The sequence below is a fragment of the Corvus moneduloides genome, chromosome 10 (assembly GCF_009650955.1).
Source record: "Corvus moneduloides isolate bCorMon1 chromosome 10, bCorMon1.pri, whole genome shotgun sequence".
Taxonomy (NCBI): Eukaryota; Metazoa; Chordata; class Aves; order Passeriformes; family Corvidae; genus Corvus; species Corvus moneduloides.
Window position 1 is genome coordinate 4,645,839 of NC_045485.1, and position 223,426 is coordinate 4,869,264.

A 223,426-nucleotide genomic window follows, 5' to 3' on the forward strand; every position below is an offset into this window, starting at 1 on the left:
AGGCGCCACTCTTCTTCAGCACCACCTCACCTACCACAAGGTAGCTGAATCAGAGGGAAAAGGAGGTCGCCAATGGAGGGAAGTTGCTCCCCCTGACAGCTAAGCTCCAACTTTGGTGTCCCTTGTGTCCTTCCCAGGACGGGCGGGAAAACGCCTCGGCGGCGCGCAGTGCTGGGCGGGAGCGGCCGGCACGGCACCGAGCGCGCTCCCCACTCCCTCCGCCCGGCCGCTGAGGAGACCCCGGGTTCGCCGGAATCGGCCACGTGCTGCACGGAGGGCAGCACGGCAAAGGCGGCCACCCCACTTTACGCTAGGAAGGCCGGCCTCGGATCCCCGCTCTCTCCACCGGCACGGGCAGTGCCAGCAGCCTCTCGCTGCGGCCGCTGCTGGCCGAAAGCTTGGCCGCGCACCGCCCGGCCGGCCCCGCCGCTCCGCGGGGTCACACGGCACCTGCCGCGGGCGGCCGCTGAGCGACAGGGAGCAGAAGCGCTCACCGCCGCGCCACTCGCCGCCCCGCCCGGGCGCTCCTCTCCTCGCGCTACCACCACGGCGCTGGCCCGCCCCGCCTTCCCCGTGGCCTGCGGCGCAACGCGGGTGCTCCGAGCCACGCAGCATGCGTGCGGCCGGGCCCTGCTGAGCCGCAGGCGGAGCCGCGGCACGGCCCGGGCCGGAGAGCTTCCGGCGAGGCTGGGCGGGCGGCGAGCGCGGCCGAGCGTGAACGCGCCAGGCGGGGTCGGCCGGCGGCGCGATGGAGCACTAGATGGAGGCGGCAGCACCGCGCGGCATAAAATAGCTGATCTTCCCGCAGCCGCCTGCTCCACAGCCCCTCGGCTGCTGTCGAGAAGGGCCCCGGCCCTGGCCGCGCCGGTGGCGAGGTGGCTCCGCAGCCCGCGGGCAGCCCTGGCGGGGCAGGGAAGCACTGCGAGCAGCCCCGGGGCCGCGCAGCCGTCTGTAACGCGCGGTGGGAGCCGCCGGGAACTATTTTACACCTGCCGGGGGGCTGGGGAGGAGCACGGAGAGCACGCAGCAGGTCGCTGCCGTTAGGGAAAATTAATCCACGATGCCTGAGGTTTATGTCCGAAAAGGAGACAGAGGAGTCCTGCAACATTCTTCGACTACAGGGAGAGTCCATGGGGCTTTTCCCGTGGGGTCTGTCAAACGGTTGCAGGATGCAGCCCCTTTTTTATGCCAAGTTCCTGGCCACAACAGTCTCTTCCTTTTCCCCACTGGCTGGGTATTCGGGAGATACAGACTTCCAGAACTGCCTACTCTATGCCCTCCTCTAATATGCACCCCCTTTTTGGCATCGAAAAGAAAGAAACAGAAACCATTTCTAATGCTATTAAGTCTTTGTTGCCTTGCTCTAGGTTCAGGAATTTAACACGGCCTTGGCTGAGCAACAGTCCCTGTTGATTAGCAACAGTTCTAGAGAACTAATAGTTTCTTCTGTTACTTCACTCCCCATAAGTTCCTAGCCTTGTCTACAGGCCAATTCACACGGTCTGTTTGTAAAGACTCATCCACCTCATTCCTTTTAATCCCGCCTCTTTTTATTTGGTCTGTATTTGTCTTTACAAACCTTAATTACCATTGATTTAATTTTTTCTTCTTGAGTCTTCTTGGCTTTTGCTATTATTTGCAGTGACATCCTTTTCTGTCCTTTTGTAGTCCTTTCTGGATCAGGTAGGCATGGCTGCTAGCGGCATCCCCTTGACCACCTGCTGAAAGAGCTGCACCCAGCATGGTGTCACGCATGCTCAAAAGATTAGAGTTGCTATAGCATATAAGAGGAGAAATGGTATTCATTTAGTGTTGGGGTCTCCCCCCCTGCCATGGAGCCCTGGGAGATGGGCCCTGGGCGGGAGACACGGGGTTTCCCTGCCCCTGGTCAGCTTCATTCCCCATTGGTTGGTTTGTGTTCCGCGGTGTGGCCAAGGACCCTCGGGTCCCGTGACTGGGGGAGTTCCTGAGCAGAGCCCCGGCCATGCGGCTGGAGAAATAAAGACCTCTGAAACATCTACCACCAATCTGTCCATATATGCTTCTTTTCCACGGGATTCCTGGTTTGATATAGGCGTGTTACAGTAATCCCTGCTGTAACAATTTAGCCCATAGCTGGCCAGTTAGCCAGGAAAACATGTCCCATTACCATCCTTTTAACACTTGGACAGGTCCATGAGCTGACGTTATTTCCTTTGTTATTTGTTTGACCACATTTCCACTGTCATCTGCTTGCAAACAGCAGCTCGAGTCATTTAATTTCCCACAAACTCCTCCTTCTTCTGCTAACAGATAATCTAATACCATCCAATGTTGAAAATCCCGCTTTCCTCATTGAAGTGGGTTGCTCAGCAAGACGGTCAAGAGCTGTGGCTGGCTGGTTGGTAATTATTTCTGAGACAGCTTGTAACCTAATTATCTCATTGAAATGATAAATGGGTTCCCAGGCATCTGGGATTAATTCCTTAGGTTTCCAAGGGGCTGGTCCATCGTGTTGCGTAACTTGTTCTGGTGGCCATTCATCTTTTCCCCGTTTTGGGGTGCTCCCTGCAGCCAAGGCTGCATCAGCTGATTGCTTTTCTCTAATTAAATCCTCACAGATTTTGATTCCTAAGCGATTTCCCTGAATTTGTAGTAGCAAAAAGAACAATGGTCTAAGATATACACCATATCCCTGACCAGTTTGGAGGTAACCTGAGCTAAGCATGTTGGCCACAAATCCAATAATGTCCTTTCAAAGCTCGTGTTCCATTAGCAAAGGGGCCTTCCTACCCTTGGTCATCAATTGGTGGGTCAAAATACAGCAGGATTCCCGGGCCTAACAGTCCTCCAACGATAGCTGCCCCACCATAAGGGTCACAGTATTTGCATTTCCAAGCTCCCACACAGGGTTCCCACCTACATTTACATCTGCAAGTTGCTTGGTTGGATTTGGAGCAGAACTCACTAAAGGCTTTGAGTTCCAATCCGGTGTTGCCATTCCCACTGATAATCATGAACAACATGTCTTCTACTTGTGGAATTTTTGTGGGGACAGCTTAAAAATAGGTGGTCAAAAAAACCCCTTGTCCCTCCCCATTGCTTTACAGGCTTCCAAATGTTTTTGGTAAGTGCGGTAAGAACACCTTACGCAGCTACCATTAGTGAGCTGAACAGCTATTTGATTGCATTTGTCTTGATATTTGGAACAATTGTAAGGAGGGCAATTGTGGGTCCAAACCCAATTGTTTAAAGCCAGAGGGAAAGTCAACTGACAAACGCCTTTTCCTACATAGACCTGCCCTGTCCTGTTTAGGCAATAAGTGCCTGTTGGAGAAGAATGAAGTGGCCATGTGTTGGGGAGGATGAAAGTTTGGTAAGAAAGTTTCACAGGTATGTAGGCTTGGCAGAAAGGTCTGTGAATGTAGAAGCTGGGGATGAGGTAGAAATGGAAGCAAGTTTTGATCTAGAATAAAAGATGTTTTGCTGAAACAGTGATCGCTGAGTAACTGAGAAGGCAAAGGTTGGAGATGAGTTGGAAGGAGATTTTTAGGAGCAGGACAAAGGTATGTGATTACAAACAAAGACTTGTTTTTCACCAAGTAAGTAAGTCTCAAGAAGAGCATAAGTAAATAGAAAACGTGTCTTTACCAAAAAGAAAGATATGGCAGGCAAACAAGAAATGTTGATGTAGCAAGAAGAAGAAAGGTCTAAGAATTCTCCACTGTAAGCTTAAATTGTAACTTACTTACTCTTGTGATTGGATACTAATGACTATAATATGGTGATGGTAGTAGCTATGATAGGCTATAGGCAAATGTAAAGGTATTGGGTATGGTGCTTCTTGGTTGTTATGTGTTAAGATACTCTGCAAAGAAAAGTCTAGAATGCTTTGTAACTTGAACAGAAAGCAGCTTCAGGTATGCCTACAGCTGGAGCTGGCAGCTGTAGGGCTGGCTCTGGATACCCGCTCCCTGAAATGCTGTAACTTCGCCTATGCAATAAACAGCTTTCAAGAGAGCCACCTGAAGTCCAGACATCCTTCGTGAAACCTTCTCCTATAGCCATGGACTTCCTTCTTTGGCCCTTTGGTCCTAGTATGGACCTCATGTCGGGTGTTGAGCCACCACTTAGGTTCAGCTGGGCTAGCCAACCAGAGGCACTCTTCAGATCCTCCTGGCCCTCCACAGAGCCAGCAATTGCTAAGGTTAAAAACTTTTGCTACTTCTTCTCCTAAGGCTGCCAATTGATTCTCCCACTCCTGGCCTAAACTTAGCTGACCATATAAAAGTAGAACTAGTAAGGAAAATGTTTTAATAATGTGATCTAATTAGCTAGTCTAATTTTCCCGTTGTCTTCTGCAGCACCTGTGGCAATTGAAGACACAGAAACCACTTAACATAAAATAATCCAGCAAGTATTAGCGCCCCAGTGAGTGGAGATTCTAGAGGAGGGATGCCCATAGAGACTATTTCAGCAGATGGTCTGTGGGTAGGCACGCAGGGCTTCCACGGATGTCGAAGCACTGGCTACTGCTCCGGCCCACTCCTGCAGAGTGTCAGTCACAGCCTCCCGGCCTTCTCCTCCAGCTGAGATGTGCAAATCTCTGAGGCTTCAGAGACCTTGACCCGAGAGTGACGGGTCCACCTGTGTTCAGCTGTCTTGATGGCTGTTTCTGTCGTCAGTGACACTTGGAATGGGCCACGCCATTTCACCGCCACTGGCGCTTCTTTCTACTCCTTAACTAGGACTCAATCTCCTGGTTGGATGTTACAAGCAGCAAAGTCCAAAGGTGGGGCTTGTGCCAGCTGAGCTTCTGTTGCAGTGGGGATACTGCAACATGCATATACCAAACCAGGAGTCCCGTGGAAAGGAAATATATATGGACAGACAGATTCTTGCTAGATGTTTCAGAGATGTTTATTTCTCCAGCCGCATGGCCGGGGCTGTGCTCAGGAACTGTTCCAGTCACCAGACCGAGGGTCCTTCTGCCCGCGCAGGGAACACAAACCAACCAATGGGAACGAGGCTGAGCAGGGGCAGGGAAACCCCATGTCTGTGCCCTCAGGGCCCCTCTCCCAGGGCTCCATGGCAGGGGAGGGACCCCAACATCTCACCCGTTTTATTTTAATAAAAGGAGAATGAAAACAACTGGATAAACATAACAAGAACCGTTTCAAGACAAAACAAGCCACCCTCCTGAGTCTTTAAATGTCCAAACAGATTCTCTGGAACATCTTAGGGCTGACAGAAGGGAGACAGAATTCTCTGAGCATGCTTTGTGGGGAAACTGAGGCAGGAGAGGGTTTAACTTCTTCCCTCCCCCTTTTCATCCCCCACTCGGCATTGGAAAGGGATTTTTGGGAAACAATTGGCAAAAGCGTGGTTTTGTGAGGGAAACCATGGATGAAAAAACGGATTGGGAATACACTGGGGGTAATAGGACATAGGGTAAAAGGGAAAGGTGGGATTAGGAAAGGGAAACTGTAGGGGGGGCTTACAATGGAGATATTGTCTAACATGACTACGATTTTTTGCATATATACTGCCTTTTACAGGAACACCATCAGGCCCAGTGACCTGCGATGCTTGTAACCCTTTTCTCCCTAGTACAATATTAAATTCCACCACCTCTCCATCTCCCAAGCTTGGGATCCATTTTTCAGGGTTATTCTTTTTAATAGCAGTTCTATGCACGAATATGTCTTGCTGGTTGTCACACCTTGTTATAAAACCATAATTTTGCTTAACATTATACCATTTTACTATCCCTAAGGTCTTAGTAACTATGATCTTTTCCTTTTTCCGAGTGGCTGCTGTTTTCTGTCTCGCTGCGTCTTTGCTCTCTCTTTCGGTCGCTCCCGTGTTGGAATTGTCGGGGCTGCTGGTGCCTGCGCGCTCTTCCCGGGGTCGCGTTCGGGGCTGCGCGGGCCGGGCCGGGCCATGCCGCTCAGTTCTCCGTGCATCGCCTCCTCTGGTCGCAGCTTCGCTGCTGATGCCGGGCGCTGCACCCACGTCTCGGCCGGGCCCCCGAGCGATGACCCCCCCGCGCCCTGCTCCAGCGCGCCTTTCGGCTGGGCGCGGCTCCGCTCCACCGCCACCGCCGCCAGCCGCCGCCCGCGCGCCGTCCCTCTCGGTCGGGCGTTCCCGGGGCTCGCTCCACCACGCGCTGCACAGGGCCGGGCAGGCACCGCCGGGTCCCGCCGCTCCCGCCGCGCCTCGCTCCGCCACCGACACTGCGGCTCGCGTGGTTCCGCCCACACGCGGGAACTGCCTTGCTGCTGCTCCCAGAGCGCTCGGTGCACGTGGCCTGGGCCGCACGGTCCCTGCGCCAGGCTTCCCTTCGCCAGGACACAGCTGACATTGCTCAACAGTCTCGGTAACTAAATAATATTCACGAAAATATTCTTCCATCGGCATATATTTTGACTCCAGTATTAACTGTGTCCAAACGGTTTTCCAAAAGTCCTTCATAAGAATTAAATCCCAAGAAACATAGAAAAAGTTCTTAAACAACCATGCCAGGAAGTGTTTCAGTTCTTTTTGAGCTTGAATCAAGCTAAAATTTACAAATCGTTTTTCAAGAATCTTTTCAAGTTTAAGATAAATGTCCATATGCAGCTCTGAGAGCCAAGAGTCTTCCCACCGTTCCTCCATAGTTTAGATACGGAATAGCAAAGCAAAACCAAGAAGAGGAATCCAAAGTTTCCAGGGTTTACTCACACAAATCAGTCGCTTAGGGATCGGGGATCGTTCTGCTCACAATTCTCCACCATTTGTTGCAGTGGGGATACTGCAACACGCATATACCAAACCATTCCTGTTGAAGGGGTTTCACAAGAAGCAGTATCCTGGCCACAGATGGTTTTAAATATACATCACTTACCTCTACTCCCCCACTAGGTTGAGACTTACCCGGGTAATTCATAACAACGACGGAAAGGGGGATAACGGAATCTCTCTTCTGGGTCGGGCTCTCATTCTCGCCAAAGCCAATGTCCAAAGCCCTAGCCATGGCATCTTGGTTTCTATTAGCAGCTTCAAAAGGTGTTTCTTTCTCTATTCATTGTTTTCTACCCGAGCCGAGCTCTGCGGGTGCCGGGGCCTATGGAGGTTCCATTGTGTTCCTAAAGAAGCCAAAAGCCCTTGAAGGATCTTTCCTGTAAAATGAGTTCCCCTATCTGAGTCTATTGCTTCTACAATGCTGTATCTTGGAATGATTTGTTCCAAAGATGCCTTAATAACTGATCCTGTCGTTGCTGAAGCAGTTGGAAATGCTTCTGGCCACCTTGCTAGCTGACATACCATTAGCAGAAGATATGAAGCCTTCCCACTTGGGGCATCTCAGGAAAATCCACCTGGCATCTTTGGAAGGGACATGCAGCCCAAGGCCTCCCTCCCCTGGCAAGTTACTTTGTAACTTGGCTGTTTGCTTTAGCACAGATCAAGCAACCTTCAACAGCTCGTTTTGCCAGTCTAAAAAGACCCCCAGCAACATCCAGCATGAGGAAGGCTTCTGCCAATCCTCAGGAAGTGCAAGGACTCTCTTCACGGAGTTCTTTTAATATTGGTAGGGCCAAAGCTTCTGGTATCTCCTCTTGTTTGCCATCCCTTGTAAACCAATTATTGTCTTTTTTCTCTGCCACACGACTTTTAACTGTATCTCGAACTCCTCTGGTAGAAAAGACAGCTTCCCGGGCAGTGATGGAGTCGCTGGGAGCAAAGGGGGCATCTTGGAGAGTTCTGGCAGAAGTGTTGCTTTCTGAAGTTTCTTCATCCACCAAAAAGGAGACAGACGAGTCCTGGAACATTCTTCAACTACAGGGAGAGGCCATGGGGCTTTTGCCATGGAGTCTCTCAACTGATTGCGGGACGCAGCCCCCTTTTTATGCTAAGTTCCTGGCAACAGCACCCTCTGAGGTACTCGGGAATTACAGACTTCCGGAACTGCCTACTCTATGCTCCCCTCTAATAGGCACCCCCCTCTTGCTATGGAAAAGGAAGAAAACGAAACTATTCCTAATGCTATTAAGTCTTTGTTGCCTTGCTCTAGGTTCAGGAATTTAACACGGCCTTGGCTGAGCAACAGTCTCTGTCGATTAGTAACAGTTTCTAGAACTAACACTTTCTTCTGTTACTCCCCTACCAGTAAATTCCTAAATCGTCCTTGTCTAAGGACGGATTCACACGGTCTCTTTGTAAAGACACATCTATGTTACTCCTTTCACTCCCACACCTTCTTGGCGGTGGGACGGCTCCCCCCGGCACAGCACCTGGCACAAAACCCCCCTATGCACATACACACACACCTGCACTTACCCTGCACTCCGCTGCACACACACACACACACACACACACCTCCTGCACACTAACACCCCCCTCCACATCCCCACCATGCTACTTGCAGTTGCCCCGCCCCTGCCATCCCAGCCGGCTGGCAGCACCCACTCCTCACATGCCTCCCCATGCCTTGCATTTCCTTGCTGCCCTCTCTGTAGCCTTCCGTCAACCTGCCTTTTCTCCCCTGCCTTGCATTGACTTGCTCACCCATCCCCCACCTGACTTCCTTTCACATTCGTCTAGGTCTGGCCTCACCTTTCCTTTTCCTTCTAGGACCCTCATTGCCCTGCCTCGCCTCGCCAAGCAAGGCCACACAGAGCAGTTGGTCCTGGCCACTTTTGTGTACCAGCAGTCCTCGAATGTACTTCTCACCTGCCTTGCCTATCCTTGCCTTGCCTTGGCAACACAACAGTTTCCTTGTCTTGCCCTGCTAGCTCTCTGGAGCCTTGCATTCCTTTGCACGTCCATGCCCCACCCTTGACCTGCCTACTGCTTTCCTCCAGGGCCTTGGCTTGCCGAGCCCTTCTTGTTTCTGCCTGGCCTACCCATCAGTGGACTTTCCTTCCTACGGCCAGCCTTGCCTCTAACTTCTGGGCCTTCTCTTGCCTACCACTCCATTTGCTTTCCCCTCACTGCTCTGGCCTTGCTTACCTCTCCCTTGACTTGCCCACAATTGCCTGCACTTGCTTTGCAGCGCCTTGCCTGCATGGAAGGCGAGGTAAAGAGTGGTAAGCAGGGCAAAGCAAAGCCAGCAAGTTGTAGGTAGTGCGAGGCAAGGCAGACGTAGGCAAAGGAAGCAGAGCAAGGGTAGCTTAAGAAGAACTCGACAAGGTACTGAAGGCAAGGCAAGGCCAAGAGACTCGGAGTGCCAGTGTTGCTGGAGCAGATGTTAAGGTAGCATGGGGAGGAATAGTCCAGCAAGACATTTCTCTTCTGGCCCCTGGGCGTGTAGGGGCAATTGTTGGACATATTCAATCCTGGAGGTGGATCAGTGGCTGGATGTGTTGTATTTTGGAGGAGGGGAAGTCGTTTCTTTGGAGATGGGCTTGTAGTTGCTCTCTTTGGCAAGGAAAGCAGGTTTGGATGTGTACATCACGTGTTCTTAGGGATTTTAAAGGCTTTTCCCAACAGGCAGTTCTCTGGGTTAGAGCTGTTGAGCTGTCCGTGGGAATGCAAAGGCCAAGCTCGTGAGCCTTTTGTCCTGGTGCCTTTAGTGTGTGAGCAGCCCGTGGTGCCGTTGTCTTTGGATCCTGACTCTGGGAGAGGGAAGGCTTAGGATGGTACCTAGAGCTGAGAAGGAAAGTGCTGAGAACAGCATGTGTGCTGCTAGTTTGAGGGGTGCAGTTGAAGTTGTAGGCAGCAAGAGCTTCCTCAAACTGGCACTGTTTTGAGCTCTGTTTTTGCCAGATGGTTTCAAGTTGGTGGGCAGAATCTGCGAGAGGGAAAAGATTTGTTTGGGCCAAAGAGGTTTGTCTGGCTCTTGGAGTGTGGTGTAAAGAAGAGTCTGCTCTTGGAAGGGGAAGATGAGGGAAATCTTTTTGTCCTGATGTGCTGTTGATTGGAGTGCAGGGACGTTTGCAACTTGCCTCTGCCCTTGGGGTGGTTTCGAGCAGCGCCAGGTGCTTGGCCTTCTTTTGCAAGTCGTCAGCGCCATCGTGTGGTTGTTTCGATGAGCGCTGACAGTGCCGGGGAAAAAGCCAAGCGCTTCGCTGGCGCGGCCGCAGTCGTGTGCGAGCAGTTGGTGGAAGAGCTCCGCTGTGCATCCTGCTTCTTGGAGACACAAAAGAATGTGATCCTGCGCGTCGCGGGGAAGCAAGAGGAATCTTTTCATTGTTGGCTGTGCAGTTTCTAAGCGGCAAAAGTCAAGGCAGTTCCAGCACGGCCTCTTTCTTTCAGAACCTTTTCTGTGCCATCATGAACATGCTCAACATGGAACTCGCACCCACTGAACTGCATCAAAGGTCCTGGAGAGACGCACTTTCCTTCAAGCTCTAGCTACCATCCTACCCTCCACCTCTCGCGGATCCCAAAGCCCTTCCAAACATCCAGCAGCTGCACGCAGAGAACAAGTGCTAGAACAAGGCGTTGGCCTTCATAGTCCCTCTAAAGTCTGTAAACTAGGCGAAACATTGCAGTGACCAGCACTTTCTTTCGCAACTATCTATAGAGCGTCATCACATTCTCTCAGAGTGGCTAAGTCCACCCTTGCAGCGCAGCGTTTCCAGCCACAGTTGGGACTGAGAGATGGGCCAGGTGAGAAAGCATTTGTTGACTATCCCTTCGTCTCTGGAAGACTTGATACGCGCAGCGCAATCACGTCCACACACCTTCAGTGTGGCCAAGTTCAAGCAGCTAGAGCTCACAGAGATGTCACAGAGAGTCAGGAGAGAAGCTGTTCCAAAAGTAGCGTGTAGTGACAGCAGCATTAAAACTGTGCACAGCAGTCTACAGCACTGTAGACCGTGGCTTCTCTGACAAGACGTGCCATCCCATTGTTGGCTCTCGCAGCTCGGTTGCTAGCTGCTCTCCTGAAGAAAAGAACTAGAAGGAAAAGCCAATGCTGGGCTGCACCTTCCCCTTCCCTCATGTAAAGCCACTTCAACTCCCTGCTGCACTCTCTACTTCCCCTCTCCTTAGCATTGACCACTGTGTTTTCTTCATCTCGGAGCCGAAAGGTAAGCACCAGTGTTCCCAGGGATGGTTGGAAGAGGAATAAGTTGTAGCACAAGTAAGTAGCTGTCGTTGAACTTCCTCCTTCTCAATGCTAACGTGAATTCGGCAGGAGGGGAGCGCCAGCCACGCTCCTTTCTCAGTTTGTACGCTGTGGACACGAGCCCGGTGCTCTGCCCCTTCGTTCCACCCCTTTGGTACCCATTGTCGCACTTTCATTCTGCCGGAGTCGAAGCGTCGTCTACTTGTCGCACAGAGCACTGTGCCAGAAGCGAAATGCTCCAGCCGACTGCTTCTGCCAACACACGCCTGGGCTATGCACTTTCCCTCTCAGCGACATACAGCAGCACATTCGGTCTTTCTTGTCGTCCAAATGTAAAGATTCTCGGCTACGTCTGGCACAGAGAACAGTTTTAGGTCAACAGGCTTACCCAGAACTTACCCTCGACGTGTGGAAACCTGTATTTCCACCACATCCCAGTGGCAGCTCTCTTTCCTTTACAGGCCTGAACAGCGCCGTCAGATCGCGGTGCTCTCTGCACCTGCCTTCTCACTTCCAAGTACCACCGTGAACCTTAGAGCCTTGCAGGGAGTGAAGGCATGGATAGTCGTCTCTCACAGAAGAACGTGCAAGGATGAAAGGATGTTCTTCCTTTCTCCTCCTCCTTGCCCAAATTGTCGTGCTGTGTTGAAAGTCTTGGCCAGCGAAAAGCTAATCCAGCCAGTGTTTCTCTCCTGACGCATTTCGCTGAGCAAGAGCTACGTGGACAGTTTGGACTCTGTGAAGCAGCAAGAAAATGATTGCACGTCGAGCTGAGGAAAATCCCTGTACAGCACACTGTGGATGCGTGCAGTGTTCGCGCTGAAGAGCGGCAAAGCTCAAAGGCATTGCTGGGCTTCAATTCTGTCCAGAGCACAGAAGGCGAAGAACGAAGCAGCTGGGCACCGGGCTAACGTACTCAGTGGAGCGAATTTCAATTGTCCCGCCAAAAGCTGCTTCACTAGTAGATTCAGCTGAGAATGTTCTGGCTGCTACACAAAGGAAGGCGCAGCCATTGCACTCCATCACACAACCTGGCCAGAAGCAGGTTCTAACACCTTCAATGCTGCAGAGTCCATGCAGCTGGAGCACAGCCAGAAGGACGCGTCCAGCTAGAAGGCGTTCTTCAAGTACCCCCCTCTTCCAAGTAGCCTTGAAACTGAGCACAACACAGTGTGGCTCAGGAGGTTCCTTCTCAGATAGCCGTGCCGTCACATTATGCACTCTCACAGCTCCGTTGCCCACTTGCAGCAGCTGCTACCAAAGAAAAAGGCTCCAGAAGTCAAAGCCATAGCTGGGCTGCACTTTCCCCGTTGCCTCACGTAAAGCACCAGAAACTGTCCGCTGCACCCTCTATTTCCATTCTCTGCTGCATCTACCACTGTAATCTCTGCATCTCGAAGCCTACACCTCGGCACAATTCTTTCCAGGGAAAGCTGGAAGAGAAATAGGTAGCAGCACAAGTAGCTGCAAGTTGAACTTTCTGTTTTCAACTGCTAATTTGAATCTGAAAACAAGCGAGTGACAGCCACGCTTCCTCTTGCAGCCTGTGCATAAAACCACCTAAACACCCTGCTGCACTCTGCACTTGCCTTCTCCTCGGCATCGACCACTGTGTTTTCTGCATCTCGAAGCCTAAAGTTAGGCGATATTGTTCCCAGGTAGGGCTGGAAGAGGAACAGGTAGCAGTAGAGCTAAAAGTAGCTGTCGTTGAGCTTCCATCTTCCCAATGCTAACGTGAATTCGGCAGGCAGGCCAGTGGCAGCAACACTCTGCTCTCAGCATATATGTTCAGCGCACGAGCCCGGTGCTCAGCGCCGTCGTTCAGCCTCTTAAGCACCCATGTCACGCTTTCAATCTGCCGGAGTCAAACCATTGTCTACTCGCACAGAGAGCACGGTGCCGGCAGAGAAACGCTCAAGGCCGCTTCCGCTGCCGAAACACGCCTGAGCTATGCAGTTTCCCTCGCAGCTCTAGGTAGCACCGCATTCTGACTGCATTGTAGACTGAATATTAAGGGAAAGATTCTCGGCTACGTCTTGCACAGAGAACAGTTCTAGATCAACAAGCTTACCCAGAGATTACCCTCGACGCGTGGAAACCCATGTTTGCACCACATCCCAGTGGCAGCCCTCTTTCATTTACAGCCTGCATAGCGCCGTTAGATCGTGGTGCTCTCTGCACCTTCCTTCTCAGTTCCAAGTAACACCGCGAACCGAATAGCCTTGCAGGGAGCGAAGACGCGGATAGGCGTTCCGCAGAGAAGAACATGCCAGGATGAAATGATTTTCTTTTTAACCCTAACCCTAACCCCAACCCCTAACCCTTAACCTAACCCTAACCCTAAACCCAACCCCAACCCTAACCCTAACCCTAACCCTAACACTAACCCCTAACCTTAACCCTCACTCTAACCCAACCCTAACCCTAACCCAAACCCTAACTATAACCCGAACCCGAACCCTAACGCTAACCCGAGCCCTAATCCGAACCCGAACCCTAACCTGAACCCTAACCCTAACCTGAACCCAAACCCGGACCCAAACCCGAACCTGAACCTGAACCCTAACGCTAACCCGAGCCCTAATCCGAACCCGAACCCTGAACCCTAACCCGAACCCGAACCTGAACCCTAGTCCCCTAACCCTAGTCCCCTAACTAGTTGATTAGCGCTAACTAGTACCGTAACTAGTATGCTAACTAGTACCCTAATGCTAACGAGTAGGCTAACTAGCCCCCCTAACTAGTTGACTAGTTTGCTTACTAGTACCCTAACTAGTACCCTAATGCTGACTAGTCCCCTAACTAGTTGACTTGTACTAATTAGTATGCCTTCTAGTACCCTAACTAGTACCCTAACTGGTATCCTAACACTACCGAGTAGGCTAACTAGTCCCCTAACTAGCTGACTAGTACTAACTAGTACACTTGCTAGTATCCTAACACTAACAAGTAGACTAATTAGTCCCCTAACCAGTTTACTAGTACTAACTAATATGCTGACTAGTACCCTAACGCTAAGGAGTAGGCTAACCAGTCCCCTAACTAGTTGACCAGTACTAACTAGTATGCTAACTAGTATGCTAACTAGTACTTTAACCATAATGCTAATGCCAATGAGTAGGCTAAGTAGTCCCCTACTAGCTGACGTACTAACTAGTATGCTAACTAGCACACTAACTAGTACCCCAACACTAACACTAAATAGTAGCACAATTAGTACTCTCACACGAAGGAGTACCTGAAGCAGTACTGTTAGTAGTAGCGTTACCCAACCCTAAATGGGAAACAAATGCAGAAATGACCACGGGAGCCGAATGGAACCCAGAAATGAACCCGGAAGTGGACCTGGAAGTGACGGGGAAGGTGAAAGCGGACCTGGAACTGGACCCAGAAGTGTCGGAAGTGACCGGAAGTGACATTGGAAATGATGTTATTAACGAGAAATGGGTTCGGGGTTCGGGTTCGGGGTTCGGGTTCGGGTTCAGGTTCAGGTTCGGGTCCGGGTTCGGGTTGGGTTAGGGTCAGGGTTAGGGTCCGGGTTGGGGTTAGGGTTCGGATTCGGGTTAGGGTCAGGGTTAGAGTTCGGGTTAGGGTTAGGGTTAGAGTTCGGGTTAGGGTTCGGGTTGGGGTTAGGGTCCGGGTAGGGGTTAGGGTCAGGGTTAGGGTTCGGGTTCGGGTTAGGGTCAGGGTTAGGGTTCAGTTCGGGTTCAGGGTTAGGGTTCGGGTTAGAGGTTAGAGTTCAGGTTCGGGTTCGGGTTCGGGTTAGGGGTTAGGGGTTAGGGGTTAGGGTTAGGGTTAGGGTTAGGGTTAGGGTTAGGGTTAGGGTTAGGGTTAGGGTTAGGGTTAGGGTTAGGGTTAGGGTTAGGGTTAGGGTTAGGGTTAGGGTTAGGGTTAGGGTTAGGGTTAGGGTTAGGGTTAGGGTTAGGGTTAGGGTTAGGGTTAGGGTTAGGGTTAGGGTTAGGGTTAGGGTTAGGGTTAGGGTTAGGGTTAGGGTTAGGGTTAGGGTTAGGGTTAGGGTTAGGGTTAGGGTTAGGGTTAGGGTTAGGGTTAGGGTTAGGGTTAGGGTTAGGGTTAGGGTTAGGGTTAGGGTTAGGGTTAGGGTTAGGGTTAGGGTTAGGGTTAGGGTTAGGGTTAGGGTTAGGGTTAGGGTTAGGGTTAGGGTTAGGGTTAGGGTTAGGGTTAGGGTTAGGGTTAGGGTTAGGGTTAGGGTTAGGGTTAGGGTTAGGGTTAGGGTTAGGGTTAGGGTTAGGGTTAGGGTTAGGGTTAGGGTTAGGGTTAGGGTTAGGGTTAGGGTTAGGGTTAGGGTTAGGGTTAGGGTTAGGGTTAGGGTTAGGGTTAGGGTTAGGGTTAGGGTTAGGGTTAGGGTTAGGGTTAGGGTTAGGGTTAGGGTTAGGGTTAGGGTTAGGGTTAGGGTTAGGGTTAGGGTTAGGGTTAGGGTTAGGGTTAGGGTTAGGGTTAGGGTTAGGGTTAGGGTTAGGGTTAGGGTTAGGGTTAGGGTTAGGGTTAGGGTTAGGGTTAGGGTTAGGGTTAGGGTTAGGGTTAGGGTTAGGGTTAGGGTTAGGGTTAGGGTTAGGGTTAGGGTTAGGGTTAGGGTTAGGGTTAGGGTTAGGGTTAGGGTTAGGGTTAGGGTTAGGGTTAGGGTTAGGGTTAGGGTTAGGGTTAGGGTTAGGGTTAGGGTTAGGGTTAGGGTTAGGGTTAGGGTTAGGGTTAGGGTTAGGGTTAGGGTTAGGGTTAGGGTTAGGGTTAGGGTTAGGGTTAGGGTTAGGGTTAGGGTTAGGGTTAGGGTTAGGGTTAGGGTTAGGGTTAGGGTTAGGGTTAGGGTTAGGGTTAGGGTTAGGGTTAGGGTTAGGGTTAGGGTTAGGGTTAGGGTTAGGGTTAGGGTTAGGGTTAGGGTTAGGGTTAGGGTTAGGGTTAGGGTTAGGGTTAGGGTTAGGGTTAGGGTTAGGGTTAGGGTTAGGGTTAGGGTTAGGGTTAGGGTTAGGGTTAGGGTTAGGGTTAGGGTTAGGGTTAGGGTTAGGGTTAGGGTTAGGGTTAGGGTTAGGGTTAGGGTTAGGGTTAGGGTTAGGGTTAGGGTTAGGGTTAGGGTTAGGGTTAGGGTTAGGGTTAGGGTTAGGGTTAGGGTTAGGGTTAGGGTTAGGGTTAGGGTTAGGGTTAGGGTTAGGGTTAGGGTTAGGGTTAGGGTTAGGGTTAGGGTTAGGGTTAGGGTTAGGGTTAGGGTTAGGGTTAGGGTTAGGGTTAGGGTTAGGGTTAGGGTTAGGGTTAGGGTTAGGGTTAGGGTTAGGGTTAGGGTTAGGGTTAGGGTTAGGGTTAGGGTTAGGGTTAGGGTTAGGGTTAGGGTTAGGGTTAGGGTTAGGGTTAGGGTTAGGGTTAGGGTTAGGGTTAGGGTTAGGGTTAGGGTTAGGGTTAGGGTTAGGGTTAGGGTTAGGGTTAGGGTTAGGGTTAGGGTTAGGGTTAGGGTTAGGGTTAGGGTTAGGGTTAGGGTTAGGGTTAGGGTTAGGGTTAGGGTTAGGGTTAGGGTTAGGGTTAGGGTTAGGGTTAGGGTTAGGGTTAGGGTTAGGGTTAGGGTTAGGGTTAGGGTTAGGGTTAGGGTTAGGGTTAGGGTTAGGGTTAGGGTTAGGGTTAGGGTTAGGGTTAGGGTTAGGGTTAGGGTTAGGGTTAGGGTTAGGGTTAGGGTTAGGGTTAGGGTTAGGGTTAGGGTTAGGGTTAGGGTTAGGGTTAGGGTTAGGGTTAGGGTTAGGGTTAGGGTTAGGGTTAGGGTTAGGGTTAGGGTTAGGGTTAGGGTTAGGGTTAGGGTTAGGGTTAGGGTTAGGGTTAGGGTTAGGGTTAGGGTTAGGGTTAGGGTTAGGGTTAGGGTTAGGGTTAGGGTTAGGGTTAGGGTTAGGGTTAGGGTTAGGGTTAGGGTTAGGGTTAGGGTTAGGGTTAGGGTTAGGGTTAGGGTTAGGGTTAGGGTTAGGGTTAGGGTTAGGGTTAGGGTTAGGGTTAGGGTTAGGGTTAGGGTTAGGGTTAGGGTTAGGGTTAGGGTTAGGGTTAGGGTTAGGGTTAGGGTTAGGGTTAGGGTTAGGGTTAGGGTTAGGGTTAGGGTTAGGGTTAGGGTTAGGGTTAGGGTTAGGGTTAGGGTTAGGGTTAGGGTTAGGGTTAGGGTTAGGGTTAGGGTTAGGGTTAGGGTTAGGGTTAGGGTTAGGGTTAGGGTTAGGGTTAGGGTTAGGGTTAGGGTTAGGGTTAGGGTTAGGGTTAGGGTTAGGGTTAGGGTTAGGGTTAGGGTTAGGGTTAGGGTTAGGGTTAGGGTTAGGGTGTTAGGGTTAGGGTTAGGGTTAGGGTTAGGGTTAGGGTTAGGGTTAGGGTTAGGGTTAGGGTTAGGGTTAGGGTTAGGGTTAGGGTTAGGGTTAGGGTTAGGGTTAGGGTTAGGGTTAGGGTTAGGGTTAGGGTTAGGGTTAGGGTTAGGGTTAGGGTTAGGGTTAGGGTTAGGGTTAGGGTTAGGGTTAGGGTTAGGGTTAGGGTTAGGGTTAGGGTTAGGGTTAGGGTTAGGGTTAGGGTTAGGGTTAGGGTTAGGGTTAGGGTTAGGGTTAGGGTTAGGGTTAGGGTTAGGGTTAGGGTTAGGGTTAGGGTTAGGGTTAGGGTTAGGGTTAGGGTTAGGGTTAGGGTTAGGGTTAGGGTTAGGGTTAGGGTTAGGGTTAGGGTTAGGGTTAGGGTTAGGGTTAGGGTTAGGGTTAGGGTTAGGGTTAGGGTTAGGGTTAGGGTTAGGGTTAGCGTTAGTGTTACGACCTAGGGTTAGGGTTAGGGTTAGGTTAGGGTTAGGGTTTAGGGTTAGGTTTAGGGTTAGCGTTAGTGTTACGCCTAGGGTTAGGTTTAGGGTTAGGTTAGGGTTAGGGTTTAGGTTAGGGTTTGGGTTAGGGGTAGGGTTAGGGTTAGGTTTAGGGTTACGCCTAGGGTTAGGGTTGGGTTAGGGTTAGGGTTAGAGTTAAGGTTAGGGTTAGGGTTACGCCTTGGGTTAGGGTTGAGGAAACCACAAAACCAGGAGCTCCAGTGACACTGACCATGCGAAAGGCAGGAGAAATTAAGCACGGCACATCAAAATCTTGCTCCCTCTTCCTCTTTCTGCCATGGTTACGGTTAGGGTTAGGGGCTAGGCTTAGGTTTAGGGTTAGTGTTAGGGTTACGTCTAGGGTTAGGGTTGGGTTGGGGTTAGGGTTAAGGTTAGGGTTAGGGTTATGCCCAGGCTTAGGATTGAGAAAACCACAAAGCCAGGAGACCCAGGGACTCTAACCATGCAAAAGGCAGGCCGACTTAAGCATTGCATATCTAAACCTTGCTCCCTCTTACTGTTTCTGCCAGGGATAGGGTTAGGGTTAGGGTTAGGGGTCAGGTTTAGGGTTAGGGTTAGGGTTAGTGTTAGGGTTATGCCTAGGGTGAGGGTTAGGGTTCGGGTTAGGGTTATGCCTAGGGTTAGGGTTGAGGAAACCACAAAACCAGGAGCTCCAGTGACACTGACCATGCGAAAGGCAGGCCGACTTGAGCATGTCATATCAAAACCTTGCTCCCACTTCTTCTTTCTGCCAGGTTTAGGGTTAGGTTAGGGTTAAGGTTAGGGTTAGGGTTAGGGTTCGGGTTCGGGTTAGGGTTTGGGTTAGGGTTTAGGTTAGGGTTAGGTTTATGCCTAGGCTTAGGATTGAGAAAACCACAAAGCCAGGAGACCCAGGGACTCTAACCATGCATAATACAGGCCGACTTAAGCACGGCATATCAAAATCTTGCTCCCTCTTCCTCTTTCTGCCAGGGTTAGGGTTAGGGTTAGGGTTAGGGTTAGGGGCCAGGTTTAGGGTTAGGATTAGGGTTAGGGTTAGGGTTAGGGTTGAGGAAACCACAAAACCAGGAGCTCCAGTGACACTGACCATGCGAATGGAGGGACAAGTTAAGCACGGCATATCATTCCCCCTTTAGCCGTGCCCGTTCCCCATTTAGCCCCGCCCACTCCGCCTTTAGCCACGGCCTTTCCTCCTTTAGCCCTGCCCATACACGATTCTGCCTCGCCCATTCCCCTTCTAGCCTCGCCCATGGCCTCTAGAGCCCCGGCAAGCTCCCCTTTAGCCCCGCCCACTCCGCCTTTAGCTCCGCCTATCCCGAATTTAGCCCCACCCATTCCCCCTTTAGCCCTGCCCATACACGATTAAGCCTCGCCCATTCTGCTTTAAGCCCCACAGAACCTTCTGAAGCTCCATAGAGCCCAATGGGACTCCACAGAGTCTTCTTGAGCCCCAGAGAGTCTTCTGGAGCCCCATAGAATCCTATAGAATCTTCTAAAACCCCACAGCAGCCCATAGAACCTTCCGGAGGCCTCATCGACCCCTGTAGAACCTTCTAGAGCCCCCTAGAACCCCACAGCACCCCACAGAACCCTCTGGAGCCCCACAGCGCCCCATAGAGCCCCCCAGCACCTTCTGGAGCCAAATAGAGCCAATGGGACCCCACAGAACATTCTGGAGCCCCACAGGACCCCAGAGTGCCCCATAGAACCTTCTAAAAACCCGAGCTGGGAGCGCCGCGGCCGCGCCGTGGGCGGAGCTGCTGCCAGGCCCCGCCCCCTAACCCAAGCCCGGCCCCTCAACCAATCAGCGCCGAGAACGCGGGGCCGGCCGCGTTTTAACCAATGGGAAGCCAGAGCCCCGCCGAAGGGGCGGGGCCGAGGCGCTTCCACCAATCAGCGCAGAGAAGGCGGGCTCCGGGAAGGGGGGAGAGGGGGTCACGTGGCCGCGCGGTCACGTGGGAGGGGAGCGGTCACGTGAGAGGCCCGGCGGTGACGTGGGAGGTGCACGGAGCCAAGGTACTGGGGGAATTTTGGGGCATTTTGGGGATTTAGGGGGGATTTTGGGAGGTTGGGGGGGGATTTGGGGAGGTTTTGGGGGATTTGGGGGGGGTTTGGAGGGTCCTGAAAGAGTTTGGTTGGGGTGGGGGAGGGGAACGAGGAGGAAGCTGGAGGGGAAGTTTGGGGGAATTTTGGGGGAATTTGGTGAATTTCTGGGTTTTTTGGGAGTTCTTTTTTTGGGGTCCTGAGGGGATTTTTGGTTTTTCTTCTTTTTTTGGGGTTTTTTGGGGGCCCTGAAAGGATTTTGGGAATTTTGGGGAATTCTGGGGCTTTTTTGAGAATTGGGGGGGGGTCCGGCAGGGATTTTGGGGAATTTTGGGAGTTTTTTTAGGAATTTTGGGGGAATTTGGGGTTTTTGGGGCATCCTGAGGGGATTTTGGGTTTTGGAGATTTTGAGGGAATTTTGGAGGAATTGGGGGGAATTTGGGGCTTTGGGGGGGTTTTTTTGGGTCCTGAGAAGATTTTTGTTTTTTGGGGGTATTTTGGGGAAATTTGGGGAAATGTGGGTGGATTTTGATGGCATTCAGGGAACTTTGGGGAAATGTGGGAGATTTGGGGAATTTGGGGGGATTTTTATTGGATTTTGGGAAGACTTGGAGGGATTTTTTGGGAATTTGAGGTTTTTCGGGGGGCCCTGAGGGGATTTTGGGGCTTTATGGGGTTTTGGGGGGGATTTGGGGGGTTTTTTTGATTTCTTGGGGTTTGGTTTTTTTTGGGGGGGGGGCTTATTTTGGGTATTTTTGGGGATTTGGAGGTGTCCTGAAGGGATTTTGGGGGTTGGGGGGGGGGGGTTTGGGAATTCTGGGGTTTTTTGGGTTTTGGGGGGATCCTGAGAGAATTGTGGGGCGATTTTGGGGTTTTGGGGGAGGTTTTGGGGTTTTTTGGGGTTTTATTTGGAGAGGTATTAGGCAGGGCCTAGAGGGGATGGGGTTAAAGGGGGAGTGGGCGGGGCTAAAGGGAGAGTGGTCGGGATTTGGCAGTTGTGGGCGGGGCTAAAGGGAGAGTGGGCGGGGCTAGAGGGAGAACGGGCGGGGCTAAAGGGAGAACGGGCGGGGCTTTGGCAGTTGTGGGCGGGGCTTGTTTGGTTTTTATTTGGGGTTTTTTGGGGGTTTTTTTGGGGGGTTTTGTGGTTATTTTGGGGGGATTCTATGAACCCCGTCGAACCTTCTAGAGCCCCACAGAGTCCCACAGCACCCCACGGAACCTTCTGGAGACCCACAGAGCCCCATAGACCCCCATCGAACCCCACAGAGCCCCATAGAATCTTGCGGAGCTCCATAGAACCCAATGGAACCCCAGGGAACCCCACAGAACCTTCTAGAAGGCCACAGAGCTCTGTAGAACCCCATAGGACCCAATAGGGCCTCCTAGAAGCTTCTGGAGCCCCACAGAGCCCCGTAGAACCCCATTGAACCCCACAGAACCTTCTAGATCTCCATAGAACCCAATGGGATCCCATAGACCCCCACAGCGCCTCGTAGAACCTTCTGGAGCCCCATAGAACCCCATAGAGCCCCACAGAACCTTCTAGGACTCCACAGAGCCCCATAGAACTTTCTGGAGCCCCATAGAGCCCCACAGGACCCCACAGAGCCCCAGAGAACCTTCTAGAGCTCCACGGCGCCCCATAGCAGCCCCACAGAGCCCCACAGAACCCCATAGAACCTTCGAGAGCCCCACAGCGCCCTATAGAGCCCAATGAGACCCCATAGAACCTTCTGGAGCCCCACAGAACCCAGTGGGACCCTATAGACTCCTACAGAGCCCCACAGAACTTTCTAGAGCCCCATAGAGCCCAATAGAACCCCATGGAACCTTTTTAGAGCCCCATAGAACCCAATGGGGCCTCATAGAACCTTCTAGAGCCCCAAAGAACGCAATGGGACCCCTTAGAACATTCTAGAAACCCATAGAGCCCCATAGAACCTTCTAGAGCCCCACAGTGCCCCAGAGAGCCCCATTGACCCCCATAGAACCCAATGGGACCCCACAGCGCCCCATAGAACCTTCTGGAGCACCGCAGAGCCCCATAGGTCCCCATAGAGCCCCACAGAGCCCCATAGAATCTTCCAGAGCTCCATAGAACCCAATGGGAGTCCGTAGAAGCTTCTAGAACCCCACAGCGCCTCATAGAGCCCAATGAGACCCCGTAGAACCTTCTGGAGCCCCACAGAACCCAATGCAACCCTATAAGCCCCCACAGAGCCCCATAGAACCCAATGGATCCGCACAGAATCTTATAGAGCCCCACAGAACCAAAAGGGACCCCATAGAAACTTCTAGAGCCCCACAGCGCCTTAGAGGGCCCCAATGGACCCCCTGGAACCTTCTTAGAGCCCCATAGAACCCAATGGGACGCCGTAAAACCTTCTGGTGCCCCATAGAGCCCCACAGAACCTCCTCGAACCCCACAGAGCCTCATAGCACCTAATGGAACCCCACAGAACCCCACAGAACCGTCTAGAACCCCACACAGCTCCATAGAACCCCATAGAACCCAATAGGGCCTCCTAGAACCTTCTGGAGCTCCATAGAACCTTCTGGAGCCCCATAGAACCCAATGGGACCCCTTAGAACATTCTAGAAACCCATAGAGCCCCATAGCAGCCCCACAGAGCCTTCCAGAAACCCATAGAGCACCATAGAACCTTCTAGAGCCCCACAGTGCCCCATAGAACCCAATGGGACCCCAGAGCACCCCATAGAACCTTCTGCAGCCCCACAGCGCCCCATAGAGCCCCACAGAGCCCCATAGAATCTTCCAAAGCTCCAGAGAATCCAATGGGACCCCATAGAACATTCTGGAGCCCCATAGAACCCAATGGGACCCCACAGAACCCCACACAACCCCATAGAGCCCCATAGAACTCCATAGAACCTCACAGAACCTTACAGAACCCCACAAATCCCCCCAGTCCCTTCTGGAGCCTCACAGAGCGCTACAGACTCCCACAGAGCACTACAAAAACTTCTGGAGCCCCATAGAACCCAATGGGACCTCACAGAACTTTCTAGAACTCCACAGAGCTCCATAGAACCCCACAGAACCTTCTGGAGCCCCACAGCGCCCCATAGATCCCCATAAAGCCCCATAGGTCCCCATAGAATCTTCCAGAGCTCCATAGGACCCAATGGGACCCCATAGAACCCAATGGGACCCCACAGAACCTTCTAGAACCCCATAGAACCCAATGGAACCCCACAGAACTTTGTAGAACCCCACAGAGCTCCATAGAACTCCATAGAACCTTCTGGAGCCCCACAGTGCCCCATAAACCCCCACAGAACCCAATGTGCCCCCATAGACACCCACAGACCCTGACAGAAGCTTCTGGAGCCTCATAGAACCCAATGGGACCCCATAGAACCTTCTGGAGCCCCATGGAATCCCATAGAATCTTCTAGAGCCCCATAGAACCACATAGAACCTTCTAGAGCCCCACAGAACCCCACAGAGCCCCATAGAACATTCTAGAGTCCTACAGACCCCCATAGAACGCCACACAACCTTCTAGAGCCCCATAGGACCCAATGGGACCCCACAGAGCTTTCTAGAACCCCACAGAGAGCCATAGAACCCCACAAAACAGTCTGGAGCCTCAAAGTGCCTTATAGATCCCCATAGAGCCCCACAGAGCCCCATAGAATCTTCCAGAGCTCCATAGAACCCAATGGAGCCCCATAGAACCCAATGGGATGCCACGGAATCTTCTGAAGCCATACGGAGCCCAATGGGACCCCACAGAACCCCACAGCGCCCCATAGAACCTTCTGGAGCCCCATAGAACCCAATGGGATCCCATAGTACCTTCTGGATCCCGTGGAACCCCACAGAACGTTGTAGAGCCCCATAGAACACAATGGGACCCCACAGAACTTCCTAGAACATCACAGAGGTCCATAGAACCCCATAGAACATTCTGGAACCCCACGGCGCCCCATAGACCCTTCTAGACCCCCATAGAACCCAATGGGACGCCATAGAACCTTCTGGAGCACCATAGTGCCCCACAGGACCCCACAGCACCCCACAGAGCCTTCTAGAACCCCATAGGACCCAATGGGACCCAATAGATTCCCACAGAACCTTCTAGATTCTAGGCGTAACCCTAACCCTAACCCTAACCCTAGTTTGAGCCAGGAATCGGCTATTCGGCCATGGCGAGTTCCAAGCAGAAAGAAGAGGGAGCAAGGTTTGGGCTGGGCGGCGCTCACCTTGGCATGCCTTTCCCATGGTGAGTGTCCCTGGAGCTTTGTGGTTTTTCCTCCTGCCTTTGTGGTTTTCTCAACAAGAATCTTAAGCGTAACCCTAACCCGAACCCAAATCCCAGATTGAGCCAGAAATGGAGCATTAGGCTGTGGCGAATTCTGAGCAGAATGACGATGAGAGAGCAAGGTTTTGGATGTGCTACGGTCACCTTGGTATACCTTTTGCATGGTAAGTACACCTGGAGCTCCTGGCTTTGAGGTTTTCTCAACCCTAACCCTAGGCGTAACCCTAACCCTAACCCTAACCCTAGATTGAGCCGCTAATCGGGCATTGAGCTGCGGCGAGTTCCAAGCAGAAAGAGGTAGAGGGAGCAAGGTTTTGATGTGCCATGTTTAACATGGCCTGCCTTTCGCATGGTCAGTGTCCCTGGAGCTCCTGACTTTGTGGTTTTCTCAATCCTAAGCCAAGGCGTAACCGTCACCCTAACCTTAGCTTGAGCCAGTGTCTCGGTTTTGAAAGACAGGTGTCTGCTAAGGAAGGCAGAAGCCCCCCTTGAAGTGGCAGATGTAACCCCTTTTCCCTCCAAGTTATTATATTTTGAAATCAAGGGCCTTTAGGCAAAGATGTGGGAAATGGGAATAACAGTTCTTTACTATATATATATATATATATATATATATATATGTATATAACCAGTCAAACAAAACAACAACTATGGCAGTAACAGCAAACACAAACCCAGTCCCAGCCTTCTTGGCTGTCAGGCCCTTTCCCCTCGGGTGCAGTTCCGCTTGCAGCCGGCAGGGGCGCTGGCGGCTCCCAGTGAGCAGGGCAGGTGCGATGATTCCCCCGCGGCTGCAGGGGGCGCTCCGGAGCGAGCTCAGGGAGCACGTGGCACTGGTGCCCTGGGATCCCGGGGAGGGATGGGACAAAGGCTTCACAAACCCCTGGGCAGCCGATCCCAGACTCTCGGGAACAGCAGGCTGGAACAGCAGGCTGGAACGGCAAGCTGGAACGGCAGGCTAGAACGGCAAGCTGGAGCTGCAGGGACGAACACAAATCCTAGGTGGCAGATGAGATGTATCCAGATGGGAAAACCCCACGGAGGCCCAGGCAGGCAGGGCGAGCAGGGCTACAGCGTAGCGAAAGCTCGAAGCAGCAGCGGGGCAGGGCAGCCACAGCCCGGCCTCCAGCAGGGCAGGGAAAGCGGCTTTTGGGGTCCCGGCGTTGTTTCCAGCAGGAAGAAAGAACGGCCAAAAGAAAAGAAGCAGCAGCTCCTTTCTCTGCAGCTTCTCTCTCCGGACGCTCAGAGCGAACTGACCCCACACCCAGGTGTAGACAAAGGCGTAGCCAGGCCCGCCCCACTCCCCTTTTTGTCTTTCTTAAGTACAGCTATTTCTCCCCTAGCAACATGCATATGGGAGAAAATTCCTTTAACAGGAAAAAAACTAAAACTAAACTAAAACCCCAACAGCCAGAAACCGAGCATTGGGCTGTGGAGAGTTCCGAGAAGAAAGAAGAAGAGGGAGCAAGGTTTTGGATGTGCTGTGCACACCTTGATATGCCCTTTGCATGGTGAGTATCCCTGGAGCTCCTGGCTTTGTGGTTTTCTCAATTCTAAGACTAGGCGTAACCCTAACACTAACCCTAACCCTAGCTTGAGGCCAAAATCAGGCATGGGGCTGTGGCGAGTTCTGAGCAGAATGACGAAGAGGGAGCAAGGTTTTAGAAGTGCTGCGGTCACCTTGGTATGCCTTTTGCATGGTGAGTATCCCTGGAGCTCCTGGCTTTGTGGTTTTATCAACCCTAACCCTAGGCATAACCCTAACACTAACCCTAACCGTCACCCTACTTTGAGCCAGAAATCAAGCATTGGGCTGGGACGACTTCCGAGAAGAAAGAAGAAGACTGAGCAAGGCTTGGGCTGTGCTGCGCTCATCTTGGCATGCCTTTTGCATGGTGAGTATCCCATGAGCCCCTGGCATTGTGTTTTTCTAAACTCTAACCCTAGGCGTAACCCTAACTGTAACCCTAACCCTAGCTTGAGCATGAAACACGGCAGTGGGCTATGGCGAGTTCCGAACAGAAAGAAGAGGGAGCAAGGTTTCAGAGATGCCCTGCTCAACTTGGCATGCCTTTTGCATGGTGACTGTCCCTGGAGCTAGTGACTTTGTGGTTTCGTCAAACCTAACCCTAGGTGTAACAATAACCCTACCCATAGTTTGAACCAGAAATCCCGCATTGGGCCGTGGTGAGTTCCAAGCAGAAACAGGAAGAGGGAGCAAGGTTTTGATGTGCCGTGCTTAACGTGCCCTGCCTTTTCCATGGTGAGTATCCCTAGGTCTCCTGGCTTTGTGGTTTTCTCGATCCTAAGTCTAGGCATAACCCTAACCCTAACCCTAACCCAACCTAACCCTAACCCCCAACCCTAAACCAAACCCAAACCCTAAACCTAACCATAACCCCAACCCTAACCCTAACCCTAACCCTAACCCCTAACCCTAACCCTAACCCTATCCCTGGCAGAAAGAGGAAGAGGGAGCAAGGTTTTGATATGCCATGCTTAACTTGTCCTGCCTTTTGCATGGTTAGAGTCCCTGGGTCTCCTGGCTTTCTGGTTTTCTCAGTCCTAAACCTAGGCATAACCCTAACCCTAACCTTAACCCTAACCCTAACCCAACCCTAACCCTAGGCGTAACCCTAACCCTAACCCTAACCCTGGCAAAAAGAGAAAGAGGGAGCAACGATCTGATGGGCTGCGCTTAACTTGTCCTGCCTTGCGCATGGTCAGTGTCCCGGGAGCTCCTGGCTTTGTGATTCCCTCAACCTTAAGACTAGGCGTAGCCCTAAAACTAACCCTAATCCTAAGCCGAACCCTAACACTAACCCCCTAACCCTAACCCTACCCTAACCCAAACCCTAACGTGACCCTAACCCTAACCCATACTCAAACTCTAACGCTAACCTAACCCTAACACCTAACCCTACCCCAAACCCTAACCCAAACCCAAACCCAAACCCTAACCCTAACCCCTAATGCTAACCATAACCCTAACCCTAACCTGACACACTAACCCTAACCCCAAACCCTAACCCTAACCCAACCGTAACGCTAAACCTAACCTTAACCCTAACCCAATCCTAAACCCAAACCTAAACCTAGCCCTAACCCTAACCCAAACTGAATCCTAAACCTAACCCTAACTCTACCCCTAACACTAACCCTCTAACACTAACCCTACCCTAACCGTAATCCAAAACTTGAACCTAACCCTAACCCCCAACCCTAACCCTAACCCTAACCCTAACCCAGCCCTAACCCTAACACTAAACCAACCCTAATCCAAATCCTAACCCTGACCCGAACCCTAACCCTAACCATAACCCTAACCCTAACCCGAACCCGAACCCTAACCCAAACCGTAACCCTAAGCCCAACCCAAACCCTAACCCTAACCGAACACAAACCCAAACCCTAAACCTAACCCAAACCTAACCCTAACCCTAACCCTAAGCCGAACCGTAAGCCCTAACCCTAACCCTAACCCTAACCCTCTCAATCCTAAACCTAAGCATACCCCTAAACCTAACCCTAACCCTAACCCTAAGCCGAACCGTAAGCCCTAACCCTAACCCTAACCCTAACCCTCTCAATCCTAAACCTAAGCATACCCCTAAACCTAACCCTAACCTTAACCCTAACCCTAACCCAACCCTAACTCTAGGCGTAACCATAACACTAACCCTAACCCTAACCAACCTAAACCTAACCCTAACCCTAACCCCTAACCCTAACCCTAACCCTGGCAGAAAGAGGAAGAGGGAGCAAGGTTTTGATATGCCATGCTTAACTTGTCCTGCCTTTTGCATTGTTAGAGTCCCTGGGTCTCCTGGCTTTCTGGTTTTCTCAGTCCTAAACCTAGGCATAACCCTAACCCTAACCTTAACCCTAACCCTAACCCAACCCTAACCCTAGGCGTAACCCTAACCCTAACCCTAACCCTGGCAAAAAGAGAAAGAGGGAGCAACGATCTGATGGGCCGCGCTTAACTTCTCCTGCCTTGCGCATGGTCAGTGTCCCGGGAGCTCTTGGCTTTGTGATTCCCTCAAACTTAAGACTAGGCGTAGCCCTAAACCTAACCCTAACCCTAAGCCGAACCCTAACACTAACCCCCTAACCCTAACCCTAACCCTAACCTAACCCTAACCCTAACCCTAACCCTAACCCATACTCAAACTCTAACGTTAACCTAACCCTAACACCTAAACTTAACCCTAACTCTAACCCAACCCTAACCCTAACCCCAACCCTAACCCTAACCCCTAACCCTAACCCTAACCCACACCCTAACCCTAAACCTAACCCTAACCCAAACCCTAACCGTAACCCGAACTCTAATCCAAACCCTCACCCAACCCTAACCCAACCCTAACCCTAACCCTAACCCTAACCCAACTCGAACCCCTAACCCTAACCCTAACCCTAACCCACACCCTAACCCTAAGCTAACCCTAACACTAAACCTAACCCTAACCCTAAACCTAACCCTAACCCTAACCCTAACCCTAACCCTAACCCTAACCCTAACCCAAACCCTAACCCTAACCCTAACCCTAACCCCAACCCAAACCCTAACCCTAACCTAACCCTAAACCTAACCCTAAACCCAACCCTAACCCTCTAACCCTAACCCTACCCAACCATAACTCTAACCCAAACCCTAACCCTCACCCAATCTTAACCCTAACCCTAACCCATCCTAATCCCAAGCCGAACCCTAACACTAATCCCCTAACCCTAACCCTACCCTAACCCAAACCCTAACGTGACCCTAACCCTAACCCATACTCAAACTCTAACGCTAACCTATCCCTAACACCTAAGCCTACCCCAAACCCTAACCCAAACCCTAACCCCTAACCCTAACCCTAACCCTAACCCAACCATAACCCTAACCCTAACCCTAACCCTAACCCGACTAACCCACCCCAGGCGTAACCCTAACCCTAACCCTAACCCTAATCCTAACCCACACCCTAACCCTAACCCTAACCCTAACCCAACCCAAACCCCTAACACTAACCCTAACCCCTAACCCTAACCCTAACCCACACCCTAACCCTAAACCTAAACCTAACCCAAACCCTAACCCTAACCTAAACTCTAACCCAAACCCAGCCCTAACCCTACCCCTGAACCTAACCCTAAGCCTGAACCTAACCCTAACCCTAACCGTAACCTAACCCTAACCCCCAACCCTAAACCAAACCCTAAACCTAACCCTAACCCCAACCCTAACCCAAACCCTCACCGAACCCTAACCCAACCCTAACCCTAACCCTAACCCTAACCCTAATCCAACCCAAACACCTAAACCTAACCCTAACCCTAACCAACACCCTAACCTTAACCTAACCCAAACCCAACCCTAACCCTAACCCGAACCCTAAACCTAACCCTACCCCTAACCCTAACACTAACCCCTAACCCTAACCCTAACCCTAACCCAAACCATAACCCTAACCCTAACCAAATGTTAAACCCAACCCTAACCCTAACCCTAACCCTAAATCTAACCCTAACCCCTAACCCTAACCCTAAGCCCTAACCCTAAGCCTAACCCAAACCCAACCCTAACCCTACCCCTGAACCTAAACCTAAGCCTGAACCTAACCCTAACCCTAACCATAACCTAACCCTAACCCCCAACCCTAAACCAAACCCTAAACCTAAACCTAACCCTAACCCCAACCCTAACCCAAACCCTCACCCAACCCTAACCCAACCCTAACCCTAACCCTAACCCTAACCCTAACCCTCTCAATCCTAAACCTAAGCATACCCCTAAACCTAACCCTAACCCTAACCCTAAGCCGAACCGTAAGCCCTAACCCTAACCCTAACCCTAACCCTAACCCTCTCAATCCTAAACCTAAGCATACCCCTAAACCTAACCCTAACCTTAACCCTAACCCTAACCCAACCCTAACTCTAGGCGTAACCATAACACTAACCCTAACCCTAACCAACCTAAACCTAACCCTAAACCTAACCCCTAACCCTAGCCCTAACCCTGGAAGAAAGAGGAAGAGGGAGCAAGGTTTTGATATGCCATGCTTAACTTGTCCTGCCTTTTGCATTGTTAGAGTCCCTGGGTCTCCTGGCTTTCTGGTTTTCTCAGTCCTAAACCTAGGCATAACCCTAACCCTAACCTTAACCCTAACCCTAACCCAACCCTAACCCTAGGCGTAACCCTAACCCTAACCCTAACCCTAACCCTAACCCAACCCTAACCCTAACCCTAAGCCAACCCTAACCCCTAACCCTAACCCAAACCCACACCCTAACCCTAACCTAACCCAAACCCAACCCTAACCCTAACCCAAAACCTAACCCCTTAACCCTAACCCAATCTTAAACCCAACGCTAACCCTAACCCTAACCATAACCCTAACCCTAAGCCTAACCCTAACCCTAAACCTAACCCCTTAACCCTAACCCTAACCCTAACCCTAACCATAACCCAAACCCTAACCCAAACCCAACCCTAATCCTACCCCTGAACCTAACCCTAAGCCTGAACCTAACCCTAACCCTAACCATAACCTAACCCTAACCCCCAACCCTAAACCAAACCCTAAACCTAAACCTAACCCTAACCCCAACCCTAACCCAAACCCTCACCCAACCCTAACCCAACCCTAACCCTAACCCTAACCCTAACCCTAACCCTAACCCAACTCTAACCCCTAAACCTAACCCTAAACCTAACCCTAACCCTAACCCCTAACCCAACCCTAACCCTAACCCTAACCCTAACCCTAACCCAACCCTAACCCCTAAACCTAACCCTAACCCTAACCCTAACCCTAACCCTAACCCAAACCCTAACCCTAACCCTAACCCTAACCCCTAACCCTAACCCTAACCCTAACCCCTAACCCTAACCCTAACCCTAACCCTAACCCAATCCTAACCCTAACCCTAACCTAACCCTAATCCGCAAACCTAAACCAAACCCTAACCCTAATCCTAACCCTAACCCCAACGCTAACCCTAGCCCAAACCCTAACCCAACCCTAAACCAACCCAAACCCTAACCCTAACCCTAACCCAACCCTAACCCCTAACCCTAACCCTAACCCTAACCCTAAACCAAAACCTAACCCTAACCCTAACCCTAACCCTAACCCCTAACCCTAAGCCTAAGCCCAAACCCTAACCCTAACCCTAACCCTAACCCTAACCCAACCCTAACCCTAACCCTAAGCCTAACGCAACCCAAACCCTAACCCTAACCCTAACCCTAACCCTAACCCAACCCTAACCCTAGCCCTAACCCAACCCTAACCCCTAAACCTAACCCTAACCCTAACCCACACCCTAACCCTAACCTAAACCAAACCCAACCCTAACCCTAACCCTAACCCTAACCCTAACCCTAAACCTAACCCTAAACCAAACCCTAACCCTAACCCTAACCCAATCTTAAACCCAACCCTAACCCTAACCCTAACCCTAACCCTAACCCTAAACCAAAACCTAACCCTAAACCTAACCCTAACCCCAACCCAAACCCTAACCCTAACCTAACCCTAAACCTAACCCTAAACCCAACCCTAACCCTCTAAACGTAACCCTACCCAACCATATCTCTAACCCAAACCTTAACCCGAACCCAATCTTAACCCTAACCCATCCTAATCCCAAGCCGAACCCTAACACTAACCCCCAACCCTAACCCTAACCCTAACCCAACCCTAACCCCTAACCCTAACCCTAAGCCCTAACCCTAACCCTAACCCACACCCTAACCCTAACCCTAACGCTAACCCAAACCCTAACCCTAACCCAAACTCTAACCCGAACCCAACCCTAACCCTACCACTGAACCTAACCCTAAGCCTGAACCTAACCCTAACCCTAACGCTAACCTAACCCTAACCCCCAACCCTAAACCAAACCCTAAACCTACACCTAACCCTAACCCCAACCCTAACCCAAACCCTCACCCAACCCTAACCCAACCTTTCCTGCTCACAGTGACGAGTGTCAGGTGCCCAGTAACCACAAGCCAAGTTTCAGAACCAGAGGGGTAATGGTTCCCCTCCCACCGCCACAAAGGAGTTTCTTGAATCTGTATTTCAGAATATTGTATGTTTCTACCACAGTTATGATGGTGAGAAATCTGTTTAAAATGAGAGCTCTGGCTCCTCAAAAGTTGCTTGTCTATGCAGAGGGAAGCATTAAGACAGTATCTCCCTTGTTTAGAGATACTAGTTTTATCATGAGCAGCACTGCTCCTCCATACACTTTCCAGTATTTCTGCAGCTACCTCACGGCTCTCTTGAAATTCCATGACCTCTCATCCTCCAGTCTTGCCTGCATCCCCTCTCCCCTTTCATTACCAAACCTTTACATGCCTTAAGGAAACAGGATGCCCCTAACCTGCTGGAAAGCTGTTGTCTTTCCTGCCTTTCTCACTGCCTTTTGCTAAAAGATCACAGTTTTGATTTGTTGCTAATTGTAGGGCTAAAGGCACTGGAGTTTTGAGTAAAAAATGCATTTTGGCTACCAGAAATCCTAAAAGGAGCTACAGGGGAGCCCTAAGCAGAATTCTTCAACTGTCTGAGAAAGCCCCCCAAAAAAGCTGAGGACACATGATATTTGTGATTATTTTGAACCTGCTGGCAATCCTGCAGCAGTGCTTACATTTATTGAGCACCTAAGAAGGCAGAAAAGCCTCCCGAATCTGCACAGGGAAGAGATGCACTCTAGGTAACTGGGCTTCTTGTGGTATTTGATAGACTGTTTCCATCTGGCTGGACTACTAGCCAGCACACTATTCTGAGTTTTGTAGCACTTTATAATTATTCACAAATGCACAGAAGTATTTAGAGCTATTTCTTGCATGAGTTAGTCACTGCTGGATGGCCATCCATTAAAACCTCCACTGGGATATAAAGAGCAGACATCTGTCCTCATGGAACTGAAGGTGTGAGCTGTAAAAGCACCCAAAATGGTGCCGGCTAACTAGTGTGTGCCCAGAGCAGTAAAGATCCAGACTTAGCTCAGGCTGTGCAAAATCCACTGAGGAGCTCTGGAGTTAATCTGGTAGCCAGCGTGTGTGCACATACACCACCAACACCAGCGGGTGAAAAGCCAGGATGAGCAGATCTCCACACAGTGTTCTGGGGAATCTGCAGCCTTTGTGCGCATTGAAGCAACATTTGCCTTACATTAAAGGAAGAAACTGGGTCCCATGAAACATGCAAGACTTTCTCAGATGAAAGCCTCTGTGAGTTAACCATGGTTTGCCTAAATGCAGATGGCCAAAACTGTAGTTTATGTGAACAGCAGAAACCACATAAGCCTCAAAAAGCCAAATTGGGAAAACTTTTGAGAGAAAACAACCTTTTTTTTAGCATATTCTGACACATGCTGCTTGAGATTGGGTCAGCAATGTCCCAGGAATAGGAGTTCATTGTGTGCTTATACATTTGGTTCTTGTCCCAGCAAGTTTGGAGAGGTGTGAAAATGAAAACTGCCTGTGCTGAAAGTTAGCCAGGCTCCTCTGATCATCAAGGAAGTTCAGCTCAGGTTTCAACCAGCAGCTTGTGGTTTGGCATGAGAGAGACTGTTCTAGTTCATAGCAGTATGTAAACACCCTGGGCGAGCATTACTCTTCTTTGGGAGACCTCTGGCCACCTGCTCAAGCATTCATCCTCACTCTGAACTCATTACAAGTGCCCTGGGATTTGGTGTGGAGGAGTGGCAGTAAATACATGGTTTTTTCACTGTTTGAGATAGTTTTGAAATCATTGCTGTGCATGCCAGGAGAGAGGGGGAAAGTGAGCATGTTTTCACACATGCTGCTGGGGCTCTGCCTGAGAGACTCATGCCCTTTTGCCTCAGGTCTCCCAGCCTCTCCCACCCTGAGCTACCCCACACAGCCCTTGTGTCCCAGCCTGAGCAGGGCCCTGAAGTTTGCTGGCAGATCCCCAGGATCTCCGAGAAACACATACTCTCACAGATGCTGCTGGCACCTGAGAGCCTCACCCCAGCCCAGCACTGTGCCCTCATGGGGCGTTACAGAGCCATCCCCCACTGCCCTTCTGAGGTGTCCCTGCGCAGCCTTACAGAGGGGCCGTGGGGTGAACTCACTCCCTGATGATGTCCTGGGAATCACAGAATTAATTAAGTTGGAAAAGACCTCTGAGATCATTGAGTCCAACCTATGGCCTAATGCCACCTTCTCGACTCAACCATGACACTGAGTGCCACATCCAGTCTTTCCTTAAACACCTTCAGAAACAGTGACTCCACAACCTCTCTGGGAAGTCCATTACAATGTCCATAATCACCCTTTCTGTGAAGAATTTCTTCCTAATGTCCAACCTGAACCTCCAGCACAGCTTAAGGCCATTTCCTCTCATCCTGTCCCTTGTTCCCTGGGAGCAGGGCCTGACCCCCATCTGCCTACAACCTGGTCAGGGAGTTGTAGAGCCCTAAGGTCCCCCCTGAGCCTCCTTTTCTCCAGGCTAAAAACCTCAGTTCCCTTAGCTGCCCCTCACAGGACTTGTGCTCCAGCCCCTTCCCCAGCTCCATTCCCCTCTCTGGACTTACTCCAACATCTCAATGTCCTTCCTGAATGGAGGGGCCCAGAAATGGACATAGCACATGAGGTGTGGCTTCATCACTGCCCTGGTCCTTCTGGCCACACCTTTGCTGACACAGGCCAGGTGCCACTGGCCTTCTTGGCCACCTGTGCATGCTTGGGCTCACGTTCGGCCACTGTTGACCAGCACCCCCAGAGCCTTTTCCTCTGGGCCACTTTCCAGCCACTCTGTCCCCAGCCTGTAGTGCTGCAGAGGGCTGTTGTAGCCAATGTGTGGCACCTGGCCATCTCATACCTCATGCTGTTGACCTCAGCCCATCAATCCAACCCGTCCAGATCCCTCTGCAGAGCCTTCCTGTTCTCCAGCAATGGAAGAGCCAAGTCCTCTCCCCACAATGAGCAGGGAGCTGCCTCCTCACAGTGCGGAGGGAGGTGGGAGATGGCCCCTCTCAGCTGCAGCTTCAACCCCAGTCGCTCTTGAGAGCCTGGTGGGAGCGGAAGGTCGGCACCCTCAGGCTCCTTCCCAGCCCCATGCTCCAGGAACACCAACCTCCTCTCCCACCTAGCACATCCCGTGTCTTGGGATTTGGGGGCTTCATGGACTTCGTGGGGTGAGGCAGCGTGAGCAGCGTCCTGCCGGGGCGTGCCGTGATGGGCCATCGGGCACAGGTGCCGTGAGGGGCGGTTGGGTACAGGTGCCATGAGAGGCGGGTACAGGTGCCGTGAGGGGCGGTCGGGTACAGGTGCTGTGAGGGGCGGGTACAGGTGCTGTGAGGGGCAGGTACAGGTGCTTTGAGGGGCGGGCCGGTACAGGTGCCGTGAGGGACGGGCACAGGTGCTGTGAGGGACGGGCACAGGTGCTGTGAGGGGCGGGTACAGGTGCCGTGAGGGACGGGTACAGGTGCTGTGAGGGGCGGGCGGGTACAGGTGCTGTGAGGGGCGGGTACAGGTGCCGTGAGGGAGGGGCGGGTACAGGTGCTGTGAGGGGCGGGCACAGGTGCCGTGAGGGAGGGGCGGGTACAGGTGCTGTGAGGGGCGGGCACAGGTGCCGTGAGGGACGGGTACAGGTGCTGTGAGGGGCGGGCGGGTACAGGTGCTGTGAGGGGCGGGTACAGGTGCCGTGAGGGAGGGGCGGGTACAGGTGCTGTGAGGGGCGGGCACAGGTGCTGTGAGGGGCGGGCGGGTACAGGTGCTGTGAGGGGCGGGTACAGGTGCTGTGAGGGGCGGGCGGGTACAGGTGCTGTGAGGGAGGGGCGGGCACAGGTGCTGTGAGGGACAGGCACAGGTGCCGTGAGGGGCGGGCCGGCACAGGTGCCGTGAGGGGCGGGTACAGGTGCTGTGAGGGAGGGGCCGTCACAGGTGCTGTGAGGGGCGGGCGGGTACAGGTGCCGTGAGGGGCGGGCCGGCACAGGTGCCGTGAGGGGCGGGTACAGGTGCTGTGAGGGAGGGGCGGGCACAGGTGCTGTGAGGGGCGGGTACAGGTGCCGTGAGGGGCGGGTACAGGTGCTGTGAGGGGCGGGCACAGGTGCCGTGAGGGGCGGGCACAGGTGCTGTGAGGGAGGGGCGGGTACAGGTGCTGTGAGGGAGGGGCGGGTACAGGTGCTGTGAGGGGCGGGTACAGGTGCCGTGAGGGACGGGCACAGGTGCCGTGAGGGAGGGACGGGCACAGGTGCCGTGAGGGAGGGGCGGGTACAGGTGCTGTGAGGGGCGGGCCGGCACAGGTGCTGTGAGGGAGGGGCCAGCACAGGTGCCGTGAGGGGCGGGCACAGGTGCTGTGAGGGAGGGGCGGGTACAGGTGCCGTGAGGGGCCGGCACAGGTGCCGTGAGGGGCGGGCCGGCACAGGTGCTGTGAGGGAGGGGCCGGCACAGGTGCCGTGAGGGGCGGGCACAGGTGCTGTGAGGGAGGGGCGGGTACAGGTGCTGTGAGGGGCGGGTACAGGTGCTGTGAGGGGCGAGTACAGGTGCCGTGAGGGACGGGCACAGGTGCCGTGAGGGAGGGACGGGCACAGGTGCCGTGAGGGACGGGCACAGGTGCTGTGAGGGACGGGCGGGTACAGGTGCTGTGAGGGGCGGGCGGGTACAGGTGCCGTGAGGGGCCGGCACAGGTGCCGTGAGGGGCGGGCCGGCACAGGTGCTGTGAGGGAGGGGCCGGCACAGGTGCCGTGAGGGGCGGGCACAGGTGCCGTGAGGGGCGGGCGGGTACAGGTGCCGTGAGGGGCGGGCCGGCACAGGTGCCTTGATGGGAAGACGGGGACAGGTGCAGTGAGAGGCGAGCGGTCGGGCACAGGTGCCGCGCGTGTAAATCCCCGTGGTGGAACGGACCTGGGTAGTTTTGTTCAAGGCAGGTGTTGGCAGCCCGAGGATCTGGGGCTGCCTTGGAGGAGCGTCCCCGCAGGGTAGTGAGCGGTCAGGCGTGAGCCTTGCTCTCTACAGCTTCGCAGAGCCTCTCGAGTTTCTGCGTTCAAACCGCACAGGTTCAGGGTGTGCGCTTCATGCTTGCTGGCTGATGGGTGCCGCGACAGAAGCTGGAACCTGAGGCACAAGCTGCTCAGCTGGAAACAGTTGAGGCTGTTTGTTTGTAGGAATTGTGTGACAGAGATTGAAGCTGTTTGTGTGTGATCAGGTGAGTGCTCCGTGGGCGGGAGTCACGGGGGGGTCCCAGGAGCCCGCATGTCGGAGAGCAGAGCAGGGTTCTGCTGAGCAGCGTCAGGAGAGCACTCCAGCCCTGCTTGGCCGGTGCCAACACGTGCTCAGCCAGCAGGTACCGAAGAGCACCGCCGGTTGTTATCTGGCACATCCCTAGCACACCACCTGGTGTTCATGGTGTTCTGCATGCCTTTCTTTGTTCCGTATGTGTTACATAAGGTGCTCCTTCTTAATGCATTATCAGCTGAGCCGCGTTCCTTTCATTTTTGTTATCATGCCTGTCAGTACCTTCCTCGTTGCTCAAGATTCACCTTCTAAAGTACCCCCGACAGGAATATGTGGGTTAGTACTTTCTTGCATTTGTATGGTTACTGTTGTAATTCAGATTGTGCCAACTTTCAGTATATTGGTGTTCCACCGTGGAAAAACTGGGCTCCTTCCTTCCCTTTCCGCAATTTTCTACTTAGGAGCATTAATGCAGGGATACAATTATGCTAACATTAAGCAAATTGTTAAAAGGACTTTAAAAGTCCTTGTAATTGAGTGACAGATACTTAACACTGAATCCATTTAAATATTCAATATAAGAGTATCAGGATAAGATTACAGTATTTTGATCTTGATATTCTGATTCTCCCAGTACTGGTTGACTGATAAGGCAGGTTGTCCTACACAGAGGAGAAGAATTAGAGAAGCAGTGAATTTTGCTTCTATAAGCCTTTCATATAGGCTGGGGATTTAAAGAAAAGAAATTATCTATAAGCAGTAGGAGGGGGTTTTTTTCTGAATAAAGAATTTGCAGAGCTGGAAAATAGTAATTCATTAATGTCATGCAAAACAATAATGTGATGTTGACTAGAGACCAAACATAACATTGAAACCAAGTGACTTTAATACATAACGTAGAATATGGTAACTAAAATATAATACCTAAAGCATATGTACATTAGATATGACATATATGAAAAATAGTTAACAAAATACATTAAACAGCATATAAATGCATGTATCTTAGTTACATAATAAACCATGTTTGTACTGAAATTTTATTAATCTGCTACTCAGATTTTTAAAAGGTACCTGCTTCAGATTTCTTCCTTATTCTTGAACTTAAGTTATTCTTGAACAAATCCTTTTTTCAAGTGTGTGTATACACACTTATTATTATATATATATATGTACCATGCATATACATTGTCGATCCAGGAGTTTTATTCTTTTCATTACATAGAAGTCAGAATATGTAACATTGTTCTCTCTTGAATATTCCTCATTTTACCTGCAACTTTATTGTGCGTTCTGTGCATTTGCTGTAAAATTCAAGCATTTACAACATCCTGCCACCAAATGTTCCAGCTTTCTTATAACAATGGAATATTGTTAGTGAAGCAAAGTATTGCTCTGGGACTTGTGCCTAAGTTCACATCCTTTACATCTGACTGGGATAACTGACTGCCATTTTAATACTTTGCTTTGGGAGGGAACACTCACCTGACAATTAATGTGGGTCTGATATTTCTTCCTACATTTTTTTCAGGCATTTTTACTAGTATGAGTTTATTTGCACTGCAGTTTTTTTAAGGGGCGAGTGCCCTCTCCACTCATAGCAGTAAGTGTGGGTTTGTTAAGGGTATTCAGGTACCTGGTCTTTGTGCTGGGAGTTCCAAATATACCTCTGAAATTCCAATGAACCCTACATTAAAAGAAGGAACGTCAAGACCTGAGATGTCTTGATGTCAAGACCTTCTCAAAGTCTTGAGAAGAATATAGGTTTTTTTAAATAATTTTTCCAGAACTTTTTTTTTACATTTTAATGAGCCATAAGATGAGGGGAGGGGGAAAACCCTTTTTGGAGGTTGTCTTCAGCACAAAGGTATTGCTCTTTTAATTACTATTCTGATCTTTGTCTGGACACAACTGGTCACTGCTTCCATTCTTGCAAAAACAGGCCAGGAAGTAGATGAACAGTTTCATACAAGCTGCTCTAAAGTTTGTGCCCACAAAAATCTGGAAAAGTTTTCATAATTTATCTTAATTTTCTGTTATATACATTGAAAAGTTTAAAAAAATCCATCTAACAACAAAGAGGAATGACGGTATGTTAGGCTGAGTGCTGGCTGAAGAAAACTGTTCTCACAGCTACATACTCATGAGAAATTGAATACTTACATGTAGTGAATATTTAACATCCACATTAATTTCACCAGCATGTCTTCATTTGTTAAAGAGATGTTGCTTGGGTAATGTAACAAGTTTAATTTAAAGATTCTCCTTTAAACTCATGTACAGGCAATCTTGGTAAACACCTTATTCAATATGACCTTGAGGAGAGAAATTTTCTGTTGGTTCTTTAAATGGAGGTTAATTAAGCCCCAAAGATTTTTGAGCTTTCCCCAACTTTGCATTAGCAGCCATGCAACTCCACAGGGAGAACTAGAACAGACTACCCACAAGCATTTTTTCCATGGTGTGTAATGCAGATCCACAGTTGTTCTTTTGGCAGCATGGATTGAACCCAGGACCTTTGAGTGTCAGAGAGCAAGTGTGAGGAGGCTGCACAACAAGCTCACTACCCTGGACTTCAGGAGAACAGACTTTGGCCTCTTAAGGGATCTGCTTGGTAGAATACCACGAGGTAAAGCTCTGGAGACAAGAGGGGTCCAGGAAAGCTGGTGGATACTCAAGGATCATCTCCTCCAAGCTCAGGAGAAATGCATCCCAAAAAAGAGGAAAGGCGGTTAAAAAGCCAGGAAGCCTGAATGGATGAACAAGAAGCTCCTGAACAACCATGAAAAAATAAGCCAATGAGGATGGAAGAAAGAACAGGTAGTCTGGTAGGAATACACAGAAATTGTCCTCACCAGCATTGTCCAAGCAGCTAGGGATTAGGTTGGGAAAGCTAAACCCCAGAATTAAATCTGGTCAGGGCAGATTAAGGGCACCAAGAACAGCTTCTACAGGTATGTGTGCTAGTTTGAAAACAAACCAGTGGGAGGCACCAAGTCAGAATAACAATTTAATGGAAATTAAAGAAAAGGGGAAAAAAAGGTAAAAGAAAACACTGTCAAACTGACAGAGTCAAGGTACAACCTGACACCCTGTTAGGCAGGGTGGTGGTAGCAGTCTGGTAGAATGGTGGCTGCAGTCCTCTGAAGCAGTGATCCTGTAGTAAAACAGTCTGCTCTTCCTCAGGAAGTCCAGTGGTGGCTGTGTAGCTCCTGTCCTCTGGAAATCCAGTGGGAAGCCGGTGTCTCTGGTGTTCAGCCTCAGATTATATCCACGATGGGATGCTTGGTTCCTCCCTCTGGGTGGAGCATCTCACAATGGGGTAATGAGTCATGAGGCAAAGTGTTGATTAGGCTCATTAACAGAAGATAGTCCGGAGGGAGTTATCTCTGAGTCAGGCGGCAGGACAATGATGGGCAATTAACAGAAAGATAGTCTGGGGGGAGGAGGCAAGGAAACACTGCCCCACCTGGTTTCAACAGCTCCTGAGGATGGTAATAGAATACACTGCAACCCAGGACATTATGTTGTGATGAAAGAAAGATTAGGGAAACTATCAGCCCTGTCTGGAGGGAAACAGTAGACCTGGTTACTCAGGATACAGAGAAGGCTGAGTTATTCAAAGACTTTTTTTCCATTGTTTTTCAGCAACAGGTGCTCCAGCCACACTGCCTGAGTCACAGAAGGCAAAGACAGGGACTGGGAAAATGAAGAGCTGTGCATTGTAGGGGAAGATCAGGTTCAAGAACATCTAAGCAACCTGAAGGTGCAAAGGTCCATGGAATCTGATGAGATGCATTTGCAGGTCCTGAGGGAACTAGTGGATGAAGTGGCTGAGCCACTATGAATTGTATTTGAGAAGCCACAGCAGTCCAGTGAAGTTCCCAATGATTGGAAAAGGGGAAACATAACCCCCATTGTTAAAAAGGGAAAAAAGGAAGACCTGGAGAGCTACAGACCAGTCAGTCTCACCTCTGTGCCCAGCAAGGTCATGGTGCAGATCCTTGAGGAAACTGTGCTAAGGCACATGGAAAATATGGAAGTGATTGGGACAGCCAACATGGTTTCACTGCGGGCAGATCATGCCTGACAACTTTGGTGGTGTTACAGTATTAGTGGACAAGGGGAGAGCAACTCACATCTACATGGACTTGTGTGAAGCATTTAACACTGTCCCACATGAATTCTTGGCTCTTAAATGGAGGATGGAAGGACCACTCAGTGAATAAGGAAGTAGCTGGATGGTCACACTCAAAGAGTGGTCAACAGCTTGATGTCCAATTGGAGAGTGACAAGTGACATTCCTCCAGGGTTGGCTTTGGGATTGGCCCTGTTTAACATGGACAGTGGGACCAAGTGCACCTCAGCAAATTTGCCAGTGACACCAAGATATGTGGAGTAGCCAACATGCTGGAGGGAAGGGATGCCATCCAGAGGGACCTAGACAGGCTATTTATGTCAATGCTGGACCTGCATAAGAGGACTGAAAGCCCATCTTTCTTGTCTGCATTTGTTCCCTCTGGTTTGCAGCAGGGACTGGTTAGCTGTTACAGATGAGCTGAGTTTAGAGGGAGAAGAGCAGTAGCAGCAGGAGAAAGACACCACTTGGGGAGGTAAATAAACTCAGACAAATAATTTGTTGCCCTGTGCCTGTAGGGTGGGAGAAATAATAGTCTCCTTTGAAATACTGTCTCCATTGCTGTGTGGGAGCAAGATGACTTTTTTCTTTCTGTTGCCTTTCTTTTCCTCCATGAAGTCAGTTACTCAGCCTGAAATCCAGGGAAGAGATGTGCAGTATGCTACAAGGATGAGAAATTCTGCCTCTGCTCCCTCAAGGTTCTGGGCTTTTCAGTACAAGAGATGTTGATGAGCTGAAGGCAATAAAGGAGGCTAGCGTAGTAATTGCAAAAGGGATCACTTGTGTGAGGAACAGCTAGTTTTTGTACAGACTGTCTGTTGCTGGAATATTAAGCCCTGTGTTTATTATTATTTGATTAGCTCAATTCTAATGTGTCACTGAGTATTTTAGGGGAAAATGCCTGTATGATGAACTGCTTGGCATTTCAGGCTTTTGTAGGTTAAAGGGCAACTCCAAAGCAGTCTTCAGAAATAACATTTTGTGCCATGAAAGAGGGTCTTAGACACTTATAATCTATATTTTCAGGAGATACTTGTGGTAAAACGACTGCATTCTCAAAGTTGATTTGTGCTGGCAGTCGTGGGATGTTGGAGATAGAAGTTCTCCTCTTTGTAAGTGTAGAGTAATACTGAGAAAGTTCCATAGCTAGGGGATGTGATTTCATTTTATAGCTTCATAGTCTTGCTATATAACGCGTTTTAAAATCCAGATTCTGCAAAATGCAGACATCTCTTAAATACTGTGGTTATATATTCTTTACATTATTACTGATCAAAGGTAGAAATTAACTTTTGACATCAAAATTCAGGCATCTAATCTAAGGTATTTTTCCCTTGCTGCAGTTGCCAGCCTCATATCCTTCTTCCACTTTTCCCCATGACAGAAAATCTCAGGGCAAAGACACTACTCCTAAACACTGTCCAAGGCAGGATACTAATGAGGAGGTTGTAAAGATCTCTACAAACACACCATGGCCACAAGGGACCATTTAATCATCAGGTTTCATCTACAAAGCATAGTTGGTTTTTTTCAATTTATTCTCAAAATATAACACAGCCAAGACCAGATTAGAGCTGAGGTATGAAAACGACTGTTCACAAGAATGGCACAAAAAACTGAAAACTGGGTTAATAACACATCCAGTACTTTGAGAACAGCTTTTCAATTAGGAAAGGAAGACTTCATATAGGATTAAGTGCAGCTGTTATCATGGGTATTAAAAACATGTTTTATCTCATTTAAAATTGAATCAAATAATTTATGTTTTTGATGGTGATTTTCACATATAACTCATTATTCTAGTCACAATTTCTGCTATGATAAACAGGTCTTTGGACAATATAGGGCATACTATATTCTGCTTCCTGATTTTTTTTTTTGTTTGTTTAAAAAATACCTTTTCCTAGGCAGTACATCTTGCCATACCAGTGTAATCTGCAGTCTAGAACCTTGAGGCTTGGTTGCCATAACATATATAAAGCTTTTCTCTAAAACTAAAGAAAAACTAGTACAACAGAAAACAATTTTACCTCTTCATGACAGCTTCCCAAATGAAAGCTCATCCTGCACATTCCTGTGTACTAAAAATATAGTGATATTTTCAATTGTTGTGTGGCACAATATGACAGAAATATGCTATCTTTTTTTTTTCTTAAACCTTATCATGGCATGAATTTTTTCAAAATCCTACTGAACCTGGGTTGGTTTTTGTTTTTCAAAACAAGCGTTAGTTACCAGCCATCTGCAAATATGGTTTCAGGAGTGTGTGGTTGTCCAGAACTCCTAACTGTCATTCCAACAGACTGGCATGTTTTTCTGCTGCAACACCTCTGGTGAGATCTCTAGAGAGAAATCCTTGTTGATTCTGGTCTTGGCATAACGTCATGGAACTGTCATGCTATACTGTGTTGGGGGGGGTGCATCCATATCTACAAATGGATTCTTCAGTGTTGCACCTGCAATATAAGCAAAAACATCTTAAATATTCACATATTTGTTTCAGGTTTTTATTTAAAATATGTTGGTGAGTGAATGAAGAAAAATAACTAAAACCAGAAATAAAAACTGGCTACCACCAGAATGCAACCAGGGCCAGATTAGCCATGACATAAGAATTTCCTGTTGTTTAGACAAACTAGTCTAGAGTAACTTGTCAACTTTGTACCACATGCCATCTGCATCTTCCTGCAAGTGTCTTTTTAGCATGAGTTTTGTCAGCAGGCTTCTGAATTTTCATGATATGAGTAAAGCAATCCCCAAAGTTCTCACTATTTCTAAAAATGTGGTTGTATTTTTACATTATTCTTTCCAGTGATACAGTCTGATGGTTTCCCAGTCTTTTTGCACAGGAACCTCACTTAAGGAACTGAAGGTGGAAAGCTACAACCGGTTCTGTTTTGCTTTAATATTCTCCTGCCACCTGCGGCTTTCCCATTGCCCCTCCTACCCAGCCCAGACCTCTCAGCTTTCCCTTTCTTTGTTGTTATCCTGTTCCTTTCCTGTGACATCTCTGTCTCTGCTGCTGTCACAGACAGCAGTGGCACTAAAAGAGAGAAAATACATTTGGACAGATCAATCTGTCTCTCTCTGGTGTCATTTGTGTCCTCTTACAGGCAGAGTCCTTTTTTCAAGCTCATCTAAATTACTCTTTTCATGGGTCAGAAGGCTCTAACGTGAAGAATTCCAGGTTGAATGAGGCAGTAGAGGAAAGAATATGCCTACTCCTCCCCTGGATGCTTCTTTCTAAGCACCTGCCTAAGGTACTCCTAAAAAATATTATCGTATCAGCTGAGATAGACCTCTCTGGCATATTGGGACTAACAGGCTTAGATGCAATTCAGAGTGTGGCTCTTGCTGCACTCTTGAGTCCCTTGTGCCAGCTGCAGCCTCTGCCCGTTGTGAGGAGCAGGCACCAGAACTGTGACTGGGTAGGCGGTGGAGGGCAACCTGCCTGATGTCTGGGACAGGGTGTCCCCAGCACGGGACTTGGTCACCAAAGCCATCTCTGTGTCAGTGGGAGCTTGCTCTTACCCAGTTCTCAGTGAAAGCTTTGAAGCACATACAATAGGGCTTAGAAATTCAACTGATAAAAGTCACCCCAGAAACCAGAAAAATCTTAGAACATGCCTAGAGGTGGCTTACTTAAGAAAAAAACAGTTGTTGTCCCCTTATTATCTTTACACTTCATGTAACTGGAAATATAAATATAAGGCATCTTTGTACTCCTTCAATACTCAAGAGGTTCTTCTTACTCAGAAACTGATGCTTAGGGTCTCCTATACACAAGCAGCTTGTCAGTGTCCCTAGGCAGTAGCAGAAATGACTCCCCAGTTTGTGTCCATGCTCAAAGTGCTGGGAACAGCTGCATTCCTGCCTGCTCTGCTGACCCAGGCACACTTCCCAAGCAAGCAGGAGGCCTAATCCTTTGAGAACCCCAAACACAAATACTGCAGCGGTATTTGGCAGGCCAGCACAGGAATTTGTGATATTCATCAGCTTGCTACGCTCTGTTTTCCTTGATCTGGAGGCTGTTTTTCCACGGGTTAGAAGGCACTGATGAACCAGTTTCCCGCTCCCGCACTGTGCAGTGCCGGCGAGAACTGCGGAGCGGTTCCCAGCGCCGAGCAGATTTTCCCTGCGGAGCCCAGGCGCAGCACTGCTGGTGGAGCACTGACCCCTCGCGGCTGAGCTCCGGCTCCAGGCCCTGGGTACTCCCCTCTGTGTGGCTCTGCTGGAGCAGCCTCAGGCTGCAGGGTCCCAGCTACGCAATTTTTACCTAATGCATGTATTTTGTGATTGGGCTTTCTGTGACAGGATTGATGAGGCCAGGTAGACTGCAGTGAGGAGTTTATCAGGTTGACTCTCAAGTTAAATAATTTCTACAATTTTTTGCTTAGAGGAAGAGTTTCTTTGCCCCTCCCGAGTCATTCAGGATGCTTGCCAAAAGCAAGGGTTTTGGTACCTGGAAGTCCCCGTGTAACCTGAATGTCGGCAGTTCCTGAAAGAATGCAAGAGGTTTAGAATACACCTGGACAAATGATATGAAAATCTGCTAAATGCAAAGGCCTTCTTCAGCTGTTTGGATTGCTGTGCTTCCTTCTGTTGAATGTGCTCTGCGAAGTTCCCAGTGTGCGCCCTGTCGTCAGAAAGGTGTTTCTGCCAGTTAGTTAAAGCAATGTCGTTTGCAGATCTCTAAGGCCCCATCTGCTGTGAAAAATCACGCCAAAGCTCTGTCACCATGGAGAAATAAACAAGTGTCATCCATTTTACAGTGAGGTAAGTAAAAGACACGAGGTGGTCATGTGGTTATTCAAAATACTACATGTCAGCATCAACACTCATAAAGGATGGGGAGGTTCTTAATGTGTGTTCCCTCCTCTGGGCCCTGGGACATGCTGCTTGACAGCCCAGAGGACAAGGACAGCAGACAGTGCAATGGCTCTGGTAGCAACTGTGAGAAATTTCTTACCTAATGATCTCACTGCAGTGAACCCAAAACTCTGTCTATAATCACTGAAAGTCTGAAAACATCTGTGAGCATCTCGGCCTCCACAAGAATACAGAAAGGATTTTGACAGAGCAGCATTCAATGTTCACGTGTCCTGCTTACAGCTGTGTCACCGGGCATAGGTGTACATTGCTCTGGTCTCAGAAAGTTCAACATGAAGGACTTCAGTGATGCACTCCTCGTGCACGTGCCCCATTGCATGCAGCAGTGTCAGCTGGTGAGCACGAGGTGGCACAGCAGAGCAGCGGTAGCAGTCGGGGGAAGAGGAGAGGGCGGCAGCAGGGTGATGGGTAGGTCTGAATTTTCGGGTCCTGACTGTGTGTCTGGCAATTGCAGACTGTAACTTCCGATAACAGCATCCCTACTAAGTCCAGTTCTCTCATAGAATGCCTGACTCTTTAGTATTGCCTAGGCAGCAGCTCAGTCATTTCATCTGCAGATTCCCTAGAGTTTATGAGAGAATATCAGTTCAGTCCTTACTGGCATTATTAAACTACTCTGTTCCTAAGCTGGTCCTCTTTTATGATGAAGTTTTCATGACATCTCCACTCTACCTGCAAATTAAAACTGAAAGACTCAGTGATGTTCCAACTCTCAGTTCCTTCCTCCTACAATCACATTTGATGGTTTTTCTTTTTTTTTTTTTATGGTGTGACTTTTTCTTTTATCAGTTGAATTTCTAAGCCTCATTGTAGGTACTTTGAACACTGGGCCTTTAAGGCCAAAAGGGATGTTTTGCAAATGTGCCTAAGGAAATCTGTTTAAAAAATATTTGATGTATCCTTTGCTAGAGAGAAGAGTGTCTTGGGAGTTATTAATGTCAGGAGCAAGTTAGAATGTAGGACCACTGTCCCCTTAAGGGTCTGGGATGCAGAATCCTGCATTGTAAGATTTCTCCTTCTCTCATCTGGGCAAAGCCTGTTATGTCAGCCTTAGAATCAAGAATGATTGGATGAGTGAAGTTGACCATGTATCTGATGGAAGATGGGGCTAATATGGGCTCTCCAAGCTAGGGGAAAAGGCTGCTTGATTGCAGTTGAGGAGGAGCAGGAGAAGCTGATTCTAAGTCAAGAACTGGAAGCTTAATAACAACATCAGTTAAGAGATGAATAAAGATTCAGTGCCCCCCACCTCTGCCCCACCACCACCACCCACCCAAAAAAAAAAAAAAAAAAAAAAAAAGCTGTTTAACTTAAGTAGACACTGGGAATGGGAAATTGAGGCAGGCCCTTGCAAGAGCTGTTTCTACCATGGGGGAATGCCCTGAAGCATTCTTTGTCTAGCCTGGCCACTGAACTGCTGTGACCTTGATGCCAAGGTTATTTAATAGCTCTGCTATCATGCAGAGCTAATTGCTCTGGCTGGTTGTGTAGATTGACAGTTAGCTGGGAATTTTATGATGGAATGATTTTCAGATGGGGAATATACTGCTTTTCAAAAGTTTAAATATTATTTGTGAAAACTTGGTTTTACTGGAACAATAAAAAAGTGCTCCCAGGAAAACAGGAAAATGCGTCACTACCGAGAAGATTTTACAGTAGAACAGAATTGATCATAATCAGCATGCACAGAACAGGCAGATATTCTGTCTTAATGGTCTGCCATGGAGATATTCAGAAACTCCCTTCCCATAAAAAAGTATTGTTTTAAAAACTAATCACAAATTGGCCTGATTTTTTTAAAAATTGAGGGGTTTTATTTTCCAGTCACTTCAGTTTCAGGGTGTGTATCATTTCAGAACAGCATCTTGAGCACACTTCTGCGTGCTAACAAAAATAAGTACTGGGATTTCTATTCAGAAACACATTTTGTAGGAAATTCCCAATACTACTGGCAGTAGTGGGTTGGACTTCAATCCTGCTGAAGACTGACCACCCACATAGAAATACTGCAGCCGTGCTGGTGCCCTGTGAGCTCAGAGGATCTCTGTGCGAGGGCCAGAGGACCTTGATGCTGTAATATTATATCTCTGAACACTGTGCAGTTTTGTTTGCTTGTGGAACTCAAATTCTCAGTCTGGGTCAGAACGAGCTTTAGACAGGGAAAAAATCTACTGCATATTCCCTATCCTTCTCCAGCCCTTATATGCCACTCCAGAGGTTTTAAGAAGCCAAAGCAGTGTTTTCTAGGTAGAATAGATGTTCCTCCATGGCTCAAAGGCCAGGACTGTTCTACAGATTTGCAATGGCACAGTTATGCACAGATCAGCACCTGGGGTGTGACCTGACAAACAGTAATGCTGCCAGAAGTCACTTGTGCATAAAAACCGACTTGTCACTCCCAGGTAATCAAGAAGTTATACTGTAAAAACCTTTTTTTGCTGTTATAAGCTGTATCTGCCTTGGAATGCTGTGCCAGCATAATATACTGCATGACATTATAATACATGATACCTGTGCTGACAAAGCATTCTGGTTGTGGACCTAGCCTAACTTGCAGCTCCTGCTTTCCTGAGCTACACAACAGAAGAGGCACGGAAAGAAAATAAAGACAGAGCCCCTTTAACTGCTTCTTGCTGGAGAAACAGTCATATAGCAGTAATGTGGTCCTTGGTTGTTCTGTAGTTCTGAACAGTTTGTGTCTGACCCCATAACTAGGTGACAAACTGTAAATGTTAGACCACTCTAGCCACTCTTCCCTGCTTTTCTGAACTGCATCATGTGCGGTTTATCAGAAAACAGTGGTTTTTTCTTCCTTCATGACTACGTTCTTTCTGTAAAACTTAGTGTGACTTCAGACCCATCCTAAAAAATTTCCGAGCAGAAAATGAGTTAGATGAAATATTTTATGAGCATGTGAACAAATGAAATTATCAGAATGTGATAAAATAACTGATGCATTGTATAGAAATTTCTCTTCCTTTTTTCTTCATCACAAGTGACTTGAATTACTTCCTTCTGAAATGCTATCTGTGAGAGAAATAGTGTGTGAGCTTTGTTGTGCTTTCATAAATACCCAACAATCCCTGCAAGTTAAAATATCATCACATGCTTACTGCACTTGATTATGGGGGCAGGGACTGGCCATCAGAATTTGTCTGTAACCTCTAATTCCAAACAAAGTTTGCTGTTTTGCTTTCTGCAGCTTGTTGCCGTCCTCATTGTCTGCTTCACAGCTCGCGTTCAACCTCTGAGTCAAGGTCACTGTCAGTCTGAAAATCAATTTTCCATGCCTCCATTATGCCTCCCTCAACCTTATTTCTTTTCTTATCTCTCTCGCTGAAAGATCTGCCTATACAGCTATGGCTGAAGCATGGGACAAGTTCACATGTGCAAAATCTTAACCAAATAGGAAGTCTATAATAAAATAATCTGTAAATAATCTCTTCCCCAGCTATCACGAGCCTTTCAGATTATTTATATTGGATAGTCATTTAAATCTTGTCAGTGCTGCATTGTGCTGCCGTTGATTGAAATGGTAATGAATGCAATACAGTCTCTCAAATGGCTCAGTTTTTTAAAAAATGCATCATTTACAGGCAGTTAGCAGTGTTACAATCGCATCTGGCTCATCGATTGCCAAGTACAAGCTGGCTGTGTCTGCAGGGCACACTCAGTCTGGGTTGCAATGAACCCTGTGTCATCTTTGTGTTGCACATCTATGGTATATTTGCTGACTTGCTAAAGTTAGGGTCAGCAGACAAGCTCCCAGCAACCAATAGTAAGTAGCAAACTGCTCTAAGTATGTTCGCAATTAATTTTCCTGCGCTAACACTTTTTCTTTTGCTGGTACAGCCCACTATCCTACAAGTCACTGCACTGCTCTTTGACTCAAAATTCTCTGTCTGTTCTCATATCCAGGCTGTGTCTGCATCTGTTTTATTCTGTGCATAAAATCTTTCTATCCATATGTCTAAGGCTGTAACTCATGTTCTGTTTACTTCTAAGGTATCAAAATGTCCCTTTCCTCTGGCCTTGATAAGCACAGTCCTGCCTGTTCATATCTACTCAGAATATTGTCATTTGAAATCAGTATTTTTCTGTCTGGTTATGCAAACCCAAATACATGTTGCTTTGTATATTTTCCCTCATTTATGTTACTCTGTAACATCCATGATTTGGTGGTTGACACCCCTTCCAAGGCTTCTGAGGGCCAATCTCTGCCTGTCAGTTGTATCCTAGTCTACTACTTAAATACTGATTCTTATTTATGATTAGTTGACAATTAGAGTCTGCACTGTCTCCTTGTTACGCCTCCAATGAAGAAATGTCATGTTTTGTTCTGTGGGGCTTCTTGTGTTTGGAAGTCCATTCCTAAAAGTATGAAAACCCTGATGACACTTCTATTTCTGCAGGGCCAACGGGTACTCTCATTTTCCTTGTACTGTTCCATCCGCATGTATCTATCTACAGGTGTTTGTGTTGCACTGTCATTTCTAGACATCATTTCAAGCCCTTTGGAGTACAGCCCCAAAACTTGATCCTGATTTATACAGCACTTAACATGTGGGGAGGAGGAGGGTAAAGGGGTAGGAAATCAGAGGTCTGGAATATGTGGTCGTGGCAGCAACAGAAATGGTTACATAATCTTTATTCTTTGCTCCTGCAAAACTGAAATTGCAATTGACTTTTTCCTGAATGTTTTCTATGGTCAACTTGGTGCTAGAGCTTAAAAAATCCTGCTCATTTTTACCTCTTTAGTGTATTTATAAGGCTCATTGTGTGTTTTGGTAGTAAAAAACCGTTATATAGATCTGTATAAGTTTTTGCTAAGCTTCACTGTAATGGAAATCTACATGAAGCAGTGATGTGACACACAGGAAAACAAGCCTTATTTTCCATCTGGAACAACTCCAGATGTAAAATGAACGCTTCCACTCTTGGGAAGAAATTAATATCACTTTGTCCTATTGAAGAAGGCCGGACAGCAATAATAAATAGAGCTAGAGAGAAATTGCCAAATTTTACATAAAAATTTATTGGCTTCATTTTGAGCCATGATAAAGTAAGACAAATCCTGTACTTCTTCTGCCATAAAATGTGCTGGGTCATGCAGAGTTTAAACCTAAAGAGGTAAAAATAAAATGGAACCATTTCCAGTACAGACCTTCGGCTGACTTGTCGACCCTTTAGCAGAGGAGTAAGATTGGCTGGGACAGCCTCTCATACCAGGGAAGGAATGTTTTTTTCCAGAAACTTGTGAGCAGGGCTCAGTCTCTACCAGAACCCCTCAGTCTGACAGAATGGGAAGGCATGCAAAGGTATCAGCAGCTGCTTGGTGCCACGGTCACAAGCACCAGTTCTTGGGTGAGGTCTAAAAGTTCATCTGTCTCTCTAGTGTCAGTTCAGGAGTTTTCTGTGCCACCCTTGAGAGGAGATTGTGCCTGCCTGTGTTTGGAGGTTGTGGAGTCCTCCTGAAGAGGCTTCTTGACATGCTAATCTTTTCCAAAGAAGACAACCATACTATTAGAGAAAATTACACTCTCAGAGGGAGTTATTAGCAGACAAAAAAGCCTTGGTAACGAAGTTCTTTTTTTGCAGGTGCTTGATTCACACATTGTAAGAAAGGCAGACCAAGGAAGCCATCCATGCCTCTGGGGCTTTCAAAACTGTTGTGGTGTTTAAAGAGCAATTCTCTAAAAATGCCTCACTGGAAGTAAAGCTGAAGAGATCAGGTGGATTCGTTAGATGGTGATATCTGGTCCGGGCAGCCCAGGTTTGAAGTTTAGTGGCAGGTCTCCAAATTACGGTACCATCTAAACCAGTAAAAATTTGGCTCTGAGGGAAATACTGCTGTCATCAGATCCTTGACCTCTGTCTATGGTGCTCTGGAGAGAGCGCCTGTCCCAGCATGTGGGTTTGGATCCAGGCAGGGTAACAAGCAGTACCCGAGGAGAGGCAGAATTGGGACACATACTGTATGACACCATCAGACCAACCTGGCTGAAGTTTGTTCAGCTTCACTGGCACTGCTGAGAGCTCCTGGTTCTTTACCAGCCAGGGCAGCCTTGGCAGCTGGGCTTTATCTTTTTGGTCTTCAGCAAAGTCAGGCACTGAGGACCTTACTGTGTAGTTTTCCTTTGCACTCCTGCCACTTTAATTTGTTTCACTTGCAACAGGAATATTTTCTTCAGTTGACCTTCCCTCACCTGGTAACTGTGTTTCTAACCATAATTCACATCTTTGACCTGCTAACAAAGAGCCAACACATTAAAAATGCATGAGACCCTTGCGAGGGGGGCAGCTGAATGGCTGCATTAGCACCGAGGCTGAATTATTGATAGAAAGGGTGACTTTTACTTTCCTTTTAGCTATTGAATAATAGATTAAAAGCTGCACAATAAGATTATTTTCATTACTCACGTAAATTACTTGTTCAGTTAAGAAGAGTGAGGAGAACAAATGAAAAGCACCCTGGGGTGGCAAATACATTAGACTTAAAATTTCTGTGTTCCAGAGTATTTATTAATTTTAGATGCATTTTCAAATAAGTGTTTTGATTTAAAAGAAGTAATAAGGAATGTTTAGTAAAGTTTAGGAGATAGGAATAGACTTTTTTTATGATACTCTCAGTGAAATTTATGAACAGAGAACAACTAACATGTTCTGTATTAGCTGGTGCCTGTGCTAACCCAAATAAGAAGTGTTATTTAACAGTTGAAATTACCAGACTGACTAATACCTGGTCTTCAGAATTATTATATTATGGAATCCCTCAGTTTTCCTATGTGTGGTATGCCACACTGAGCTGTCACCATCTATGTAGTCCTAGAGAAATAATAACTTCGTTTGGTTTTGTTTTTCCTATTTAGTTTAGTCACAGTAAAAATATTGCCTATTAAATCTTTTCAGGGACTAGTAATCTGTTTGGCTTTCTATACAGCCTTTGGCCCTCAGATCTCCTGGCTGGTTATTACTGTGGCCAGCAAGGATCCTGCTGCAGATTTCTGTTAGTCAGTCAACAGCATTCTTGCAGAAGCTATTAGATGCCATGGTTGCCCGCAATTTTGAGTAGACAGTTGCTTCTGCATTTCCACTTGTGCTACCCTCCTGTAGGGCTGGATGATGTTGGCTTTTAACTGGACGGCTCCTCTCCTATCTGCTTTGAAACCATTTCAGCACAGACTCAACAAGTATCTGGTAGGCTGGCTGGGCAGTTTTCTACTTATATCCCTATGGCAACAATTTGAAAAAGAGGAAGAAAGAGCAAATTTCCTTTAACTGAAATAATGAAAAATAATTTATTACAGCCTGTAAAGAAAAGTGGGACTTTCAAAATAATTCGTGTCCATTCTTCTGCTTGTATTTTCTTAGCCAAAGAACCAAAAGTAACACAAAAGTAAAAATACCGGTATTGCTTCATAAAAGTACCACAAAATGTTGTGGTGTAGTCATGTTAGGTACTGATTTAGAACCCACTCATATAGCTGAAAAAATCCCATGGATTTGTGACAGCCTCTGCAACATAAGTTGATGGCAGGCATTCCATTAAATACAGAAATCAGGATTGGATTTATGTGGAATTGTGCCTGTTAGCAGCCACAAAGGGTAGTTTTCTTACAAACCCCTAGCTGATAAAGAATAAATAATTCCACTGCACCTCTCAATGCAACCTTCCTGGATGACAGCCTCAACTATCCAACTTCAATCCCCACACATTTTCAGCTCATGAGTTCTCTAGAGGGATGGGAGGATTTGGTGAATTTTGTGATGCTGAAGACTGCCTGGTAAGAAGAGAAGGAAGGCAGTGTGAGTTCACCGTGAGTAGGCTACTGAGTCACTATCCAAGGGTAAAACAGAAATATGTACCACTGACCTACTTAGTGTTGAAAGTCTCCATATTCCATTATTGATGAACTGATCTACTTAATGCCCTCCTTGTTGCCTGCAGTTAGCTCAATAGCAGGATGGTTTTGACTATTCCTCCATTTCTTTTCTTCATGTAATTAGAATTTCCCTGTTTTATAGCCTGATAGTCTGACCCAATGGAATATGTAGAGCTGAAATATATAGGCTGAGTCAGAATTTTGGATCTGCTTTTAAAAGCTAAATTTAGGCACACAAGGCTGTAAATTTAAGTGTTCGTGGTCTGATAAGGCCTATAAGAAAAAGCACTGATTGTGCCAAAGTCTTTGACTGCTTTAAGCTTGCAGTTCAGAACTGATCCACTTTGGCAGTTGTTTTTTGAAAGACAGTTTCTGCAGGATTCTAAAGTATTGGCAATGTATTTTTGCCCTTTTTATGTACTGTTAGTCAAACTCCAGCAACAGATCAGGCCATGATCTGTTCAGATCAACAGATCATTGTTAAAGAAACTCAGTTGCCTCTGAAAGGATAAAAAGGCAAATATTCTAAGAATTTCTCATTTTTAGCATATTTTAAAAAGATCTATTTTGAAAACTTGCTTAGGTTCAGTGTATGTCAAACACATGACGAGGGAGATGAATATAAATTACATCTTAACTAGTATAAGTGACTCTCTTCACATTGCTGAAGGAGGTGATTTTAATTTTGGAAGTGAACTTCTTTTTTTAACTGTGAGGCTGTGAATCTGATAAATGTAGCTGTCAGCCATGCGTGGGGTGGGAAGGAAAGGAGAAGGAAGTCTTCCTGTGCTATGTTTAGCAATGTTCATGACATTAATACAGCAATTGTCCTGGGCTGTAGTAAGTTCTGTAAGTTTTATGATGCTGTTATTTAGAACTGCCTGTATGATTTTATGGGTTTTATGCAATAGAAGTCTCTTAGAGAAAAAAAAAGGAAGAAAAAGCAGTGAGTCAGTCTAGGATGTGCCTTGATAAACACCTCGGGGTAGGCAAAGTGCAAATGCCCAAATTACTTCCTTCGGGCTTTGTAACCTCTAGGTTCCTGCCAAATTTAATTGTTTGCATTGCCAGTGATGGGGTACAACAGATGACAAGGGCTGTGAACAGTGGGGCAGACTTTGTGCTGAGAGATGAGCTCATTTCCCTTCCTCTTGAAGAGAAATGAGTGCCTCCTTCAGACTGCGGTAGTCCTGAGTGCTACAGAAGTTAAGCCATCCTTGGCTTTTCTGCCAGCTGAAAACCTCATTTTAAGTTAGTTATTCTGCAAACTCTTCTGTGGTTTAACATACTTCTCTTGAGACACCATGAGCTTTCTTCTAATGCTACACGGTTAAACACACCATTTCGGTGGCAAGTCTGGCAGGTTTTTGGTCAACAGTTATTACCAGGAGTCTGGTATTGTAGCAACAGGTCTTGGATCCAGGCAGACTTGCTTGGATAAAAATGAAGAACATGCAAGGTACTACGAGGGTTACTGGTTCTGCTCTAAAAGCAGTCTTAGCCTGGTGGGGAACTAAAAGATAGGAGCACAAGTCAGCTGAGTTTTCTTCAGGAACACTCGAACTATGCCCAGCACTGCACCAAATGGAGAAGACAGTATTTCTGTGTCATCTTTGCATTCCTCTTTTTCAGTCATCAGTGTAGGCTGCTCTGTGGTCTCTTGTTTCAGACCCTATAGAGTTGCTCTGCCAACTGGAAATTGGCCAATATGAATGTGTGACACAGAGATGTTGCCAAAGTTTGATTATACTGTTGAATGCTTTTTCCTAGCCACCCAAGTATTCCCTTTCCACACCGGCAGTCTTGAAGAGAGGATCCAGTGGATTTATGGTCCTTAATCAATCCTAAGAATCTGTCCTGTCACTTACTATCACCTTTACCATCAGTTAATGTTGTTCACCCAGTGCTTTGTAAGAAAATATCGAATCACTGACCTGTTTTCATCTCATAACCCAGCACAGGCTGTTTTGTAGCCCTTCCCCCCAAGTCCAAAAATTAGGACACGTTGTATTGTAAACTTGCATGTCCATTAAACGATGTGAATATAGAATGGGTTGGAGTATCTGGCAAATTAGGTCCAAGGGTTCCCAGTTGCAACACAATCAGCTGAATATGGCATTCTTCTTGCTCCTGACCTTCTGGGGAAGGAAACTCTACGTGATAAAGCAGAGTACTTACACAGTTATAATTTATGTTTAGTAAGCATTTGTATTCTTGCAGATGAATCAGCTAAAAAGCCGTACAGTGTAAAAGCCTAGATCTATGCAGTATGCAAGCATCCTGTTTTATTTAAAAGATGAAAAGTGGCTACTTAGACATCATAACTGAATAATGTGTCTTATTTCAAGTTTCCATTTGCATCCTCTTCAGAAAGTCACTTAAGAGGTTAAAAGGACAGTAAGTTTTCTATATTTTATGGCTAAAATTTCCAATAAAAACTTTGAGAATAAAGAAGAGAAAGCGATATCATATGACACCTCGGTTCCACTAGTATGTAGCTTACTGCAATTCCTTCATATGTCAGAAATAGTGTGGCAGCAGAACCAGGGCAGTGATTGTCCCCCTGTGCTGGGCACTGCTAAGGCACCTCGATTCCTGTGTTCAGTATTGGACTTCTCACAACAAGAAAGACATTGAGGAGCTGGAGTGAGTCCAGAGAAGGGAACAGAGCTGGGGAAGGGGAAGAAGCACCAGTCTGATGAAGAGCAGCTGAGGGGGGCTCAGCCAGGAGAAAAGCAGGTGCAGGGAGGACCTTCTTGCTCTCCACAACTCCCTGACAGGAGTCTATTTCTGTCTGTCATATCTGTCTGATCATAACTCTCTCTCTCTTCCTCTCTCGTTTATGAGAACAGAAATATTCAAGAGTACTCAGAAGTACTCTTGAATTATGGAAGGTGTGAGTTCAGCCTTGTGAATTACTACGAAGAATTTCCAGAATCTTGTAATTTCTGTTTATTTGTTTTGCTACAAATTGAGTCTAAGCCTTCATGCTTTGCTATTCTTTGAAGTGAACCTCATTGATATGAAAGATGTTTTCCAAACTTGGAACTGTGATAAAACACAAATATTTTGGTTTTAGTTAGCTCCCAAGGCACAAAACACACAAGACTTTGAGAAATCAGTGAAGGACTAAATGCAGTGTGCTTCATACTCTTAGGTGTTTATGTTCATGGAAGTGCAGTTAAGAAATAATGCCAAGTTATAAACTGATTCAGAGTTGCCACCTTAGAAGTATTTGACGTTTTAAGAGACTGTGTTTGAAGAAAAGCCTGACCTTTAGGCAAAATCAGATCTGTTGTTAGGCAGCATTGATTAGTTTGTGCTTTTCCCTATCACTGGGCTGGTCTTCAGCACGGTTCAGTAGAAGGGAGTTTAGCCTATTGCCAATAACAATTTTAAATGTTCAAACTTTCAAGAAGGGAGATCAAACAGTGGTCACAGGAAAGTAGAACTAAGTTTTCTTAAAGAAGCAGAAGTAGCACCACTGCCCAGTAAATAACCCAATGGAGAAATCTCTACTTCTCAGTTAAACCTGGGGAAGTTACTAGTTCTGCCAATTAATGAAAGGGAAATTTGAGAACATTCCTGAAATATCGGTGAATTGTTCTAATAATGGGACATTACCCATGATCTTGTCAATACTTCAATATGGGAACTGCACAAGTGGAAATGTGAAGAAAAAAAATTAAAGTTACAGGGATGAACTTTTCTGACTTTTTGGATGAACACACATTCTTTTATTCTCTCTGAAATGGATTTTTCAGGTATGCCTCAAAAACACAAATAACTCTTCTGTGTGTCAATAACTTAGTAGATTTTTCAGTTGATTATGCTGCTTTGGATATTTATGTTACTGTAGACTAAGTAACTAGTTCCTGTAAAAAGTCAGAAATCTCCTGTCAGAAAGCACAGCAAAACAAGGTTTTCAGTATTTGTGTCACTTATTTTGTTAATAGTTAGGTCTTACCTGACTTAAGGTTTTTTTCCTGCGTGCTAGAGAAAACAGTCTTTACGGTAGGATTTTTTTCCACCTATGAAGTGATTTGTACTGGGCCATCATTCATCACTGTATTGGGCTCGCTTTAAATTTTTGTGCCTTCAGTTATAGCACTCAGTGGATTGCTGTGTGATACACTGAGTGATAAATTGCTGCTAGGGGAAGTTTATTGATCTCTATGCTGTGGATGACTGCCATATCATTAGGTAACAGAATACTTCCTATGGATTTCCTGAGCTCATTAAATAAAATCAGGATTGAGACAGCAATGCCTCTGGTCAGGTTGAAGGTGAGGCACTCTCTCTGCTTCAAGGCAAAGAGACACAGTTAAGAGGAGAGCAGGTGCACCAGTAGCAGCAGAATATGGTCTGTAAGTCCATTCCTGGGAGACCTTCCTGAAGTCTTGTGGCTTGGTGTCCAAACAACATCCAAGCAAAGGCAGAGGGAGGTGGATAACAAACTGTTCTCTCTGCAGCCTCTTTCATTGGAGCAGGAGAGGCCTTCAGGTCTATGTCTCTTCCCTTCCCTGCAGAAAGGAACCAGGGCGGGGAGAGGTGAAAGAGGAGGCAGAAGCAGGGCAGTAGCACAGGATTGTGAAGGGGTTGAGTCTGATGAATAGAAGGAAGAAAATTTGGCATCGTATCCTGATGGAGAATGCTCAGGGTCTACGATTGCCTAAAGGCACTTTGTTTAAAAAAGACAGCTTTTCTGAACTGGTTTGTTACAGAGCACTGAGGAAGCCAGTCTAAAACATATTTAGGAATCTTGTCCCTTTTTTTACTTAACAATAGTTTGGTGCCATAGAGGTGCAAATAATCTCATCTATTCTAAATACATACTCTCCCAACTTCTCTTAATTTTAAATATCTTTTTAATAGCATTTTTCAAAAGCTTCATGAGTAATTAAGAAAAACAATAAAAGAAGGTCAGTGGTAGTTTACTAACCCACTAATTCTTGTAACTCAACATTAGGAGGTGGCAGTCCATTGCTGACAATGCTACCCTTGTCTCTGTCCTTCTAGGCAGAGAACCAGAACACATTTCCCAGCTAATTGGCAGCTATGTGAAGCATTCACTCTTTCAAGACATGTAGCATCCCATCAGAAATCCCAGTGACTAACAGTGCAGTTATTAATAGAACCAGCCAGTGATGAAACAATTGGGCTGCTTGGAGCACTGCGATTCCTGGGCCAGAGTCCGTGCCCGCTCTATGCCACAGGCAGGCCAGCATGGAGAGCGATGGGACGGCTGGGCACTGAAGCAGAGTGTGCACAGGGAATGTGAAAGGACAGTGCACGGCCTGTGCTCTGTAGGGAACAATGCTGACCAGCAAACCACTGCGTGGAGCCAGAGGGGACCGGTGGATTTGAAGTTAATGCTCCATGATCCGTGGGTTGAGGATTAAGCAGACTGCGCACACAGGGCTGGCTAAGGTGCCTCACAATGTAAATGCGTGGGAACGTGCTGTGTCTGGTGTTCTCCCAGAACATTGGCTTGTGGTTCTTAGCTGCTCTAGCAGGCCAGGCCAGATGGAAGCTCTTCCATGCAAAAAATGTTTGGTCCTACTGCAATACCCTCACAAAAGCCCATATTTCTTTGTTTTTATCACTATCCAGGTGTTCCCAGCCCACTGAAAAGCCCAAATCATGGAGAGCTGTCAGCAGTTGAAGAAATCTATGGAACCTAAAAACAGATGTTTTGTTGTCTGAGGAGGACCAGCTGTTTTATGCACTGTGTGTATATCCTGGGCATACACAGGGAAGAGGTATGTGACCTTGAGAAGTCTAACAAAATAAATGCCTGTAGCCAAATGGTGGTGCTTAGATTGTTGCCAATGTTTCAGTGGTAGCTTTCCCAGCTACCAGTACTTCATAAAAATCTTCACTGCCTTTTTTAAGACTATACAGGTTGCAACCTTCCTTTAACTTCCTGCCTTAGTCAGCTCAGCTCAGCTCAGCACAGGTCTGGCCACCACCTCAATTTCCAAATTCAGTCAGTGGCCTCCTGGTTTGCCAAAAGGGCCAGCTGGTGTACAGCGTGCATCCTGCCCAAGCCAAGTGGCGCTAGCTTGCAGGGGGACAGTGTTTCTCCCTTTGCTGATTGCTCACTACTGGCTTGCCTGGTGCTCAGCACAGGTGAAGAGCAATCCAGCTGGGCTGTTTTTGTTGTCTCCTGCCCTTAATCCCCAAGCCTGTTCTGGGGGGCATTCGATACTTTTAGAAAAGTAACTTCACGGTGCAGTTCTACAGGAGACTGGTTGTACCTTACAAGAATTTATCTCCAAAGTTTGAAGTACATAAAATGGGTAAATGTAAGGATATATTATTCACTGTTGACTTTCAACATAAAGAATTTTGTGTTTCCTAGATGAAAATTTGTAATTATAGTCTATGTGCAGCCAGATGATTTATGTATGTTCATTTGTGTTGCCTCATTTTCCATTCCTTTTGATAGACTGCAAGGTATAGTATTAGATAAAGGAATGGAGAAACTGCAGTGTGGGTTCTTTTTAGGGTTGGGGTTTGTTTCTTTGTTTGGGGGGTATGTTGTGGGTCTTGTTTGTTTGTTTGTTTTCTTTTTGGGGTTGTTTGGTGTTTTGCCAGTGTGGGCAACTTGGAAGTTCAATTGTCTATCTGTAGATAATCCAAAACACATCTGAGGTCACTTTGCTACTCAGGATTAAGGCAATAATAGTATCCAATAATAGCTAATGCAATTATAGACTTTTCCATTTTCTCTTTATCAAATAAAGGGAGACAGCATACCTCCTGGCACAGGTCACATTTCAGTTCAGGGAAGAATGCTACCCTGCTGATCTGGGAAATAGAACACAGTGTGGCTCACATGAGCATATACGTGATGGCAGTAAGTGAAATTGATTTCTGAGGAAATCCCACAGGTACTGAGAGCGGTATCCTATCGGTTTCAATCAATAAAAATTGCTAATTGTGTTTACTGGTTGTTAGGCTAAAAATGAGATACAGAATTTGGCCTTACAAAAATACAGCTTCCCTACACCGCAGTTAGGGCACAGAGAGGAGCAGCAGGATGGGAACGGTGTTATGGTGGGCAGTGGTGACTGATAAGGGGTAGAACCAAGCTAGAAAGAAGAATCTTTTATTGGAAGGGGACTAGAAAGGTGGAACCTTTCTTTTATGATCATGAAATGTAGAATTTTTGAAAGTACACTGTAGAGCGGTGGTTTCCAGTTTGTGGTTCTGAGGTTAGTACTGGTCTATAAAATGTTAGACCATGGCTGATTGAAAAATTGAGGAAACAGAGTGAAAAAAAACTTTTCCCAAGAAAACAAACAAAAAAGTAGGAAAATGGGAGTAAAGTATAAACAATAAATATTTAGAATAAATTTTATTCAGTTAAATGAAAGTTGCCTGGGCTCTGGATTTCTTTTCAAAGCCTGCTTTGTATTTGGATTATTTTTTAATATTTAATACTTAAATGGCCCTTTAATTGAGTAAGTTTGCAACATGCTGCAAGAGACACTAGTCTTACTTTAGAAACAGTGAGCTGTCCTGGCATTTTATATTTGCACAGGTGGAGGGCTATTTTATTGAACCACTGGGGGTCAAGGGTATTACAGTTTCTGGAGAGACTGGTGGGTACAGTATATTTATCTTTAATAATATAAAATCTAAAGTTCAGAGCAATAGACAGAAATCTTCCTTTTAAGTGTCTGTTCATATATTTGTATCTATAAAATCTCATAAAACCTTCACATTTCTATCATTCACATTATACAGCCCTCAGCAACAAATGTCATTGTTAAAATAATTTCATCCATTCTTAATTTATGTTTCAAGGGTTGCATTCAATCATACAGTTTAGCTGTCATCACCTTTCATAAACACTAATGGGAAAACTAACATACCTTTTCCTAATAGAAAAATTATTAATTAGTTTTATTGCATGATTTTAAATTAAAACAGCTTTTGAATTGGGGAAAAAAAAAAAACTGAGGGCATTTTTAAATTTGCCAGTATTATTCAAAATTTTACAGATTATAGTTGAAGAATACTTTCAAGAGATGAAATGATTCAAGTACTATCTTGTTATTGATTGAAGCTTTAAGAAATCTAGCTAAAAAAAAGCACCTTGCATTGCAACCCTGCTGTTTCCTGGCATCCTTTTGCTATTTCAGCAGCAAACTACTTCCAAAGACATAATCACTCTTGCCATCCCACCTAACCAGCCTTGCCCTGATCAGATGGACTCACTGTAAAAACACACAGTTGTTATTTGGGAAGCAACAAACCTGGGGGTTTTGCAGGATGTATTTTTTGGGTGGCTAGACCACCATCTTAATTATAAATGGGTTTCAGGGAGTTGGTTGCTATAGCAACAGTCTACTTAGTGCTTTTTCCAGAGCAAAACCCTACTTGCCTGTATGTTCAAGGGAAGACAGAATGGCTAAGGAAGGGAAATTGAGCTTTTATTTCTACAAGAGCCATAAATTGCAGCATCCTCTATTTTAAGTACACAGACGGAAGAGCTGCTCCTTTTCCTCAGTGTTTTTTCTGCTGCTGAGAAGCCCCATTGGATGTTTGTGTGAAATACAACCCTCCCTTATTTCAGAAATGCAACTGCACCAGGGTTAATTAAGGCTAACACCCAATCAGATTTTTCCTAAAAGTGCAGCTGAAAGCGGAGGGCACAATGTCTTTGAAAAGCTGGAGCTGTGAAAATTTCTGATGCAGTCTTTTGTCTAATGTCTCCTGCTGTAAATCAGGGTCCCTCTCCATCCTACTGAAGTCAGATAGAATTTCTCTTGCCATCAATTTCTCTGCAGCTCCCTGGTTGTGTATCACAGACCCAAAGCCACCTTGACTTGATTTTTTTCCCCTCTGTTGGCTGTGAGGTGGAGAAATATAACAAACAGGTTGGGGGATGTCAAAATTCCTTAATCCTGCCTGGCCATAGGTTGTGATCCTCCCACGTCCTTCAGTGATCGTCTGCACCTGTGCAGCATGAGCAACGCACAGAACACAAGGCTCAGTTCTGGGGAGTTAAGTAGAGCTTGGATGGCATTTGCAGGCATGGCACCGTGTGTGCTGGGCAAACATGTCTGCTCTCAGTGTGCTGAGCACTCTGTTTCCATTTTGTGCATAATCAATTACAACATGCTGCATGTTTGGAGTCTGTGGAGTCTGTACATTTCCTTTGCAGAATGAAAGAGGGAGAGGGAGAGGAGCCCATGACAGCAAAGGGCCAGGTTTAAATTATGGCTTTGCTTCTTTTATGTGGAACTCATTTCCCAGCTGTTCCCCACTGCTTCAGACCAGTGAGGTGGGGATGCAGGGAACTTAGGAGTCTAGGGAGAAAACTACCTGCCTGAAGAGGGGTTTCCAGGCTCTTGAGGGTGGGGAGAATTGTCTGGTAGGGGTGTCAGCTTCACAGGCATATGGGAAGGGGAAAAGGGTTTTGAAGTAGGTTCAGTCTCAAGAGGGAGCAGAAAGAACGTGAAGCATGTGATAGGGAAGAGTTGAGACTGTCTGGGGCAAGTTAGATGGAAAGTTGTCATGAAAGAAAAAATAAATCTATTTGGAAAGGAAAGTATTGCAGCTGGAGAAGACTAGTGAAGAGGAGATGGAGAAATACCCTTTCTTTGTTCTCTGTAAGACAAAAAGGACCTTCCTCTTTATGGATCTCCAGTAATCTTTCCTGTATCTTGACCTGCAGACTGACAGTTTCCCCTTGGATAATATAATCACCTCAAAGTGGAGGATAGCTGATTGTGGGAGGAGAGAAATTTATGGCTGTACTACCTTGGTATCACTTGTGTATTTGTCATCACTGGCCGACACTACTATTAATTGCCACAAGATCTTTAAAGCTTTCCTTGAGCAGGCCTGCCACATGCCTGTAGAGAGAAGCTCAGAATATTTCCTTACTCCACAGGAAAACCCTAACATACAGTACTTCTTTGTGTCTCTTTCTCCTGAGCTCTATTTCTGTCCAAGAACTCTGAATATCTTTCTCACCTTCAAATGTAAAAGAGATGCAGTCCCCATGATTTGAGTGACAGAAGAAACTTGCCACACCAGATATATACCTTCCAATCTTTCTGGAAGAACTGAGCAGTAGGAGAGTTTGCTTAAAACAGAACAGCCTTCCATAAGACCTGATGGGGAACTGTGTTCATTTTGGACATTTCATCAAAACAGTGCAGGCTCCCAGTGCTCCAGTGCTCATGACAAGTCCTTCATGCCTTTCACTGAATGGTTATTTTTTTCACTCTTAGTTTAGCCAGATTTAAAATTATCGGGGTTGGGGTTTTGGGTTTTCTTGTTGGATTTGAGTTGGTTTTGTTTGTTTGTTTGGTGGGGTTTTTTTAGACAAATACAGAAAATCTATTGATGCTGGGGATTTCTGTGCTTTCCATCTCCCTGAACTCTGTCTTCATTTACACAGAGACCCCAGACTTACATACTGAGGCATGGCCTCTGCCCTGATTCACAAAAGGTCTGTAATCTTCCCAGTGTTGCTAGACCACAAAAGGGACAGTGCCTGTTTTAGGAACAAACAGATGTCAGAAAAGGAGAAAATTCAAAAGGAATATTTTTGAAGTTTTGCAAAGCGTAACTGATAAGTGTAGCACAAAAGACAGGAGATTTTAAGAGTTGCCTTAAAGACATTAAACGATGAAAGGTTCATAACAGATATTAAAAGGCTTTGAAGTTCCCATGCTTAAGGGAGTTTGGAAAAGGGAGGGAGCATTAAACCCAGACATCCAGGAGGAGCCAAGGTCTATCTCAGAGAGTACTGATTGCCAGAAGACAGGAGATTGATTATTTCAGGTTTCAAAATTCTCCATTTGCCCTGTTTCTGACACTCCTTTTCCAAACACCTACTGCAGCCCCTTGGCAGAGTAAAATAGAGAGTTGTCTGGAGGCCTCTCTTTCTGCCCCTCTGCATTTTCTGATGGAGGAAATAGAACGAAATATTTTACATTTGAGATCCAAAAAGCTGAAGTCACCAGGCTCTTCATCCTACTCTTTTTTTACTTGCTGACTTGTGAGTATAAATGCCATCAGACTCTTACAGCCCATTCTCAGGGTGAGGATCTCCTTTGCATTCAGTTTCTCTGTATTCCAGAGGGGGCCGGATTCTCTCCTAGATGAAAGAAGAAGCCTGCTTTGGATACAAGGCTCTCACTTCCCCCTTCTTCCCACTCTTATGCCTTCCTGACCTGAAGTGAAGCAGGTTTTCTTCAGAATGGTAACAACTGATTCATTTGAACAAAAAGGGCCCAATTCCATGCAGATAATTTTGTAGCCAAACTTCTGTAGGCCAAATCTGACTTGTATTTTTGCACTTAAATCTCAGGCAAGACACAAAACCTCATACTGAGTTAGTGTGTTTGCATTCTGCCTTGACTTCTCCCCATTTCTCATACAGAGGCACTGTGGGTTTCATATATCCTCTCCCTCAGACCATGCTGCTGTTCTTTTCCTTTTTTCCCTCCATTGCCATCCCCTTTGAAACCTCAAATTCAGGGCTGAAGGAGACTGGGAGCCAACTTCTGCTCTCAGGGTTAAATCTGGGAATCATTCCCCTAGCTTCAAATTTATGCTGGTGCAGTGAAGATGAGAATTTAGCTTTCTGTACTGCTGTCAACAGGGGGAAAATAGAGTCCCTATAAGGCTGTATCCATGGAAACCATCCTGCTGCAATAGCGGGTAAAGCAGCAAATCAATTTCTTCAGTTTTAAAATAAACACATTATAGTGCATCTGGCATATAAGAGATTATCTGTGCTGATAACTGTGTGGAAAAATCCTCCTCTAGCAAGTACTCTGGAAAGAACATTTCCTCCTGATAGAATTCTGATTTTGGGTAGAATTAGCACTGATGACAAAGTACCATGAAGACAGTACAGTGAGACAGAGCCAAGTCCAGAAGCAACAACATTTAATGAAGGAGAAAATTGTTTAAATTTATCATTTAGCCCAAGTATCTGGGCACATGGTGACTAACATTCAAATGTATTCACAGAGGCAGTGACCTGTCACCTCTGTCTCCCTGCTCTTTGCTACCACATGTGACAAACAGTACATTTGTACTCTGTGATGCATTTGTCTGAGCAGGAGTAACAGGAGTGTGTGTGTGTGTGTGTATGGCCGGTGGGCTGTCAGATGAGATTTCAATATCCACTGCAACATGGTCTGGGCAGCTGACTTTACACAGGTGTATGTTTCAGAGCCAGAGGCGTTTACAGTGCAGAAGATGTGCTGGCTGTCTCTGTGCTGTATTCTTGTTGTGTTCCATCCTGTGCAGCTTGAGAGACCATCCCTTTACTGTGCCATGAAGGGAGCATGGAAATAGGAGGATTTCTTACACCAGACTTCAGAAGCTACCACACACTTTCCCTGCTGTGTGCACAGAGGTTCTGCCTTTATTTTTCCATCTGTTAAGGTATCTCTCTGACCATTTTGAGAAATAATACCCTGCTTGAGCATAAAACTGCCTATGTGCGGATGAGAGTTCATTCTGCTTTTCCTTTTTATCAAATCCAAATATTGCAGTCTGCCTTCTCTATACCTATCAGATAGAGAAATTACCTGTCTGAGAGAAGTACAACCTTATTTAAGAGAGAGGGAGTGAAGTTGAACCAGGAGGGAATAAAAAGCTTTACAGGAATTGCCTAGACTTGAGTAGCCCTTCAGTTAGTGATGATCAGATACACATTCCTCTGTCACTTCGCAGTGCCTTGGTTGTATTTTTTCTGCTTCTGAATCTCAGTTCCTTGATAACAGCAATCACATATGCAATGCTGTTTTCTTTTATCTACAGCTGCCCTATCTATTATAGCAATTCCTGTTTGATTGACAGTTATGTACTTTTTTCTGACCTGAGGGCAAGCTTATTGCAATGCACTCCTTTAAGGGCTATCACTGAAACACATCCAAAATCTTCAACTGGTGCATAATGTGGCAGTTCTGCATTTGAATGAAGTGAGCACATATTGTTGGGGGCACAAGAGGTTTTGTTGCTCTGCCACATCTACCAGTTAATGGAAGATGCAGTTCAAAACCCATTAAGTGGTGGAAATGGCTCAGTGGTCTGAAATGATGTTGTTTGCAGAGTGTTTTGTTCTACATGTGTCCAGCTGCTGTGACATCCAGTGTTGTCTGGTCAGTTCCAGATATTTTAAGAGTCAGGAAAAGACCTCCCAATGCACTGCTTGAGGACTGTGCTTCCTTTCTAAAGACGAAGTTTCCTGATGAAAAACATCTGGTTGAAAATCACGAATTTCTGTGCTTGTTTTCTATGATCCATGAAGGTACAGATCTAGGAATCCTCCCAGTACACAAGGGTTGGACTGAGTTCACTTAAGTCCTAACCTTTAGACACTGAAGAATGAAAATTATGGTTTTCATTGCAATTTTTTATCTGTAATTCCCACTTTCTACATAAGCCTTCCATATTCCCATGTGAGGATGCCTGGGGTTCCTTTACAGTCAGGGTTCAGATTCCTGGTGAGCTCAGATACAAGGCATTTGCAGATTTCTCTCTAAAAGGCCAGGGAAGGGAGAAATGGAAGAGGAGCTGTGACTGGCATTTCTTGTACCATTCTTCATCACAGTCCTGTGTCTGTTTGCCAGGGTAGTAAAGCCCAAGCGACCAGGCATGGCCCAGGGGAACCCTGCACACTCCTTGGAGCAGAGAGGATGGGCTTGTTTGTTACTATGGGTCCTGGGATATGTTGAGATGGGCTGACAAAACCTGGAGATTTTAATAACTTTTGATAAGGGATTTTCCTCTGCCCTGCAACCAATGGCAAGAAAGGTGACCTTCTTCCCACCTCCTTCAGGTCAGACCTGGGAGTCCATGGCAGGATCAGGGGCTGCGTTTGCTCTGAGGGACAAAGGAGGAGCCCCCTCTGGATCTGTCGCTTGTTTCACAGCTCCCAAGTGTGGCATTTTAGAGTATTCTTTGTGTATAAGCTCTTGCAGTTTGCACAATCATGTCCAGCGTAGGAGTGTTTCTCAGTGCTGTCTGTCTCCATGGAGTCGGAGGTGACACCGTGTTTGTACATTGCCTCTCTTGCACTACCACCCCCGTGATTAAGGCAAAGCTCCTGAGTCATCTTCACAAAGATTTAAAATTTCCAGCAAACCTGTAGGCCATCTGTTAATGTGGGCAGGCAAGAAAATATTGGGTAGGAAAACTCAATCACATGACAGTGTTTGTCCCCACAGCCAGTTCTTTTAACCATGGTAAATGACATTTTAACAATTGTCTAAATTCTTTTTCTGTAAAAAATTATAAGAAACAGCAACCCTGCTGTTAAATGATTCCTTAAAATGAGCCCAGTCCTCAAAGTCACTTTATGAATACATAAATCCCATCTATATTCTAAAATTTAATTCATTTTACTGTTTGAGAAACCTTTATCAAAAATCAGCAGTTCCCTGTTGGAAAAAAGCTTGAATTGTCTTTTCTCTGGGACTCAGGTGAAAGCGTGACCTGGTCCCATTCCTGCCATGGCAGGTATTATCAGTGTGGGCATGTGGTGGCACACAACAGCTGCCACTTGATACAATGCAAAGAGCGTGCCCCAAGCCCAGTAATGTCTACTTGTGTTACGTCTTGTTCAGTGTAAAGATACAGTCTGTTACCACTCCTGACAGTCACACAGCCACGGCTCCCTTCTCTGTTTCTATCAGAAAGCCACTCAGAATTAGAATCCCTTTGCATTCCTAGCCTGCAAAGGCAGGGATATTCCTAGCAGTACCCTGTGGATTAATATTCACAGCAAAATAAAAATGTCAGGCCAATGTATACATTGATCTGTTCTTTTAACCCCAAGAAGCTGTGCCTAGTCGTGGTTCCATACATATGCTAGCTGTAAGCACAAACCTTGCCCCATCTGTACTCAGTCTATCATTTCAGAAATATCTAAAAGAGATGAGTAGTTCTAAGGACTATGGTGTGTCCTTGGACAGCAAGTTCTGCTAATAATTCTGGTGACACAAAAAGGTAACTGGCTAATCAGAAGAGCCACCACAAATGCAGTGTTGTTTACAACACAAATGGGAAAAAACCAAGATCACTTTTTTCTGTTGAGAAAGACCTAATTTACTGATGAGCAGATTATAACTAAACAATGTGTTGGTTAAGGATATGGAAGACTGACAGTCTCTGGCCCTTAACTTCATGCAGACCCCTGAAAAATATCCCTGTCTGCAGTGGGAGACTTGTCATTGTGGGCAAGGTCATTTTCACAATGATGTAAATAGAAAAGCAGGTGGCTGAATCTACCCAGACTTTTAAAAGTAAGGGTGTTCTTGCCTCATGCAGAGAGAAACACTGTCCTTTTTAGTTTGTGCTGCTTAGGAAGCCTTTAGAGATGACCAGAAAGCAGTCACACTGCTGTGAGCGGCAAGAGCCAGAGAAATGTTGTGTTCCCTGTATCCTTCTGTTCAATAGTGAGCTGTTCCTTAATTCTCTATCCTGGGCCATGCTGCAGCCTCCTCTTTGTCTTCCACCACCTCCAAAGGGGCCTTCTCAGAGGCCCAGGCTGGGCAGAGCCCAGCCACTCTGTCAGTTTTGGCAGGGCACATGATTGAGAATTTACCCAAGTTTCCTACTTCTACAACAAATTCCTCTCAGCAGCTGGGGGCCAGAGGATTTCTCAGCTGGCACAGAGTTAGAACTCTCTGTACAGATAGTACCTACTCTGGCCTAAAGCCTCACAGGACAGGTAAACCTGAGCCAGCACAATCACTGTGTGCTTCATCAGCTGTTTCTGGTTTGCAGCAAAGGTGTTTCTTACCCACAGCACAGGGCAGATTCTGGATCTCCCTATACTATGTGAGTGTGGCTGAAGGATTTTCAAATGCTTGAGTTGCAGCACAGACCCTGTAATCCCTCTCCTGAGAAGCCTGTCAAGCCTTGCATGTGGAGTATGCCTTGGCTTCAGCTCTTGCTCTGCCACAGCACAGTTTGGACAGAGACCAACTGCACCTTCTGAAGAAAGACCTCAGGCTTGGAAGAAGGAGGACCATCCTTTGGGTGCACTTAGGAGCAGCAGCACAGTTCTGTGGCTTTTCCCTTGTGCTTGACAGCAACTGCGGGACAGGGCACTTCTGCACTGTGGTTTCACACTGCAGATCCTGGCTTTCTCATGCGACCCCCTGCATAAATGACAGACCCTGAATACCTCAGACTCCACTGCTGTTAAGTGTCCCTCTGTGAGACGGGAACAGATGTTATTTGTTTCACATTTAATTTTACCCTTCCCCTGAGCACTCACCTTCTCCGTGCAGGTGTGTCACTGGTGGTTCCTGGTTGTCACTGCTGTATCCCGGGCCACTGCCTTTAGGAGAGGGGACAGAGCACTCCCTCCAGCCAGGCCATGGCAGGGGGTCTCTGCATAGTTCCAGGGCCCTGGGCTGCACTGCTTGGCCTCCTCAGGCTGCAGCGAGTCAGACAGAGAGACAGCCGTGCTGTGTGAGGCTTGTGAGAAGGTACCAGCTATGTCTGGGCAGATGGAGTTAAAGAGAGGTAAAAATGTTGGTCTACTAAGAGATGTCTCAGGGCCAGAATCACTTGAACTGAGACCAAAGTCCTTTAAATAGGAGAGTGCTTGATTATTCAGCTGGGAGTATCCAAAATTTATCTTGCTTTGAGTAACCTCATCGGTCATTTTTGCTCTACTTTTCTGATCTTCAGAGCAAATTTGCTCCCCATTTTGCTTCAAATGATACAGACTGCTAGATTGGAAACTTGTCTCATAGTTGTATTGGTTTGTGCTAGGAATACTGGGATATTCTGGATTTTGAGCAACGCAGTTGCATTCATTTTGCAAAAATAACTTGTTTTTGTACTGAGACATCTTATGAATGATACTGTTCATTTCATTACCGATGTATTTGTCTTCCAGGTGCTTGTTTTCATAGCTAATTTTTAATGATGCCACCTGTGTTACACAGTGCTCTAAGAGCTGCACTATGTTAGTGCTGCTCTCTGTTGGTGTGGGGCTCATGTAGCTCTGGAAGTGATTGAGGGTTAGAGGCTGTGGTGGTTTGTCACAGGAGATAGAGCGAGAGCGATACACTGGTTTATTTCTGTCTTCCCTCTCAAGAGGATCTCGGAGTGAGGTCGCAGCAGTCTTGTAGGAGTAACATGATTCTACTTCGTGATTATCATCTAATGAAGGATTTTCAGACCTCTGGGAGCCACTCTCTCTGTTCAGCTTTTCTGGCAGTGGGTTTTTATCTCCAGATGTCTCACATCCCAATGAAATTGCTAGCTTCTCACTCTCAGTCAAAGATGTCTGCAGAGTGTCTCTGTTAGCCTGTGATTGTGATGCATAACTTGATGATCTGGTGGTTTCCACAGTCCCAGGTGCTGTAGATAAGTCCTTGTGGTGACTCCCTTCTCTTCCTCGGAAACCCAGATTAGATGTGTTCAGGCAGGAGTCCAGGCTGTGGTCTCTTCCAGCAATGTTTACTGAAGAGGCCTGGGTTGTGTGTTTGCTTTCCTCCAAAGGCACACATACATTAAATACGTTAGTTTCACCCTTGCCTGGTGTCTCCTGCTGAGCTTCTGTGCTCCCTTTCTGCTCTGGACTGTGACTGGGCAGGATCAATGAATCATTAGACTTCTCTGGCTGTGATTGAGGACTCTGAAGAGAATCAGGGGAGGAAATGAGTCCTGAGTGTTTTCGTAGCCAGTTTATTATCCCCATGGTCAGTGAAAGCTCAGTGTCACAGAGCTTTAGCAAACATTCTTTGCCTTTCCATGTGCTGTGGAAAAAACCCTGGCTGATGATATCTAGAGTTGGTTGGGAAGCCATGTTCTCCTCAGCTCCAACATGAAAGCTGTAAATGGACAAAGGGATTTCAATGGCTTGCTCTGAAACACTTTCAGATGCACACAAGTCATCATCAAGGATAGGGTTTACTTTGACTTCATTTGGGTCATAGAAGAGCTCATAAAGGGCATCTCCGCTGTAACTGTCTCTTGGAAATCTACCTGGGACACCAGGGGTCTGAGCTTCCTTCAGTTCATCATCTTGTCCAGGAGAGAATGAATCATAGTAGCCTTCATCACTTGTAGATGTGGATTCCTGGTTTTCACTTTTCGGTGTTTCTGTTTCTGTGGAGCTGTCTTTGGAATTGTCACCTTCTTTATCAGGTGAGTCCTGGGGGTCTGTGACCGGTACAGCAGCCTGATTTCTATCCTTTTCTAAGTCAGAACTAGGTGTCTTCAGTAACTTCTTTTCAAACAGAGCACTCTGATGTAGCCTTACTGATTTGTTGATGTTGTCCCAAAACTTTGCAAATTCCACTGTCTCATTCTGGCCAGGAGAGGCCAGCTGCTCCACCCCTCCTTGGAAGGAGCCCATGCCAGGGCTGTCTTTGTGCTTGCTTCGCCTCAGCAGAAGGTCTTTGCTGTTCTCCAGCTCCAGATGAGCAGAAGTCTCATCAGCAAAGATTTCCCCACAGCCAGTGAGGGAGTCAAAGCTCTTCAGAGAGGCAACATCTTCACACAGGGCATTGCAGTAGTCATAGGAGGAGTCAGACTGCAGTTCACTGTCTGAGCAGTCCTGTGACAAGCAATCAGCTGCACAAGTTTCTCCAGTTTTGAAAAGATACTTTGCAAGACGTCCAGACAACTCACTCCTGCAGCCTGGAGAGGACAGGTTCTTGTCCTTCTCCACCAGAAATGAGAGGCTGTCTGGTTTGTTTTTTCTTATGTGAAATATATCTCTGAGCCCTTTCTTAGATCTCTTGAGGGAAATCCTCTTCCTGGGAATGGTTTTTGCGACAGCTGGTACAAAAGGCATCTGTGGCACAAAGTTCCTGTAATCTATCATCTGACTGCTACATGCAGACTGGCTGGGGCTGACCACACACTCCTTCTTACTGCTGGAGCTGGACATCCCTGTAAAGCTGATGCTATTGACAAGTCGGCCCTTGCCCTTTCCAAAAAATCCTTCTTCACAAGCCCTGCTGCTGGGGCTGCAGTGCTCTGTTTTGTCTGCCTCAGTAACACAGTCATGGGTTTTACTCTTCCTTACGAGCTTGTAGGAGGATCCAGATGATTTTTCCAGGTTGTGATCACCAGCTCCATTCCTTGCTGCTCTGGTAGAAAATCTGTAGCTCTTGTGTGTGGCCAAACATGCCAGCTGGACTTCAGCCACACTTTGGTTTCCCTCCAGAACTGCCTTTTTGTCTTTGCCCATCTCATCTTTGTTGGTAGGAGCTGTATGCACCGGTGGCACTTTCTCATGTTGTACACTGGATTTTATGAAAGTCTTTCCTCTCTTGAGCTCCATACTGCTTCCTCACATCTGTTTCTGTAAAGAAAACAGCAGAACACAACCATTGTGAGGTTGGTGGGTAGCACTTGTAAATTTTGAAAGCAACTGGAGAACAAAGGAAGGAATATTAAGCACCAAAAAATTGAGCTTGTCTGTCACCAGACATTTCCATCATTGAGTCATGGTACTGCATGAGGAACAGATTGAGTGAAACTAAGGGTGTGTTGGCTGGAAGATCCAACAAGGAGAAAACAGTGCACATTATGGGTTGGTAGCTGAGGCTCAGAGAACATTTTGTCTGTTAGAAATACGCAGATTTGCACTGAGGATTATGACTTCAGGATGGCTTTTAACAAGGTAAAGGTTCTGTTCTGAAGGTAGAAGAGGCATCAACAAAAAGCAATGCCTGAAAAACTTCAACATGCAAATGTGTGCATCAGGGAGGCAGCAGTTCATACATCTATACCTTAGAGGAGAACAAAGATCCCAAGTTGGGAAATCTCCTGAGAAAACAGATCAAACTTTTGACACATGACGCTCACTTTATATTAAAATAATTCTTATCTGTGAATAGAAAATCCATAAACCTTGGTACCACCCTGGAAGCATGCAGAAACTGAATTACTGATTTTGCTTCCCCCTGAGCATAATGTATCATTTTCTACACAGCTACTTTTATTGTCAAAAATCAAAAACGCCATATTGAAAATCATTGTTAGTCATGACAAAAGTGTCATCTCCAATTTACAAAGACCCGTGTAGCACGCAGAGGAATCGCCACAGTGAATCTGCACTGTGCATTGATTAGCTGTTTCTAAAAATACTCTAGTACCTGTATCAATGCCCATTTCAGTCTCTGCCTATACAGTTTAGTATTGAACCTGTTTTATGTTTTCATTAATTTAATTAGTCATTAATTATTTTAGCCATGTCACTTTCAGTTTTCCGGCAGTTCTTTTGTAGAAACATTTGACCCTTTCCTGTCATACATCAACTTGAATATTGAGTAAGTCAATGGAGTTACATAAAGGTAGGTCAGGGACGAAGTAAGCACTACCTAAAAGCTGTCAGAGCAACCAGATTTTTACTTGGTGGGAAGCAGCACAATAACTCAGAGTCCTGTTCTTGAAAGAGCATGCTTGAATCTCTCCTTAATGAAACCTCATTTAATGATTTAACTTGTTTTGAATTGGTTAGACATAAATAAACAATTGGAGACACTGAACAGGAGATTTTAAATTCAGCACCAAGCCAAGCCTTTGTACTCCTAATAGAGAACTTAAAGCAGTCTTCAGTCTATTTTGAACTATAACAGCTGTCTGTAGCCTCCAGAAGCTTTCCAGTTGCCAGGCCTTGCTGGAACAGCCACACTCTGACCAGCAACTCACAAGATGCGGGACTGTGTATTTGGGAGCATTTCTCCAGCAGGCAGATCAGTGACAGCCCCTTTCTTACAGAAGCTGCAAACTAGCAGGTGATTAGCAATATTTACAACTAAATGTAGGTCAGTGACAAAAGGTAGAGAACGTAAGGGCAAAGTGTGAATATTTGACATGCGGTGGAAAACGTGGTGGGTAGTGATAGATGGGCGTCTATCAGTGTGATTGAGATGTTGGCACATTTATTTGCACTTGGCACTACATGTGAATGTTACAGAACACCCTTAATGAAAGCCAGGAAACATTTTACTACACTGACAGGTATCTGGAGTTCACTGATGCTGCGGGAAAATTGTTTTGCATATTTAGAAATAGGTCACTGGGACACGATTACACTCCTCTTCTGAAAAGCAAGGTGTGATCAACAAGCAATTCAGTGTGCAGAACTCCAGCAGGGTGGAGAAAACAATCAGAAACAGCTGATGCAAGACCAGTTATTAATATCCCAGAAATAAAGTGTCTGACATCTCCGTCCTTTGCAAGTGCAGAAGCAGGTACCATGTCCCTGTGGGACGCTCCTGATGCTGCCGAGAAGCTCCTTAGAGGTCTGTGACATTGGCAAGTGCCAGCCTTACAACAATGTTATGTAGGACTCTTTGAAGTCCTGCAGCTGTTTCTGCCCATTCTGAGTATTAAGCAAAGGTCACTTTTGTAGGATATTGCATACTTGGGAACTTTCCTGCAGATGCATTAAAAAGGCTTTCAGGGATGGATTTATTTACTGTCAAGTATGAAATGTATTAAAGCTAAGAATTTAGAATGACATAAGTTAATCTTTGGAATAAAGTAATGTTTGATCTGAATTGTATCTCCTTGATAAGAAACACAATGGATGACCAGTTTGATAACTGGGTATAGAAATTTCAAGGCTTGTTCTTCCATCTTTTTTTTTTTTATAGATTAGATGAACAGTTTTAACATGAAAGCCAAAATGGCCCAAGTAACATTTTTACTGAGAATATCTGTAGTATAATAATGTAAGATACACTGATGGTAGCCTGTGCTACCTTTTCCATTTCTTCTGATGAGGAAAAAAGTGTTAGCTGTTGTTTTGGTTTTGTGGGGGTTTTGTGGTTTGGTTTGTTGGGTTTTTTAATATCTAGTAGATAGATAGATAGATAGATAGAATCACCAAGTATATATTCTAATTATTTAATGTCTCTATTTATTCCCATATATTCTTTCTCTAATACTCCCTCAGGATTCATGCCAGACCTCGTATCTAGTTCATTGTGTCATCCTGCTTATTCTAAGACTGTCACATCTTTGTAAAACTTCCCCATTAAAATTGTTATTTAAAATGAACAACAAGAAAGACAGGACTTCCTCAGTCAACTTCTTTGAGGGCTCTTCAGGGCAGACTACCAGAGTCTGCAGATTTTTTAAAACATTCATCTTAGTTGCTGTTTTGTAACTTCCCATACTCTGGGTTTCTCCTCATACTCATGTGACATAAACTACCAATGAACTTCTTTCCAAAAACAGACCAGAAATATTTATGTGATGATTCTCTCTTTCTATATCTATTAATACTTTTAGCCCTTCTGGTTATAATGGATTATACCATGATACCTTTTTTTTTGGTCTCTGCAGGGACACAAGTTCTATCTCTAACCCCAGAAGCTGTACCAGTGAAGTTAGAAACAGATTAAAGTGCTGTAAGGGAAAGTTACCCTCCAGTGGTTGTGTAAAGCTAATCAAAATTCTATGAAATATTATTATAGGCATTTAAAACATAGTACATTTTTCTGGGATTTATTGACCCATGCACTCGGCTACACTAGTGCCCGTCTCTGTTCCTTTTCAATTATTCTTCTCTTGGACTTGCAGTATATTGCCTCTTCGACAGGGATAAAAGATATACTAGGGCCTGATTTCCACCTTTGCAAAGGAAATACAATTTGCAACTAAAAATCACTGTAAAGAACGGAAACCTGTGGAAACCAGCAGTCAGTGTACTGAGAGTCTCAATGTTTTCTTCATTAATAACAAATTAATGGGTTTTTACTATCTGCAAAATTGCTTATGGAATGATTTTAAATAAAGGACATCCTTGAATCTTACACTGGGCTATGTTTAGTTGTCTTTTACAATAAGATTTGGTGCAGCAGCGGCACTGAGGCTTCCCATCTACAGTAAACAGTACTTTTTATCTGGCTTGATCAGACCAGCTGCTCACTTTTAGGATTTCACAGGTGTCTAGGCAGGCAATTAGAACCAGATTTGAGGCTTATACTAGAATGGAAATAAGGTTTTCTTTCAAATTTGGATAATACTGCTCATAAAATGCAGAGATACTTCATGCTCAAACATATACCATCTGTGCAGGGTGTGTGACAGCCTTCTCATAAAACCAGAAGGTTTTACTGTGTTTGTGATTCATCTAAAAGTAAATTAAAGTTTTAGAATGGAAAGATGAATACACTCCTGTGGGCTGAGGAGACTTGATTTTAGGACAGTCAAAGCAATTGCTTCTGGTTCTGGGTTATGAGGACCTGAACAAGTCTAAGTTAGGTAACTGTTCTCGTTAATAAGAGCCATATTCAGAAAGCCTAAATCCTTCCTAAGTCCAGGCCAACATACAAGGGCCAAAGAGGGGTGCAGTGGAGCTAGATATTCATTAGGAAAGTGGGTGGAGACAGGATTCAAACTGTCCAGATATTGCCTCTGTCATGTGAGTCAAAGAGAAGGGTCACATTTGCCTCTGCCCATGGCCCTCAACACTTTCTGCCAGCCATCTACAAGTTTCCCTCCGTGGTGGAATGTGAGAGAGCCTTGCTTTGTGTTTTGGGCTGGGTGAAAGTTGTATCGTGCTAGCTGATAACAGAGTAGAAAGGTTTGTTTAGGTTATCTTCAAAGAAAAGGTAAAATATCAGTCCTCTTGCATGTAATTCTAGGAATATCATCCTGCTGGGAAAGTAGAAGTATCTGTTTCAGTGAGGTTGCATGGGTAGAAGTAATACTATTACAAAGAGGAAATTTAGATAAAGTCTCCAGCTTCAGCAAGTTTGGTTCAAAAATAACTTTGCTCAAGTAGGAAAAAAATATAATTGAGGTTCATTTACTTAAAAATCTTTTCAGCTATCCATCTTGGACCTCTCTTACTTGCTCATTTGATGTGTAATTTATGTATAATTATCTCTCTTGGAGATAGAAATACATAAAATTCAGAATATAGTGGTTTTGAAGGGGAGATAGGACTTTTCTTTCTTTACATTTAGATTTCTTTACATTTAGATCACGCTTACAACTGGCAGGTTGTGGAGGTGGTGCCTTGCTGTCTCTTGGTAAGCAGAGTTCTGCATGTCACTTGGCATCTGAATTTCACCTCCCTCCAAGCATTTTCCCTTTATTAAATGAAGAATTTGATAAACCCTGAATAGTCTTTTAGGCCTTGTAATTCAAAAAGAAGGGAAAACCTCACTTTGTACTGCTTTTATGTTTTTGAATACAAGTTTGGAGTGAGTCCAAAATCCCTTCTCCACAAGTGGCTTCATATCAATCAGACTTAAGATGCTGAGTATCAGAGGTACCTTTGAAAATGTTACCCTGCTTTTCCATCAGAAATTGTAGCATAATAAATTTCCCGAAAGCATCTCTCTGGTTTGGGTATATGGACATGCATTATGCTTCAAATCCATGCATTTTAGGATGAAAATTTTTTAAAGATATTTCTTGATAAATTGTGTAATGGGAAAGGGGAAAAGAACAGAGCACTCTGGGAGGCTCTCCCATTTCTTAACCTCAGGAGGATTTTTACTGGCCACCAGTTGGAAGTCCTAAAATGCAAAAACAAGCAAGCATGAGGTGGTGAAAGCCATAGCTACTTTTAAAGTCAGTGAACAACACTAATTTTTAGTGTTTAGTATCTAATCAATTAGCAGCACATAAGGAACAGCTGGTGCTCCCAGTAAAGTGTGTGAGGGAGGTAGTTTTGGAATAACACTGTTTATTTACAGGCAAAAACATTAACTCTCTATTTCAGAAGATGGAAGTTAATAATGGAAATAGTAATAATCATGAACGTATATTCCATTCTGTTAATTTGATTTTTAATTGCAAAGCAGAATACGGCTTCCTTGCCAGAGAATAGTGATGTTCTCACTGCAGTTATTGTAACACTGTTTCTAGTAAGCAAATAAACATAACAGTTCTTCTGGTAAAAACCAAAGAGGATTTTAAAGCAGGGCTCATCTTCTCCCTTAAACTGATTACCCTGCTACTATCTCATCTCCATTAGGAAGCAGAAAAGAACAGGTTGGAAAGGATGGAGGATGTAATCAGGGACAGTCATGATTCAGGAAACAGCAGAATGTTTATTTTTAAAGACGCCTGTGTGACACACAAACCTGCATTGAGATCACGCCTCTCCTTAGGAGTACTCCTCTCATCATTGTTAGTGGCTGTATTGTATCATTCCCCTTAATCATTTGGCTCTCTTGGGTAACCCAGGATGCCTAATTATTTGCATATACATTTAGGTCAGGCAATGGCTTTCTCATGAAGAACCAGTGAAAAGCACATTGATTTGTTTTTAATTCAACCCTCATTCCATTGAGCACACAAAGTAAAATCTTAGACTCCGCAGCAGAATACTAGAAAGATGTGTAGTTAAATGCTTAATCTTATTAGCAATGTGCTATAGGGAAGTCTGAACCTTCCTTTAAGCCCTGACAACTGTTTCGTGGAGCTCAGGATTTTTCGTAGTAAAATTAACCACGTTTCTACTCCCAGCACACTGTCCTGCTGCATGCTGACAGGAAGGATCCCTGGGGACACAGCAGCACCCAGTGCTTCCCCCGGCCCCATCCAGGGCACCCACAGCTTCCCCCAGCCACGCATGGGGTGTGTGGCAGGGCAGAGGGAGGCTGAGGCCATGACAAAAGGAGGCTCCTTCTCTGACAAAACCTCTGCACCCCTCACTCAGTTTTCTTCTATACCTGAGGCTGAAAGAAACATAACTGCTTGAAATGTTCCAATTACATCATGTAAAAGGGCAGCTTTAATTCCTGTGCAGGAAGCTTCCGAATCATCGCTGTATTGCTAAGAGAAGGCAGCAGAGCAGAAATTTCCACTGCATACCTAAGAAGGAAACAGGGCTTTTTTTTTTTTGCCCTGACCAGCAGCCTGTTGGTACCAGACAGCAAAGTGTTAATACTGACAGCTTTGGCTGTCCTCAGTAATTTATTGCTTTAAAAGGAGATAGGATGTGCATTTTTATAAATACAGGCACAGGCTTGTCAGATGTATGGAGAAAGAGGTAAAAAGCAATGCTTCAGAAAGAAACAGTCATCCCAAAATAATAGTCACTCAGAGTTGCTGTCTCAGAGCAAAAGAAATGCCATTGCACCAGAACAAGCGAGGCAGATCACAAAAATCCTACTCACCATGTTTTATTACTGAGCAGAAATCCTCTGTCTCCTAGCCTTGCTCCTGAAGCTGGTCTTTATCCGGAGGCTCCGGTGATGCTTTCAGATTCTGAGGGGCTGGACCACTGCTGCTCTCCAGTGTTACTCTCCACCCCCCTGTCTTTTCCTCCTCCTTCTTCCTTCATCCCCACCCCCTCATTCCTCCAGCTTGTAGCTTTTTCATACCTTACATAGATCCTAAGCTTCCACATGGAGCTTGATATAGGAAAGATGCTTATTTCAGCCATCTGCTTGATGCCATGGAAATGCCTTCTTTGCTTCAGGAATAAAAGCCCAGGACGTAAGCTTGGGAGTTTCTGATCCAGCATTTTGGTTTCTCTCTATATGACTGCTTATTAAATAGGGAGGAATACATCCAAATTAATTTCACTTCTCACATGTTGTTTTGTTTCAGACTAGGATTCAGGAAAAGTGATCTGAATGTGTTTTAGGTTAGTGTGATGCTTCACTGGCAGTGTATGCAGGCTATTGGACTGTGCCACCCTTTGTAGAGCTTGTGTTACTGGAGTCGGAAGAGATTTCATGCGGGAGCAAAGTGGTGTGAGGGGAAAGAGTGACTATTTCAGCTGCCCAAGGCTGGAGTGCCTGGTGCTAGCCTCATACTGCCTTCAACAATCATTTACCCAATTCTCCTTACAGTCAGTCTAATTTCTGCTTCAGTGTGCAGTGAAGGCAACATCTGATGTTACAACATCATTCTTTGTTATATAGGTGAGTTTATTACCATCACAAACACTAGGGCTCTAATTTCACAGAAGTGTGAAGCTGGCATCCTTCCCCCAGCTCTCTCTCCTGAAGGGCTCCCAACCTGATTGTACCTTGATTGTCCCATTAATTCCTATCTAAGTCCTTTACATCAGCCTCTCAAGCCCCCTGCCTTCTTCCTGCTTGTTGAAACACCTCTGCTGAGGGCATGATAGGAGCCTCTTAAAAGCCAGAGTGTATGCCATGAAGCAGTGGCTTAATCCACTTCAGTAGCTCTCATGTGAGCTCCATTTTAGAGCTGCACTCAGGATAACACAGCAGTTGTTGCAGACTGGTGTATCTGCAGGGAAGATGCCCTCCTGATGTAGGGGCTACTTCAGCTGCTCTAAGGCAACAAACAGGCAGCTCTTGGATGTCTGCGACAGAGCAACTTCAGACAAGTCCAATCCATGGAGGCATTTAGAAAATCTCCAGCTCTGCATGAACTGAAAATGAGCATTCCCTCACAACTGGAGCAGGTGCATCAGCCAGAGAGCTAATCTCTTCTGTCTCTGTATCACAGCAGAAAGGGAACAAAAGCCTTAACCTGCTACCTGTTTTCATCTTCCTTTTCACTGTGTGCTTTAGGTGAATCTTGGAGACGGGGAGGAAAGGAGCTTGAACTTTTATGCCATCTAAGCTTCTAAAGCTGAAAAATCAGCCTGTTAACTTTAAAGCCGGCAGAACAGAGTGCTCCTGCTGTGAGTGCCAGGCAGTAAGCTACTCAAGTGCCCCTGATGGTAGAGACTGGAAAATTACACCTTGGGGGGAAAAAACGGGTTAAATCCAACCTGCAACAAGTAGAAATCCTTTGTGTGACTTCACCAAGAGACTGGTGGGAGGAAAGAACAAGCTGTGGGTGAATCCCAGTAGTTCTGGCAAGTAGATTAAGAACAATCGTGAGAAGAAATACATTAATTAGAAATAGATTTGATGGGTTTTATTCTGCATGAGATGTCTGTGTTAGTATAGGAGGAACCTTTCTTCATGAGGGGTATACAAAGCCACCAAATTTTCAGGTAGTACCTCATTGCTCTGCAGTGATGTTGCTTTTGAGAGCCTCCCCTTTGTTTTGGAAAGAGGAGGCCCATAAAATGCTGAAGTCCTTCTTTGCTCAAAGTAACACCGAGGCATGTTAGAAGTGCTGATAGACATGAGAATCAATCAGAGGTCACAGCTGTCACCTGTGCCCAGGTGGCCAAGAAGGCCAATGGCATCCTGGCTTGTATCAGCAATAGTGTGGCCAGCAGGACCAGGGCAGTGACCATCCCCCTGTGCTGGACAATGGTGAGACCACACCTCAAGTACTAATTTTGGGCCTCTCACTTCAAGAAAAATGGTGAGAGGCTGGAGTGTGTCCAGAGAGGGGAATGGAGCTGGGGAAGGGGCTGGAGCACGAGTCCGGTGAGGAGCAACTGAGGGAGCTGGGGGTGTTTAGGCTGGAGAAAAGGAGGCTCAGGGGGAGCTTCTCACTCTCTAAGACTCCCTGAAGGAGGCTGCAGCCAGGTGGGGATTGGACCCTGCCTCCAGGTAACAAGGAACAGGACAGGACAGGAGGAAATGGCCTCAAGTTGTGCCAGGGAAGGGTTCAGATTAGATATTAGGAAAAATTTCTTCACCAAAAGGGTTGTCAAGCATTGGAGCAGGCTGCCCAGGGCAGTGGTGGAGTCCCCATCACTGGAAGTGTACATTAAGCACGCAGATGTGGCGCCTGGGGATACGCTTTAGCCATGAACATCGTGGTGGTTCTGGGTTAGCGGTGGGTCTGGATAGTCTTACAGGTCTACTTCCACCCTTAATGATTCTGTGATTCTGGTGCTGATTCCAGGCTGGTGTTGGTACTGTCTGAGCAAAACTAGGAGCTTAGATTTTCTATTTGAAAGTTATTCACACATACAATTTCTGAGCTGAGTTTCTGAACTCTGAAGTGTAGGCATTAAAGGTAAAGGTACATCAGAAAAGATATACCCAAATATGCCATGTGAAGAAGGATGTAGGGAACAGAGAGCACTTAGAATTACATTTAAAGCCTACTTCATGTTCAAATCAAGTTCAATAAACAAGGAATTGGAGAAAATAATCTGGACAGGAAGGAGCTCTTACCTCCAACATCATTTCAGGTAGTTTCCATACATGCAGTCTCTAGAACAGTCTGTTGCTGCTCCTCAGGAACTGGGAAAGCTCTCGTGTAGTGTCCTCATTTCTAACAAATGGGACCTTTTGTCCCTTTGCTGGAGAAGTTAGAGGGGATCACTCTAGACCTGGATGAGATACCCAAAATTGTTCTTGGAGATTCAGGTAAAGCATCTTCCATGATGAGAGAATTCCAAGTTTTAGGATGTTGACTTTGGGATGCCCATATGGACAGAAATTTCCAGCTTTAGAGCCTTTTATTTCCCTCCCTCATGGGAAGTAGCTTAAATCCATCAGCTGTCCATGGCCATAAACTGCATTGACCTAAATCACAGTGCCATTGCACACACTGCTAAATGCACAGTATGTTGAATAGCAGCTGATCCATGGTAGCCCTCATGCATTACAGTAGAGCTTTTTTTACTTCCTAAATAGTCCTCAACTTGCAGTTCCCTCAACTATCCTTTTTTGCTATCACTTCATTTCAGGCTATTTCACCATGGCTGTTGATCAACTTGGATCAAAATGTTGGCCATTGGAGAACCTAATCATCCTCTCTGATTAATTCTGAATAATTCGGCCCATCCAGAATTGTTTGGGGCATCGACGGGCATAAAAGGGAAGGGAAATCAAAAACCTGTAAATGAGGGGCACATGGCACAGCTGCCATCTGTTCAGCAGATGCACACAGCCCTTGGCATGGTGAGTAGGAGGAGGGCCCTTGAAGGAAGAGGGACTAAGGAATATACAGTCCCTGGCGAGGGAAGAGTAGGGTGGCAGAGATCCTTGGTATGAGGAGGGTTGGGGAAAGGTGGAGGAAAACCTTCATGAGGGGCAGTGTGGAAAAACAAAGAGGGAGTTTTTAGATGAAGCAGGCCCAGCCTCCCAGACATGGAAGCCTGAGTCTCCTCATGGTGGGTAGGAAATGTTTGCATCCAGTGATTAAAGACAACTATTAGCATAAGCAATTCACAAAAAGCAGTCTATGCTATTTTTTAATTTTGTGCCATGGAATAATGTAGCAGATTCTTTAACCCTGAGACTCAGAACAAAAGTGTTTGCTGAGCTAGCTCTATTTGTTTCCAAGGAATTGCTTACAGAATGAATTTGATCCAGGCTATTTCCTGCCAGTGAACTAATGAAGAGCCTAACATCCCCAATCCAGTTTCTGCTAACATCAGGTTAAACTTAATTATTCATGGATTCTTATCAGTATTTCTTGGGCTTGCATGTTGAAGAGAATTGGTAATGGGATATGGAGCTTTTTCTGTCCGGATTGCTAGCAGGAGACTGCCCTAGGTGGAAGGGAGCAATCCTTGCTACTTATCTGACTCCTTCCCAGGGCTTTCATTAAGTTAATTGTTACTCTCTTCTCAGTTGCTTGGTGAGCTAGTGTATGCTGCAAATTTTAGAATCATGAATTGCTGTTAATAACATCAGTACTTAGCAAAAGAAATAAAGAGATTTGCATCCACAGATTTCTGCAAGGATGCTCTGCCTCAACATCTCCTGCTTGTCTTCCCTGTGAGGCACTGATGTTGCCCTATTTGCAGTCAAGGGCATGATGAGGTGCAGCAGGTAGGGTATTAAAAAGCTTGGCTGTCCTGCCTGCCAGCCAGGCCTCCCAGCTGCACCAATGATGCCATCAGGGGCAGGAAGGAATGCCAAGTGCCTTTGGAATGGGACTGATCACAGTCTCATTATTGCTATCCTGGGGACTGCGGATGACTGATTGTGAACTGCTTGTTGCCCCAAAGAATTTAAAGGGCTTTTGAGGAAGAAAAGAAAGTATTGAAGATGTTTCTCCAGCTGCTTCTGTTGGAGTAGTGACTGCCCTTAAGCTTTCTGCTTTAAACAAAAAGCTCTTGAGTAATAAATATTTGTCTATTAAAATCAATGTGGAAAAATTAGCTGCATTATATGCTATGAAGAACTATGTCAAAAGAATTGTTTTACCAAATCACGAAAAACTCCAGGGCTCTAGAGACCAGAGACAACACCTGGGAGGGACAAGAAACCTCAGGGACATGAATACAGAAATGTTTAAATACAAGGCATATTTTCAGAAGCTTTTTCCTTCCAGATATGCCTGTGTGTCATAGACATCTGTCCAGATGAGACAAGAATACCTCCAGTTTATTGAACTTCATTAGCAGGCACTGCTGTCTGAAAGGCAAAATAATTATTCAGCGCAAAGCATGGGGATGGCAAAATGTGCTATTCCACAGCCATCCCAGAGCAACCTATAAGCAAAATTTTCTCAGCTTCTGCTGGGGAAGATGCTGTAGTGATGCCTTGAGGGAAGGTTATAGGAAATATTTTGTTACTGTTTTGTGTGACTTGGTTTCCCTGCTTAATTTTATATTGCTCTCTGCCTGAATACATCGAATGCTCTGAAGACTTTGTTAAAGACTCAGTCAGGAAGCCAAAAAAAGAGATATATAGGTGTAAGTAGCCATAGATACACAGCTTCAAATAATACATACAGTCCATCAGTGAGGCAGAAATTTTTTCAGTGGCTCTCATGGGACAGCCTTTCAAACAATAAAGTTGGGATCAAAGGAGGCCTAAAAGCAAAACAGCTTAAATAAGAAAGAAGTGAGTGAGGATGAATGCAATAACACAGCAGGCTCAGATCTAAATGGAGGGACAGTGGCACACCGAGTTGTGAGCAGGACAGGCTGCTGCTCCCTTTCACTGTTCTCTTTCACTGCTCCCTTCCACTGCTTCGATGCTTGTATTTCATATCCCACTGAAATAAACAACCGTGCGTTGTACAGAAGCTGGCTTGCTCACACTGCAGAAGACACACCTGTCACAGGATCTTGTAAAGGAGTCCTCATGGCTCGTGTGGAGGCCAGGAACCAAATCACAAGTCCTGTTCTGAGGGAAGAAACCTCTTGGCTGAGTGTAGGTGGTTGGTCCTTGAGGAAAACAAGCACTACAGCCAGTTTGTGAACTGTGACATGTAGCCCTGTGCTGTGTGTAAAATCCCACTGGTCTTCCAGTCAGTATTTAAATGCAGACAAACAAAAGAACATTTGGAAGATGGATGAAAGATGAAGCCTTTGAAATTGCCAGCAGTGCAGGTGGTAACAATGCGGTTAGCAACGCTTCTGCTTGATTTACTTGGTGGAACATACATTTTTGAAATAAATCTGTGTGTTTGATTTATGTTGTTAGGGGCAATGTTACGGCCAGATTTCATTTTGAAGTGGCAAGCTTTAAATCTTAGAAGAGAATAAAACACACAGTTTTAAATGCAGTTGGCTAGCAGACCTAGAGATAATCTTGGCAGTGTTGGTTGTTCTTGCTGTCCTGCCTTCCACATCCTGGGTGGTGGTGGCCGACTCCAGAAGCTTCCTGCCTGCTGCTGCCTGAGTTGCCATCATAGCTGGAAGGTGAAACCTCTATGTTCCTCAAGATCACCAAATGATGTTTGTGGTAGAGTATGGCATTACAAGCAAGGCTCTTCTGGTGGTGAAATATGACCACTAATGTATTTTTGCAGTAACAGTAAATAAAGCAGTGAAACTGAAAGGACTCAGCATCTGACGAAATGCTCCATTAATGGATCATGAGTATTGACAATGCCAAGGTCATCATTTGGTTTGCAGTTACACTAATTACCAGCAAGTTTTAAAATATGATCTTTTATGTGTCTTGTAGCTGGAAGGCTATTTAGGGAGGGATGGTTTGCTGAGTACTATTCTTTGGGTTTATCCTTTCATGGCTTTGGCTGCTGCCATCACTCCAACAAAACAATCTCTCGCAGCAGTTTGATTTTTCACAGAGGGGTTATTAATGTTTCTGAGCCAGCTGATAGGCCTAGGCGGGACTCAAGCACATTAATCTGTAACACATTTCTCTAACAAATGTGCAGAAGCCATTTTGAGCCAGTAGCGGAGTGCCAGTGCAGGGCTGGGAGATGGGAACAGTTGCTGGGAGGACAGACAGCCTGGAGCCGAGCGCAGTGGGACCATGCAAGTGAGGCTGTGTTAGTGTGGGGTGGATGCTCTGTTCTTTGTTGCTGTGTGTTGAGGAGGGTGGTAAGCCTGCAAAATAGGACACTTTGATTTTGGGAAAGAGATTCAGAAATTATTCTTGAACTCTAATACAGAGATTATAGAATGGTTTGGGTTGGAAGGTACCTTAAAGATCATCTCATTCCAACCCCCCTGCCATGGTCAGGGACATCTTTCACTGGACCAGATTGCTCAAAGCCCCATTCAGCCTGGTCTTGGAGATGGAAATTTCTTGCCCTAAAATCCACTTCCAGAACCTGCACCTTTCAAAAAAAGTGTCTATGTAACTGGTTTGAAACAAGGAGTCTAACTTTTCTTGAAAATCAGACACTTTAAGGTGCTTCAAGGCCCTTGATATGTTGGGATTTTGCTGTGGGAAAAAAAAAGCAGCAGGTGACTGATGAGTTTGCAGAATTTGAGTGGGAGGTGTATGAGAGTGAAGTGGGGAGTGCTGCTGACTGCACAGTTATAGCTGTGAAGTTATTTGGAGCTTGGCAGTGTCTCAAAGAGCCTGGTTCTTTTAGAACTGACAGAGTGGTATCCCAAAGTGGACAGAATCCCACCACAAAATGAGTTAACTTCTTCGTCAGCTCATTAAATGAGCTGCCCAGTCAAGAATGAAGTCTGGGTTCACATGTAGGTACGTGTGTTTAGACAGAAATGGCATGAGGATGACAGACCTTGCTTTCCTCATTTGTTGCTTTAGTATGAAGTTCTGTACAAGACGTGTTGCTGCATCCCCTCACTCGAAGGGGAGGGGGTCTGTGGTGGACGCCCTGCAAATCAGTCACAGGAGTGCCAGACAGGGCTGGAGCAGGCAGATTTCCCTGCCTTTGGCTCTTTCCCTTTACAGATGTTTTCCCTAATGCCAGCATGGATCAAACTCAGGTTAGTCTACTCCAGATTGGGAAGCATTGCCCCAGTAATTAGAAATTATCTCAAATAACAAGGTGCTGAAATACCTGAGTAGTGGAAGAGCCCAGGTAATATGCAGAGAAGCATGAGTCAGGGAGGAGGCCAGCTGTGAACTGCTGTGATCTTCTTCCCACAAGTGGCAGTGAGGGGAGGAGTGGGCAGCCAGGTGGGCAGGAATCACCTGCTTTCCCAGCAGTGGCTCCCAGGTGAGTCTGTGTGCCTGGCACCGTGCCCCCAAGACATTCTGATCAGGGCTTCAAGATTCACTGACTGTAATATTGCTTTCCCTATCCCTTAAAGGTCTTTTTTTGACACTTGAGCAGGTATTTGAAGTTGTGAATTTTTTGCCTGATCTACCTAATATGTGCTGCTGTTTTTCCAGGTGAAATGTCTGATGTAGTTCTGATTATCAAGGTGCTGGCCTGTCACATCCCTTCAGTGTCCAAGCGTATCAGTAATGTGTGCTTTATTTCAGAGTTCTCCCATTTGGCTGTTCATAGGTGAACAAAAGCCTTCAGCGGAGGTGATGTGCCTGTCAGACTGTGGCAGTCATCAGCCCTTTCTGTGAGGAGGGGGACACCAGACCCACTTCTGAAGCAAACAGGAGTAATGACACTGCTCTCAGCAGCCCAGCAGCGGATTATTGGCTGGGCTCAGCCCCCATCCCAAGCCGTGGGGAATGCGCTGGTGACAGCCCAGCTCTGCAGAGACCGAGGACAGGAGGCAGGGGGAGGGGGCACAGCTCCTGCACCTCCAGCTGGGGCCTCCGTGCTCTTGGGGCTGGGGCTGCCGCACGAGCGCTGCAAGAGGCCCCAGAGCAGCTCCAGGGTCCCTCTGGATCTCGCCCTGCTTTGTGGGCAGTGCATACACAGGGCACTCGGGTAAGAGAGGAAGAGGAGGAAAGTGTGGGCAAAAGGAGTCAGAAGAACAGCTGTCATTTTTTAAAATTAATTTGAAATATTTCTAGGCAGAAAAAAATGTTTAGGCGAATGTGAGGATTTATTGTTTCAATTAATTTTTTGGGCTTTTTCAATTTTCTGGTTGAATTAGGCATAATTTGTACTAATATATTAACTGCTGTACTTACAAGAAAGATGTGGGTTGGTTAGAGAACAGTCCAAACTCTACTTTCACACTCTGCATATTCTTATTTAATATAATTGTTCTTTAATTTAATAATAAAGAAGAAATAAATAGTCAATGTCAGCTTTCATGGAATGAAATAATTGGTTGCACAGCTTTAAAGAGTTTTTAACCGGAACATTTATCTTAATATTGTAGCTTCTTTTTAGCTTAATTTCCAGATCAGAAAGATTTATGAAATCTTGTTCTTTGTACCTGCCTACTTGCCCCTCCCTTTGAAGAACTTCTACACCTATTAGCCAGGCTTAGCCTAACTTGACAAAGTGAGAGAGGCCTCAGAAAATACTGCCTTTATTTAAAGGTTTCATGAAACTAGGTAGAGACAGGTTGTGTAAGGGGCTCCATGGGGGGGAAAAGGCTGGAAAAGAAACTCCAATTTAATTAGAAATCAGAAAAGCTGCATTGCTGGCAGGTAAACATCTTAGCAAAAGCAGTTGATTAACAAGGTCCCAGAAAAGAAGGCTTTGTTACAGGGCTTGAACTATTACTTCATATGTAAATTGGGGGGGAGGGGGAACGACCTGTTTGTTAAGCAGCAATGCTTTTATAAGCTTTAATGTAGTAGTAAATAAAACATGAGAAAATGGTAAAAACTTAAATATGAGCGATTTTCCCATGCTTTTGGAAAACCTAGTTGTTTTCCAGATTCACAGTGGAATTTATAGGTAACCCTGCGAATGCTGTAAACCCCACTTCTCACCCTCCTCACTGCACAGATGTGGGAATTAATCTGAAGGGACACCAGCATTCCCTGGGTTATCACAGTCATTTGACCAGAGAATCTGACTCAGAACATTCGATATTTCTGTGAAAATTACTGAGTCCCAGCCAGCACCCCTATCTGCTTAATTCAATCCAATACCAGAGATGGAGTGTTACACATAAACCAATGCCTTTCTGCCCCATCACACAGTGCTGCCTGATAGTGCCACTGAGCCTTTTTTGCACCTGTATTAATGAGAAGAAAAACTGAAAATTAGGGTTTGGGGGGTCTTGTTGTTGTTGCTTCCTTTTTTTGAGAAATCTTCCCTAAGTCATTGGCCAAAAGAAATTAATTTTAGGAAATGCACCCTTTTGTAGCACGGGATCCTGCAGCAAGACAGGCTTGATTCCTTGTTCCACAGGCTCTCCTGGGGATGCTGTACTGTCTCAGCAGGGAAGCATTCCGTCTGGAGAGAAAAACTCGTAAAATGCACTTCTGAGATGTGACAGCCGAAGATGCCTTTGTTCAGGCTGTTGTGAAACGCTGTTTGTTTGGGCTGCTGTTGCACACAGAGACTTCCCACTAGATGGCCCTGCACATCCAACATTGGATGCGTGTCCTGGCGAACACGGAAACAACTTGGCTCTGACTTTCAGAAACTGTGAGCTTTGTCAACAAACCCTCTTTTCCACAATTCACGTAAGGCAAGCTCAAGTCATCTAAATTCCTGAAACTGGGCAGCCTTCCTACATTAAAAATCCTTGTCTTTTTTTACTGTCAACCTGTACCCTGAATATATATGCTTAAAATCCTGTATTCTTGTGTGTGGGAGCTATAGAAGTGGCTGTCAAATGTGCTTTTCATTCACAAACAACAAACTGAGACCTGAAAATTTAGGCTGTGAGACTCTCATACATGTTCATTGACAAAAGAGAGAGCAGAGATACTACATCCTGCTCAGTTGGCTTCTTGCACCTGTTCTGCTTAAAATATTTACATCTGGCAGGGTTTCCTAAGAGTGGAAAAACACAGAACACTTTCAGAGGATGTAAACTAACATTATTGACATTTAAAGAACTGCATTAAATAACCTCAATGTTGATTTTGCGAGAGATGCCTTCTGATTATTCGGCCTATGACAAGCCCACAGGAGGCCATTTCTGCAGGCATCTTCCTTGGAGTGTGACAGAGAATACTTCCTTGTGTTTGTTCCTCCAAGTCACTGCTGTTTGTCCAAATTACACCTTCCTTGGATTTTGCTGATGCTGCCTAGCATTAAATTGCTGGATGCTTGACACAAGTCTCATCTTCCTGCCAAGAGCTCCAAGTTCCATGCAGCCTTTTCAGTGCTCCTTATTCCCAGAGGACAACTCATGGCCCATTAGGGTCACACAACCACTACAAAGCTGGATATGTGAGCCTGAGGGGGGATGTGTAGCACAGACTGTCTGATTCTGCTGATGTGCAGGTGCTTACAAAGGGAGTTTCACTAAGGAGCTGACCAGGAGTTCACGTGAAACAGGTCCCTGGTGCTGACTTGGTGCTTTGTGCACAAATGGCAACTCACAGCACCTGCAGCAATCATACACCAATTTAAGAGATGAAAACAGGCCTGAGGAAGGGACAGAGTCTGAGGTGTTGAAGGATTGGAAGGATATAAAAGCAAAAGTCTTCCTTCTCATTTGTGAAGTGACTCATGGACTTCAGGTCTTAAATGGCTGCAAATATGAAATAGGTTCAGGACAATTTGAAGTAATGAGTTGCTTGGCAGGAAAAGGGCAAACACTGGTGTGGGGTGCTACCAACTGTGGCTAGCAATGAGTAAATTAAAACTGCTATTAACAAGGTACATGTGGTTGGCATTCAAGCAGTGCTCAGAGGGGTTAAAAGTTGAAATTAAGTGATCATGACTATCAAAAACAAAAGAAGAAAACATATCCCAAAGTGTGCTTTTGTGAGTAGGCAGAACTGGTGCATTCACTGGGAGGAAAATGCAGCAGGTTAACGAGAATGAGACCAAATATTGCTGTGGGCCCTGGTGAGTGCTCTGTGTCTCACTACATTGCCTTCAAGGGGCTGGAATTAGTTTTCCTTGCTGAGAAGGGTGGTGCTGCTAAATGGTATTATGATAACATAATGAGAAATCAGAGCAGCTAAGTCTTGACAAGGCACCCGGCTCGAGTTAATTAAAATAGAGAAGTCGTACCATGGTGCCAAGGGAAAGAGTAAAAGGACAGATGGGGAGATTTGATTGCTTACTGAGGATTAGTGTGATTAGTGCAGAGGTCTTAAAAGGACAAAGGGACAATCTGGACAACCTCAAGGCTGGAAACAGAAGCTGAGAATAGATGTAGGCATGTGAATTGCAGTTAGAATAATTTTAAGCACCGCTACTGGTGTGAATTTGTGAAGGAAAAGGCAAGCTTTCAGGTTAAGCCAACCTTTGTAATCGTGGGAGTTGGGTCTATGAAAAAGGGGACTTGTACACAGTCTTGCCTTGTCATAATAAATGTCATCACACTCATACTGTAGCAGCACCAAACCCAGGCCAGGTCTGCTAAACAAAAGACAAACTGTGCCCAGTCCAAACGAGGCTGGCCCATCCTTTTCAGTGTTTCAAGGTAGATGTGGTTCCAAGTGCACCTCAGCACATGAAGTGAGCCCTGGAGGTGTCAGTCACAGCTCTGCTGGGGGCTCCAGTAGCAAGAACCTGTGTGCTCTGGCCCGGAGGGGGAAATGCACGTAGCAGGGGGCAGGCAAGAGTGGCTTTTCTGTGCCACTCACAGCAGCCGTGACCCACTCGTGTCCAGTCCCCACAAGGGATCAGAGGGCAGAAATGTAAGTGGATCAGATGGAGGTGCCTTCCACGCTCTGCCTGCTCAGAGCACACTGAATTAGACAGCCACAATCTCTCTCTCCTCCTCCGCGCATCCTCTCATGGCTGGCCCAATTCCTGCACAGATTCCAAGGCGCAGGACATTGGGGTATTGCATTTGTTGCTGTCTTTACTGGACTCCACAGAGACACAGGAGGCCTGGGCTGATCAGGTCCTAGGACAGGTTTGAACAGAAAAGCCCTTCCCTCCACCACCCCCCTACACCCCCAAAAAGACCCCAACACCTAACCAAGGAAAAGATCAGAGCAGGAATGATACTTCCATGAGAAGAGGAAAGGGATAGTCTGGAGGCAGAAAAAGGGAAATTCCAGAGCGGGTGAAAATTGATTAAGATTTCCAGATTAGGAGAGGTCTTCTGAAAAACAAATAAGGTCCATGAGTGTAGGAACATGTTTCTTCCCACTGTTGAGCTGATGAGATGCTGCTTAACCTCTAGATGTCTCTCCATTAGGCTAGAGATCTTGTGCCTAAAAGAGGAACACAGGCTGCTTGTTCCTAAGGCTACTATATTAATTGAAAACAAAATCAGTAAATTACTTAGTAGTTCAGAGCAGCTTTTGTTGGGCCACTTGCTGAAAACAGTCCCAATTATGCATAGATTATCAGAGAAGCTGGTCATTTATAGCACACTAGAACCAGAAAGGACAGCATGAAGGGTGGGTAGGAGGAGCTGACTCTCTTCCAGTTCATTTACAAAAACAAATACCTTTTTATAATTCTGTATCCCTGCAGACACCCTGTGAAGCTCCAAGGACCCCATCTTGGTCTGACAAAGAGGGAGTTAACCCACTGCAAGCTGTTCTCCAACAGACTGAAAGGCTTTGCTTGGTGGGGGGAAAAGTCCCCAAGCTGGTGTTTATTGATGGTTTATAATGGGACAGACTTCTCTCTATTTTGGGAACAGAAAGAGTAGGCCTGGAATCTTGCCAGTAAACAGCTTGGGGTGTAGCCTCAAGGGCCCCTGCCTTCCTCTGGTCTGTCCTTTTATGCCTTTCTCTCCCTTCAGGGCTGAGGTCACTGCTTCTGTAATGCTTTTAGCAGTGTCAAGGTGAGACACTGGCTGTGAAACCAAGTGCAGACCACGTGGCAGGCAGCTCCTGTGTCAGCCCAAGCAGACAGCAGGGGTTCAGGAACTTTCGACTTGTGTGGAAAGCCTGTATTCCTCTCTGATGAAGACAAGCTGAGAGAATTGGGGCTGTTCAGCCTGGAGAAGAGAAGGCTCTGGGAAGACCCTATAAAACCTTCCAGCATCCAGAGAAGCTCAAAGAGGGATTTTGGACAATGATGTGCAGGACAGGGCCCTGAGCAACCTGGTCTAGTGGAAGGTGTCTCTGCCCATGGCAGGGGGGTTAGATGGTCTTTAAGGTCCCTTCCAACCCAAACTATTCTTTGATTCTGTGAGACTGGTGGTGTAGATTTGAGGGTATGGGAGCAGGGGGGTTCCCCTTATCTTGACTCCTCAGCTTGCCGGGCTGCCAAGAGCAGAAACAGCCTTAGACACATGATGGCTTCAACTAAAAGTGGGGGGCAGTGCTGCACATCAGAAACTGCCTCACAGAGGGTCTTGACAGCAGCTGAAGAGGTTCACAAATAGGCATTGTAGGAGACTTTCAGGACAGAGAGCTGGGGATGAAAAGTGGCTGGCACTGCGTGTCTCATTTTCACCATCATTCCAATCTCCAGCAGCAGGCAGGAGAGAGAAATAAGTAGAGAGGAGGTCTCAGCTTAGAAATTGATGTGGAAGAAATTGGCATGATACTTGGCAGGAAATGAAGAGACGCAAGTGGCAGGGGTTGAGGTGGTGTCCTGGGGGATGGCACACATAATTCCACAGCTGCTGTGCTGGAGCTGTAGCTGGCACTGATGTCACTGCACTGGTTTGAACACAAGATCCAAAATCATGAGAATATTGTCGGCTTCCCAGGGGAACCAGGTGTTTGAAAGGGGGAGGAGTGCTGGCGCAGCTGGTATTGGGGTGACCGAGAGAACATCTGATGGTGGTAGTGCTTCCAGGAATGGGAACTGCACAAGAGTGCGTGCCCCTGAACTGTCCCAGAGCATCACTGCGGGGCTTTGGTGAGAGACTGGGGCAGTTCTGATCTGGTTCAACTCACAGCTTGTTGAAATGGCTTCTTAATAAGGATTGCTAATTCATTTAAGTTTTCTTCCTGTATATGTTGCCTTGAAGCTTTTGTGCTCTATAGCAGTTTTGTGCATCTTTATATTTCCCGCAGCTGCTATCCATTGTGCTGGGCTGGCATTGAAATGTTTTCTTTGGAGAAAGAAACTGCTGCTTTATGGGAGGAAAAAACAGCTCAATTAAAAGGACCTAGGAATTCCTGAGAAAATGCTAAGCATGGGTTAGAAAAATAGTTTGGTTACTAGTCACACCAGTAGCTGCAAATGTAATGAACTCCTACACGACAGGCATTTGCCTGTGGACAGCTGAGCTATCTCTGAGCTACCTGGAGGCAGTTTGGAGCTGCTTTTGGCTCTTGGTGCTGCAGAGGACAACAGTAAAGGAGAAGAGAGGATGTGTCTCCTCTGGTGCTTCTCATGAACATTGTTTAATGAGCTGGAATTTGAACTGGAGAAGAAGTAAACAAATAATTAAACTAGAAATTATATTAACAATGTCTAGTGAGGATTTCAGCTTGCTGTTCTGTCCATGGCTTGGTCTCTCCCTGTTGTGAGCTGTAACTCTGCCGGTTTGGTGAGAAGTTCTGGACATACCAGGGGGTTATGTGCCCTCCACCCTGTGCCTGTGGAGGTCACCAGGAGAGTAAGACTAATGTGGGCTTACATAACAGTAGTAAAGTTACATTTTGCTCTTCCCCCTCAAAAAAAAGAATTCTCTTCTCTTTATAATTTTGGAACATTTGTGTTTGTACTCCCACCCTAACAGTGTTTTCCTATCAGGAAGTCTGAACCTCGGGTGTGAGACGACAGGGTATTGCTATGGAAATGAGTGGGAGCAGTACAAAGCCATTGTTAGAAGAACAAGGCAGAGTCAGGACTCATATGGAGAAAACCTAATTTTTAAGCACCTGTGCTGGATAAGTAACAAAGGAAGTGCTGGGAAGGGACAACAGAGCTTGTGAATGGCACTGTGTATGCGGCCCACGGCATGTTCCCTGCTTGGCTAATAAGACTGTGACTCGTATTCAGCACATGCTGGCAGTTAATCTCTCTGCCATATGGCAGCTGTGCCTGGCACCTGCTTCCATCAGTGCGAGATAAGGTCAGCATCTCCCTGTGGGTAGAGTTATTGCAGAGAATCAATGTTGCTTCAGTGTCTTTACCAGCCAGGAACCACTGCTGTTCCTAGGTGCAGCGCTGGGAACTGGAAAGGAGCATCTTAACTTTGGCAGCGACGCTCCTTCCTCCCCAGGATGGTGCTGTGCCTTGTGCCATGGACAGACTGTATCCATTCACTCACAGCTGTCATCAAAAGGCATGAATAGGAAGACATAACGTGTATTTTCTTTCACACTGCGTTTTTCCTCCCTCTTCTGTTTCAACTCCACTTCTAGAGTGTTTCCTTCCATCTTGATTCCTATATTGTCTTTGCCCCCGGGATGTGCAGTCAGGCGAGCATTTCCCAGCTCTCAGGGAGGAGCTGTGACAGTGTGCAGCTGTGGCTGGGGTCCTCTTGGCTGCTGCATCACCACTGAAGCCCCTGCCTGTCAAGCTGTATGGGCCAACCTGTCTCTTCTACCCTTTCCAATTCCAGCTCTGTTTTGGTATTTAATTTTGGCTTGCACTTAACACTCTGCAGCCATCTGTATCCCTTTCTCAGCAAGCCATCCTTCAAGGAACCATCATGCTACACCTCTCCTGTATTGCCTGGCTTTTTACGTGAGACAAGATATAGTGAGACAGGGACAGAGCCAGATAACTTCTGCTTTTGCCTGCCTGCAGCAGCCCTTCCTAGGCAATGTTGGAGATCATTGCAGGTGAGACAGGACAGGAACATAAAACTTCTGGTGCCAGCCACCACCAGAAAGACAGCCTGAGATGGATGGGTGCTCTAAGGAGGTTGGGAGATGTATCTCCCCATCTGAGAAGCTTTCTCTCAGGAGGAGCTTTCTCTCAGGAGAAGGAGCTTTCTCCTGTCTTAAAGGAGTCAAGGAGTCACAAATTCAGATGTGTATTTCTAGTTCTGCTCATCACTCTGTGTGGTATTGAATATTGGTTTAATCTCTTCTGATAGCTGCTAAATACCCAGATAAGAATAATGTTATTGTTCTTTATCTAAAGGACTTAGATTTCTGCAGGTAACTCCTGTTAGCACCAGTGTTGTTGTATAGCGTTCAGAAGTTAAGCAAGATTTCTCCTTATAAATTAAACTGCTTCAGGAAAGAAGCTAATATTTTATAAATAGGCCTTATTTAGTAGGCTATTTGTCCTGTTTCACAGATGCATTTTTATAAAAAGTAGGAAGGCAGGAGAGATCATTGAATCAAAGGAACAGTCTAGGATGGCTTCTCTTGAAGTCCTGTGAGTCTGTCCATAAATGACCATAAAAAGTAGCAGTTGTTTGCTATAAATCTCTGGTCACATCTGCAGCTTGTCACAGGAAAACATGTTAATGTGTCCTTTCAGCACAAAAGAGGAAAACCTGTCTTTCTTTGCTTTGCCAGGCTCGGGGAATGAAAATGGGTGACTTCTGCTGGCCTCAGCTCGCAGCAGTCAGGGCCGTGCAGTGATCTGCAGGAAAGCAGGAGGTGTCTGGTACTTAAACTGTTACTTCTCAAAACTTTTGTTGAAATATTTGTCAAATATTTCAGAATTCCATTCTTCTGACATCCAGCTTATTTCTCAATATTGCTTCTGCAACGCCAAATTGGTACAAAATTTTTTTTGACTTTGTGATCACCGTGGCTTGATGGTATTTGGAATTAGGAAAAGTGATGTAGGGATTTAATGCTGAGTCCTCCCAGTCTCTCTCAATGTCCTCTTTAGTTTGAGAGCCTCATTAAAACATCTTCAAACCAGCACTTTCTAATCCCTGTTTTCTTTTGTTCCGAGTTTCCTTTGACCTTTCAAAGCATTGTAATATGTGCTTAGTTTTCACACCCATTTTTTCACTCCCTTAACTTTAGTAATTGCTCTGCCTGATTTGTGGACTTTGTACAGTTACTACAGCAGTGTGTATGTCTCTTATCTACAGCAAATAACAAGCAGGGCACTGAACAATCCTTCTGGAGCCACGTGGGGACAGATGGCTGAGGCACGGACAAGTTGTACCTCTCCCTGTGGCTTGCAGAAAACTTTAGAGGGAATCTTAAAGGTTTAGAAAAAAGTTGTCTTCTAACTGACTTTTTTTTAAAGGAGAAGAAAAAGGGAAAGCTTAACCAGAAAAACACCACAGTTAAACTGCTCTGATTACTTTCTTCACTGGCAGCAGCAGCTCATTTCCCCAGAGTGAGAACATGGATATAGGCAAAAACCTGGTTCTTCCTGCCCTTCTGGGAGGAGTTGGCCTGCTCATGAGCACTTGGCTATTCATGACTGGGAAAGCTTCACCAGCAAGGGAGGTGCCTTCTGGTCCTACATAAGCCTGGAAGGGGCAGGGGGCATTCGTGGAAGGAAGGTGAAGAAACTCTAACAGCTCATAAAGACTCCTGAGGCCAAGGCTCTGTTACTAAGCATAGCTGGAAATAGACCCATGGAACAACATCCCAGTAAAAATACTGATTTGTTGGACCCAACTGTCTCATCCAAAACACTTCTGTTTGAGGAGGTGTGATGGAGTCTGAGGCAGTCTTTCTGCCTTACAGTGCTCTCCCTGGGCTCCTGGCCAGGAGCAGCAGTCTCTGGGGCAGACCCACAGCACAGTATACATTTTTTAGGCTGGGACATGGCAGTCGCATCAAAGATTCTGTGATCACACTGAGACAGTGACATGATGGCACCCAGGGAGCCTCAGAGGTGAATGTGGGCATTCCTTTGGGTATCCCCTTCTAACACAGTCTCTTGGGATGAAGGGCTGGAGAAATCCTAGCATTATTCTGTTGGCTTCTCTTTGTTGTCTGGTGCTCCCTGTCTGGCAGCAGTGTACCTGTTGACTTGTTGAATGGATCAGGTAAACTCTGTGAAGCAGGAACCTTCTCTATGTGTGTATGCAGTTACACCTGTGCCCAATGCTGTAAGACAGTAATATTTCTAACCCTTTCTGCTCAGTTTGACAATACCTGTTTATAGTCAGTAAGAGAATACGATGCAGTGCAGTCTTTGCAGGAGTTACAGTGCTCAGTATGGCTGGCTGCATCCTTTCTGAGATCTCCCAAACCCATCAGATAATATAACTAAGCTTTCAGCGGGATGCTTATCGAAGCAGAAATGACTAAAGTAATTAACAGTGCGTGGCTCAGCTTGAAAATCAATACAGAATAAGAGCCAGAAGAGAGGCTGCTAACACAGTGTGTCTGCATCAGCAAGATACATAAAAAGTGCGCCCACCCAACATAAATTTACTAGAGAGCATTTAAAAAAATCAATAACCAGAGCATTAAGGAGAGGTTTGCAGGAAATTTCAAGAGGATCATTCAGGTTGGCACCACAAACTATTGAACGCTGAGGTGCAATGGCAAAAGGAGCTAAATTCAGAATCCTCAGGAGTGGTTCTCAGATCTGTCAACCCCTTGCAAATGTCCAGACGTGGAAATGCCTCCTAAGGTCAAGAAAATGAAAGGAAACAACAAACAGGTATTCTTCAGAACCACCTATTCTGGGTTATATCAGTGTGCCAAGACACCAGCCTTTCACATTTCTAAATCTAGCACAACTATACTGAGCAGTTAAAAGCCCCTGTGGAAGTCTGAGGGGAGTGGCTTTGGCTGGACCTGCCCAGGTCTGGTGGGGTTGAATCTGCCTTCCAGTTATTTGCTGTTGTCCATTTTTGTAAAACTGAAGCCCTCCTGCGCTCCTAAGACTTTTACAGGAGCACAGTTAAAACTGAACAAGCTCATGCCTTAGGGCTTACTTTGCCAGCTGTAGCAGAGGAATAGCTGAGCACAGGACACACAGGGCTGTGCACCTGTGTTGCCTTGTGGGCTATGTGGTACTCTTTGTAGGTGGGCTGAACGAGAGAGTCATGAGATACTTTCCCTTTGTCATGAGGATGTCAACTGAGTGAGCCTTCAGTCACTCATCTAGAACTGGATGAACTTTAAGTTCCCTTCCTACCCAAACCATTCTATGATTAATTTTTCTATCAGCCAAAAGTGTGCAGCTGATACGACAATGAACTACTGTTTTTTCACATTGAATCCTAAGCAGTTGGTGGAAAATACAGTTGTGATTTTATATGGAAATTAGAGATTCTGACCATTAATAGGACATCCTTGGAGTGCCAGGAGCTGGGAGGCAAAAAACACCTCCACTATTAACAGAGATCTGAAATTACAGTTGGAAGTGATTTACACGCCTGAGTTTTCATTCCTTCCCTTCCATTTTGTGACAAAAGTATAATTCAACAGTTTTGAATACTACTGTCTACTTAAGGTATTAACTGTTTTGTGACTCAGTTATAGATGCAGGGCATGACCCTGAAGCCAAATGCATAATTGCATCAATATTGCTCACACACTTTTCAGTGGATGCAGGATTGAGTGAGCAAAAATAATCACCTTGTTTTGCCTGCCCCAGACACCATAGCAACAGAAATACTGTGCTTAAAATTATCGTTGGTTTTTCCTTCTATCTTTTTGTTCCATATGGTGCACCCTGTCAACTGTCTTAACATCCAGTTCCATGGATGCCAGCTATCAGTGTGACAGGAAATGAAATGTGCACAAGATTTGATGACTGATGCTGAGTTTCATGAGCTGTCTGCTTCGTTACTTGGCATGCCCTGAGGCAGCATGTCCATGGCACAGCAGGGCTTTCTGACTTCCTGCATGGTGAGCTGTGCCCTTGCTCCTGTGGAGGGAAGCTGCACTGCTGTGGGCTGGTAGCGCTGGGAAGAAAATGAATACAATAATGCCAAGTTAGGTGGGCCTATAAAAAAACAAAAATCAGCTTTTCTTTCGGTCACACCACCCATGGAAGAATTTGAAATGTTCCTGCTCCACAGTCCAGATCCTTCACAATTCTCTCATTGCACCCCCAGCTCTGATACTGAGATCTGGCATTAAAAGCAGCACAGTGCAGCAAGAGTGTGCGGGCCAGGAAACCAGGAATTGGTCTCCAAGTGGACATTGGAAGTGCCAAGTCTGCTGTAGGGTATGCTGGTTCATGACAGTGTATGTCACTCATCCCAGACAATGCACAGATTGACTGGAAGGCTGCAATAGGTGAGAATTCAGTATTGTGTATCATGCATGAAAAAAGGTAGGGGAAGGTTTATCATTCATGAATAACATGGATTGATTCACTGAACCAAAAATGGTTTTCATCTACAAATAAGATCATTTCGTTCACTAGAGTGATTGTGCTACAATTTTACAACAGGATTGAGAGCATTTTTGATTGATCACTTCAAATCAATTGTGTTGTTGCATACAAATTGGTACAATCACATTTATGACTCTTCTACATCAGTACACATGGTATGTTGCTCTGTATCATCGCATATTTGTTTAATCAGGTTAATATTTCATCTGCCTCATTGGAGTGATAATGTGATGAGAAAAAACAAATTACTGAAAATGATCAGCCCATTCACTTCTGTTCATAGAGCTAGCTGAGGGATTTAGTCTTTTTTAAGCCACCCAGAGATTCATTCTCTTTTCTAAACATTAGGTTTTGCAGAAAGAAAATAAAATCTCCTCTTTAGGCAAAACCATTTTTGGCACCACAGAACTCACTTGAACTTTCTGTCCTGGAGGAGAGCTGGTAGAATTGGCTACAGAAATCACTTTGCTTCCATGGGCTTTTTGCATCCTCTGCTTCATTTGCCTTTCTAAGGACTCAGCATAGAAGATCTGCTTTCTCCAAGTCAGACAATCATCCCAAAATCCTAAGGAAATGGACTTCCCTGGCTGTGCCTCAGTAAGGAGAGCAAATGGAACTGTGCACCACCTCAGGGAGACAGAGTTCAACAGTTCCTCAAATTTGGATGACACAACTTTGCTCTTTTTGCTGGAGGAATGGTCTCTCACCCCATCAGGCACAAACATGAAGATGTTTTTAATCTCTCCAGTTGTCTGCCTCGTGGCAGGTGTCCTCATCATCCCTACCATCTTATTTGTGATCTTCTCTCGGTTTGACATCCGTCAGGAAACAAGGTACATGCTGCTGGGAAATACTCTGCTTTCTGATCTGATCTACCTGTTGGTTTACACCCTGTCAGCTGCTCTCAATACAGCACATCTACACCTCCCAAAGGAAGCTTGTGTCCTCCTCTTATTTTTGCTGGCAGTGGCTTACTGTGGAGGACTGTTCACAGCTGTTGCAATAGTCTTGGACACGTACATAGCTGTTTCATTTCCTTTGCGCTACATTGTTATTTTGCCTCCTTCACGAACTAAAAAAATCATTGCATTACTATGGATGTGTTCTGGAGCTTTCTCTGGGATTTTCTTCTGTGTGCTATGGACTACGCACAGCTTTGTGCCCTGCGTCCTGGAAACATGCTCAGTTCCAGTAATACTAATATTAACTCTGAATGGGACTGAAACTGTGAAACTCTGTTTCTGGGTTTCTACCACAGTTATCTTTCTCTGCCTGTCTGTAATATTTGGTTGCTATGCTATTCTGTATTTTAAAACCAAACACTCGGGTATATGGGAGAGCATCTGCTCCAGAGCCAGTGTGACATTCTTAATGCACAACACTGTGTTATTTTTTTACCTCTTTCCACTCTTGGCTCTTTTTATAGAATCATTCTTGTATGTTAATGTTGCCATCAGACTGCAGACAGGAATCCTGGTCTCCCTGACAGTCTGCAATGTCCTCATGATTCTTCCTAAAGTTCTGTTTCCTTTTCTGTATGGGCTTCGATACAGAGAGATCTCAGCCTCTCTCAAATCCATTGTCAGGAGGAAGCAGCTTCGCACGGTGTCACCTGCTCCACCACCATCCTGAGGCAACACAGGGCACAGCCACAGCGGAGGAGTTGTCCTTACCTTGTTATTGTGCAGGACTGATGGAAATCATGCAGCTTCTGAAGTGGAGAAGCGATCAACCCGTGGTAAGAAGACAAGGGTTCATCACTGCCTCCTCCGTGCCAAAAGGCCACAGATCTTTCATCATGACACAGCTGAGAATATAGTGAATGCTACCCTGGATGAAGTTCCAAGTTTTGTTCTGATGTGAAAGGCGGGACTTTTAAAAGGAGATCTTGAATTAAGGTCATTTTCACCCAGCTGTTGCAGATGCCTTTCTGGAAAAAGAAAATTAGAAGTAGCTAATGCAAAGCAAAGGAGTAACTACAGGTCTTGTGACAGCATCACCTACAGCAGAGGATCCTTAACCAAACACACTGTGAAAACAACAACCATTTCTTTCATACATGCTATATTCTTGCAAGTTTGGCAGCCAAAGTCCTGTTCTTTAAAACACGCGCTGAGAGGTGCCTCTGGAAACTGCTGCACTCAGTGAAACATCATTCCTTAGCTTGTGCAGTGTGCTGGTGTATTCGCTGCCTTATGCAGTCTGTCTGACAGTCTGCAAAACATTGATGTTTGATAAAATCTCTGTCTGCTGGGAAGCCAGCTTTGATCAGTGTCTGCTGGGCAGCCCAGCACATGACACTGCCAGGTCGTTACAGAGGTGGGTGAGGGAGGAAGAGCAGTGGGCAGCGGGTGGCATTCCCTCCCTGCTGGGCACAGAACTGCTGTGCCTGCGGAGCTGAGGGGGTGCTGTGGGAGCCTGGGGTAGCCCAGAGCCCCGAGTCCCTGCTGGAGCCGTGCAGAGCTGACCCAGCCAAGGCTGAGCCCAGCAGCTGGGACAGCAGGGCAGAAGCAGAGAGGTGCCAGGCTGGGTACAAGGGTACCCACACCGTGGCTCAGACAGGACCTGGGGCGAGGGACTAAGCATAAACACCGCTTCTGAGTCTCTGCCGAGGCAACTTCCAGTTCTGCCTCCCAAAAATCTTCTCCAGCAGCTTGATCTCAGTTTACAGCTACACCATGTCAGAGCTGCTGCTGGGTACCTGCCACCAAAGCCTTAGGAAGGTCAGGAGGAGAGGCTGCAGAGCTGGTTGGTGTATCGGGGCAAGAAAAATGAGATCCTGTAAGAGCCTGTTAGGTTTTCCAAATCAGCCACCTACCTACAGAAGACAAGTGAAACATATTTCTGACTTTTGAAGAAACCAAAATTTCATTAGATATAAACATCAGTGTGGGAAATTTAAATTGCTGTTCTGTTCCTTGGACTTGAGAAAAGAATTCTGTATTTCTAAGGATAATATTTATGGAAAAATACATTGGACTTTAGAAAAAGGTCCTTGATTTCACTCTGTGCAGTATTTTCCTTGTGCAGACTCTCTCCACCTTCTGTTTGCTTAAAGCGATACACAGAAAGTGCTGAAAGTGGCTTTTGGCTATTTCACACTCATCTGAAGAGTTCCACTAAGTGTGAGCCAGGAGGAGATCGGTGTCTGGTTGCATGAAATGTTTTTGGCAGAGAAGCCAGTTCGAGCAGTTCCTGCTGATCCTCTCTCCTCATTCCCGAACTGCTTGTTACTCTCCTCACATTGCAGTGTCTGCTCTCTCCTGTTTGCTGATGCAACTGCTTCTGGGGTTGCAGGTTAAAAATATCTCTTCAAAGAGAAGTGGTGTTTTCATTTTAACTGAGATTACCTCAGTTATCTGTTTTATAGGATGTTCTGAAAACAGCTGCATCAGCACAACTGAGGGTGTAACAAATTCCAGTTCAGAGGTGGGGGGAATGAGCAGGGACATCTTAGAGGCTTTGCTGCTAAGGGATACTTCTTGTGTGAGAAGTATCTCTAAGGTAAAATTGTTGCAAGTGAATAAACTGAAATATTGCATATTTGCTTTAACCATGGTTCTGTGCTTCTCAATCCTCTTCAATAAAAGGATCAAGAAGTTGCTTTTTACTGGCTGCTTTTATTTTTGTCCAAGATGAATGTACCTTTGACATCTGTCACAGAAATTATGTTTGTATACCTCATATTCAGCCTGTAACAGGGGTCTTCGATAACACTAGGAAGGATGGGGAAAATGTCTGCATACTGGGTCAGGTTCTTTCTGCTGAACCCCTTTGGCATGTTGGAAGATCAAGAATGGAAGAGGTACTTGTGAATCCCCAGGCTCTCATATCCTGGGCCAAATTTTTATGCCAGTGCTTAATGACAAGGATGCTGATAACTTACAGGTTGTTTTGCCCATGCAAGGTCCATTCATGTTTACCTCTATTGGAAATTTTCATGATAAGTCATAAAGATCACTGTGTAAATAGCATAAAGGTAATTCCATATGGAGCCATAGGTGACTTTGTGTAACAGCAGGTTAGCAGTACTTGGTCTTCCTGCTGACCTCTGGCAATTATGAAGGTATAATCTCCTGGGCAGGATTCTGTTGCCAATTCTGTAACTCTCTCTTACATACACATCCCATGGATATATTTAAATACAACTAGAAGTTTGGAAACATAAAGAAGGATGCTGAAAGACAGAGCAAGTGTGTGGGTGCTAGGAAGGGCTGGCAGAGGAACTTTCCTGTGAAATTTTCTTTCTCATGAGAGGGCAGTTAGAGAAATCCAGCTTCTCACAGCTTCTCTGTGAAAGCTTTCGTTCTCATGCGAACTGGATGGACAACAGTTTGAGAGAATGTAAACCATTTTTACACCTGCAGGTTGTTACGAGAACTGTGAAAATTATTTTCCTTCTTTAAGAATAATATTTGGAAATGAGTGTCTTACTGCTCAACCTATCACCTTGAGAGGTGGTGGGTCAATAGGCCAGTCATGTAATTTCTCTTTTGCGAACCATGCTATAAAAGGTATGGGTGATTAAACGAGGTCGCTTCAGCCATATCATCTGACCTGGACTTATGTCGTGATTTTCGCCGTCTCTCTGGGGATAACAGCGACACAAGTGAATCAGTGATTGCAGCAAGTTTATGTATGTATAAAGCCTGCCCACAGTGATATCACAAGGACCAGGCAAACAAAACACTGCTCTGTGGAGATGATCTTCTAAGAAAGATCATTGCAAGCTGACGTTAGTTCTCTTTAAAATGGTTTAACATTAGATAGGTACATTCTTCTTAAGTGACTGCTTGTAAACAACTTCTTTCCGTGGACTCTTACTGTGCTGTTTGGTACAAAGCAGCGGGTTATAGCGTGCATACAAGAAACACACCATGTGCCTGAACCATTTGCCTTTGGGATTTCCCCAGTCTATCTGAATAGGATCAAAGGGCTCGCCAGGGCAACGTCACAAGCACTAGGTTCCTACAATGCTTTTCATAAATGTCTCGAGTTTTGTCTTAAAGAATGTTTGGCTTCTGCATTTTCCAGAACCTCTCGGGTGCAGTGATCATCAGCCTTGTAAGGATGTCTACACATAAGCTCTGGAAATTCAAACTGAGACTGTTTACCAGAGCCCAGTAATCGACCTTTCCCAGGTCACATAAGTGAACTTCTTGGACGTCACGGTGGCTGCCCCGCATTTTAATTTGAAACGAAATGGAGAGCAGTTGGCTTTAACATGTGATTTGGCAGCTGAGGGCAGTAATCCTGTAATGAATTGCAATAGCATGAATCACTAAAGGTATTCTACTTTATAGCCTAAATATATTCCTGTTAGTTTTTCCCCTCTTTTCTTGAGCCAAGATTGTCACAACGTTTACCACTGCTCTCTTCCCCCTCCCAGCTGGATTTACAGTGCAGTTTGCTGTCTGTAACCTGCCGACTGAAGGGAGTCAGACCTGCATTCCAGGAGCTGGGGCTGTGCTATACATCACTGCAGACATCATTACATCAGAGATAGGTCTGTGCCTCAAATGAGATCAGTTTCGCTGTCAGGAGATACAGAGGATCTCCACGCAGGTAAACAAGCACACAGCTTTGGATTTGAGGTACAGTTCATTGCAAGCATTTGAGTAATCATTCAGTTAAACTAATTAACCTCCTGCAGTTTTAGTAATTACTATTGGAGTGTCTACTTCTGCTCCATCAGTTGGCTGTGTCATTTTCTACTGGAAGTGTAATATAGAAATAGGGCAGAAGGAAAGTGGCATTTGCCTGGTTGCACTGGGGGCAGCCCCGAGACCGCCAGGGCTGTGTCCCAGTGCTGGGGAACAGCACCAGCTCCCCCGAGACAGCTCAGGCAGCTCCTGCAGGGGAGTTGGCTCTTTGCTTCGCTGGTCGCTGTTTTGTACATCGAGATACTCTGTGTTCCTTGGGCAGAAACTGTGATTGTGGTCATTCCCTGCCGGAGGCGGGTATCCACGGCAGATGAGAAAGAGCCTGTGATAGGAAAAGGAAATTGCAAGGTTACTTGAAACTTGATTTCTGTTGTCTCCTGTCCCCACCTCCACCTTGCTGCTGGCAAATGAGTGCCCAGCACATCTGGTTCTTGTCATTTTTTCACAAACCTTGTGATTTTTGTTGTCTGTATAAAACTACTGATTTCCAATGTTTTTTTTTTTCAATATACTTCAAGCCCTTCAGATTGCAACACGAATCCAGAAGGTACAAAGAGCAGAGAGGCAAATAAACTCAATTCTTCATGCACTGCTATTAAAACGTCAGAATTTCTGAGAGATTCATGAGTTAGGAGAGGGAAAGGAGCCAAGCTGTGGTTGTGCTGTCTCGTGTTTGTTAATGAGGGCTGTTTTGGCTTATGATTGCCCAAGGTTTGCACATGTGACTAGGAAACTACCTTAGGAGAGACAAGAGGATGTTTTCTGCCTTTGAGATGTGGAGTTAAGAATTTGCTTTAGGAAGTTTATTTGAACAACTTTTTTCCAACTCAGTGATTTATCTTTCTCAAGAAAAAAGTATACAAGTTTTTGCTATGGACATTACAGGAAAAAAAACAGCAACCAGTTCCTGAGAGCTGCTGGTTTTAAGGATGATTCCCAGTAGGAAGAACTAGTCAGCTTCAGCAGCTGCTATAATTAGTTTTTCCAACAGGTAAAGATACAGAAATGCAGCTCCTCAAGGGGAGAGGGAGACTCCCCATTCATCCACCTTCTCTGTCCCTCTAGACCAGCCAAGTCAAAGGTAACTGTTCTTCAAAAAATCCTTTTGAAATTAAATACTCTGCTTGGAGGGTATTTCTTCATGCCCTCTGAAAAGCAGAGTGGGATGGGAGAGTGTGGGACAGCATGGAAGTGTGAGACGTGCTGGACCTGCAGAATGACAGGAATGTAAGGAAGGAAGGGGAGCAATTAAAAAGTAGTTGAAAATGGAAGGCCTGTGGGAAAATTAGAGTGAGAAAATATGGGGATTGGCTGGAATTACAGAGATGAGTTCAAGGCATGGGGCAAATTGCAGAAGAAACAGGATTTCTTGCAGTTTTTCTGAGGAAAGGATGCAGTGGAGACCTGTTGGAAGGCTGCACCCACCCCACAGGCTGTCTGCCCTGCTCAGCCTGCACCAGGACTGTCTGCAGGCACTGCCACATCACTGAGCTCTCTGGCATTAGTGTGCTGAAATTCAGGAATCCATGTTTTTTTCTCAGCCTAAGATGACAGAAATATTATTTTTAATACTGTATAAGGCAAAAGGAGACATTACAGAGAGGGAGGGAAGGCTGGAAGGAGTCACTGATCTCTCACTTGGAGAGATTTGTTTTGCACAGTGTTTTCTGTCTTGATTTAATAGTGAGTTGGCTCTTTCCAGCAACCAGGCAGGGGAGGAGGGACGGGAATATGTTCCCAGTCTTTGGCCAAGAGTGTCCCAGGGCGTCCCGGGCGTGACCTCTTCAATGTTTGTTTTTCTTTCCCTGCAACTGACCTAGATGCTGGGACTCGCGACTTGGGCCCTCCTGGCCCGATGAACATTTGCCCCTTCTGGTACAGCACGTGATAATCTCAGGAACCAGGCTGGGAACAGTACCTGGAACTGTTTTTCTCTCCAGCAGACCGTTTTGTACGATTGCGTTCCAGGAAACCAAAACGCGTGAGAAAAATCCTGTGAGTGCACTGCCACCCAGTGGGGATGGAGGCAGGGATGGAGCAGTCGGGCTCCGCTGCTCTGCCGGGGCACAGCAACCGGGAGAGGAAAATGCCTTCCAGGCAGAACAGTCACCCGACACAGAACAAAGAAAAGGGAAACTAGGTTTTGGTCTGTTTTATTTAGAAAACAGCCGCAGTGAATGTTCAGTGGAAACAAATTAGCGTTCATTTACATTTGCAGCCTGTGCAGTCTCTTCCTCGGGAATGAGAGCAAGGTTTGCGAACTGAGGTGGATTCTTTTTGGTCATGCAAAACTGAAAAACCCAACAAAGTATCTTCAAACAAACAAACAAGCTGGTTCAAACTTAATCTAATGTGCCAAACACTGCGGGGAAAAAGCACAGCTTTGGAAGACACAACATTATGTTCCACCAATGTCACAAATATTTAATTCCAAAAGCAACTTCTCTTTTTTCACTAGTAGGTATTGCAAATCCAACTTAACATAATAAATAGTTGACCAAACTCTGGGACCAGACTGAGACAGTTCAAGCACATTTCAAGGTAGATATAGCTGGGAAGTTATTTTCCCACCTACATTTCTTTGCCTGATTCGAGGTATTGTGTTGGCAGGAGTAAACTGCAGCTGGTCCCTTTGTTTTTCCACGGAGGGAAGGAATTAAGATAATTTAAGGATATACTATACAGGGGAAATGCAAGGACTGAGCATATATACAGATACCCCCCAGAGGACCTGTGGTGGTGTTTCCATTCATTGCTACCTGAAGCTAAAAACCATCCTCACTGCAGTCTGTGCCACCGGGCACGGAGGCACTGGGTTTCTCTGCGCTCAGACAGAAACTGCCCCGGGCACAATCTTACGGATGTGCGTGTAAGACTTCCTGAGGGTAACGCTCCCGTGGTGAGACACCCCCCGAGGCAGGACACACTCTTCTGTCAGCTTCTGAGTTTCAGGGTCCCAGCAGAGCACTGTTGCAATGACTTCGTTCTTTTCATCTCGGCCCCCGGTGATAAACAGCTTGTTGTTGCAAGGAGAAATCCCACAACTGGCTCTCTCGTGGGTGAACTGAGTCACCAGGCACCACGTGTCCTCCTGGGGGCTGTAGGCATAGAGCGCTTTCATTGCCCCACCTGGGAAGGAAATGGATATTTGTTTGCACTGACCATTCCTGAAGCGAGTTTAGTTAAACCATCCACTTCAACAAGACTCTCTTCCTGACATTCGTAAGAACGATTTCTGCCCCAAAGCCAAGAAAAAACAAGGTCACAGGATACTTTATTGTTTTGAAAGCCTGAGCTGCAGAAGGCCACTCATAAGGCTGTGGAATTTAAGGCCAGAACAAACTGCTGTGATCATTCAGTGTGACCACAGTGCATCTAGCAACAGACCTTTCTCATACCTACTGCTCCAGCTAAGGACACAGCTTCAGAAAAATACGATCTTGTTTAAAAGAGCTTAGATCACGGAGTACCAGCTGTGGTAAACCATCACTGTTAGAAATGGGTATAGGATTTTTCCACTCACTCCTCTAACTTCATTGTCCATCAAACTTCCTTCTTCCTGGAGCTGGCTGCTCTCAAAAACCCTTCCTTGTTTAGGGTTTGTCAGACTGAATCAATAATCTTCCTATGGGTTTGTTAAACACAGAGTGACCTTCCGTTTCTCTGTGTTTCCCAAAACTGAAGTCATTCATTAAACTTTTAGTACATCTTTTCAATCTTGCAGTGTCCTTTTCTCTTGAAAAAATGGTCAATACCTCAATTCTTAAGAAAGGCTATGAAAAAATATTTGCTCCTGAGACTACCAACAGCTAAATGGTTCTTATTCTGAAATTTGCAGGGACTGAATGTGTCTTCTGTAGTAGCTGTACAGAATCACTGAATTGTTAGGGTTGGAAGAAACCTCTGGAGATTATCCAGTCCAACCCCTATGCCAAGGCAGGGTTACCTGGAGTACGTTACACAGGAACACATCCCAGTGGGTTTGGAATGTCTCCAGAGAGGGAGACTCCACAACCTCACTGGGAAGCTGTTCCAGTGCTCTGCCACCCTCAACATAAAGAAGTCCTTCCTCAGGCTGAGGTGGAACTTCTTAGGTTGCAGTTATGGTCATTGCTCCTTGTCCTGTCCCTGGGCACCACTGGAAAGAGTCTGGCACCATCTTCTTGGATAGGGTTGGGGAAACCCTGAAGCCATGGTCTTACTGATGAGGTGCAGCAATGCCTGGGATCCTCCCTGCTGGCAAAGTGAGCATTTATCTGTGGTAGTTATTATAGATGCTGAGTTTGACAATACTGGTCCAGTACCTGAGGGGCGATCAAATCATTGAGAGGTGACTTAATTGGAACAGACTGAAAACAGACATTGTTAGTTGTAGTGATTCACCTGGCAGTTGGTAATTCATCAGTCTGGGTAATTTGATTGCTTTGGATGCAGTAACCAATGCCCTTTTATCTTCTTAACTTCAGAAGGGGCTGATTTCTACCCAATTGAAGTAGATTTGTTTCTCAGATAAGTAAACAAGATATTTATTCATGGATGTTCCTGGCTGAAAGATGCTGAATGAATGCGTCTGGAGTATCACATCCATTTTATCAGGAGTTATATCAGCTAGCCCCTAAGTCATGTGCCTTCTCTCTCTGTCATCCTGTACAAACAGGGTGAGGTCGACTCCTGTGCTGAGGACAAGCATGAGGTATTTATGTAAACAAAAGGGGGGGGAGGGGTGTGTATATATATGTGTGCACACACATGCAGATTATAAATCTCCCTCCAGAGCACCATTAATTATTTGGTGAATACTCCAGCTCTATGCCAGCTCTCAGCACCATATTGATTATATTGCAAGTGGGAAATTCCCTGCTCCAAGGCTGAGAGAGGGAGGGGAAACTTTTCAGAGTTCCCGTTTTGGAAACAAATGTTCTTCTTTCCTTTTGGTTTTTCCAGCACCATCTGGAGATGTGTGCAGGCTCCCTCCTCCCTCCATAGTTCAGCTCACCACCATCCAACTCTTGTTCTTCCATTTTTTCTTCCAATTCTGATGGTTGACTGAATTAACCCCCGGTACAATCTAGTGAAGAGCTCTGGGTCTTTGGGTATCAGTGGCTCTGCTCCTATGACCTGCTCCTAGTACTCTTCTCCCTACATAAATCCTGTATGCAGTGGGTTGTGCAATGCCCCTGGAGAGGAGACGGGACATGATGTAGCCATGAGATCATGCCCTTGCCACTATGAACACCTTTTTGGATGGCTTTAAGCTGTCTCTGGGCTACCTCCAGCTTTCCAAGATAGCTACCATGCTAACAGGGATTTTGACTTGGTGACCTTTCCCTACTGCTTGTGAATGTCCTGGATTCCCATCCCTCGCTAAGCTCAATGGGAAGAGCCAGCTGACTCCATGACTACACTCCATGGAGCGTGTGGGTAAAACTAATACAGAAGCACAGAGACAAGCCCTGCTGGGGTGTAGACAAGGAGAGGCACTGGTGCTTCACTTACCCACCACATAAATGTGGTCACGGAAGCTGGCGGCATTGATGCACTTGGCCTCCACGGGCATGGCAGCCTTCAGGCTCCACGTGTTGGTGGCAGGGTCGTAGCACTGCGTCTTGTCTGTCGCCAGCTTCCCATTGGGGCCTCCCCCAATCACGTACAGCCTCTTCTTGTAGCTGGCTGCAGCAAAGGAGCTCACGTTGACCAGGAGGGGAGCAGCCTGTGGACCAAAAATAATCATTAGTAACCATCTGAAGCAGTCAGACTGTGGGGAGAGAGCCTAGGGAATTTTAAGTCAGACATCCCTTTTTAAGCAGGGTCCAGAAGATGATGTTTCTAAGGATAAGGGAGAAATATGTTTCAGCTTTTTCTTAAGACTACAAAAACATAATAAAATTTAATAAAATTTAATAAAAATAAGCTCTGTTCAAATGCTGAAATTAAAATTACTTTAGCAATAATTCAAAAGCTAGGAAATGTCAGAAGTACCAAAGATCTCCTTTACATACTTACATACATTGCAAAAAAGCACAAGAAATTTGTTCATACTGATCTTTCTACTTGCAGCTGTGATTGTTAGAGTCATCCACGTTGCTTTGTATAATCCAGAGACAATGGGTTGTATCTGCTGTTATGATACCTAATCTCATTACTGTCGTGGATTAATTGGTTGCCTAATTCTCTCCTCTCACTGCTTGAAGTACAGTGAGTAGAACTGGGGGGAGTTTTCCTGTTTACCTTCAAACCTGTAGTTTCAATTTAAATGTATAACCCACACCATATATAATGCACAGGTTGATATACACATTTTATATACATATAAAATGTGTCAGAGCAGTAGTTTTCAGCCTGTGCTCTGGCTCATGTGTACTATATTCTTACTCCTTGATTTACGGACTACTAACTTTAAAAGCCAACTAAGGAAAGGAAAGCCAGGTATTAGATGTCTCACAGGAAATGACAGACTGGCAATCCAGGGATTTTTACCTTCTAAAGGGTATGCATATCTATAGAAAAAAAAAAAAATTATGCTTTTTAAAGACCAGAAGTACTTCAAAGAATTATACAAGGACACTTTTAGGAATCCAAGCCCTAAGATTTTCTGATTTAAATGTTCCAAATGATTAAAATGTTACATGATGCAGCCTCTTACCTCTGACCAGCAGTTATGAAAGGGATCATATGCTTCCATGCTGTTGATTCTCTGCATGCCATCGAACCCACCAATGACATACACTTTGCCACCCAACACTGCCATTTTATGTCTCCAGCGCCCAATATTGAGATACTCAATTTGTATCCATTTGTTGATGGAAGCGTTGTATTTCCAGACATCATGCTTTGTTTCTTTGCCACCTGTAGTGTACGTGACATATGTAAATATGATAGCACAGTTTGTATTTAGTTAAAAACTCCAATATGTTTAAATTTAAGTGTGTTCTCTCACAATGGAAATCATTATTACTGATTGTTAACTGGTCCTGTTACAACAGAAGAAAATTTCTGAATTTAGTTTATTTAAAAGTGAAGGAAATGGAACAATTTCTACAGCCAAATATTGAGTGAAGACAAATCACTGTTCCTCACTTTACCAGACCACAACCACTTTCATTTTAATACCGAGTGCACAACCAACCACACAGCAGGGTGAAATGCAGGAGATTTTTGTGCACCACGAGGGCTTTGCAGAACTGCTGCAAAGGGACAAATAAACAAACATGATTTAAGTAAGGTAGTGGAGGATGCTGCAGCTGGTAGTGCCAAATCCCTTGAAGACAGTCCTGCACTGGAGAACTGCCAGGTTGTGCAGGGCAGATCCAGCCAGCCCTGTGGTTTGCATCATAAAGCAAAAGACCTGACTGAACTCCTACCAACAATAGTCCTGCACGACTTGGAGGTTTTACTATTCAACCTTGGGACCATATGGCTGGGATCTCATTTTTGTGCCTCTCCTTCTGGTCTCTTTCTCTACAGACCTGGGTGTGCTTCATATTTATAGCTTGAAGATCAAAACTGGACCCTGCAAACTCATGCTAGAGCTGACTCGCAAGTGAATCTTTGCTTGTGCTAAAGCAGAGAGCAGTGTTTTAAACAAGCGCTGTTGTTTGCGTACAGTTTCTGGTGTAACTGTAATACAAATGGATCTAGTTAAGCCTGAACCCACATTTACAGACTGAGCAGCTTATTCCATCATCTGCAACCTGATTAAACATTTGCTTCACTGGTGAATATACTGAAAAGAGAATTCATATTCCATTGAGAAAATGTCTGCCTTCATTGGTATTCTGTACTGCAGCCAGATCACTGCAAACTGATGGAGCCTATCTCTCGGCCAAATAGCAGATTGAATGGGAGATAATTAGCATGCTAGAAAGAGTCGTTTGTAATGCTTTTGTCTCAGTATTTTTCACATGTATGTGTTGAATTTTATTTGCACTCAAATAGCTGAAGTGGCCAAAGGGCCTGAATGCAGCATTCATGGCTACAATGGGGCTGAGAGACTGCAGGTGTTCCCCCTACTCTCCCTTGAAATTTCCCTTTGACATGAGCTTGTGCTTTCCTCCACAGGCTGAAACTCATGTAGTAGCTTGAGCTGGACCAGTGGGTGAATTTGTTGAGATCACCAGTGGGTGATTTGTGAGAGAATTGGAGGTTTATTTTGTTTCTGTTTTTCCTCAGGACAACAATTCTTCCTAATTTGAAGAGAAATTGTACGTAAATTAGTAAAAGTATCAGAATGGTGAATGATAGTTCATGTCACTTTTAGTTATGCTACAAATGTAGTTTTTCAGGCCATGCAGTCAAAGCATTTACACTGTTTTGGGGAAATCATGATCTAACAGTAGTCATAATCTTGTGCAAAGGTCTTTCCTATTTTTCAGATGCTAAAGGAGCAGGGAAGACTCCAGACTGTACTCCAGAAGATATGGAGGAAAATGAGCACATGCAAGGGGAGATCAAGTTAGGAAAAATTAAAGTCAAGTTAGAGAAGAAGCAAAGTACAGGAGCTAAAGAATGAAAACAAAAGTAGAAGGACATGCAGGAGGAAGCAGATGTTTAATCAGGATTGAGACACTAATAATTGGTTTAGCTGAGAAAAAAACGCTAACAGCTTTGGTCCACTCAGCCTTTTATTTGTGTGCAAAGGGCAAAAAGGTGAAAGGCAAAGAGGGAATAGAGAGAGGGAATCAGAGATATGCAAGTAAGCAGAGAAGGAAGAAAGAGAACCTGTGAGAACAGAAGCAAAGGGAAAGCCAGCTAGACTCACCACAGCAGGGAATGTTAGCCTGGCCTGGAGGTAGCCTGGATAGACCGTAAAATAAAGGTGAAGAGACATTGGAAAAGATGTCAGAAATAAAAGAATGCAAAAAGCCTTGAAAAAGATGGAAGGGTAACAAATTGAAGGCAAATGGAAAAAAGACCTCTCAACTCAAGGGGGTGAAGGTGAGGGGAATATTCCCTAGTTGGAATGTTTGACTTAGATTCCTCTCTACAACTAACTTTTAACAGAGGGACTGATGCCAGAATCTCTCTATGGTGGGCTGAAAGGAAAAACGTTCTGTATTTGTAGTTATGGGAGGAGTAATCAAATTCTTATCCCAGGATAAAGCTTTAATAAATGTTAAATGGTAATGAAGTATCAAAAATATGTGGATTCCCAAAAGAAAGAATGCAATGGAAGATATTTGAATAAAGGCAGTAGACCACTATTCACGCTTAAGCAAAGCATTCACACTGTGGCCTACCCTCCTCCTTTCTACTCTTCTGTTTTAAGGGAGTATAGAATTTGGTGGCTAGCTTTGCAGAAAAGAAAGTATTCTACCTACAAAGGCCCTGCTCTGTATCATGGTCTGTAATGCGACAGTGATGGACAGCGTGCTGTCACTTTTCCTCTGGAAGCAGAACAAGATCCTCAAACTTGTTTTTTGACAGGCCATCAAAAGCAGCTCTCAAACTGGCTAACAAGCTTGATTTTAACCTTTTTGGTTGTCAGAGTAAAATCTCTGTAGCTCTGGGATCAAACCCCTGTGTGGAGCTCAACTGTATTTGTGTGGGAAGTTAAATACACCTCCTGAAGCTCTTGGGATGATGATCAGCCCCACACTGGGTATCTGGACCATGGGATTTCATCTGGCTTTGACAGTTTATACTGCCAAGGTAACAGTTGCGGGTGGGCAGTCCTAGAGTTCTCTGTGATGGCAGCTTTCAGGGGCAGCCCAACATCAGTGACAGTTCCCTGCAGGTTCTTGACTGACTTTTGCAGAATGACTCAGATTCTGGCAGGATTTTGCTTATGCATATGTAGCTTCAAATAGACTTGTCGTGAGAAGATGCTGAAGCAATTTGTCACTTTATGTTTGGTAAACTGTTCCCAAGAACCTTTCTGTGACCTCAGTCACTGTTTAGGGTGCTGCACACAAGTACCCAAGCATATAGATTAATACTGGTAAAAAGGAATCCTGTGCTCGAATCAGAGCTAGGCAATGTCCTTACACAGCCAGTGCTCTCTGGAGCATGGCCAAAGCCAAAGCATTAAAATGTAGTGCTCAATTTTTCTAAAGCTGCCTCAAGCATGGTCTTGATAAAAGCTGGAAATAATTGTGAGAACCCTTTGCTCCCCTCTTGCACTCCCAATGTCTTGTACCTTACCCGATATGTAGACTTCATTTTTTAGAGTAATGCATGCAAACTCCACCCATTTTTTATTCTCACTCTCCGGCTCCTGCTCTGTGATTGGTAATTTTGCTACTTCCAGACGGCTTCGCCTCAAAGGATCCAGGCAAGTCACTTCTGCTACAAATTTCTCTTCCTTTGTACAGCCCCCTATGATCATAAACACCTCAGACTGGAACTCGTGCATCCTGGGCTTGGTTCTTTCTGTAATAATCTAAACGCAAGTGAGACAGAGTGAGTACACAAGGCACTTACATCTACAATAACAGAAAGGCCAGGTGACCTTTTTTTTGATTACCTGTTTTTCAAATCACAGCAGGCTTACATCAGCTGAACCAATTAGCCAATGCTTTGTAAGTTGAAAGCCTGAAAAGCATCCTAGAAGCATTCAATAGAGGTTGCTCTATCCTTCTTTCAGCAGGATTTTTCCAACTATGGACTTAGTTGCTTTTGCCTACCTACTAGGACCCTTTCAGATCCTTTTAGGAATTACCAGGATGGCACCAAGAAGGTCACTTGCCAGGTAGGTGTTCACCAGGAGCAAAGAGTGCAAGGGGTGCTTGGAAACTCGTGTTCTGCTTGGAGGAAATGCTTGCAAACAAGACCCACAGGTTAAATGCTGTGTCAGGAGGCATCTTGCTTAAAGTTTTACTTCTCTTTCTGCTTTTAACATGTTTCTATAAATCGGTATAATTTATCTATATTACAAAATATTATCTACACAGACATGAATCTTGCATTTTGACTATGTCTAGGAAATGATTAGGCACATTCTGATTTTTACAGAACATGAGTCGCAGAACTTGCCAGCTTCCAGGACTCTGTTTTAACTTGTCTGCCACCACTGCCAGGCGTCAGCCCCGGGGGAGGGCAGCTGGCAGCGCTGCCTCTCGCGGCTGTCCCTTTGAAGATGAGTGTAATGCGTTTTCAGCCCGGGGTAACGCTCCCTTTATCTATCCCGCATGCACCTGACAGCACTGCTCAGTGGGACAAGGCTTCCTCAGGGAGTTCCCACCAGACTGGCCGGCACTGCCTCAGGTCACCGTGCAGGGTCTCATGCAGTCCCCAGCACAAGGAGCACTTGGTTTCTCCCCCCTCGCCGTGCCGGTGACACATCCGCTGTGAGTGATGGGCCCACAGCTTGCTCCTGCCCTCCTCTGACTCTGACTGAGGAGGTACACCTTTCTTCACACACTCACGTGCTTTGCTCCTGTTGTGAAATCTGACCTCTTGGTTGCTCTCCCCTCTCCCCCGTACTTTGGGCAAGGAAATGTGACTGATACCTAACTTTCCAAAGGGGACAGGCAATTGAAGAACCGGAGCTCCATCACAGCCTGCACTGAGCAGGCAGGACAGGACTCGACTGGATGTCAGGATTAATCTGTCTCTGCGGGTGCAGGGACCTCTGCAAATGGCACATGCGCAGTCCTCTCCTCCGGAAAGAGACTGTCTTCTTCACAGGAGGAAGAATGTTTCCCTTTATGAAACATTTTCCCACATAAGTAACAGGGGAAGATGTTACATATTCACATTTGAAAGTCATTACAGATTGTGGCACAGTTCGGTGGGAAAATTATTCCTCTTTTCTTAGGCTTGAAGTAATAGCTGAGAGGGCGAGGTGTCAGGGCTAACACCATTTGCCTTTTTACTAGGGAAGCTACCTGGGCTCTTCATCTAGCAAGAGTGAGCAAGAGTGCGTGTGAAGGGTCAAGCTCAGATGTTCATAAACAGGAAGCCATACACTTTGTCTTTAAACAACCCGCCAAAAGCTTCTGAACTCTCTAAGACAGCAGGATAAATTCTGAGGCCCATTTTGACTTTTCAGTAGCATCAGTTAGTGAAACTTCAGTGTAAGTACCTTTTTCTGCCCCGTGGCACTGCTCCTTCCAAAACGATTTTTGAGCTGAAGCATGAGACTTTTACGAAGAGTGGCTAATACCTTCCTGTTTTACTCACCTCATTGCCTGACAGATGGTACATTCTTGCTTCTTGGAGCAAAGGAAAGACATCTGGACACTGTCTAATGAGTTGATCGGCTTCAACAGTCTCTACAAAATACCAAGGGTCCAAGAGAGGCAGCCGGACGTTCTCCAGCACGTACGGCAGGAGAGAAAACCTTTCTGACTCCTTGTAACGGACCCAGTTCATCACAGTTTCGAACACCTGTGCCTCTTCCGTGACGTAGAGGTCATCGCTCTTCAGTGTGCTGCACAGGATGTCCGCTGGCAGCTCCAGGAACTCCTCATAGTTCAGGACCTGGGTGAAGTTCTGGATAATGTAGTTCTGCACTTGTTGCTTCAGGCTGTGCAGGGAGTGGGCATCAGCCAGCCTCAGGATGCCAACGCAGTTCTCTGGCTGGAGCGCTTCGGTGAGAAAACTGGCACAAGCATCTACCATGCGAAGGAACTGTGGGCAGAAAAAGCTTGTATAAGCACAGAAGGGTTACTGAGCGACTGCATCACAGGAGAGCTATGGAGCAACCAGCCATGCCCAATACAGCAAAGAGCCTGGGGAGACAAGAATTAGATCATCTGGGGACAGGTATCTCCCAAGATCTGCAGTTTGAAATGAGAATTTCTTCCTTCCATTGTTTTTATTCCTCTGCATGCAATTGCTCCTTTTCCCTCATGCAGAAGATGCAGAAGACCTGTGACAGTCATGAATTTTGTTTCACAAAAGAGTTTCCTAGCATTCCCTTCTCCTCCATGAGATCTCAAAGCACTAGCAATCATGGAGTTACAAAGTACAGATAAGGACCCCAGGTTTCTGATTTGCTTACCCTGCTTCATCTTGCATGTCAGCTCAGACCAACTAGAACAGAGTCTGGCTGACTCAGAGTGAAGGTGGCTCCACTGTCTGCATTTATGCTCCCACCCTCCAAACACCAAGTGTATCTGAGGCCTTGTGAGAGTGGCGCTGAGGTCTGGGAGGTTTGGACCAGCATGCTGCCCCAGGAGGTACGGGCAGCAGTCCTAGGCTGGGGTAAGTGGTAGGAAGAGATTGGCCATCAGCAATTCTTTTGAGCTTCCTGACAGACAGGGTTTTCTGGGAAGAGTCTGTTGTGGGGGAGGCCTTCAGAGGGTCTAGTGACCTTTGTCATCACCATCGGCTGAAAAAAATATTGATGCACATTTTACACACAGAGTCTCCTTAATCAGAGAGCTGTCTGTGTTTGCATTCAACAAGGCATCACAACTACTCATAAATTTCCTTGGCAAAATAATCCCACCTGAGTGTCCCAAATGCACATATTCTGGGCCACAGGTGTCTGCGGGGTATTTCCAAAAACTATGATCTGAGTTGGATTGCTGATGATTATTCAGGAACTGGGAACCAGTTTTGGGTAGAACTGATCAGTTACAGTGCTTCATCCTAATGGGTTTTCCGTCACCTCTGTGATTTCAGATACAGATAATTGCCACTGAACAGCACAATAAATATGGATCAGAGCTAATGTTGTACATTGCCATCTGTGCTTTTTGGGTTGTTTTTCCATCCAGTGGCAGCAAGCAAACCATTTTAACTCATGCTGTCTCACGGGGGAAAGTTGCACAACAGTAATTGAGGGGCAAAGAGGAAGCGAAACATTTTTAAACACTGTAGTATGTAGATTTGTTTCAGTAATTAGGGTAGAATCTTCCAGACCCATCGGTGTCGTGTTGACATATTTAGACTGTTTATCAGAGCTGAGTGATTGTAGACGTTGTGTACAGACTGCCTGGTTCCTGTTTTACATTTAGATGTGGTCAAAAGTTTAGAGAAATGCAACTGACTGATGAACGAGGCTATGTGAGGTCTCAGAATGTGTTGCCGCCATTGTGATAAAAATATGTCAGCGGCCCACGGTGGCACCGCGGCACAGCTCGGTGACCCCTCAGCACCTGCCACCTTCACCCTGCCTGCTCTCCGGGCTAGCACAAGGCAAGCACTTTGAACTCACCAGGGCATTTTCTTGAGGATCTGAAAGGGCTTTGCCACCAGGTAGGCTTCAGACCTGAGGCAGGTTAAGCATCAGCATTATTAAGCTTATTAAGCATAAGCATTCAAAGTTGTCAGTAATGAGACACAAAAAAAACAAACCTAGGATTTGCCAAGGTCATTCATAGAGTCATGTCTGGGAATAGACCCCAAAAGAACGTTCTCACGAGCCTGCAGCAAACCTCTGTAGAGCTCTCTAATTATTTATACATGGCTTGTTAAGAGCGATACTGACGAGGTGACAGCAGAGGTTTTCTCCCAGGCTGTGCACACTGGTCTCACGGCCAGCAGGCCCCACTGCCTCGCTGGGTAGCTGTTTGTGGCCAGGCGAATGCAGAACTGCGAGGTGTGGGTGTGAGAAACGGCCCCGCTGAGGGCTTCACCAGAGAGGCTGGGCTGCTTAGGAGCGAATCAAGGCAGGACTTTCCCTGGTTCTGCTCCTCATCTCTGCGCTGCACTGTCTCCCCACCACTGCCTTCATTTAGAGGTTAAATTCCCCCTAAAATTCCCCGAAAACTTCCTGGGCATATGTCAGTCAGTCTTAGAAGAGCAGGTGGGTGACTCAAGAGAGCATCAGAATGAAGACACCCCTGAGCCTCTGCTTCATCTGCTCTGATTATTCTGGCAGAGCTCTGAATTTTCTGCTTGTCCACTGAGTACCCCTCCTAATGCCACTCCAGGCACTTTAAAAGCCCTGTTCCCTGGGAACAGTTTCTTCAATAAGTTAGTCCTTCTCCCAGTATCCATTTGAATCCAGGTTCTCACTTGCTAGAGACATCCCATATGCTTACTTGGCCTCCAGCTGGCTTTCACTCTGAATAGTAAAATTTATTCTCCCCATATAAGTCCTTGCTTGTCCCAGCTTTGATTCAATGGTCTACTGTAAGCAGTGCCAGCAGCCCTGCCTCCGGCTAGAACCCCCAGAAAGGGAAGGGAATGGTGACTGAAAGGGGTCTCATTCATAATCCCTCTCTGTATGCAGCACACTTCGGGGTCGGATCCTGCACCCTGCAGCTCTGCTGTGGCTGCAGGGACAGCATGTCCCGGCTCAGCAGTGACACCTGCACCCCGAGGGAGCCCCGGCCGGAGCCAGCCGGGCGGCTGAGGGGCACAGCCACCCTTGCAGGGCTGCTCTCCGCGGAGCTGGTGGCTTCCCGAGCCTGCCAGCCCTTCTCCCACCGGGAGCTGCCCTGAAGGCCTTTGGTAGCAAATCGTGCCCCCTTGTCAGGCACGGTCGGCTCTGCGCGGTGGCACCGGCCTGCAGCAGCCACCCTGCCTCTTCTCTGCTCGGTGGCCTCAGGATGGCTGTCACTATTGGAACAGTATTTCCCTTAGAGTGCCTTGTTCATGGAAAGTGGTTTAACACAGGGGTAAGGGGTGCTTTGGGGATCAGTCAGGCCACCAGGCTGGTGGTGCTTCAGCCACGCCCTGAGGGTAGAGCAGCCCTGCTCTGCTTAGAGGGAGCAGCTCGGGGCATCCTCCACTGTTCCCACTGCATGTGGCATTTCCATGCCAGCGGGCATCACAGCCTTCGGTGACAATACTGTTTCTTCTCATCTGCTCAGAAGCCTGCTTCCCTCTCACCATTTCTTTGCTTCCACCACAGCAGTTGATGTGGTCCCTCACCCAAACGCTGCTGAGGGAATGGGTAATGCAGAGGTTCCTAGTGGGGCAGGAGCAGTGTAGACAGGTCTGAATGTTGCTGCTGAGTTACAGTGAGGGAAGCAGGGCTCCCTGCCATGGCCCTGGGAAACAGCTGGGATCTTGACTCTTCCCAGAGGTGAAAGGATGAGCAGCTCTGCAGGCAGTGTGGGTGGCAGAGGGTGCTGGGCGGGATCCAGGGTGGGCACCAACCTTGCAAGCGCAGTGGCTGGGCAGCCACCAGCCCAGACAGAGGAGGTGACTATTGAACTCATGTTGCAACTGTGCTTTAGGTGGAAAAAATTTGTCTGGGTCACTTGAGGATGAGGCTTAGCTGTTCAGCAGCTCCCTGTTCCAAACCCTTCACCTGCTTCCCACAGAGGAAAGCACACTGCAGCAGGGATGTCTGTTCTCTCCAAATAGCCCTCCACCTCTTCCTGCTGTCAGTTTTGACTGCATTTGGTCAAAACTTACTAGAAGGGAGTAAGGGAAGGCATAATTATGTAAAACTTTTTCAAAAACAGTTTCTAGAGAAAAGTAGATAATTTATATTGGAATATTTATACTGCAATATCTAGAACTGTGCAAGGTATTTATTCTTTGCTTCTTTTCCAAGTCTGCAAGATTAAAAAGACTGCCACAAGTTCTTGCCAGTCAGATAAAAAGATTCTATTTTGAATTTGGATTTCTCACATGTCACTAATTTGAAAGAATTTATCAAACACAAATGTTACAATAAATTGCAGAAATAATCTTTTCAGCTGTTGATATATCCAAATGAACCATTTGACTCTTTCAACTCTGTTCTTCAGCATAAATAGCATGGACAAGCTGGCAGAACTCTAGTTCTGTCAGCTTGATTTAGTAGATTACTAAAGATTTAGTAGTTACTAAATCTTTTTTGCACAAAATACATTTTCAGCCCAAACCCTCACATTGATAATGTGAGGTTTTAAGGCCTTATAAATCTCAATAGTATCCAAAACAACCACTGTTTTTAGCTGAACATTCCTGGTGTTCTAGGTTTATCTATTTTTTTCTAGTTTACTATTCTTGCTTATAGTACCCTCACAATTTCATCCTTATTCTCACAGAGTTTGATGGTTTTCTTCAAGCACCAGGCTTGGGAATCATATTTAATCTTAATTTTAATGAAAAATAGGGAAGATACATGAAAAAACATATGTTTATACTTTTGGTAGTTCCAGAAGGGAAAAAAAAACAAAACAAAAAGCTGAGGAATGATCCTAAGGAAAAAAGGTTGAAAAGAAAACACGACAGAAAAGTGTCCTGAAAATGAATGCTACCAGTTGGTAGTGTTGGTGTGCTGAAAATGTCAGTGAGTTACTGCACTGCAGGCCCAGGTGACATTAAAGTTACCTTGGGGAGCACTTTGTGAAATTTTTCCTCATATCCAATCTAAACCTCCCTTGGTACAAGTCGAGATAATTTCCTCTTGTCCTATCACTTTTTGCCTGGGAGAAGAGCCTGACTCCCACCTGGCTACAACCTCCTGTCAGGGAGTCAAAGAGAGCAATGGGGTTCCCCCTGGGCCTCCTTTTCTCCAGACTGAACACCCCCAGCTCCATCAGCCCCTCCTCATGGGATGTGTGTTCTAAAAAGCAGAGTTCTAGAACTCCAGAGCAAAATTCCCATGTAAGATGCAAGAATCTGAACTCCCTCATGAACCACGATGATCATGGAGTTGGGTGTTTCTTGCCGTCCTTAATGAGAGGCCTGGACACACACGCACATTGGCACTTGGCAGGTTATGTTGGTTACAATTTGTTAGCAATTTGCAGTGTGGTACCAGACACTGCAATTTGGTAGACCTCACAGATGATTTACAGGACACGTGAATACCTCACGGACCAAAGACTGAGTAACACTGCCCAAGTCTGACTTCCCACAAGACCCAGGCCATGACTAAAACCTTTTACATCACGAGTTCTACAAAGAAGCACGCTAACTTTGGCTGGCAAGCCTCCATCTCAAGGCAGGGGAGACAGAGAGGCAAAGTAGCTTCCTGCTGTGGCCAGCCATGCCAGCTGCTGCCCACTAATACTTCTGACTGGCCTTGACAGGCTGACCTCAATTTTGGGGAGCACTGCCAGGCAGGCAGCACGTGGGAGAAGCTCTTGGAGGCAGAGCCCGGCTCTTTCCCTGTTTGCATGGCACTCAGCACAGCAAAATTCCAGTACATGGCTGCCACTGCCTTTTTTTACCTTCATGTAAGTAAATATGAAGCAAAATGCTTCCGGAACCCATGAAATCAGGGAAGTTTGCAGTGTGCTAACCAGGGTAAGACATGGTGTTGCCAGAGCAGTCAGATTGGGTCAGTGCACTTGACTTATCTGTACCTGAAAGAGGCTGGCAGCTTCCAAGACTTTCTGTACATTTTGCTTTGTGATGAGCATCTTGCTGGTGTAGGTATAGTCCAAGAGTATATTCATGGTTTCTGCATCAACCCCTTTTAGTATTATCTTCTCCTCGTATTTCTCTCTTAAATCATTGCAGAACATGGCCCTGGAAAGAAAGACATTTATCTTTTACTGCATTCCAGTCAGGATGAGGCATTCTGAAAACATTGGGCTATTTAGATTTCAACACAGAACACTCTGATTGCTTCATGTTTTATGCAATTACTCCTGTTGAAAAGAAACAAGAAAAATCTTTTTGTTGCTCTTCTACCTCTGTACTCATGAGTTTGATAAGGCATGCACACATGATGGATACCTCTGAGCTGTTCTCTATGGCAGACTGGGGGCTCCATGGCAGCAAAAGGCAGCTGGGACCTTGCCTGAGTGGGCCTAGTGCCCGTGTCTGGACTGGTGCTGTGGAGCAGTTGTGGTGTCTCACCTGCTGGCCTCTTACTCAGTCTGTTTCTAGTCCAGATGCAGCTTGTTAAGGCCTGGCATTCTCCAAACTTCGTTAACACTTAGCACATGTACTTTGTACCCCTTGGCAGGTCAATACCCTCCTGCTTCCGAGCTGCAGGACACTGCTGGGACTGTACTCTGAGGCCAGACCAGATCCACCTGGCTGAGAGCCTCACTTCTCAGCTTCCCAACATATCTTTGACCACATTAATACCAGCAGTGGGCCAGGGGAAAATGGCTTATGGATTTTCTTCTGATTTAGAGTCTGACTCTTCCTCTGCTAAATTTTAGGGTTGTAGAGTTGGTACCGCTTGGCTAGACAAGCAATTGAATATGCATGAATTGGTACTACTGTTAGGCAGAAAGTGCAATGATTTCATACATGTTGATACCGACTCTTCTTTGATGGATAATACTGCATTGGAAAGGTGACCACCACACATAGCTTTGGCACTAGGCAGATATTTAATGTGGGGTATAAATCAGAAATTCTCTAAGGTCTATTTAAATCCATTTTTCATTGTGACAGCTGCAAGACAAACACACGCATCTTCCTCTGCATTTTCAGTTCATAGATTTCAGTATTTCTTCCAGTGTTTTTTGCTTTTACTTAGGATTTTGATCAGCCCCTTCTTGTTCACTGCATTCAGAGAATGAGATGTCACATCATTTGGAATCTGTCTCAACAGACCAGAATTACATGAGTCTACTTGTAACTGCATTGGTGAAAAACATGTGCAGATCTAAAGTGTAATTAGAAGCGCTCTTTACCCTGCATTCCAAGCCCTTCTTTATTAGTCATATACAATGTTGACAGGACAATGCAACCTGGGAAATGGAAAGAAGTCCCAAGACTTAGGCCATACTATTCTTGTAAAAGAAGTGCCTGAATAAAGCTGTTTGATTGACACATCTTACTGGAATCAAGATGTAAACAGATTTTATTGCAAAGCAGTTAGGCATGATGAATGGCAAATGGATGGAAGATACCAGCTGCTACTTGCTCTAAGAACTACCTGCTCCTTACCTCAGCAGAAATTTTATAGCAAGGTCGTAGTTACCTCAGTGTGCAAAACTGCCTTTAGATAGGGAGGCCTAAATTTTGGGCAGGAAATTTGGGCAGAGAAGTTACTTGTCAGAAAAATTGTTCTGCCAAAATTCTCATTTTTCCTTTCACTCACCTCAGTTCCTTAGAGGTTTTTGCTTCACTGCCCTGCCTCATGGTCCAGCTTCTGCTACTACTGAAATCAGGATATTTCAAAGGCATTTAGACAAATGCTCCTAAACTTCAGTGGCCACGAGACTGGGATTCATTTAGCTTCTCTCCCTCTGGCAGTGTCAAATGACGTATGAGGGGATGTGTGGGCAGGTGGCCATTTGAAAACAGCAGCTCTCTGTTCCCACTTCTCCCTGGGAATGCGCTTCAGCACGGAGAGGCAGGTTGGCACAGAACAGCTGCTTCAATTGTGCGGGATTCACGGGTGCCGGATGCTTCATCTGAATGACAATGGGCCCATGGAGGGTGCAGGTGTTGTCTGCTCTTCTTCCTTTCATCTCTTAAACTGGTGACTCCAGTCTTGTATTGAACTGTCGGGGAGGTGAGAGTCTCACTTCCGTCCCACAAACCAGAGCGTTTGATGGGGTCAGTCAGAGATACCCAGTGTTACACTTCTGCAAGGCTGCTCAGAAACCAGCCTCAGGAGTGTGGTGGTGGCTTTGTACAGGGGTCTGGTCAAAGTGCTTTGGCCTATCTGTCTCCTAATCTTTGTAATTGGTTTAGAGCTGCCATCCACTCCCAATTTTGTAGGGTGTGGATTCATGTAACACGGCTGTGAGCTGCAGAAATCACACATCTAAAGTGCTGTGCTTTTGCACCTGTACTCTGCTCTAGATGGTGGCTGGGCTAAATAGGGCAGTGCTGGACAGGAGAGCTGACTCCTGTGGCCTTCCTTCTGCTCAGATGGAGTGGTTCTCATTCCCATCCTGTGTGCCAGCCAGAGGGAACACCTGACACCACTCAGGCTGATCAGGCTGAGCTTCTCCCCTAGGGATTAAAAAGCTGCCTCTGAATCTTTCTGAATTTACCCTCAGGAGGCTCTTAATCCTTCAGATGTGGCTACTAATTCCATTGTCTGTTTCCCTGGTTCTTGTCCCTGTGTAATTCTAAACTGCACCTTTGAACCAATATGTACTCTAAGAAATGCACATCTGAAGTGAGGGCCCAGTGCCAAATTTAGATACCCAAAAATGGATAAATTTAGAAAAATTTCTGAATTTTTTCTAATTTAAAATTAGAGAAATCTCAATAAAATAAATGAGGGGTTGCAGTTTGTGAAGCACTTTTTAAGCACCCACCCACACTGGAATGCTTATGCTTGGAATTATGAACCTGACTTCAAACAATCATGCTGGAGCTCAAGGATGCTCTGGAAAATGGCTTCAACCTCTCCCAGCCCCATTCTCCCATTACCTTGGGCAGTGCAGGATTAAAGAACTACTGTTCCACCTTAGTCAGCTGCTATTTGCCTTCTCTGCTTTGTTACCATCACACAGGCAAATGGAGAGTTAATGTTTTTATGTCTACGGGTGCAGGATGTCACAAGAACTAGTCTATCTACTCTTGAGCAGTGCTGAAGAAGGACTAGAAGTGGTTAGCTCTGTTTAACTGTCTTCCAGTCAGCTGCTGTGGATTGCCTGCACTGTGGCACCCAACGTTCAGGAAGGGGGTTGTGTAACTTGCTCCTGCAGGGGAATGAAGCCCGTGAGTCACTGGGTCCCTTTGCTTTGCTCCGGTGCATGGCTGTTAGAGGTCCTGTAATAGCACGGAAAGTACTCACAGGAACAGTGTGATTTAAGAATTCCTTCTTTCTCTGGGGCCATGCAGCTTCTAGCGAATTATGGCAAGATGAATGAAGCCTCCTTGTGAGCAGCAGAAGCAGTGAAGCTCAGTTCCCTGCAGACTTGCGTCCTCCTTTCCCTCCTCACAGTAACCTCAGCTTCCCCTTCCTGAGCCCTCCATTCTCCCTCGTTATTCCTCTCACACACATTTCGGGGTCCCTCCCAGGATGCTCAGCTCTGTGCTGGCTGTGCCCAGTGGAGCGGGGCAGTGTGGTTGTTCTGAGCATTGTGTGTGCTGGCTGGCCGGGACACCCTGCTCATTACCCTGTGGAGCGCCAGGGGTGCCAGTCCAGCATCTCTCCTCTCCTAGCTGCAGACTTCCATCAAACTCACAGGAACTTCAGGTTTGAGATTTCCATCCTGTGCCAAACATGACTGAAACTAACCCAAAGAGACATGACAAGGGGCACTGGAAGAGAGGCCAACAGTGAGATGTAATAAATCTCAGCTCTGTGGGAAGCCAAGCCAAAGAGAAGCACCCAGAGGGCAGACCCTGCACATGTGTGCAGTTGCCTTGGGATGAGATGACCTCCAGGCAGGTATCCCCCCTCCTTCCAATGGACAGGCTGTAGCTCAGGGCTCAGTGGAAAGCTGGCCAACAGCTGTTGTCATAAAACTATCTTGCCCAATTTTAACTGTGAAGTCCTTCTGATTGCAGTACCTTTCCTTATAGAGGAATTGGGGTTTTTTGTCAAAGTATCATTATGATAATTTTGATTTTAATTTGTGCATCTGCTGTCCATTCTGCACACAATGCTGGTAAGAAATACTTGGGCGTCTCTGCTTTTAGCTGTACATTTTCTCATCTGCAATAAATATAGCCTCTCTGTAGAAATAATACCTGTCTCCAAATATTCACAGACACAGTCTCTATACTAGATTAGAAAAGCAGAACTGTTCTTCCAGGCACTACCAGCAAAGCTTACCAGACTCCATTAAAATTAGCTTTCTGCTCATGTCACAAGTGGTCACAGGTTCTTTTTTCTCGTGTTTCCTCTGTAGCTGTTCAGTCATCTGACCACTTTAGCAGTAAAAGAAAAAAAGAAAAAAATCCCAGCCATGCAAATGTGATGGTCTAAATGATGTTGTCTAAATGATAATGGAAAATCTGTGCTAAAACTGATACCGAGTTCCCCTGTGTGTCTAAAATTTGTTCTTGTTGGCCAGTAGCCTCAGAATGTCTATTGTACTGAAAGAATGAAAAGTTCAAGCGGACCAGAAGGAGATGGTGAAGTGGCAAAATTGCTTTCAAGGGGATATTTCCCATTGCAACTGATTTCCAGTAACCCTAGGACAGACCGAAAATTCCTTCTCTTTCCTCCTCAACAATTTAATACAATGTATATTTTTACCCCAGAATGGTAACAGGAAAAATCAGCAAGTTCCAGAAACCCACCCCTATTTCAATAAAAATAGCCTGTTATCTGGATAGGTATTCCTTTTTGCCCAGGTCCCAAAGGGACAAGACAAGCGGCTAAAGAAACTTGGTTAAAACACCCTTTTCTCACGCACTTGACTGCCAATATTCTGTCTTCCTTTGCACGCCTCCAGCAGACTTTGTGAGTGCTGGTATCAGAACTCCAGCAAATCCACAGCTTGGCACCTGCCTTATTTAAATCTAGAACTTTAAAAAACAAGCTGAAAGATGTAAGGAATTAGAGGCTCAGTGCAAATTTGCAGACTTTAGCACCCAGTTTGCACTCCTTGGAGACGTACAGTTCAAGTCTAAGAAGCAAAATAAGTTTATTGGTTTTGTTTGTTACAAACCTTACCTGAAATAATTGCTTGCTGCAGCAAGGACCACTCGGTGACAGGAGAATTCCCTGCTGTCCACGCACAGGATGACATCTGTGAGGGAATTTTCAAGCCGAAGGTTCTCCAGGCCATTCTGGAGCACCAGAGAGAGACCCGTATCGTCAAACTTGACCTTTTCACAGCTCGAGACTTCCACCAGGTCCCCCATTTTCATCGAACACTCATTGTCCAAAGAGATCTGGGGCTCCTCAGAGCTCTTCTCCAGTGTGTCCCCCATTTTCTGGCCAGCTCCGTCTCATTCTGTTGGTGCTTCGATCTAAAAAGAGCTCCTCAGCTTCGGGCGAATCACACTGCAGAAGTTGGGCGGATTTCCTGTCCAGAGGTCTCTGCTTATCTGTAGCTGTCACACACACATAACAGGAAGCCTTGCACTTTCTCATCCTGTTAACACAAACAAAGGGTGGGTTTTTTCAGTGATTTTCAGGCAGTATCAACATGTTTAGAAAGGCCTTAAGATGCCTCTGGATGTGAGAAGATTACAAGTGACAGGGACAGCCTGCTTCCCACCCTCAATCCAGTCCCTCGCTGTTATCTGGGTCTGCTGGTTGTATTGATAGGTACACCACATGCTTATCAAGCCACTCCTAGTGGACTGGGCTGCTAAGGGAAAAAGTGTAATAATTTATATTTCTTTCTGCAGGTATGTGGTTATTAATAACTGAGCTGGTTTGGGGTTTGGCTTTGGTTTTTAATAATATGCTTGCATATTCAGAAAGCCCTAAAGTGGAAGTTTCTGTCCCTCATGACTTGTTAGCTGGCAAACATTGCATGGCTTTTCTTTAAGGCTAAATGGGCACAACTCTCTTAAGGACATGGAGCAGCATCAAAGATCTCAGAGCTGAGTGTCTTCAGGCCACACTGCTGGGCACAGGGATGTGGTCCATGCAGCCAGTGCCATGCCATCAGTTCTGACTAGCAGGCAAAGCTAAGGGAGAGAGCCTGGGGAGCAGTGTACCCATGCTCATCCCCACCATCCTCACTGCTGGGCATAGCTTGAGTCACAGCTGCATCTGACTTGTCCCCAAGACAGACTCGGACAGTGGCGGGACCAAGGCCTGCTCACCTGGCAGTGGGGACACTGCAGGGGAGCTCTGGGGCTGACCCTCCAGCATGACAGGAGCACACAGTGCTGAAGGTTTCGCTTTCACCTAAGGATGGACCAGATCTACTTGGACATCACCTAGATGAGAAGCTGATCCAAGCTGAATTAAAAAGCAACACAGCCTACTGAGAGTAACAGAGCAAATCCCCGGCTTGCTTAGGAAACTCTCACGCTGGGAAGTAGAAAAGCTTACCTCTATCTCCCCCTGAGAGGAATGTAGGGCCAGCTCCTCACCTTGGTAGCTTGAGTGCTAACCAACCTTGCTTTTGTGATAATTACTTCTAGGAATCCTTGTTTTGCCAATCCGCAGGTTCTTACTGTATGTTTGGTTTCCTCTTTTGTCTCCAGCTTGTATAGCTGAGCTCACAGTGTTATGGGAAGCTTGGCTTCCCCCTCTTCTAGAAGGAGGTGAAAGCGGGTCTGCGAGAGACGGATTAGAAGATGAAGAGGAAGGAAAGCAAAAAATCTCCTTCCTGCTTTCCTCTACCTCCTTGTAATGGGGTTTTCTTCATTTTGTGTAGTCGGTGCAGCCCTTTGGCTTTTTCCTTTCCCAGCTGATGTAAATGTGTTCCTGCTGCCTTTTGCGCTAACTTTTGCTAATGAATGCTCCCTTTTCTAAAGCCAGCCCCTTCTTTCCTAAGTACTCCTGTAGGAATACCATAAGAAAATTAGGGAAACCTCTCAAAAGTACTAGGTGTGCTTTCAAAATCAGAATACTTTAACCCTATCTTGGTCTAGGTTCTCTTTGTTTATCATCAAGACTTTTGACCTTTGGGAATTCACCTTATCAGGCTTTTCTCTGATGGTGAGAAGCTTCACATTGTCCTTATCTGTTTAAGCAAAGCTGAGATTCCGCAGCAATCACTTGATTCCAGTTGCTGAAGCTTTAAGCAAAGCATTACTAATTGTGAAATTGAAGTAAGACTGTGCTGGCTGTGAGTGCTGGGAACGGAAACCCTGCAGTAACTAGGTCGGTCGATGGCTGTGGTATTGTGAGTGCGCTACACAGTAACTGCACTGCAGGAGTGACCTCGGCAGCTCAAGGAACTGTTGACTATTAGTAGCAGTGATCATTCTCCACAGTCTGTCTCCTTCTGTGCCATTGCTAACCCATATGGTGTATTTTTAATCCCTAAAATTGTTTTTTTCCTGACAAGCAGCTCCCCTCCTTTCTTCTGCTGCCACGGTGGTGTGGTTTAACCCCAGCCAGCAGCCCAGCCCCAGGCAGCCGCTCACTCACTCCCCCACCAGTGGGACCAGGGAGAGAATTGGGAGGACAAAAGATGGAAAACTAATGGGTTGAGATAAAGGCAGTTTAACAGGCAAAGCAAAAGCCACACACAGAAGCAAAGCAAAGCAGGGACTCCATTCGCTGCTTCCCACGGCAGGCAGGTGTTCAGCCCCTCCAGGAGAGCAGGGCCCATCACACATGATGGTTACTTGGGACGACAAACCCCATCACTCCAATTGTCCCCTCGTCCTCCTTCTTCCCCCCACAATACATACTGAGCATGATGTCATACAGTCTGGAATATCCCTTTGATCCGTTGGGGTTCCCTGTCCTGGCTGCGTCTCCTCTCAACTTCCCGGGCACTTCCAGCCTTCCCACTGGTGGGGTGGCACAAAAAGCAGAGGAGGCCTTGGCTCTGTGTAAGCCCTGCTCAGCAATGACAAAGACACCTCTAAATTATCAACCCTGTGCCCACCACAAATCCAAAACAAAGCCCCACACTAGCCACTGTGAAGAAAATCAACCCTGCCCCAGACAAAACAAACACATTCCACCCCGTACTCCGTATCATTCACATCATGCTTGGGTCCCACACTATTCAGCACAACTTCATTCTCCACCACCCCACCTCCCACCCTTGGATATAATACACAGATGTCATTCCCTTAGTCTATGGATCGCCCTTGCACAATGTCCACAAAATGTCCTTTGAGTTAATCTAGTTTGCGACTTTGGGCTCAATCTGTTCTGGTGGCTACTTGGGACAGGAAAGGCACTGTGTAAGGTGGAGTTCCTGGGCACCAAGGCCAGCTTAGATCAGGTCACTTCTGCACTGCAGCTGCTTCTTGGGAGGCTTCTCCTCCATTGATTTGGGTGGTTCCTCTTACAGTAATTCCTGTAACATACAACTCAAATCATGGCTTACAGCAATGGTGTATCCATTACAATCTCCACCCCAGGTCCTTTTGGACCAGCTTACAGGGTTTAACATTGCAATGACTCCTCCCCTTGTCCCCAACCTGGCTGAAACAAGGGGTTCCTTCTATAGCCCACCATTGGCATAGTCCACACCACAGTCCTCTATGGGCTCCAGGGGCACAGCTGATTCACCATAGTCTTCACCATGGGCTGCAGGGGAATCCCTGCCTCTCCTGTTCCAGTGTGGGGTACCACCACAGGAGGCAGTCCTTGAACTTCTCCAGCATGGGTCCTTCCCGTGGGCTGCAGTTCACAAGCTGCTCCAGTGTGGGTCCCCTCTGGAATCACAGGTCCTGCCAGCAAACCTGCTCCAGCACAGGCTTCTTACGGGGTCACATCCTCCTTCAAGAATCCCCCTGCTCTGTCATGGGGTGCTCCACAGGCTGAAGGGGGATCTCTGCTCCACCATGGACTCTGACTCAGGACACAGTCTGTTCCACCCCAGTTCTCACTGGAGTTCCAGTGTGCCCAGTGCAGCGGCACAGACACTGCAGTGACACCCTGGCCACCTGCCAGCCCAGGCCCATCACCATGGCTGTCACCAAAGTGCTCCCAGGCACAACACAGTGAGGTGATCAGCAGCACAGCAGCAGCGACCACCAATGAGCACCAGAATGTAATTTACAGGCAGGCAAGCGAGCCCCGTGGCAGGCATAGCAGCCTGCTCATTACTAGCTAAACTGCAATAACAGCTATAAATTCAGTCTAGTACATCCCAATGAAAATCTCTGCCCTTTGTGCCGCACACTGGGCTGCCTTGTATTCAGAGAATCCCTTGCTCAGGGATTAATCTGCAAACGTAGTAGCTAGTTTCACTTTTTGGACTAGCACGAGGACAGTGCTGAGGTGTTGTGCCTTTGCAGGTATAAGGGAACAACAAACGCAGCAACCAGGCAGCTGCTCTCGTGAGGTGCTCTATGGCCCAAGACTGCAGTAGCAATGTGTTATTTAATCCTGGGGCAAATCCAGCTTGTTACTTCATGGTAGAAGCTTCCAGATACATTCTTCTATTTGGCCTTTAGAGACTTGTTCTGTCTGCACTTTTATACTGTTTTCAGTAAAGAATTACCTGCTAGCTAAATGAACACTGAACTGGTGAGAGCTGAAGGTTTGTCTGTTCACAACTTGTTTGTCTGTTGTCTTTACCTTAGGAATACTGAGCTGACCTAGTATACTCTGTATCAGCTTGAGAGAACGGGCTAACTGGCTGGAATTACTGTGTAGGTAATCTTGTTGTCATAGCAAGTTTACAGAGCTCTGTAACATCACAGCCTGCTGCTGGTACCTATGAATCTGTACTGCTGGTACAGCACATTTGAGCTGAGTTCAGAGGCTGCTTTCCATTCTGCTCTGACTTCCTTACCTTTGCGCCTTCTGTTCCCCCTTGACCGTGTTCCCTGTTTAAATGTTGGTCTGTAGCCAATACCAGCCCATTTTCAACTGTCTGTTCCTGAATCCAGGGTCTCATCACTGTGGCATTTCAGCACTGTAAAGTTTGACCATGACAGATTAATCTGCCCAGACTAGCCAGGAGTCCTGGTTCCCATCTTGTAAAGTGAAAGATTCAGGAGGTCCCAGGAAAGAGTCGTGGACTTGCGGCCAGGATTAAGAGGAGGGACAGAAGAAATCTCACCTGGGACACCCACCAATGATGGATCAAGAGCAAAGAGCTGAGGCATTCTTTAAAGAAAGGCAGAAACATAGGAACCTATTTCTGACAGCTCTTGTTACTTGTTTTTCTTCCCATGTCGTTGTACTTTAGCTAACAGAGCCCTCAGGGACCAGATAAGAGGAACCAGCTATGAAACATGGCAGTGTGAGGCTGTCTCAAGGAAGAGGCCAGATAAAGCCTGGCAGGAGGTTTTCTGGAGTGAGAAAGAAGATGCTCAGCCATCCTGGTATCACAATGGGATCTGGAAACTTCATACTCTAAGTAATGAGCAGGTTGCTGAACTTGTAGATGGCAGTGACTTCATATTTCTGACCTGGAGCTCACACAATGTGATCCTTGCCATTTGTCTTCTTCCTCCTATTCCAGACCATGTCCATTTTGTTGCCACCAGTGATACTCCAAGTATGTGTGTTCTGTGACCAAGTGGCTTCTGTTCCAGGCTATTCTGCCTTATACTTCTTACACTCCAGATAGCTTGCAAAGCTGAAGCCACCCAACAACATGTTGACAGCTACATCCCCAGGGCTCAACATGCGTCCTCATGGCTGTGGATGGCAGCGTTCCTTCATCTGAGAGAGCCTGTTTAAAGGTGCTGGCCTCCAAGAGGGGAAGGACACAACAGCAGAAGAAAGGTCTTGGCAAGGTTTTGACTTCTTCAAGTAGAACAACACTGCAATTGCTTCCACTGTGCATCCCAATAAGCACTGCAGAAAACACCTCACAGTGCAGAGGACTCTGCTGGGGAGCAGAGACTTCCTTGGTGTGGGAGCAGGGGTGGGCACTGGAGCTGGACATGTATCAGGGCTCATCTTACTCTCAGCTGTTTTCTAGCACAGTGCAAAGCAAGATAGCTGAGGCCTGAGATAATCTTGTCAACCCTGGAAAGTTGCTGGATTTCTGTCTATGTTTTCAGTACATTGGGATAATGTTCACTAGCTTAAAATAGCATGTTCTTAATTTAGCTATGGGAGAACAAATGGGATTCTAGTTTTTGAAAATACATACAGAACTTTTGGACCAGATTTTCTATAAACTGCAAACTGGAATCTTTGTTTCATTGCAGTTTACTTCCTCTGCTGAACCAGCACCACCTTCCATTTCAAAAACTACTGCTTGAGCCTTCTCATATCCCTCCCTCTGGGGAGCTGCAGTTGTTCAAAGTCAGCAAACAATGGTGATTCTGTGAAGCTGGCCTGTCTCGTCCCCTCACTCTTCAAAATTGCCTCTTATTTAGAGAAGATTGCAGCGTTACCCTGCTGTGGTGCATTTATTACCTGTCCATCTTTTGCTCTCTCAGTGTTCCTGCATGTATTTTAAGACACTAGGATGTTTCTAGAAAAACTGCTGCTTCCATGTATTGTTTTCTTCGGGATAGTCAGGCATTGTGCTAACAATCCAGATGAGTGACTCCAAACCGTGCTTTCAGCTTGTATAAAAGAGAGGTCCCAGCTGACCAAGCTGTAAATGCCACATTATTTGGGTTCAGTATTTGAAGTCTGGTTGTTACATTGCTCCCATGTGTGTTACTGGCTATGGAGGTCACCCTGACATGTGAATGGGCCAGTTGAGCTTAAGAATCTTTGATCCCCTGCTCATTAGCTTTTGAGGGAGTGGTGGAGGAAGGCTGCTATTTAAATAAGTGTTTGTTCTATTTGAAGCAGCTGAATTGCAGTCTGGGGGTGTAGTATGGTCACTCCCAAAGCAGCAGGCAGAACAAGCTGAGACATCACTTAGCACTGTATTTTAAGATTTTACAGCCCAAGATGAGATGCATCCAAATGAAACTGGAAGGGCCGAGGCCTAGGAATGTGGCTGTAGGTAAGAACCAAAAGAAATGCAGTAGGTGCCAGCCATGGCAGTTGAGAACTGTAACAAGCCTTCCCCAGTCAGAACAGTATTTTCCTTCTCCCTGGAAGAAGGATGTCCCTTTGACAACACCTTACACTACTGCAGGTTTTTCATGACAACAGTGTTCCTCCTTTTCTGTCTCAAGATAATCTGTCTTTGAAACAAAATAGCAGCAGTTACTTCCATTTCTTGTTGTATGTGAAGACGGAAAGAAGTTGCTAAAGTTAGTTTCTAGTAGGAAAGAAGAGCCCCATTTTCTTTAACTTAAGAGTTGAGTTGTTCTCTAAAAGATTTTGCCCGTGTTACTCACAAAAAGGCTTTGTCATCAGCATCAGACTCCCTCTTGCTTCAGTTTATGTAACAAGATGCTCAGGTCACTTGTCTAGTGCTGTCTGCTCTGCCACCCATTAGAATTTATTAGCATCTTCTCTGTATTATTAGCCAGTGGCTGTTTATGCACAAATAATTCTCCCTCTAAGTAAATTACACCTTTGACCTCCATAATTGGACAGCAGGAGCAAGGTCCATGCTAGAAGAAGTAGAGGCCTGTTGTCCTCAGTGATATTTTGATCTTCTATTTTTCATGCACCTCCATCTGCTGCTGTGGCTAGGCTCTGTCATCCAGCACACAAGGTAAGGAACACAGCCTTGGCAAGAGTAACAGCACTATAGCTCAGACACTTGTTCCACAGCGTAACAAAACCTGACCAACTAAGTGGCTCTTGAAATGAAGGAGAGCTGTTCTGCTTGGCAGGAGCTGGGAAATGGAGGGAACTGCCATTGCAGTGAATTATGTGGAGGTCTGTGTTTTAGGGCTATTACAGGACCTCTAACAGCCATGCACCAGAGCAAAGCAAAGGGACCCAGTGACTCATGGGCTTCATTCCCCTGCAGGAGCAAGTTACACAACCCCCTTCCTGAACGTTGGGTGCCACAGTGCAGGCAATCCACAGCAGCTGACTGGAAGACAGTTAAACAGAGCTAACCACTTCTAGTCCTTCTTCAGCACTGCTCAAGAGTAGATAGACTAGTTCTTGTGACATCCTGCACCCGTAGACATAAAAACATTAACTCTCCATTTGCCTGTGTGATGGTAACAAAGCAGAGAAGGCAAATAGCAGCTGACTAAGGTGGAACAGTAGTTCTTTAATCCTGCACTGCCCAAGGTAATGGGAGAATGGGGCTGGGAGAGGTTGAAGCCATTTTCCAGAGCATCCTTGAGCTCCAGCATGATTGTTTGAAGTCAGGTTCATAATTCCAAGCATAAGCATTCCAGTGTGGGTGGGTGCTTAAAAAGTGCTTCACAAACTGCAACCCCTCATTTATTTTATTGAGATTTCTCTAATTTTAAATTAGAAAAAATTCAGAAATTTTTCTAAATTTATCCATTTTTGGGTATCTAAATTTGGCACTGGGCCCTCACTTCAGATGTGCATTTCTTAGAGTACATATTGGTTCAAAGGTGCAGTTTAGAATTACACAGGGACAAGAACCAGGGAAACAGACAATGGAATTAGTAGCCACATCTGAAGGATTAAGAGCCTCCTGAGGGTAAATTCAGAAAGATTCAGAGGCAGCTTTTTAATCCCTAGGGGAGAAGCTCAGCCTGATCAGCCTGAGTGGTGTCAGGTGTTCCCTCTGGCTGGCACACAGGATGGGAATGAGAACCACTCCATCTGAGCAGAAGGAAGGCCACAGGAGTCAGCTCTCCTGTCCAGCACTGCCCTGTTTAGCCCAGCCGCCATCTAGAGCAGAGTACAGGTGCAAAAGCACAGCACTTTAGATGTGTGAATGGGACATTGGTTGGACTAAGACTTGAGTTCCTGAGTCTATTCATAGCATTTGCTGAGTGGCCTTGCGAAAAGCTCCCAGAGTGACCCCAAACCATGGGAAATAAATCTAGTCTCTGATTGATGTCTAAAGCAACACTGACTTGTATTTCTCATAAGGCTTGTTGATCTCAGCCAGCTCTGTGCACACATACCTAACTGATGAGTTCACACTCTGAGTGATGGTCCAGAGCTGTGACCGAATTTTCCTTTGGTTTTTCGACTGCGTGAAGCTTAGAAATGCTGGCCCCAAAATCGGTGTGGTCCTTCCTTACCTTCCTTGTGGTGGGATTCTGCTAATTTGCAACACAGATAACCTTCCTGGGTTGTAAAGCCTCTCAACCTCCTACTTGGGAAGACCACAAGCGGAGAAGCCAATGTGATGGTCTGTGTGCTCTGTATCCTCACCACTTGCTGACTTGCATCAGGCTGCTTTGTTTGCTTCCCTGCAGGACTGAGTCTATCAGACTAGAAACCCACATGGACCCAAAGCAAAAGAATGAAGTCCAATCTAAACTTTCTGAAGCCAAATGAGATTTTTTTTTTCTGGAGATGGTAACAGAAGGGAGCAGGACTCTTTGCAAGAGGGAGTGACAACCTGCGTGGTGCACACAGCAGATCACAGAGTCAGTCATTCCTTTTGACCATCATATGGTACAGCTTACACTGCTGGCTGACATGGGGTCATTTACTAGCTTGTCTAACTATCAAAAAAAATAGGGGTGGCATTGGCAAATATTGCTACTCTTGGAACATAAGTTTATCCCTGGAGGTTTATCCCTGGGATAAACTTATCCCAAAGTTTCTGTAATTAATTCTTGTGTTTCCTATTCTGACATAATGAAGGGGGTAATCAATTGGTTCACTAACAGTTGACTGCTGAAAGTTGAGCCTTGTTTGGTCTAGGGGAAAGAAGCAAACTGGAAAGAAGCAGAAATCTACATGTTTTCAATTAATAAATACATAACTTTTGGTCAAAGTGCAATTTGACTTAATACATCCACATACAAGTGCTCTCCTGTACAAAACCACTACCTACGTCCATCTGATTTTCCAGTTGACTCTTTTCATCTGCAGCTACTTTTTTTAGCTCAAACCTGACATTTAAACTTGCAGTTTAATGGTGGCAAGAATGGTGAATGTCTGGTGAACCTGAATGTTAGTTTAAGAAAACAGACTGTAGTTCTCAGTTAGTTCCACATCATTACAGCAACTGAAGCTTCATCAGGTTTTAAAATACTGTTAAAAAAATGGAACTTCTGCAGTTTTTCAGCAGGGTGTCTTACCTGTCTCTTTAGCAAGAAATTTAAACTTGTGTGAAACTGGTCTTTAGGCAGTGTTGTTAGATAGCTTTCAAGAGAATTCAACATTACTTATAGAGGAAGGGTCTTTAATCTTAACTCTGTATGAACCATAGAATCATAGAATGGTTTGGGTTGGAAGGGACCTTAAAGATCATCTCGTTCCAACCCCCTGTCACGGACAGAGACACTGTCCACTAGAATCATATGGCGTGAGCCAGGGAGCTTGGGGATGTGGATAAGCCCCGCTTCACAGCTTCCAGCTACATGCAGCCTACGGAAGAATTGAGTTGGCAGATTGTTAGCTAAGTAGCTGAGCAGGTGGGAAAATATTTATCTGAGCAGAGATTATGCTGTAGAAAAGTACATTTTGCTAATTATTACCAGTAGCAAAAACCGTTACTGCCTTTTACGTAAGTGAATTATGAATGACCTAAAGTTAGAAACAGTGTAGGTGAGTTGTTACAATCTGTATGCAAATAAAGGTATTGCGTGAAGTGCAAAGATTTCAAATATTAAAAGAGGAAGCACTGAAAAAGTTGTACTATTTCCTGTTGAGGAAGGGAATTCTCTGAGTGTGCTTTAACTGCCTGCGTACCAAATTTGAAGGAATTCTGCTCTTAGGAGCCTATGCCTTTGCTAGTTTGGTTTTTAAGCTGATCAGAGTCATCTTAGCTCAACACAGCCGTAACTGCCTGCCTCTGAACATCAGATTCCCAGCAGCAGTGGCCAGAAAAGCACATAGAGTTTCCAGAGCCGGCCCTCCTCCTCGTGTGCAATGCAGGCCAGGCAGGACAGGTGCCCAGGCTCTGCTCTCCGCAGGCTCCCGGGCATCGAGGGCAGCCCCGCCTGGTCCCTCTGCATCTCCAGCACAGCGCAGCTCCCGCTGACCACCCTGCGGGTGGGTGTCTGAGCGTGGCCCCAAGCTCCTCGTGGGGCACAGCGGCACTCGGGCACTCGGGCAGGGAGCCGAGGGTGCCCGCGAGCTCTGGTTTTCCTCACGGGAGCGTGCAGGGAAGCTCCAGGAGCAGGGGGCGAGGTGTCCTTACAGGAGCCGCTGGACCGCGGCTCTGCAGTGCTGACACCCCGAGAGCCTCCAGAGCCAGTGCCGGCCTTGGCGCTGGCATAGCCAGGGGCCCGCCGAGGTGCTGTGAGGGCTCCTTGGTGGCTGGCAGGGCTCTGCGATCCATCAGGGAAGCTGTCTGGAATGTAGGGCATTGGGACAGCCGCGCGAGGCCAGGCGCGCAGCTCGGGAACACCGCAACGCCTCGAGGGTGGAAACTGTGACAGCTCCGGCAGAGCCAGGAGGCGGAGCCCGGCTCGGAGCTGAGCGCTACCGAGCAGCAGGGAGGGAGCACAAGTCCGCCCGACTGTGTGTGAAATTTTGGAGGTGTGACATTGGAGAAAGAGGAGACCAAAGCCATCTTAGAGTGGAGAAAGCAGGGAACTTTTAAAAGTTTGCCACTTCCAATTATGGCGTTTTAGCTTTAGAAGTGCTACTGTAATTTTTGTGCCAACCACTATTGATTTAAGAAAAATTTAATTTTTCCCTCAAAATTTTCTCCTAAAAAGAGAATGGAGAATTTTAATATTCCAGTGCTATTTCCATAATATCTGCCCTGGGGAAAGACAGGAGTTCTTCAGAACTTCATGCTCTTATTAGTGTGTTTCTGAGTTAAAGGGCATTATTAGGTTTATTAAATTTTAGAGAAAAATATGAATAATATAAATATAGCATACATTTTTTTAAAATGAGACATGTATTTGCCTTGTTTTGCTTCCTGCTTGTGATAATGATTTGTTCCTCATTTCAGTCTCCTCTCCTTTTAAAATTATAAAATATTGTATCCTATACACAAAAATGTTAATAAAAAAGTCCAAGAAAGCTTATCATACCATATGGGATATTTTACATAATCCAGGTTAATGCATGCCAGCATAGTCTAGCAGCTATCCGTGACATGACAAGTCAATTTGTTTTTTATCAGCAGCTCACTGACAAACCGATCTTAGTTTTACAATCATTTCTGACTAATGATACTGCTTATGAAAACATGGGTAAGGAAGGCTTAGGATCAAAGAGTAAACCGCAGATTTCACAATGTTTCCTTGGCAAAGCAAGGTGTTGATTTAGCTGCTGCATTGGAATCTGCAAACCATCATTACGAGTGTTTTTCTTGGGATTACTTTGGCTAACATTTTCTTTCCTGTCTTCATGTGACAAATCTTTGTCCAAGACTAGTGATCTGAAGTTGCTTTAGTCTGGCTGAGCATTTTAATAGAGCTAAGGACTTTGTCTAGAGAAGGACACAACTCTTTTTCATAGGATTATTCCAGGTCCAGAAACAGTCCCATTTTATATCTCAGAACAGGTGCTCAAAAGCTTGTTTACAAAGCAGGGGGTGACCAGGGTGTTGATCTGAGCTGGGATTTTGAGTGCTGTTCCAAAGCAGATGTATGGGCACAGCAGCTATTCCACATCCCTCCCCAGCTGTCCATGCCCAAGGCACCCACCACTTTTAGACAAGGCAGCAGCTTTCAGGCTGGGAATGGTGAGTCCAGCCAGTGATTTCTGGGTAGTAGGGGGCTTTTACTCTGCTGCTCTCCTGTGTGTAGGAAGCAGGAAGCACGGGATTTGAGGACAGAATTGTCAGCTGTCCTTCTGGCATCCTTCATTCCTCCATCCTTGGAGAGCCAAGTCAGGCTGGAGAGAGATTGCTTTGCACCCCTGTGCCAGTAACAGAGGAGCAGCTCAGTGTGTATTAGAATGCAGATGCTGAGCCATTCAGCAGCTCTGGCTGCAAGCAGAGGAGGAAGAAATCACAGAGCTCCTGGTGAACTAACTCTTCTGGATTAACTTTACTGATGAAGCTTTGTTGATGAACAACGTGAAGGGGTAGACAAGAATATAAGATAGCAAATATCATCTAGATATCTGCCCAAGAACCACCCCAAAGGCACAGCAGCCCAGACCAGTGTGAGGACCTTGGCACATAGAATGGGTGGTCCTACAACTGCAAACATGCTGTCCACTGTCACTGTTAGGGGTAGCAAGGGTATTAGTCCAAGCTATCCAATTTCTAAACTTTCCATTCCTCAGTCTATTGCCAGAGGGGCACCAGAAGCAGGTGGTGGCAGGGATCTGCAAGCCTGGAGGTCACTTACAGCTTTGAAAGTCTGAGATTCTCTATTCTGGGAGACTGACATGCATCTGCCCATTCAAAATACTGTTTATTTGAAACCTGTCTGTTTTCTTCACTGTCAGACTAAGCTTTTCATGGTTACTTGGGTTGGCGAAAGGATTCATTTAACTTGTGAAATGCCTGAAGGTCTTGGAGGTGAAGAGGTGCAATGCTCCTGTCTATTAATTGGTCCTGGCATTGGCAAATGGTTTGAGGAGCTATTTAGTGTGGCTGAAGGGCAGAGCTGGAGTTCTGCCGCAGGGTGTTCCGTGGCAGCGTGGCATAAAGGGAAGGCCTGTGGCGTAGGGATGTGTGAAAAAGTACTGTTGTGAGAGAATATTTAATGCAAACAGTTGTGGGGCTGTGGTTGGGCTTGAGGTTACGGGGCTGGGTGGGAACACAGCAGTAACACCACGTGGGCTCAGGGAACTGTTTTTGTAGGTCCCTACTAATCTCTTGCTGGGTTAGTGGTTGCATGTGTCTTGTCTGCCATTCCACAGGAACAACTCCCTTCAAGTCATCACCTGTGTGACCAACAAGAACTCAAACATCTTTCATTTCTTTGTTTCTTACTGCTCCCCAAAGTGAGGAACCGGACAAACACCAGCACAACACTCTATCTCCCCAGCTAGGCACTGGTTTCATGGTGTCTCGATACTCTGCTGTACAAAAGAAATAGTTCAGTATTTATGGCAGCAGTGATGCAATTTTCATTCTTCTCAGCTCTGCAATTACACTCCCATAGTCATCTCCCAAGCTTGGAACATGGGAGATACTGGGTGGAAAAAATTAGACACATACTTTCTGCACAGGAGGACTGTTGGCATGGGCCTTGTTTTGAGGTGCTTACAGCAGTGAATGAGTGGGAATCACTGGGATGAGTGGGAAGACAGGGGACTTGCATGGGATAGGAACATGGGCTGGCCTAGGACCAGGGTGTACAGGGGGATAGGCAATACTAATTGCAGTGCTAAATGTGTAAATGTATTACTGATGTTTTACACAGTGGCTTTTGTGTGTACTGGAAGTAACCGACTGTCATCTCAGAGCCTCCCTGGCTGAGCAGGAGTGAGCACTGAGCGTGCAGGCAGTGGGACAGCACCCAGCTGGGCACGGGGCATGCAGGACCAAGCACAGCACCTGGCTCTGAGGAATGTCCATTCCTTCCCCATTCTCCTGCCTCGCCACAGCAGAGACACCCAGGGAAGCACTGCCAGCCTGAACAAAGGGCTAGGATGAGCAGCATAACTGTCCAAAGGAAAGGGGGATCTACAGAGTCAGCCAGGAGGGACAAAATGAAAAAAATAACTGGAGGGCAGTAGTATTTTTTTGCCAGGGCCCTTCCTATGCAAGTGCCAGTGCAACAACCCATGTTGCAGATGACATCTCCTGGTGCAGGTGCCATTTCAAACAGGTGATGGGAAGAGGAGAGGCTAAAAGGGACTGGTCCTGGAAAAATGCCTTCCAGCCTAAATGAGTGTACCTGCTGATTATCCCAGCAGAGCAGCTCAAGTCAACATGACCCACAGGACTTTTGGTAGAATAATGAAAGAGTCCAGAGTAATGGGAAGGATTTTAGAAAATTTAGGTGTGTTGACTGTATTTCTGTGAGATGTCTTTTATCATAGAACAACAGAATTATGGAATCATAGAATGGTTTGTGTTGGAAAGGACCTTAAAGATCATCTCATTCCAAGCCCCCTGCACTGGGCTGGGACACCTTCCATTTGACCAGGTTGCTCAGGGCCCCCTGGAACATTGCCAGGGATGGGGCAGCCACAATTTCTCTGGGAAACCTGTTCCAGTGCCTCAGCCACCTCACAGTAAAGAATTTCTTCCGTATATCTAACCTAAATTTCCCCTCTTTAAGTTTGAACCCATTACTGCTTGTCCTATCACCACAGTTCCTGACCAAGAGTTCCTCTCTGGCTTCCCAGCAGGCCCATTCAGGTACTGGAAGGTTGCCATGAGTTCTCCACACAACCTTTTCTTCTCTGGGCTGAACAGCCCCAACTTTCTCAGCCTGTCTTCACAGGGAAGCTACTCTAGTCCCCTTATCAATTCTGTGGCCTCCTCTGGACTTCCTCCAACAGTTCCACATCCTTCTTCTGCTGGGGGCACCACAGCTGTGTTCAGTACTCCAAGTGGGGTCTCACGAGAGCAGAGTAGAAGGGGAGAATCATCCCCTTGTCACATGAAGAGACTTGGCTGTACTTTCATCTTCATTTCATCCAGCCTTTTTTTTTTTTTAATGCTATTTCCATACACATCTTCCCTTTTACTTACTGCACCTTAGTGCTTTTTTTGGCATACTCAAAAAGCAGATTCTGCAATAGTTACTGAACTCACTCTTCTGCTTTTCCTCACACATTCCTAGTAACGTCACCTTTCCTTTTGCTCAGCATATTTGTAATCCTGCTGAATGGTTTCTGCCATTACATTTTGTGCATACTTGCATCAGGCTCTGCAGTGATGTCACTCAACAACACCTCTTTTTTTTTTTTTTTAAGCTTTCTGACCACTAAAACTTTTCATAGAAATCTCAGAATCTGTTCTCCCTCCTTGTACGGAAGGATTTGTTTCATCTCTGCTCCATTTGTTGCACAGCTCTTTATAACGTTCCTTGTGTTGGTTACTAGTTGCCAGTGTGTACTCGTCTTTGTCTTAACCCAAATGTGTAAATCCTCTCTTTTACCCAGTGATACCCTCACCATGTTGCATTCAGGGTTTTTACTGTTGTCCACAGTTTAATGTTGCTCTCTTCTCTCCGATCAGTGATCAGGGTAAGGGATGCGGTGCTTAGACTGTCCTCTCCCTTCCTATTCTTCTTCAGCCTCCTCCTCTGGTCGTTGTGGCTCATCTTCACCTCTTCCCTCGTTCAGATCTGAGCCCTTCCCCAGACTGTTTGGCATAGGTGTCCAGGAGCACTAATCATGGACTTTCTTTGGGTTTTTCCCCGTGTATGAACTACTTGAAAACCTTTGGGTTTTCCTTAATTTTAGAAAAAAGCTACCACGCTCCCCACAGCAGAGGAAAGTTTCCAGGCACAAACTTCCCAAAATAGCTAATACCTTTACCTGGAAGAATGCACGGACCATTTAGGTGGCCCAGTGCATCGGTGCAATGTGTCTGAAAAGTGCCCAGCAGTGGTATTCAAATCCAACACCACCAGCAAAACACATGAACATTGGTGGATACATGCCAAAACCTTCACACAGGCTTCTAATTTTAGGTTTTAACCTTTCCAGTGCTCTGAAGAAGCCTTCAAAATCTCCAAAATCACCGACATGTTTGGAAAACATTGGCCTAAATGCTTTACAAGTCCTTTACATTGTTAAAAAAGTATTAACAAAGCTTTATAGAAATGAGTAATCTTTAATAATTGGTTTCAGCTTCTCAGACAGCATGCAACTGCTTATTTTGAGAGAAATGCTTGGCACAGCTTGAGAAAAAACAGCCAATGCCCCTGCTAGCAGAGGAATGAAGAGCAATAGGATGTAGTGGCAACTCAAGTATCCTTAATTTCAGACATCCTCGGTGACGTTGGCTTTCAGAGCTGGAAGTGCCTGGATGTGACCACATGCATACATGAGCACATTATGAAATGATTGATTGCTCAATGAGTATTTTGAATTAGTATTTTCTTTTTAAATGCTCCATTTACCCTCTTCACTCAAGATATTTTTGCCACGTGCAGTTTTTATTGGAGTAAACGTAGTCCCTTCAGATAGCTCCCTCAAGCCAGTTCAGAGGTATCTTGATCCTGTTTTGATTTTTTCCTTCCTCTGACTCATTCCTTTAATCCCAGTTATGTTTTCTCAAGTGAACTCTATGTATTCATATTGACCCCAAGAGTTACAAACTCAAAGAACTGGGGCAGACAAGAGGAAATACAGGATAAGAAATCTATTTTAAGCAAAACATTTTTCTTAGGTCATATACTTTTAGATTTAATGTCTTTGTAACAAGTAAGACTTCAGATTATTAATATTTCCTATATTCAGTGAGTGAAATACATTATTGCAACAGACCTGTATTGTAGACGGTGAACTTGCTGCTGATTTTCTCTTTGCTGTCTATGTTGTTTGGGGTCCCTTTTGCTTTTCCAGGCAGAGGATGAGAAATGGACTGAATGCTCTCACTTCTAATGAAGTCTGTTAAGCAGTTCTACGTTTTAGCTCTCAGGAAAACAGTTGAAGGTTTAAGATCTATGTGGAAACATAGATCAAATGGACATTTTCCAAAATCAATTGACATTTTCAGTCTATTTTCATAACTTAGCCTTTTAATTTTTAATCAGTAATTCTAGCTGTTTTGCAAAGCTGCAATTTACCTGACCCCAGGAGAAAGCAGAGCTTGTTTAGCCTATGAAAATCTGAGCCCAGTTTGCTCCGGAGGGGGTCAGTCCTGGACTCCTGAGTACACACTGCTGCTCTTCAAGTTTCAGTGACAGAGAACAGTCAGCTACTGCCAAGAGCACACGGCCGGGTACGCTTCCCGGGAAGGGCCCAAGAGGGAATATCCTGGGGTCAGAAGATTGGGAGGTTCACCAAAAGGTAAAGATATACTATGCCTGGGATTGATATCCAACATTTAGGAGAGTAAAGTAGTGGGGAGCTTATACAAGAACCTGTATTTCTTCCTTTCCCTTGGCAGTAAGGGGCCAGAGGGGGAGGTCATCTTTCTAGGAAGGAGAACACAGCCAGTTACCTGCCTACATCAGCTCCACGACGTTGCATAAGGCCTCATTTAGTACCAGGTAATGATCTTAATTTAAGCATGCACACCCCTGCCTTCGCCTCGCTACTCTGCATTATGGGCTTGCAAGTTTGCTTATGCTAAAGGGCAGAACAGAAATAAATTTCCATACTCCCAGGCATGTTCCACCAGCCTGTGTTGGAGCATGGGCCAGTGTCCAAATACTTTGGATATGAAGTGAATTTGGGCTCCAGGACAGGCTCAGACCTGCTCATGAAATTGCAGGGCGATGACACCAGGGTCCTGCTTTTACATTTGCTCTTGACTGGCTGCCACCACTGCGACCCCCAGCTGTGACAGCAGAGCTCTCCGTGTCCCAGCTTAAAGATGACCTTGGCTTTCCGTGGTCAGCAGGGACAGGGACACTCTGTTTTGTGTTACTGTTGAAGAGGAACTGGAAATTCTGAATTAATTGGGTGGAGCTGTGGCTCAGGTAGACAAAGATTCTATCTTGGTTAATTTTTTTCATGTAATAGTTTTTGTTTCGGTCATGTAGGCTGAACACCTACCCCGAGACAGGGTGTTGCTTTCAGTTTGGGAGACGGCTCTTGCTGGAGGGCTTCGGTAGAGCTCCCCAGAGCTGGCACAAGGGACTGTCCCAGTGGAAGGTGCCATCCCGATGCACCGCTTGCTTCCATGCACGTGAAGCTTCTGCTGACGGGGTGGGGTGGGGTGGGTCGGGTATACTCGGGGGGTACGCGGGGTGTTCTCCCCCCGGTCCCGGCACCCCGGGGGTGTGCTCTCCCAGCCCCGGCAAAGGGACGGCGATGGCAAGAGCTCGCAGCGACGGAAGGCGCTGCCGTCCATCGCTGCTGCCACCGAGGCTCTCCCGTTCCCGCCGTTTGTCCCCGACTCCTCCCGGGACGCTGACGGCCGCCCAGCAGCGGGGCCGTCTCCGGGCGGGGCGGCAGAACTACAGCTCCCAGGGCCGCGCGGAACCGGTGACATCATGTGCGGTGCTCGGAGGTCACATGCCCCGCCAGCCCCTTTGTTTTGAGCGGCGCTGGCAGCGCGACCGCCGGCGGCGGAGAGGCCCGAGCGCGCTGCACCGCTCCGCATCGCACCGCTCCGCATCGCACCGCTCCGCATCGCACCGCTCCGCGCCCACGCACCCGACTCGACCCCGGCGGCGGCGGCGGCGGCTCCCGCGGGGCGCAGCGCGGCAGGGCGCGCTCCCGGCTGTGAGTGCGGGGCGGAGGGGCGCGCTCCGGCTGTGAGGGCGCGGGGCCAGGGGTGCGATGCCCCGCGGCGGGCCGGGAACCCCCGGGGAGGGTGGGGAGGCCACTGCGGGACAGCCGGGGCGCGGGGCCGAGACGCGGGGTAGGCCGGCACCGTTAGTCGCGGCGGCAGGGACAGCGCGTCCGCGGCTCTGCGGGCAGCGCGCAGCGGCGGTGCCACGGTGGAGGAGGGCTGTTGGCAGCGCCAGAGCCCCGCGAGCCAGGGCCGTGTGTGTCCTGTGGTGTGCGGTGGTGCTGCTGTTGTTCCCCCCCAGCCCCGTGCGCGCACCAGTGTCGGCAGGCAGGCGCTGCGCTCCCATCCCGTCGGGCAGAGCGGGCAGGGGGCGCGCGGGGCCCCCGCGCCGCCCGCGGCCGTTTCGTAACGCGGGTCTGCCCCGAGCCCCCCGCGGGCGCGGATTGGCCGGGCGGGCGGGGGGAGGCGGGGCCGCGGGCGCGGATTGGCCGGGGCGCGGGGGGGCCGCGCCGGGCGGCCCGGGGTGAAGGTGAGCTGGAGGGCGGGACGGAAGGAGCCATTTTGTGCCGCCGCCTCCGGCCGCGGTTTCCTTGCCTTTGCTCGGTTTCGGCGCTGCGCTGTTCCTTGCGGGAGCGGCTGCAACGCCCTGGGATGGAGCCGCGGCAGCTCCCGCGGGCTCCCTGCCCGGCTGTGCCGGGGCTGGGCACGGGCGGGTCCGTTCTGCAGCTTTCCCGGCGGGGTTCCCGCTCGCTCGGGTGGCCGGGCCGCGCTCCAGCCCGATGGGCACTGCCCGGTGTCAGGTGTGCTGGCATCTGGCTGAACCCCGAGAGCCTTGGGGACACTGCGGCCGGGGCTCAGGCTCTGGTTTGGTTTGGTTTAGCAAAATCTGGATTACTTCTGAATCCTTCCCAAAGGGGAGGGATTGTGACTTTTTCGCGGTTTTTTCCCCATACATGAATAATACTGCGCAGTGTGCTTTTTTCCCCACTTCAGTGGATGTGTGCCTTTCTGAGGGATGTTTTGGCTTACAAAACGGCACATAAAGGGTTCTGCACTTTTAAGGTGTCCCTTTTCGATGCTTGTTTTTGTTTTGTTTTACATAGTAATTATGACTGTCATTTCCAAATCAGTTCCTGTTTTTTGCTGGGTGACTTTTGAGGGCACTTAAGGATTTTTTGTGTGTGTGTCATTAGCTTGGATTACTATTGAATTTTGATATTATTTCTTTTTTAAAAGTCACAATAGTGTCTTACATGAGAATAAAAACTTCTGCAGTTCAACTAAGTCTTACCATGTCAGTCAGTTTGATCACTATGAATTCTTGCTTACTAGTTAATCGGTATTCTTAAAGACTTCATCTTAGACATTCAGATCTTCGATATCTGTTGTAAAACAAGAATTTTTATTTTTGAAAGACTTCTTTAAAACAAACAGCCTTTTGGTCTTTTTCATAAATCACAAAAAAAGACGAAAGAAAGCTAAATGTTGTGTTTGTATTTTATTAGAGGGAAGAGTTATGCTTTTTTTTCCCCACCCCCGTCTTCCTTTCAAAACAAAAAGAGCACGTGCTGTGGTTTCGCCAGGCTGCTGCCGTGGGGAGTTTGTTCTCTCTGACTCTGTGCTAACCACACACCTGAGGTGAAGCGAGCCTGCGACCGCCTTATCTCCAATCACAAAATACGCGGAACTGGCCAAGCCTGAGCTGCAGTTCCCAGGCCTCGGAATGAAAACACCGTTGCCATAGTTGGGTTTCGTTTCTCAGGGGTGTTCGGCTTGCTTGTTATATACCGGGGGGTGCTGCTGCTCACACCGCACCAGGTGACAGCGGGCAGGACCCGTCTTGTGCTGCTGGCTCTGCCCTTCCCCGCCCCTTCCCAGCTCCTCGTTTTCTCCCCTCACAGGCGGTCAGCGGTCCAGCCACGCCAGGCGAGCGCCGGTGCTGGCAGCGGTGGGCACGGGCCGGACGTCACCTCCACTGGCAGCCGCAGAAGCCCAGCACAGCCTCAGGTACTCGGAAATTGCACCCCGAGGGCAAGCTCTGGAGGCAGAGCTCAGGCACAGCTGGTGACAAGGTGTTGCTGAAGGGCCTCGCCCAGGGAGCTCAGTGACACGCAGGTCACAGAAACCCAGCTGCTGGCAGAGCTGTGGGTGAAGGGAGCGGGGGTAACACACAGGACGGTTTGGCAGTAGAGGAAGGAGGAGTTTAGTGCAACATAAAAGTATTTTGCATAAGAGGATTTACTGATAGAAGGTGTCAGGGCAAACGTTTTATGAGCTCTTTTACCAGCCTCTGAATTGGGCTCGTAGGGTATTTCTGAGGAACAACTTGTGTAGACAAGCCTACAGTGTAGGTGAAGGAAATAGAGGAACCTGAACTCATGGTGAACCCAGCTTAACTCAGAAATATGTGTGTGAGGTAACATCCATGTCAGAGTTATGTCTGTGTTTGTAAAGCACTTCATTTTGGAAGTGTGATCTTTTTTTCCTTTCCAGTTTTTCAAACGGGCAGATTCTGAATGCTTAAGATCCATCCTTGTTGACCCTTGCTCAGACAAGCAATCCAGTAGATTTTGTATTATTTTTTTCTCTTTGATCAAATAATTCCCAATACTTGTCTTTGGGAAAAAAAAATGTATTTTGCTTTGTTTAAACTTATTGGAGAGATATGAGTGTTAACTTCTCTAAATGACTGGAGTTTTACAGTGCAGGGCCTGTAGGCAGGTAAGGCTTATAAGTACCTCTGCATACAGGGAAGGTGCTGACAGGTCTGTCTTGCCGTGTTTCCCCAGCTCAGCCTCAGGCACAGGTTCTCCTCTGCCTTTCCCACTTCGGGGCAGGCTGCTGGAAGGTGACATTTTAAAACTGCCAGAGCAAGATTTGCAGGAAGGCAGCATGTATATGTGATAGAGCTGAACATGTGACACTGTTACTGATAGGCCTGTGAAATTGTTTTGCTGAAGCAAACCTGCAGAAGTAATTAACTGGGCAGAAATTGAAGGAAAGTACAAAAAACAAAACCAGTAAGTTCTGCAGTGAAGTGGAATTCTTTCTCCTTTTTAGTATCTTATTTGTGAATTTATGATATTTATCCCCTTGATTAGTTTTTAATCTGGATTTTTTTTTTATTCTCCCATCTCTTTAAACCATTAAGACATTAAAAAAAAATCATTTTCTGACCACTAATTTTGTGATGTTCCAAGCATAAGGAAGACATTGCTTCCTTCAGTGAGCAGTTGTAACCCAGAGCCCTTGTTTCTGGTTATTAGTGATTGCATAATACAGTGCTGTCTTAACTTCTCACATAATGAGAAAGATATCTTGAAGAATTTTTACTTAGTTGCTGTGCTTTGCCCTTTTATGCAGTGTGTCAGGGTCTTGCTTCTCATTTCAGGCTAACTTTCTTTGGAAAAGGTCCATTAGCTTTTGTGAAATTCATCTGATTTAAATCTGTGAGACTGGAATTCAGCCTTTAGTGTTTATATTTTTATTTGCATTGTTATATTTCCCTTTGCTAGTGCTGCTTTGTTTCTGCCTACTTTCTCATGCTAGTAATATGTAGTTAGTTGCAGATGAAATTCAATTTAGGGGGTAGGATTTTAGCAGCAGAGCTGGTGAGATGCTGGGGGCGGTTGTTGGTGTTGTTTTGTGTCGGGCCTGTGTCATTACAGGGTGAAGTAATTGTGCAATACAGTGGATAGAATGTCAGCTACAGATCAGATTGTCCATTTGTGTTTCATTAGTCTCTCTGAGGCAATCAGTTATTAGATAGGCTCATTGCAACAGTGTTTTTCGGGCATCAGAGTGACAACTGGTCCTATTTTAAGTCAAATTAAAGTATTTTGTAGGGTAAATGAGCCCCATACCAAGAATCTACCGTGTAAATGTGTGTAAAAAATTTTGTTGGGAACATGATAGTTTTAGAACCTCTTTTCTCAATGAATAAGGTACAGCACACATTCTTTCCTTGCTCTTTGTTCAGATGGTGCCTTTTAAAGGTGCTGTGTAAAAAGGCTGTTTAAAAAAAGCTCGTTTATTGTGTTCTATTTTAAGTGATGACGTGGCCAGTCTGGGACTGGGTAATTGCAGCTCTAAGGATGGGAGCTCATCAGGAAATGAAGTTGCCGTGAGGAGCTGGTGTTTCCTGACTGTGCAGTCTGGGAAACTGAATAAAGCCTTTGGGAGGCATGAAAAAAATTTCCATAAATTTGAAAATAATTCAGTTTGTGGCCTTTTAGACATACAAATAAATATTACAAGCATTTGTACCAATGCCAGGCCGGAGAGGATGCTTTGCCTGCCTCTTGCTGCCTCAGTATGTCTTGGTGTACATTCATCCAGGTCATTTTTAAGCTCAGGAAAGGCAAAAAGCCCTGTTGTGGTATATTGGTTGCTCTCACTACCTCTAACATGCGCTATTTGCAAAGTCAATGCATTTTCTTCACTTACACACTTTAATATTGGCATGTGCAAACGTTTGAGTATTTGATTTTTGCAACTTCAGTGCTCTGATAATGTGAGTGTGTGTTTGCATGCTGGGAGGAACCTTTACACTTCTACTTGAAACTGGAAGGTGTTCAAGCAAAAACTTCTGCTAATAATTATTTGCCTGTAGTGCTTTGGAAACAGAAAATCTCCCTGTCCTCAGCAAGTTGCCCTTTGTTCATATTTCCAGTAGTTTTACACAAACAAATCTTGTTCATCTTCTGTTTTGTCTGCTAGTACATTAATTTTTAATTGAATAACGGATTATCAGTGAACTAATTTGTAGATGTTACGAATGAACAGGTAAAAACTTACAGTCAAGGTTATTTGTTGAGATCACAGATTGTTATTTAACACTAGTGTTAAAAGACTTCATTATGATAGACTTCCTAATGAAAATGGAGTGATTATTAAATTTTTGCTTTTGGAATTTCAGTCTTTCCCACCCTCCCCCCCCCCCTCCTTTTGACTAGTGCTGTTATATTAGTACTTTGGAGGCTCCAGCTGAAATGAGGATCCCACTGAAAAAAGGGAAAAGTTCAAGCTCTGGATCATTATCCAGGAAATCTTTGGCTTCTGTCAGCCAGTTGATTTGCTGGAGCTGAGATATTGAGGTTTTTTATCTTGCACACTAATGCGGTACCAGTGATGCTGGGACGTTCAGAAGTTGCCATCCAGGACAGTTGTTTTCTGGGTATATTTTGCATTTAACATGTGGCAGGTAGAGCTGCACTGCCCTGGGCAAGGTGCACACTGATTTGCCCTGTACCACCTCCAAGAAAGGTCAACAATTTCAGCAATTCTTAGGGTGAGCAAACAAGTATCTTGTCTAACTCCTGTGATGAAGCCAAGAGTCTGCCAGACTGAATACTGAAGTGTTTTAATTTTTCAGACCGTTACACTGAGAAGGAGAACCTCTGCGAATTTTTCTCAATGACTCTATAGCCAACTGATGTAACAATGGTACTAATATTGGGACGCAGACTGAATAGAGAGGATAGTGGGATACGAGATTCCCCTGCAACCAAGCGGAAAGTTTTTGAAATGGACCCAAAATCGTTGTCAGGCCCTGAGTTTTTCGACTTCTCCTCGGGATCATCCCACGCAGAAAGCATTCTCCAGATCTTCAATGAATTCCGAGACAGCCGGCTGTTCACAGATGTCATCATCTGTGTGGAGGGCCGGGAGTTTCCCTGCCACCGTGCCGTCCTCTCGGCCTGCAGCAGCTACTTCAGAGCCATGTTCTGCAACGACCACAGGGAGAGCAGAGAGATGCTGGTGGAGATCAATGGCATTTTTGCCGAAGCCATGGATTGCTTTTTACAGTACGTGTACACAGGCAAGGTGAAAATCACGACGGAGAACGTGCAGTATCTCTTTGAAACATCGAGTCTCTTCCAGATCAGCGTTCTGCGCGATGCCTGCGCCAAGTTCCTGGAGGAGCAGCTGGATCCTTGCAATTGCCTGGGCATCCAGCGCTTCGCAGATACGCACTCGCTCAAGACACTGTTCACCAAGTGCAGGAATTTCGCGCTGCAGACGTTTGAGGATGTGTCCCAGCACGAAGAATTCCTAGAACTGGGGAAGGACGAGCTTATTGATTACATTTGCAGTGACGAGCTGGTGATCAGTAAGGAGGAGATGGTGTTCGAGGCCGTGATGCGCTGGGTGTACCGCGCAGTCGAGCTGCGCCGGCCGGTGCTCCACGAACTCCTGACGCACGTCAGGCTCCCGCTCTTGCACCCCAACTACTTTGTTCAGACTGTGGAGGTGGACCAGCTGATTCAGAATTCCCCAGAGTGCTATCAGCTGCTGCACGAAGCCAGGCGATACCATATCCTTGGAAACGAGATGATGTCTCCCAGAACTAGGCCACGCAGGTGAGGAAATGTTTTTAACCTTTTTTTCTGCAGAAGGACATAATTTGATGTACAGATGTTTGATATACACATGCCTGGAGAAAAATCTCTTGCAGATAATTTTACTTTGCTAAATTCTGGAGCTGCTGCAGTTACGCTTCTGTACTTCCCCACATGTGTGAAGCTCACATGTCTCTTGAGAATGTGCATAAATGACTCTTTTTGCACAGAGCACTTCATTGCTCTGAAAAAAGGTAAGTGAAGTTATATTACCTTGCAAGTAAAGTATAAGGTTAATGTTTGCTAGGGGAGATCTTAAGGTACTTCATACAATAGCAGTGTCTTGAAGAGAGCTTACTGTGCTGTGGCAGGTAAACCACTCCATTTCCCCATCTTTCTTTTTGTAACAAAGTCATGTAAATGTACAGCACACCACAAAGGATGTGGATGGGGGTATTATGTATTCAGAGCATTTCCTTGCTACATCACAAATATTTTACAGATGGAGTAGCACATGTATTTGTATTAGACAGAAGAACAACTGGTTCTTAACTGCAAAGAAACCAAATATTGTATTTTTAAAGAATCATGAAACAGTTCCTGAAGTATTTCATGCTCATTCGGTGACATTTTAATAATTCAGAATTGCTGCCACTTAATAATGTGTTGCACAAATAGGTGACTGAGGTTGCAAGAAGAAATGAGGAAGAATCCATTAGTGGCATTTATGAGCAATGGCTATTATGATTCTTTTTTTCTTGAAAAATATTTTCCCAGCCTCATGTCAACGATAGTAGACACAATAGTTTAAAGTTAACTCCAGCTGATTTAAGCTGTTTTTTATAAAATCGTGTTATGTTAAGGTGATGCAATGATGGTCTAGACAAAGAGATTGTGTTAGGAGTTACTCCTCTTTGTTTACTCTTACTCATATGTGGTTGCTGTACAGTGACTGTGCAGGGAGCCTTTATTTTTTTGGCAGGTGTTAAAGGCTTGCTTAAGGGGAAAAAAAATACTTGGCAATGTTTGCCCCATTAGTGGCTTTCCAATTTCCAGTCCTGCCATGAGAGAAGAAACTCTTCTGAAAAGTCCTTGCAGCCCTGCTCCCAGGCTTTCTAAGCTGTGCACTGCTGTGGGGAGTCTTTGCAAGCGTTTGGATCCCGGCAGTTTGGAAACTGCGGCAGTGATTGTTTCTGAGTCTGGGCCTGAGGGAGGGACCATGGGAATTCAGACAGTTGGAGGGGGCTGCAAGCTGCAGTATTTGGTTTAGTGTTTGTTCTGCTTTTCTTATTTAATTGGCTGAGGAAGGCAAATACACTCAGAAGTTTTGTCAGTGTGTGGGGTGTATGTGCTTGAGAATCTGAGCATCCCCAGAGTGGTCCTCCAGTTTGCAAATGAAGTATCTTGCCTAATACAGGTGATTTCTGAAGCAAGGGGGATTGTTGGTTTTATTGCTGACTTTATTAAACTGCAGTGGGAGTTTGAGTAGGCAGGAACAAGAGAAGTAATTTACAAAGAGAAAAACTGGCTGGCCTCCCAGCAGGAATTTTTTCCCCTTTTCTATATTACATTCATGGAATAGTTCTTTGTCATTTGTTTCTGTTGTCTATTTGTTTCTGTTGCCTATAGCAAAACGAGATCATGTTTTAAAATAGTTGCCAGGTCCCCCTTCCCCCATGTTTTCATCGCACCTTTTCTGGGCATTTTGAGGGGCCTTGGGGAGGGGAGGACGATGGAGAGCTCTTTTTCTTTTTTCTTGCCTTCCTGCAACGTCTCTTCTATATAAACTGTTTCTAAAAGGAGACAGGCTACAGGATAAAAAATTCCCACATCAGTGCTTTTACTGAAACTTTGGGAAATAAATTGTGATTGGTTGTATGGCTATGGATGCACCTATGGCTGCAGTGGGTTCTGCTTGTTTTTCAAAGAACAGACTACATTGCAATTCACAAGTTGATTTTTTTTTTTTTCTTTTTGAAGCCATTGAAGAGTTACCTGAAGTAAATAAATATTTGAAGTGTGGCATAACTGTTCCCTTTGCTACTAAGGCATCGTTGGCAAATGCAGGTCTTTGTGAGAGAGCTTTCAGTTATGGACTTGTAACGACACAGTGACATCTTGAGGCTGTCCCTTCTGCTCCCTGTGAGGCTGTCCTGTCCCTCCTGGTTGTGTTGCACACGAAATCTCCAAGCTGAGACCAAGCAGTGAGCAGGAACACGTTTCCATACCCAAAACTGGAGGGGCTCTTCCTGTTGCGTGCTTTGAGTTATCTTCAGACTCTCATCAGAGCTTCTGTTAAGCTGTCTGGTAACAATCCATGAGTGTCCTCTTTAGCTAGAAGTTATGATGTTTATACATTTTGACATGTCCTTTTTGATTGCCTTTGGAAAACTTAAATGTAGTCCCTTATTTTTCCCACTTAGAGATGGGTTTCTATTTCACTTTACATTTTGTCTGCTGCCTCATTTACTACCCAAAATTGATTGAACAGTGAGAAAGAAAAAGGTAGTGATCTACCAGAATTTGTGTAATTTATTTTCTGAACTTACCATGGTTTTGAATGTAATTTGTTTGAACTACCGAAAGTTCTTCTGTCCAGCTCATGTTGTGCTGGTTGGTGTTTTCACCTCATCAAGAGGTGTGTATGTAGCTCAGGACCCCTGGAAAGCCTGCTCTTGGGAATGCATGGAATAGTATGACACTGTTGATTGTCTTCCACTCCCTCTTTTCTATTTAACGCACCTGTTCTTGGTGGGATAATGTCTCCTGGAGTCTTTAGAGCCTGTTTCAGTGCCTGTGTTACTTTGCTCACACTGTTTCTTCTGAGGGCTACAAGAGAAGCTTCCTGGTCGAGGTCACAGTTTTTCTAACCTTCATTTAAGTATATCCATAGTTCTTTTCTGGAATTAGCCTTTGCCTGGATGTTCTTTTTGTGTATTCCTACCACATTTTACCTGTTTAAAAAATGGATGTGCCCTCTGTCATTTTGAGGAAGAAAAAAAAAAAAGTGAAACTAACCATAAAACCTGCACAATGCAAGACTTTTTCTAGAAAATATAATGGAGAAAAATTTTCTTAAGAGAAGAAAGAATGTGGTCATATAGGTACTAAAATGTTAGGAAAATTTTTTGTTCTCCTTGGATTTGAAATACTGTGCTAAATGAATATTTTTCTTGAAAAACTCCATCACAGCAATTCATAAAGAGCTCTCTCTGAGCAAAGATTTTCAGTTCATATATTTTTAAACCAAAGATTGATAATCTGGCACAGTCATCTTTTCAGTGAGTAAATGGAGACCTTAATTCTAATCTATAAAGTAATCCACAGACAAACCTCTTTGTACACAGTTAGCTGGTGTCTTTGGGCTTGCTTCTAAGGCAAATTAGGAGATGAGTGTCTTGCTTTTATGGAAGTTCTTTTCCTGGGTAATGCTTTGTTGGCACAGGAACTTCCCCTCTCTTACCCTTTGAGAGATTCTTTTCGAAGTTGTTCCTCAAAAAAGCAAAAACCAGTAAACAGTAAATATACAGAAACCGAGGAGGAGGATGACTTCAAAGCTGAGCAGCTGACAAGAGTTTCTTCTGATAGGTTCAGGTGTGTAAATGCCATTTCTCAGACACATCTCATTTATATCATCCTATAGGATGTTATCATTTAGCATTGCCTTTACCTGTTTACAATATTCTGAGTGGAAACATGTATGGAATATTTCAATATGGTGTGTGGTGACAAGGAGATAGAAGGGCTAACTAGTTTTATTCATGATGTTTCAAAACAGGGAAAGCTTCATCAGGATTTATAGGTGAATATGTGATAAGTTCATGTTAGGAATTTTAGGGACAGGTCATGCAACTTTTACCTCAAATCCACTCATAACTCTTTCTTACGTTATTATTGAGAGAAGACTGCAGTACTCAGCAATGATACGCATGTCTGTTCTATGAGATACCTATTCACAGTGGAATCATAGTACAAAGCACAACACAACAAATAGGCTCATCAAAAATAAAATCAGTCCTGCATTCAGTTTTGCTTAACTGATAGCAATCCTTGAAATAACTATTGTCAGTGCAAAGTACTTTATTTTAAAAATGCCCTGAAAAGATAGGAGTTTGACAAACGCTGACAAGAAATTATAAGTCTGAAAGGAGGAATAAAGGTGGTCGCGGTTTGATTTGCACATCAGAGGTAGTTGGTTGATTCTCTACATTCAAATGTGGATTAATTTTTGTTAGGTAAGTTTTGTTACTGCTGTGAATATTGAATATGGTATAATGCAGAAGCATCTGGTTAGTAGAAGGAGGATGAGTGTGTGGAATAGAACTTAAAGGTCTATTTGGGGACTTTGCAGACTGTCTAATGCTTAATTTATTCCTGAGTTTTGTAACACTGAGTTTTAGTTTTTGGTTTTAGGTTTGAATTTTTATTTCAGTATTCTTTAATGTTTCCTCCTATCACTGCTGTTTTCTGTTTTACTGTGCATTGGCTCTAAGGTCTTTTTGGTTTTCCTTATTTTGGTGACTACATTCCTTCTGCTTTTAAACACTTGGAATATTTAGGGATGTAAAGTACTATTAATTTTGTAAAGCTCAGGAGGGGAATGAAGTCTGATTTCATTGTGAAACAGATTGCTCATCTCATTGTCTCCAGCCCTGCTTGAACTGTTTTGGATCCAGGTGTACAGTCAAAGGAAAAATATTATTAGAGTAAGGGCTTTCTGTGTTATTTAATTACATGGTTTTTACATAGAACATTGTGCAGTGCAACTCCACCACTTATGCAGGGCACCTGTCAGTGTGGTAACTTGCTGTGTAATGAGACAGCTGGAAAGGGTGAAAACCCATTTGCTAAATGACTTTCTTCTATTTTCTTTTTTCATTGTTGTGGAAGTTAAAGCTAAATAGTATTTTTTCTGATTTTCATACAGTTTTGAAGACAATGTTGTTTCGCCTCCATGTACTAATAAATATCTCCTCCATCTTAATTTTCTGTGTTCACTTTTTTAGATCAACTGGTTATTCTGAGGTGATAGTTGTTGTTGGAGGATGTGAACGAGTTGGAGGGTTTAATTTGCCATACACGGAGTGCTATGATCCTGTGACAGGAGAGTGGAAGTCACTGGCAAAACTTCCAGAGTTTACCAAGTCTGAGTATGCGGTGTGTGCTCTGCGGAATGATATTCTTGTTTCAGGTGAATAATCGTAAAAAATTCAAGAGTTCTTTCTTTGCTTGGTTGGGTTGTTTTCATTTTGTGCTGTTTGTGGGGTGTGTTTGTTTTGGTTTGCTTTTTAAATGGTGTGGCAGATCTTTGTACTGTGAACTTCCAGAAGCTCAACTGAAAGTCACTTTCTGCTGTGAACACCAGCCCCAGCACAATCTTACTATAAACAAAAGTGTTTTCTGGAGTTTTTGTTTGGCATGAATCTGCAGTTTTTTACAGCTGATTCCAGGACATCAATTGTATTTAAAGAGACCGGCTTACGGCTGCTTTAAAATACAGCAGGAGCCTGTGTGCAGCAACAGCTGGGAAAACTACAGACAAAAAATCCCAAGCAGGCTTTTCCCAGCAGCATATTCAGTCCTTCAGCAAGCGACAATGACAGGGTGCAGCTGATGGTTTAGACACCAGTGTGTGTTGGTTTAACCAAAGAAATCGTCTCCTCAGGTGTGTGTGCCTGTCATTTGAACAAAGTGTGAAATGAAAGAGATGCTCACAGGGCAGGCAGAGGAGCAGCGGGCAGGAGGGATGTGCCACAGGCATGGGATTTCGAGGGTCTCACCCAGGTAGTGACACTACAGGAAATCTGAAGAGCTTGGGCAAAAGCCATTAAAATGCATTCCAACTTCTGGAAATAATCTAGTGTGATCTCAGTGTTATGGGAAAGGAAAGCATGAGGAAAACAACTTACTGTGTGATTTCATCTTTGAAAGCCACTGCAACTTACTTTTTCAGTATAATGTATAAATACTGGTAGATCCTTATTACATCCCAAAAAGGGATATGAAATTTTCATTGCCCACTCTAGGGCAGCATGTTAATAGTTAGCATTACCTATTCAGTAATTACTCAAATTGGCATATGTTTCATTTTAAAGGTGGAAGAATCAATAGCCGGGATGTATGGATTTATAACTCTCAACTTAACATTTGGATCAGAGTTGCCTCCTTAAATAAAGGCAGATGGAGACATAAAATGGCTGTTCTTCTGGGTAAAGTAAGAGAAGTATATTTTACTTTTTTTACAATGGAATGTTTTGCTGTATATAAGAAAACAGTGGAGAAAACACTTAAGCATTACTTTGTATTTAATATCAAATTATTTTAAAAAATATGTATTTTCAAATAATTTATTTTAAACAATTTAAACAATTAGGCTCTTCATCAGACCACTACCCATGGACATGAAATCATCTTACTGCTCAGTCATTTATTTTTTGAAGGTTTTTTTTTCATCACTGAAGTGGCTTATTTCCAAGAAGCAATTTTTCGGGAAGCAAAGAAGCGTCTTGATTTGCCTGGGCTTCTAAAGTGCTGCCTAACAGTTACTGTAGTTATTAACAGAAACTGATACTACTCTGAATGTCAGCAGTTTTATTTAATGTTTTATATTGAAGTTAAGCAAACACATGGATTGTGGAAATGGGAGGTTTTTCTGTATTTTGAAGGGATATGTGCCTGTACATGAAATCCCTAGTTGGGACTCACTTAGTGAAAGTTAGAAAAGATGTGCATGTGGTGTCACTTGATCTTCTTAGAGATGAAATGTGCAGCTAAGCAAGCAGAGGGCAGAAGGTAGACACTAATAGTAAGGAGCTCTGCTTCCTAAATATGAAAGAAGAGACAAGAAAGTAGAGTTTACGAACTGAGAGGAGGAAATACTTCTGTAAGCAAGTAGGGAAAAAGCAAAATGCCAAAAAGCAAAGATAAACTCAGCTGGGTGTTTGCTGCTGCTGTTGTTGTTGAATGTTATGTAAAAAAAGAGAAATACAGAGAAATGCCTTTTCTAACAAATGCTATTCAAATAGGAAGCTTCTATTGCAGTATTAATAATACTATGCTTTGGTGTGTGTTTGCAGTGTCATTCCTCATGTGACTGAATGGAACTCTCCAGGGAGTCCTTACCTTTTATTTTTAGACCATATTCTTCTCCTCCTGTGTATAAATTAAAAATTTGAGGAATGCATCCCTTGACAAACCTAGCAAATTAGCTTTAAATTAATTTAATTTTATATTTAAATGTAGTACCTGCTGTAAACACGAAATGATGGTGGTTTCCACCACTTTGTGCAGGTGTATGTGGTCGGAGGATACGATGGGCAGAACCGCCTGAGCAGTGTGGAGTGCTACGACTCGTTCTCCAATCGCTGGACCGAGGTGGCTCCCCTAAAGGAGGCTGTGAGCTCCCCAGCTGTCACCAGCTGTGTTGGCAAACTCTTTGTCATTGGAGGTGGCCCTGATGACAACACCTGTTCTGACAAGGTCAGTTACCTGTGTTTGGTTGCATCTTCTATCCACAGCAAACAGCATTGCTGGTTTAAAACCAGATCCTACAGGAGATCTGCTTGAACTGTTTTTTGCTGGATGGAGTGTGGGATTATTCTAATAAAAAAATATGGAGTAGAAAATGTTAATTGAGTGATACACTGTTACTGTGGTCTTTTCTCATGGATACATTGCTCGTGTCATTGGCTTCACAAGTTCTGTGAATTCTTAAATGTGAGTGTTCGGAAAACAGTGTCAAATATTGTGCATATATATAAATTATTGATATATGGATCTGCATTTACATTGACTCTGTTTTTTTGAGGCGGTACTGCTGCCTTGTCTCTCCTTGTGTAACCTGTGTGGGCATGCTAGGCTGTTAGTTAAGTTGGGCTTTCAATCTGAAAGTGTTGTCCTTCCTTCCAGGTTCAGTCGTATGATCCTGATACCAATTCCTGGTTGCTCCGTGCAACCATCCCCATTGCCAAGAGATGTATCACGGCTGTGTCCCTGAACAACCTGATCTACGTTGCTGGTGGGCTCACCAAAGCCATTTACTGCTATGACCCGATCGAGGACTACTGGATGCATGTACAGAACACATTCAGCAGACAGGTAATTACCAATCAAAAACCTGTAGACAGCTGAAAGGTAGTTTTTGATGTTGTTATCTTGGCATTAAATAAGCATACATTTGCTTAACCCTGATAAAATTGCATTTCTGATTCCATTCTTGCTTTACCTCTTCATCTCCATAACTCAACCTCACAGAAGAGGAAGTTTCTAAACCAGTAGCTTTTCAGCTGGGTGTCACTGTTAGCCATTCCAGACTTTGCTTGAGAGCTGGTACTGTTGAACAACAGTATAGTGGATGATGATTTCATTGTATAGAAATTATCTTCTGTTGCATGTTTTCCTTTAGACTGAGGGAATTAATTTCCTTATAATTGATTAAAGCCTTTCAGTGTAACAGGAAATACTGAAGGCTGTTTTCACAGTGTAAAAAAGTCCCACTGTATAGCACAGAAACCATCTGACTTCAGCAGTGAGAGCTCTATCACTTCCACATACGGGATACTGAGCAGGATTTGAACATGTGTCCCCTCAGTAGTGAAGTGTGTGTGTGTAGCAGTTACATTTCCCCATGTTTCTAAAACACCAGTCACATACTCTGTGGTATTACCTTAAGAGAAATTTGTTCTTTTTTCCCAGCCTTCCCTCTGTTCCTTTGTTTTAATCTGTGTTCTCTATTTAACTGAGTATTTTTTCCATGCCTGCTTTTAAGGAAGAAATAAAATCCGATCTCTGTTTCAAGTAAGACATAGCACTGTCTTTCCTTGTGCACTCTTTTTAGTCATGCCTTTTTTCCTCTCCCCATTTACATCCCTCTTCATTATCTGTTACTCCTCTAAGTTGCTTCTCCTTGTTCCCATTCTTTGCATTAATAGTACCTACTGTGGTCCCTCTTCTGAAAACCTTTGTTCTCTCCTCCTTTCCCTATCTCAGATCTTTAAATGGTAAGTACAGTGTTCAGTTGTATTCCATTGTTTCCTTTGTCTGAGCTACACGTAGTAAATGCTTAGACCTGAAATAGTCTTTTCTGTAGGCTTGTGCTGCTGCTTTCCCTAATTTTTGTCCTTTCTGCACTGGCCCTTTCAGGAGGGAATAGTATAGGCCAGGCTGTTTACAAAAGGCAGTCTACAATGCTGCCCTCCTGCACTGGGGCAGACACGCATGAATCTAATCTTGCTTTTGAAATAACTGGGTATTCCCTTGTGTTTTCTTGAAACAGGAGAATTGTGGCATGTCTGTGTGTAATGGAAAAATCTATATCCTTGGTGGAAGACGGGAAAATGGTGAAGCCACAGACACTATTCTTTGTTATGACCCTGCAACGGGCATTATCACAGGAGTAGCAGCCATGCCCAGGCCAGTATCGTATCATGGCTGTGTGACCATTCATAGATATAATGAAAAAGGCTTTAAACTGTAATTTTTTTTTTTCTTGAAAAAAGAAGAAGAATGAATCCGGTGGTCTGCTGCAAGACAGGCTTTTTAAAGATTCCTGAAGTGGGAATTCCCTGCCTAAGTGTCGTATGAAAATTATATCCTGTGCCTTTAGAAGAAGGGTTAATTTAACTTACCAAACAAGTCTACAAACCTATCCAGTAACCAGAGTTCAGTTATATCTGCTGTGGGCTCTGATATGAGAGCAGTACGTTGTACTGGTGGTCGGAAAGTTTGCCCTGTGTGTGATTAGTAATTAAAATCTTGAAAAGCTTTTTGGGGAAAGTGCCTTCAGCATTTGTGCCTGTGTCTTAAAAGCAATATCTGCAAGGTGTTTCCAGTTCTGCTAAATGGGAAAAATAATATCGGCAAGTAAATCCCAAAGAATCATCTAGGATAATTATCTGCAATTTAAAAAGCTCAATTCTAATTCATATGCATCGTTCTTACAAGTGGATTACTTGGCTTAACCAAGTAGATTTTTTGTCAGGTCACGCATGGGTTGGAATTTAAAAAAAAAAACAAAAAACAAACAAAAACCCACCAAAAAACCAAACCAAAACGCCAACAAAACAAGCTACATTGGACAAATACGAGAATCTTTGAGGAATGCTTTCTTCTGAAGGAGAAACTGGTGGTTTGGTGAACCACTACAACAGTCTGCGATGATGGTAATGTACCTTAACCCTGTGGAACTTATTCAGAGTGTTGATAAATATCCAGCAAAGAAGTACAAGGCCACATGACATGGAAAACCAGTGGGTTCAGGCATGCATCTGTGAGGCAAAGTTTGAATCCCAGTTTTTACCTTTTTGAATAGTATGGGTGAAGGCTGAAAATTACTGGGTTCACTCTTTGCTCACTGCAATGTCTAAACTATTTAAGAAATAAAGGATGTTGAACTCTGGATTCTCCCAGTTTTCTGAATCACATTATAAATTACCTGATGACAGAGGTGGGGACTTGCCTTTGTGCCCTACAGCTATAAATTAGTATTTTGGTCATCTCATCTGCAGAGATGGCAGAGTATCCACCAAGTATTTCTTGGCCTTTCTTCAGACAATCACTTACTGTAGCACAGTTAAACCACTGTATAAACTGCTTGGCCACAGATAAAGAAGTTCTGGAAAGGTCCCTCCTTTCACCAGAAAAATATCTGTGGACCTGTCCATGTAGCCATATGACATGTTTTGGAAAATTTTGAAGCCTAGGAAGCACCTGTATTTTGATGCACCACCATTACTGGGTTGGGTTTTTTTCAGTAAAGGTATTTCTTTATGTCCTCCCTAGATTTCTGTACTAGGACTCCTTATTTCCAGTACACAGTTGTACAGTTGAGGCACAAAGTTCATAAAAACTGAAATAGCACTTGAGAGTTGGAAAATGAATATTGTCTGTGTACCAATTTCCTGTAAATCACCAAAAACCTCAGGAACTGCCTTTCAAAGGAATTCTGAGGACAGCAGCCAGTAGGGAAGTTGGTCAGTGCCAGGGCAGAAAAACCCCATGAAACCCCTGCAGAGCCAGCCCTGGCCTCGGGGTTTTGGTCTCTGTGCTTGCTCAGGAGGGTGAAAACAAGCACCATCTCTGGAACGTTGTTTGTTCCAATGCACTTTCCTCATCTGTTTTCCCAGAGTATTTCTTCATGAGATGGAAATTCTGACCCTCAGTGAAGCTATGCCAAACTGGGAGTCACCATTTTCAGTAACATGGTCATGACTTTTAAAGAGCACTGGGAGCTGCACTTTGGGATGCATTAACTTGTAACCTCAGGAAAGGACACAAATTTAATTTCTGGCTGAATACCAAACACTGTTTTGGATATGGTAAGAATACTGATAAAATACAAATCTTTGCATATCAGTGATGTAATCAGGAGGTCAATCCCTGAGCATGTACATTCACATTGCCCTAAAAAGAAAATCCCTTGGTGTAATGTAAGACAAATGAATCAGATAAATTAATCCTTTTCTAAGTTTCATCTGCTTCTGCTCACCAAGTTTTACTTTGGAATGGCAATTTCAGTACCTGTAAATAAGGTCTGTTGATTGCAATGGTAATTGCCTTGTAACTGATTTTTATGTACTAACAGTGTATATAGCTTGTGCCATCATTGTAAATGAAAATGTCAAAGACTATAGGAGCACTTAATTAGAGATGCAATTTGAAAAATATCCTCCTTTCCTTTGATTTCCTCTTGTTTGTATTCAGACTTGTAATGTTGTCATGCTATACTGTTTTTAAACAGTCCTTATTCTGTAGGTGTAGAACAGTGTCATTTAATCTCTGTTTATAATACTGCACTACTCTGTAAATAACAAGATACTGCTTTCCATGGTTTTGAAGATTCATTTTATAGTTTAGTTGTCTTTTCTTAACAATTTATGTACTGTTACTGTTATATATTTTTGAAAATTATAGTGTTTAATGAACCAGTAAATGCAGAAGTGTAGATGCAGAGAACTTCTGCTTACAGTTCTTGAGAACTTTTATCAAAGCTGAACAGTTACAGGTGTGGAGCACTGCTAAATGTCAGTTACTTATGCAATGATTTCCTTAAAATGGGCAGTGAGTTTTTCTTCTTGCTTGTTAACTCTGTAAATAATTTGCACTTGTGGCCTGCTCTGTAAAGACAATTACTTTTAGATGTACTAGAAAAGAAAAATTTGACCTTGATTTAATGAAAATGTACCATTTTTCTAGAAGGATGCATTAATTTGGAAGTTGCATTCCTGAGCCACTTGTTCTCCAATGCATTTCACTTAGATATAGATGAATTCCAAGATTTAAACTCTCGCTCTTATGCATATCTAGATGCTTGCAGTTTATGGGCTTGAGCAGCAAGTTGGTTTTAGTTTTTTCCTTTGTCTCAGCTAGGAGAGAAAATTATTAATGTCATCTACTATAATAAAAATATTTCTATCATAAATGGTAGTAGGTTTGGTAGCTCTAGAGCACCGGCACAAAGATGTAACTTCAGTCCAACCATACATATGAGGGCTCAAGCATCTCCAAGTCACACCTGAAAAATAAATTCTAGGAGTTGTCTTTACTCCACTAAACAAAAATGAGTAAATATTTTTCTTCTCTGTTTTGATGTCCACTTCTGTTCTTAGCAGTGTGATGTTAATTGAAAAGACAGTTGATGCTTTCTTGCAGCCAGGCTTCTGGAAGGTTCTGAATCACTTACTGATCACTGCACCACATGCAGCCTCTAGCCCTTGGCTTCTGGCTGAAGCATTCCCCTTCTACAGCCATCAGCCACTGGTACATTGCCTGGTAGTCATGTAGCTGTACCTGTAGGCTCCCTCCTTGGTAATGGTTAAGTTGGCATAATTTGTAAAATCTCTTCCATGTGTACCGTCAGATAAACCATTTTATACTGTGTGTCTGGTATGCATTTGGGAGATTGGGCACTGTCCTTTCCCCTCCAGCACCAAGGGGTCCAGATTGTACTGTTATTTTTTCTTTTAATTGGCACCAATGCAGTTCTCATCAAAGATTGCTTTGTTTGTACTCGCTTGAAGCAGAGATACTAAAGCAGATTATGTTGATACAGACCCTTATCATAATTTACTGAAGCTTTTAAAATAGTATTTTTAACATTGCAAAGTTTTGAGAGAGGCTGATGATGGAGGAAGAGGAAATGCTCACCTCAACAGAGATTCAGAGGAAGCTTTGGTCACCTGTGCTTGAGAGCAAGGATGCTACTGCCTGTTCAGTTTCTTCCTCAAAATAGTTGAGTTCACCTCATTATCTTAGGTAAACACTTTGTTTATCCTGTTTTTCTTTGACTTGCTGCAAGGACAGAACAAGAAGCAGGTCCGCTCACTGCCTGTGACGTGATGTTTCCCCTTGCCCGAGGCACAGTGGGGTGCTGGTCAGCAGAGCCCGAGCTTAGTTCGCCTCCAAAGAGCAGAGACAGGAGAAACGCATTGGAGTGGGCTCAGAGATGGCAGGAGGAGACCCTGTGTGTTTGGGGGTTGTAGTTTGGCTGGGCTTGCTGAAACCAAGGTGTTCTGGATGCTCGTAAGTTTGCAATTCCAGATGCTGAAGCTCAGGTGGTAAAAATGTTTCATATTTGTAAATTCACTGAACTCAGCTGGAGCAATAAAGATACAGATATGCTTATGGCCTGCTAGCAGCACTACTCAGGAAAGCCAGGGGTTCATTTTTCTGAATTGCCCAACTAGACAAGTAGATGTGAGGTTCTTTTTTACCACTGAAGATGGCAAAAACCAATTCAAGAGCATTAAGAAACTCACAAGGCTTGATGACTGTGAGGCACAATGAATATTTTCATCTGAATGTAGTCTCATGTACACAAGAAATTACAAATGAAATTATTTGTTGTGCCTGGTTAAAAAAAATCTGAGCACCGTATACTCAGAAAAGGAGCCTACAGGGTAAGATGAACTTTCTAAGCAGAAACCTGCTCTCTGGATGGGGGCCAAGCAGTGTTTTGGGTTTTGTAAAATTTGTTTAACACACACGTTTCCTCAGTATGGAATTATTTCAGATGGCATTAATTAAAATGGATCGTGATTGTGTCAGTGCTGTGAGCATTGCCACAAACCAGCAGCCTCCCACCAAGCCCCAACCAGCTGTGACTCCATGTTCTCTGCATGCTGCCTCTGTGTCAGCCCTCTTTAAGCAGCATTACACTCAAGTTCATGATAACATCACTGTCTAAGAACTGTAAGCTATTTACAGGAATATTTCTTTTTTTCTACTGTAGAGATCCAGTCTATGCTTATATGTTTATGTGCACATCTGTATGTGAATAATTTTGTGATCACTTTCTCATAGTGCTGTTACAAATGATGCACATAAAGGCCCTGTGTACAGCTTTTTAGTAATTAGGGCTTAGTTTGTATTATTAGCTCCAAAGAAAATAATGTGTGTTAATTTTGAAAATACCTGTGCCTTGAATTCACCTGTATTTTTATCTATTGTGAAAAAGAGCTTGGATTACTCCTCCCCGTTTGTTACCTTCATTATGACTTGTCTTACTGTCCAGACTGTTAAATGTCCTCGTAGGAGAAATAAATATTGCCATTCATTAATTAGAACAGTTAAACTTCTTGTTTAGAATATGCATAGAATGCTTCCATTATTGCAGTGCTATGGCAGATTTAATCTAGGGAAATCAGTATTTGTTTTTTTCTATTTTTTGTTTCCAGCACACCTCAGTGACAAAGGACTGAGTTTAGTCTTTGACTTCCTGTCCTTAACATGTACAGTTTCTTGTATTAGTCAGTAGCCTCTGTGATATTTCTGAACTCTCTGAAGTCATCAACCTCTTGTTCAAGATACAAAATAAGAAGCAATAATGTGGTGCAGCATGGCAATAAGCAAATCAAGAGACTTGAATGTAATGTACTGTTTCATCTGTGTAAATGCTGGACCTATGAGTCGTTCTCCTTTTGGTGCACCTGTAGCACTTTGGAGTTGGATTAATAGGAACTACTTGCCCATGGAAAGAGAGTTTACCTCCTGAACTATTACTCATACAATATTTTCACATGAAACCATATTTGGATTTTCCTGTTTTTGCTGAGGAAAACAGCAGTTCTTGTTATTCCTTGCCAGTTCCTTTATCTACTGAAACATAAAAGCTGTAGTTCCACAGAGAGCTGATCTTGCCCTCAAGAACAGCCTGGTGCAGCACAAATGACATTTGAACAGGAAAGCTCAGACCACTTACTGTGTGCCAGAGTCAATGTAACGGAGCTCGCACATAACATTAAGGTCTTCAGATTGTGCTGACAGTAGAAAAGTGATTTTGTAATGTAGCACAATTGCAGTAACACCTGTTATATTTAAATATACTTCTTGCATAATTCTTTGAAAGTTTTTTAAAGTTCAGTGTATCTAATAAACATTTGCCTTTTGAATAGTTCACTGTGGTTTATTTAGTTCAGGAGAAGTTTGGGGTGGGGGGGGCTTGGTGGTACAAGGAGGACACTCCCTCCTGGTTTTTTGGGGGTCATTTACCTTGTTGGATTCCGCCCCTTGTGCAGTCTCTCTCCATTGATCTGTGCTCCTGTCTCCCAGTCCAGGTGTTTTCCCTCTTCATCTTTCTGTCCTCAACACGGAACTTGCTACCAAGGGGAATAAAGGCAAGCTGGAGGCTTCACAGAAGAGTAAACTTGAAAGAAAACTGGCAAAAGTAAAAAGCAGGGGGTGGGATGTTGAAATATTGGTTAGTACTGGGTATTGTGATGAGAAAATATGAATGGACTTGGAAGACAAAACCAGCATGGGAAATTGGGAAAAAGTAACAAAATATCGGGAAGGTGACTGGCAAAACGGGTTGGAAATAATCCTGTAGAAGGTTTATTCTCCTAAAATTAGACGCTTGGCCATTTCAAGATCCCACACACACATGGTAGAGCAGGGTCAAGACTGGTAGAGCACTACTGAAAATGTGGCAGGCTAGCAGTGCCTGCTGCAGTTCTGCAGTCTGGCCAGGCTTGGGTACAGCCCCAGAGTGGCTCTTGGCTGGAGTGCCAAAAGCAGCTTCCAGTCAAGTTCAATGCTTGCAGAAGCTCAGCTTACTTCAGAAAGAAGTAATCTGCAAAAAAAAAAAAAGAGAATCCACAGACTGCAAAGCAATGGAAATATTTTTGAGAGCTGGAAAGCCCACCTTAAGATATTTTAAGTCTTAAGCATAGTCAACTAGTGGCACTATTCTAACAACAGCTTCTTCCTCTTTCCATTAAGCAGAAATAAGGAAGAAAATAAAATTGAACTACCTTCTAGTCACTCCTGGTGAGCAGGATACTATCAATCTGCCATATTTCACATTTGTTGCCTGGCAGAAAGGCTAGTAGTGTCAAAAAGGATAGTAGTGATCCTGAAATCAGAAGAAAAGAGGACTTTAAGGGTTAAGCTTTGAACATTCAGGATGAACTTGCTAATCAGTGGCCTCATAAATAAGTTTGCAAATCCATGAGTGAACAGGTTAATTTATGCTGGTTCAGGGCTCACTGCATGAGTGAGACTGCCACAGGCCATAGCATTAATGCCATTAGCTGCGCCCGACAGAGGTATTGCAACCTGGCCAGAACCAAGCAGAAACCGTGGCATTAACGGCACTCATTTGTACTAGTTTAGCTCTGATTTGAGAGAATACGAAGTATTATCAGCACTAAATATGGTATAAAGGTTTTTTGAAGCCTATCTAAGGGTAGGCCAGGCCTCCCATCCTGGCCCATGCTGTGGGCTCCTACTATCCTGCACCTCAATCCAATCAGCCCAGGACTCCTTTCTTGGGTCTTTTCTTTTGCTAATCATAGAAACACAGAATCCATTAGGCTGAAAGGACCTCAGAGATCATCGAGTCCAACCTATGACTGAACATCACCTTGACAACTAGACCACAGCACTAAGTGCCACATTCAGTCTTTCCTTAAAATACCCTCAGGGAAGGTGACTTCACCAGCTCCTCGGGGAGCCCATTCCAATGTCTAATCACCCTTTCTGTGAAGAATTTCTTCCTAATGTCCAACCTGACTCTCCACTGGCACAGTTTAATGCTAAGTCCTCTCATCCTGTCCCTTGTTCCCTGGGAGCAGGGCCGACCCCCACCTGGCTACAACCTCGTAGGGAGTGATAAGGTCCCCCCTGAGCCTCCTTTGCTCCGGGCTAAACACCCCCAGCTCGCTCAGCTGCTCCTGCTTCGGCTCGTGCTCCTGCCCCTTCCCCAGCTCCGTTGCCATTCTCTGGACACACTGCAGCACCTCGATCTTCCTTTCGTGAAATATCCTCCACATTAAGTCTTCCTCAAATCTTTTTACACGCTAAAACACGATCGTTCCAGGCAACAAGTCAGGATCAAGTCACTGCATTCATCTCTCTATATACGAACTCGACCGCGTCGCCCATCTCGGTTTCTCCGCTACCGCGGGCGAGCTCCCGCCCTGCCCACAGCCTGTGCTCGCCCGCCGCGGGGGTGGCGCGGCCGGAACTCGCAGCCCCCCGGGGCTCGGCCGCTCCGCCCTGAGGGAGCCCCCGCCCCGCGCGCGCCCGGCCCCTCCGGCCGGTGCGGGCCGTGAGGCGGCACCTGCCCGCGGCCGCCCCGCCCCGCGCGCGCTGCCCGCCTGCGCGGGCCCGCCCCGGCCGTGACGGGCGGCGCTCGGCCCTGCGCTCATGGCGGCGGTGGCGGCGGGACGGCCCGGCGGGGGCCGGCGCTGAGCGCCCCGGGCGGCGCGGCGCGGCGGGCGGGGGCGGCCGGTGCAGGCGGCGGGGCCGGACCGGGCCAAGCGGCGGAGCGCGGTGAGCGGCGGGGCGGGCGGAACGCGGGGAAGGAGCGCGGCCGCGGCGGCGGCTTTGTGTGCGCGGCGGGGGAGGGGAGCGGCGCCGCCGCACGTGGGACCGGCCGCGGGCAGCGCTCCGCCCTCCGCGCCCCGGGCGGCCCCGACACCGGCACCGCCGACACCGCCCCCCCGGCGGCCTCCGCGCCACCTCACGCCTGCGGGTCGAGTCCCGCGGTGCTCCTACCTCGAGGGGACTCGCTGCTCCCTCACGGGAAGGGTCGTGGCTCGGGTTGAGCGGTTCTGGGCGAGGGACAGCCGGTGTGTGACCCCGCAGCGGGGAGCCCCGGGCTCGTGCCGAGGCACCGGGACCCGTCCGCCGGCCCCAGTCACCGGGGTGCCCAGCATTCCCCCTTCCAGGGACGGTGGTGCCTGCGTGGAGGGAGCCCCGCTCTCCTGTAGTCACGCGCCAGACCACGGTGATATCCCGAGCATCACTCACGGGGCTCTTTGGCAGCCCTTTGCCACCGGAGCACGGGGACTCTTTGCCGCTGCAGCCCCACTGGGGCTGTGGGCACCCAGGCTGTGGTGAGCCACAGGCGTCAGGAGGCATTTGAAGCTCCTGGGCTGTGCAGAACAGAACCAGCTCCCAGCTGTGAACCCGTGCGATGATCACTAGCCCCCACCAGAGAGGTGCCGCTGCTCTTTTGCATCACAGGCCTCCCCATGGTGAGAGGTTGAAGCCTGCCCAGAAGGTCACTGTGGGAAACGTTAATGCTTTTATATTTCCTGTCAGTGGAGTAGAGAACATGTCTGGGATCAAGAGAGTGATCGCAGAGAAGGACCCCGACTATGAGGAGATCACCATAACACATCCCAACAAGCGGCACAAAGCAGCCGAACAGTCAGGTAGGAGCTGTGGAATGGGAAATTCTGTGGACGTGCATGCTGTCTGTAAACCGGTCAGGAAAAGGCTGGGATTGGAGTTCAGGGACAAAGGACAGATGTTGAGCAAGGCAGGTAGTGATACCTCTGTGTAGCCAAATGAAGATGTATCATATGTGGAGTCATCCCTACCTGCTATCTGGACCATAAGTAAGGCATGAGGATGCAGCCTTTGGTGCATGATAGGAGATGGAGCACAAGCTCTCCACTGCCCCAGCACTTTGGTTCCTGTTGCTTCCTAAAGTATTTACAGTCCATCTTCCTGTGCTGAGTTGTGCTCCAGCCTGTGCATTTGTTCTGTGGCTGGAGTCTGCTCTGGGAAAGATTGGCAGGCTGTTTACATTTTGGGGGACAGAGGTCACAGTACAGCATGGGGAGGAGAAAAAAAATTCCATGACCCTGCAGGAGGGGTAAAAGAGACCCACGACCCTGCAGTACATGCACTGGCTGTTGGAAGATAACGAATGTTTGCAAGAACTGGCAGATGAGGCAGAAACGAGCTGCTTTGATGAAGTGTAGAAAGAATAATTTAGGGAGTAGGAAAGGGCTTTGAAACATGCAGGAGAAGAGGAAGAGGAGCACGACTGAAGGAAAGGTGGATAAAGAAGTGCTGGATAAGTAGGTTTGCATTTGGCAAGCTTGGATGTGCTTGCTTTGGGAACCAGCCTGTTGGCAGAGTGCCTGGGACAGGTTGCAGTCTCTCTGGGCAAATGAGAGTAGAGCTTCTTGCCCTGGGGGCAGGGAGTAGGCTAGTGAATTTTGGCATAGCACAGCTAGTGAGAGAGGATCGTGATGGGAAGAACTGACAAACAGGGAGGTGAGAAAACTGAGGCTGACTGTGGGCTCTGAAGAAGATCCAGGAATAGAGCCGGAGCTGCCAGTTGGAGAGGGACATAGGATGGCTTCGTGGGTGATGTTTTGGAGGATGGTGTACAGCTGGACAAGTCTGAGGAGGCTGAACTCTGGGTTGAATGTGGGCAGGTCCTGTCTGCCACGTGGGGCAGGGGCCCTGCCAGTGGGGGCCCAGTGCAGCTGTGCTGGAGCTGGCCATGTCACCACTCCCAGCTGCCTTCCCTGCCTGGCTGCCAGAAGTCACCACCCTCTGTTCTGGCATGTCCCAGGGACTGCAGGCAGGTTTTTAGTCTGCTTCTGAAACAACTTTGCAGAAGGTCTTGATGATGAGCAGGCAGAGTCTCAGGGCCTTGGAAAACTGTCCTTGCCAAAGTGAACTTTGCATTCAGGAGATTCCTCCAAATTGGCTTCTTTTTTCTTCTCATGGAAGATCTCCAGCTTTCAATACTAGAATTCCTTAAGTACACAAATTTCACTAACATGATCCTAATGAGGGACTGTGGTTGACACTAAGCTGCGAAAAAAATGAATATAAAGTGTTCTTGAAAGCCTCTGTAATATAACCACAAATCCTAAAGTGCTTAAATTGTCATGATGCTGGCGTGGCATGGCATCAGCCTTGGGAAGAGATGCAGTTACCCCTCTCTGAACCATACCTCTCATGCCTTAATCTGTTCAGGTTTATTTTAAGTGTAGCCTTACATGAGAATTTCCTCGTCATGGTGTTCATGGCTGGAGGTAAATTATATCCCTCTGGTTTTTAATTTTGCCTTAGTCATAGAGATTTAACCATAATTGTGTTTTAATGTAGGCTTGAACTACTTCTGGTCCTAAAATAAATATATATATATACACACACTCACAAACACACACATATATATATGCATATATATGCGTGTGTGTGTATATATGTATGTGGAAAGAAGGAAAATTATTTAGGATACCCTGGTTGCATATAGAGGCATCAGGTGCCTCACTCCTGTTGTAGGTACCTGATCAGACAGTAAAACTATGTATGCTATCTGGAAGATGCCAGCAAAGCTTTTACTTGCTTTTCTTCCTCCTCTCTATGGGAATATTAGAAATCTCTTCAAACAGATACGTACTTTTTAGGAAGACATACACTTCCTCTGAAGCTCAAGCCAAAGTCTTGGTGCTGTTGCCTCCTATTTCATGTAGAAACAATGTGAGATTTTTCCAGGGAAAACCAGACTCTTTTGCTGATCTGCTTTATAGAGGGGTCACTCTATTTCTGACACAGGCTGGAGCACCTTTTCCAGGCTTTCTTCTAGAAGTGTAATTCCTGCTTTTCCAGGTTCTTATGTAGAATTTGATAAAAACAGAACTTGTTTGAAACCCCTTGATGTAATGGAGGTGGCTTAAATAAAGGTCATTATTAAAGTCTACAGTAGGTGTAGAGCAAAAAGAACAGTTCTTCCTATGTTTACACATGTCCTAGAAAAATATGATAATACACCAGTTCCATTCTTAGCCACTAATTTGCTGTAAGGTATTTGCACAGTTTGAAATCCTAAACTACATACTTTCCACTAAGGTTAGTAAACTCCTTCTGAAAGGCTAAATTTTTTTGACTGCTGTGCTGGAAGAGGATTTTGTAAGAGGTAGACCAGCTTTTGATAATGTAGTTTCCTTTGTGCGTAATAAACAGCTTGTAGGCACTCCAGAGCAGGCTGCACTTCATGCCAGGGCTGAACATATAAATATGAGTTTGTTTTATTCTTGCTGTGTGAGGTGGTGTAAATTTCCTGGATGTGAATCTGGCCAAGGGGAGCAGAAAAATGTCTGTAGTGTTCCAGCTCGCTCCGGCGCTATCGCAGCGGCGACTGCGCTGGGCCAGCACAGTGGAGTTTTACTGTTTACAGCTTTACTGAGGCAGAAGTAAACAAACTGGCCCTGTTCTTCCCATTTTCTGTTATTTGTCATCTCAGACCTAAAAAGGAGAAAATAGCTCTCCACGTAAGCCAGCTTTTAAAGATACATGTGGTTTTTGTTAAGACGTAACTTTTTTTTGCAGGAAAATGATCCGTCCCCCTTATGTGTGTGTGTGCTGGACTTACTATCCCTTCACTTCTCACTCTGTAGTGATTTCTGATCTTTCTGTTTTCAAATAGAGCCTCAAAAATAGGAATGTAAATACTTCCTCCTTCTTTATTTTCCATGCATGGCCTTGTACAGCTCGAGATGTTACTGTGCAGAAGATTGAGACTATTATAAAGGAACAGTTTGCTGTCGAAATGAAGAGTAAAGAACATGAAATTGAAGTTATAGATCAGGTATAAAGGTTTTGTTCTTATAAACACCTAAGATCCTGGTGTTCAGGGCCTGGGGGATTGCTGCAGTGCTTGTCATTACTCTCTTTCCTTTTTGCAGCGCCTGATTGAAGCCAGAAGGATGATGGACAAGCTGCGTGCCTGCATTGTGGCTAACTATTATGCCTCTGCTGGTCTCCTCAAAGCTGGAGAGGTAAAAACTACTTTGGGAATAATAAGACTTCAGGGAATCTTTGCCAAGGAAGGCGTGGAGTTCAGTGGTTTTTCAGCTGGTGTTTGGTGTTGAGATGTGATTTAATGAAACAGTGGAATACAAACTGCAAATGGGGTGGCAGTGGGAGAGGAGACCTTTGTATCACCTGCTGGGCCTCGGGTGCTTGGCAAAGAGGAGTCTTCAAGAAGCAGTTGAGAAATTGTTCAGCAGCCCCTGGTTCTGGTTTCTGAAATACTCTGCATTTTTTTTCTCATCCTCAGTTTTTCCCTGAGAGCACCTTGTTTCTCAGACACTGCACAGTTTGTCCTTGCAAAGCCCTGAAAAGTGTGGAATATGTTTTCCTATTTCACAGGAGGAGAGTGGCAACAGATGCGTTTGGGGACTTTTCAGGAAAAAAGAAAAATAATAAAGATTTCAAGATTTCTTGAGTCTTGGGCAGTGCTGTGAAACCATCCTCCCTTTGCCCTGGCAGTCAGTCTGTTGATGGGTTGGTGAACAGACTGATGGCAGCAGTAAAGCAGGAGATAAATCAAGGAGATGTCACAGAGTGATTAAAAATTCACAAGATTAAAAAACCTCAAACCCTGTTAGTTAAACCCCAGTTCTGAGCACTCTGCCCTTAATGACTGCTAATTGCAGAGTGTTCATGACTCGTGCAGGCTCCCAAATGACATGTAGTTCATTACTGATGTAGGCATTTTGTTACCGTCTTTTCAATTCAAGTTGATCTGATTTCCAGTGATTTTTGGAAGCTGTAGATGGGTGCTACAAACATGGTTTTCACTCTAGTCCCATAAGAATTTCTCTTCCAAGCACTTGTTCTCAATGCTACTTCTGGTTTTTCTGTTGTGCTTTTCAGAGGACTTGGAGTGAGGTAAAAACAAAAAGGTTCAGCTTGTTTTTCCCTCTCTGAGCTTGAGTTAAGCAACTGGAGTTGGAAAAGGTTGTGGTAGCCTTGGGAGGCTTAGAGATCTCTCTGCCCCCTTTGATTTTTGTGTAGGCAGCTGAAGAATGTGGCCTAAGTTCTAATCTTTGAAAGTGCCTTTATCCATTGTCATCATGTCTCTGCAGGAGCTGTACTGTTCCTTGTTCTTCTTGTTCTGCCATGGAGGTGTTCACTTTTTTCCCCTGATGATTTTCACACTTTCCAGAAATAATATATTTTGTAATTGTTTTGAGGTATTCACAAAACTTGCTGGTGCCTCCTTGCTTTATTTAGTTTTAGTTTTTATGAGCTTATGGCTAGTCTAGCTATATCTTTAATTGCATTTTTAATCTTTTTCTAAAAGCCCTGATTTGCACACAGGTTAAATCAGTTTCTCCTTTATTTTGAAATTGTTGCTGATTTTCAATGTTCAGTTTTCTTCATTGTCTGTTTTTAATTGTGGCTCATGTATGTTTGACCAGGCAGTGAAAGATTGTCTTGTTTCTGCTTCTGGTAGAATAGGAGTCTTTGTAGTTTAATTCAGAACTTCTGGGAAGATGATTTGCAGCTTCCTGACCTGTTCTCATAAATATATACAGTTCTCGAACCCAATGCTGCTGAGTTTGAGGCTTGGGATTGCTCATGATTGTGGTTTATTATGTTTCCCCACAACTTATTTGACAAGACATTGGTCATTTTACTTGACTAGAGGTAAAACAAAAGATGTTCTTGGTGTGGGTTTGGTTTGGGCTTTGGGTTTTTTTGGACAGGATGTGTGTGTGTCCCTGCCCTTGGATATATGGATCTAACTCTCCTAAGCTGGCAGTTGAGATCTGGTAATTGCTTCACTTGTGCACATAATGGACAGTTGGAAAGGAAGTTCTGGAATGATCCTTGAAAGGCCAAGGTGGGACAATGTTTAAAACTCCACTCTTGCTACCACCTCTCAAGGGCAGTTCTGCTGCTCTGTAGTGATGCTGGTGTCTGCCTCCCCCTCAATCATGTTGGCAGAATTCTGAGTCAGGGAACTTAATGTGGATTAAAAATAAACCTGCAAAGGAAAACAAACAAACAAAAACAGTAACAAAACAAAAAAAGCAACAAATAAATCCCAGGTCCGTTTCTTGATTTGTTTTCTTTTGTGACATGTCCCATGAATAATTGTTCCAGCCTGGCTGATCCAGGTGGTTTGGGCAGGGAAGAAGAAGCCTCTTTGAGCTGGTACTGCCTGTAAGAGAAGCTGCCAATGCCACTCTGGTGTGAGTCTGTGGCTGCTGGAACTGGAGGGAGGCTGTCAGTGCTCTGCTGCTGCAGAGGGGTGTTCCTGCTGACTTGGTTAATCGTGGAACCGAGGTGACAGGGAGGTCTGGTGCTTCGGTCAAGAAGTGGCCAAGGGACACTTGTTTTGAGTTGATGAATGTTTTTCTTCTACTTCTGAAGTAAAAAGCAAATGCAGGAGAAAAAGAAGGGCCTTTGTCATGGTAATGAAAAAACCAGAGATTTAAACACTAGCCTGCCCTGTCCTCCCCTGTGCAGGTTTAGGAGGATCTAAGATTCGCTCTAAGGTGTCCGTTTTGAGGAAAGTTTGCAAGCATGCCTAAGCACATTATTATTTATCCCCTGTTAAGCTTTGGGAGCAGACAGGGTGTAGCTTGCTTCATAGGTGTTGACAAGACTGCCAGTGAGTATCAAAGCTAAAGAGCCTGATGCACTTATCTACCCTGCTTGCCTGCAAGAGCCGGGCAGCTGTGGCCTTCCTGTGTGTGGTGAGACTGGAGGTGTCTGCACAGGAAGAGGAGAGGTTATTTTCAAAGGGACACTCTAGGTAGTTGAGTAGGCTGCAGTTCTTCCTTCCAAAACCAATTTGGAGTACTGTTTCTGTAGAACCATTTTAAGCTTTTCTTTTCTGCAGCATATGCTTTTCCTGCAAGGCAGATGATTAAATATTTGCTTTTTCTTCATTCTTTGACTTTTTCTCTTCTGGCGCAGCTTTGTTTTTATCTCGGCTGCAGGGAAATAGTGACCAAATCTTCCTGACCTCTTCGTTGCAGGGGACCAGGTCATGCGATGCAACAATTCTTAATCACCCTTCAATCAAGAAATTCTTGGAATCTCCCTCTAGATCATCGTCTCCAGCTAACCAGGGCTCAGACACTCCCTCTGCCAACCACTCCGAGAGCGACTCGCTCTCTCAGCACAATGACTTTCTCCTGGACAAAGACAATGGCAACTTGGATGCAGACGAGCGGCTGACAAACAGCCTGGACCAGAGACAGAGCAGAAATGCTGGCCGGGTAAAGTAAAACTCGAGTGGTGATCAAGTTGTTGGAGGTGTGTGCTCTGAGGACTCGGTGCTGGCACCAGGAGCTCTTCATGTTTTCACCCACCTTGCTGAAGATCTGTTTCTTACCCTCTCCAACCACTTGCTCCCACTCCCTCAGCCTGGCTTTGCTGTAAGGCCAACTGAAGTGTCTGTAACGTGGGTACCTCCTCTTACCTCAGTCCTGCCCAAAGCGAGCTCAGCCGGCTGGGGAGAGCTGTGGGGTCAGCAGAGCTCTGCCACCCTCTCGGTCGTAGCCTCTGGGGAAGAAGGTGCTTCACAGCCTGAGCACAGAGCTTTGCTGTATGGATGCAAGTCAGGTCGGGAGGTAGAGCCTGCAGAGGAGAGCAATGTGTGTCGTTCTCAGCACTGTTTTCAAGAAGTAATGCTGCTGCCTGGCTCTGGGTGCCCATGGGGACTGCATTGTGTAGAATGGTTGATCCACTGGAGGGGTTTGGCCTCCTCAGCAGCCTGTAGTGCAAACAGTAACACTGGAGGATTAGCTCACCCTGGCAGCGTGAGTTTGTAGAGCTTGGGTGCACAGCTTGGGACCAGACAGGACAGAATTGTTTTTTCTCTTGATATTGCTGCTTGCTGTTGTGCATTATCACCATTTGCTTAACTGAACCAGTCTGACCCAAGTAAAAATACATCCTGTCAATGTTCCTTCATGCTTTTTGGGGGTTATTTTTGACCTGGATCCAGTCCCTCCCTTTGTGGCTCACTGTGCAGCCACACAAATGCTTCACCTGTTGGCTGCAGGTAGCTCCACTGGGGAGGCTCACTCAGTGTTTGCAGGTGAAATGTGCCTTAGTAGATGAGGTGAAACTCTTCAGTTTCCTTTCAGTTCCTTTAAGTGGTCAGGCCTGCCAGAGGAGTACAGCCAGGAATGGGTGTATCAGTGAATGTGGTTGCATTCCGTAGCGAATAAGTTGCACTAATACATGGCAGAAAGAGCAGTGATTCTGCCTCCGTTAAACAGCATGACTCCCTTGATAGCAGGGCTGCAGTTTGCTGGAGCTCTGCCCTGGGTCTGTAGCAGAAGGCAGATGAGCCATATAGAATGTGGACCCACCTACATTGTAAACCACCAGACCAGCAGAACTTGTTTCAGTGCCAGGGGCATAGATGGAGCAGTTGTATTGCTTGGGGGTAGCACATTAGGACATCTTTGACCAGTGCAGAGGAGGCTGAGGGAGTGATGAGGAGCAGGAGCCATCCCAGCCTTCTATGACTCCTTGCTCCACTTTGAGGCATCCCTGACTTAAGAGAGGAGGGGAAATGGTTCCTTAGTGAATCCAGTGCTTCCCACGCTCGTCTGGCGTGTGGTCAGTGGAGTGCATCCAGTGGGCTGCTCCGTGGTCACTTGAGAATGGTGGTCCTGTTTTTCCCAGACAGGCACTTCATCCAACAGGGTTGTAGAAAAGCCTCTCAGTCCCATGCAAACAACACTTCCACTTGTGTTGACATAGTGGGTGGTCAGATCATTGTGAGAGTGTTGGCCACTGCTTAATAGCTGGGGTTGTGTTACAGGGTGGTTGGATTTATTGTGCCTCGGTACTGCCATGGATTTGTGGGTTTACCTGGATGGCAGTGACAGTTTATGGCTGCTCTCCCTGTTCAGTTGGAGCTGAATTCCTGTCTCAAACCCAGCCTTGATTCTTTACCGTGAGGCAACACCAGAGTGTCTCAGAGCAGCAGAGACTGGGACTGAGAAAGATATAGATTTTCAGCCCCACTCATGGGCGATTGAGCTTTGTTCCTGATTAGTGACCACCATGATGCCATTCTAGCTGTGCCCAGTTTTATTTCAGATAGTGCAGGGGCAGTGCTTTTGAAACCCAAGCTGAAGTCGTGGCTCAGCTCCATGGGATGTCGCACCATGTCTGCTCAGTTAAGCCATGCAGTGTGTTCTTGGCTAGGAAGGAAGCATTGTTACATGCCTGACTTGCTTAAATGTGCCTAGAGAGCAATTTAAGTATTTTTAGGGATGATTCCTTGTTGGTCTTTCATTTATGCAGGGTTTTGTTGTTTTTGTTTTTTTTTAACAACACTTTACTTTTCTTGCACCAAACAAAATGATGTTTAAGAGGAATGTTTGGGTTTTTGTTTGCCTTTTTTTTCTTCCCCTACCCTCAGGACAGTTTGGGTGTTTCAAGCTCTCAAAAACCAGGACAACGAAATGCCGGACTGTCAAATGATGAAACTTCACGACTTTATGTGAAGAAAACGATTGTGGTTGGCAACGTCTCCAAGTTAGTATCCAGAGCCTGAGGGATGGTCCTTTATTTCAGGATTAAATTGAATAGAAAGTTACATTTAGGAGACAAATGAAATTGCTAGGCTGTCGCAATATGAGCTGTTACCCTTGAATAATCACTGTACCCAAGGCAGCCCTCCTCTGGTCTCAGCATAAGTTTTTTTGTGGAAGGAACAAGTGTTTTCGTAGTTATTTTATTTATAAATTTATATGTGTACAGAGGTTTTAAGATCTGTTTCTCTCTCAAGGAAAGTCTTTCAGCCTTTTTTGATCAGGTAGAAGTCAGAAGTTTTCCCCCAAAAATTTGGAAAAGCAAGTTGTCCGAATTCAGTGTCTTGGCTAATTGAATTAGTTGGCTAATTCAGTGTGTCCATAGGTACAATGTGGGGGTTTCTGAAACAGAAGAAAAACCCCAAGAGAATAATGCACCACCAACCACAATGAGAAAAATTCAGAATAGTCTGAATAAATTAATTCATACATTTTTTATTTATATGTAAAGGAAGAAGACAGGTAAATATATATAACTTTTGATCCTCTAGGAAATGAGTGAAGAAAGGCATTAGTTTCAGGAAACTGGACAATTCCAGGCTTTAACTCTCCGTCTTTGCTCTACTCAAGTCAGTCTTTTGCATAGACTATATCAGACATTTGCTAATAAAACTTAGAGTCAGAATTGCTTCTTGAAAATCTACCTAGGGCTGGACCCAGAAATAAGTATTGACTGAAGCTGCTTAAAATTTTATAAGAAAAATTGTATTTTTTTGTATTTATGGTAGCTGAGTTGTTGATGTTGTGTTCTGGTGTGGTTTTGCTTCCTGATATCTCAGAATAGGACAGGTTAAGGAATTTGACAGTGGTAGAATGTTAAAACTAAGTCTTCTTAATTAAGAGCCAAATGTTTAAACAGGTAAATTTCATATGGCAGTTGTGCATTAAAATAGAGGAAATGTGTTAGAAACTTAGAGTAGATTATTATTATGTATCTGTTCCTGGATGAACTGTCAGTGAGGACAAATGAGCAGAACTGTACCGGGGCAAGGTTCCCACAAGCATTTTAACATCCCCAATTTTTTTGCCTAATCTTTCCTGAAGTACTTTTTGCAGTATTTGTCTATTTTATCTTGTGTTTGTTATTTAATTTCTTTGTCAGATACATTCCCCCTGACAAGAGAGAAGAAAATGATCAGTCAACCCATAAATGGATGGTTTACGTCCGAGGCTCTCGGAGGGAACCCAGCATAAATCATTTTGTCAAGAAAGTTTGGTTCTTCCTCCATCCCAGTTACAAACCTAATGACCTGGTAGAAGTGAGGTAATAAGGAATTATTCCAGTCACTATTCCAGTCTTCATGCTTGCCAGGCTTACAGTGCCAAGTTTTTAAAAAAATTAACAACTTCTTTTCCTGGTTTAGTATTCTATGTCTGTGCTTAACTTGGCTTACTCCAAAACAGTAGTAAAAATAAATGAGGTTTTTTTATGTAAATGTGCCAAAAATGTTTGTTGGCTTGGGTTTTTTTTTAAAATTCCTTCTGAGAGAAAGCATCCAGTTGTTGCATTTCATGCTATTCATGTGGGTTGTACCTCTCCTCTGTGTTACATAAACACTGTCTGCTGCTCACGTTAGACTTGGTGCTAAACAAAGTGTTTTCTACCACCCACCTATTCTGGTGTGGAAAAGGAAGAGGAATCTCAAAAAGCTGATTTGCCCATATTTTTAATGCCACAAGTGTGTTTGGGCATGAATATCCCACTCCAAAATATTTCTCCATGGTAGTGAGATCAGTGGCGTTGGCTTCGTGCTTTGAGGACTTTCCCATCAGTGTCATGGTGCTGGTGCTACAGAAATGGGGCAGCTTCCCTGTGCTCTGCCAGACCTGTATTCCACACCTGTTTCGCAAGCTGTGACCCTGGTGTGGGGTAGGTTCTCTCTTGACTGCTGCAGGGAAATGCCCTGTCAGTATTTCATCCTTCTTCCTTGGACAAGACTGAGGGAGGATGCCTTCAAAATAGTTGGTGTCTTCCCAAAGAAATTATTCTCCACAGGATGTTCAGCTGCCTCCTGGAGGGAGGAGTGTGGGAAGGACTGCTTAGGTACAGAATGGCAATTTAATGCTGGCAAAATTAAACTACTGAAAGGCAACTCCGGGAAGACTTACCTGAGATAAGAAGTGTTGATATGGCTCAGTAGTGTTTCTGAGAAGACAACCCTGACAGGACAAAAGCAAATTCCTTTGTAACATATCAAATTGCATTTGATTGCTCTCTTTTTGTGCCTTTCTCAGTTGTAAGTGCTGGTTATCTTCTGTTTTAACCCCATCTGGTTAATTGATTTCTGGTGTCACAGTCCCATTTATCATAGTGAACATTAATGTTCTGGACTAAAAATTGCCTTTAAACCTTTGGCATTTTTTTCTGTTGAAGAAACTACATTTGCATTTACAATAACAAGCTGAAATACAGAGTAACAGTAAATGTTACAAATCCTTCCTTTTCAGCTTGGAGAATGACAGTGATTAACTTTTCCTTGGTGTCTGTATGTTGTTCTCTTGGTGTTGTATGAAACATGTGCCTTTTTGCTACTAGATAGGGAGCAGCAGGAAGTGATTGCAAAATGCTGCATTGGAAGCTCACCTTGCAGTGAGCTGACTGGGGTTTTTTTTAACCAAGTCTTTTTCATTTGGCATAGCACAGCCCTTTTCTTGTCTTCTTTTTAAAAATATGATACTTCTTTCCCACGTGTCTCATCCAACAGTGTTTTACCATTTTCTTTCCTGTCCCCTTGTGTAAAGTTAAACTATGTTTTCAGCTGTCCAAAGCCATAAAATTCTCATTGCTGTGATTAGACCCAAAGATAGCTTAAGTTGTCAGCTAGAAAAACAGTCTTTGGCTTTCTGAAAAGGAGGGAGATGAAAGCTGTACCACTTCCCCATCAAAATGTAATCACCGTTTGTTTCCAGAGAACCTCCATTTCACCTGACCAGGAGAGGCTGGGGAGAATTTCCAGTGAGAGTGCAGATACACTTCAAGGATAGCCAGAACAAAAGGATTGATATCATACACAATTTGAAGGTATTTGAACAAAATACTTGAGAGAAAGGCATTTAAATGAGCTCTTTTGCATAATCTAGAAGAGGCTCTGCTTGTGTATGTGCTTTTGCCTCTCTGTGTTATGAGTGTCCTCCTGGTTATTTTCATATGAATAGTTGAGCTGGAGGATCAAAATAGATCCAGGAAAGCCTCTTACCTTGGCTGTATGGAGTTGATGCAGTAGCAGGGAACCCAGCCTTGCAGCAGCTGAAGCTGCTCAGAGAAGCAATGTTTACCTGTTTTTTCTGTACAATTTGAGATTTTCATCATGTTTTCACTGGCTTTAACCTAACGGTGCTTTAGGGCTTTCTTCCTCCTGGTAAAGTGGCTACCATGTCTGTTCTGTTCCTTCAGCACAGGCACGTATCAGCTAATGATGATCTTTGTTGTTAGAGTGGGCAGGGAGGGCTGAGATTCCCTATTCAGCCCATGTTCCCTTTGAAAAGAGCTCCCTTTTCCAACTCATTCACCCCTGTAACACTTGGGATTTATAGTATGCAGCTATTTATAGTCCTGGAAAACTAGGCCATTGCTCGTTTTCCTTTTAATTAATAGTCCCTGGCATGAGTGGACTTAAGTCCTGAGCTGGGTTAGTCTCCTGTTTCTTTGAGCAGCATTAGTTTTATTTGAGCTCTGCCTGCATTAATGAATTTCATGCTAAATAAGGTACCTCATTGCAACCCTAAATATAGACAGGAGAGGAGGTTGAAAATATTCCCCTGCAACTTAGGGACTTTTAATGCAGGTGGTGAGTAAAATGTGTTTGGGGAGATACGACCTGGGGAGAAATTATTAACACTGTGATGGACGGTGAAGGAAGCTCAGCCTACAGAAGAAAAATGAGCCAGTCCATGGCACACAGGAGCTCAAATCAGCAAATCTTTGCTGTTCCCATACTGAGCCTGTGGCTGCCATGAGGGTGTGAGAGTGAGCTGAGTCCTCCTCCGTGGCTGGCACCTCGTGTGCCCTGCACTCTGGCACATTGTGCTCCTCCCAAACCCAGCTGTTTCTATAGGTGTCTTAACAGATGCCTCTGGGATGTTATGCCTCTTTATCAGCTGATGGCTCGGTGTGAACACTTACTTAATCAAGAACTGTAGTTTAAACATAGCTTTTGTGTTGGTCAGTTGAAAATTCGGAGTTTTTCTCATTATTATTTCCTTATATTGACATCAGGAATAAAAAAATGACACTGACTGAGGACTTCTCTTAGATGGAAATATTCCCTCAGCAATCTCATTTCCTTCAACTTTTTTGCTCCTTTCCACTTTAGTGTGGGCCTTGGGTCATGGTTGAATTTTTTGCAGAAGAGAGGGAAGGCACTTATCAGAGCCCACAGATTTCTGACCTTATGGCCTCAAAATACTGAATGCGCTGCTGCTCAACTTAGATAGTTTGAAAATTCTTTCAAACAATTTGTATTGTAAGTTCTAGCTAATATATTGCTTTGCCCTGGCTAATATGTTGTATTGTCTTACCCAGCTGGACAGGACCTACACAGGCCTGCAGACACTTGGCGCAGAAACGGTGAGTCAGAGGGTCATGGGATGGATGTTGTGCTTTGATTCCCTTAAAGATGTTTAAAAAGAAAATATGCATGGGACTAAGCACAGAGTCAAACCCATTTGATTTCACAATTTCTAGAATGTAGATTTTGCTCTCTTGTTGAATGAAAGGATTGTGACACCTTGTCACTATTCATGACAACAGTATTTTTTTCTCCTTCCTGGTTCAGGGGACACCGTTTCCAGCTCTTCCTTCACAAAGAACTTGGCTTGTACTGGAGCTTTAAATTTTATTGCTTTGTGAAGCTTTTGGTGCGAAATATTCTGATTTGCGTTCTGATATGGTGCAGAGCTTACGCATAAAGAATTTAAGTTCAAGGGATCATCCAAATATTCTGTTGAAATTTTGCTGTATATTAAGTACTTCTAAGTTTCCATATCTGTCAAGATTCAGGACATTAATGGAAAATGAACTCTTAATTAATAACCCATAGTTCACTGTATTTCTGAAATTTTCTTGATATTGTTTTCCCCTTGTTGTACTGTAGTGAATGGAAATTTTTATGGTGAAATCGCATTACTTCAGCTTTTCAGTTTGTGGAGAAAACATTAATGTGAAATGTCTACTGTGATTAAAGAACACTTTTGAAGAGTAGATCATGTGGTGTGTTTCTCAAGGCCTTACCAGAAAAGGCAGGCTTCAGTTTTGTGCCGGTCTCTACAGGGGTATGCAGTCCTTTCTTTAGTGGGTGGCTTGGAGCTGGGCTGCATAATCCTTCCAGTGTTTACAGTTCAGATTTCCCCATGGACTGAGACATGCTATTTTACTGTGGGGATTCAATGTTGCAAGATTTTTGTCGTAGCTCAAGTACTGATGGACCTTTGGGAACTGTCCCTGAAATGAATGGAAATGTTATGTAGAGGTGGGGGAAACAAAGGGAGAGGTTTTTAGGCATTAAAATAAATAGACATCGTTGTTCTTGGTTTTTATATCTTTACCTAGCTACCAAATACTAATGTCCTTTCTCCTATTTTTGGAAGGTAGTGGATGTGGAGCTACACAGGCATTCCCTTGGCGAGGAGTATCTCTTCTCCCAGTCTTCAGAGTCTGACCTTTCTGATGTTCCTACATCTTTATCACTGCCACTGAGTATCCCAGCACCAGTCAAAGCTTCTTCACCAATTAAACAATTGAGGGACTCCAGCCCAGATGCTTCTGTGGACAAAGGTAAAGCAAATGGGTGTAGGTGAAAGGCAAGTTCTTGAAACTTTGGCTCTGCTGGATACCTCCTCTTAATTGCTCTTATGCCTTAAAGGTTGCTGGTGCTACATGCTTGTTGCTCACCCTAGATCATATTTTCCTTAATGTGCTCTGAAATGTAATGCAGAAATTGTTACAGATTATTTGGTTTTGGAGTTTGGTTCGGTTTTGTTCCAGTTTTTTATCTGAAGTTTGTTGAGCAGGCTCTGTTTTGCTAAAATGTAGTGAATAGGGAAGAGCAGATGTAGTTGGAAAAAAGGCGGTTGAATAGCACTTGTAGTTTTGGCTTTGGCAGACTATTTTCAGAGGGGCTTTTAGGTTTCTGAATGTTTTAGGGACTGTGTATACATTTAAGGAATTGGTCTAGTGGTGCGTTCAGTTACACGTTAGTGCTTAACATGAGCTGACTATGAGGGAACAAAAATCCCTAGGTAACTGCAGTCACTGTACTGTTGGGAATAGAGATTGAAAAAGTCGTGTTTGTCTGTCTCAGGGATGATGGCATCTCTGCACGTCAGGGTCTCATTTTCCCCTTCCCCTGTAAGATCAGGAAAGTGAGGGTCCATTGCAGTGGAGCAGCAGTTGAGGCCTTAGGATCACTTGGATTGCCTGGAACAGGCAGTGTTTGCCCCCTGGGCACGCTGCTAGGATTTGTAGTTTGAAGTAGGAAGAGCCGTGCCTCTGTTGGCATTGAGCTTTGCTTTCTGGAACACGCGGTGTCAAGGCTTGCACGACAGACCTTGGTTACCTGGGCTGAGATACTGGGGTGTGTGTTACAGTTTGTTACAGTTTACATTCTTTAGTGTGAGAAACCTGGACGCAGCAATGCTGTATTTCAAAATAGTGTCAGGTGCAGCATGGTCTGATGCTTTTCTTGATTTATGCTGACACTCCTGTGTTCAAGGAGTGGCTGTATGCTGGTTCTGTGCATGGTTGTGCTTCCTGATAGGCACTGTGATGCCACTGGTGGTGTTCAAGCTCAGCAAGAAGAATGTCTGCTGTATAAATGTGGTCTTTTCTTGGGGCCAGAAAAGGACAAACTCAACCAAATTTTAAACACACAGGTTTTTTATTCAAACAGGAAGATTTGTAGCATCTTTAGCTGAGCAGTGCTACAGCCAACAGGAAGGAAGTAACCTACCTTCTTTTTACACTGGCAGGCAGTGGCTTCTCTCAGCAGCTCCAGGTTAATTGATCTCCTTCTACACCAAATAAAGTGGATTCCATAGCCCAGCTCAAAAGGCAGTCTCTGGACTCCTTGACCTCTTACTCCAGAAAATGCACTGCGAGATTCTCTGCAAAGGAGACCCAGCCTTAGTCCTGTGGAGCCCTAACCAAGGACACTTGGGACTAGCAGCAGCTTTTGTTCAGTGGAAGGTCATTCCAAGAAAGTGTGTAAGAGGTGGCTGATCACCTGCCACAGCTGAACAGGGTGTGCATGTTACCATTTTATTCTTCTTGTCCAGCAGATCCAAGAGGCCTGTGCAGGAGCAATCCCCTACCTCACTTCTCCCTGTTCAACGCCTCCCACCAGTTGCTTTTCCTTCCTTCCTTCCTTCCTTCAAGAGCGTGTTTGTCGTACCTGAGTTATGCTTGTGTAGAGAAGCACAGTAAGGAATTAGATGTATCAGCCTAAGAACTATTTCTGTTCTTTTCCCTGTTTTAATCAGGATTCTCTGGGAATGCTGAAACCGAAAGACATGCTGCATTTTATTCCCTGCCATCCTCGATAGAACGGACTCCCACCAAATTAGCCACACAGAAAGTTGCCTTTGGCTCTCATGGAAATTCAGCCTTTCAACCCATTGCAGCTAGCTGTAAAATAGTGCCTCAAGGTCAGAGTCCAAGCCCTGCAGAGTCACCAGGAAAGTCCTTCCAGCCTATCACCATGAGTTGCAAGATTGTATCAGGTGAATGTTAGTTTACTTACCCCAGTGCCTCCCCCCCGGAAAATAAGAGAGTGAACCAGTTGGACTTGTTTTGTGTCCTTCCCTTGATTTTCTTCCAGTCTTTGGACATCAGACAATAGGAAACTCTAGAATAAGGAGCTAAGCACACTTCTTAATGTTCAATGAAAAACAAATACAAGTGTGAAATGGTTCACAACAGATCAAAAGCAGGATGAGAGCTGTTCTTGAATGCTCTTAAGTATGAAATAGATAGTCTTGAAATGGACTGCTACCCACAGAAAGGCCCAGGCAAAAACACATCTTACTTGTGGAATATTTTTATGTGGGAAGAAGCCATTCTTCTCCTTCCTGCTTTCATGCAGCTGGGATGGATTAAGAATAATTTTTTTCTTGACTACTGGGCAAATAATTAGTTTTAACCTTGTAGACTCAAATAGACCCTCTTGTGCTTGTCATATTGCATCAGATGGAGCAGCTTTGCTCTTTGTCTTCGAAAGTCCACCTTGTGTTGGATTAAATTGCCAGCTGGCTGTGGTGAGCAATGTTACAGCTTCTGAACCAAACCATGGCCAAGGTGCTGCTTTGCTCATTTCACTTGTGGTCCCTTCCCTGCCTGGGTGTGCTGCCAATCACTGGATGATGTTTTACGTCAGAAAGTGTTAGTGTACAGCTCACTGTGGCACATGCTGAGAAGCTGCAAGGTGACCTGTTGCAGCTCTTCATTTTCTGATGTTCAGGGTAGAGAAGGTGAAGCACCAGCTCTCAGTATGTGTGATTTCTGGTGATCTGCTCCCAGGTAATTTTCTTAAAGTGTGTCTGGTATGTTGTTTTGGTTTGGCTGTGTTGTTGTTTTTGTTTGTTTTTTTTTTTTTAATTAAATTTCAGTATTGTTCCTTGACATCTTAAAATTGTACTCAGGTTGATTTACACTTTAACCTATGCCAAGTGCTTCATTCTTTCATTATAAGCTCTTCTCTTGATCTTTTCCCAAAGCTTCCTAGAAAGCAGGCATTACAGGGGCCATCCTATCTTTCCTAAACTCCTTGGACTATTCTTTGTTGATCCTTGCTATTTAAATGTTTCCCTGCTAAATATTTTTCCAAGTTTCTGCTGTCTGCTGAGAAGGGCTACCCCTTTCAGATTTCAAAGCAGTTTATAAGACATGGGGATTTTATTTGATGAGCATTTATGTTCTGTTTTAATTATCAGTAACTGCCAAGAAAGTAGATTAACAGGCAGGTGAAGCTTGGTGTTTGCTGCTCTTTTCTCTGATCACTTCCTTGCCTGTCCTTTTCTCTGAATTTCTTGTTTACCTCTTCATGCAGCTTTTTTCTTCTCTAGTTTCTCTCTCTCCTGGCCATGTTACCCAGAAGTTGCACATTTTACAGATTGATTTCAAGGGTTTCTGCTGTAGTGAGAGCAGTGAAGGGACCAGAGCAGGGAAGGGGCCCAGGTGTTCCTGCTGCCCGAGGCTGTTCCACACAGCCTTTTTAGGGGCACTCCTTGGTTCCCACTCTGAGTGCCTGTACCATGGGCTGCACGAGGGCAAGAGAGCTCAGCTCTCTTTCTTCATCTCCTTGGGTGCACTGGTCTTAGCAGTGAGAATGATGGAGGTAATATCCCTCAGGATTTGGGGATGGACCAAATGGCTTCTCAAGTTACCTTTGAGCCCTGCTTGTCCTGGTAGGCAGAGCATGTCCAGGGTAGGTAGGAGCTGTAGTGCTTTATATGCCTTTTCCTTTCCTTCTGTCTCTTCTTTCCTTCTCCAAGTCCTGTGACCTCACTCAGGCTGGGAAATGCATCCTCAAAAAATGTTCCTTCTCTAAGCCATTTTCAAAAGTACTACTATTGCCATGTTTTTATGTTCTGACAACATTTACAAGCTAGAAGCATTGGACTTTCTCTCTTAAGGTTCTCCAATATCGACCCCTAGTCCATCTCCGCTACCTCGTACCCCAACGTCCACTCCGGTGCACATGAAGCAAGGCTCTGCTAGCTCAGTCATTAATAACCCGTATATTATTGTGGACAAGCCTGGACAGACGGTTGGAGCTGCAGCCACAAGCACAGGTGTGTAGTGTGACCACAGAAGGCAGTGGCTTAGTCTTACCCATTCAAGTTTGTTCTCCCTTTAAAATGATCAGTATAACAGCAGCATTTCAGCTTGTGAAGATGGAAAAGCACTCAGCAGAGAAAGAGGAAGGTGTTGGTTTGCACAGCTGGCCTGCGTGCGTGGCTGAGGGTGTCTCGGACTTGAGCACAGCTTCCTTTAGGAAGCAGCATAGTGTGAAGCCAAACTGAATTCACAGATACCTCTTCAAAGAGAGCCTGTTCTTTTCAGGTGAAAAGGTAAGGGGAGAAAATGATGTAGATCATGTTGCACAGATTTAGGCAGAAACAGTGCACAGGTGGTTGGGTGACAGTGGTGGCATGGATGTGGCAAAGAGCATGGAGAGGTCGCAGTGACTGGCAGATCAGTCTTGGGATCCCAGTGTGGGGCACAGTAGATGTGTTGAACTGCAGAGACCCTGGTTACCAGGAGAACAGCCATGCTGGTTTTTGGTACTGCTCTCAGATTCTACCTGGTCCAATTCCAGCTGGTTTGGATTCCTCTTAACTGGATTCCCTCAGTGGTGACAAAAGCCTGGGGTCATAGGGAGGGCTGAACTGCAGGACACAGGTGATGGCTAGAGGAGTCAGTCAGTAATCTTTGTGTTGGGGCTGGAGGAAAGGTCCCTCAGAAGTCATTTATTTGTTGTGATATATGGCCAAAAACTGCTGTCTATTTTAAAACAGACTTGTTTGTGTATGTCTGTGCTTCACAGCATCTCAACAGAGACGCCCAGGGCCAAGTGAGGAGTGCAGCATCCATGGAACACAAACCATTTGTGGGCATGGCTGGAAAGCACAAAAATTACTTTTACTAATGCTTGCTCCCTTTATCTGAGGGATCACAGCTGTCGTGTTCATTTTAACTTCATCACAGAGTGAATTGGTATGGTAATTGGTAGGAACTGTGTAGCTGTATCTGAATTTTTTAAAGTATGTTTTGGGGCTTTCTTGGCAACACTGATGCTGTTTCACCAAGAGGGTTTGATTACCTGGGGGTTTTTGATTGATTGGGGGATTTTTGCCTCTTATTTTCTATTTCTTCTTTACCTCCAGCCTGACTGTCTACTCTGTCTAAGTGGTTTATCATGGTTTGGGTGACATTTGGGCTCTTCTAATAGAGGTTTGTACATGGAGGATAGGATGTGTAGATGCACCAGGTCTTTTGGACATACAAATGTTAGTGCAGTTATTGTTACAGCTGCAGTTTCCCACCACAGTTGGGATGTAAGTACAGAGCAGCCTGGCAGAGACTGCCTGCTGCCTCTCCCTCCCTGCACTCCTGTGCCTCCCCTGTATCCTGCACAAGTCAGATCAGATCAGTGGCAGAGCAGAAAACTGATACCTCCCCTCCCCAAACAGCTTTGTTGTGAGAGAGCCTCATCACCAGACCCTGTGTGAGTGACCAGGAGGGTCTGTGGAACTGACTTTGGCAACAGCAGCCAGGCTGGATTGAGCATAATGCGTATTACAGAAAAAGTCGCTGGGGCACTTTTTGATAAGGCTGCAGATTGTATTTGAGAAAAGGGGTGAGATCATCATACTCTGTGAAAGCCAGCCTTCCCAAGCCTTCATTCTCAGAAATGGCTGCTCATTTACTTCTAAACTTAAGTTTAGAACAACTGTAGGAGAGACTGGTTTTTTTGCTTTCATGTGTGTAATCCATGGCTTTGGTGTCTCTTGAACAAACAAAACTGACAAACCAGCCCAACAACAGCAGTAACAAGACTGCTGAGGAGCAGTCTTGTGTACACACTGATAATGCAGGGTAAGTTTACCACTGGGCCCCCGTCCATCTTGGGAGCCAGGGGAGTGCTGTGGCACGTGTCAATCTGTTAATTTTGCAAGAGCATCTGCCACAGAGGACCCTATGCCTTTGTTCCTTGTTTCTGTTTCTTCCTTTACCCTCCTCACTCTGTCCCTTGCTCTTGTTACTCCTCACTTTGTCTCCCTCCTTTTCTGGCCTTCCTTTTCCTTCCCTCTCCAAGCCTTCTTCCATGCCAGTGTCCAAGGCTAGTATGGGTTCAGAGGGCTTCTGGGAGGACTTTGCATCTACAGCAGCAAGTTCTGTCCTAATTTCACATATTTGCACACGTTGCTGATATCCTCAGCCACCCAGGAAGGTTCCTGACCATTTGCTTGCTGCACACAGAGCAGTGAGTGGAGAGTACCTTCTCTGGGCCATGATCTCTGCAGGTGGAAATTCGGTGGTGGATTTATTTTGTGCCCATGGCAGTTCTTGCTGATGTACCTCATGGAGAATGCAGATGAAATGAAATGCCTTGTTCCCTGTTAGAAGAGGTTTCATGTGTGCAGTGGCCCCGCTCCCAGCCCTCACCCAGCATCTACTTTATTTCCTGCTGCGCAGGGAGCCCGACCAGCAAACTGAGCAGTGTCTGTCAGGCCTCTCACGGGACTGGATCTCCTGTGTCAAAGACCCATGGGAGCAGTTTTGTCACCTCAGCTGTCAAGGTAATGTTCTCATTAAGTGTGTACTTCCCATTTAAAGTTCAGCTTCCTATTAAATGGGACTTTTTTGTATTAAAAATTCCACACTTCAGGCAAATTCCTTAGATTGTCATTTCATGTGAAGGTTTACTGTGTCTAACAGATGGAGCCATAGGAGAACATGGTGGTTATACAAGATGATAGTGTCACTTCATGCAGCTCTAATTAGGCTTGCCTACATATCTGTTAAAGGCACTGCTCTTTTACTTTTCTGCAAGGAAATCCATGGAGGGCGCAGCTCCCAAAACGCTGTATCTTTCAAAAAAGCTCTTCTGTAGCTGACTTTGATCTTCTTCACTTTGCTAGTGACAGATTATGATTAAACCAGAGGTGCCTACTTCAAAACCTTCACTCTATTCATTATTTTTGTACAGCAGCTGTTCCTAGCAGCCTGAAAATAACTCATGTAGTGGTTTTACAACTGCCTGCATTTAGAAAAATGTTTGCGTAAACAGTGGAGTAACATTTGGATGTGTAAACAAACAGCAGTAAATACAGTTCATGCTTCTGATCTGCAAAGCCCAAAAGGTACAGAGCTGAACTGTCTCGCATAAAATCTCTCCCACATCTTGTGCTAGGAATGATATTTCTGGCAGGGAAGTGGCGTCAGCGAGGCTCTGAAAGCAGCTGGTGGGTGTGCTGCTGGAAACAGGAGCGTCTCCAAGCCACAGTATTAATGCAGGATATGGTGGGGGAAGGCTTGCCAGTCAGCCTGCAGAGAGCAAATCACTTCACATTTGGAACTGAGATGCTGCCTATGTCTGCTGGGGAAAAAGTGTTGCAGATTGTTGTCTGAAGCAGTTCGTTTGGAGTAGCATTTTAAGTATCAAGTGTGCAGCTAGCTAGTCAGATTTTAAAAACCTGTGTGCTCAGATGGATTTCACTTAACTGTGTTGAAAATAATTCATTATTCTTTATTTTTCACTGATTTGGGACAGTTTTTACTGGAAAGTTTTCAATGAGTCAGAGTAGGCCCATATCATTAGTAACAGTTGAATTCTGTATTTCCAGGGCAAAGGTAAAAACTGAAGATATTTTTAAAAACCCATTTAAAAAAATCATACTTCTGTAAACAGAAATGTCATTTGATTTGTGTCTTCTGGTTGGTGGAAAAGCTGTAATTTTATGGTTTTTTTTAAGAGAAGAGTGTATCTGATAGTTCAGTGGGATATTACAGGTTGGTGAGTTATGCAACTCACCACTTTTCATCTCTTCACTGTGTGCTAGTTTTCTTTATTTATTTTAACGACTTCAGGCTGTGTTTCTCCAGCCAGTCTCAAATGCAGCTGCTGTTGGGAGGACAGGTTATGCCTCCAGCCTTGTCTTCACACTTCCCATTGGCTACAGCTACAACCCCAGTTGTGCAGCTATGTGGTGAACCAGAGCAGACAGCCAACCTGCTTGAAAACTAATGTTTTTCCAGCCGTGTGTGTCAGTACAAGGAAGATGTCAGGAGTTGCAGGGCCTGATTTCTGGTCGTGATCCAACCCAAGGATGGGCCAAGTGATTGTAAAATCGTGGCTTTGGGGTTCACATTGATTGTAAAAGAGAGCAATTATATTGTAACAAACTGCCTCAAATGCACTTGACTTCTCTGCTGGCCTCAGACCCAAAAGTGCCAGGTGCATGATTTTGCAGGTGTGGAAATGTCTTTTACTCCATTTAGTTACATAGCTTTGTTTGTTTGGTGAGTTCTGTCTGGAAGGATTGTGTGTCACTGCATCGTTCCAGGTAGAGGAGAGCATAAATTCCTCTGAGAGAAGAATGTTCCCCTCCATAACTTGTTTCTTCTCACGCTGTCTTCTCTCTCTGAGATTGTGTATAGAATCACAAAATGGCTGAGGTTGGCAGAGACCTCTGGAGATAACCACTCCACCTCAAACCAGGGTCAAATAGAGTAGGTTCCTTGGGAATGTGTCCATTTGGGTTTTGAGTATCTTCAAGGCTGAAGAGTCCACAGCCTCTCTGAGCAACCTGTTACTCTGTTTGATCACCATCAATAACAACAAAGTTTTCCTTATAATTTCCTGTATTTCAATCTGTACCCATTGACTCTGTCCTTGCAGGGGATACTATTGAGTGGTGTCTGGCTTGACCTTCATTATACCTTCCTAGCAGGTATTTGTATGCATTGATAAGATGCCCCCTCAGCCTATTTGAACTTTAAGTGAAATACTTTTATATAAAAAATTGATTAGAGAACATGAGTCGGTATTTTTGCCTGTGTATGACTTGGTAAGAAACAGTTACTGCTGTTGGAGATGTAACTTTCCAAATAAAATTTGCTTTGTGGATTATATTAAGAAAGTCAGGCTCCTTTTACTCCAGTGTCAACTGATTTTTGGAATTGTCTTATTTGCCCAGGTAATTTGGCCTGCCCAGATGGTCCGTGCTGCCCTTTATTAGCAGTCACTTGTTTTCTTTCTTTTATTGGACATTTCACTGATTTTTGCACCATGTCTTCTTGTTTGCAGCAGGAGGATTCTCTTTTTGCCACCATGCCACCCCTTTGTCCCATTGGGAGTCATTCCAAGGTGCAAAGCCCCAAATCGGTCACTGGAGGACTTGGAGCTTTTACAAAGGTATTCCTCCTGACTTTTGTGCTGGGACAGGCAGCCTGGTAGTGTCATTTCATGCTGACTTGTGCCACAACCCATGGAACTCCAGTGCCTGTAAAAGTCTTACTGGAACCAATGTATCTTGCTGCTAAGGGCTCTGTAGCATCTCTCAAAAATGTGTCTTGTTTTCTTTTCTTTCCCTGTGGCTCTGCTGTACCTTTCCTTTTATCACCTCTTCCATCCTTTCTGGGGTTCTTTTTGAATCACTGTTATGTTCAGGCTGATATTTTGAAAGCTATTTTTAATGGGATGTACTAGAAGTAAAACTGCAGTAGAAGCAAACATCTTTCCAGGAGCTTCTTTAAATATTATAACAGTGATTTGTGAATCTCAGATGTTGCTTCTTCTGACTATGTTTCCTTAAATATTATCACATGGAATTTAAAATTGTTACTGGCAATGTTAGGTGATCCAAGTAAAAGGTGGAAGAAAGCTTCCTACCAGTTACAGTACCTACAACAATCTAACATGAAAAGCCCCCCAAAACAGGCTTTTTTGTGTCACTGCCCTTAGGGATTAGATGTAGGGCTGTCCCAGGGGAAACATAAAACATTTACACAAGAGACTTGTGTATATGTCAGCTATAATCATTTGCAGTGTCTATAGCTATTGGTTGTAATGTTGCAGGATAGAAATAAAAAACAGGTTCAGAACATGAATTTGAAACTTTAAAGTGTCGTGGCTCCATGCTGAGATGCAGGGTCTGAAGAAGTCAGCTCTGCCCAAGTCCCTTGTTGGGATGACTGGTACCTGTAACACTACCAGCAATTGCTGTGACTCTGTGCCTGCCCTCCCCTGCAGACAGGCTGCTCCACAAGCGATTTTCCGTGGTTTAAGGGGTTTGCTTTTCTTACAACTGTTTCCTCCTCTTGCCAAGGTGATAATCAAGCAGGAGCCCGGGGAGCTGCCGCAGCAGGCGGCGGTGCCGGCGGCAGGCACGGCGGCGCAGCCCTCGGTGCAGCAGTACGTCACCGTCAAGGGCAGCCACATGCTGGCCCTGTCCCCGCAGAAACCCGTCGTGAGCACCGGCGAGGGGACGGTGCAGTCCAAGGTATGGGGCACGTGGGCATCTCTGCTGGGGTGGGAGCTGTCTTGTGGTGCTACTGCAACCCTTGGTGCTTCTTCCGGGGGAGCAGGGTCGTTTCTGCCTCGCTCCCAGGTGGCAGCACCATGGTTAGCTGCGTTCTTGTATGCAGAGGGGCTCATATCCTGCTTCCGTGTGGTCCTTGGGAGGGAAGCAGGCTGAACAAGCACTGTTGCATTTTATTGTGTGCAGGGACATCTCCTGCTTCTGTCCAAGCCATTGCGACAGGGGGGTGGAGGTGCTTTTGAACTGTCAACCCAGAAAGCTGGCTGCCATCATCAGCTCTTGCTGAAACTCATCCAGGTCGTTCCATAAGAAAAGGTGAATTCTTTCCTAGGAATGCAGGCCTGCAACACAAGAGAACAGCACAAATAGGGAGCAGGGTGGAGGCTGAGCCAGAACTAGCATTAGGTGAAAGCAATCCTACTTGAGTGGCAACTCAGCCATTTTACTGTAGGAGTCGTGCCAGTGCAGTCCTGCTTTGACAGGAGTGACACAGCTTCTGAGAAGGCACAGTGCAGTGACAAGATGACAGATGTGTCAGAAATTGTCTCCATTCTTGCCTCTTCCCATTTTGGACAGAGTCAAATGACATGCCAAGCACTAGAGATTACATACAGAACTTCCACATTTGCATAAGTAAATACTTCTTTTGCATTTGCAACATTTCCTTGTTCTTTTTGCTGCCTTTCTTGCCTGTTTGAGCAGGTATGCAGAAACTCATGTTCCGCTGCAGTTACTGTTAACACATAAAATTGGAGCACTTTGTGGGTTCTGCTTTGAGGCTGTAGTTTTCCCAGGGAATCTGTTCCCATGAATGTGTTGAAACTGAATTTCTGCATCTCTTTAATTCACCAAGGCAAATTTTATCTTCAGCTGGAATTAAGCCATTGCTTGTAAATCAGAAAAAAAGGAATTGCCCTGTAATTTCAATGAACTTAATCTTTTGTGGGTGTGCCAAGATCCTGATTGTGTTTAACAGTTTATCATTTTACTTGGGATTGGCCTCTTGCCAACTTAATTTTGTTCCTGAATGAAGAGCTTCTGTTTGTGACCATGCACGTCCTGAAGTATCTGGAAATGGGGGTCGTGTACCAGCTAGGATTCCCATGATGGCTATGGCCAGCAGTGCACCATCCCGTCCTTGTTTGTTGCAGGTTGTTGGTGTTCCCGTTGGTTCAGCGTTGCAGTCAACAGTGAAACAAGCGGTGGCAATAAGTGGTGGCCAGATCCTTGTGGCAAAGTCCAGCTCCTCAGTAGCAAAGGCTGTTGGTTCGAAGCAGGTTGTGACTCAAGGTGTAGCCAAAGCCATCGTGAGCGGAGGCGGAGGGACAATTGTTGCTCAGCCCGTGCAGACTATAACAAAGGCACAAGTTTCTTCCACAGGGGCTCAGAAAAGTACATCTCAAGGCTCAGGTAGAGTAATTTTGCACCTTGTTAATAGCTAGTGATGGGTCTATATAATGATTTATTCAACTGCAAAATAACTATGCATGATTGAAAAACTTGAAAGTGAGTATCTCTACTACTTTTCACAGAGCTCTGTAGGAAAATTCATGCTGAGATTAATAATAAAGAAAATGTTAATTCATTATCTGTAAGGGGGAAGAGAGAGCACATGTGCTTTAAAACATGCAGTGTTCTGGGAGTGGAGACTGGAATACAGGCACTGGGGAATGTGCAGGAGACCTAGCAGACTTTCATGGAGCCAGGTCTCACATTTTTGCCTGGCATTACGGTCCTTTCCCCATTAATCCAGCCAGCCCAAGCCAAAGTGTCCCTATTTCATCCCCACATCTTCCCCAGCGCTTAGAGGTACAGGAGTATGGGCAGAAGCATCCTGTCTGCATCTGCACACAGCTGCTTTAGCTGAGCACAGGCTGGGGCTCTAGGCTGTTGGAAAGCTGCTGTGTGGTGCCAGGGGCTGGAGGAAGCCTGCAGACCCCACGGCTGTGCCGCTTTGGCCTGTGGCCACAAGTGGAACTGCACGCAGAGAGATTTTTTCCAGACCTATTAAAAAAAGTGTCTGTGCATCACTGGTGGAGTTAATCTGTGGTTAGAGCAGCTAAGGAGGGATTACTGAGGGCTAGTTGCATGTCACTGAGTGCTTCCATCCTGTGCAGATTTCAGTGCATACTACTTTTTGCAAGCAGCTCTTTTATTTCTTTCTATTCTCTCTTTCTAGTGATGGCTACACTGCAGTTACCAGCCACCAACCTGGCAAACTTGGCAAACTTACCACCAGGCACCAAGCTGTATCTTACCACCAACAGCAAGAACCCTTCTGGGAAAGGAAAACTGCTGCTGATACCCCAAGGAGCCATATTGCGAGCCACAAATAATGCTAGTTAGTCTTGCAGGGAAATCTAATGAGTTAAATAATGTAATCACTGCATAATTAATATGTTTGGCATTTTTGCTATAAAGCATCCTGGTGCTGTGGAAATCAGTAACGGGATAGGGTTTCTTTGTTCACGACAACCCATATGTGGTGGTTTTTAAGTCTGAGATCTCACAAGTGGCTTTTGTTTTCAGTGAAACTGCTTTTCATGCTGTGCTCTCAATGCAGAAACGTGCTTTTGTTAATAGGCCAGTGAATGGAACTCCGAGTGAAATACCTGCAGAACAACACAGCCTGCTGAGATAGTCCAGTGGGCGAGGTTTTGTGTGCAGTGTGCTGCTGCTGTAGGGAATGAGTATTGCAGGCTTTGGACTGTGTAGATGAAAGGATTTGCTGTGAGCCTTCTCTAGAATGCTGTCCTTGAGGCTGGCGTTGGGATGGGAGATGGATTGGGTGAAAAGTTTTTGCTCCCAATTCTGATTTGGCCTGCCTGAGGTATTATTCAGTTCAATATAAGGCTATAAATACCTAGCAACATAGCAATAGAGTACATGTCTACTGAAAAAGTAGATACTCTTGCTGAAGGTATTTTTGGGATGTAGAACTTGTCTTGGGAGCCCCATTGCTTGAGATTTAGGGGGGCAGCTGGGGCAGTTCAGCTTTGATAATCTCATTGGCAGCAAGGAAGATCAAATGCTTGTGATGTTTATGACAGAGCCATGAGTATTTTTTTTACCCTCGTTTCTTACTGAGAGACTGCAAAGAATTTGCTGTTCAGGCTGTTCCTTCTGGAGATGTAGCAATATCAAAGTGTCACTGCAAATTGCCACAGATTGGTATCCATGATCCATTATTCTATTAACAAAATTGCATTGACAGCCAGTGAAAGTAAAATTAAGAAGCCAGTGAGATTCAGAGTATTTCCAGAGCTTTTGCTGCAGATCCATAACCTGCAAAAGAGTGATGAAAAGATTGTTCTTCTGTTGGACAGCATTTTCATTTGATAGAAAGTTCAAAACAGCCTGAAAGGAGCTTTGCTTGCCCACCAGCCCTCCTAGTTTTCCCAATAGCCCCTCTTGTTCATGGCATTAGCTGAGCTGTAAGAGAGCACAGCAGCACTGCTGAACTACTGAATAATGTTACTTGGCTGCAAAAGACATGGCACCAAATGTCTTGCAAAGTCTTTTCAAGTACCGGTATATACAGGGATGCTTTAGCAGCTGACACTGTCTTTTTACCAAAGGGTCAAGTCTTTTCCTCTGATTACAGGTCTTCAGTCTGGTTCTTCTACGAATAGTGGAGGAGGAGGAGGAGGAGGAACCCAAAGCACAAGCAGTAACTTGTCCCAGCACCTCACCTATACATCCTACATCCTGAAGCAGACACCCCAGGTCAGTGGCACAAGCATCTCAGTTGAAGCACATTGACACTTCATGCTGCAGTGGTGTTAGGTGGATGTCCTGTGGTTCTGTAGTGTGTGAAACGTTCTTGGATTCTGCTGTCTGGATCTTATTTGACTTTTCTCCATCAGAAAGTGTTCTGCAGCAAGAAGGCTGTATCCAGCTCTTAGTGCCGGAGCATCCAGTGTAATTAGCAGTGCATTGTTTCAGAAGATGAAATGTTGTTGTGGCTACATTATAGCTACAAGCTTTTATCTGTTATTGACACTCCTAGATTTCTGTTGACTCTTAACTGTGTTTCAAAGTGCTGACCTCCCTGATGTATTTCTGGAGCAGGGCACCTTTCTGGTTGGCCAGCCTTCGCCTCAGAGCTCTGGGAAGCAGCTGACTCCAGCATCAGTTGTTCAGGGCAGTGTAGGAGTTGGATCATCTTCCACACAAGGACAAGCCCTAAAAGTGATAACTGGACAGAAAACAGCTCTGTTTACACAGGTAATGTGCAAGTGATGTGTTTCTCTCTTACTAGTTTTGTCAGATAAAATATAGGAACCACAGCCACACATTACTGAGAGCATTTCCTTTCACAGTTGTTTGGTTTGATGTGGGTTTTTGTACAATTGTGGTGCTGGCTGTACCACGATGAGGAAAGCACACAAAGGCTTACTTTCATCAGACTACAGATTTCCAGCTTTCTCTTCTCAGAGGGGGTCAGCTTGCAATCTGTGTAAACTTGGGGTTGCTGCTTTGTAAACGGGCTCTGGGATTTCTTACTGAAATGGAATTGGAAAAGTGAATAGAGTCAGGTAAAAAAATGTGCTTAAATACTTCAATGCTAGAAATCGGCCACCTGCTAAAGCTCTTAAAAATCTTGGGTTTGGTGTCCATCAAAGGTCTTTCTAAAAACTACCAAGTAGTCCCTATGAAATTCAAATGCCCCAAGAGGACTTGCAATTGATTATCCAAAATTCAAGATAGATAGACATATATTTGCAAAGTCAGCACTGATAAAGTTGATTCCTGAGGTGATAATTTTGTTCCAGCGATTATTGCCAGAACTTGATTTTTTTCAAAAGTGTTTTGAAAATATTTTCTAGTAACATAAAAAGCATTTATCTTGTTTGTTTTGTTGTTGTTCTGTTTTGATTTGGTTTTCTAAAATAATTTAAAACCCAAACTAATAGACTGTTTTCCTTACGCTGCATTCTTTCTCAAAGGCTGCATCCAGTGGACAGACATCACTGGTGAAAATATCAGATGGGTCTATAAAATCAGTGCCTGCCTCATCCCAGCTCTCCAAACCTGGCACCACTGTGCTGAGAGTATCAGGAGGTGTCATCACCACGGCTGCTGCTCCTGCCATGGCCCTCCCCACAAATGGGGTGGCCCAGGTGAGAAACAGCACTGTCAGTATTCTGTAATGCAGTGTTTGCACTCTTGCCACAACAGTCCCAGGAAAGGACTTGTACTGTTTTGTCCCACTGTTGGTATTCTTCCCAGCCAGCTTGCTGGTGGATCTGCTCTTCCTTGTATCAAGCAGCAGTAAGCAGACTGTAGGTGCTCCTGAGACCACAGGCCCTGCACAGTGCTCGGTGCCCAGGCTGCTGCCAGCAGGCATCTGCGCTCCTGGCTGTGTGCAGAGGGTGTCACTGCTCTCCACCCAAGGGCAGCTGTGTCAGTGCAGCCTGCGAAGGAGCTGGTTTGGCATGGAGGGAGGCAGGATGCAAAACATTTGCGTTCTAAAGTGAGTGCTCTTGTGGGTGGATGCAGCCATGTATCCAATTGATGCAGGCTGTCCACCTGCAGTGGAGCTGCAGTTCATGGAGAGGGGAGGAGGCAGCAAAATAGTGTGTAATTCACTCTGAGCCTGTTTCTTTCTGTTAGCCCCTAATCTGTGCCTCCCAAATACCTGTGGAGAGTTGCTGCCATGCTGCCACAGCCTTCATTCTATATGTGTGGGGGCTTTCGGATATGAGCTTGAGAATCTCTTGCTTCCTGACAATTGATAGATAAATATTTGGGTTTGCTACTTTTATTGCTTCTATTACCTTGTTGTGCTTATTTTTGAACCACCTGTGACATGAAAAGGGATTTGTTATCCCTCTCTGCCTCTTATGCAGCAAACAGATAACGCAGGTTCCAGTTCATCATCTTCAGGAACTCCTGCAGCAAAGACATCTGGACAGCAACACCAAACCTGTGTAAGCCAGAGCCAGTCTACTTCATCAGTAGTGAATAAGACTGCGACTTCCAGTGTTGTAAGTGTTGCTTCCTTGATGACTACGCCAACGCCTGTGACAGGAAAAGCTACAGTATCAGGTATTAAACTCCCTTCACACCTTTCCTAGAGAAAGTTTAGAATCCAGGTGTGAGTTCTGTAGATGTCTTCACTGTAAATGGAAGAATATAGAGTCACCTGCATTTGTGAGTGTATAAGTGTCATGCTTTCTAAAACATCTTATTAGCATCACTTCTGGCTTAGCCAAGGAAGTTTCTAATAATTTGGCATCCTTTTGGCATTGACTGTATCTGTTGCAAATAACAGCACAAGTTGCCCTTTGGTGTTGGAGAGGGATTTTGGTTTTCATGCCAGGTTCTCACTAGAAGATGCATTCTCCCTATCAGGAGCACAGTGTGTCACTGAGTGGGGAAACTATGAAGATACCAGCAGTACTACAGACTTGATTAGTTTGTGAAACTCCACTGTATGCAGAGAAGTTGCATGTGCAGAATTTGTCTCTGAGGATTTGCATCTGCTCTGTTGGGGTTGAAAAGGAGAGAGATGTCGATTAGAGGGAACTGAAGCCTTTGAAGTCAAAATTCATTAGATACGGTGAAGTAGGCTGGATCTGGATCACTCAAGTTAATAAAATGAGGTAATAAAAATGGACTGCCCTTATGTGGAGGGGAGTTCTCCGTGTTTAGTTGTATTGTATTCCATCGTCTTTCATATCAGGGAGAGCAAATACAGCAGGTTTGAGAGTTATGAGTTAAAACTGGAAATTTTTGTTTAGATTAATTTACCTGCTGGCATGTTCTGTTCACTTGAAGTGGTTTCTTATAAAGTGAAAGCAGAGTGAAAATACAGAAAAGAGAAAGTAACTGACACTGAGCTCATCTGACAGTGTCTTTTTGAAGCAGCTCTTCTTGTTTCCTCTCTACTCAGACTTTTAAACTTCTCCTTTCTCATGAGTATATTTTACCCAGAGCTTGAAAATAAACAGCATAGACTTCTAAGACTGACAGAACCCTGCAGGAAGCAATTCAGTATTTTTCTCTGTGCAAGCAAAGTGGCCAGGTGGGGTTTTTTGTAGGAAATAAGCCATACTAAACAGCTTTCAGATTAAAACTCCCATTTATATATGAGAATGGTGTCTAGATTCTGTTTGTGGAGTTTTTTGTAACCTGAGGCATTGACTTCTTCGTGGAAAACTCTTCAAGAATCTCAGAAGGAACAGTGGCTATAAAACATGTTATTTCAATGTAATAACAAACAAAAACTCAAACAAAACTGTTGAAATTCTGAACATTTGTGTTTTTAAAGGCAACTTTTTAAAAAGGATTTCAAATTTTCCCTTGTTTTGTATCAAGCAATGTCTCCCACCCACCAGGCTGATAGGGTATGTTGAAAAAGTCCCTTCTTACCAGCCTTGCTGTTGGGTCCCTTGCTGTCCTACCCTGACACATCAGTATGTCCCACACAAAGGACACTCACTAGGTGAGCCTTCCTGCCTGGAGGTGAAAGCCTGACTGACCAGTGCTGGGCATCCCTAAAAACCAAGACATCTTCACCAGACCTTGCATGTCTAGTACTTGGAAGGCCAGCTGTGTTTCAGTACTGCTACTACTACTACTACTACTACTACTACTGCTAATAATAATAATATTATAAAGAAAATGGAAACTTTAAGTCAAAACAAATCATAATTACAAAATTGCCATGGTGAAACTAAAAAGTTTATTGTTGTCAATGTTTTAAAATAGAAGCCTGCTGAATTTCCACAATCTGAAGAAAAGTTAGCTACAGATTGAATACAATTACATGGAAAATAGCCAGTTTACCAGTAGAAAGGATGGACATAGGCCCAAATCGCAGTGTTAGACTGCTGGCTGTGGTTGCTTGGGATGTCATCACAAGGAGATGACATCTCCTTGTGGAGGAGAGAGCTGGCAGACAAGTGATGAGTACTCCTCACCCATGGAACTATGGCGCAGCTTGGAGTTGTGCTGGTATCTCCTGAAGTTGCTGAGTGCTGCCATTGATAATGCTGTTAATATCTGAATGTCCTGCTTGTTCTTTTGGCCTTGACTAAAGTCAGGGATTTCGTTCGGTCTCCAGTTTAATGTACTTCACGGCCTGATTAGCCGTCCTTATGGGTGTGTTCAGTGCACGTTGCAGACAGACACACGACAGTTCAGCTATGTCCTTTGTCAGACCTGCTGCACAGCAGCCTTGGGCTTGTCCCATAGTTGGAACAGGGTTGATTGTGCTCTGCTGACTGCAGTGGATGCTGCTAAGCTGAACTGCAGAGGTGTGAGTGGCACTGGGATACCTCCCTGAGAGCAGCTGTGTGAGTACAACAGAGCTGTAGTTCACTGGCTTATCACAGCCTTGAACGCAAGGTCTGGTCCTGACAAGAGTGTTTTACTCTGCTGAGCCTGCTTCAGTTGAAAGGTTTGTTACATCAGCTTTGCTTAAGATTCCTTAGGTAATTAGGAGATTTGCTTTATAACTCTGAGAGTGCTGTGCAGCGTGTAACAGTGTGCACACTGCGGTGCAGCACTACAGAGTTTGAGCCATCACTTGTGTCAGGGAAAACTCGTCCTGGCAGCTCACCAAACTGTGGCTTGTTAAGAGGATGGCAGTGCTAGGTTACATGCCATCCTGCTTCAAGCAGAAAGGGAGAGAAGTAGCTGGAGATAAACTAACTGGTGTGTTTTATTTAACATTTTGTCTTCCGTTCTTCTTGCAGGGTTGCTAAAAATCCACTCAAATCAGTCTAGTCCACAGCAGGCTGTTCTGACAGTTCCCAGCCAGCTTAAACAGCTCGGTGTAAACACAGCTTCTGGAGGTGTTCAGACAATACTCATGCCTATGAACAAAGGTAAAGGGCAGAGGAGGATGACAGATGGTGTTTGAAAATCTCCTTTGACACAGGGTAGCACTTGGTCACTGTTGGCATACATGGTCTGAAGTAGAGATAGAAGAAATTGTAGCAAGGAATTCATCCCTAAACTTTGTGCTGCAAAAAAGAGTGTGTTGCTTCTGAAAATTTTAATTTGTCGAAGTGTATGAAATTTGATTTTCTTTTTCTTCTTTGTTGCCCCCCTCCTTTCTTTTTTTCTTTTCATCGCCAGTGCTACAGTCACTTTCTACCAGCAAAGTTTCAGCAGTTTCAGCAGTCACAGCAGCAAGTACAGTTGTCCCAAGTCCCTCCACGGCATCCATTGCCAAAGGTAACAAGGGATTTCTTAGTAAGATGAGTAGTAAAAATAAGCTGATGCTGCTTTATGCAAGTGGCCTATGAAAGTAGACTCCGTGACTGTGGGTTCCTTTATTTCCATTATTAGTAGAGTTTAAATCAAGTTAAAATGACACCTGGGGACTAGGAATTTAACAGTGACTTCCCCCTCAACAAATCCCACAGCATAGACAAGTATGGAGAAAAATGAGAATGTTCTAGAAAGCTACAAGGTGTAGCTTAAACACTTACTGTTTCAATCCGTATTTGCAGAACTGCATAGAGCAGTAAGTATTTAACCACAGACTGCAGTTCTCAGACAGATGGACTGGAGGTTGCTTTCCAGCAGCACTAGCTGTAGACAGCACATGTCCCTGTGCACACAGAGGGGAAAGAGGTACCTGCAGTCCTTCCCAGTATAAAGCACGGGGCAGAGCTGACACACCTGAAGTCCAGTTACGGCAGAACTGTCATGTCTCTCTCCATCCCAGCTGCATGACCAGACTGCCTGGTTATTTGGGTTCAGCACGTCTCTCACTGCTTCTGTCTCACCAGAGCTCTGTCCTAGACATGAGAAAGTTCAGGTGTCAGAATCAGTGATGTCTTCTAAAAGTTGTCACTTTGAAATGTCACTTCTTGTTAAAACTTGGTAGCTTTCTATGCAGCTCTTTGTTTGCAGATTGGCCAGGCAGTTCAGTTTAGATCCGGCAGTCATATGCAAAACAGCAGCAAATAATTATGCAGGTTTTCTGACAAGGATGAGAAGTGAGTGTGGAGAATTGTGGGGGGAACATGTTCTGGTAGGTCCCTTTCAGCAGAATTGAAGGTCAAATTTGTTCTTGCTTAGCAATGAGAATGTAAACAATAAATGAAGTGATGTTATGTAAGACCTTTAGTCTTACTGGAGTCTCACAAGACTGTCCGGTACTTTTATCAAGCTGGCTGTACTTTTTGTCTTAAAATGTGTTCTGTTTCTTTGAAGTTAAGATGGAGCCTGATTCAACAGGACAAAACTGCAGTTCTGTGGGTACCCAAGAAGGCCAAGCAGCAGTTAAAACAGAAGAGAGCTCTGAACTTGGGAATTATGTTATCAAGTAATTGTTCATTTCTCTATAAGGTTTTCTGATCTTTGAAGTATTGAGGGAATGGAGATGGTTCTAGGGATGCCTGCAGTAGTGTTATTTTGACCTAGAAATACTTTTTATAATAGATTATAATGAATACGTATCTATTATACATATATATATAATTTTATAATTATAAATACTTTATAATTTATGGTTTTATAATTTATATATAAGTATATAAATTATAATTTTTATAATAAATTATTAAATCTTCTGTCCCATACACTGCTGTATCTGTACTAATCCTCTTGGGTGGCATTTGTTTCAGACAGTGTTGCAATGTTTTATTTGTGAATGGATTTGTATGCAGGGTTCATGAAAGAGGAGAAATTATTTGAAGATTTGCTGTTGTTTTGGGCTTTTTTAAAATCACAGACTGCTAAAATCTCTCTATCATCCTCTGCTTGTATATTGCCATTGCATGTCCTTAGTCAGGTCACACTGCCCAGTGAAATGCAGCTCTGAAAAGGGGCATCTGAAATCAGTAGAGCTGTCCACCTTCTAGCCTTTCAAGTCTTGCTAAACTCATATACTTCTGTAATTACTTAGTATGAGGGCTGCTTTGCTTCAGAATTAGAATTAAATAATAATGGGTATTTGATCACTGGATGCTGTGAAATCCAGTGCCTTGTTTGTGATGCTTTTGCAAGTACTTCTTAGTGTTTTTTCACCAGAACTCAAACTGCAGAATTTTCTCTGCATATTTCTTGCAGTGTGTAGGATGTCTCTTCTGCTCTTGATTCCTCCAACTTTCCTGTCTCTGTGTTTTGAAAAGTTTTGTTATCTCGGCGTATCCCTGAAGATACTACCCTGATGGAGAGTGTGTAAGAGACAGGAATAAATGTCCAGTCACTACACACTGAAAATTATCTCAGTTATAAGATAACAGTTGGAAAATACAGTTCCTGAGAGTTAAATAGACTATGTCTGGTTAAGTAAAGTCCTGTAAACAGAAAGTTTCCTATGCAGTATCCCGTGTTTCCTACTGGGACAACCTGCACTAGTTACCTCTCAAAGTAGTGTTGCAGCTTGCGAGATAATGCAGGGGTTTTCTCCAAGCCTGTCTTCAGTTTCTTCAGCCTGACAGATGCAGTTTCAGATGTGGACATTTTGGCAAGAGGAGGGGCTGTTTGAAATACCTTCACTGGATTGGGGTATAAGAGTTTATCCTCACACCGCTGTTTGTAATGCCTTGGGGCTAAAGGCTTTAAACCATGCAGTGATTTTAAAACCTTTTACATCTGATTCATTGCTTCCAACAGCAGTCTTCACTGTGATTCTTTTTATCCCTTGCAGCATAGAATATTTGGAGAACATCCAGCAGCTTTTAACAGCAATAGTGAAGAAGGTTCCATTAATTGCTGAAAAAAGTAAGCAGTAAATGAAAAGGCTTTGCTCTGTATTGTCAGTGTATCAACAGAATGCCATGCATACTCCATAGCCACAGAAGTTATTAAAAGATGGAATGAAATGAAGCCATTCTCCTAGAGAGCTTACTCCAGGGGTTATTCTGAAGATGCTTAGAATTAGGTTCTTCCAGTAAAGTCAAGTATGTTGTTAGCAGCTAAAATCTTTCATCTGTTTTTTTCCTTAGAAATAGATTGCATTTCTTCACATAATGGCTGCAAGTAGGTCTTCTTTTTCCTGGTTTGTCCTTAATGGATGTGCTTTTTTCTTTTCTTTTTTTAAATTTAACACTAGGGTTTTAGTGAGCTGGCAAATACAGTAACATAGCTCAAAACTGAAATGTGCTTGTTATTGGCGTTTTTGCCTTCTTTTTTAAACAAAAGGGGATAGTTTGCAGAGAAATATTTTAATCTTGTGTGGTACTTTATTATTTTATTCCTCGTACTCATGTACATAACTGAAAATGTTTCGACTTTCTCTGGTAACTAATGCACTTTGAACAAGTGGTAGTGGAGACTGGGTAGAGCAGACCCTTGCAAGCAAAGGCAGCAAAGTAGGAGTGAGAAGCACGGTAAAGCCTTCGTCACATACAGCTCTTGCACTTTTGCCAGGAAACCTTTTCACTGTTGTTTCATTTTTATGTTGTAATTTGTTTGGAAAAAAAAAGCAAAACAGTTTTCCAGAAGAAGAGACTTTGACTAGTAAGGCAGACTTAGAGGTGTACATAATAGAGCTTGCAGTGGGAAAGAGGCTTAAAACAGCCCACAGCTACAGGTGTCTGTGTATATGACCAAGAGGGAGGCTGGTTTTGCATCCAAAAACTAGTGTCAGTGTCTCTTGGACAGAGCAGAGCATGTGTAAGAGTTAGTTGCAGTCATTGAGCCTGTGAGCATGAAAGGCATTTCCCTTTCCCTCTTTGCTGAATAACATCAAACCCAGAGTTCATCTTACTTCACTTACTGAAAATTTAATAGTGTTTTTGATTTTGTGGTTTTTTTAGGTGAGGATGTAAGCTCTTTTTGTGCCGGTTCAGTGGAACAGTATTACAGCTGGAATATTGGGAAGAGGAGGGCAGCCGAGGTAATTCTCTCATCCACTGTTTCATAAGCAGTCACTAGGAACACAAGAAGGATTTCTGAATTATGGAACCTTCCTTGTTGTCTGTTTTGTTTCCTGAATAAATCTGACTTTAAATGGCAGCACCCCTTACTGCAAGGTGCACTGACTTGTGTTCAGACGGTGATCCAGTTTATTGTTCACAGGCTTTCTCAAGCAGAAAGGATGCTGAAGGTCATTTTTCAGTTTATTTATAGTAAGATGGTTTTTGAAGCATTTTAAAACTTTAAATTTTTTCAAAGGGGTAGTACTTTATCCTCATCTCTCCTCTGTGGCATGTTACAGTCAAGGGAATTTTACCCAATATATATTATCTGTCTTTTTAGGGGATTGTGTCTGTTTTCTGCAGGATGAGAACTGAGGGATCTGACATAAGCAGTACTAGTGCTGGAATAGATTGTCAGTTCACCAAAGATAAATATTTCAGTTAACCTGGACCTTTTATATTGTGGTTTCCCTCTATTTCTTCATAACTTTGGCATCTTGCTGTGTAGTTTTACAGGGAAGTTGTTAACTAACACTGAATTAGATCCTCTGCTGTTGCCAGCTTAAATGATCAAAGAGTTTAACCAAATTTTAAGAACATATTTTGCTCTAGTGGATTTCTTGCACTATGCCATCTTTGGTGTTACTTGGGAGATGAGGCATTTCAAGTCAAGACAAATGTGACAAGGCCCCTGTAAATGTGTGTCCCTTTTCTTGAGATTTTTTTTGGATGATAAAGCAAAGTCTAAATGACCTGTCAGAAGTCACTCTTGACTTCTGAGAAAATCATGTTCCTTTTCTGTTTCCCTTGCAACCTGGATTATGTTTCTGGGCTGTGAGTAAGCTAACCGTAAATGTTCTGGCCAGTGTAATGAGCTTTCTCTTTGGTTGGTCACAGTGGCAACGAGCAATGACAGTGAGAAAGATCCTACAAGAAATCGTAGAGAAGCATCCCAGGTTTCACAGTATCACCCCCCTGAAAACAAAGCACGTGGTGCACTGGTGTCGATGCCATGGCTACACTCCCCCCGACCCCGAGGCCTTGCGGAACGATGAGGACTCCATTGAGGATGTGCTGACACAGATAGACAGTGAGCCAGGTGAGTGTGGAGGGGACAGGAAGCTCCTTTCTGCCAAAGACACTGTTTATTAAATGCCTGTGTTCAAGCACATCTGGAGAAGGGGATTCTTACTGTCTTTGCTTTAACTTAATTCAGTCTGGAATAACAAAACTTGGAGATTGTAAGGGCAGGCCTACAAGTGGGGCTGTCCCTTGTTCCTGTCAGTCCTGATGTTTCTCTGGGGCTTCTCTTGGTTTTTATTGTGCTTTGGGGCTCTTGGAGGCTCAGTGTAGATAAATCTCATGAAAGATGATTTTTTTCTCCACAATGTAATAATTTATAAGTGGATACACAAAGTTAGCATAGGGAGTAATGACATTTCTGCCCTTGGGTAGGCTTAGCCTCTGTTAAGACTTACCATGCAAACAGTATGAATGAGTTCAGGTACAAAACAAAAAAAACAAACCTGGCAGTGGCAATGTGGAGCTCAGTGGGAGTTAATTTATCTCCAAAAGTGAGGTGAATTGGCCCGTTGAAGCTTCATGCTTTGTATTACAGCTGCTACATTATTCCACTAGCACAGCTCTAGGATCCCCACAGTTCATTTTAGTATATATTAAAATCATGTCTTTAATTTCATCCTTTCTTCACAGTTAAGCTATCTTGTTTCACCTTCAGATAATCCCTTTCCAAAAGCTGAATGTTCTTCTGTTCTGATCGTTCAGGGATTTAAGGTATTTCACAGAAGGATATGATATTGAGTATATGTTGTAAAGTCTGGCCCTGCATTGCAGTTGTTGAAGGTGGAAAGGAAGCCTGCATCTACCTTATAATATTTTTATTTAAATCACTGTATTTGTGTTTGTCTTTGAAGAGCAGAATCTGTTTACTGCATAGCTTTGCACTGAAGGTTTTACCAGCTCGTGTCAATCATGCAGAGAAGAGCTTACCCTTCTGCCATTCCACTGGGAACCTGTCTTCTGATTTTTTTAAGCAGCATGATAACGCTCATCACAGTGTAAAAGATGATTTAGCACTACATTGTGCCTGCATAGTAAAAGCTCCACTTCTCTAAGCAAGTTGAAGAGCATCAGACTGATTTGCCAGTTGCCAAAAAGCTTAAAAAGCTTCTGTGAGAATGTTTGGGAGACTGACATAAGCTTGTTTTGTGTGAAATACAGCCTTCTTGATTGGTGTAGGAGCAGATGTGGGAGAGAACCATGAGTGTCATGAAGATATAATTAGAAGGCTCTCAATGACTGTGTGCATTTCTATTCATCCTTATATTTGGTAGGCACTACAAAAATAACTTGCAATTACCTTAGTTTCTTCCCATATTTTGAGTGTGCATCTGTTTATAAACAGCTTTCCCTAACCCATCATGTGTTTAATTGATTGCTTCTATTTCAGAATGCCCTTCATCTTACAGCAGTGGTGAGGAGCTGTGCCGAAAACTGGAGGAACTACAGCAATTTCTGAAACAAGAACCGGAACATGAAGAGGAAGTAGATATTCTCAACTTCAGCGAGCCATTAAAAATAAACATTAAGAAAGAACAGGAGGAGAAACAAGAAGAGATGAAGTTCTACATGGCTTCCTTGCCTGCATCAGAGTTTGTGAGGGACACTGCTGAGAAGGTAATGAATGAATCATAAAGCTAATTAGAATTATTGTGAAGCTAGTTGTGGTCTTACATTTATTTAGTTGCATTTCTTTCATCTATATAGGCCTCAGGACTTTTAAATGAATTTTTTTATAAATGCCCTGGAAAAACGGGACCTTCTGACTCAAGACACGCAGCTGCCAGTTCTGGCAGGGGAAAGGGAAGAGTGCCAGCTGGGAGCTCACTTCAGAGTAGCTGTTTTGCAGGGCTTAGTACAGAAAAATTATCTTGAAAGGCTAAAAGCAAGGATAAATTGAGGGATGAGGAGCACTAGCACTGAATTCTTCCTGTCCCATCATGCAGAAGATGTGGTCTTGTTGCTTGGACCAATGCTGTGTAACAGCAGTTCCTGAAAAGGGACTGTGGTAAAACTTAGCAAATTTCTCTACTGCTTGAATATCTTCCTCCTATTCAGTTCAGGGCAAAAGAGAGGGAGGTCTTTTGTCTCAGCAGCAGGAGCGAGAGAGGAGACTGACTTCGCTTGTAGGAAAGAGTGCTTGCTGTTGTACCACAGGAGACGGGAGCAGCAGGAGGGGTTTGCATGGAGCAGTTGTTGGAGAAAGAAAGGATCTCCGCCCCCACCTCACCTGCTGACACCAAGGGACAAAACTTTGGTTCTGCAGTGTATCTGGTCTCTTGCTATGTAGGTGACAAAGGCATGGGTACAATGAGAGTGGAATTGAAAGATGAAACACTCTTTTGATGTGGAACTTCTGTGCCAGGAGTACTGTTTAAAGTGGTTTCAGTGGCCATAGCTGGGTGCAGGAAAGATGATGAGTAGATGGATTGAAGATATGTACAATTTTAAAATGGAGCTTCCCTTCTCAACCCAAAGATACCCAGTGCAGCCTGGGTTTTGTGTGGACACTGAAACAAAAACTAAAACCTGCTTTTGTTTCTTCTGACTTCCAGAGGCATTTCTACAGGCTGTGCTAATTTTACCCAGATTTTTTAAAAATTAAGCCTGAGATTATACTGCTTGAAAGTTCCGTAGTGTCTACTTGCTTCTCTTTTAACTACCCTTTGTAGTAGGGTTTTTTTCTGTTAATCTTATCTAATTGTAGTACAACGTGAGTTGTGTTATTTGATATAGTAATTTTTTTTCTCTTGTATTTTATAGATAGGGATTTCTTTTCAGCCTGCTGAGGTACAAAAGAATGTTTATGCATCTGTAATAGAAGATATGATTTTAAAGGTAAGAAATTACTTCACAGGAAGGGCTTGTCTGTAATTGTGTCAACTCAGCAATTAGAAAAAAAGATGGAATATCTTTATTAATATGCATTTATCAAATCAAAGTCTGTCTTTCTGCATTAATAGATAGATACATAGCTGCCCAAAGAGGGTCATACACTTTCGTGTGGGTTTTCAGTTTTCTAACTGATTTGTTGGCTTGGACACAGAATAGTGATTTGCAAATTCTCACCACCACTAAGATACTGACTCATTCTGTAATTTTGAAAGTACCCCTTGCTTTGTCCTTCCCTTCAGAACTGGGGGGAATCTTTCAGATTGTGTAAGACTTGATTATTTTATACAAGGTTAGCTATATTTTCCTAAATACTGCCCAGTTACTTTGCCCAGGTTGTCTCTGCTGGGAGACTGCTGAATTCCTGTGGACAGTAACAATTCTGCCGTGTGCGAGAAACTCTTTCTCTATCCTCATCACTTCTGGAAAAACAGAGAAATGGTTTTGCACCAAAATTTGAACAGCAGAGATCTGGAGTTCTTGGGTTTGGACTGAAGGCTAACAGAGATTATTTCTAGCAGCACTCTGGTGCATTTCATGCCGAAGATGATTTTTGGGGTTGTTTATACAGACTGCAGCTTATCAGAAGATGAGTTTTACGAAAGTTAATTGATTCCAGGTGGCACATGCACTCATGTGCGTGCCTGTGCTGTGCTTCCTGTTACCACAGTTGAACTCTGATACAGATACATCCATTTGTAGACACAGATTGTAGCCATCAGGTTGCTCCATTCTAATTGTAGTTGTGCCAGCTTTCCTCACTGAACATTCCAGAAACCTCTCCTCTGGTCTTGATACAGCACAGAAAGCCAAGAGCCTTAATTAGCTTTTGACTGAACCTTGGTTAAGCCAAGTGTTGGGCATATGGCTGCCCAGGCTGGGAGGTTTCTGTGAGCATGTCTTGACACAAGCGTGGTGACCACAGGGAGTGGGCTGGGATGCAGGTACTGGCTCCCAGGAGAATATCTGCAGTCTGCCATGTACAAAACCAGCTCTGGTGGGTGAGAGGAAGGGTCCTGAAATGCTCTTGGAAGCACAGGCACTGGAACATTGGATCCACTCTGCTGGGCACGTACTGCTCTTCAGGTCTGGAGGGAAACCAGGCTGGGCAGTTGCAGCCTGAGCTCTGGGTCTCTTTCTGTTAAATAAACTCATGTCTTAAGTGATAAAACTCACTCGGGTGTCTTGAACTGCCCTGTGCTGATCGACTGAGGATTGAAGCGAGCCAGGATTGCAGCTGCTCTTACACTGGTACTTGAGCAAATAGCAAGTTCCTTTGCTCTTTTTGTCATGCTGTCTCCTAATGCTGTCTCTTGTCTCAGGCCACTGAACAGCTGATGAGTGATATCTTACGGCAAGCGCTCGCTGTGGCGTACCAGACAGCTCCTCACAACAGGTACAGCACCAGGGCTCCTCTGCCACCACTTACACCGGCACTAAGGACTTCAATGGCTTCAGGAATTTAGTCAGGCTTTGTGTGGCTCAGACCACGAGAGTGAGGGAATTTATGGACTATACTCTGAGAAGACCCAAGCCTTAAGAGAGAGTTTGTCATTTTGTGGCTCCCTAGTGGGAAAGGATGGGAACATAAACATTAAAAACCAAGGCAGGATTCTCTGGTGTTGCCATGCCTCAGAGGCAGATGACCTGTTTCTACAGAGCCACGCTGAAAGGACCTGCTCACTCTTGTCCATCTCAGGTTACTGTGTAGACAACTTAGCTGTGGCCTGCCAGAACTTAAACAACCTAAATAATCTCTTTATTTTACTGATACACACTTTTCTGCCTCAGATGCTGAGTGATTTTTATAGAATCATAAAATTATTTGGATTGGAAGGGACCTTAAAGATCATCTTGTTCCACCCCTTGCCATGTGCAGGACACCTTCCACTGTCCCAGGTTGCTCCAAGCCCCATCCAACCTGGCCTTAAACAGTTCCAGGGATGAGGCAGCCACAGCATCTCTGGGCCACCTGTCCAGTGCCTCACCACCCTCAACAGTAAAGAGGTTTTTTTTAATACCTAATGATTAGGCCACATTTTGATTTCTGTTCAGCAGCATGACTTGGGATAGCTTAAATTGATTTAAAAAACCCAAACACTATGAGAAAACGCTCAGTTTAAATATTCACTTGTATGCAATACATAAATATTTACATAATATATAAGAAAGTATGTATATATGTTGTATATAGAAGTACATACACAACAACTGTGCTATACAAGTTCAAGAATTCATGCTTCAGTACTTGCTTTTCCTACCCCAGTGCCCAACAGGTTTCCCCCAGTCATCTGAGTGGCTTTTTTTGTGCTGTGATATTTTAATGCTTTCCCTGCATTGCTCTAACACCTGCTCTTATATCCTTTTTTTGCTTTGATTGTTATTTTTGCTTTCTCTCCCTCCTCCTCCCATTGGTAAATTTATTGACTTGCTGCTTTATGGATGTGTGGGTTTTTGTGTATTATAATAGCATCTCTGGTGCATTCCCTGCAGGACTCCAAGAGAGATCACAGTGATGAATATTCACAAAGCCATCTGTAATATTCCCTTTCTTGACTTCCTCACAAACAAACATATGAAGATACTAAATGAGGAGCAATGAAATAGAGCAGAGAAGATGCTACAGGAAAGGTGGATTTATGACTGAAGTTGGGTTGACAAATCCAGTATTTCTGTAGGACACTATTACATACATTTATAACATTGGGCTACTAGATTGTTACCTCCAATTAAAGATGCACCTTAATGCAACAAAACGATGCTCTGTTCCAAATCAAGTTGTTAAATGTCAGTGTTTACTTGGTAAGTGTATGTTCAGTGGCTGAACAAACATTGTCAGTTTGCATCGAGTTGCTAGCTGTGAGAGACTCCACAGGCCTGGTCCCTCTGAGACAGCTCTGCTGGTGAGACTGAACTGGTTTTTAACATGAGAAATTATGTTTTTTAATGCAGTCTACATACAAGTTGGTTTCCCCATGCAGTGAGCAGGGCACTTGCTTTGGCACTCTGAATATGAGAAAAGTCAAAGGCAGCTCTTAAAGGTCTTAAAGCTCATTTGAATAGATGGGTAGATTAGGGTGGTTTTGGGGGAGCAGAAGGCTGATGGCTGCAGCAATTTTGGCCATTCTTGCCTGAGCATGATGTACGTGACTGAGAACACAGCTGGGTAGGCCTGTCAGTCGCTTACTGAGCTGTCACCTAACCAAATTCCTTGCCTCTCTAGAGGAGGTGTCAGATGCCACCTTTCTTAGTCACCTTGGAAAGGGTAGACTGGCACAGCCTCAAGCAAGATGAACAAACCCCAATCAGGCTTGGTAAGATTTGACTGACCACTTGTGCTGCATGGGAAAGGAGAGGAACAAAGATGGTATTTAGGGTTTGTGGGCTTGGGCTGGCTGAAATGCTTTGCTTGCCCAGCGAGTGCCTCCCCAGGCTGCCAGAAGGTTTGAAGAGTGCTGGAGGGCAGATGACCAGCTGTGCTGTACAAGTCTTAATGTGGTAGCAGTGTTCACTAAGTATCAGCCTAAACTGTGAAGTGCTGTGGGAGCAGCACTGCTTTGGCTTTATTTCTGTTCAACACAGAGAGGCCTGGTAGGATTGAAAAATCAAAGATTTGCTGCTTGTGGGGAGATCCTCTGATATCTTGACTGCAGGAAGAAGTTCTGCTACTAACCCCAGCACTTACCTGTCTCAGGAACACCACTGGTGAGGGAGACATGTCTGCAGCCTGGCTATCAACATCTTGCTGAAGAAAGCTTCGTTGACAACATCCTGACCACCCCACATCCACCACTCCTTTGTCCTGCCCCATGGGTGCTTGCTGGTAGTGCGAATAAGCCATTGTGAAGTTGGTGGGACTCCTGTGGGACTGTCATGCTTTCAGCATGCTTGTTTTGTCTGGCAGTGCTGTCATGGGTGGAGCATGGGCCAAACAGCCAGAACCTCCAGTGCGCTGATCTCAGCTGGGTCTCTGATCTGCTGCATGGCCTTTGATTTAATCACTCTGTGCCTCAGTTTCCCCATCTCTGAGCATGGGGAGCAGGATACCTACCTCATAGGGGTGTACTGAGGCCTCGCTCTTGTTGGTGCCGTGCTTTGACAATACAAAGCCTTTTATAAACATTAAACTACAGTTATCTTTCTTGGCCTGGGGTGGGAGCAGAATGTTATCTTTTGGTGCTTTTTTGGGGCTAGAAGACAGGTGATCGTAACTACAGTAGTGTGCAGGAACTGTGAAAAATGCTTCAGTTAGAGGGTGGTTTCAGACTTGGAAGGAGAGTAGTGTAAGTTTGATGCAGTTGTTAAACTGAAGAAAGCACTATGTACCTCAGATGGGATGCCACCTGTCTTCTCCACCTTAAATAAAACTAGGGTCTGCAGGAAAGCCCCTCTCAGCTCATCACAGCTAACAGGGAGCTGCAGCTCTGTTGAATATAAGAATGGCAGAACCTGACCCCTGAATCTAGGAAATGGGACCAATGGATGAAATCCAAACAGCATTCAGAGAAGGACTTAAATGCCCCCTAGGAAGGACATTACAGATGCTCTGGATTCAAAAGCTAATCCTGGATTGTTCGGGTGAGCTGAGTGCAGGATTGCCTGCGAAAGGAAAGGGCAGAGCTTAGCCCTGACATTACTTTATCAGCGGAGGTCAGTGTGATGGAGTTGAGCAGCAGTGATTGTGTTTCAGCTCAGTGTTGAGTTGGGAGGAATCCAGGTAGCTGGAGAACTGCAGGCCCCATGCTTTGTAGGCTGTAGTGAACTTGGGGTCTGTACTGCTTTCAGGCATCCCTGTACACAGCTTTTATGAAAGCTTTTATGAAGGGCATTTTCGAGATCCCTGTCACTATCATGACAGCCTGCAAGTTCTGTGGGAACAGCCTTTTGGGCAAACTCAGTTGTGCTATGATCTGCAGTGACCTCAAGTACTGTGTTTTGGGTGCCACAATATAAAAAAGACATTAAGCTATGGGAGTGCATCCAGAGGAGGGCCACAAGGATGGGGAAGAGTCTGGGGGGGAAGCCACATGAGGAGCGGCTGAGGTCACTTGGTCTGTTCAGCCTGGAGGACACTGAGGGGAGACCTCATTGTGGTCTTCAGCATCCTCCTGAGGGGCAGGTACTGGTCTCCTCACTCTCTTGACCAGTGACAGGACCCAAGGGAATGGCATGAAGCTGAGTTAGAGGAGGTTTAGGTTGAGTATCAGGAAAAAGTTCTTCACCCAGAGGGTGGTTGTGGTACTGGAACAGGCTCCCAGGGCAGTGGGCACAGCACCAAACCTGTCTGAGTTCAAGAAGCGTTTGGACAATGCTCTCAGACACATGGTGTGGACTTGGGGTGACCTGTGCAGGGTCAAGAGTTGGACTCAGTGATCCTTGTGGGTCCCTTCCAACTCAGCATGTTCTGGGATTCTATACACATGCATTTCCAGCCCCTGTCTCTTGCAGGTTTTATTTCTGGGATTCTTTAACACCCAGAGCAGCTTTTGAGGATGCAGGAGTTAGTCTTTGGGCATCTGTTTGCAAATTGTGGCTTCTTTTGCCTGTGTCCTGCTTTTCTGTGAAGAATGGAATTTCAGAAAAAGTCCTGAACCTGGCCCTCAAGCAGGCAGGTACAGACCCCTCGTTCTTAATGGGGTTCTTGTAGTGGAGATCTATTGCTACATTTCTGAGCAACCACAGGTTATTCTCCTAGGAGATGCTATATTATTAGTATATAAAGTTTGCTGAAGAAAAATAAACTGTTAAAAGCAGATAGAAAATGACACATTTGTTTAGTTCTTCAGATGTAGGAAAAGTTTGCAACAAGTTCTTTGCATTTTGAATAGTGGGAGAAAAATTTGTTGGTGAGAAGTTCCTGTGGGAATTGCTTGGAGATAAGTTAGAGGTTGTGGAATTTCACACATCCGTTCCGGTGTTTGTGGAATGCTACAGGTGCGGTGTGTTGAAATGTTTCGTATATTTCTCTGGCTTTCTGAAGAGTTAAAGATCTCTTTACAAATATTGCCCCTATTTGTAATGCTGAGTGTTTAAATCCTTCATGTTACCTGTATTATACTGTATAATTGTGTAATATACGTATGTTTACAATAAATTCTTTTATTAGCTGTGCTAGGATTGTCTTGACTGTCACCTGTCACTCAGTTTCTCCAGATCCACAGATACTTTTGTGCTCTGTGTATTCAGAATGTCATAGTTAGTTCTGTATAAGAATTTGTAGTTGAGGAATTGATCTGAAGGAAAATGTAATTTTTCCCTTTTCTAGTTATTTTAAAAAGCTCCTGGTTTTGGAAGCTGGGGGAAGAGAAGCCAGGAGCTGAGCGCCTCCAATCTTTCGTCTTCCAGAGCAACCTGTTTAAATAGCAAGTCATTGGTTTGTGTGGAAGACTTTTGAAAAGCAAGGTGGGTTGAGGTTGGCCAGCTGCCAGACACCTGTTACAGTGGGGATTCTGTAACACGCATATCAAACAAGGAGGCCCGTGGAAAAGAAATATATATGGACGGATTCTTGCTAGATGTTTCAGAGGTGTTTATTTCTCCAGCCGCATGGCCGGAGCTCAGCGGAGGAACTGTTCCAGTCACCGGACCAAGGGTCCTTCTGCCCGCGCAGGGAACACAAACCAACCAATGGGAACGAGGCTGAGCAGGGGCAGGGAAGCCCCGTGTCTGTGCCCTCAGGGCCCCTCTCCCAGGGCTACACGGCAGGGGAGGAGAGCCCGGCAGACACCCACCCACCCAGCCGCTCTCACTCCTCCCTTCAGAACTCGGGAGACAGTAACATGTTTCATGTGGATCAGGATAACGTACCACAGAATCAGTCACTACGTTTGGAAAACATCTCTTAAGGTCATCAAGTCAAATAGTTATCCCAGCACTGCCAAGCCCCCACTGTTAACCACGTCCACAAGTGCCACATCTACTTATCTTTTAAATCCTCCCACAGATGGGGACGCCACCACTGCCCTGGGCCATCAAGGTAGGCTGTAGATAAAAACAGGGCCGTCGTGTACTGGTTACTGCACGGGCAAAACAGGCTCGACTTGGGAAAATTAGTTGAACTCACAGCCAAATAGAAGCTGGATGGTGAGAGGTAAAGACAAAACCCCAACCC

General features: G+C 45.3%; 5 protein-coding genes and 1 long non-coding RNA gene across 14 annotated transcripts; 3 read left to right on the forward strand and 3 right to left on the reverse strand.

The window, feature by feature from the left end:
• Nucleotides 1–12,006: 12,006 nt before the first annotated feature.
• Nucleotides 12,007–22,742, reverse strand: LOC116448780. Its single transcript, XR_004242113.1, has 3 exons — nucleotides 22,711–22,742; nucleotides 22,367–22,429; nucleotides 12,007–12,018 (listed from the first exon to the last, which is right to left on the reverse strand). It is a non-coding gene; the product is annotated as an uncharacterized LOC116448780 (long non-coding RNA).
• Nucleotides 22,743–43,380: 20,638 nt separating this feature from the next.
• AMER3 (APC membrane recruitment protein 3) lies at nucleotides 43,381–80,512 on the reverse strand. 2 transcript variants are annotated; one of them, XM_032120081.1, is made up of 3 exons: nucleotides 80,396–80,512; nucleotides 70,555–73,605; nucleotides 43,381–43,967 (listed from the first exon to the last, which is right to left on the reverse strand). In XM_032120081.1, exon 2 carries the CDS (start codon nucleotides 73,582–73,584, stop codon nucleotides 70,573–70,575), a length of 3,012 nt encoding a protein of 1,003 aa, XP_031975972.1. In that variant the 5' UTR covers nucleotides 73,585–73,605; nucleotides 80,396–80,512; the 3' UTR covers nucleotides 43,381–43,967; nucleotides 70,555–70,572. The 2 variants fall into 2 exon arrangements, with proteins under 2 accessions (XP_031975972.1, XP_031975973.1); XM_032120082.1 differs by lacking the exon at nucleotides 43,381–43,967 and adding an exon at nucleotides 66,210–68,426.
• A 21,457-nt stretch (nucleotides 80,513–101,969) lies between these two features.
• Nucleotides 101,970–103,028, forward strand: GPR148 (G protein-coupled receptor 148). Its single transcript, XM_032120297.1, has one exon. It carries the CDS (start codon nucleotides 101,970–101,972, stop codon nucleotides 103,026–103,028), a length of 1,059 nt encoding a protein of 352 aa, XP_031976188.1.
• Nucleotides 103,029–109,195: 6,167 nt separating this feature from the next.
• KLHL6 (kelch like family member 6) lies at nucleotides 109,196–130,747 on the reverse strand. Its single transcript, XM_032120090.1, has 7 exons — nucleotides 130,392–130,747; nucleotides 125,203–125,368; nucleotides 119,180–119,629; nucleotides 117,200–117,437; nucleotides 113,703–113,905; nucleotides 112,556–112,769; nucleotides 109,196–110,188 (listed from the first exon to the last, which is right to left on the reverse strand). The coding sequence occupies exons 1-7, from the start codon at nucleotides 130,649–130,651 to the stop codon at nucleotides 109,887–109,889; spliced, it is 1,833 nt and encodes a 610-aa protein (XP_031975981.1). The 5' UTR covers nucleotides 130,652–130,747; the 3' UTR covers nucleotides 109,196–109,886.
• An 18,633-nt stretch (nucleotides 130,748–149,380) lies between these two features.
• Nucleotides 149,381–171,255, forward strand: KLHL24 (kelch like family member 24). Its single transcript, XM_032119045.1, has 8 exons — nucleotides 149,381–149,516; nucleotides 151,428–151,533; nucleotides 154,901–155,888; nucleotides 160,874–161,058; nucleotides 161,963–162,081; nucleotides 163,158–163,346; nucleotides 163,776–163,964; nucleotides 165,142–171,255. Exons 3-8 carry the CDS (start codon nucleotides 154,969–154,971, stop codon nucleotides 165,340–165,342), a joined length of 1,803 nt encoding a protein of 600 aa, XP_031974936.1. The 5' UTR covers nucleotides 149,381–149,516; nucleotides 151,428–151,533; nucleotides 154,901–154,968; the 3' UTR covers nucleotides 165,343–171,255.
• Nucleotides 171,256–173,575: 2,320 nt separating this feature from the next.
• Nucleotides 173,576–222,432, forward strand: YEATS2 (YEATS domain containing 2). Of its 8 annotated transcripts, XM_032119181.1 has the most exons (32): nucleotides 173,576–173,636; nucleotides 174,411–174,523; nucleotides 177,608–177,705; nucleotides 177,803–177,895; nucleotides 180,893–181,135; nucleotides 183,301–183,416; nucleotides 184,575–184,736; nucleotides 186,383–186,494; nucleotides 187,995–188,039; nucleotides 189,059–189,245; nucleotides 190,949–191,188; nucleotides 193,100–193,258; nucleotides 195,666–195,769; nucleotides 198,280–198,387; nucleotides 199,301–199,474; nucleotides 200,665–200,923; nucleotides 201,693–201,854; nucleotides 203,118–203,239; nucleotides 203,585–203,740; nucleotides 204,463–204,636; nucleotides 205,366–205,564; nucleotides 208,219–208,350; nucleotides 208,604–208,702; nucleotides 209,690–209,801; nucleotides 211,131–211,204; nucleotides 212,242–212,321; nucleotides 213,241–213,442; nucleotides 214,814–215,040; nucleotides 216,187–216,261; nucleotides 217,638–217,711; nucleotides 218,809–218,946; nucleotides 220,010–222,432. In XM_032119181.1, exons 2-31 carry the CDS (start codon nucleotides 174,424–174,426, stop codon nucleotides 218,915–218,917), a joined length of 4,197 nt encoding a protein of 1,398 aa, XP_031975072.1. In that variant the 5' UTR covers nucleotides 173,576–173,636; nucleotides 174,411–174,423; the 3' UTR covers nucleotides 218,918–218,946; nucleotides 220,010–222,432. The 8 variants fall into 8 exon arrangements, with proteins under 8 accessions (XP_031975072.1, XP_031975071.1, XP_031975073.1 ...); XM_032119180.1 differs by having other exon boundaries at nucleotides 218,809–222,432; XM_032119182.1 differs by having other exon boundaries at nucleotides 198,283–198,387; nucleotides 218,809–222,432.
• The last annotated feature ends 994 nt before the right edge of the window (nucleotides 222,433–223,426 follow it).

Coding starts and splice junctions, on each gene's coding strand:
- AMER3 (XM_032120081.1), bottom strand. CDS start 73,584: ATGGAGCTCAAGAGAGGAAAGACTTTCATAAAATCCAGTGTACAACAT.
- GPR148 (XM_032120297.1), top strand. CDS start 101,970: ATGGACTTCCCTGGCTGTGCCTCAGTAAGGAGAGCAAATGGAACTGTG.
- KLHL6 (XM_032120090.1), bottom strand. CDS start 130,651: ATGGGGGACACACTGGAGAAGAGCTCTGAGGAGCCCCAGATCTCTTTG. Junction 119,630..125,202: donor AAGCTGCCAGCCTCTTTCAG/GTACAGATAAGT, acceptor TTCTGCCCACAG/TTCCTTCGCATGGTAGATGC. Junction 117,438..119,179: donor ACCATCTGTCAGGCAATGAG/GTGAGTAAAACA, acceptor ACTTGCGTTTAG/ATTATTACAGAAAGAACCAA.
- KLHL24 (XM_032119045.1), top strand. CDS start 154,969: ATGGTACTAATATTGGGACGCAGACTGAATAGAGAGGATAGTGGGATA. Junction 155,889..160,873: donor CCCAGAACTAGGCCACGCAG/GTGAGGAAATGT, acceptor TCACTTTTTTAG/ATCAACTGGTTATTCTGAGG. Junction 163,347..163,775: donor ACAACACCTGTTCTGACAAG/GTCAGTTACCTG, acceptor CCTTCCTTCCAG/GTTCAGTCGTATGATCCTGA.
- YEATS2 (XM_032119180.1), top strand. CDS start 174,424: ATGTCTGGGATCAAGAGAGTGATCGCAGAGAAGGACCCCGACTATGAG. Junction 184,737..186,382: donor AATGACCTGGTAGAAGTGAG/GTAATAAGGAAT, acceptor GTTTGTTTCCAG/AGAACCTCCATTTCACCTGA. Junction 186,495..187,994: donor ATATCATACACAATTTGAAG/GTATTTGAACAA, acceptor TGTCTTACCCAG/CTGGACAGGACCTACACAGG.